The sequence below is a fragment of the Lacerta agilis genome, chromosome 5 (genome assembly GCF_009819535.1).
Source record: "Lacerta agilis isolate rLacAgi1 chromosome 5, rLacAgi1.pri, whole genome shotgun sequence".
Classification (NCBI taxonomy): Eukaryota; Metazoa; Chordata; class Lepidosauria; order Squamata; family Lacertidae; genus Lacerta; species Lacerta agilis.
In genome coordinates, this window is record NC_046316.1 from 87,324,479 (window position 1) to 87,579,156 (window position 254,678).

Here is a 254,678-nt window from a genome sequence, read left to right on the forward strand (position 1 = left end):
AGAAGCACCTTGAGTAGGAAAGCCTGCCTGCATACAATGCGGCATGAAAGTCCAACACTATGTGCCCAAGCCATCGCTTGATTTTGCACTCATTACTTGATGCTCCAAGTGATAAAAGTCCCAAGCATCATGCAATAATCAAGTCATAAGGGATGAAAGGATGTCCTGTCCATTCTTGTGTGAAGTGGCCCAGCACTTTCCATAACAGCCAAGGCAAGTTCAGTAAGGGCTCGTTCACACTTCTTGTCCTGCTGCTTCTCCCCCCCCCCCAAGAGCAATCGACAATTCACGTTTTCTTTGGATTGATGCTTGCTCTGATTTAGCACCAAAGAGTGGGTTTTCTCTGGGAAAGGAGCGGGTCAAGTGGAAAATCACTTGGACCCGTGCTTTCTAGGCATGGGACAAGCAGAAGTGAGGGCGAGCCCTGCGTTGTCATTCAAAGGTCTTTCCAGAAATCCCTGCGTGTGTTCTGCCTGCAAAGTGTGGATCAGGACCAGAAGGCACCCTGCAGTTCATGCAGGTCACTTTGAACCCCAAATTTCTGCCCTCTTGTCAAACTGCTGGTGTGGGAAAGGAGAAATTTGCTGCGGAAATTTGCGGAGAGAAACGGCATGCGCACCATCACCTCTAGGTTTCTGCCTTAGAGTTCTTCCGTCTCTGCACTGCCTACCTCTTCTCTGTCTGGCGTTGGGGCTGATGTTCCTGTCCCGGTTGTTGGACATTTCCAGGCTTGAGAGCTCAGATCTGTTCTCGCACAAACTCATGGACTTCCTGCCGTACCTTTAGAGACAAAAGAAATGCAACAAGTTGAAATATACTCGGAGTCAAGTGTGACTTTCATGCTCTTTATTCAGCTCATAGTAGTGAGGAAATGCAGTTCCCCCAAAACGTTTGCTTTATATACACTATTTACACAATGGGCCCCACGTGATTGGCTAATTCCTGGATACTCCTGTATGCCAATCGGAGTGCGGATTCACTTCCACCTGGAGCTGGATTGGGTGGCTCCTGCGGACCAATCAGACTGCTGCAATCTCAATCCTATTGTTCTGGGACCAGTCAGACTGCTGCAATCTCAATCCTATTGTTCTGGGACCAGTCAGACTGCTGCAATCTCAATCCTATTGTTCTAGGACCAATCAGACTGCTGCATTTTGGATCCTATTCAACTCAGTACATAACACAAGTGTTGTTAAAATAGGCACTAAAAGGGCGTCGATGTGCAATGGTGCATTGAGGCGATTTCTAGACTTTGGACTTCGTGCTCTTATAGGGAGGGTCCTTTCCAGAGTGCCGTGTGCCTGTTATTCCACTTGCTTCAACATGCCCTATTACATCTGGGAGCCCTGCTGCCCAGCTCCTCTGCCCTAAAGCCCTAAGGATCCCTCCTGCCCTAAAGAGAGGAGCCTGGGTCCTCTGCCCTAAAGCCCAACCCTCGTGGCACCATCAGAAATGCTCCTCTTGTTGTAGAGTTTCCCCATCTCACCATGAATATGTCACCCCAGTTAAAAACCTTCCTGTCAGAGTGAGCTTTTGACTGTAAAAATGTACAGTGAGAGTTGGAAGATAATTTGCTGGGCATATACAGTAATGAGCATGGTAATATAAATAAGCGCAGCAAGCCAAGCTCAGTCATCTGTGGACCAAACAACTAGAAGAGAAACCATTCACAAAATTAGCAGATTGCACTAGCAGATGGGGAAAAAATGTGGGTTTGGTTCAGATTTTAATGCAAACTTCCCTAAGTCCCATTTTTTTTTATGCAGTACAAAAACTGGAATGAAGCTATCCTTTGAAATTTGCACCTCTCCATATCTCGCAATGCAAAACTTATCCAACCGATAATGTGTACCAAAAAAAGCATATATATTAGAGGAAAGTGTCAAATTAAAAATGCTCATATAAGTGAAAATGACATACCAAAATGCATTAGATTAGGGAGATTGCTTGCAAAAATGTGAAGACATGGAGATACATGCATGAAAATGCTGACAATTTTCCATGAGGATTTTTTTTTTTTAAGTTGTTAAGTAAGTTTGCCATTCGTCGAATCAGCAAAATGTCAGGGGAAATGCCAATGTATGGCAGGGGAAAACCGGATGGGAAAAGCAGTGGAAACAGCTCAAAAAGCTGTTAGGGTTAGGTTTCCTTAAAAAATCTCAACAACTTTGCAGATGTCAGGAATTTTACTTTTTGAAATATGCCAACTCGATTGTTAACAGATGTGCCAAACTGAACTTAAATCTGGAGAAACCGAAATTGGCATATTTGCCCATCTCTGTTGCCTTCCTCTGGGAACTACAGGCTGCAGGATTCTCTGGTGAAAGGGAATGAATGTTTAAAATACAGTAGTTTAAAAATGTAGTGCAGAGATACCAGAAATGCCGCCAGCCTTCTGGAACATGCATCCATTATACTGCTTTACAAACTGCAGGGCTCAAATGCCAGGGGGACTCTCAGCAGAGTACAGAACACGCAAATCAACAGCAGCTACTGCTTTGGGGTCAAAGGAAAACATCTCCACTGCTGAACTGCCCACACACGCCCAATTCGTTTGCATAGAGGATGCATAAACCTTCTTGCTTTCCCCAGCACAATAGCTGCTCTCTGAAATGGTAGGTAGGAAGGAAAAGTGTCGTGCTGCAAAATTCCCTCCTCTTTTCTGCAGTTACTCACCAGAGGTAACTAAGGGGCAAAGCAGACGTGGCAGGGAGAACTACACCTGTGGCTCACAGGTCTGCCTGATTCATGTACAAAGTGGCTTACACGAACTGCATGGGAATGTGGGATGCAAACTCGTCAGGATGTGGTCCATCTAGCGTGTGCACACTGACTGACCCACAGTGGCTGTCTAGGGTTTCGGACAGAAGTCTTACCAAGCCTTATCTAGATCCAGGTAGGTAGCCGTGTTGGTCTGACGCAGTCGAAATAAACAACAACAACAAAATTGAAAATTCTTTCCAGTAGCACCTTAGAGACCAACTGAGTTTGTTCTTGGTATGAGCTTTCGTATGCATGCACACTTCTTCAGATACACTGAAACAGAAGTCACCAGATCCTTAAATATAGTGAGGAAGTGGGGAGGGGTATTACTCAGAAGGGTGGTGGGAATGGGTGATCAGCTGATAGGTGTGGAAAACCTGTATATTGCACTTTGAATTAGCACTTTGATGTTTGATAGTCCCACGGCCCTCTCCCTCCCTCCCGGAGCCGCGGAGCTGCGTTTTAAGACTGCAGCGATCGCTGCAGTCTTAAAACACAGCACCGCGGAGCTCCGGTGCCGGTCGGGAGGGGGCCGTGGCATCATGCCCGATGTCGGGCATCATCCCACGGCCCTCTCCCTCCCTCCCGGAGCCGCGGAGCTGCGTTTTAAGACTGCAGCGATCACTGCAGTCTTAAAACACAGCACCGCGGAGCTCCGGTGCCGGTCGGGAGGGGGCCGTGGCATCATGCCCGATGTCGGGCATCATCCCACGGCCCCCTCCCTCCCTCCCGGAGCCGCGGAGCTGCGTTTTAAGACTGCAGCGATCGCTGCAGTCTTAAAACACAGCACCGCGGAGCTCCGGTGCCGGTCGGGAGGGGGCCGTGGGATCATGCCCGATGTCGGGCATGATGCCACGGCCCCCTCCCTCCCTCCCAGAGCCGCGGCGCCGTGTTTTAAGACTGAAGCGAGCGAACAGCAGCGCTGCTTGGCTTGGCTCCAGTGCCGGTCGGGAGGGGCCCCCGGACTTTTTTTCCCATAGGAACGCATTAATTAAATTTTAATGCGTTCCTATGGGAAAAGGTGCCTCGCAAGACGAAATTTCCGCAAGACGAAGAGTCTTGCGGAACGAATTAATTTCGTCTTGCGAGGCACCACTGTATGCTTTTTGTATGATGATATTGTCAGTTTAGTTCAATATTTAAACACGTTTCTATCCAGAGATATACAGTGGTACCCCGCTAGACGAATGCCTCTAGACGAAAAACTCGCTAGACGAAAGGCATTCGCTAGCGGAAGGCTGTCTCGCAAGACGAATTTGTCAATGGGCTTGCCTCGCAAGACGAAAAAAATTCCGATTCCCCCCCCCTCCCCGTCAAACTGCTCTTCCCCCGTTGGTGCTTCGCAAGATGAAATTTTCGCTATACGACAGCACTCGCAGAACGAATTAATTTCATCTTGCGAGGCACCACTGTACACGGTTTTGTATTTTATCTGAGGTACAGGTACCGTGACTGTCTGTTGTTGTTTCTATTGCTCTACCCACTTCGGCTTCTGATGCAACCCACCTCTGGCATGCGGCCCCCAGAATGTTGCCCTTGAGGAAATGTGGCCCTCGAGCCGAGAAAGGTTCCTCACTCCAGGAAGGAAGGGCAAAGGAAGCAGTGGGCCAAGTAAAGGAGGAACTGGAGAATCTAACTGGGATGTAACAGAAGCGGCCACTGGGGAAAGAGGCAGCAAGTGGAGGCTGAGATAGGTGGCCCTATCAGATACGATGGTACCTTGGTTTAAGAACAGCTTGGTTTATGAACAACTTGGATTAAGAACGCTGCAAACCCGGAAGTAAGTGTTTTGGTTTGTGAACTTTGCCTAGGAAGCAGAACATGTTCCGCTTTCTGTTGAGTGTGTTCCATTTGTGAATTGAGTCCCCTGCTGCTATGAGAAATCAAGCCTTGGTTTAAGAACACTTTGGTTTAAGGACAGACTTCCGGAACAGATTAAGTTCGTAAACTAAGGTAACCACTGTACATGAGCAAAGAAGGGAGGAATCAGGCAACAACTCCAGAATATATGGAGCAATAAGCAGGGAACACCAGAGGAAAGGTGCCTGCACTGTGTAAGGAACAGTTTAGCAATAGTGGGCAGATAGGATTGAGCAAGCAGGACGAGGAGGTGGCAACAGGCTCCCACCCCACACCAGGATGCTAATCAATTTAATCAGGCTGAAAATGCCTTCCTGGTTTTCAGTATATTCCACAAGCCTCTAGGTGTGAAGCAAATTTAGATGCAAAGCAGCCCCACCCAAGGTGATGTTCTCCTGTTCTCCTGGTTATATCTTGGCTGTGGGTCCTTGACTTGCAGGTCTTGTTCCACTTGGCTCGGCAGGAAGGGGCCCTGACTGACTCCACCTACAAAACCTGAGCCTGCTGCTAAAGATGCTTGGGTTTGGGTGTGGCTGTGGGGAGAGTTGCTGCTGCTGTTGGTTTTTTGTATTTCAGATCTTGTGATTCATGTGAAAATTGTTCAGGACCGCCTCTCCTGGTATGTCCTGGGTATGACCTTAAGGTCCTCAAATAATAACTTTTTGGAGGTCCAGAGCCATAAGGATGCTAGGTTGGCTTCAACTAGGGCCAGGGCCTTCTCAGTACTGGCCCCGACTTGGTGGAACGGTCTATCACAAGAGACCAGGGCCCTGCGGGATTTGGCATCATGTCGCAGAGCCTGCAAGACGGAGCTGTTCCGCCTGGCCTTTGGGTTGGTTTCAATTTAACCCTGATGGTTCATTCTTTTGGTGTGATTGGTGCGCTACTTAAAAATGAGGCTGCAGTCTAAATTAAATTTTAAATTGTATTTTAATCTGTATTTTAATGAATTGTTTTATGATTTTGTTGTGTTGTTCTTGGTGTAAGCCGCCCTGAGCCCGGTTTGGCAGAGAAGGGTGGGGTATAAATAAAATTTATTATTATTATTATTATTATTATTATTATTATTATTATTATTATTACGGCATGGCTTTTGTCACGTTGCAGTCCCATTTTTTTATTTATGCATTTATATGTTTATGTACTGTATTTGTTATTAAATTTGTATACAGCCCTTTGTCTGTTGATCTCAGGGTGGTCCACAACATTAAAATACAATACAAAAATCACAAAATACATAATATAAGCAACAACAAACCAATAAACCTCCTCCCCCATGTTGTAAGCAGCCTTGAGCATGGTTTGAACTGTGGAAAGGTGGGGTTGTGGTGCTCATCTCACTTTATTGGCTGAGGGAGCCAGCGTACAGCTTCCGGCTCATGTGGCCAACATGACTAAGCCACTTCTGGCGAACCAGAGCAGCGCACGGAAATGCCATTTACCTTCCCGCCGGAGTGGTACCTATTTATCTACTTGCACTTTGACGTGGTTTCGAACTGCTAGGTTGGCAGGAGCTGGGACCGAGCAACGGGAGCTCACCCCATCACGGGGATTCGAACCGCCGACCTTCCAATCGGCAAGCGCTAGACTCTGGGGTTTAGACCACAGCGCCACCCTAAAATTGTGTATTTATGTATATGTGGTATGCTCTGAAGTGAAGGTGGATTGTATGACACCCATGTGCTTTCAAAAATGAATCAGCATACTATAAAATAGCATAAAGGTAAAGGAACCCCTGACTATTAGGTCCAGTAGCGAACAACTCTGGGGTTGCGGCGCTCATCTCTCTTTATTGGCCGAGGGAGCTTCTGGGTCATGTGGCCAGCATGACTAAGCCGCTTCTGGCGAAACAGAGCAGCGCACGGAAATGCCGTTGACCTTCCCACTGGAGCGGTACCTATTCATCTTCTTGCACTTTGACGTGCTTTCGAACTGCTAGGTTGGCAGGAGCTGGGACCGAGCAACGGGAGCTCACCCCGTCGCGGGGATTCGAACCGCCGACCTTCTGATCGGTAAGCCCTAGGCTCTGTAGTTTAGACCACAGCGCCACCCGCGTCCCTATAAAATAGCATACTAGACAGCAATTACCTGGAGGAGCTGAATGAATTCATGGGTGCATGGTACACACTCTCGGTGATTCTTTGGTGTAGTTGGCTTGCCTCTGTTAAAAAAGAAAATGAGGAAAGGTTGGATTTCTGTGGTATTCAACAATGTTTTACTCAGCATAGACCCACTGAAATTAATGACCATGACTAAGTTAGGTCTATTAATTTCAATAAGTTTACTCTGAGTGGTACCCTCCCTGTGGCACACCCTCCCATCAGATGTCAAGGAGATAAGGAAATACACAACTTTTAGAAGACATCTGATGGCAGCCCTGTATCAGGAAGTTTTAAATCTTTGGTGCTTTCTTACGATTTTATATGTGCTGGAAGCAGCCCAGAGTGGCTGGGGAAAACCAGCCAGATGGGCAGGGTATAAATAATAAAAATTATTAAGTGCCGCCCTATGTGATTGGTCGTGCACAAGCCGAAAGAGAGTGCCCTAGATCAGACGTACTACAAGTTAACTATGAGTTGCCCCACAGGCAATCAAACCAAGGATAGCATAGCTTTCCAAAGTTTGTCTTCCAGCTGGTCTGACTTCATGGCCAGGTAACCAAGCAAACCATGGTTAATGAAGGGTGCTGTGTTCACATGCAACATTAAGCCATGGTTAAAACAAACCAAGGTTTCTAAGCCAGAAACAGCCCATGGCTTCAGATCACCAGACAGTAAAGAAACCATAGTTAAGCTATTAGGCAGGGTTCACACTTAATAATAACCCACAGTTTCAGTAGTATGTGTGAACCGGGCAGATATGAACACCATTCCCAGGTTCTTGAGCTAACAGGGCTGGATGAATCATGAACCTCATTGGTCCACATGCCTCAGGTGGTGGGTGGAGAAGAGCAGGGGACTGTGCCCCCCATCGCCCAAATGAAGAGCATCTTGCTGGACTGTCTCACCAGAGTGATGCATGTTCTAGTTATCTCCCGCTTGGACTACTGCAACATGCTCTACATGGGGCTACCTTTGAAGGTGACCCAGAAACTACAACTAATCCAGAATGTGACAGCTAGACTGGTGACTGGGAGTGGCCGCCGAGACCACGTAACACCGATCTTGAAAGAACCTACATGGGCTCTCAGTACGTTTCCGAGCAAAATTCAAAGTGTCGGTGCTGACCTTTAAAACCCTAAACGGCCTTGGCCCAGTATACCTGAAGGAGCGTCTCCACCCCCATCATTCAGACGGACACAGAGTTCCAGCTCCGAGGGCCTTCTGGCGGTTCCCTCACTGCGAGAAGCGAAGTTATAGGGAACCAGGCAGAGGGCTTTCTCAGTAGTGGTGACCGCCCTCCCATCAGATGTCAAGGAAATAAACAACTACCTGACTTTTAGAAACAGGTGGGTAGCCGTGTTGGTCTGCCATAGTCGAAACAAAATAGAAAATTCTTTCCAGTAGCACCTTAGAGACCAACTGAGTTTGTTCTTGGTACGAGCTTTCGTGTGTATCTGAAGAAGTGTTCATGCACACGAAAGCTCATACCAAGAACAAACTCAGTTGGTCTCTAAGGTGCTACTGGAAAGAATTTTCTATTTTGTTTTGACTTTTAGAACACATCTGAAGTCAGCCCTGTTTAGGGAAGTTTTTAATGACTGATGTTTTAATGTATTTTTAATCTTTCACTGGAAGCCGCCTAGAGTGGCTGGGGAAACCCAGCCAGATGGGTGTGGTAGAAATAATAAATTATCAATATCAATATTAATATTAATATTACCCATGAACTGTCAATTTACTGGCCATCTGACTGGTAAGTCAACAGTCACTGCTTCCTGCTACCTGCTCAATGCTGCAGCCGCTCTTCCCACCTTCCTGTTTACCTGCTTGTGCAGGTTTGAAGTTTGTTTGAAACATTGTTTTTTATTCACTTTCATCTTCAAACTGCTTAACATGGTTGCACTGAGATATATCTTCGTTTGCATTGGAGAATATGACATGCAACAATTACAGCAAAGGCACAGCCATCTGGACAAGTCGCTGCTGATGACCGTGAATCTGTCTAACCCATCCTTTGTTGGTGGCTATGGTGTGAATTGCATGGTTTTAATATGCGATGTGCGAATAAGCTCTTCCTTTCCCCCCCCGTCTGTGTATATGCCTGTCTTGCCTGTGGCATCTTCAGACCCCGAAAGCAGGAAGGTTATACCGGTAGTTCATATTACCTACACATGTAAAACGCAATATGCGTAGGCCCAGATCATGTGGCCAATTGCTGGATTCCATCCAGGAAACTGACAGTGTGAACTAGATCTCTGTGCACCGGTTTTTATGTGCATAGGCAGGATTTGAATGTTACACCCTGGATGGAAACCCAGTGACAAAGGAGATGGGTGCACCTGAAGGACATATGAAGAAGAAGAGGAGGAGGAGGAGTTTGGATTTGATATCCCGCTTTTCACTACCTGAAGGAGTCTCAAAGTGGCTAACATTCTCCTTTCCCTTCCTCCCCCACAACAAACACTCTGTGAGGTGAGTGGGGCTGAGAGACTTCAGAGAAGTGTGACTAGCCCAAGGTCACCCAGCAGCTGCATGTGGAGGAGCGGAGACACGAACCCGGTTCCCCAGATTATGAGTCTACCGCTCTTAACCACTACACCACACTGGCTCTCCAGTTGGATGAGTTGGATCTGGCAGAGGTATCCTCCAATGTCACCTGGCTCAATGTGAGTTGAGTGATTTGTCGCAAGAAGAGAGGGACAGGAAGCGCTTTGTTCCCATGTGCTTCCCCTCCCACCAACTAAAATCGTTTGCCAGGAGCAAAGCACAGTTGGGATGCTCTGCAGGAAAGCCTGACTTACAGCCCCTTCCACAATGTCAATGTTTCCTGCTCTTTTGATCGCTGAGGACCAACCAGCAGCCGCAAACACACCAAGCGTGAGAAGCATTATTGCTTCTCCCAAAGAATCCTGGGAACTGTATTTTCGTTAAGGGTGCTGGGAATTGTAGCTCTCCAAGGGGTATACTAAAGTTCCCAGGATTCTTAGGGGAAGGCCATAGGATTCAAATGCATGGTGTGTACACACTTGCGATGGTATAATTGCAGAAAGTGTCAATAATGTCAACAGCAAGTGTCAGAAGTGTGCCGTTCCTAAGAAGCGTCCAGCACACAGACTTAACCCAGCCTGCGCCAACCTTGGTGCCCTCCAGACATTTTGGACTACTACAACTCCCATCAGCCCCACCCAGCAAAACTGCAGATTGAGATTGATGGAAATTCAGGAGAGATTAAACGATCTGATCAAGGCAGAGCTGCAGCAAAATGAACCTCCCAAGGAGCCTGATTAGGTGAAGGCAAGGGTAGAACAGTGACTCACACAGAGACACAGTGGGCAGGCACAGCAGTGGGTGGATCTGTGAGCTCAGAAGGACCTATAAAAATATAATTATTTTATTGTTCAATACACGAACACAGTTCTCTTGTGACATGCAGTTTGGGAAACATTAAGCCCTCGGAAAAGGGAGGGATGGGGAATACAGCTGTGATGCACACATATCAAACCATCCCCTCTGCAGAGCCCTACCTCTGCATGCTTCCAGTTGTCCCGTCAGGACCTTTCTAATCTCAGAAACCCAGGTGTTCTTCAGTTCCACGGAAGCAGCCTACGGGAGGGGGGGGAGAGAGAGACAGATATAAATCACAAGTGATCCAGGCAGTCACCTTGAATAGCCTTGAATAGTTCATGTTCATCTACACTGCCATATGCCCTCTTTCAGATCATGAGAGTATTCCTCCACCAGGAAATCTGCCTCCACAGATATACGATTCCTTCCCTTCCTACTGATGACATCTGTCCTCAAAAAAGGATTTCTGCAGCCCAAAGGTTCAGTGATGATGAAGCTAATCCCACCCCACCCACCCCCATTTTGGCTTGGAGCAGTGTTTCAATGAGGAAGGAGAATATTGTGTGTTGCTGTTGTTGTTTTTTTAAAAAAAGAAAATGTTCTGAATGAAAATCCAGCTGGATGAATATTTGGGCACCTGGGGAGTATTTTTTTTTAAAGCCTACCTGAAGCATGGGGTAAATGAGCATGTTCCATCACAGACAGCTAGGAGCAAGGCAACTGGTGTGTGGAGCAGGGAGAATTTGTGAAGGGGAAGCTGGACTGAGCCCTAGGAGACAAGAGTCCACAGCCTTGAAGGTCCCTGAGATACCCTGGGGCAGCAACCGTCTCTCAGTCTGGCCTAGCTACTTCGTAGGTTGTTGTGATGGTAAGGAGAGCTGTGTTCGCCACCTTTGGTGGGGATGGAATGTGCCATTTAACCCTAAGCGAACTGTGGCGTACTTAACACTGTCTAGTGAATTTGCAGCTGTGGAGATCTCAGCTAGGAACAACTCGGCTCACGCTCTTATGAGACATGTCTTGGGGGCCATGTGTGACTCCCCAACAGGTTCTCTCTCACTCCCTCCGTCACCTCCACACCTGCCCAACTATCATACCGGTGGAATTAATAATATCTGGGAGTAGATCAGAGGAAAAGCAGGTGGAGATATGAAAAGGTTTGGCTTACAGTACCTGAATAATATAGACTTCTTCTCTGCCATTGTACCAGATCTCAAATTTCTTGTTATCGCCTTTGACATTTTCAGTAATACCAACCGTGCTCATCTGTTGAAAAGAGAACCTTGAATGTAGAACACAATATTTTGCCTCTGCAATACAGAATGATATTGCCTTCCCTAACCTTTTTTAGTTCATATAACAGAGCACATGAAATCAGTACAACATGCATTTGTTGTTGTTGTTGTTGTTGTTGTTGTTGTTGTTGTTGTTGTTAAGATTTATATAATGCCCTTCATCACAAGATCTCAGGGCAGTTCACAAGATAAAAAGACAAGGTAAGAGCGCAGGATAGCTCAGTTGGTAGAGCAGGAAACTCTTAAACTCAGGGTCATGGGTTGGGCAAAGAGATTCCTGCACTGTAAGGGGCTGGACTAGATGGGACCACATGGTCCCTTCCAGCTTTACAATTCTATGAATGTGCCAGGCCTGTAGACTCCATGATAACCAAGCCCACTCACACAGAGACCATGTATCGTTGCCTCATTTTGAATATCATATCCTGAATGGGGTAACTGTGCCCCTGAAGGACCAGGTGCGCAGCCTGGGAGTCATTTTGGACTCACAGCTGTCCATGGAAGCGCAGGTTAATTCTGTATCCAGGGCAGCTGTCTACCAGCTCCACCTGGTACGCAGGCTGAGACCCTACCTGCCCGCGGACTGTCTCACCAAAGTGGTGCATGCTCTGGTTATCTCCCGCTTGGACTACTGCAATGCGCTCTATGTGGGGCTGCCTTTGAAGGTGACCCGGAAACTGCAATTAATCCAAAATGCGGCAGCTAGACTGGTGACTGGGAGTGGCCGCCGAGACCACATAACACCGGTCCTGAGAGATCTGCATTGGCTCCCAGTACGTTTCCGAGCACAATTCAAAGTGTTGGTGCTGACCTTTAAAGCCCTAAACGGCCTCGGTCCTGTATACCTGAAGGAGCGTCTCCACCCCCATCATTCAGCCCGGACACTGAGATCCAGCGCCGAGGGCCTTCTGTCTGTTCCCTCACTGCGAGAAGCAAAACTACAGGGAACCAGGCAGAGGGCCTTCTCGGTAGTGGCGCCCGCCCTGTGGAACGCCCTCCCATCACAGGTCAGGGAAATAAACAACTACCTGACATTCAGAAAAAACCTGAAGGCAGCCCTTTTTAGGGAAGTTTTTAATGTTTGATATTGTTGTATTTGGTTTCTGTTGGAAGCCGCCCAGAGTGGCTGGGGAAATCCAGCCAGATGGGCGGGGTACAAATAATAAATATTATTATTATTATATTATTATATCAACTGTTTTGAGGATGGAATGGGGAGGAAGAGAACCATGTGCTCCATCTTGGTCACCTGGGAAGATAAAGGTGGTATATACAGGTGAAACTCAAAAAAATAGAATATCGTGGAAAAGTCCATTTATGTAAGCAATTGTTTTCATTAGCTACTGGAGTTTAATATATGAGATAGACTCATGACATGCAAAGCGAGATATTTCAAGCCTTTGCTTGTTATAATTGTGGTGATTATGGCATGCAGCTGATGAAAACCCCAAAGTTTAAATTGTTAATTTGGGGTTCTCATCAGCTGTGCGCCATAATCATCACAATTATAACAAATAAAGGCTTGACATAGCTCGCTTTGCATGTCATGAGTCTGTCTCATATATTAGTTTCACCTTTTAAGTTGAATTACTGAAAGAAACGAACCTTTCCACGATATTCTAATTTTTCGAGTTTCACCTGTAAATCTAAGTAATCATCATCATAATATAATAATTCATTATTTATACCTCGCCCATCTGGCTGGGTTTCCCCAGCCACTTTGGGCGGCTTCCAACAAAAGATTAAAAAATACATTAAAACATCAGTCATTAAAAACTTCCCTGAACACGCCTGACTTCAGATCTCTTCTAAACGTCAGATAGTTGTTTATTTCTTTGACATCTGGTGGGAGGGCGTTCCACAGGGCGGGAGCCATTACCGAGAAGGCCCTCTGCCTGGTTCCCTGTAACCTCACATCTCGCAGTGAGGGAAGTGCCCGAAGGCCCTCTGCGCTGGACCTCAGTGTCCGGTTTGAACGATAGGGATCTACAAAAGGTCTGATCACAGGAAAGTGCATGGTGGGTCATGCCTCAAATCTTAGCTTAGCAAGTCAGACTGTTTATGAAACTGGGTTTTTTCTCCTGGGGCCAAGAGAATACTTCAAAAGCAGGCAGAGCCTGCTGTATTACTGAAAGTCTTACACAAGAAGTGACGCTGAAATGCTACAAGCACCTGCTGAAACAAAAGCTGAAATTGCTGCTTAGTTTGTTTACAGTGTACAATCCCCCCTTCTCCTTCCATGTGAAGGCAGAAGTTGTACAGTTCTCCCCCCCCCCCCCTGATAAAAAGAAAAAGCCAGCAACCCAAAGGCAAGTGTGGAAACGCAATGCTAAAAGCAGTTCTAAAACAAGAAAGATGCAGAATCATCCTCCTCGAGTTTGCAAGACAAATTTAGTTGTCGCCAAAACAAAATAAAAAATAAAAATAAAATTCTTTCCAGTAGCACCTTAGAGACCAACTGAGTTTGTTCTTGGTATGAGCTTTCGTGTGCATGCACACTTCTTCAGATACACTGAAACGGAAGTCACCAGACCCTTATATATAGTGAGAGGGTGGGGAGGGGTATTACTCAGAAGGGTGGTGGGAATGGGGGATTGGCTGATAGGGGTGGAAAACCTGTTGACGACTCTTAACGACTGCAATTGGTTTTACAGGGGGGAAAACAAGGGGTGAGATGGCTAAAGATAGCTTTGGTCATGTATAATGAGATAAGAATCCAATGTCTTTGTTCAGACCAGGTCTCTCTGTGGTTTTAAGTTTGGTAATGAGTTGCAATTCAGCAACTTCTCTTTCCAGTCTATTTCTGAAATTCCTTTGTAGTAAGACAGCTACTTTGAGATCTTGTATAGAATGTCCTGGGAGACTGAAGTGTTCTCCTACTGGTTTCTCTGTCTTGTGATTCCTGATATTAGTTGTCCCCGTTGCTATTGATTTAACTGATTTTACTACCCGCCCTTCAACCTAAGCTCTTGGGGTGGGTTACAGCAGTTAAAATACAACATTAAAAACAGTTTCAAAACACTTTATAATCATAAAAGGGTGGGTCCTAAAGATGTAAAGATACATATATCAAAAGCCAGGGGACAGGATACTTGCAGGGTTCAGCTGACCACAGACCTTGCCAACCCTTGCACATCTTGGCTTGCATAATCTCGAAGAGTGGGGTTGGCTGGAGGGATGAATGCTGTATTCTTTTTTTAATTATTATTTATTTTCAGGAATTTTATTACAATTTGAAACCAGACAATGCAAGTGCATGGGATATACATTCATACATGGATTTTTTTTTCTAATCAGAAAACAAGTCATATTTCTTATATAATACACAGGAGACATTTTTAAACAAGATCGGGGCTCCCACAGCCTCCCACTCAAACATCCATTCAACCCTCCCATGCCAATTTGCCTCTCTTGGTTTCACAGTGAGAATGCACATCGGCTTTGGACATTGTAAATACACAAAAGATGCACCTTAGCTGGTCAAATAAAGAGTTCAGCCAGTAATGCTACCAGTAATTTTTATTTCATTCCCTCCAATGCACAGCTGTTAAAAAGCAGCTTCCATCACACATTTTGAAAATTGGAGTTAAAAGTTTATCCTTTTGAATTTGAAGACCAAATTAATGTATGTTAAATAGACTCAAGCTTATACAAATGAAAGGGGTTCTATCTGGTTTCATCAATGCAACAGTGTTCAGTGCTACTGTCCTAGAAAATGTGGAACGTGTTTGGAAGCAAGTTGGGTTTGCAACATGCTGTATTCTGAGAGGGAATGGTTCCAGCTGCTTTGAAGGAGGCAGTAGTAGCACATCCCCTCCTGAAGATGCCCTCTTGGGACTCGGAGGTATTAGATTGCAAATGCCCCTTTTTAGGATAAGGTATTTGAGAGAATGGTGTCTTAGCAAATGTAGTTGTGCTTGGATGAAGCTGAGTATCTGGGTCTTTTTCAATCCAGATTCCACCCTGGTTTCAGCACATAAATTGGTTTGGTCACCCTGATCGCCTTTATAGAGAGCACTACCCTATGGGTGATATGATAGCCATGTTCAAATATATAAAAGGATGTCATATAGAGGAGGGCGAAAGGTTGTTTTCTGCTGCTCCAGAGAAGCAAACATGGAGCAATGGATTCAAACTACAAGAAAGAAGATTCCACCTTAACATTAGGAAGAACTTCCTGACAGTGAGAGCTGTTCGGCAGTGGAATTTGCTGCCAGGGAGTGTGGTGGAGTCTCCTTCTTTGGAGGTCATTAAGCAGAGGCTTGACAGCCATCTGTTAGGAATGCTTTGATGGTGTTTCCTGCTTGGCAGCAGGTTGGACTGGATGGCCCTGGTGGTCTCTTCCAACTCTATGATTCTATGATTCTTACCAATATTTTACTTTCTGCTTGGGTGTGCAAATGAGTTCTCCGCGAGTTAGGGGCATCACATACGGTGTCAGTTGCGGGGCAGGTGAGCATGCCAAATGAAGTCAGGCAGGTCAAGTTGGGACCAGGGCCAGAGGTTCCCCACCCCTGATCTATCTCAGTTTCAGCTCGGCTTGCTCTCGCTTTGTGGAATCTGATGTAGGACCAGCAGTTTCATTGGCTGCTGCAGGGATCTCTTCCCATTATTTTCTACTGAATTTGTAGATAAACACAGATCTCGCAATACCATTACAAGTCTCCAGTACTCTCTCATCCAAAAAAAGGTGAGGGTATTCCTCCCATTTACAGGCAGCAGGCAGGCGCAAGTTTATTCCAGGCCATTTTGGTGGGCCTGACTCAGTGGTAGTGCATCTGTTTCGCGTGCAGAACTTTGCAGGTTCAGTCCCTGCCGTCTCCCCGCAGTCCCTGGAATTAACCCCTGTCTGAAACCCTTAAGAGCTGCTGCTGATCAGTGCCAACAATGCCATTAGAATGACCAAGGTAGAAGGCAGCTTCCAACATCCCAGTGGTATTCCGGATGTGCACTTTAAAACAGTTGGTGGCTTGCAGATTTCCACCACGACAAACCACTTACCTTTAGAGAATTTTTGAAGCTGTAGGAAGGAGACTTCTCGTGGCCATCGGTGTTTTCTTCGCGCTTCTTGCAGAACAACAGGATCTTTGCATAGAGAAAGAGGTGCCTTTGCATTGGCTTGAACCTGGCTAAATCTTTCACTTTGTTGTGGCCCTTCTTGTGATCCGTCCAAACGTTGAAGGAGCCTTGCAGGAGCAGTTTCCCAAGCTCGTGCACATCTCCCTAATGAAAGAGGGAAGAATTGCATGAAGCAAGGTGCTAACCCTTAGTATATAAGTCAGTTGACTGAATAGCTACAGTATAGTCCATGAAAACATATGCCTTAATACATTTGTTAGCCTCTAAGGTGCCCCATGAGTCTTTGTTGTTTATATTCAGACTCCACACACCCAGTGGTGGAGCATATGCCCGTGCTGCCCCAGGCGGGCGTGCTCCCGAGGGGGCCTGGGGCGGGGCACAGAGGGGGCCTTCCCAGGCGTGGGATAGCTGCTCGGGTGCACAGAGTGGCATGCGCGCTTTGCAGCCGGGGGCGGAACGAGCTGCCGATGGTGGACGTTTGGCGCACTGCCCACCCGCAACTGCCAAATGTCACCCCCCTCGGCGAAGACACCCAGGGCGGTCCGCCCCTACCACACACCCCTTCCTCTGCCCCTGCACACCCCCACCACCAAGAAAAAATGGTTATTGGTTTCACTTTCTAATTATCCCCTGGGTCATAATCCCTTTGATGCCTACAAACACAGAATTTATATTACAGGTGGGTAGCCGTGTTGGTCTGCCATAGTCAAAACAAAATAAAATAAAAAATTCTTTCCAGTAGCACCTTAGAGACCAACTAAGTTTGTTCTTGGTATGAGATATCTGAAGAAGTGTGCATGCACACGAAAGCTCATACCAAGAACAAACTTAGTTGGTCTCTAACGTGCTACTGGAAAGAATTTTTTATTTTATTTTGTTTAGAATTTATACTGTATAACTTGAAGAGTATACTGAATTGGGTTGGCCTTGTACTGGGTAGAAAGGTTAAAAAGCAAAAGGGTGGCCGCTTTCTAAAAATGATGGGGTCTGCTTTCCAAAGAGGTAAAAGAGCTATCATACAAATGACTTAAAATTAAACGATTGGCTTAATCAAATTGTGCTATTTAAAATGGAAATACCTTAATATTTTATTATTATTTAAAAGTGCATGCACACAAAAGCTTGTGCCCAGAACAAACTTAGTTGGTCTCTAAGGTGCTACTGGATAATTTTTTTAATTTATTTTTTTTATTATGTTATTATTTATAAATTTTGTATACTGCCCTTCATCCGAAGATCTCAGGGCGGTTCACAACACTAAAATTCAACATGAAAACACCAAATACATGACAAAAATAAGAACAACAAACAAATCAATAATCCATTCCTATAACCCTCTCCCCCACAAACACATTTAAAAGGGGTTAAAGAGGGACGGTTTGGCTGGTGCCTAAAGGCAGGCAAGCATCCTGAAACAATATTGCCAAGGTCTGGGTGAAAAGGCATGCTCTGTGTATCCACCCACCTGATCTCCAAAGTTGCTGGGATGCTGAGCACTTAATGAAGCCCTAAGGGGGTGGGGAAGTTTGTACGAGAGGAGGTGGCATTTCAGATACCCTGTTCCAAGCTTTTTAGGGCAGGGTAGAGTTGGCCCTCCAGATGTTGTGGCCCTCCAGCTCCCAATCAGCCCCAGGCAGCCTGGTCAATAGTCAGGGGTGCTACCAGCTGTAGTCTAGCAACATCTGGGGCCTGGAGTCAATGTTTAGGCAGCTCTGATTTGGGGCCCTAAAGATTTATCTTGTCATGGAGGAAACCAACAAGCTTGCAAATAACAGTAGGGTTTGAAAGAAGCCACTGATCTATATGATACTCTACATTGGCCAAAAGACACACCTCATAACCTGTAATTGCTATCTGGTGCATGGAGTCATTCGCCGACTTGATGATATCAATCACGGTGGCTAGAGCTTCCTCCAGTTCAGCCGTGCCTTCTGAATTCTTGCTGCATTTCAACATTTCCTGTTTTTGAAATGGGTACAAAAGAGAGACTGATTATGCCCGAGGAGACCTCTTTGACATTTCCTGTCACAGAAACATCTCTAGGCATAGATTTGTGGCAGAAGGTTGAGTGCATTCAAAGCAACCACTCACTGAAGTGGAATTTAACCTTAGTATAGCCGCTTGTTAAGTTTTATTTTCCAGCTGTTTCTGCACTGGATCAGAAATCCTGGGGTGCAGATGAGTGCTAAGATTATCCTTGCCATTTGGCGAGCCGGTACAATCAAGAGGGTGTATGCACGCTACAATAAATGATCACTTGGGTCTTGGTCACCTTCTGCCATCTTGACATTATATTCCATGAAAAATTACTGAGGATACAGACCTAACCCTCATCCGGAAGTGGAGGGGCCTGATGAAAGGGCACAGCTAGTGCTGCATCTGCAGCCCCAGGAAGGGAGACTTGGTCTGATCCAGCATCTTATGACCTTATGAAATTGCTGCGCCCCCTGTAAATTGCTGTAAATGCACCTGCCTGATCAGATCTGCAAAGGACATCATTTCACCAACAAGGGCAAGAGAGCAAACTATTATTTATTATTATGGCACTTTAAGTTGGTGTTTGGGCCACTCCCTTTCCTGACCCGGGCGCTCGAGTCACCTGTTTACGAAAAGGTCCACATTTGCTGGTTGCCAGGTGAGAAGACAAAGACATTCATGTCTCATCCTCCATCAGCTCTGTAAGTCTGTGTTTGCTCACATTCCCCACTGCTTGCTGCTCTATGGGGTATTATAAGCACCACAATACCCCTAAGTAGGAAAGGTATTTGCAATGCATGCTTCGCTACAGAGGCACAAATGGCCTTCAGGGAAATGAAACAAAGAACACCATAACAACCAATATTTTATATATATATATCAAACACACTGCTAGCAAATAAGTAGGGACTCTGCTTACGTGGCTAGTGTAGCATAAAAGTACTAGAACTAATTTATTCCTGCACTGCAGGGGTTTGGACTAGATTGTCCTCAGAGTCCCTTCCAACTCTACAATTCTGTTATTCTGACTAGCTTAAATACATCTTTCACACTCAGGAGGTGAACTAGAAGGTAGTATGAGTTGATACGATTTTATTTTACTCATTAATTAAATTTGTATACTGCCCTACGCCCGTAGGTCTTGGGGCGGTTCAAAACACAGTTTCACAAAACACAAAATGCATAATAAAAACAATAAAAGCAATTAACAATACTAATGTATACAAACTAATGAAAAATGCACTCCTCACAAAAAAAGAAAGAAAAGAGGAAAGCTACCTCCTCTTTTTCCTTATGGGTAGAAAAGCATGTTTGGGTGCATGTTTCGGATTCTTCTTTTCCATTTTAAAATAATTTCCTTTGCATGTATACAAAAGTCACTGAAGCAAAGATACAAGATCTCAGTTAAAACAAAGATTAAAAACGTGTTGTGATAGATGGGGGGTCAGCAACCTAAGGCCCATGGGCTGGAAGCGGCCCGTGGAGATCGTTTGACTGGCCCACGAGCCACCCCTGAACTGAGCTGCCCACTCACGCGCTGCACTAAACTGGCGCAGCACGGCATGGGCACTCACTTCTGCGGTGCCAAAAACTGCGTCTGTGCAGATGCAGATGCCAAAAATTGCAGGCTCTCTCTCACGTGCGTCCGCAGGTAAACCTTGCTGCCCCCTGTAGATAAATAGGGGGAAGATAGCAGTGGGGGGTGAATTGGTAGAAGGTTTCCTTATCACTACTGAGCATACTAGTCAAATTCAGATTGAGTTGTATATTCCAGTAAACAAACATTAGTTCCCAAACATATGGCAGGAAATGAAAGTTTCAAATGCTTTTTATTGAAAAAAATAAATTTTCTCTCTGTATATGCTGAAGATCCAGAAGAAATGGCTAAACATACCCCAACCTACACTGCCATTCCTACACTCAAAGAGATAGTTTCCCACAGCAGGAATCCTTTGTTTTAAAAAAATTAGTCTTTAAAGGTAAAAGTAAAGGGACCTCTGACCATTAGATCCAGTCGTGTCCGACTCTGGGGTTGCAGCACTCATCTCGTGTTACTGGCCGAGGGAGCCGGCGTACAGCTTCCGGGTCATGTGGCCAACATGACTAAGCTGCTTCTGGTGAACCGGAGCAGCACACGGAAACGCTGTTTACCTTCCCGCCGGTGCGGTACCTATTTATCTACTTGCACTTTGACGTGCTTTCGAACTGCTAGGTTGGCAGGAGCTGGGACTGAGTAACGGGAGCTCACCCCATCGCGGGGATTCGAACCGCCGACCTTCTGATCAGCAAGCCCTAGGCTCAGTGGTTTAACCCACAGCGCCACCCGCTTACTCATACTTAATCTAAGCACAACCACAAGGACTCCTGATTAAGCGTTTTAGCTATGCATTGTTGAATGTTAACTCTGTTCTGTTTTCCCTTTGTTATTCTTATTGTTTTTATTTAAACCACTCCACAAACCAAGAATTAGTACAATGACCACAAATAATGAAGCATATGTTGTAGAGATTACTGCAAATTTGATATTTTTGTGATAGACAAATGGCATGAGAAGATTTGGTCTATTTATTTGTATCATTTCTCATTCCTACGATCCCTGTTTATAAATCCCAGTAAAGAAGTTTTATATATATATCAGTATTTGAAGTTTTATATTTGAAGTTTTATATATATATCAGTATTTGAAAACAATTCACAGCATCCCTAGGTAATCTGTAGCTCGGCCATCAGAGACCAAGGCTTCACGTTGCTGCAATTCTGTAGGCAGGAGCGAGCAAGTTTACGGCCTTAGAGTAAAGGAGGGAGAGAATACAGAGGCAGGATGAGGCCATGAACAAGGGTTTAAAGCAGTGGTTCCCAGTTAGCTAAGTACTGAAGACCACCTGATCCACTACCCATGGCTCCGATTATTGGCAACTTTTTGGCAAAGTTCTTGAGCTTTTCCTGGATATTCTCGACGGTTTTTGAAAAATCCAGACATATTTTCGACAAACAAATCCTGGTTATGTCCAGGAAATTCCAGACATATGGCAGCCCTACCTCACAACAAACATGGCATAGCTGTCCTGGAAGCATTTGCACCCACCCAAGGTCAGCCAGGACCAGTCTGTTAGAAGGAGCAGCGCTACCTCGTGACATAAAGGTAAAAGTAAAGGACCTCTGACAGTTAAGTCCAGTCGCAAACGACTCTGGGGTTGCAGCGCTCATCTCTCTTTACTGGCGGAGGGAGCCGACGTTTGTCTGCAGACAGTTTTTCCGGGTCATGTGGCCAGTATGACTAAGCCGCTTCTGGCGAAACCAGAGCAGCGCATGGAAACGCCGTTTACCTTCCCGCTGGTGCGGTACCTATTTATCTACTTGCACTTTGACGTGCTTTCGAACTGCTAGGTTGGCAGGAGCTGGGACCGAGCAACGGGAGCTCACCCCATTGCGGGGATTCGAACCGCTGACCTTCTGATCGGCAAGCCCTAGGCTCTGTGGTTTAGACCACAGCACCACCCGCGTCCCACCTCATGACATAGCGTTGCTAGAAAGCAAAGTGGTGGGTTTAGCTACTCAGCAAGTGCTTTCGGCTCAGCCTCTAAAGCAGGCATCCCCTTCAGACGTTTTGGCCTACAACTCCCATGATCCCTAGCTAACAGGACCAGTGGTCAGGGATGATGGGAATTGTAGTCCAAAACATCTGGAGGGCCAAAGGTTAGGGATGCCTGCTCTGAAGCCACAAGTCCTTTTTCACACACCCCAAATCCCAGGCCTTTCTACGCAATCTACATGCTAATAATCCTCACTTGTGGGATTGCAATGCTTAAGGTGTTCCAAATCTACAGTAAATCCAAATTAAGCGGGGAAATAATACAGAAGAGCGTTTTGACGAGGACAACAACATGCACAAAACCTGCAAGCGCGGAACTGCAGAGTGTTTTCAGGTACCATTATGCTAATTTCTCTAACACCGGCTTTCTCCTCCCCTTCAAGGTTGAGCAGTCATGGGATTCTGTGGAGCGACTGCAGGCTAGCCTAAGACAAGCATACCTTCAGTAGCAGCTGGTACTTGGTAATCCTCTGGACTGGCTTCAAGAGATAAGCGTCAAGCGAGAGTTTTTGGTCCAGTTTCCGCTGGCACTCCTGGAAAAGAAAAAGCGAAAGGTGGGGGTGTAATGATGCTAGGTTGTTGTTGTTGTTGTTTTGCCAATTCGCCCAAAATCCGCCCGGACTCAAAATGGCTGCCAGATACCCGGACGGGTCCGGGAAAACCCGAATGTATGGCAGCCCTAAACACAACAGTCAGGACTGAATTACAGTTTAATTAATGGCGTTCATAAGTGAGAAGCTTGTTGTTTTTACGTGGTAAGCATCCTTTCCGGTTCACAAACACAGATGTCCTCTGGTAGCTTTCAAAATGAGGTTTCATGCAGCTTGCAATAATACAATTCAAATTATTGCCCCATGTCTCTGAAGCGTGATTAGGTAACTAGATTTACATTAGCCGAAGCTAGAATCTTGTAAATATATCTTAAAGGGCCCATTAGGACAACCATTCCCTTTTAGCAACAGTATCCAAATGCCTGTTTCGCAGGGTGTAAGGACAAAGCGTGTTCTCTTTCCTGGAGAGCACGTGTTGCGGTGGGGGCCAGAAGGACACCCCTCTGTTGTTGGGCGGGTTAGGATAGATGGTCTCTTGTAATTGGGTCTAGGGTGTAGCTGGGGAGATTTGAATGTAGCCATTTATTGATTGACAGGCCAGGGTCTATATATTGTTTAGCACGCTGCTTATTCCCTCTCTTCGCTGCGTGCATCGGATCTCCCGCCCTCCCTTCCCTTTTATTAGGCCTCTGTGTATGACCTTGCTATGCCTGTCATGGGGTCGTCTGCTTTGGGGCAGGGGCCTGGTAGGAATTTTTTCCATTTGGCTGATTGGATGGTGCCATCTGGGTTTTCGCCTACTGCGTAGCAATTAGTCACAACTTGTAAGGTTGGCGGTTAGGCATTGGTTCATTATGGTTGGGGGAGGGGTCAGAATTGACGGCTGCCCCTCCAATGCTGCTGCTGCGCGGGGAATTCCGTTAAAGGAATCCAGGGGCTCGCTATTGCTTTTGTCCGTATCCCCCGGCCGGGGGCCAGGGCCACGCAAGAGCCCCTGGGAACATTTGGGGAGAAGCGAGGACCAGACCCCCGGCTCCAAATCTCTCCCCAAATTGGGTTTTCCCCTTACTGACAAATGTCAGTTCTGTCCCTAGAGTGACAGATAGTCCGAACCAATGCCTAAGCAACCACTCACGCAATTTGTATTTTAATAAAGTTGTGGCCAAATTTAATGCCAAAAACCTTAAACTTAAATTTATGTCTGAAGTGTGAATTACTTGAGGGGTGGTATGGGGACCTCAACACGCAATGCTTGTCTGTCCCAAGACTGATGCTTAGAGAGTATCATGGTTAGCAGCAAGCGTGGCTTATTCCAAAGTTCCTCATCATTTATCCCAGATTAGTTAAGATGTCTGATTCATTTGCACTGTTTTTCATCTGATTCCAGCAGAACCCATTGTGAGAAAATAATAATAATAATAATAATAATAATAATAATAATAATAATAATAATAATAATAATAATAATAATAATAATAATAATAATAATAATTTATTGTTTATACTCCACCCATCTGGCTGGGTTTCCCCAGCCACTCTGGGAGGCTTCCAGCAAAAGATTAAAAATACATTAAAACATCAGTCATTAAAAACTTCCCTAAACAGGGCTGCCTTCAGATGTCTTCTACATGTCATATAGTTGTTTGTTTCCTTGACATTTGATGGGAGGGACGCACAATCCATTATCACAGAACCCATTATCAGGGTTGTGGGAACATGGAGAGGAGGCCCGCGGCCTACTTAAAGACCAGGAGCTAGTGGATACCCTGTGAAAAGAACGTGATCAATTCAGAAAACATCATGTCCCTTATTTCTAAGGATTCGTATTCTCATTTTAGGCTTCAGCAGAGTTTGGTCCTATAGAGATAGGTGGCGCCATAATAAAAATGGATGTCCTCCTCAGCTCATTCACTAGAACAGGGATGGAAAACCTGTAGCCTTCCAGTTGTCATGGACTCCAACTCCCATGAGTCCCAGGCAACGTGGCTAATGGTCATCACCGATGAGCAGAGCTGTATTCCAGCAAAATCATGCAAGGCTCCCCATCCTTGCACTAGAACTGAAATGGATTTTCCGTTTCCTTCTCCAAAAACTTTGGCTAAGGGATAAAGCAAGGGTAGCCAAAACTCATAGAATCATAGAGTTGGAAGAGACCACAAGGGCCATCCAGCCCAACCCCCTGCCAAGCAGGAAACACCATCAAAGCATTCCTGACAAATGGCTGTCAAGCCTCCGCTTAAAGACCTCCAAAGAAGGAGACTCCACCACACTCCTTGGCAGCAAATTCCACTGTCCAACAGCTCTCACTGTCAGGAAGTTCTTCCTAATGTTGTGGTGGAATCTTCTTTCTTGTAGTTTGAATCCATTGCCCCGTGTCCGCTTCTCTCTTTGTGCACAACCTCTGGCTGTGCTGCCTAAGGCTGATAGGAATTGGGTGAGCACTATCACCCAGAAGGCTTATTCCAGTGATAAAGTAAGGTTGACTAAGAGTGAATAAACAGCACAAGCTAAAAGTACCACCTCTCTGTATCTAAGGGACGTGATAACAGCTCCAGATAGCAAAAGGACTGCCTTTACAACATGATCCTTTTTGAACAATGTATTCATCATCTAAGGATCCACCCTCTGGGTCACCATCTACAAAGTTTAAAAGGGCAGTCGCCATCTACTAAACACTTTTCCAAAAGAGGATGCCTATCCTGTAATGGATGAGGGAGGTCGGAGTCTAGAAGCTGGGCTTCCCTTACACCTCCATTGGACATTTAAGATAAACATGGCTTTTTTTATAACTTTTATATCTGGCTTTATAACTCTGGGACTTCTGGGACATATGGTCGTAGAAAACAAATCATTCCTATGTGGAAAATATAGGGTGGGGGAGAGGGAGAAAGGAATATTGTCAGGTTTCGGAGAACCGGCTTCTTCCCCCCCATGGCAGTAGATAAGAAGATCAAATGAAAGGAACGTCTTACCAGTTAGAATCTTTAATAATCACAGCGAGAACAAAGAACACATCTCCTGGAAATGGCGGTTCCTCCCTCCTCCATCCCTATTAATCTACGTCACTTCTGCGTCTTGTAATCTGAGCTTGTACCCTCTGTGCTTTCTGTTCTAACACTTTCTGAGCCCTCTGTGCCTTTGGAGAAGGGGGGTGAATGCTGTACGGAGCCTGTGAATCTGTTAACCCTCTCCCTTCCGCTACCTGTTCCCCATCCAGTATTTCCCAGCTTCTGCCTTCTGAACTATGCCCCTCTGCAAACCACTGTTCCAAATCTATACTGTCCTCCTGCTCCTGGGAAGATTCAGGAGCAGGGGGAGGGGGTGGCTCCCATCATTCTTCCTCAGTGCAGCCCTCTTCAGCACGGTCCCTGACAAATATTGTGTTTTGAGGTGTGTGCGCTTTGGGGTCTATACATTCCTTCTGAAACCTGAGAAGCCTTGTGGAACAAAGCATGTCCCTATGTAGGAAGGACAGAGGTTCACCGAAACAAACAAGGATGAGATGAAATCTTTTCACACAGGCCTCTTCCAGACTGTGGCAATTTGGCAAGTAGGATTTAACCCAAACCAGCACATTTAAGGTGTGTTATTAAGTTAGATTCAGCACTCTTGTGCAAGAAACTCGCTTTCCAAAAAAGAAAAGAGGAGACCTAAGGAAAGTGCACTTAAAGTGTGGGATAACAATTTATTGCTGCACGATCACATGACCTCAGAAACAAATCAGAATGAATGCTCAATAAATGTCAGACGTCATATAATCTCTTTGCAAACTTTGTGCATACAAATCAATAAAGATGTCGTTTGGCAGGAACCTCCATAAGAGAAAAGGGAATGTGTGTGAGCTTGGGAAGGACAGATGAACCCAGGCACTCAGCACTTCTTTCCCTCTGTAGGGTTTATAAGCACTTGGTTCAAGAGTATGACCTTAATGAATACAGAAATAGGAGAAGCTTTGGCAAACTTGACTGCTGGGACCTAACTGCCTGTGTGTGTGTGTGTGTGTGTGTGTGTACTTTTAATGTATTTTTCTTCTTCTTGGCTTTAGTGGATGGGTGGTTGTCTGTTTGTAAGCCTCTCTGAGTTGCCTGCAACAAGAAGCAGCATCTAGTAAATTTAATAAATAAAAACAACCCATACCTGAAAGAAGAGGCTGTCTCCACATTGTCTCCAGAGAGCTTCCGACCGTGGCTTGTTTTGACAATATTTCTCATATATCTGGAGGTCTTCTTTCTGAATCAAAAAGAAAGTAAATGTTAAACAACTTAACGGAAAAATAAGCAACTGAACATCGTATTTCCCAAATTATTTATTAAATTAGGTGATTTGTATACCACTTCATATTTCAAATGAAATGTGCAAGGAACGGGTGTTTGTGTGTCATAATTCTGCCTGCCTTCTAACCATGGTTAACAAATAGGAAACAGACTGAGGAACATGTGCTTCCTCTGCACGGCCCCTCCAGCAGACTAATGACTTATCCCCTGACCTCAACTCTCTTTATAAAGTCCAGTGTTATCCAAGGCTAAGGCTAACAAGGGTTCCCCTTCTTTCAGATCTGAACCACATTCATATCTCAATTTCAGAGCCTGTTTGAGGGGAAATCTTGGCTAGCCTATGTGCCACTTTCCAAACTACACCAAACAGGTTTGTGGTGACGTTCCCGGCACGTTCACCCAAAATAATTCTTAATCAGCCTGCATTTGCAGCACACATTTAAAGCACCTCTACAGCAGTCACTTCTTCTGGCAAAATGGGAACTGTAGTTTGCCATTGGCACTATAGAGTTGTTCGGTTACCCCTATTCCCCTCAAGGAGAACAAAACCCAGAGGGGTTTAACAGTCGATCCTTGTTTCTTGGGAACTCTGAGAATCACATCTATGTGCGGGAAATAGGGGTCTCCTAACAACTCGGGATGCGGGTGGCGCTGTGGGTTAAACCACAGAGCCTAGGGCTTGCTGATCAGAAGGTCGGCGGTTCAAATCCCCGCAACGGGGTGAGCTCCCGTTGCTTGGCCCCTGCTCCTGCCAACCTAGCAGTTCAAAAGCATGTCAAAGTGCAAGTAGATAAATAGGTACCGCTCTGGCGGGAAGGTAAACAGCGTTTCCATGCGCTGCTCTGGTTCACCAGAAGTGGCTTTGTCATGACCTGGAAGCTGTACGCCGGCTCCCTCGGCCAGTAACGCGAGATGAGCGTCGCAACCCCAGAGTCGGACACGACTGGTCCTAATGGTCAGGGGTCCTTTACCTTTTTTTAACAACTCTCAGCACCCTTAACAAGCTACAGTTCTCAGGATTCATTGTGGGGCAGTCATGATGGTTAAACAGGAACAGAAGTGCTTTAACTATGTGGTGTGGATATGGCCTCAAAAGGAAACAGCTGCTCTGATGTAGGCAGTCACAGCTGCTCTGATGTAGGCATTCTATCATCATCACCAACAACAACAACAACATTTGTGTGAAGATTAAGATAAAATGGTGCCTGAGCGCTACATAGACATATTTATAATTTTGTGTTTTATGAGAATCATATGAAGATTTTTATTAATGCATTTGACTTTCTTCTTTTCTATAGTTTTTTCCCTGTTGGATATACTGCTTTTTATTCTCTTTTAGTTTAGTTTAGTTGGAATTTCAATAAATTTGATTAAAAAACCTTTACAGAAAGAATCTCTCAAAGTGACTTAGGGTGGATCTGCACACAGAGAAAAAACAGTATAGGTAATTCAGAAATTAAATTGTTACAACAAAAGGGAAAAGCTTAGAATTTTTTTAAATTTTGCATATTTACGACACATTCAAAAAGCTGTTTCTTGACTAATGTAGCTGAGTCCTTACAGTACCATAAAATACAAGGCAGTTAAAAAGCAAACGGCAAGAAAAAGTAAGTAAAAAAAAGGACAAAATGGCTAAAAAGCGCTCGTCCAATAATACTGGACTACCAAAAGGACGGATATTTAAACCTCGCTAAAGAGGAGCATCACAGCAAAGGCCAGAATCACACCAAGGTACGGCCCAACTTTAAGAACTCCTAGAAAGCCCTGGGTGAAAAGAGGAGAGCGCAAAATATGGTCTGAAGCTCAACATCAAAAAAACTAAGATCATGGCCACTGGTCCCATCACCTCCTGGCAAATAGAAGGGGAAGAAATGGAGGCAGTGAGAAATTTCACTTTTTTGGGTTCCACGATCACTGCAGATGGTGACAGCAGTCACGAAATTAGAAGACGCCTGCTTCTTGGGAGAAAAGCAATGACAAACCTAGACAGCATCTTAAAAAGCAAAGACATCACCTTGCCGACAAAGGTCCGTATAGTTAAAGCTATGGTTTTCCCAGTAGTAATGTACGGAAGTGAGAGCTGGACCATAAAGAAGGCTGATCGCTGAAGAATTGATGCTTTTGAATTATGGTGCTGGAGGAGACTCTTGAGAGTCCCATGGACTGCAAGAAGATCAAACCTATCCATTCTCAAAGAAATCAGCCCTGAGTGCTCACTAGAAGGACAGATCATGAAGTTGAGGCTCCAGTACTTTGGCCACCTCATGAGAAGAGAAGACTCCCTGGAAAAGACCCTGATGTTGGGAAAGATGGAGGGCACAAGGAGAAGGGGACGACAGAGGATGAGATGGTTGGACAGTGTTCTCGAAGCTACTAACATGAGTTTGGCCAAACTGCGAGAGGCAGTGAAGGATAGGTGTGCCTGGCGTGCTCTGGTCCATGGGGTCACGAAGAGTCGGACACGACTGAACGACTGAACAACAACAACAACAAAGAAAGCCCTGGGAATGCTTCGGGACAAAAAGCAGTGCTCAATTTCCGTCTGAAATCAAGTTTGTCGTTCACAGCCCCAGATGGGGAACAATCTGTGCCAAAGTAGACAGAAGGCCCCCTTGGTGAGAAGTGGCACCAAACGCTCTGGGAAAGGAGCCATATAAACAGAACCCAGCATCCTCTTTTCTGCCAGCTTAGCGCCTCAAGAAAAGAAGCATCTTTCAAGAGCAGACATGTCTCCCTCAGCTTGGATTTTTTGTGCTGTGTCAGGAAGAGCCCGAGAATCGAAGAGAATTACATTTTGGGATGAGCACGGGGCCTCTCTTCATGCCCTGGAAACAAAGCTTGAATTGTGGCCGAAGGTTGGCGCAGATCATGCCTCCGTGCCTCGGCCTTTAATGCTTCAGAGAAGATGGCCAGAAACAAAAAAGGCTATTCCTCACAGGAGTTGTAAGGATTTCACAAGTGAGCAATTCTCGTTGCCTCTGTGAGATTTATAGCCTTGTCCAATTTATGAGGGACCACGTTAATGGCTTTTAAAAAACAAAAAACCCCACCCTAATTTTTCTTTCCCTTCTGTGGAGAAAAAATAGCTGCACAGTTTCTGCTCGCTGGGCAAAGACAGAGCACGAGAGTTTTAAATACACAGCACATCAAAATTAATGGTCTGGTTTAATGCAAAATTAATAGTAAATTTGTTTCAGGAATCTAAATAACTCATCGTGTTCTCTTCCATGCCTGACAGACCACAAAAGTAACCAAAGCAACGAGGAAAATAAAACCAAGGAGCTCCACAAACACAAAAGGCAATGCAGACCAGATCATGTCTGTGATTCTGATGCTTGCAGGTTTCCAGCTAGATTTTTTTCCCTGAGGGTTCGGTTCCTCTGCAGATAGAATCATAGAATTGTAGAGCTGGAAGGGACCCCCAAGGGTCATCTAGTCCAACCCCCCGCAATCCAGGAATCTCAACAAAAGCTTCCCTGACAGATAGCCACCCAACCTCTGCTTAAAAACCTCCAAGGAAGGAGAGTCACTATTCCACTGTCACGCGGTTCTTACTGTCAGAAAGTTCTTTCTTATGTTTTGCCGGAATCTCCTTTCTTCTAAACTGAAGCCATTGGTTTGAGTCCTACCCACCGGAGCAGGAGAAAACAAGCTTGCTCCATCTTCCATATCAAAATTTCTCTCTGTCTCCTCTTTTGCAGGCTAAAAATACCCAGCTCCTTCAACCGTTCCTCATCAGGCTTGGTTTCCAGACCCTTGATCTTCCTGGTCGCCCTTCTCTGCACACATTTCAGCTTGTCCATATGCTTCTTAAATTGGGCTGCCCAGAACTGGACATAGTACTCCTTCCTGGTGTGGGTCTGACCAAGGCAGAATAGAGTTACTGTTACTTCCCTGGACATTATACTTCACCTAGAATAGCCTGAGGTTCGTTCGTTCTTTCTTTCTTTCTTTCTTTCTTTCTTTCTTTCTTTCTTTCTTTCTTTCTTTCTTTTTTACTGCTTCATCACTCTGTGGACTCATATTAAGTAGTGGCCCGCTAAGACCCCAAGATCCTTTTCATATGTACTATTGGCACCCTTGAGATTACCTGGAGAAAGGGTGGGGTGCAACTTTTAATAACTAGATAAATAAATTAGCAGAAGGCAATGCATGCATTTCTCGGATAAATGGTAAAGGTAAAGGACCTCTGACAGTTAAGTCCAGTCACGAACAACTCTGGGGTTGTGGCGCTCATCTCATTTTACTGGCCGAGGGAGCTGATGTTTGTCTGCAGACAGTTTTTCTGGGTCATGTGGCCAACATGACTAAGCCGCTACCTTCCCGCCAGAGCAGTACCTATTTATCTACTTGCATACTGATCTGCTTTTGAAGTGCTAGGTTGGCAGGAGCAGGGACCGAGCAACGGGAGCTCACCCCATCGCAGGGATTCAAACCGCCAACCTTCCGATCTAAAATCAATGTGCTAATTCCTTTGAAACTGCTTTTTAGACTTAAACACAAAGGCAATTATTGCTTATGGAGCAGCTTAAAGAAGACCCAGAAAAGCTTGCTCTTTATTTTACAACCTTTTTAGTTGGTCCTAATAAAGGCATGGCCCTGTCATTTTTTTGATTTATTTTTTTAAATGCTATTGGACCAATGCAGGTACAAACATTTGATAAATTATTAACTTTAAAGCTTTGCTTTTCTGGTGCTCTTTCTAGCAAGAGCATGAATTATCTTCCTAATGTTAATTTCTCTTGCAGGTACACACTTGACAGAAAAAAATATCCTTGCCCCATAGAGCTATGCACACCTCACTGTATGTTAGTTGCAGAATTTATTTATGTATAAATAACACCAGTGAGGATAGCTCATGCCCTTTTCCGGAAGTAGGTTTTTTTCTTTCTTTCTCAGATGCAAGATATCACATGGAAAGTTGTCTGAAAAAGCGTTAGCTTGTTTGTGAAATAGACATCTACAAATTATACATATTTGGGTTCTGCAGATCCTACAAGCTGCATCCCTGGAATGACTGCCTGTCCCTCTCTTCTACCGACTCTCCTGGCTCTGCACAAGGAACCCTGGAGGTGGCGGTTTTGAGAGATGATGTCACACACGAAAAGTACAAATCTGTACATCTCAAACCGCCCAGGCATATTCTCGTGAGTCTTCACCCTGGGACAAGCAATGTAAGGAACATTGCTTGTTCTGCTCTAATACTCCTGGTTGACTCAAGCAAATATAACAAGATCTGTAAAGCAGATTACGTGGAAATAAGTTTCCGTGAATATAGTCAAGCACAGTCAACAATGTAGACTCAGTTTCTTACCTTGTAGTAATAGGATTGAATCCTGAGCTGGGTCCCTTGGAATCTCTGGGACCCTGTAAAATGTACCCTCACCACTATGCTTGTGTCATAGCTATTATTGTTTATTTTTATTATTTAATAAATTTGTGTACCACGCATCATCCAAAGATCTCAGGCAGTTGACTGAGGAAAAAGCCTTTTAGGGAACAGGGTCTGCTCTCCCCACATCTACTTCCTTCGTTGTCAATTTTTGGTTAGTTACGACCTTTTAATTCCCCGAGTCTTTAATGAACAGGGATATGTCTAGTGTTTGCTGAAAATGTTTGCACAGCCTGTTTTATTTGCCATGTTATCAGTTGTATGTATGTATTTAATTTGTTTGTATTTGTAAACCACTTAATATTTAAAATCTCTGAAAGTAAAAACCCCAATAAAACATCACCATAAAAACATGCTGCTTCCTCCCCACCTACATTCATTTGATTAAAAACAAACATACAAACAAACAAGCAACCTTTCTTATATTAATACACACAGTAGAGGATTAATGGAGCCCATAGGACGCCGGTGGCACTTCCGGCGGGAAGGTAAACGGCGTTTCCGTGCGCTGCTCTGGTTTGCCAGAAGTGGCTTTGTCATGCTGGCCACATGACCCGGAAGCTGTACGCCGACTCCCTCGGCCAGTAAAGCGAGATGAGCGCCACAACCCCAGAGTCATCTGCGACTGCACCTAACGGTCAGGGGTCCCTTTACCTTTTTAGGACTTCAGAAGACTACTAGCTAGGAAATATCTCATTTGTTGGGGAAATGACAGGCAAATGGTCCACAATGCATAGCAAATACGCTGAAACTGTTTTAGAAGATGGGATCCATTTTGGAAAATGGGCATGATTTTCTCATCCACCCTCCACATGGCGGGGACCAGATGGAAAGGAGGGCAGGTAGTGTAGAACTTGTTGTGCCTAGCGGCACCAGCTGAAACTCAATTTTTACAAAATAATAATAACAACAACAACAACAACAACAACAACAACAACAACAACAACAATAATTTTCTACCCTGCCCATCTGGCTGGGTTTCCCCAGCAACTCTGGGTGGCTTTCAACAGAACATTAAAAACAGAATAAAACTTCAAACATTAAAAACTTCCCTAAACAGGGCTGCCTTCAGATGTCTTCTCAAAGTCAGATAGTTGTTTATTTCCTTGACATCTGATGGGAAGGCGTTCCACATGGTGGGCGTCACTACCAAGAAGGCCCTCTGCCTGGTTAAAAGCACAGGGGGCCAGCCCTCTTTTTCACCTGGCCACCCTAACACCTCTTCCTTGCGGGGATGTGGAGACCCAGGTCTCTGCAAGAGGAACAAGAGGCTGCAGCTTTGATAGAGACTGAGAAAAGACACAGAGATTTGGGTCCTGTAAACATCTTCAGGTGCTGGTTGATCTGATAAGAGATTGGACATTGGGAAAGTTATATGATCTGCTCAACCTGTTTTTAAGTAAACACAAGCATTACAAAATGCCAGTAAGTCTCAAGTTTCCTCCTTCTGAAGGAACACAGGGAACAGTCTTATTTCATTTATTTATTTGTATCCTGTCTTTTTCCCTGACGGGACTCTGTTTGTTTGTTTGTTTGTTTGTTTAATTTGTATATTGCCCTTCATTCAAAGATCTCAAGGTGGTTCACAACTCAAGGCGGCTTACAGATAAAAAGAAGAACTGCTAAATACATTGGGGGGTGTCATTTATTTAAAAAATTAAACACTGACAGAATTAAAACTATATCCATCTGTAAAATCTATTAAAAACAAACAGAAAGTTATAATTAAAGCAGCCCTTTCCTTAAAAGCAGAAAGTTCCCCAAAGGTCTTCAGGAAAAAGTCTCAGTCTTCTATTGAGTCCATCTAAATCAGTTTTGCCCTCACCACTGTGGTTCCCAAACTATCCACCCCACCCCACCCCACCATGGACCACTTGAAAACGGCTGAAGTCTTGGAGGGCCCCTAAATGATTTTTCTGCCTGTTGTAGCCATTGCAATGCCCTGTGCTAGATGCTGTATGGTTTTTAATTGTGTTCTTATGGACATGCCACAGAACAACTGAATGAAGCTTTCGGACCCCAGTTTGGAAAGCCTTAGCCTACACGGATTGGTAGTGGCTCTCCAGGATTTCAGCCAGCAAGTCTCTCCCACCCTACTTGAAGATGCTGCGGATCAGACCAAGGATCTTCTGCGTGCCAAACAATTGCTCTACTCGCTGAGCAACAGACCTTCTAAGCCAGCCATGGTCCAGCACTGCACCCCTGAAGCTTATCACCACTCGGAGAGATGAAGTGCATGTTAACACCACATGCAGGGCCGTCTTATCCATAGGGGCTAGTGGCGCGGGAGGGAGGTGGCCCCAGAGGCGGAGAGGCGGCATGTCGGGGGCGCCGGAGGGATTGCCGCGCCACGGCGGCGGATCTGCCTAAGACGGCCCTGACCACATGTACTTACATACACAGATACATTAAAGAATGGGACCAGGAAGAAGCTCTACCCAGGGCTAGGTAGGAAACCTTCCCTAGGTAAGAGGATTGAGCAGGCTTTTAGCTTGGAGGTGATTGTAAGGTTTGGGTTTAGCTCTATTTATATATTAATTCCCACTGCAAAAAGTCCCAAAGCGATTCACAGCGAAAGTAAAAATGCAATCGTAAAAATCTAATAATAATGTTTGTTTGTATATACCACACCTAATTCACCTGACAGGACTCAAGGCAACTCTCAGATAAAAGCAAGAACTGCTAAAACCATAAGCATGTTAAAAACATCCCTATCACAGGGATGGGGAGCTAGATTCAGCCAGCGAGTCAGATCCTTGTCTGCTCTACCCCGTGCATCAAGTTTGACACTGATGTCAATCTGTTGTTGGCATCCATCTGTCTTCAGAGACAGTGGAGGAGTGCCCCTTTGGGGGTGAAGTCAAACCTGCCTGCTGTGGCTGTAGGGGATGACAAGGGAGAGAGATGTTTTGTTGCAGCTGGGGCAGATGAAGGCTTCTGGTTTCACTGTTAGAGATGCACCATGGCGTTCATTCTCTCTGTGCTCCTCCCAGTGGTCCTTCCTCTTCTGGTCACTGCTGTGGATACGCAACCTGACTGTCTGTCTCCAGGCGCTGCAGTCGTCTGCAAGGGATTCCCACACGGCAGGGTTGATGCTGCCAGCCTTCATGTCGTGTATGCAGACATCTTTCTAATGTGGGTTTGGTCTGCCAACAGGCCTAAAGCCTGCTTCCCATCCCATAGAGCACATCTTTGGGGATCCTGCCATCTTCCGTTCTGTGCACATGACCAAGCCAGCGTAGATGTCACTGAGACAGGAGTGCAAACATGCTGGGAATGTGGGCTTTGTTTGGAAACTCTGTCCTGCCATGTGATGCCCAAAATCTTCCTGACGCAGCACCTGAGGTCAAAATGATGTCAGGGGCAAAGGCACTGCTCTGTATCCAGTGGTCTGTGTTTGCCTAAGCTTGAGTCTGGACCAAGGATCTGAACCCCTGTGTTCAATACATGATAACCAATCACAGAATGTTTCAGGATTTGGGCTCCGACCATTGGCCCTTAAACTCTTAAGTCATGATTCGCAGCTTGGGAGTTTAGACAGCCAATCACGTTGAGAGTGGGAGTGGCCCAGGCCTTCGGAAATGTATATAAGCAGTTGCTTTGCCCCTGTTGTCCAGTTCTGCTGGTTCAATAAAAGTTCTTGCTGTTATCACTGTGTCTTGCCTTGTGGGACCATGCAAGCCCTGGTGGCCAGTGAACTGCCAGCACTTAAGAAGCACTGGACATGGGTTTTGTGGGTGCCTGCAACCCCCCCCCCTTTGGCCCAGCAGTGTCTACCTCGGCCGAAACGGGGAGGTCTGGCAGGCCTAATTAGTCCCCTAGGCTGGAGGTTGCCCACCCTGCACTATCATAAAAGGGTTTGTCTCCATCTGCACAAATAGACACAATATAGTTAAAGGCAGCAGAGCCCTATTTTTAAAGCAAGCTGTTCTTCCTAATCAACATTGTTTTGCAGTGGTGGAGTTTCCAGTCCGAGCAAGCCTTTGTCCAGCCTTGCCATGCTGTTCCTTTCTCTGTCTCTAGCAAAGCACTTGTCTCTGGCTATGATGAACGGGGAAATCCACAGCAGGATGGATGTCAATATTCCGCTGAATGAGCAGGAATACACTGGAACTGTCTCACTTCAATGAAACAACAGTTGCAGGCAATTCTCTGCATTTATTTTTTGCCGTTTGCACACAAAAGGAAGGGAGGTTTGTTCTTCAGAATTCCCCCTCCCCTCTCTCACACACACAGGCTTCTATTAGTTTCTCAAAATGTGCAGAAGGAAATAAGAAAAAAAGGGGAAAGGAGATAAATGAATCCAGACTACACGGTAAGGAGACAAAATCATTCCATACGGTTGCCAACTTATCAGGATTGGGGGAGAGCAGCATGGTCTTCCCCTTGGACTTAATAATTTGTTTATGCATTTAAAATTTAAAATAAATAATGCCCACATTTCTGCGGAGGTTTACAAAATCAAAACAAACCCCGCACTTTAAAAGTGACATATTAAAACAATAAAAGCACATTGAGGATGCAATCCTATACCTGATACAGTAAGTCCCACTGAACTCACTGAGTCTTACTTCCAGATAGATAGATAGATAGATAGATAGATAGATAGATAGATAGATAATAAATAGATGATAGATAGATAGATAGATAGATAGATAGATAGATAGATAGATAGGGTTGCACCGTTAAAATATGTTGAAAAGTATGAGAGAATAAAAATGCCTTTTCCTGGCACTGAAAGGAAAACAGTGTTGGTGCCAGGCGGGCCTCTCTCTGACAATGGAACGGCACATATGGGGTGCCATCACTGAGAAGGCTGTGGGAAGAGCAGGTTGGTCTAGGGAATAGCCTCTGGATCTGCGAAAGCCAGCAGACTGCCTAATGCTTGGGACTAGCACAAAGAGGGTGCTATTCTCATCACCCCCATCCTTGTGGTCATAGAATCATAGTTGGAAGGGACCACAAGGGTCACCTTGTCCAAGCAGGAATCTTTTGCCCAACGTGGGGCTTGAACCCATAACCCTGAGAGTAAGAGTCTCATGCTCGACCAACTGATCTATCCAAACATGCCTGGCAGGCTCCAGATTTCTGGGGGCTCTTGGCATCTCCCCTCCTTTCCCTCCCCTCCTCAACCCTCAAACCTATCCATTCTGAAGGAAATCAGCCCTGAATGCTCACCGGAAGGACAGATCCTGAAGCTGAGGCTCCAATACTTTGGCCACCTCATGAGAAGAGAAGACTCCCTAGAAAAGACCCTGATGTTGGGAAAGATGGAGGGCACAAGGAGAAGGGGACGTCAGAGGATGAGATGGTTGGACAGTGTTCTCGAAGCTACCAACATGAGTCTGACCAAACTGCGGGAGGCAGTGGAAGACAGGCGTGCCTAGCTCTGGTCCATGGGGTCACTATTAAATAGTGGATGGACACAGCAGACGACACAGTGATTCTCCAAGCAGCTCTGTTTATTCTCAGGCTGGAACAGAACTGAACTGAAGGGCTCAGCAGCCTGCTTATATAGAACTCAGCTACAAGCGACAGTAACAACTTTCTGTAGTTACCCAATCCCAGAACGTCACTTTCAATCCCTCATCTGCATTTGCGGACCTGAGTGAGAACTGCAGCAGAATGAACTATATACACACACCCCTAGTGGCCTAGGGTGAGAACTTCAATACATAACAGTCACAAAGAGTCGGACACGACTAAACGACTAAACAACAACAAATGAAACTTATTCCTAATATTGGACAACTTGCATTTTTAAAAACTGGCTCTGCTCTTTCAACAGCTGCCTGACACAATAATGTAAGTGGGGGAACTCTTTCTGGCAGGAAGATGAATCCCTGGAGAAGCTTCACTAGCTACATGTTTATATCAAGCTGCAATAAAATGAGAGGATCATGATCAGTGCAGGGGGTGGAAGGCTGGGGTGGTGGAGATCAGATTACCGTCCCTCACTGTATTTATTTCACAAGCTAGGTTAAATCATTTATGTTGCAAAACAGCCTTTATGGAGATGCAGGATGACAAATGCTCACATTTCTCCCTGCAAAAGTGAGGATTGTCTTTCAGCACATTGCATATGAAGTCCAGACAGACAGCCTGCGAGTCCTATTTATACATTGTCTGATGCTCCTTTTGTGTAAGCAGTGGGACCCTTCACGACAAGAGTTGAGAACAGAAATCCACAGACCTTTCTTGCAGTCCAGTGCAACAAGAGTCGTCGTCAACATATAACGCATTCCACGCAGAAAAAGGAATGCACTGGTGTCATCTGTGTTAATGCATGCGGTGTACCAAAGCCCTGGCCATGTTATTCCTGCATCACACGGGGTTGGACTGGATGACCTTCAGAGTCCCTTCCAACTCGACAATACTGTGCTTCGATGTTACTGCCAATCAGTGTTCTGCATTAGAGCCAATCCCTCCAACATGCGCAGTAGGAGCAACAAAAAAAAGCAGTGTGGGGTTTCACACTGCCTTTTGAAACGCTGGGCTCCAGGATGTATTCTGTGCTCTGTGCTCATGGCAGGTGGACAGCAACAGGTGGGGCAACAACGGTACCCGCCACCCATGCATCCCGTTGATGTCCTGGACGGGGGGGGGGGGACGGGGACACAGCCAGTGGCGCCTCAGAACATCTGGGCCACCCTTGTGCCAGCCCTGACAATCTGGCTAGTGGCCACTGACTGCTGAGTGACCAAATGCTGTAGAAGCCTAGTTCACACACCTGCCTCACACATGAAACTATCTAAGCAACTGACATTCACTTACTCTTTTTAAAAAACACCGACCAAGAAGCTCTGGGTTTTCAATGCAGCTTTCCAGCTCTTTGAGGAAGATTCTGGAATGGAGATAAAAGCAAAAGAGGTATGAGAAGAAGTTCATGTTATTCTGCATTTGTGTGTCAAACCCCCATTTGGATGCAGGCCAGGTGGGAAATATCTACCAGAAGCCAATTGTATATATTATAAAGGCTTCTACATCATGTTTTGGGGTTATCCTGCTACTCCCCCTCCTGCCGGCTACAACTGATGGGAACTGTAGTCCGAAACATCCAAAGAGCACCAGGTTGGTCTATAGCAGGTGTCACGGAGACAAGCCTGGATCGGGAGAGGAGCGTGGGAGGAGGAACAGTGAGGGAAAGCAGCAAAGCAGACAGGCAGGGGGAGAGGGCGAGGTATAGAGAACCGGTCCCATTAATCTCAACAGATACGTCCGACGATGATGACAGCCCTCTCTTAGAGGTATCGCCAGAAGAAAGGGGGAGTGCTGACGTCAGTAATAAACAGGGGGAGGGGAGCAAGAGAGGGAGGAAGAAATTTACGCGTCACTTCCGAAGCACCCGGAGGTTATTGTGCTGGAAGAGGCGCGAAACGGAAGACAGTTAGGATGTTTGCCGGAATGGAATGCAGACGTGTTTTTATAGCTCTGTAATTAGCAAGGACAATAAAATGCTTTCAAAAGCGAGAAACGAGCCGGCTGTTATCTCACAGCAACACCAAGGTTGCCATGACAGCAGGCATAGGCAAACTCGGCCCTCCAGGTGTTTTGGGACTACAACTCCCATCATCCCTAGCTAACAGGACCAGTGGTCAGGGATGATGGGAGTTGTAGTCCCCAAAACATCTGGAGGGCTGAGTTTGCCTGTGCCTGGTCTATAGCTTCAGCCAAGGATGATCAGAAGTTAGCCTGGGGACTGGGGCTGGAAGATGATTGTTTGCAAGGCAAAATTATCACATATCAAAGACTGCAGACAAAAGGCACTGCATCCATGTGGGCTGCCCCACAACTTCTGTTTTAAAGCACCCATGTGTGGTCCCAACAGAACAGCATGTCAGGAAGTGTGCAAACCTGTTGTGGAATTCATAAATCTCTGAGAGGTTTCCAAAAAGAACTTCTTTCTTGTTTGACACTGCCGTTGGGATCAAGTGAATTAAATCAGGATTGTCCATTTCAGATACATAGCCCTGTTTAAGAGAAGAGGGAGATAAGAATCACATGGTGAGAACAAAAGGGTAAAAATATCGGTTAGGGTGTTGCTGCTGCTGCTGTTTTGTCAATTAAGAAAAGGAATGGTTAGCATATAAAGCTCAACCATGAATATGAGCAAAGCATCACACCCACAATCTGTAATAATCTAGTCTGTGATAATAGTATATTGTTATTACTATTATTGAATAGCACATCCCTATTTTCATCGGAGAAATGTTGGAGGGTATGTGAAAGCTCCCTCCTGTCTTCACCCTCAGTTCTGCAAATGCTCAACTTACCTCTATTATGCTTTGAAGTTCCTCTGCATAAACCCGTTCTGTTTCTATCAGTTCATTTATTATATGGCTAAAGAAAAGAGAAAAAGAGAGGGAGAGGGAGACTTATAGTAGTTTCTGCTGCTAAACCGTGGTTTTAAAATACATGTTGCTTTGCAGAAGGTGAAGTAATAAATTGCACAGTATCTTTAAAACATTATAGGTAAAGGTAAAGGACCCCTGGACGGTTAAGTTCAGTCAAAGGCGACTATGGGGTTGCGGTGCTCAACTCACTTTCAGGCTAAGGGAGCCGGCGTTTATCCGCAGACAGCTTTCTGGGTCATGTGGCCAGCATGACTAAACCACTTCTGGTGTAACAGAACACCGTGACGGAAGCCAGAGTGCACGGAAACGCCGTTTACCTTCCCGCCGCAGCGGTACCTATTTATCTACTTGCACTGGTGTGCTTTTGAACGGCTAGGTTGGCAGGAGCTGAGACAGAGCAACGGGAGCTCACCCCGTTGTGGGGATTCGAACCGCCGACCTTCTGATCGGCAAGCCCAAAGGCTCAGATATCCTGCCTTTCCCCTCCCGCTTCAAGGAACCCAAGCCTCTTCTCCATTTTATCCTCACAACAACCCTGGGCGGTTAGGTTGTGAGTCAGTGACTGGCCTAAAGTCACCCTCTGGGTAGCTGAGTCGCGACTAGAACCAGGAATTCCAGAGTCTCAGCCCAACACACTAATCACTACACCACACTGTTGATGCAAAGTACTCCAGATTTGGAAGTAGGGTAGCCAAAGAAAAGAGAGGAGGATCCCTTTTCACATTGGGATATAAATTCTAGATCTTGTTCTGCCGTGCCACATCCAATGAATTGATCTATATTAAACGTATTGGTCCTTAAAAAAAACAAACCAATGTAACACAAAGCATCTTACAACAATAACTAAAGAGCATACATTAAAACCAGCATAAAGCAAAACATAGAAGAATCTAAAACAGGTTCTTCCCCCCCTTTTAAAGCAGGATTAAAACATCCCACTCACTGAAGGAGGTCGCAGATAATTGAAAGCCAAAGGCCTGGTGGAAAATAAACATTTTTGCCTGGCATCTAAATTTATGTAATGATGGTGCCAGGCGAATCTCCCTGAGGAGAGCATTCCACAAGTGGGGAACCACCACTGAAGTGTCCTGTTCTCATGTTACCACCCTCCAGACCTCCTGTGGATTATAGGGAATCAAGGACCAAAGGTTTGGGGTGGTAAATGTCATCCGTCATCTCCCTCTGCAGTCCTGATTGTACCTGACCCTGGAAAATCATTGTTCAGTTTTGTCCCTGTTTTTCCTGGATTTTGGGTTTGCCTTCTTAAAACATTTTTTTTATATGTGTAGCTGGACCCCCCCCCCCATTCATTGTCAGCACTAATTATTACTTCCAGGACTCCCAACACTGCTCTTCACAACAAAGAAACATTAACAAGTGACACAAATAAGCAACGTTTAACTTAATTGCGGGTGTACGTGCGATCATTTTCAATATGATATGACTTGGCTACAGGTACACACCGTGGGATGCGGGTGGCGCTGTGGGTTAAACCACAGAGCCTAGGGCTTGCTGATCAGAAGGTCAGCGGTTCGGATCCCTGCGACAGGGTGAGCTCCCATTGCTTGGTCCCTGCTCCTGCCCACCTAGCAGTTCGAAAGCACGTCAAAGTGCAAGTAGATAAATAGGTACCGCTCCAGCGGGAAGGTTAATGGCATTTCTGTGCGCTGCTCTGGTTCACCAGAAGCTTCTTTGTCATGCTGGCCACATGACCCGGAAGCTGTACGCCGGCTCCCTCGGCCAGTAACGCGAGATGAGCGCCGCAACCCCAGAGTCGGACACGACTGGACCTAATGGTCAGGGTTCCCTTTACCTTTACACACCGCTACAATTTAATTTAAACAATTCTGCTTTCTATTTCTTGGACTGGCTCTGCTTTGCCACATAAATGATTTATCTTACTGTATAATAAATTTGTAATGTGTCATCAGTCTGTTTTCATTGGCTATTTCCCAAGGTTCTAAAGGCAGGGGCAGGGTAAGGCTGTAAAAACAGTGTGATGCTGGGAGGTGGGGAGAAAAGTGAGCAGGGGCAGGTAAATATAACAGTTTTAGTCTTCTGGTGGGGGTGGGAGGGAAAGAGAAGGAACTGGGGAGGGGCAGGCGGAACTCGCTGGGAGTCAAGGGGGAATGAGTGGCAATATGGGAGAGAGGGAGGTTTTAAGCATGGCAGTTTTAAGCCTCCAGGTGGAATGTGGGAGCAGGGCTTGTGGGATTAGACATTCTATTTGAACACCAAAGTTTGTGTGCTCTTTTAAATAAGCAAACTGTTTGGGTAAATTGTTTATTCGCACGCCCTGCCTCAAAAGCCTATGCAGGGAGACGTTTGCAGAGCAAATGAATGGGGAGACGCTTGCGGCAAGGGGAGGAAATGAGACGCAAGCAGTGATCTTTGGTAAGGGGGTGGAGAGGCTGCAAGGATGCAAGGCAATGATAGTGTTGGGGTTTTGTTGCCAGGGCTGGAAACTACAAGAAGGAAGCAGCTGGAGGGAATGACTTGTGGTTTCAGCTGTCTCTATACCAATGCACAGAGAAAAGGATCTCAGGGCCGTAGTAGACCAGAACATGAGTCAACAGTGTGGTGCAGCAGCAAAAAAAGCTAATGCTATTCTAGGCTGCATCAACAGAAGTAAAGTGTACAAATCAAGGGAAGTAATAGTACACTCTATTCTACTTTGGTAAGACCACACCTGGAATACTGTGTCCCATTCCAGGCACCACAATTTAAGGCGGATATTGACAACAAGCTGGAATGTGTGCAGAGGATGATCATGAGTTAACAGTGTGTGTGTGTGTGTTTGTCTTAGTTTTGTTTTATATGAGCTTAAACCTGAAATAAAGTGATTAATTGTGCAGAGGATGGTGGCCAAGATGTTAAAGGATCTGGAAACCAAGCTTGATGAGGAACAGTTGAAGGAGCTAGGTATGTTTAGCCTGGGAAAGAGGAGACTGAGAGGTGATATGACAGCCATCCTCAAATATCTTAAGGGCTGTCACATGGAGCAATCTCTTTTTCTCCTGCTCTGGAGGGTAAGACCCAACTTGGATTCAAGTTGCAAGAAAGGAGATTCCGACTAAAACATCAGGAAGAACTTTCTGAGCTGTTTGACAGTGGAACAGCCTTCCATGAGAAGTGGTGGGCTCTCCTTCCTTGGAGGTTTGTAAGCAGAAGTTGGATGGCCAACTGTCATGGATGCTTTAGTTGAGATTCCTGCATTGCGGGGGGTTGGACTACATGACCCCTGAGATCCCTCTCAATTCTGTTTTTCTATAATTAGGCTCTGATTCCAAGGAAGCTGCTACCAAAAGAAGAATAAGAAGAGAGAATGAATATGTTTGCCTTTGAGGCGCCACAAGCCTTCTGTTTGCTGTAACAAGGCTAATACAGCTACCTCTCTGGAATGAGTCCCAAGCACACAAGTGTCTGTGCAGTGTTGGAGAATATGTTCTGGGAACAGGCAGGGAGGGGGAATTGACAAAGTTAAAAGGGCAGGAGAGTTTGGGGTCCTGGGGACCCAGCTTCCTTTTACGGAGGAGCATTGGGTTGGATTAGTGCAGAATGCTGCAGCACAATTACTGACAGCAGTGAGATCCTGCCAACATATAACACCTGTGCTCAGAGACTGCACTGGTTGCTAATTTTCTACCAGTTCAAGGTGTTATTGTTAGGATATAAAGCCCGTAACAACTGGGGACCAGCTTAGCTTTGAGATCACCTGACCCCACTCAACTGCTTTGATTAGCAGAACCGGCACTTACAGGTGTCACGTAATACTTGTTCCTCATTTGTAAGAAATCTTTTTTGTGTGTGTTGCAGCACCTACACTTTGAAACGCCCTGCCTATTGATATCAGGCAAGCTCCGTCACTCTATTCTGTGTAAAGGCAAAGGGATCGTTAGGTCCAGTCGCGGACGATTCTGGGGTTGCGGCGCTCATCTCGCTTTACTGGCCGAGGGAGCCGGCGTACAACTTCCGGGTCATGTGGCCAACATGACTAAGCCGCTTCTGGCGAACCAGAGCAGCGCACGGAAACGCCGTTTACCTTCCCGCCGGAGCAGTACCTATTTATCTACTTGCACTTCGTTCTTTCGAACTGCTAGGTTGGCAGGAGCAGGGGCCGAGCAACGGGAGCTCACCCCGTCACAGGGATTCGAACCGCCGACCTTCTGATCGGCAAGCCCTAGGCTCTGTGGTTTAACCCGCAGCGCCACCCACGTTTAGCACCTGCGTAAAACTTTTTCATTTAGACAAGGTTGTGCAGATATGGATTAACATCTCCATGTGTCTTAATCTGTTTTGAGCTCATCATTGACTTTAATTCCATATTAAAATGTTTTAATTGCGGTTTGTAACTGCTTTTATTGATACTTTTATTGCTTTATTCTTTTTGTAAAGTGCTTTGTTTGTTTGTTTTTACAGGCAAGCTGCATATAAATTTTATGAAATAAAGGATAATAAAAGGGAGATCCCTGGGAGGCACAACAAAGAGGAAGAACAAAGACCTGCCCATCTTCCTGGGTTTTCCAGTTGTAAAGAAATAAATAGGGATATGTGAGATCAAACCAAAGGAAAATAGCTTCTGTGAGGGTTATAGCAAAGTTGGTTTCAGGTGCAGCTGCTGGAGTGAGTGCAAGTCTGAAGTTGCTTCCAGAAAACCTCTTTGTTGAGCATTCATCCAGATTCATTTGCACAGTTTGTGGGTAGGTTAGAAAACACTGGCTATTTGTTGAGCATTCATTCTGATTTGTTTGCAGCATCAAGCGTTACCTCACACTTTTTGGTGCATTTCCCCTCCCTCTCCTTATTGTGCAAAATAAATAAATAAAATAAAACAAATTAAAACAAATTGTGCAGTAGCACCTTAGAGACCAACTAAGTTTGTTCTGGGTATAAGCTTTCGTGTGCATGCACACTTCTTCAGATACACAGTGTGCATGCACATGAAAGCTTAAACCCAGAACAAACTTAGTTGGTCTCTAAGGTGCTACCGGACAATTTTTTTAATTTTTTTGATTTATTTCGACTGCGTCAGACCAACACGGCTACCTACCTGAATTTTATTTCAAAAAGTTTGTTTTGTGGGCGAAGCGGGTTTGTTGCACAAGAAGCTGCAAATCAACTTGAATTCTGCAATGTGAATTTGCTGGTATATGATTGAATCCAACCTTATAAAATTAACAACAACCTGGAAGCAGGGTGAATTTGCCCTGCAGTCCTTTATCCTATCATGAATCAAAGTGCAGTGTGGCATGCCACCCTAATCTCCGAGTGGTGTGAGGTTCCAGGCAGTTTCCCGGGGTTCATGTTTCCTTTTGAGAATGAGGTACAGTGGAGACTGGGTGGTGTCTTTATGATATAGGGTTTATTTACCCATGTATACAACCTGAGCCTCTGATGGAGGGCTTCACAGCATTAACACCTCAAGAGGGTCTTGCATTTTCCATCGCCACAGCCTTGGATACTAGCAGAAATCAGCCATGGCTCTGTCTCACAACTGCCCAGCCAGCCAGCTTCTAACTACTAACTCATGTAACTCAAATTTACTCTACGGCCTTTGCCTTTCTAACTACCAGCAAGTTGTAATCTAGCACAGAGCCACTTCCTTTGTTGCCTTAATGGCCCATACTTAAAGGGCCATTGTTGTTGTTGTTGTTGTTGTTCAGTCGTTTAGTCGTGTCCGACTCTTCGTGATCCCATGGACCAGAGCACGCCAGGCATGCCTATCCTTCATTGCCTCTCGCAGTTTGGCCAAACTCATGTTAGTAGCTTCGAGAACACTGTCCAACCATCTCATCCTCTGTCGTCCCCTTCTTCTTGTGCCCTCCATCTTTCCCAACATCAGGGTCTTTTCCAGGGAGTCTTCCCTTCTCATGAGGTGACCAAAGTACTGGAGCCTCAACTTCAGGATCTGTCCTTCCAGTGAGCACTCAGGGCTGATTTCTTTAAGAATGGATAGGTTTGATCTTCTTGCAGTCCATGGGACTCTCAAGAGTCTCCTCCAGCACCATAATTCAAAAGCATCAATTCTTCGGCAATCAGCCTTCTTGATGGTCCAGCTCTCACTTCCGTACATTACCTGGAGAAGGAACTGCAAAGCCACTCCAGTATCCCTGCCAAGAAAACTCCATGGACAAAGACAAAGGGCCATTACCTCACCAGGAAGCTAGCCTGGCTATTCCAGGAACCAAATGTGTGCTGGATCCAGGAATCAGAAGCGGGCCCAGGCACACATTTTTCCCACCCACCCACCAGATAACAATATATGAATGGCCATTGGCATAGCAAACAAACCCTTCCGTATCCATGCCACAAGGACATCACAAGGCTAATTTATCTGTTAATTGGCTGTATTCCACCACCCCGCCAGCCAATATTTCGGAGTCAAACTATACATGTCTTTGATCATTGCTGTTTGTCCTTTGTTTTCTGTGGATGATATTCATTGTCGATGGAAGAGGGGAGAGAGGCACTTTACAGCAATTCCCCCTCCTAAATATTATGAGAGGGTTGGGGGAGCCTCTGGAGCAGATTTAAGAGGGCAGAGGGGGGAATTGCTGAGAATTGCCTCCATCCCCACCCCTTTCACTGACAAATTCCTTCAGGTAGCACACAGACAGACCCTCCATCTTTCTTAAAGAAACCACCTAGTCCGCAATCTTCAATGAGATTCTGGTGTGGGAGATAGGTGGGATCTCAACCCATCCCTTTCCACCAGTATCCTGGTCCTAATCACGACACTTTTAATCTTGTGGGGAGGAAAATATGGGTGCTCGCTTTTCTCCCTGGAAATTCTCACCTGCAGCCTGGTATGGCAGGGAGGCGAGGGGGAGGAGGACTCGTTACGCGTCTTTATGCTTTGTTGTTTGCTTGAACATTTTTATCTGGTACATGCATGCCCTAGAATTGGTTTTGGGTGAAGGGCAGCTGGTAAATTTCGTAAACTATCAAGGATATAGCTCAGTTACAGGTAGGTAGCCGTGTTGGTCTGCCATAGTCAAAACAAAATAAAAAAATAAAAAATCCCTTCCAGTAGCACCTTAGCAGGGCCGTCTTAACGGGATCGGCCGCCCTGGCGCGACGATCCCTCGGCGCCCCCGGTGGGCCGCCTCTCCGCCCACCTCCCTCCCGCGCTGGCCGCCCCTCGGGAGGGGGGGTGGGCGAGCGGGAGATGAGGGGCGTGGCGCTGCAAGCCGCCCGCCCTCTGGAGCCCCAGCTGGAGCGCTGGGAAGGGTGCGCAAAGCCCCGCGCCGCTCCAGCGCCACGCCCCTTGGGAGGGAGGTGGGCGAGCGGGGGGTGAGGGGCGTGGCGCTGGAGCGGCGCGGGGCTTTGCGCACCCTTCCCAGCGCTCCAGCTGGGGCTCCGGAGGGCAGCTGGCTTGCAGCTTGCCCGCTGGCGCGCGTGCGCCTGGGGGTTGGGGAGAGGGCGCCTGGTATGCCGGCGGGCTCGCGGGGGCGCCCCTGGGGGGCCTGGCGCCCTGGTGCACCGCGCCACCCAGCCCCTATGACGAGACGGCCCTGCACCTTAGGGACCAACTAAGTTTGTTCTTGGTATGAGCTTTCGTGTGCATGCACACTTCTTCAGATACACAGGATAGCTCAGTTGGCAGAGCATGAGGCTCTTAATCTCGGGGTTGTGGGTTCGAGCCCCACGTTGGGCAAAAGATTCCTTCATTGCAGGGAGCTGGAGTAGACGATCCTCGTGGTCCCTTCCACCTGTATATATCAGGGGTAGGTAACCTGCGGCCCAATCACCTTCTCAATCCGGCCCCGGGCGGTCCGGGAATCAGCATTTTTTTACATGTGTAGAATGTGTCCTTTTATTTAAAATGCATCTCTGGGTTATTTGTGGGGCATAGGAATTCATTCATTTTTTTCTTCAAACTATTGTCTGGCCCACCACATGGTCTGAGGGACAGTGGACCGGCCCATGGCTGAAAAAGGTTGCTGACCCCTGTTATATAAGATTCTAGGAGCAGCATTCAGTGGCACAGTAAATGTGAGCAGCAATACCAGGCTGACTCTCAGCCAGAAAGCACCAGGGTGCCAGGCTTCCAGAAAGCCCAATGGGTCCAAAAGTAAAGTGGAAGAGCAAGAATAGATTGGGAAATGGTGGTGAAGTCTCCTGTAGGAACATGCAGAGCAGCTGTTGTTTTGAGCAGGGAGGAACTGCATGTGATTTACATGCCATGGTGTCTCAACCTTATAGCTGAATGCTGATAACAACCAGGGCGCACAAAACCCATCATTTGCCACCTGGTTTCTTAGTAACCCTTGCTTAGCAAAACAAAAGGCTGAGTGGTTGTTGTTTAAAAGAGAGATAAGTCAGAGAGCACGATTGCAACATTTAATTGTCTTGTTGCAGGGATAGAGCCGTGGATGTTGACTTTGTACCTAAATTTGCCCAAATATCTGGCATTACCTGTGTGTGTACAAACACGCTGCCCTTGAAATGCACAGGAGCTGGCGGGGTGTGTGTGTGTTTCACAGCATGCTTCTGTACATAATTGGTTTGCAATAACATGATCTAAAGTGAAAGGCGAAAGATTTATACGATCTGAAGAGAAACCAGAGCAGAAATGACCGGGAGAATCCGTGACCAGAGAGATGACGCGGTGGAGAAAGAATGGGGAAAATTTAAAGTGTATTTTAAAAAGTATTGTAAGATTTAAAACCAGATTTTTGTTTGAAGAAAAAGGATAGGCTGTCAAATATATAAGGTGAATTAAATAATGTGAATTTTAGGAGAGTATAGACTGTAGAAATAGCTTTAGAAACTGTTCTGTATTTACTAGTATCCATAAATTATGTGATAAATTTAAATTGGGAAGTTACGGGAAATATTTTTTAAGGGATGCAAATAAGGGGAAACAGGAGGAAGTCCATTTAAAGATTTGAAGAAAGTGGAGTTTTTTAATATGATAGTTTATTTTTGCTTTTATTTTTGATAGATGTTTTGTATTGTAGGTTTTTTTGTTTGTTTTTTGTATGTATTTGATGTTGTTTTTGGAAAAATACAATAAATATCATTTATATAAAGTGAAAGCTATGGTCCATATTATTATGTTGTTTGTGCACACAGATAGGCATGTTTTGAAACTAGTGTGCAACTGCGTTCTCTATTTCCCTTTCCCCAAATGTTGCTTCTGCCTGCTCTCGAGATGAGGCTTTGCCTGTGCGGCAACAGTGCAGGGGGGCTCCGACCCTCAATGAACAGCTCACGCCACTAGTCCTTATTATGGGGAAAGCATGGGACCTGCATCCTTTGATGAATGACTTATGAGGAGGAAGGTTATGGCCAGGTGAGCTTTTTCTTCCTGCTCAGCCTGCTTATTCAGGTTCTGTTGATGGGCCATTTCACAGGCCCTGTTGCTCTCCCTTATTACATCTTCAAAGAAGACTTGGAAAGGAAGCCATGGGACCAAGTGACTTCCGTGAACATCATCTTCCTCTGCCATCTCTCACTTACAGCAATGGTGGGTGGTTGTTTTTCTCTGAGCGATGCCAGGGGGGCAGTACATTTGACCCAAACAACACACACCAACAAAGCCCATAATTGTCAGAAGTCTATTTTGGCTCTCTTTCTTCTCCAACCTCTTTATGAAACCTCTGAGCCAGTGTGGTGTAGTGGTTAAGAGCGGTAGACTCGTAATCTGGGGAACCGGGTTCGCATCCCCTCTCCTCCACATGCAGCTGCTGGGTGACCTTGGGCTAGTCACACTTCTCTGAAGTCTCTCAGCCCCACTCACCTCACAGAGTGTTTGTTGTGGGGGAGGGAGGGACAGGAGATTGTTAGCCGCTTTGAGACTCCTTCGGGTAGTGAAAAGCGGGATATCAAATCCAAACTCTTCTTCTTCTTCTTCTCCTCGTTCATCCAACAGCCCTGATTCTCCAACCACCCCAGCACTGCTGTTTTGGCAACATGCACTTGCCTGGGAAGCTCAAAGGAACTGTGGCATTTCTTAATCAGAGCTGATCTGACTGTTTATAGGCACACGAGATATGTGCAAGCCGGCAAGTATACCACAAATAATAATGAAGTGGCTTTTCAGCTTCAGAATGTTGCACAAGTCCCTAATGAGGCCTGCCAAAGCCAGTATAACTAGAACTTGCTTCGCATGTGGTGAAACTTAACGTTTGACAGAGAAAGGCAAGGAAGCTTGTTTAATGGGAGGTTAACTGTCCACGCATTACACATTTAAAACACATGCAAAAGAATCCTGGGAACTGTAGTTTCTTAATGGTGCTGGGAGCTGTAGTTCTGAGAAGGATAAACTATAATTCCCATGATTATTTGGGGGGGGGGGGGTTGCTTTAAATGTGTTTTAAATGAATGGTGTGCGCACAACCAAAGTTTTTGCTACACCACAGGCTTCCCCAACTTCATGTCCTCTGGCTGTTTTGGGCTAGTGTGTTGGTTGGGGCTGCTTCTCTTTCTGAAAACCAGGAAGATCTCAGAATAGTTTTTTTTTAAGGTAGTGAGAAATCCATTGGTTTGTGGGTTTGTTTGTTTGTTTTTTTGCTATTAGGGTGCACTTTTGTTCCTGCTAGTGGAAAGCACTGAAGTAATATAATAGAATTGTAGAGTTTGGAGGGACCCAAAGAGTCATCTAGTCCAACCCCTGTCAAGCAGAGCAGGAACCACAGTTAAAGAGTCTCTGAAGAGTGTATTATCATTGGCCCTACAACATATCTTGAAGCTTTTAAGCTTTCCATCTTCTTGAAGACCGCCCTGCCATGTGACAATTAACATTTGGAAAAAAGTTGCTATTGGGGCCAATGGGATTTTTTTTCTTTTTTTAATGCTAATTGTCATGCTGGAAAAGGAAACCTTAAAACTCACATCTCTGCTCTGAAGTGGCAAGAACAATTTCTCCAAAATCCCACCAGCATGGTTGGTATTAAAAAATAAAAATAAAAATAAAGGATTGCTAAATCACACCATTAACATAACAGGTAGGTTAGATCCTGACTTTATTTGTACTGCAGCACGAATCAAGGTGGAAGACAAACGTCATCAGCCAGCCACTCTGGTTACCAATCTTGCTGAACCTGATCTTCCAAAGCAAAAGTGCAACCTTTTGCAGAACGTTTTTATGGTGTGGTGCTATAGAAACAGGGGCGTCTTAGCCATAGAGGCTAGTGGCGCAGGGCACCATGGCGCCAAGTTCTGGAGGGCGCCAGGGAAGAGGCGGAGGCTGGACGCGGTGCCTCTCGGCATCAGCTCACCGCTCTTGGCCACCTCCGCCATGCTGTGCTGTGCCGTGCCTGGAGCCTCCATCCCGCCGGAGGAGCCGCCCTCCAACTGCTGCCCGCCCGGAGGGAAACATGGGGGTGGGGGTGGGGGCACCAGAAGGATCCTTGCACCACGGCGCCAGATAAGCTTAAGACAGCCCTGTATGGAAATGCTGTACAGTCATACCTCGGGTTACGGCTGCTTCAGGTTGTGTATTTTCAGGTTGCGCACCGCACCGAACCCGGAAGTACCGGAACGGGATATTTCCGGGTTTCGGCACTCGTGCAAAAGTGCCAAATCGCGACCCGCACAGACCAGTGCTGTCAAGTATCCCGTTTTCCCCGGGATTCTCCCTTATTTCAAGCAGTTTCCCACTGCTCTCCCTTATTTTTTATTTCCCTTAAATTTCCCGTTTTTAATGGAAGCAGCTCGTCCCCTGCTGGCCAGGGACTGGGTGGGAAGACCTCGCCTACTTGGAGAAAAGCCTCAGCCCTCAAAGCAAGTGGGAGCCGTTTCCCGTGCTTACAGGGGGGTGTATTCCTCCCCCTGCATCAGCCCCTATCCATTGCCGCCGAGCCCCTCAGCTGACCTATAGGGTTAGCTGGCGGGTGGAGCCTGGCTGCCTTTGAGCAGCTGCTGCTTCCTGTCCTGTTTTGATGGGATCAGACAAGAAGACGATGGGGCTCCATTGCGCAGAGCACATGGCTGCCCTCCTCTTTGCTCCGCTCTGAGCCCGCTTGGAGTTTACATTGCTGCTCCGCCCACTTTTGCTTCTGGCTCTGCCCACCACTGACATGTGACTGTCCCCGGGATAGGTGAGAATGCTGATCCCTTATTTTCAAATCCGAAACTTGACAGCTATGGCGCAGACGCGGTGCTGAGGGTTGCAAACGTGGCTCCCGCACGGATCATGTTCGCAACCCGAGCATCTACTGTATTATAAACAGCTCCCATTCCATGCTCCGCTTCTGACTCACAGGGAGTCCCCACAGCAAAATGAAAGCATGCAGAATCACAGGGAAGTATTTCAAAGGGCGCTTTCCTCCAGCTGCCTATCAGGGAGAAGGGGTCTCGTCGTATAAGCACGCCTGTGTATTAATGCAGAACGGATGTCCAGGACCGAGGGACACCTGAGATGCATCTAGCCAAGCAGGACACATCTGCCATCACGTCATCCCATTTGCTAGGCACGCAGCTGGTGTGGGTGTGTGTGGAACTTTTCCTCTGCCCTGAATGCGATGAGCAAATGAGTGTAACCCAACGCTCCTTGTAAAGGAGATCCTGTTCACCCGCTGATAACCACCATCAACACTGCTTGCGGGGACAAAAGGTGACTGCAAAGGTTGTTTATTACTTGGAGGGTTTTCTCCGCTTGCTCCCAGCGCTCCAAAAATCTCCAGGTGGCTCACAAATCAGCAATGAAAGCAGTCTCCTTGAGCCTATTGCAAAGCAGCTCTTGTTATCTCTTACCCAGTTACTCCATCAATTGCAACCCAAAGTAGGCCAGCCCCCTTCCCCAAATCCCCACAAAAAATGCCCAAATTATTTCCTTGAATTAGGCTGCCTACAGTCATGCTTTACAAAGAGCGAACAAACAATGGGAAGAACACCCACAGACTCATTCATTCATTCATTCATTTTATTGAGTTTATATACTCATCAGAAGCAGCAGCCAATTGTGTGAAGCAGGATGGGAAAGAGCTGATATATGGCGATGTTGGGTGACATCTTTATCCCCCCCCCCTACACATTATTGGGAAGATGTGGGTTTGTGGTGGCTACACATCTGCCCATAATAAGCAGCATGGTCTTAAGTGGCCTTTATTACAATAGTTTCAAGGTGAGGGGAGAACAAACCCTCCAACATGTCTCCGATGAAAATAGGGAGGTGCTATTCCATATTATTATTATTATTATTATTATTATTATTATTATTATTATTGGTATTTGTACCCCACCCATCTGACTGGGTTGCCCCAGCCACTCTGGGCAGCTTCCAGCACATATCAAAACATAATAAAACATTAAACGTTTAAAAACTTCTCTATATAGAGCTGCCTTCAGATAAAAGGTTGCATAGTAGTTATCTCCTTGACTTAGGAGTTGCATAACTCCATAACCTCCAACATTTACCAGATGAAAATAGGAACATCCTAAGGGAAAGCAGAACATTCTGGGATCAAACTGGGACGGCTTCTGTAAATCCAGGACTGTCCCTGGAAAAACTGGGACATTTGGAGGGTCTGAGAGGTACACAATCACGCTTTTCAAAGGAGGTTATTTTACTGCACTGGGGCCACTCCAGGGTGGAGGTGGGGGTGGGGGTGGGGGGGAGAGATCTGCTCCTTGCTGCAGATGACCTCACTGCCTGTATCAGGAGAAGTATGATCTCAGCAATTTCCAAAGCAAATTTGCCTTTTGGGTTGTTTATTTTTTTGGGAGAGGGGGTGGGTTCTGCTGTCCAAAAAACACAAGCGCATGCAGAACTTTGGCATCCCAGGCACAGAAATAAATTCTGCAAGTGACACCAGTTGTGGAAATTGCAGCTCATTCATGCAAGCGTAACATGAGCACAAAATTGCATCTGTTTCATTATGCAGGAGCAACACCACTCATAGCCCAAAGCTCCCTGGACCTCCTGCTCAAATGTGGAGCACAACAGCTGCCCTGTTCTGTTCCGCGCTAGGGAACGGCATGGGCTCAGAATGCCGGAATCACACCGCATGAGCAGAACAGGCCCCAGCTCAGAGGAGAGAGGGGGTTGGTCAAGCTCAGCAAGCTCACTGCTCCATTCATGAACTGGAGGCAAGGAGGAGAGGAGGGACATCCAGGAGGGTTTTTCTTATAATTCACATTTCATAGAATCATAAATCTTAAGAGTTGGAAGGGACCTTCAGGGTCATCTAATCCAACCCCCTGCAATGCAGGAATCTCAGCTAAAGCATCAGTGACAGATTAACAGTTAATATTTTCCACTTACAGTATCTCCATTTAGTCTCAGTGATGGTGGTGATGATAAAGGTATTATTTATTTAATTTATATACCGCTCTATACCTGGGGGTCTCAGGGTGGTATGGACAGTTAGCAAGTAAAGTGGAGTTCCTGTTTCTTTATGAAGCCCCAACATGAATTGCATGATGATGATGATGATGATGATGATATATTTATTTATACCCTGCCTTTGCCCCTGATGGAACTCAAGGTGACTTACAGACCAAACAAAAAACAAGAATCACTAAAAACGTAGAAAAGGCTATTGTTAAAAAAAATTAAACATTAATAATATTACAACATACAGTCGCACCTTGGAAGTCAAACGGAATCTGTTCCGGAAGTCCGTTCGACCTCCAAAATGTTCAGAAACCAAAGCGTGGCTTCGGATTGGCCGCAGGATGCCACGTCGGACGTTTGGCTTCTGAAAATCGTTCAAAAACCGGAACACTCACTTCCGGGTTTTGATCATTCAGGAGCCAAGGCATTCGGGATCCAAGGTACAACTGTATATAAAATCTGTTTAAAACATACAAATAATTACAATAAAAACAGCATGGCGCCTGTTCTTTCATTAATAGCAGTCAATCACCCAAAGCCTGTTGGAACAAGAAGGTCTTCACCTGCTGGTGAAAGAACTACAAGGAAGAAGCCAGAGTTCCAGAGTCTGGGAGAAGCCACCCAGAAGGCCATCTTCTGTGTCCCCACCTGAAGTGGAGGTGGGTTCCCACGAGGCAAGACACAATAATAACAGCAAGAACCTTTATTGAACTACATAACTGGGAAACAGGGGCAAAGCAACTGCTTATATACATTCCTGAAAGCCTGGGCCACACCCACTCCCAACGTGATTGGCTGTCTAAACTCCCAAGCTGCGAATCACGACTCAGAGTTTAAGGGCCAATGGCAGAGGCCCAAATCCTGAAATGTTCTGTGATTGGACATCATGTATCAAATCAGAACATAGGAGCTCATAATCCTTAGTCCAGACTCAAGCGCAGGCAAACACAGACCACTGGATACCTAACACCACCCATGTGAGGGTGGCAGGACTGAGAGAAGGGCCTCCCCTGAAGACCTCAAAAGCTGGGCGGGTTTGTAGGAGGGAATGAAAAGGGAGAAGTTGTGTTGGAGGAGGAAGTATATCAAATATTCATTCATACACACACACACACACACACACAGAGAGAGAGAGAGCTAGAGAGATCGAGAGAGAGATGAGAGAGAGAGAGAGAGACCCAAAGAAAAATATGGGGAAATATCCCTTTTCTGCTCAAATTTGCCTAGCCCAAAACTCGTCCTTATGAACAGTAGCAGCAAGCACTGCTGACTCATGTTTAAGCAATGGGAAGGCATTCAGACTAATTCCCCATGCAAACATTTCTCAAGCCTTAGCACAAGTTTGCTACGGCTGATGCTTCAGAGTCAGGAATGCGGGGGGAAAGAATGTAGCAGATCTTCCCCAACAGCAGTGATAAGTGATAAGACTCTGGAAGCGTGGAATAAGACTCCCTCTGCAACAAACCCAAGTGTGCATGCTGAGATGTAAGCACCGGGCCCTATCAGTGGTACAGACCATGTTTTACATGCAAAAAAAAGGTCACAGGGTCAATCTCTGGCATCTCTAGCTAGGGCTGGGAAAGACCCCTGATAGAAACCCTGGAGAGCCAGCATAAACCAGTGCTTCTCAACAATGGGACAAGATCCTTTTTCGGACTACCTAAACCAGGGGTCAGCAAGCTTTTTTCAGCCATGGGCCGGTCCGCCGTCCCTCAGACCATGTGGTGGGCTGTACTATATTTTTGAAATATATATATATATATATGAACGAATTCCTATGCCCCACATATTTACATTTTAAATAAAAGCACACATTCTACTCATGTAAAAACACCAAGCAGGCCCCACAAATAATCCAGAGATGCATTTTAACTAAAAGGACACATTCTACTCATGTAAAAACACACTGATTCCCAGACCATCCATGGGCCGGGCCGGATTGAGAAGGCGATTGGGCCACATCCAGCCCCTGGCCCTTAGGTTGACTACCCCTGACCTAAACTAATACTATAGGATGATAAACTTGTGAGCAGGAATTGAACGATGAGCAACGGAAGGAATTAGAGGTTATTGTATTGTTGTTATGGTATAAGAGATAAGAGAAAATAGGGTGCAGCAAAGGGGGAGGGGGGAAAAACCCACCTTGGAAAACGGGGTGGGAAGTTGACAAAGCAAAAGAAAAACTTATTATGTATGAGAGTTTATGTGAAAGGCAAAGGGAAGGGTGATGATGGACAGGAGGGGGGTGGGGTAAAGTATGGATAATGGGGATATTTATAAAGGCTGACCACGGTACTCCGACACCATAGGGAAAACGGACTATGAGAATGGAAGAAATATTTAGGTATTGTTAAGATGTGTTGTTTTTCCCCCTATATATATTTGAAATTGAAATCAGAAGGAATATAGGCTACAGCATAACAAAGTTGAGTGAAGAGAGTAATAAAAGAAGTGGAGATCTGGAATTTGATGTTTTATTTGATAAGAATAAGATTTTAAGATTTAAGATATGTTGACAAGAATAGATTTAAGATTTAAGATATGTTGATTATAATTGTAAGACTAAGATTAGATGTAAGGAAGCAGATTTTACAATTTTACAAAATTACTAAAGAAGATTAGAAATGAACACAAAAGAGAGGATGTGAGGAAGTCCCAAGTTTAGGATTATACAGAAGATAAGGATGAGTAATAATTGTTTGTTTTGTGTGTATTTTGTGTTAGTTTGTGTAGTGTATGTATTTGTATTTTGTGTATTCTTATTATGAAAATCCAACAAATTTCTTATATAAAAAAGAGTATATGTGGAAACTTTTGAAAATTTAATAAATGTAACTTATTACATAATTTATTAATCTAGGATTTATTAATAAATTTTAATAACATAAATTTAATGACATAAATAAAATATAATAAGATGTTACTAAAATAGAAAGGAAATAAATCATAATAACTTTCCAGTGTGACAAAAATATGAGTCTATTTCCATCCAACCCGCCTATGTTTATAAATCAATTCTCTATATAAACAGGGGCAACGGGGGGGGGGGATGACGTTGTGTGCTGCAGCACCTCAAAAAAGGCGCCAGGAGTGATTGTACATTATCATGCAGTGCGTACACAAGTGCCCTGCAATATTACATTGTATTGCAGATTTATTCTGGGAACATCTTGGCTGCTTGCTAAGCACGTTGGAGCCTTGCTGCCAGCTCTCGTTTCATCACTTAAGGACTTGTAAATGCTGTTGTGTGTCCTCTGTAAATCAAACTACGAGCCTGTTGAGCAGATGACCACTTTATTGTGACTCTATGGTGGAGGGGGAGAGACCTGGTTGATATGGAGGTCCCCAGGGAAGCAAGACGCGAATGCCCTAACCACATGAAAAACTGCCTCGCGGGTTAGTCCAACCGCATCTTTAGTTGCTGTTTTCGCAGGACGAGGCCAGGTAAATAGCAACCCTGAAGTCCAAGGGGCAGTACTGTACTGGCAGGAGGACAATCAAAGTTCCAGCCACTCGCTTGTGGGATGACAGAGTCACGGCCTCTCTGCGACAGACTAAAGAAATTTTTTTTGCGCTTTGCGTAATGTGTTTCTACACTCAACGATGCATGCCTGCTTGCATGAAAAGTTGATTTTTTCTATTTTGGGCCTGATGAAAATGTAGGCAAACTCTGGTGCTTCTTTTAGCAATTGCTGTGCGGTGGGGTAACGATGGCATGGGCAATTGATGAGAACCAATGGATGCAGTCAGTAGGGGAGGTTTGCCAAGAGAGGCAGTGTGGCGTAGTGGTTAGAGTGCTGGGCCGGGGATCAAATCCCCACTCGGCCATGAAGCCCACTGGGAGACCTATCACCATCTCTCTGTTTAACCCACCTCACAGGGTTCTTGGGAGGATAAGAAGGAGAGGGGGAGAAATTTGTATGCCGCCTTAAGCTCCTTGGAGAAAGAAATGGGATATAAATGTAATAATAAATAGAAATAAATAAAATAAGGATGGGATAGGGCACCTGCCAGCAGACGGCTTAAATGAACAGAACTGTACACAAATCTTTTGTTACAGAGCCTTGTTTTACAGCAGGGGAAACTTACGCGGTATTTGAGTTACAATCATAGCAAAGTTACAGGTGGGTAGCCGTGTTGGTCTGCCATAGTCGAAACAAAATAGGAAATTCTTTCCAGTAGCACCTTAGAGACCAACTGAGTTTGTTCTTGGTATGAGCTTTCGTGTGCATGCACACTTCTTCAGATACACTGAAACAGAAGTCACCAGATCCTTAAATATAGTGAGAGAAAGAATTTCCTATTTTGTTTCAATCATAGCAAAGTTTCAATTGAGAGACACAAGTGTTTGACTTTGAGAAAGCAATATTTGGAAAACAGAGCTCTGCGGTATTTAACGCTGAGCCCTTAAACAAATCTGTGACTGCTCCCTTGCTGCTGCTTTCCCCAGAACACCCTTCCAGAATATCTGCTTTCAAGTTTTATTTCTAACCCCCATATGCACACACACACACACACACACAGACTTTTGTACAATCCTTTGGTTTCAGTCACCTACCATAACTAAGCCTAAGTACACATAGTTGAATAAAATGTGTCCGGCACTCTCATTCTGCCAGAACAAGGTATGTGGATTTGTGGAATAGAACTTTTCCCCCTCCTCAACCCTGCAGACCCCCACCTACCCTCAAAATCAGCTCTGGAAGTGGGGGGATCCTCTGGATAAGTTGGGGAGGAAAGAGGGGAGAAGAAAACAGAAGTTTCTGAGTAACTCCGCTGGTGTTGCTTTGAATACAACCCTCATCTTTCCTCTGCCTTCGTCTCCCTCGGCTACCTTGTACTGTATTGGATTTTAGATTGTGAACGCTTTGGAGCAGGGATTTGCACCCATGTCTTTGGATAAGACGGACACAGATGGTGCTATATATTCCATTATTCATAATCCTCGCTGAAAGCAGCAACAACGTCAACGAGGATTAGCAGCCGGGACTTTCCCTTCATTGTTTCGTTACTCTACTGCTACTCTTACAAACAACACACCCCACAACTAACATTCCCTATCTGCTTTTCCATAGGCTCCACCTTCAAACCATATGTTTCTGTGCTGGCTCCAAACCCTCGGGGGAAATTTGAACAACCTGCCCCTGCCTGAGCATCTTCATTAAGCTCTGCCTCTGTCTCCTCCCCGAGGACCTGTCTTGGCTCCATCTCCAAAAAAGTTTTGTAACTCTTTTAAAAAGTTGGCTCTTTAACCCTGGCACAAACACTAAAGCCAGCTTTCTCTTCTTCTTCTTCTTCTTCTTCTTCTTCTTCTTCTTCTTCTTCTTCTTCTTCTTCTTCTTCTTTTTAAATAAACAGCTCCAAAGCTTTCCTTGAGGTATAGATGCCTTCACCATATTTTATTTTTGGAGCTTGTGTAACAGTATATCCGAATATCCGAAAGCAACTGTGCAAAGGTTAAGATTATTACTGTGAGTGCGCAGTTTGTTTTTGCTCCTGGTTGCTGTCCTTTGGAAGTCTTACAGTTTTCACTTATTTCAGTACTCCCCCCCGCCCCCAGTACAGAATTGCAAATTCAGGTTGCACAATTAAAGTGCAACAAACACATTTTAAAAAATCATACTCTCCCCCCCCCCCAGTACAGAAAGTGTTGAGAAAATGCACTGGAAAATGTAGCATCTGAAGGCAGCCCTGTTGAGGAAGCTTTCAATATTTGATGAATTATTGTATTTTAATATTTGGCTGGAAGCTGTCCAGAGTGGCTGGGGAGGCCCAGCCAGATGGGGAGGGGGGTATAAATGATAAATTATTATTATTATAAATATTATAGGATAACGGCTGGTTGGCTTGACCTTATAAGAATGAATGCTCAATCAACAGCTGACCTCGTATAACCTCCCCTCAAACAATCAGGAGGACAAATGCTCAATCTAAAGATTAAGCAAAGGTGAGACTGAGAGGTAATATAAAGGTAAAGGGACCCATGAACATTAGGTCCAGTCGTGTCTGACTCTGGGGTTGCGGGCGCTCATCTCGCTTTACTGGCCGAGGGAGCCGGCGTACAGCTTCCGGGTCATGTGGCCAGCATGACAAAGCCACTTCTGGCGAACCAGAGCAGTGCACCTATTTATCTACTTGCACTTTTGACGTGCTTTCGAACTGCTCGGTGGGCAGGAGTTAATATACTTACGTAATTCCTGTAGTTTGAAAAAACAAACAAACCTGTTTGATCACTATATCACTGGCGCTGGAATATTTATATGTTCACATAATAACATCAGTAGTGTTCGATTCCACCTGAGTCATGTGATCTGTGCCTGGGATCCAGATTATCTGAAACAATCAGACATCCAGCCCAGTCCTATGGATCTTTACCCCAAAGAAAGCCCCCACTATATTCAGTGTAGCTTAACTCTCAGCCAAGTGTGTCCCATGTGTAGACGGATTTGCTCTCAAGTTCAGTTAGCATGCTATTGATTCCGTGCACTATTGGCTAAATCAGAGTATCAATGGACTGTATCCTTCTGTTTCTTTGCAAACATTCCAAGGGTATCTGGCACAAGGGGCAAGGCTTCTTGCTGAAGCCCCCACAAACAAACAGATTTGTCTGATAGCCTCACAAAAATACTATCTTTGCAAAGCTGCATTCCACAGATAGAGTGAAGGATCCACTTTGCGGCATCAAAGCAGGGTTCAAGAAAATGCTCGAGAAAACCAACATGCATCTACTTATCTTGAGTACTACTGAGTATATCAGATTCTCAGATTTTTCCATAGCAAAGCTCCCTTGGTTAAAGAAGAAACAATTTGAGGCTTCTTGTATGTGGGACACTTCACATGATAATGTTTTAGGTATACACCTAAAATTGAAAGCAGCATGTGTTTGTAAATAAGTATCTCATATGGGCACATGCATCCACCCAAAAGCCCATTCCCAGTGCATACTAGCCTGTAAGTGCAGCAGGGTGGTTTAGGAACTGATTCACCTTTTTATCAGTAGTGGCGCCTGTTAGGATTCTTGCTCCGTGTTTGCAGTCATGGGATTGTTGTCTATCACATGACGGTGTATGTTTTCATTCCACAGTGTGGGAAGTGACGGAGACAGGATGTTTATGTTACTGTGTTCCGCGAAGTGGGACTATTGTCCTTTGTTCTTTCTCGTTGCTGTCTGATGAGAAAGAGGAAGGAGCTAAGTCAGAATGCTCCGAGTGTATTGTATGTAAAGAAAGTAATTAGCCAAAATGCTGTGCTACTGAGTTCTGTTACGCGAACCGCTAATACTCTGCAGGATCCGTAAGTGTGCTGATGCCTCTTGGTATCAGTCGCTGTGATGTTCGGGCTGGAGAAAGCTTTTGAAGTTCCCAAACGACCGACCAGGAGGGAAAGAACATGCCAGTCGGGCATGTGTCTCTGCCAGGTTCCTACACGCGAGTAGGACGATCCTAACAGCGCCCACCCTGTGGAACGCCCTCCCATCAAATGTCAAAGAAATAAACAACTATCTGACGTTTAGAAGACATCTGAAGGCAGCCCTGTTTAGGGAAGTTTTAAATTACTGATGTTTTAATGTATTTTTAATCTTTTGTTGGAAGCCGCCTAGAGTGGCTGGGGAAACCCAGCCAGATGGGCGAGGTATAAATAATAAATTATTATTATTATTAGTAGTAGTAGTAGTAGTAGTATTACCGTAGAATTGTAGTGTTGGGAGGGTTTTCTAGCATAAATGGCACAAATGTTGGCGATTACACAGGCAGAAGTTTCTGTGGAAATTGACAAAGACTCTGAGGCTGACTGCTGTAACATAGGGGCTAAGCAGGAGCAAGGATGCATAAGGCATTTCTAGTCTGTAAGTACTTTTGGGTATGATTCAGTCACACACCAGAAAATTCAGGTTGCAGAGTTAAAGCTGAATTGGTGCTGTTTTGCAGTAACACCCACCCCCAAGCATACTTTTAGCAATTACGAAAATGAAGAGGAAATGCAAAAATGTGGGATAATGCTTGACGAAGTTCTGTCTAACCTCCCTGCAAGCAAATCAGAATGAATACTCAATTAATAGATCATGGAATCATAGAGTTGGAAGGGATCCCCAAGGGCCATCCAGTCCAACCCCCTGCAATGCAGGAACTGCAACCAAAGCATCCAGGACAGATGACCATCCAACCTCTGTTTTAAAACCTCCAAGGAAGGAGAGTCCATCACCTTCCGAGGGAGATAATGTTTTGGTTACAAGTCAAGGTTCACGGGCAGTGAAGCCCTTCCTGTGGGAACTGGGTGCCTGCAGATGGCAATTTTTTAACAAGAGGAAGCAGTATCTGGCAAGGCATGCAAGGTCTTTTCTTTTTCCCTGGGGAAGGCAGGTGAAATTTCAACAGGGGAGTGTTGAGGGATGGAGATCAGGGTATAGCGGTGGGCTGGGCCAGTCAATCTTCTGCAGATGGCAGCCTAGTGTGAAAGAAGAACATGTGTGTACATTTGTACCCAAAAGTCAAAAATAAAGAATCCAAGAACTCTGGCCAGGCGGGAGATCAATTTTATAGTCGTCAAACAGTTTTATTAATATAGAAGCAAATTCCAGTCGAAATAAATTCCAGGACAAGGCCCTGTTTCGCTAATTCTTCCTCAGCTAGACTTTCATGGTCAAGGTGTACCAATTCTCTGGCATACAGAGAATTGGTACACCTTGACCATTTTAAAGTTTGAAGACTTTAAAATTGATCTCCTGCCTGGCCAGAGTTCTTGGATTCTTTAATTCTTGACTTCTGGGTATTACCAAGAACTCCAATTTCTACTACATTTGTACCTAAGACATTTTGGCACCTGAAGTGAACCACAAAATGGTGTTTTCCTCCAACCCCGTCCAGGAAAGACAGGAAGAGTGAAGAGCTGGAAATTTCTCCATGACCTTTTATGTATTTCATGAATTGTGACGTTGCTGTCATTTTTACGGATCATGGCGTAGTAATGATTTGTTGTCATTGTTGAGAGTGAATTTCTGTTTAATTATTATTTGCAGGCATTCTGACCGTTAGTATTATTGCATAATATTATATTTTAACCGGGTTAGTGAATTACTTAATTTGAATTACTTAAGCTGCTTATTTTAAAGTCTTATTTTTTTATTATGACATTCACATTTGATTGGATTGTGACAGGATGCATGATCACTGTTACATATTTTGTTCTTTCCGAGTAGCGAGCAAATTGCCGTGTGCATAGCAATATTCTAAGGCAGCATACAAATCTAAAGTGAATTGAAAATAAAGTGCAGAGGGATTCTTCAAGTTAACAGCTGACAGACTGGGAAAGTGTGGTTTGCAACCACAGCCTGTTCCAACCATACACTTCTGAGCTGCAAATGATGATGTCACATGATCGCTTGATTTCAGGAACCGGTCCCACACTAAATTTAGCAATTCCCACTCGACGCCAGTAACATTATGCTCCATGACTCAGAAAAGGAACACGGCACAGCAACATTCTCCATATCCTGTTTCTCTTTGTATCACTTGTTTGATTTCGGACAAGGGGTACCTACATAATTTCCTTTTCCCAAAATCAAGTGTGACAGAGTACAGTCAGTGAAGCCTCTAAGGCTTTTCTAGTGTGAATGGTTTGAATGTTGGCAATTACACAGGCAGAAGTTTCTGTGGAAAATGACAAAGACTCTGATAATGACTGCTGTAACACAGGGGCTAAGCAGGGGCAAGGATGCACAAGGCATTTATAGTCTGTAAGTACAATTCAATCATACACCAGAAAATTCAGGTTGCAGAGTTATAGCTGAATTGGTGCTGTTTTGCAGTAACACCCACCCCCAAGCATACTTTTAGCCATTACGAAAATGAAGAGGAAATGCAAAAATGTGGGATAATGCTTGATGAAGTGCTGTCTAACCTCCCTGCAAGCAAATCAGAACGAATTCTCAGTTAATAGATCATGGAATCATAGAGTTGGAAGGGATCCCCAAGGGTCATGCAATGCAGGAACTGCAGCTAAAGCATCCAGGACAGATGGCCATCCAACTTCTGTTTTAAAACGTCCAGTGTAAACAAATCAGGATGAATTCTTAACAAAACAGGCAGTATGGAAGTGATTGCAGGGTGGGCAGATGCAAGAGAGGACAAGGCTGCTGCACTTTTAAGAGTTGTGTAGCAAAGATAATTCCAGCTGGTGTAGTTTGTGCATCTGCTAATATCCCCGCTTTTAAAAGTGCAGGATTCCTCTCCCTTTTCCATCCGGTTAACCTATCTGGAAGCTGTTGGCTGAAATCTAACTTCAGCTGTAGAAGTGCACTGCTGACTCAATGGCCTTAGTTCATCTGTAACATGGGACTAATAAAACTGACATATCTTGCAGGGTTCTTTATAAGGATCAAGCATTCAGAACCAAAGAAAAAGTGTAAACTCTTAAGATGAGGCTATGGGAATTGTGGGGTGGGTACTCCCCACCCCCTTGCTGTCCTTTTGCAACCAAATTGAGCACCTGCAATCTCAGGGTTGCATAAAGGCCATTGGCTCTTATTCAGATTTTCAGGAACATCAAAACAAGGCTGGCGGTAGGTTTCAATAACAAAGCTACCAGCCTTATATTTGCATCTTTAAGATTCATAGTGTCTTGGTATTCATTCCTCTTGACCACAAAAATAGTTTTGTGGAGGAGAAATTCAGTATTTAAATCCCAAACTGAGTTACGTATTGACCCTTAAATCCCCTATGCAGGGAAATCAGTCTGGGTCAGTTTGCAAGCACATTTGGGTTTCAAAACTGAGCAACACCCAAATGCAATATATTACTTTGCAAATATTGAGAGGGCTTGATCAATTTAGTTGGTAGCATTTGCAAATGCTGACGTTAGTAGAGTTTAATGATGTCCTTCTACACGTATCACAACCAGGGATGTATGTGTACTGATCTCCAGGGAAAGCAATTATGGTGTAGTGGTTAGAGTGTTGGAGCAGGACCTGGATGACCAGGGTTCAAATCCTCACTCAGTCACGAAGCTCACTGCATGACCCTGGGTGACCTTAACCTTACAACCTGACAAGGAGGATAAAATGGGGAAGGGGAGAAGCATGTACACCAGTTCTGAACTCCTTGGAGAAAATGGTATGAGAGATGTAATTGATTAATTAATCCTGAGGTTTGTCCTGTGGGCAACTCAAGCCTCTGCAGGTCTACTCGGATCAGCGGCGTAGCGAGCTGTTTTGCCACCCGGGGTGGCAAACGTGAAGGCACCCCACCACCGGGGAGGTGCGCCGCTCCCTAGCGAGCGTGCGCCCTGATGTCACAGCGCGTGCGCAGCCGCTAGATGGACTGCACATGTGTGGACATGCGCAGTCCACCCAAGATGGCGGGCACGATCGGCCAGCACCCCTTCCAACCGGCGCCGTGCCGACTTTTAAGGCTGCAGCGCGCGAACAGCAGCACAGATGCTGTGCTGCTGTTCGCACGTTGCAGCCTTTTATGCAAATTCTTGCAAGAAGCACAGCCCAAATTCCTCCTTCCTCTAAACGGGAGCACTTTCAAAAGCCTTTCTGCACCATTCAGACACCAGTCCCTAGCTTTAAAGGTAAAGGTACCTCTGACCGTTAGGTCCAGTTGCGGACAACTCTGGGGTTGCGGCATTCATCTCACTCTATAGGCCGAGAGAGCCGGCGTTTGTCCGGATCATGTGGAAAGCATGACTAAGCTACTTCTGGCAAACCAGATCGCCGCACGGAAACGCCATTTACCTTCCTGCCAGAACAGTACCTATTTATCTACTTGCACTTTGACGTGCTTTTGAACTGCTAGGTGGGCAGGAGCTGGGACCAAACAACTGGAGCTAACCACGTCGTAGGAATTCGAACTGCTGACCTTTCGATCGGCAAATCCTAGGCTCTGTGGTTTAGACCACAGCACCACCCGCATCCCTAGGTTTAGAGGAGCCTTATACCTAGTTAGTCCAACTAGCTCAGTATTGTCAACACTGACTTGCAGCAACCCACCAAGGTTTAAGGCAGGAATGATTTCCAGCTTTACCTGAAGACACCAGGGATCGAACCGGGGACCTTTTGCATGCAGCCCTTCCCTAAATCTCTTCCCCATCCATCGCCCACCCCCAAAATGGTGCCACCTGAAGGTTTGCTTTATAGACTCATAAGAGTTGGCAGGCAATCCACTCTCGTCCCATGCAGTCAGTTGGCAGTGTCGCTTAGAGTGATGTGCCCACAGCCAATGAGGCTGTATGCAAAAAAAGCACAGGGTTCCTGGACTTTTAGTAGCTGCACAGAAGAGGAAGTCTGAGCAGATAAAACTGTGACCAGAGATATCGAAAGAGGTAAGGGAGACTGGACAAAGAGAGCTGCGGCATCCTAAATATAGAATCAAGAAAGTCTGCTACAGTTAAGAGTATTGTGGTATCTTAAAAAAAAAAAAACCCTAAGGGTGGAGTACAGCCCACTTCATCAGACACACAATTATCTTAGTTGATAGCTGGAATTATTATTTTTTATGTGATCAGCGAGGCCAATTAACTGTGTCAGCATCAGTTACTGCTGTTCTGAATGGCTACTGTGTGTATCTGGAGTATCTGTAGCCCAGAAATGGCAAAGATTGCATCTTTTACATTAGGGGTACTCGATAAATATGGTATTTGCTAATTCCAGAACAAAATGCCCTGACCTGTAGCTCTCAGGCTAGAACCTCAAGATTCACTAACTGGAGCCAGGTGCAAAATATGGGGGGGGGGGTGCAAGGAAGAGCACACCAAATTAAAGGAAACAAAATAGGAAATTCTTTCCAGTAGCACCTTAGAGACCAACTGAGTTTGTTCTTGGTATGAGCTTTCGTGTGCATGCACACTTCTTCAGATACACTGAAACAGAAGTCACCTGTAACCAAATTAAAGGACAGGGTCCCTCTCAGCCAAGGAATCAGTATCAGAACTGAGCTTACAATAATGTTACACCAAAATCCACTCCAGATCTCCTCCTCCCAAGCTTTTTTTCATCTCAGCAGCCTAATTTAGAAAGGGGAGTAAAGCTTTTCAGTTGTGGCTGTTGGCAAACAATTCTGTCAGTAGATCCTGATAAATATTCTGCCCACTTCTGGAACTTTTCGGAACATTTCCTTATGCTTGATTTCAGGAGCTGGTGAGAACAATCCCGTTTCATTGATCTTCCATGGCTATTTTTGAGATTATGGATCCTTGTTTGCAGTGGCATACCAAATACAACTGCCTGCAAAATTTCCCACGCACACCTGTGGAAAACAGATTATTTGTGCTGGGTTGTGTGATAGGGGAAGGATGCAATTCCATTATGTCCTAGGCCAGCGTTTCTCAGTCTGAGGGCCAGGGACCACTACTGGATCTCAACCCACTTTCAGATGGGCCTTGGCACCACAACCCTTCCCGCTGTTCTATATAGCCCAACAGCACCAGGTACTCCTGCCCATCTAGCAGAGATGGAAGACAGGAGTTGAGTAGAGAGAGAGATATGTGGCATGCTAAATTGGAGAGGAAGAAAGGACATAAAGAGAGAAACTGACCAGAAAAGTGGCCTGCTGGGCTCAAGGGAAGGAAAAGCCAGGACAGGAGTGAAAGAAGCAGAAGAGACAGACAGACTAAGGGACTGGAAAAGGAGAAACAATGGCAGAATGCAAGTTAGCCATCAATAGAAAATGGCGTCAGCGATTGCCAGTCTGTTAAGGAAGAACCTATGCAAATGTGGGACTTGTTTGTGTGCTACATACCTAGAGTGGGACAAAGGTACAAACCTACTGGCAAGAGGGTGGCAAATGAAACTGTTAACTGGGCTTTGAACGACTTCCTCATTATCAAAATAACAGAAACCTGACATTTTCAAATAACCCTTCATATAGGAAGTTAGGGGTTCTTGTTTTGGTACTTATAAGGTTTGTGCACACTGATTGTTATATGCCTGTTTGTTGTACACTTGTATGCCAACATGAACCCGAATTAAAGGGGGGGGGTAGAATTGCCAGCTGGGAAGCCAAACTCCACATCAAATAGGCCACCATTTTTTAACTGCCTGAACCCCTATATGATGCTTTTGTGGCTAGTGGAACACTGACATTTTCAGGAATTTAGGGGTGCACTTGTTATACCTCAACCTCAAAGCAAAGATCACTGATCTTTCCTCAACAGTACACACCTGCCTGTAGTCCTCTGGATGCTGTTGAAATCCTCCATCTTCCCCAACCGTTGGCCATACTGGTTGCATAGCTGTCAACCTTTCCCTTTTTTTTGCAGGAAATTCCCTTATTATAGCATTGGGAAACAGCAGGGAGGGTTGACAGCTATGGCTGGTTGGGTGGGATGGGAGTTGTAGTCCAACATTTGGAAGGCCACTTCCAAAACACAGGAAACCACCTGTGCATAAGCTGCATCCAGTGCAATCCCACCACTGGGATGGCAATCCATACATTGTCATTTCTTATGAAACACTGTGTTCTGATGCAAACCAGCTTTGATCCACACTGGGGAAAAGAACGACCAGTCTTTGTTTTAAGATGGCATCATGTACACAACCTAAGTCACAGCACTGGGCTATCCAATTTTAGCATATGTGCTGTCGAAGAGAGCACAGAGCACTGGGCTATCTAGCTCAGTACTGCCTACACTGGCTGGCAGCAGGTCTCAAGAGGGATTTAGAGAGTAGTCTCAACCAGCCCTACCTGGAGATGCCAGGGACTGAATTTGGGGACTTTTTGCACGTGGAGCACCCGAGGTGAGCTACATGCCAGAAATAAACGTCCCCAGAATATGCCCCAGGAAATAAACGTCTCTGGAACAATCAGCTGCCTGCATTCAATTTACTGCCACTTATTAAAGATCTGGAGATGTTGTGCTTGCTCGGTTAAAGATACAGTACTAGATAAAAACATAACACAGGTTGACTAACAGCTCAGAACATGCCTCATCAACCGCGGACGGAGAAATTGCAAACCATGCACTGGTGTCTGTTCCTGGGCATGCACAGACATTGCAAATTAATTATCTTCTGAGGTTTATCTTATCCAGATACACGTGCATCTTTAAAACAAAAACGAGCTAAGCCATTCCCCAAAGGCAGGTGATTTTCTCAGCGTGAGAAAACGATGAAACAAGAAGCGTCCGGGACAAACAGATCCAGCTGGAGTTACAGGTAGGTAGCCGTGTTGGTCTGCCATAGTCAAAACAAAATAAAATAAAAAAATTCCTTCCAGTAGCACCTTAGAGACCAACTAAGTTTGTTCTTGGTATGAGCTTTCGTGCATGCACACTTCTTCAGATACCAGCTGGAGACGGTGAAGTCCCTGGGACTGGGAGCATTTTCTGGGAGGCAAGTAGTGGTAGTTGGGGAGGCTGACTCCCGAGTCAAGCGCCCACAAGCACAGGGCTGCGCGTTCGAAGAGGCGGAATGTGAATTGTATAAAGCTGGGAACTGCCTCCGCTTTTACAAAGTGATTCTGGCCAATCAGCTTCTCCCCTGAGCTCGCCTAATCCAGCCCAGGAGTGAATGGAGCTCAGTGGCGCGCCCGGCCCGGAGAAGAAGGAGCGTGAATGCGGGGTTTCCTCTCGCGCGTGGTCCTTCGCTGGGCGCGCCTTTGGTTTGGGGCTCCCAAAAGAGGGCCGAAGGACCGTCCCCTTGGCAGCCGGGTGGTTTCTCGAGCCTTTGCGAGGTTAAGCCATTCAGTTAATTACATATCCGATTTTTTAAAATACTGTGTTGGACAGAATACTTTTCGTTTCGGGAGATGGGCTGGGGAGCTTTGTGCCGAGATCCTTCGTAAAAGACAGCAACCTGATTGGAAGTTTTCTAGATTTTTCACGTTGCGGCAGGAAAAACACGACAGGAACTTTATATAAATTTCTATTCGAAACTTCCGAGCAAGTTCCTGCTCTACGCCCTAGCCCCCCGCCCCCGGGGTTTTTTCGAAAAGAGAGACTATCAACCGAGCCTGAAACGCTGCAAATAGCTCACGAGGCCAGCCTATTGTCTAGGATTTTATCCTTTCACGCCTTTGAAAAAAAATAGGGTCCCTTTTATGGCCTCGTTTGGGCTCACCTTCTCCTTTGGATGCGCGTAACCATTAAATTTTCAATTCCCGAAAGTAGGTGTGGTAATTGACTCACTTTCTCTGGAAGAAAGAATTGCTTGCAGCTAATCGAGTGTCTTTCTGGGTTTGCTTTCCTTTGCAATCGCTGTTCCTCTTCTCTTCCCTTTTTTTAAAAGAAGAGAGAGACCGCCCGCAAAAAAAATAACTCTTAATGCAACTGCAGGGACGTTTACCGCTACCTAGACTGATCTTTCACCTCGTTTGCACATTCTCGCGCCAGTCCCTCCGGCTTTTCTTGGTGCGGGTGTTCCCCCCGGCAAAAAAACGAGCCGATCCCGCTGCTTGTGGCTTCTGGCGAAAATTGGCAACGTCTCAACCCAAAAGGCACCGGGAGGAGCCCTTCTTCCTCCTCCAGCCTTAGGAACGAGACCAAGCCCCCCGCATGGTGGGCAGTAAAACAACTTGCGCAGCCGGATCTCTCCGCAGAAGGGCCCTCCCCCTGGCCCTCTGCTTTTCGATTTGAATTGCCTGTTGTGCAAAGCCTTGCTTTCTCCTCCACCCGCCAACACTGTAATGGGAAAGCTGAGTGCGTCCCCCGGCTCGGCGCTTTCAAGCTGCCTTGCTTAGGCATCCGACGCATTCACATTTCTGCGTCGTTGTGGCTATTATACTTCGTAAGCTACCCGGAGCGGGCTACTTTCTCCCACGCCCCCAACTAAGGGCAGGGCGGGGATTCGCCCTTTACTCGTTTAGCATTTACTTTTGGGGGGTGGGGATGGGAGTGGGTGCAAAGAACAAAAGAGTTCCCACAGTAACAGTTTTAATCCTTTGCAGCGAAATCGACAAGAGTCCTGGGGCACTGGGGAGAGAGCAACAGAGTCCATTGTGGCATCGGTTTTTGTAAGCCAGAGTCCCATAGAGCTCTATTTAAAAAAAAAAAAATTGCTAGTCTTTAAGACGATCTGTGGAGTTTCCATAGTAGTGTCCTTGTTTGGTTTGGGAGGAGGAGTTGCTTCCTTGCCTAGCACGTTGGCTGGTATTTGCTGGTTCCTTTGGCAGCCTCTGCTGTCCCCTGCAGGTGGGATCCCAAATGGATCGCATGACCCTCCCCCCTCTTGTAATCTTTTAAATTGCAAAGAGATGGTAGGTTCGAGCCCCGCCTGGGTGAAAAAATTCCTACATTGCAGGGGGTTGGACTAGATCAGGGTGGCCACTTCCAAGAGACTGCGATCTACTCACAGAGTTAAAAACTGGCAGCGATCTACCCCCTTTGGGGGTGTTCAGGTCAAAGTTCTTGAGCTTTTTTTTTTTTAAGGAAAGAAAGCACTGTTTTGGGGGGGTTCACGTAAAAGAGTTGTTGAGCTTCTTTAGGGTAAGGAGAAAGTGACACTGAGCTTTTTTTTTTTAGGAAGGAAGCCCTGTTTTTGGTGGTTCAGGTCATTTTAGGGGTGCAAGATGTTGGTTTTTTTTAGGGCAGCCAACGTTCGTTAGTTTCGTTGGGGGGAGCCACTGATCTGCCAGTGATCTACCACAGAACGTCCAGTGATCTACCGGTAGATCACGATCTCCTGTTGGACATGCCTGGCTAGATGATCTGCATGGTCTCTTCCAACTGTACAATTCTAGAGGATCGCCTGTATGTTTTTAACTCTGCTGCAGCAACATATGAAAGAGGTTACTGTAGCACATCCACTCCCACCTTGGGGCTCTCCAGTGGTTAAAAAACAACAACAACCCGCTGCACTTCCTTCCAACAGTTCATTTCATCCCCAAAGGTGCACTCTCCCTAGTTTCCTGAGACAGATGGATGCTAACCAACTGCTCCCACTGGCTTGGGGCTGATAGGAGCCAAAGCCCATACATCTGGAGGGTGCCAGGTTGCAGTCTACGTGCTACTCCCTGGCTTGCCGACTAAAAATGGGTAACCATCCTTCTAACCTTAGCTTTGTAATTAGGGGAGTGTAGGTAACACCTGTCCTTTAGTTGTAGCAGCTGATGAGAGGGACCAGGCCCTGCCTAGCTCTGCTTTAGGGCTTTTTACACAAGAGATGTTTCAATTACTGTAAGTGCTTTTTTTTTTTTTTTCATTTCTCTTTGCTATCTCCCATACCTGTATTGAAAAGTTAATTGGCTGGAGTATACAGCTGGGTGTTTGGTACTTTCATTATTATTATTATTATTTGCTGTTTTCCACACCTGTAATTGAAAAGTTAATTGGCTGGAGTGTACATGAAAGTCTACAATTTGTTGTTTGCGGGGACCTGTGAAGAGAGGGGTGGGGAAAACATTTTGAGTGCTGGTAAGCCTCTGCTAACTTTGTCCATCTGAATTTACTTGAGGGCCTTTTTCTTTCCTTTTTTTGTTTTCACAGGCATTTCGCAAGTTGTAAAAAACACACACATTAAGCTTCCCTCCCCTCACCCTTGTTGCTAATGGAGGCCGATGATTCTACAACAAAAATTTCCATAGGGTGTGTTAATATGGTTGAGGGCCTATAGGGAAGTTATGCTTTACAAAAAGCTACTTTGCTGATTTATTGACAGTCAGCTTGTGGAACAACATGAGCTTCCTGGAGTGATGGCGGAAGCCAGTGGTTGCTCTGCATTCCATGCCTGTGAAGGCATCAGTAGAGCAAGCGCAAGAATATCTCTGAGGCTTTCCAAGGAGAGGGTGACATTGCGCTTTGAGAACCACTGGCAGCGATTATAAAACATTGCACCAGCCTTCCTCAGACTGGTCCTCTCCATATGTTGGACTACAACTCCCATCACTCCTGACCATTGGCTATTGTGGTTGGACTGATGGGAGTTGCAGTCTCAACATTTGCAAAGCTAAGCGGGGTCTGGTATGGTTTCAAACCGTGCCTTCATTATTCACCTTTAGGTGCCAGGCAAAACGTTCCTTTTCAGCCAGGCCTTTGGCTGATTGCATCCAACGTCCTTTTAAAATGGTTGGGGAGGGGGGTGTTATTGGGTTGTTTTTGTTTTTATTTTGTTTTTATATTGTGGTTTATATGTTGTAATTGCCCTGCGACTTGCAGGTATAGGGTGGCATACAAATTTAATAAATAATAATACATAATTTTTTAAAAAACTGGATGTGTTGAGATTCGTGCATTGCAGGGGGTTGGACTAGACAAACGCTTGGGTGCTTTCCAACTCTACAGTTCTAGGATCTGGGGGTGGGTGGGCACCAAGTTGTAGAAGGCTGCATGAGAGGGAAGAGCTGTAGCTCGCTGGTAGAGTACTGTACATGTTTTGCAAATGAAAAGTTCCCGGTTCAATGCCAGGGATTGCCTGGTAGGGCTGGGAAGACCCCTTGCTTGGAGAGTTCTTGAGACAGTACTGGGCTGGATGTGGTTTAAGAAAAACCTCTATTCTTAACATTGCTAAAGGCCAGGGTATTTATTGTATATGCAAAATGGAATATGTGCAAATAATTCCCTGAGGTAAGCGGGGATATATACGATGATATGACAGCAAAGTGCAAAAAAAACTTGCATTATACAGTGGTACCTCGGGTTACATACGCTTCAGGTTACATATGCTTCAGGATACATACTCCCCTAACCCAGAAATAACGCTTCAGCTTAAGAACTTTGCTTCAGGGTAAGAACAGAAATCGGTGCTCTGGTGGCGTAGCGGCAGCGGGAGGCCCCATTAGCTAAAGTGGTGCTTCAGGTTAAGAAACAGTTTCAGGTTAAGAACGGACCTCTGGAACGAATTAAGTACGTAACCAGAGGTACCACTGTACTTGGAACAGGTTGTAACAAAGCAGTTATGGCTACATCCAGCCTTTGTTTCCATCCTGTACCATGAATGGGTAGACACTGTATTTAGAAGCAAAATATGAATTCAATCCAATCCTCATAGGTCTCTTGTTAAGTCACTGTTGCTTCCATTCCCAGTTGTTACAGCTGTATGGTAAGAATCACTCCCACCACCCTTCTGAGTAATACCTCTCCCCACTCCCTCACTATATAAGATAAATATTGTTGTGCTGCCCTGCATTTGATGGGTTCTAAAGATGCTCTGCATGTGACATTCTTTATAGCCTGCCTATCTGTCAGAGTTTCCCCAGCCATTCTGGGCTGCTTAAAGCACATATAAAAACATAGTAAAGTTCTGTGTTTCTCAGCATTGTATATTTCTCGTGCCAACAAAATTAGCCTCAGCTATTGGTAAGAAGAAACAAACTAATGTGTACATTAAGCAGCTGCTTTTATTAAGAACATGGCTAAAGATTCTGTTGTACGGTGTTGAATATAGAGTTTAGGGCGTGTGGTATATAACTGTGCCTGCAAAATTATTTCATTTCCTATAGTGGCCATCTGTTTACGTCAGACACAGACACCTACCCTCCAAGTTTGTTTCCTGTTGTTAGAACTTCCTTTATGTATCTTTCACTAAATTAGCCGACTTGAGTGATGTGAGCGTGAATGGTTAAAAAACTCAAAGGTCGAGGGGAGAGCAGAACATGGAAAAAAATGTGAAGGTCGCTGATCTTTTGTCTAACATGCTGTAAGTATGTGGTCTACACTGTTCCTATTATTTTGTGTGTCAGCTGCAATGTTGGGTACTTGTCAAATGTAAAGGTGCAGTCTTGGAACATTTTTTGTTAGAGATAGCCCCATAGTTGGAGGCTGCCTTGGTTTTTTTGCAGACACCTGCCCTCACCATCCTCAATCCTCCCTTTATTTCATTGGTGCTGATAGCATTAAAGATTATTCTGATTATTTGGGTGGGTCTTTGTATGTGTGTTCTGCTTAGTACTGTGCTATCTTGACTAAAAGCACATTTTTTTTTTTCATATCAACTTAATCATGGTATTCCCACAAAAATATTTGAATTATAGTATGGTAAGGTGGCAGAGATTAGTCCTCTCCCCTTGCATAATTGCAGTTCCCAGGAGTTTTATGGGGAAGAGAATAACAGTTGCATCAGTTTAGGTCTATGTGTAGATTTGCTGTGGCTTAAGCATAATGACAGTGGGAAAGTCTTGTCTTGATACGAGTCCCACTCCTTCAAAATATGTTTCCCATATACCATTGTCTCTCTGCTCTATCCTCCTACGTTGTAGCTTTGCTAAGAGATTTGGTGTGGTGTGGTAATAAGAAGCTCTTTAGCTCATTGAATAAGCTCTCTTGCTTATTGAGTAAGGTAAAGGGAACCTGGGAGATGCTTAGATACTTCTGCATTCCCAGTACAAAATATTCCAGTGGCTAAACAATTGCATTTAACACAGAGTGAGAACCTGTGGCTCTCTAGCTGCTGCTAGTCTGCAGCTCTCATCCTTCCTTGATCATTGGCCATGCTGCTCAGGGCTGATATGAACTGGAATCCAGTAGTATCTGGAGGACCACATGTTCCTCATCCCTGGCTTAGTCGATCTGGAATCCAGTCCTTGCATGGCCATGGATGTGCCGCATTGATTTTAAGTATTTGTTCCTAGGCTGTAGATCATTACATATTTCATGAGTATAGCAGTGGCCTCCTTGCATGCATCTGTTAAGAGAAAGCAAAGTGTGCACTCCTAATGGGGTGGCAAGGGGTGGACTTTGCATCTCTGTAAGGAGCATGGCGTGGAAAAGAGATTGCAGACTTTCCTTGCAGAAAATCCCCATCATAGAGAGAAAAGATACTGTTATGAATTGGTTGGGTCACCCCATAATTCCTGGATTTAGTAAAAGTTCAAATTAATCAAGGTTTGATCAAACTTTGGAAAAGCCCCTGGATTTAGTTACGCTGAGGAGCCAAGCCACCAGAGTCAGGTGGATGGGCCATTAGTGGAGGACAAAGGTTGGTGATCGTCCATCAAGGAAACTATCAGCCCAGACACTGAGGTCCAGCTCTGAGGGCCTTCTGATGGTTCCCTCCCTGCGAGAAGTGAAGCTACAGGGAATCAGGTAGAGGGCCTTCTCAGTAGTGGTGCCCACCCTGTGGAACACCCTCCCATCAGATGTCAAGGAAATAAACAACTATCTGACTTTTACAAGACATCTGAAGGCAGCCCTGTTTAGGGAAGTTTTTTAATGTTTGATGTTTTATTATGCTTTTAATTCTGTTGGGAGCTGCCCAGAGTGGCTGGGGAAACCCATCCAGATGGGTGCGGTTTAAATAAATCCTCGTCATTGGGCAAGACTGCCAGGCAAGGGTTACTGGGGTCACAAGGCCCTTTTTTTGCTGGGTACTAGTGGGATGACAGGCTGGAACTAAGAGACACAGAGGATGGCTTTTTGCTGTCCTTTGGAGACAATGGGGGGGGTGCTGTTGTGTTTGGGTCCTGCTTGCAGGTTTCCACGGGCATATGTTAAGCTGCCATGAGAACAGGATGCCGGACAAGATGTGCTATTGGCGTGATCCAATATTGGCTCTATATTTCTTTTTCTAATTTTATTATTATTAAAGATTTCTTAGTTTACTTTTGTACGTGCATTGTCTCTTTTTTCAGGTTGTGTTTTCTACAGATCAGTTTTGTTTGATGTGAGATGTCAGTGGTTCAATATTGGCTCTTTCTTGACACCTAACTGATCCTTCTAACTGGAGGTGCTGTGTTTCATCCCTGCTTGCAGAGCTCTAAAACGGAGCTATGGGAGGCGCATAGGATGCTTTGTTTGTAAATTACTGGCTACATGAGCTTTTTGTTCCAAAGCTGTAGTTCTAAGAAAAAAGTCTGGCCAGCAGCCTTCATTTAGTGCGCCTTCGGGGGAACCTAAGGCCTGCAACTGGCTGGTATCATTGAGGTTCATTTGATGTCCAGGGTGAGTGAATTTGCTGTTTTCCAGAGACAAGAGTTTGTTCTGAGCTAAGGCACCAGTAAAGTTCTCTGTAGGCCAGAAGACACAAGCTAAGTGAAGGCCGGATCAATATAATCTGAAGGAACCAAGATGTTGAGGGCTTGCACTCAAAGCAAGTTTGTGTGCTGTAAAAGCTGAGCTCCGCACACAGCAGTGGGTGTATGTGAGCAGCTTGGTATATAATGGGTGTTAACATTGACTAACTTTTTCTTGTGACCATCACATGTTCATGTACTCATGTAAAAATAAGTACTGAGGAGAGAAGCTAGGACAGGTTGAGTAATGCTTCCTATAGATGGCTAAATAGGCTTTCTGTGCCACGAGGAAACCATTTCTGACCCTGTAAGATCCTTTGCTTTATGTGGGTGGTATGCCCATACTCTTAAAGCTTTGCGCTTAAACATGGTAGGGGGACAGAGCGAGCCAGGGCTCAATGACAACTGATCTTGGTAAATGGAATAATCCATACTATTTTAGGGGGTGTATTAATTTGAGAAAGCTATTTTACTTGGGTAAAAGGCACCACAAAATTTGATGCCCTAGGTTAAGGACATTGGCAGAGCCTGCTGGATTAAGCCAGCGTCCCATCTAGAGTAGCCTCCTGTTCTCACGGTGGCCAAGCCAGGTGCCCATGGGAAGCCTGCAAGCAGGACGTGAGTGCAACAGCTCTCTCCCCACTTGTGAAGAAGTCCCAAGTCTTCCAACATTCAGCTTTGCTAGATGTCACTGAATTCTAGTGTTAGGAGGGAGGGAAGAAAACTTTTCTGTGTCCAGGGCAGCTGTCTGCCAGCTCCATCTGGTACACAGGCTGAGACCCTACCTGCCCACGGATTGTCTCGCCAGAGTGGTGCATGCTCTAGTTATCTCCTGCTTGGACTACAACGCGCTCTATGTGGGGCTACCTTTGAAGGTGACCTGGAAACTACAGCTAATCCAGAATGCGGCAGCTAGACTGGTGACTGGGAGTGGCTGCCGAGACCACATAACACTGATCTTGAAAGACCTACATTGGCTCCCAGTAAGTTTTCGAGTACAATTCAAATGGCCTTGGCCCAGTATACCTGAAGGAGTGTCTCCACCCCCATCGTTCACCCTGGACACTGAGGTCCAGCTCCGAGGGCCTTCTGGTGGTTCCCTCACTGTGAGAAATGAGGTTACAGGGAACCATGCAGAGGGCCTTCTCAGTGGTGGCACCTGCCCTGTGGAACGCCCTCCCATCACATGTCAAGGAAATAAACAACTACCTGATGTTTAGAAGACATTTGAAGTCAGCCCTGTTTAAGGAAGTTTTTAATGACTGATGTTTTAATGTATTTTTAATCTTTTGTTGGAAGCCGCCCAGAGTGACTGGGGAAACCCAGCCAGATGGGCAGGGTATAAATAATAAAATATTATTACTATTATATTTTCTCTGTCCGCTTTTTTGCACACCATGCATAATTTTATACACCGCTAAACACTTTTTCTCTAAATTGAAAAAGGCACAAATATTGTAATCTTTCCTCATAAGAGAGTTGCTTGCTACAGATCATGATCATTTTCTAAATCTTTTCCAGGTCTGCAGTATCGTTTTTGTAGTGGAACGGCACACAGTATTCCAAGTGTGGTCCCAGCATAGAAATCCTAATGATACCTAGCATGGATTTCCCCCTTTTTCACATTGACGCACACAGGGTCAACATCTTAACTGAATTATCTGCTGTAGACAATACTGCGCTAGTAGGACAGATGGTCTTGATTCAATGTAAAACAGCTCTTTCTGTTCCTATCCTGTGTGTGTGTGTGTGTAAAACCTAGGGTAATTGAATAAACGACTTGGGTCCAAAATATCTGAAATACTTTCCCTGTCCATTTTCTCAGAGGTTAAGGTCTGCATAGGGGGCTTTCCTTGTGCCCCTCACCCCCCAATTGTGGAGGGCATCTAGCATTTTCATAGAATTGTAGAGTTGGAAGGGAACCCGATGATCATCTAGTCCAGCCCCCTTCAGTGCAGGAATCTTTGCATTGTACAGCTTTCACCATATACTGAAGATGCACCTCTTCACTCTGGTCTTCTGACAGTTGAGGTGTTTTGTGGGACACACCTGTTTAGCTGAATCTGTACTGTACTTCGAACCTTAGGGTGAATGAAGGCCAGGGAATAATTTTTTATAAATGAATAAAATAAAATGATTCTTTTTTTAAAAAAAAAACCAGTAACGGATTGGAAGCTGCCTGAAAACCACAATGTGCTGAGTGTTTTTATTTCTGTTACCGCATTTCTATGCTATCCTATCCATGTAGTGTATATAGAGGGGATATACCGGTATACTTTCTGCTGCTTATGCTAGCAGAATGGGGAGGTGTCTTTTGCGTGGCTAATGTGTGAGAGACGCACAGAGATGACCCTGGGATGGGGTTACTGACATTAATAACCTGAAAACTATAAACTATATTGCAACCTTTTTCGTCTGAAGACACTTTTGAAGTGAAGGTGTCAAATAAAACACTATGGAATCTAGTTTTCTGTGTTAACCATTCAGCGTGAATTTGTTAATTTTTTAAAATTTATATCCAGGCTTTCTTGTGTTGTGGAACCCAAGGCACCACATATGGTAATCCAGGCAGTCACAAGTCCAGGCACTGACCAGACTTGGACCTGCTTAGCGTTAGCAAGGTGGTTGCCTCATTTGCCTTCAGATTACGCTCTGGGGCAAAGTCTAGCTTCCAGTCTTGCATTGCACATTTTAATACAAGAGTAATATGCAAACCAGCTTGCATGGTAACCCCACTCAGGTACTCAGTTACAGTCAGTAGGTGACTGCTTGGGCAAATTGGGAGAAGCATCCAGAAAGGTCATATTGGGGGGTGGGGATATTCTGTTCCCCAAAATGTATAAAAGGTTGCATATTGAGGGCAGATAAATGCACCAGTCAAGGGTGTGAGGATGAAAACTGATAGTTTTAAAGGTTATAGTTTTAAAGAGAGGGAGTGAAGCCTTTTCAAATCTGAGTTGCTTCCTGGAATTGCACATTGTGTGCCTTGTGGGCTTTCTACACTTACACTTTAAAAACCACTGCTTCCTTGACAGTTTTCTCATAGTTTCCTTCATGTGTCATTACATTACTATTCCATTCATCCACCTAGATGCAAGGCACGCTCTCTGAGTGAGGCTTCATAAATTGTTACATACAGAAGCTTTCTATGCGTAACTACTGTATGACACAGTGCATTTGCAAAGGCTACAAAGCCCAGCCTGATATTTAATTAAGCATTGTACTTTTGATCAGAGGGTGTATTATTTCTGTGACTGAAGTACAACTTGTATCAAAGGGATGTTTGTAATGGACAGGAAACTGGGCGTGTGTGCATATTTAATTAAAAAGCCCTTTAATTATAACTGGAATCCAAACACCTAAAAAATAATAATCTTTGTTTCTGGCAATAAAGTATGTGCTTAAGAGAAAGCACTGAAAATATTTTAACAAGAAATAGTGAATGTGCATTCCTGTAGAACTTTCGTATTTCTGATTAAAGACATTTTCACTATTCCTTCTCTCTATTTTAAAGAACAGCTTATACAAATCTTGTGCAAGAAAGAGCATTTCCAATAAATGCCACTAGGATGGCATTCTGAACACTTTAAATATTAGAACTCTGTTTGCTACTCGTGTCATCCTTGGAGGAAGGGTGGGGATTAAAAAGTATCAGCATTTCTAACTTTGTTTTGAATTGATGCATGTAGTCTAAACTGATAATCTTTTATACCTCTCCTGGGGATAAATGGGAGAAGCAAGGCAAGCTGCCTTGAGTGCCTAGAGGCAGAATCCTGGATTAGGTAAAATCTTTAGTCTGATCTAGTAGGGCAGTTCTTACATTTTTTAAAAAAACACTATTTACTTGTTGCCAGAAGAAAAGCTGAGCAAGCCTTTGTCATTATGCCTCTCCATCTCCTCCTCTGCCTTCTGGCTCCCCCTAACCCTCCATGCACGTTCATTTACCCTCAACAAGTGTCATGGCCAGAGAGCTTAATCTTCTAGCCCAATCTCCTCGGCTGTGTTGCGAGTATAAATATGGGAGAATCCTAGGTATAACATCCCGAGTTATTTGGAGAGCAGCTGGGATCCCAGTTCTTAACAGTGTTGGGATTGTTTGGGCTTCCCAAGATGTGGTGTTGTTGGGCATGAGGAGTAAAATCACAATGGGTTTTGTGCTTATTATGAGATGGTTGGACAGTGTTCTCGAAGCGACTAGCATGAGTTTGCCCAAACTGCGGAAGGCAGTGAAAGATAGGTGTGCCTGGCGTGCTTTGGTCCATGGGGTCACGAAGAGTCGGAGACGACTGAACAACAGCAAATGTCCTACTTTGCTGGCACTAGTCATCAGCATGACTTGTAGTGTGGAGATGCGCCATTTTGGGGAAGGATGTAAAAAACATGAGTGTTTGAGTAGAATTATACCACAACAGTAGCATCCAGATGAAATAACTGGTACTTGCCTGCGCTGTGTTAAGAAGAGAATCTGACTGGTTTTCAAACTGTGTTCTGAGATGTGCTAGATCTGAGGCCCTGCAGGCTTGGCCAGTGCCCCACAAGAACTGAATATGCTCCCTAGCCTACACCATTCCCCTAAATCTTCTGAGAATTGTAGGGGTTTGTTGGCAGAAAAAATCTGGGCGGGGGTGAGCGTCCCTGGAAGATGAACTTGTTTAATTAATTAGCAACTGGGATAAGAAGAGAGTTACCCTGGCCTCTTTCCGCCCCAGCCCCACAATAACTTAGGGCTGCTTTCTAGCATGTGTATATATATTTTTTAGCATACAGGCTGAAACAAACCTTGCCTAGGCAGTTGCTGAGTGTTTCATTTGTTTGTGTAATTTTATGTAACCAAAATAATAGAGCTTGACTCGTGATGTGGAAAGTGCTGATTTCAACTGTGTTTTTTTTTTTAAAAAACTGCTTCTGCAGCTTTTCTCCCTCCTGTTGCACACCACAAGCTGCAAACCTTGGCTATGTCTGTCCAAGTTGTTAATCATAGCACAGGCCATCTACCAGAAATAAAACCAGAATGGTTCCCTTTCCGCTAGGAGGGTAAATACCATGTGCTGGTTCTGTTCTTTGTATCAGCTGGAGCACTTCAAGACTACTTCAGGCCAGCTGCATCTCACATGATGCCCGAATTTCTTTGAACTGAGACTGTACTGCTCTTACTATAAACCTGAAATTATAAGGCATTTAGGCTGTTGCAAGTTCTGCAAGCAATTCCCTTTCTTGCTAGACATCTACCGAGGAATGGTAAATAACAGCTGTGATGAATATTATTTAGAATGTAATGCTTGTTTATTATGGGTTGGCCACCCACGGTTTAATTAAACTACTTCACAGATAACGTTCTAAACAACTACAGGAATTTGTAAGTTACTTGTGAGAGGAGACCAAGCTGAACTCTTTAATTTGGTCTAGAGCCGTGGTTCCCAATGTGGGGCACGCACCCCACAGGGGGGAAATTCAAGAATGAGTTAGACCAAGTTAATAGCCTTTTAGGCTTCCTCCACGTGAACAGGAGTTTGCTTTTTGAATAATAAGTATTATATGTCACGGGGATTTTAGAGATGCTTAGTTGGGGCATGGCAAAAAAAAAGTTGGAAACCAGAGATGCCTGGCTTATATAAGCCTGCCCTGCTTGTACACGGAATATGCACTCTAATGCAAAATACAGTAGTTGCTGTGCATTGCTTTTAAATTCAAAATTATTTTTCTAGCCACCATGAGGCTGAGAGTTCAGCAGCTTTGGCTTATAGGAAGACAGGCTTTTCACCTGTATTTCTTTCTAGTTTTGTTTCTTCTGTCACAAAGGGCTCTTTCACATTGCCTCAGGTTTTGGGGAAGAGTAACACTGGTGTGGATTCCTGCTTCCCCACATTACCAAGCCACAGTGCAGTCAGTGACTTGCAGGTTGTTTCAGTTTGTAGTCCTGAGCTTCACTGATGGGACAGTGGTTACACTTGTACAATGTTGTTTTGCATGACTTCTGCTTTCATATTTGTTAAGGGCTTTTAGTGGTTTTTTGGGCAGGGGGGTTGGGGTCCTGGCCATGAGATTTTCCAAAGTCAAAGTGATTTAAAACAATGAGAGGGAAGAGGAATAGAGTCCCCTGTCTATCTTGCCTATCACACACACAAGCACACTCACTCTGAAATAATAATAATTTATTATTTGTACCCCACCCATCTGGCTGGGTCTCCCCAGCCACTCTGGGCGGCTTCCAACAAATGGTAATTAGGCCTCTCATGGACCCAAATGGAGACCAAAAGTAGCTTTAACTGGACCCTAGCAAACAAGGGGCAGATTATAGTGAAATTGCTATTTCAGAGGTGACTGCTTTATTAAATTTCTGGCCTTGTGACGTAGCGATCGGTCTGATAGGGTGATTAGCAATAAAGTTAGCATGATGCTTTATAGTTTTTATTTTTCAAATTGTCACAGCACAGTGGTTTATGCTTCATTTGGGGAAAACTGGGTAGTGATAGAGATCAGATCTTGCAATGTGCAGAATGACTGAAGAAAACGCTTGTCTGCCTGCCTTGTGATTACCTTCAGATGTGGTAATAAAAGGCTCTTGTTTTTGTGGGCGGTGGTGGCTATGAACATGCTTCCTGTGTCTGAACAAATGCTTCTTTTTTTTGAAGAGCCTAGAGCATGCAATTGAGAGGGGAGAAAGGCCTGAGATTCAAATTTCACCTTTCTTTCCCCTCCCCCACTTGGACTGTCGCCCCCTGCAGGCGACTGTTTCTCCTCAGAAAGCAACTGTTTCTCCTCAGAAAGCGTTATGGCGCCTCAGCCCTCCTCACTGAAGTGCGACAGCGTCTCTCCTCTGGCAGCCTGAGGGAAATTTAAGAGAGACAGGGCATTGCATTGCTGTCACCTCTTTGCCCCTGAGGCCACTGTCCCCAGTCCTCACACAGTAGGCTGGCTTTATATGTGCCTTTTAAACAACCAAATCTCCTGCTAGCCATCGGCTTCAAATGGTGTCTTACAGCTTCATTGTGGGACGGGACCCTGGGCAAAGAAAGAGTTCCTTGCTTACCACACTGAGTTTCCTGCTCTTAGGTATTCTATTATTTAGTTAGTTAATCTTGCCCAAGGCAACCCAAAACAACTAGACAGACAGGACCCCCAGCCCCGTCCCCCAACACACATAAGTACATTAAAACCAAGAGGAAAAATTAATAAAAGCATCCCTGCCCACATAGGTTAACAGCCCTGCCGCCTTCCGAGAAATTCATCTTAGACAACCCATTTGGGACTCCACATGACAGATTTTAATCCTAAAAGGAGAGAGGGAGCTTAAAAGTTTTTGAGACAGCTGTTCTTTGTGAGAGCAGGTTTCAAATCCTTGCTCGGCTGTCCTGGGAAGGGATGGATTTTCCTAGGCTGGTATTCAGGAGACCACAGTTGGGGGGACAGTTGCCCCCTGTTGAAGCACAGGGTACCTGATTTTGTGGAGCAGAGGGCCAGCTGAAGACAGCACAAGTGTTCAGCTCCATTTATGACTTCCATTGCACCCAAACATGCAGACAGTGTTTGTAATTAAACAGCAAACTATGGCACAAACAAAAACCACGTTCCTTCTTAGTACGAGGCAGTTTCTAATGCCTTGTGACCAGAAACCTAAGTACTTCTGCTGGTTTCTGCGAGTTCTGGATCTACTAAATCAGCCTCGTTTTAATCTCTTGACCGCTGTAGAATTACATTGGGACACTTGAAAATTTTTAATGTAGCCTTATGAAGGATGCTATTTCTTTCTTTCCCTTGTAAACATCTGCTTGAGGCCATCTTCCCGCCTCCTCAGATTTAAGTCCTGTATTGAAGAAGCTTTTATGGGTGCATGCTGAATAGAATAGTAGAGTACCTGACACATGGATATTTTAATTTCTAGAGTGCCTGTTAATATGTTCACGGGTAGAGAAATACTACTTTCATTTTTCTGCCATGCTGTGAGGTTTTCCTTAAAATTACACGTACAGTGGAACTCTAGTTACGTACTTCATTCGTTCCGGAGGTCCGTTCTTAACCTGAAACTGTTCTTAACCTGAAGCACGACTTTAGCTAATGGGACTTCCTGCTGCTGCTGCACGATTTCTGTTCTTATCCTGAAGCAAAGTTCTTAACCTGAAGCATTATTTCTGGGTTAGCGAAGTATGTAACCTGAAGCGTACGTAACCCGAGGTACCACTGTACACTCAAAGAGGCCTGGGCGATACATCAACATTTTATCACCCAGGACTGGTATGAGGAGCAGACAGCGATGATGGCTTCACTCAGCGGTATATCACTGGTGAAACCGCCACCCCACTCTGCCCTCATACTATGCAGAGCGAGAAATTTGGTATATTGCCAGATTGCAATGTTTGGCTGGTGGTGTTGAAAAGCTGATATCGCCCAGCCCTACACTCAAAACACCATGTAAGGCCGAATATTGGCAAACAAATGTACATACTAGGAATACCTTGTTTTTCATTGTCTCAACAATGTCAGGATATCATTTTAAAAGGGTACTACATGTCTTTTTTTGTGAAAGTGGTGTAAACTGGTCTTGTAAATTAGCAAAACACTGCTCTGAGCTCCATTCAGGTGATCTGCAGAAAGGCTGCAGAACGCTTTAATATATCATTTGGAGGAGGGGTTGCAGAGCAAAAGCAATGATAGGTGTTTGAAGATACTGCCTTTTGAGATCCAGATTGGTCTGTCCTGATCTATAAGCTTGGGCAAGCTGCTATTTCTGCTCCCCCTATTTGCAATATTGGGATAATATTGACTTGCCTTGGAGAACTATTAAGAATTAATGAAAATTTGTCTGAAGTGAACCATTGAAGTTCAATATAAATGTTACGTAGTGTGATGAAATTCTGTGAACTTGATTACTGCATATCGGATAGTCAAGAACTTACGAGTGCAGCAGTTTGATGGTGATCCCTGGATGCTGGTGGAAAGAACCTTTTCATTTGCCCAATGGTGTGGTGCACATCAAAAGTGGCAAATGTGGGGAATCTGTGGCCCTTCAGGTGATGTTTGACTCCCCAATTTTCATCAACCCCAGCCAGCATGGCCAGCAGTCAGGCAGGATGTAAGTTGTAGTCTAGCAACATTTGGAGGACCACAAGTTCCCCACCCCTGGTTTCTGGAATGGCATGGAATCCAGTCATGTATGGGGAAGTAGAGATGTCTGTTTGATACAAATAAGTCCAAAATTTGAGTAATTATCCTTCACCTCTTGTGATTTTGTATTTTTAGGGGTCTTCTATGGGATTATAAATGTGATTTGAAATGTAATAACATTCGGCTAAAGTATTTTCTTTCCTATATTTTGCAGATATCTTAAGATGTAAGAGAACAAATGCAAGGTGATTCTTTGATCAACTAAAGATGCAGCAGAGCAAAGACTATATTCAGCAGGTGCTGTTGTCCAGACTCTACTTCACACTTTCCATTCCAGCAAAACAACTTTTGAAGCAAGATGACTTATAAAAGTTGGCGTATGAGGATTTTATTAAGGCTGTTGTCCAAAATAAATATTCATCTACGATGAACACTTCCCCTGAAGGAGAGACTGTGAACTCTTTTGCGAAAACAAGAACTCTGTTTAAAATTAAAGATCCTTAACTGTAGGTACACATAAGAGGAGTGCATCAGAATGTACATTAATCATAGAAGAGTAAGAAAATGCCAATTTGTACAGCTATTTGCCACTTGTTTTGTGCTGTCTCTCATGATTTTTTGGGCACCACTTGACAATAGTATTGTGAGCCACATGAAGTCTTACTCTTACAGATACCTCATAAATAGCTATGATTTTGTGAATGAAAGCTTATCTATCAGTAAGGACTTGGATAGGGTAGCAGGCTGTCAATACTTGATCAACCACGAGGAGAAATGTCAAAAGCAAGATGTTCTGCTGCTGCTACTTGTGAAGTCTTCACCTGAGAACCGTCACCGGAGAGACTCTATTCGGAAAACGTGGGGTAATGAAAGGTATGTCCGTTATTATCTTCAGGCCAACATAAAGACCCTGTTTGTGTTGGGGCAGCCAAGAAACCTTACAGACAGAGACTATATGCAAATGAGGCTTCAAACAGAAGACAAGTTTTACGGCGACCTGATTCAAGGAGACTTCTTAGATACTTTTTACAACCTTACCCACAAATTACTCTTGCAGTTTAGCTGGGTAAATAAGTTCTGTCCTCACGCCAAGTTTGTTATGTCAGCAGATGATGACATTTTCATCCACATGCCAAATCTTGTTGCATACCTCCAAAATCTAGCACAAGTTGGTGTTCAGAATTTTTGGATTGGGCGTGTCCATCGTGGAGCACCTCCCGTAAGAAACAAAAAAAGCAAATACTACGTTCCCTATGAAATGTATCCCTGGCCTGCATATCCGGATTACACAGCAGGAGCTGCGTATGTAATATCGAGTGACGTAGCAGCTAAAGTATATGCAGCCTCACAGACTCTTAATTCAAGCCTTTACATAGATGATGTTTTCATGGGTCTCTGTGCCAACAAAATGGGAATTGAACCACAGCACCATCCCTTTTTTTCTGGGGAAGGGAAGGCTCCATATCACCCATGCATTTACAACAAAATGATGACTTCTCATGGACATGTAGAAGACCTTCGCTATCTTTGGAAGCAGGCTACGGATCCAAAAGTGAAAAATATTTCCTCTGGAGTTTGGGGTAAAATATATTGTAGAATTGTTAATGTTATGCTTCTTTGCAGATTACACTATCAGGACACATATAACTGTGTTGCTGCATTTTCTTAATACTTGAATAGACTTGTTGAGCCAAAAATCTGAAATCTCCAGCTCTTTTCTCCCTTGAAACATGAAAAATGAACATAAAATATTATGTGAAAACTTTTAATGTGAAAGTTTACCTATATCCCACACTCATCTAATGGCTTCATCAAAGTTTTCTTGGCTCTATTGAACCATATGCTCCCATATGTTAGAGTGTATTTGTCCAAGAGACTTAAGAACTGGCTAGATATTACTGAAAACCATATGTTTACACTTCCAATTCTAAACTAGCTGTAATTACCATATGGAACTGAATTTGGAAAACAGATTATTTAAAAACCATGTACATCTTCTGTTTATAATAAGATTTGGAAAGAGCAGGTAAAATAGGCAGCTCAAATAAATGCAATGATGAAAGTATTGATGTACCAGTTAAATAATGTTTTCTCCCCAATTCCCATGCACAGTCACATGTTGATTGTATGTCTTATCAATCCAATGGCACTATGCCTGTTACCACGACATCACAATCCATCACAGTGATAATTCAGTCCTAACTTTAGAAACCTTGATCCTATACAAGTGGTGCTCATGCTGGCTTCAAGCACTGGTTCAAATGAATCCTGAAAAACTTCATCTCTTTCAAAATTTTGTAAAACAACTTTAAAAAATGTAAAATCTTGCAACCAAAGCACTGATCTCTGAACAAAAAAATCATTATTCCTCGCCTCCCAGTTGGTCTTCACTGCAAATATATTTTCATCCTGTTCACTTCTGTTAAACTTGATCAGCAGGAGACACTTTTATCTGAAAGTGTAGGATTACACAGCACAAGAGTGGCTTCTAAAGTTCAGAAAGGTGTAAAATGTACCAATCCATGCCCGCTACTTACATGAGTAAACTCCCCACCCATTCATGTTTTAAGGGATTTGGCAATCGATGAATCCGAAACAGAAAATGCGTAAGTTCTGCTACTGCAAGAACTTTTGCCTGCAGAAATGCCTCTTCCTCCCTCTCTTCTCTGCCCCCTAAATATGCTGTAGGAGTTCCCTCAAACTTCTGGAGCAAATTTGGGGGACATGGGGAAAGAAGGGGGAGTAGAAGCTGTTTCTCAATTGTATGCTGTCCTGTTTTACAGCAGGGATGGTGAACCTCTGACTCTCCAGATAAGGCACTACAACTCCCATCATCCCTAACCATTGGCCATGCCAGTTGGACTACAGCTGATTAAAGTTGTAGTTCAGCAACATCTGGAGGGGCACAGGTTCCCCAGTGCTGTTTTACAGCGTCAGTTGGAACTGAATTTATTTGCTAGCACCTACCATGCCGCATAAGGTTCTAGGCAAGAGCATTTGCATAGTTTGGGGAGGGGAGAATCTTGGCCACCTCTCCTCATTGCCCCACTCCCCCAGGCTAGTGGCTTTTCTTTAAAATCCAAATTGCATACAACGTAGGGTTAATGGAACATGGATTTCTATTGGTGTTTAATTTCCATATTGCTATAATCAGTTTCAAACAAACATCCCACTGACAGCTAGCTTAATGCCATCCAATAACAGTCGGAATATGCTTAAGAGTTTGGATCTTGCTAGCAGGCATTTGCTTTGTCTGCAGTGCTAGTCCTATGAAATGCTCGTGACCACAAGATTTAAGGCCTAATGTATAGCTAGCACCTAAAACTTAGGTTTACTGTTGGAAGTGCTGTATATGTTTTGTGTTTTACAGCAGGTATGTTCTGCTTTTAAAAGTATTTATTAGCTAGCTTTAAAGGGACATGGAGATGGTTGCGTACTACTTTAGCTTGCAGAAGAATGTTTAAACAAATTAAAGAAGTTATGAAGGCACTCTTTCCAGGAAAAGAGAGCTCGACATTTTCTTATCCTTCTGGGTTCTGAACATTGATTGTCTTTATATTTCTGAAACTGGAAATTCTTGAGTTTGCCAGTGCTCCAGGTGCAAGGTTGTTAGACTTTTATTTTTCCACTTCACAGGTAAAATTGCTTCAGCCTGAATGGTAACTTCGGGTACTAGTTTTGACACTGTTGCACAAAAGTGTTTATTACTTTAAAGCAGTTACTGTACTTGTTTGGTTTGCAGCTGTTTGATATGGGTTTTTTATTACAGAAATGACTATTTATTCATGACACTTTTGCTCTGTATCACGTTTTGTAAAATACTTGTTTTCAATAAACAATTTTGTGTTCTTTTGTAAATGTGTTCTACTTTGATCTCTAAAGTCATTTAGGATACAGTCCTAAGGCTCCATCTGCTGGGATGAGCAGAATTGGGAACCAGCGGATCTCTGGCCCACATGGAAGGTTGCAAGCTTAACTCCCACAACCTGGTTTAGCAGAAGATAGGCTGGGGTATGTCCCACATTAGCTAACGTTTTAAACCATGGGTTGGCAAGGTTTATCTGGTCTGGGCTGGATCGGTCCTGCGGAGACCCCTCCGTGGGCCAGATTGCGTGCGCGCCCATGATTTTCAGCATCTGTGTCTGCGCAGACGCGACTTCCAGTGCCACGGAAACGAGTCCCTGTGCCACACTGGTTTAGCGCAGCGCGTGAGTGGGGAACTGGGTTCAGGGGCGGCTTGTGGGCTGGTCAAACCACCTCCGTGGGCCGCTTCTGTCCTATGGGCCTTAGGTTGCTGACCCCTGTTTTAAACCAGCATAAGCCCTGAAAAGGGGTATGGCAATGATGGGATCCTAAGGCCATTCAGTATAGTCAAACAAGTTGGGAACACAGTTTAAGTTAACCTGGTTTAAAAGCATAGAGTAACACAAATCTATTTAAAGGCTTGCTCCCCGCCCCCCGCCCCAGCAGGTTCCAATCTTCCACTGAATTGTGCACATCCCTAAAGTCTTCATGTATCAGGATATACACTTTCCAGCAGACTGGAAAGTGTATATCAAAACAATGTCTGGGCCCTTTCACTTGGTCCTATTGCAGAAATGTGACCTTTAGTGAGAGATTATTTTACTTCCTGGTTTAGGAAATTGTACTCCAGAATAGTGGTGGGAGAAAGATCTGGTTTCCATCTCTGAAATGGAATTAACCATTAACCACCTTTACTGTGTAAACTACCAGTCTGCTGTGCAAAGACAAAGAGATTTTTTTTTACTAATAACGTGTAGAATTTACCAAATCTAGATGTGTTAAACTTCAAAATTAAACCTCTCCCACCCTTACTTGCATGCAAGAGGATGACCAATTTATGCTGTGTTTTGTGCAATACTAAATGTCACAAATACCAGAGAAACGTCATTTGAAAAACCATTTCATATTTATGACAGATTTTATTATTTTACTATTTTCTTACATGCTAAGTAAAAGTGAAACTTAACTCTCCCAAAAGAGGATGAGGGAAGACATGAGCAAAAAACCACTATGCAGGAATTTCTTCAGGCTCATCTATGTAGCACTGAGCCATGGTTTACCATTACAAGCAAATGTAGCCAATGCATACAGTCCATTTCATTTGCTCCTTTTATAAGTGCTTTCAACTTTCTGCCTTAACTCTAGAGACCGGTGGACAGTGTTACCCTATTTTGAGCACAGAACCTTGTTATTCAAGGCATTAAGGAAGTTTGTGAATACTGTATTTTCCGGCGTATAAGACGACTGGGCGTATAAGACGACCCCCAACTTTTCCAGTTAAAATATAGAGTTTGAGCTATACTCGACCGCAGATTCTCCACCCGGCGTATAAGACGACCCCTGACTTTTGAGAAGATTTTCCTGGATTAAAAAGTAGTCTTAGATGCCAGAATATACAGTACTCATTAAAAGGTCATAAATGTCTGCTGGCAGAGCAGGTCAAAGTTATAACTCAATCTGTTGTACTGTAAATCACCTGTTTGGGGGCCTTTGCAAAAAGGTGGCATATAAATGCAGTAAATCAGCAAAACATGGGTTGCGATGCAAAAAATGTATTTTTTCTTTAAAGCCAACTATTTCTTCTGGTAGAAATTGGTTTCATCCTTACCTCCTCCTGGTGGAAAGATTTTCTTCACTTTCACTCATCACTAAGACTCTGCTGGAACCTCCCTGACTTGCTTCATGCATTACTTCAATCTGGAAAATTAACACAAAGCAGAGGTTCAGTTACAGGTGGGTAGCCGTGTTGGTCTGCCATAGTCGAAACAAAATAGGAAATTCTTTCCAGTAGCACCTTAGAGACCAACTGAGTTTGTTCTTGGTATGAGCTTTCGTGTGCATGCACACTTCTTCAGATACCAAAGCAGAGGTGTCTGACTAAAGGCTTCTTTTCATCTACAATACAGTGCTCAGTAGTGGCTTGTTAGTGTGGTCTGTCTCCAAAACAGCCAGTATTGTGCTACAAAATTCCTGCTTAGTAGCATGTCCTATTCGTGATGTAGATCAATGAGAAGTCATATGTATGCTGATCATACACTTTAGTTGCTGTATGTACAATGATTTTCATGCTGAAGAACTCTAGGGGAAAAGATTTCTAATATCTGTAAGCTCATAGGAAGTTGTTTTATACCAAGTCAGACTGTTGGTTCATGTTCTGAGAATTCTCAGTGGCTCTTTGGGATCTCGAGCAGAGTCACCACCTGTTTCTTGATCCTTTCTGCACTAGATTGATCTTGGTCTCTTCTGAATCCAAAGTGTTTTTTTCTATGGCTGAGCTATGGCTCTTTGTTTACTGTGAGACAGTGATATTGAAAAATCACCCCCTTAAATTAAAATCTTTTAATGCTCAGAATGGGGGCAAGGAGAGACGGAAGTGGCTTAGGACATTTTCCGAGTTTAAGACTCTGCCATGAATCTTTTTATCAAAAAGCTAGGCACTAAGCAAAAAATAGTGGTGGTAACTTGGGTTTTTCTTGATTGGAGACTGTACCCAAAGTAAGAAACTACCTTCCTACCTTAATTCCACCTTTCATCTTCTTTACACTTTTCTTTTTTGACAAGTCTGCTTCAGAGATGGATTTGGGAGGACTAGAAATTTCGACTGATTTCCTGTTGGCAGCTGAAATAAGACAAAAAGCCCCATATAGTATCAGAAAATGCAGCACTACCAGAAAAGGCCCCCCATGAAACCAAGACCACAGTGTTGGGTCACTTCAGAGCAGGGGTTTGTAATCTGCAGTCTGTGAACTTCATTTGGGTGGCCCATGGCAGGGCAGGATTAAATATTACTATTGATTTTTAATTGCATTTAATTGCTGCTTTTATTTCTTACATTGTATTTTATATTGCCATTTGAACAGTCATTCATCCCAGCTGGTGAGAATGGAGCTTTTTAGAAGCTGCCGTAATTTTGGTGCATAAATTTGAAACACATTAAATAATGGTTCACCCATGTATGATCATTCAATCCAACCAAGTATGAGAGGCTCATTCTCATTAATGAGATGCAGGGAGGGTTGAAATTACCCACAGAGAAACAACATGGAAAATAACTGTTCTGCATGTGGATGAAACAACATAGTTACTATGAAAGTAGAAAAATGAACCAGATATTGTTATTCTTGAAGAGATAAGGGTTGAGAGGACACAGCTATGTAGTGTTTGACTTGGATCTGAGCCCATTTGCACACAAAACTGAGTTCATGTTCACTCTTCCTTTCACTTGTCCCTTGAAAACAGGGAAGCCCTTGGGGATGGATTATGGTGGAATACAGTGAAGGGGTATGCAGATGGAGTTGGAAGAAACTGCCCTGCCTTAGAAGTGAAGGGTTTGATGAATGGAAGAGCAATTTAGAATGTTAAGGTCTTGCATTTTTTTTTTAAGGTCTTGCATTTTGAGCTCAAATGTGCAAACCTTCTTTTATGGCAGCATAAAAGATGTTCATAGAAGGAATGAAGGAGGAAACAGAGAACAGGTCCTAGTTGCCTTTAATTAATACCTCCTTCACAGCCAGTAATGCTGGTGAGAAAGAAACCAGTTTGCCTTCCTCAAGGTTGCCCATCAAAATAATATGAACATTTTGGTTTTTATGTGGCGCCTTTCCCTTACTCAGGTGCGTCCTTGCACCCAGCTACCGAGAGCACGCATGTGAATCACCCACCCTTCCATTCTTGTTTCTCCCTCCCTGTACCTGTGCCAACATGACAGCATGGAATGTGTATTCTTTTATCTGAAACATCTGATTATTGCAGAAGGAACCATCAGGGTATCCTTCATATGTTGTACGGCTACAATGTCCATCATCCCCATCCCCCAACCAGCATAATCAATGGGTAAAAGATGATGATGGGAGCTGTAGTTCAACAACATCTCTGGGGGTTCCAGGTTTGTTCCTCCTGGACTAGTCCAAAGGAAATGGCAGACAACAGAAAGCTCCCTGATGAGAACTATGACCATTGTGATGCATAGGTTGCTGTTGGCACCCGTGCCAATCCCAGCCCACTATGTTCTGAGGGCTCAGTGAATCTCTGTTTTTACTGCTTAGGCAGGAAAGGGGAGTCCGATTTCCAGGGTATTAAAGATCATTCACAGCCAATAAGGAACATTCACATTATTTTGCCAGTGCCTGACAACCCCACCAAAACTCACAACACTGCAGCTGTATGGACTGTATTCTGTGAGGCACTTAGCATAATAATACCGTTCATGATGTTGCCCATAGAAAATGCAGCCACTGTCTTACATTATTTTGATTGACGTATTTTATATATTGTACTTTCATTGTATATTTATTTTGGCAAATATGTATTAATGCTGTTCAACCCTTTGGGAACTTCTGGGCTAAAATGTGGTACCAGTATAATAAATAAACTATACTGTAATAGCCAATTCAGCTATTCCTGAAGGCAGGAACGATAGGGGATTTGTTCTTTTTACTGATTTTGAGAGGAATCTCCAGTGAGGCCACTTATACTATAAAAGCATCCCTGAGTAAGAGGAAACCTTGGTGATCAGGGTTTCAATCTCCTGTCCTAAACTTTGACATATGTTACAACTTCCCTATACAGAGGGAGCCAAAAAAGAAAGAGAAGTTCTTCCCCTCACTTCTGTTTTTAAAATAAACATTCAAGGTCGTAAGAAGCTAGTGGCTTCCCCAAGAGACAGCGATGGAATTCACATCTGCAGCGTTTCCTGAGTCAGCTAATCTCCCCCTGGCTCTTTCAACTTTCATCTTTGCTCCAGACGCTTTCCATTAAGCGATTTTCTTTGCTTTTTGCACACCACCAACAATGTGGGATGCCATGATGGATCCAACAGGCAGCCGGATATTTGGACATGGGATATGACTCGCTTCGGGTTTTATTATGCTTAGAAGGACTAGACGGACTCCAGCTGCGTTTCCCTTCAAAACGAAGCTGCTAAGTCAGCTTCCGGGAGCCGATTGGTGTGGCTGAACTGCACAAATCTGTGGATATGGACTTGAGCACACATGCACGGTGTTTGTGGTGTGCTAAAGGAGTTGTGACGCTGCTTCTACATGCATCGTAGATGTAGCTGAAGGGCAAACTGGGTGCGCAGAAGATGGCCTCAGCACATCATGGTGCATGGAACCATTCTATCTAGAGACTCACACTCCAGCAACAAGGTTGCTGCAGGTTATGCCAGCCTCTCCTTTACATTCCTTTCCCCAGCAGGCAAATACTCCTTTGTTCCAAAAGGTCTTTGGCCACTAACTGGCTGTTCTGGCCAGGTCTCCTGAGGATGGGTACTATACTTTTCCTCCCCTTTTGATTTTAAATGGCTTGATTGATTCCGCCTTTCTCCCGAGTGTAGGGCCCAAGGCAGCTCACAGCATAAATTAAAATGGACAGAGCTAAAGTACACACAATGGATATAAATTTGTAATGTGTACTTTAGCTCTATCCATTTTAATTTATGCTGCGAGCAGCCTTGCGTCCTACACTCGGGAGAAAGGCGGAATCAATCAGTTATAAATGCCAGCCCCCCAGAAGTGCAGGCCTGTCTTTCAAGCCTTGGATTCAAAAGTAAGGGACAGAAGATCTACTGTGTGCCATACCTAATGTCTATTGTTATTATTAACATTATTAAAAAGCAATTTTTATTGGTTTTAAGAAAATGCAAAGATTTGGGATAATCGTACAATGTAGCTTACAAATCTTAATCAGGCATTTTGTTTAAAAAAATGTGCAGTACAAAAATAAGCAATAATCAAAGGTGTAATCAGGACCACAGCGGGGGAAAGGGCCTGTTCGGCGCATATTTAAACATTACTTAACAATAAACAGAAAATGGAAAGTCATGTTTTGGGTTTACACATTGGTATAGAGAGACAGCACATAGGGAGAGGGACGATCATCATATGTATTTCATCAAACCAACCACAGATTTCTGAATTCTGGGTGCGGGTTCAAATGGTGCGAGTCATCCTTTACATACTCAATAAAACCATACCATCTTACAAAGAATTGGTTTCTTTTGTTTGGTTCTCTTGCAACTCTTAATTCACAGGTAACTTTTTCCAACAGGGCTCTATCCCACCCTTTGTCGTGCCATGCTAAGAGGATAGCCCCGGCTAAATCTTCCCAGTACCTTACCTAATGTGGCTGGCCGGATGCTTTTGGGTGACACTCGCTTTGGCGACGACTCAGGATGTGGGGCAACGGGCTGCACTGGGCGGGTCTGCTTGGCTGCCAGCTTCTTCAGGCTCACTTGCCTCTTGTCAAACATTTCTTGCACATCTTCCAGCTTTTGTAGAACTTTTTGGGCATTGCTCTGGTGGAAGAAGGCAGGCGCAGAGTATTGTTATGGGTTTGGCGGAGGGTATGTGTGTCAATCTGGATGACACCCTGAACCCCTTCTAGGCCTGCTTTGAAACTGTAAGAGGAAACCAACCAAACCAGTTCCTTTGTTAAACTGATGGCTTTGGCTGCAGTAGCAGTAGTACTATACTACTATTTACCATATGCACAGAGGTCCGCTCTGTTGCTATGGACACAAACAGATGAGCCTTTTCTCACCTCTTCTAGGACAGAGAACAATATGCCAAGGGGAATTGGGCATGTGGGGAGTTGTGTGTGAGAGATGGAGAGATAGCTATTGGTCTGCTCTTTGCTAGACTTGCAGCTCCCCTGGAAAGCAAGCAGGGAAGAAGGATCTGTTGAGGTGTTAAGACTGTGAACCCCTCCACCCTATGCTCAGGTTGCACATGTTTGTAAATAATCCTAAAGACTCCACAGTCTCCATTGACCTTCACTCCAAGGAAACCAAACCTGGATAAGCACCGGAACCCATGCAGTCTCTCGCTGTTCCGACTTTCTTGCACCAGAGAGCTTAAACCCACTTTAATGGGGAAAACCTAAATTTCTGGAATGTGCTTGCATCCCTCTTGCAAAATACTGGCAGGCCGGAGGCAGCCTATGACTCTGAATGCCAGTTACTTATAATCACAAGGGGGGAAAGTGCTGTTGCCTTCACGTTGGGCTTCCCAGAGGCATGGCTACTGTGGGGAACAGAATACTGGCCTAAGCAGGAAGGCCTTTGGTCTGATCCAGAAGGCAGGCTCTTCCAGGGCCCTTACCTTTATCTCTGGTGTCAGAATTGTATCAAACTGATTGTAGAACTCCTTTGCAGTCAACAGCTGGTGGTCCTTGGCGGTTTCCAGGAATCTCTCGATGTCACCAAGTGCCGTTTCAGCTCCCTCTTGTGACTGACACTTGTCGACAGCTTGGGAAGCTAAGAGGTAGATCCCAGCTTCACACCATTGGCTTGCCTTGAAAGGAGGAAAAAGTGTGTCTAATGTTAAGGAGCCGTCAGTCTTTCTAGTCTGGGCAAAGAGCAGCCCAGTGAAAAAAGTGGAGAGGGCTCTTGTACCTTTAATAAGTGCATACCTTCAATGCAACTATTAAATGTGCAGGAGCTTTGTCCTCTTCCCCCCCTGGCTACCGCACATGAGCAGCGGCACTTTTTTGGAAGGGCAGGGAGGCAATCCAACACCACTGCTGTGTTGCAGATTCCACACATTATTCCTCAGAAGGACCTACGTGTTGGGCCAACTCTCTGGTTCTACACAACGGCTGCACACACACCATACATTTAAAGCACTGCTCCCCAGAGACTCATGGGAACTGTAGTTTACTTATCGCAGAGCTACAATTCTTGGCACCCTTAACAAATTACAATTGCCTGGATTCTTTTGGGGGGGAAGGGAGTGCTTTAAATGTACGGTGTGTACACAACCAGTGACTCTTAGTATAAAAAATTAAAATCAGGAGTATATGCAGGGCTTTTTTTCCAGCTAGAACTCACCAGAACTCAGTTCTGGCACCACTCAGATGGGCGCCATTCCCATTATAAGAGAACAAGGGAGGCGTTCACGGTGAGTTCCGGCACCTCTTTTTCTAGAAAAAGAGCACTGAGAATAAGTATCCCATAATAATGGCAGGGGGGGTGGGGAGGCATGGAAACAAAATGCTTGGTGGGCCTGAGGCTTCATTGAGAAGTGCAATGGGTGTGCTAGGAGACGGGCACCAATCCTTTCCTCCACTCAAAGTACACCTGCATAATATGACGTCTGCACTTCATATTTCAAAAACTCCCAGCCAGAATGCTAAAGTACAGAGAAGCCTTTGACAGGCAGCCACTGATTTCACAAAGAAATGGTTCTCTCCCAGGTAAGTTGCGAAACATGCTGGTTTCCCATAGTGGGTTTGCGTTTCCTGTTTGTGTCGCTGCCTCTTTGATGCGCATCACTTGCCTGTTTCATGCTGCCGTCAGGTTTATTATACAGTGGTACCTCGGGTTACGTACCCGATCCGTTCCGGGGTGCCGTTCGCACCCCAAAAAGTACATACCCCGAGCGTCCACTTTGCACATGCGCAGACCGCTTTTGCACATGCGCAGACGGTGCGGACATGCGCAGAAGGGTCTGCGCGCCGAAAAACACTTCTGGGTTACCGGAGTACGTAACCCAAAAATACGTAAGCCGAAGCGGACGTAACCCAAAGTACGACTATATGCCAGTGATATTTTATGCATGCGTTCACCAGCAGCTCCCAAACCTCAATTCCCATGTGGGTGTGCAAGATAAAAATTCTCTTGCAGTCAGTGCCAGGGAACCAGGCAGAGGGTCTTCTCGGTGGTGGCACCCACCCTGTGGAATGCCCTCCCATCAGATGTCAAGGAGATGAGTAACTAAATAACCTTTAGAAGACATCAGAAGGCAGTCCTGGATAGGGAAGCTTTTTAATGTTTTACTATGTTTTTATATATGTTGGAAGCCAACCAGAGTGGCTGGGGCAACCCAGTCAGATGGGCGGGATACTATTATTATTATTATTATTATTATTATTATTATTATTATTATTTATTAGCTAATGAGCTGTGCTGTGCACTAACACAACAGCACTGTGAAATTTGCAACTGGACTTCACTGGAAAGAGTGGGAAAGTTTTTAGTCCACACAGAGGAAAATCTGTAAACCTCTGGACAGAATTCTGACAAACAAAGTAACAGAGTCCTGGATAGGGCATTTTTCTTGGAAATAACTGTGGCAGCAAGATTCAGGGGCTTGAGGCACCTGGTAGCTAACAGAGGAAGAGGTTTTCTTTAAGCCACCCTTGTTAATCTGTTCATCTTCAATTAAATACTATCAAAAATCATTATTCCCTGCCCTTGTGTCTGTTAGTTCCACACTTCTTACCTTATCTAATTGTTTGTGCAATTCCAGCGACTTCCCTAAAATGTCGTATTTTTTCTTGGTCTCGTTGGCAAAATCATCGCAGATGCGCCTGAGTTCAACACACTTTGGTCTAATGGAGTCAATTGCATAATGGTTGTTTTGGATCAGCTGGTCTCCATGGAGCGCTAAGGACTGGGCTTTTTCCAATGGCTCCTGTGAAAAGAAAAATGTAACATGAAAAGCATTTTAAAAGGTTTAAGACAGGTGAAGCGGACACAAAGGTAGTAGTCCAAGTGGGAGATAACCAACGCATGCACCACTCTGGCGAGACAGTCTGCAGGCAGGGAGGGTCTCAGCCACCAGATGGAGCTGGTAGACAACCGCCCTGGACACAGAATTGACCTGCGTCTCCATGTGGACAGCTGTGAGTCCAAAATGACTCCCAGGCTGCACACCTGGTCCTTCAGGAGCACAGTTACCCCATTCAGGACCAGGGAGTCCTCCACACCCACCCACCCCCTGTCTCCACAAAACAGTACTTCTGTCTTGTCAGGATTGAACCTCAATCTGTTAGCCGCCATCCATCCTTCAACCGCCTCCAGGCAAGCAACTCTCAATGATAAGAACAGAAGAAAGGCCTGCTGGGTCAGGCCGGTGGCACATTTAGTCCTGCTGCATCCTGTTCTCACAGTGGCCAACTAGATGCCTGTGGGTAACCCTCAAGCGGGACCCATGCACAAGAGCACTGTCGTCGCTTCCTGTGGCTTCCAGCAGCTGGTATTCAGAAGCATAGCCAAACCATCATGGCTAGCAGCCATCAACAGTCCTCTCCTCCATGAATGATGAAGATGTGGGGCACAGCAGGCATCTTTGTCCGTGCTCCCCCTGCTGGCGTATGGGCTCTTGGCAGGTGCCCAACTTTTCCAGCTCTTGATGCTAGTCCTGCAACTAAGTATAGCTGCATTTCCTCGCCACCAGCCTTTGCTGCCTCGTCTCCTTCTCTCACACCTCCCTTCTGTAGTTTCTGACTGCAAGTGCTTTGTGCCACTCTTTTTTTTCTTTTTTGCTTGTGAAACACTGCAGTGTGCCACATACTTTTACAACGCTAAAGTAAACAAGCCGTGCTCTTATAAGGTCTGTAGTTTGCTTTGCTTTTATAAGGTCTATAAAACAAAATTAAAGCAGGCAAACCTGTCCTCTCTCTTCTAATTGCTTCCACTCCTTTAGAATGTTCTCCACGCGGGAGACACTGTCTCCAATATCTGTGAATCCTGCCTGCGCTTCCATCAGGTTGTCCAGGGCCAGTTTGACCTACAGAAGAATATTTGCAAAAACAAAAAACAAAAACCCACAGATTAACAAGATTCCTGGCTGTTACCGGGTCATAATCAAGGCCATTTAGAAATGGCCATAGGAATAGGACACTTCTTCTGCTGATTGTTTATTATGTATTTGCCTGTTCCTTCAATTTCCATACAGCAAATCTCACAAACCTATCTGTATGATGTACGAATTAAACATTGTTAAGCAATACAAAACGTTTCTACCCTGCATTTTAGGATCGGTGTATATAGGAGCATCATATGGTATGTACAAACATCATCTGAGACCCTCCTTCATGAGGTCTGGGGGTGGCAACACAGGGGGAGGGCCTTTTCTGTGGTGGCTCCCCATTTGTGGAATGTTTTCCCCAGGGAGGCTCACCTGGTGCCTTCATTACATATCATTAAGTGACAGGCAAAAACATTCCTCTATAACCAGGCCTTTGGCTGATTAAACAATCTAAGACCTTTTAAACTGCAGGGTGGTATTACAATTTTGTTTGTTATTATGTTATGTATTTTTGTGTTTTTATACTGTAGATCGCGCTGTGATCCTCGGATGAAAGGTGGTATATAAATTTAATAAATTTATATATACTCTTGGAAGGTGGCTTTCCTGTACAATAACCATATAATCTCATAGAGAACCATGTTATGGGCTCAATTAGCAAATATAAATTACAGAACACAACTGTGATAAAACAGAATTCCAAATTATTAAAATAAAATCTGGGTATCCTAAAACAGCACCATTAAACATAACATCAAAATAATAACAGCTAGGTAAGTATTTGAGAAAAACAGAGCTCTACATTTATTTATTTTTATTTATTTCACAAAATTTATATACCGCTTGATTGTAGAAAACCTCAAAACGGTTTACAAATTTCTCCAAATGCAGAGTAAATCCAGGCTTGCTGCTGAGTAAGCACTTAAACTGTTCTGATCCTGCTTGACAGCGGACTGCAGCAGAGATAAACCATCTGGGTCACTGCCTATGCATTACGCCTCCACAATGTAATGTGAATTGTTTTACATATGTCCCATGGGGTCGTGGGTTCGAGCCCCACGATGGGCAAAAGATTCCTGCATTGCAGGGGGTTGGACTAGATGACACTTGTGGTCCCTTCCAACTCTATAATCCCATGATTCCATGTGTCTTTGTCTGTGAATTTCATACAGGCACATATTAACTGGAACCAGGACTCACCACACATCAATATGCTAAACCTGACTGGTGAACCCACTGCTTGGCCAACAGCAAATGTTTAGGAAAATTTCCTTGCAGCTCAAGGGACTCTAAATACACCTTCCTTTCCAAACAGCTGTCCAAACTCAGTTATGAACATTATGTATGGCACTTGTAAGGAGGATGCATTTTTACACCTTCTTGGGGTAATAATGCTTATTACCCTAAAGAGATATTTCATTGGGGAGGGGGGAGGGCAGGAGCCATTCTAAAAATTGTGCGAGATAAATCAAACATACCTCTCTGAAATCCTGCTCAAAGTGTCGGAGCTGCAAGCACTGTTCAAGTTTTAGGTGGTGTTTGGACCAGAACTGATCAAATGCTCTCTCTGTTTCATCCAGCTGAGCTAGCAACCTGTTGAGGCAATTAGAGAATGGCGTTTGATTTGGGTAGGCAAATGCTTCCCTTGAATTCAGAGCAATGAGGTCAAGTTGAACCAGACTAGGGAGCAGCAGTAGCTCAGAGGCTGGGCATCTGCTTTGCATGCAGAAGTTTCCAGGTTCAATCTTCAGCAATATCCAAGTTTAGACGGGAGAGACCCTTGCCTGAAATCACGGAGAGACACTGTCAGGCAGTGTGGACATTACAGAACTAGAGGGCCAGCTACAAACTGCATGCCTTTCTCCTGCTGGTTTCCCACAAGCATCTGGTTGGCCACTGTGAGGACAGGATGCTAGGCTAGGTAGGACACTGGCAGGCTTTTCTTACGTTCTCTAAGAAACAACACATGCAGACTTGTCGACAGTGCAAATTGAAACTGAAGACAAATTCACTCATTCTCAAGGAGACCATCTTGGCTGCGAAATTCTGAAAGACCTGCTCCCTGCCTTTCAGGCCTTTTCCCACCTGGTCTGGGAGGGTGAGGCCCTGACTGACTCCAGCTACAAAAGCTGAGGTTACTGAAGATGCCGGAGACCGTCTTGACTGTGAGTCCTTGAAGGCTTGCTCCCTGCCTTGCAGGCCTCTGCGAGGCCAGAGCCTGGACTGACTCCAGCTACAAAAGCTGAGGCTGCTGAATGGACTCTTGGGCTGGGGGGTTGTTTAGGAGGGGGTTGTTGCTGTTATTGATATTCACTGTTTGTACCTTTATTGTATCATCTAATGATTTACGTGGAAAGGGTTCAGTTTGGTTGTGTACGTTTTGATGCTTCTATCGTTTATGACTACTTCTGTTACGTTTGTAATTTTTCTGTATGGTTGCAAGCTGCCTTGAGCACGGTTTCAACTTTGGAAAGGCAGCATGCAAATAAAATGATCGATCGATTGGTTAATCAGAAAGCTGGATAGAAGCTGAGCTCTTCTCCGACCTTTCCACGGTTGCCACGTTTTCAAGCTCGTCTGGGCTCAGTTTGCTGGTGGCACTTCGAGTGACAGGCTCTCTGATGCAAGTCAAAAGCGTGGCCCCTTGTTTCACTGCAAGTTTCAGCTCATCCTGTTGAGAGAGGCAGGGGAGAGAAGAAATGTCCTCATTTCATCAGAATATCCCATAATATCGCCAGGAGCTGCTAGTGCTAGAGCTAGGGACTACCAGATCTGTACACTGCTGTGCTTTCTAATAAGCCACTGAGGACACGGGTCAAGATGTTGCTTAGGTGAAGAAGAAGAAGAAGAAGAAGAAGAAGAAGAAGAAGAAGAAGAAGAAGAAGAGTAGTAGTAGTTTGGATTTGCTACCCCGCTTTATCACTACCCGAAGGAGTCTCAAAGCGGCTCACATTCTCCTTTCCCTTCCTCCCCCACAACAAACACTCTGTGAGGTGAGCGGGGCTGCATGTGGAGGAGCGGAGACAGGAACCCGGTTCACCAGATTACAAGTCTACCACTCTTAACCACTACACCACACTGGCTCTAGGTGGCATTATTAAGACCCACCCACTCACCCAAACCAGCTATTGGCTCTCCCTGACCTTGAAAGTGCCCTCCCTTGGCCCCATCTCCCCAAAGGTAGCATTTTACTGGCTCGGCTCACTGCAACCCTCCTTGCTTTGGGGAAAGGGATTTGAATTAGAATGGCGGTAGGTGGCTGCAGCCAAGGGGGGTTCGCTTCCTGGCGCATCACAGCTTGTTCCCACCGCTGTCACCATGTCTCTGGCATCAGCTGGGTCCCCCGGGCTGTGCCATAGTCCAGCCACTGATGGTGGCACTGGCATTAATACTTTGTTCTGAGTCTGACAGCCTAATTATTCCCAACTTAAAAGAAAACATCACTGACTGTAACACTATATTAATAGCCATAAGTTGACTATATGATCAAGGGGCCCATCTGAGGTGCCTGAGGCAGGTAAATCTACCATTGAGTAAACCTGCAAGAGCATTTAAGTCAATGAATAATATGCATTTTAGGCCACAATCCAACACTTGCCCCGCTATACATCCATTCTCCCTTCCATGCATTACAGGACAGTACAAAGGGAAAAGTTGTTTTTAGATTGAAGTGTCAGCACTGACTAATCGCATTATTTTTAACAATGCTAAAAAAAGCAACAGTGAGTGGGTGCAATAATTATCCGGAAACACTTTAAGAAGCTTCTGTGAGGCCATCCAAGAAAGCAAAAGATTACTGGAGAACTGAATGCTGAATTACATACTACATAAAAAAGGTCCCAGGTTCAATCTGAGAGGAGTGTTTTTAATTGTACAGTCATACCTTGGAAGTCAAACGGAAAACATTCCAGAAGTCCGTTCGACTTTCAAAATGTTCAGAAATCAAAGTGTGGCTTCTGATTGGCTGCAGGAAACTCCTGCAGCCAATCGGAAGCCACAGAAGCCGCACCGGACATTTGGCTTCCGAAAATCGTTTGAAAACCGGAACACTCACATTGATCATTCAGGAGCCAATTTGTTCGGGAGCCAAGGCATTTGAGATCCAAAGTACGACTGTAATTGCTTTTAGAATGTTTTAGTTTGAATAGTTTGGAAATGTGCTGGTTTTGAGAGGAATGTTTATTTTGTGAGACAATGCTTAATTTAAATATGAATTTATTTTGTGTGTGTGTGTGTGTGTTTAATTTGCAGATTAACATGGTGATGAGACAGAACAGACTTAGGAACAAGCACACACAAAAGTGATGCAGCTGATTCACCCATCTCTATTTCTAGCCTTTGGACCTGACCTCCATCCCAGAAATCTAAGGGTGAACTAAAGGGGTGTGCAGAAATGGCAGGCCTGATGCAGTGAATGCCCCCTTTCTTCTGGCATTGGAGCTCTGCACATGCTTACCTTCAGCTTGTTGTGCTGCTCTGTGTGCGAAGACAGGAGCTCCTCCGTACATTGCACATCGTTGGGAAGTTCCGTCTCCGCCAAGTCCGTTCCAAAGGTCTGCAACATCTGCGCTATTGTTTTCACAGTCATGGCGAAATTCTCAATGGCCTGGAAGGATTTTGCAGGTGGAAAGACTTTTGAAAATACACAGGCCTAAGTACCATGCCCAAGCCTGGAATACAGACCACTGCACAAAGGGAATAATCACATCCCCTACTCTAACCTGCTTTTGCCTCTGGTCAAATCGACCACTGGCCTGTGGCCCCCAGAAGGGATGCAACCCTCAGGCTGAAAAGTTCCATCCCCATTGATTTAGAATGCTCCTTATTTACTCCTTTCCGATCTCTTCAAACCTCCAACTAAAGGCCGAAGCAGGCACAATAATAGATGGCTGGGATCGTTGCTTATACACAGAGCCGTCTTTCCCATTGGTCTTTGTGGTTCGTTGCGCCAGGGCGCCGGCATCTCAGGGGCGCCCTAGCGAGTGGGGGAGCTGCGCAGCTTTGCCGGCAGCCTCCCTTTTCCCTGCATGCCCGCCATTTGTGCCCCGCCAACTTTATGGCTGGTGGGCGTACAGCTTCCTTCCCAAGCCTCTGCAGGAGGAGAGCGATCCCTGCAGAGGCTTAGGATGGAAGCTGCACACAGCTTCCCTCCTAAGCCTCTGCATCTGCTAAAGACGGGGTCGTTCTCCTCCTCCTGCTTCCTGGCGAAAGGCGGCGCGCAGCCTTCCTGGGCTGCCTTCTCGGGCACCCCGACTCCAGAGCATGTCCGCCAGCACGTTTTCCTGCCTGATCGCTGCCATCACACCAGGGATCGGGGTGGTGAGGGAGGCAGAGGACATTTTCCACCGCCCCCTCCCTTGTTTTGGAGTTGCCAGGGAGGGCACCAGAGGGATCTTTGCACCACGGCGCTGGATATGCTTAAGATGGCACTTTGACCATGTTTTTTGTTACTCACACATGTGTAACAATGTAAATATACATAAAAATTAATCACCAAAATTTAAACTATGTTCTTAATAAGATACTGAACATTTTACTAATTTTTTATTATTTTTATGGATATTTTTGACAATTTTATTAAATGTTAAAAGTGTTGTCACGGGTGGGACAAAAAAAGGACATGGAGCTTGAGATAAGTTTGATTTATGGAAAAACTCTGAGTTGGGAGGTGAATCAATGATAAACTCAGCATATCTATTTAAATCAATGTTTATTGGTTACAACTATGCAATCAGGAATTAAGTTTAAGAAATTTAACGATACAAAATTAAGGAAAAATGCTGTCACGGGTGGGACAATCATCAGAAAACTTTTAACCTGAACACTTCTGTGAAGACTACGTGGGTGGACTTTTGAAAAGAAGGTCCATAAAATAAACTTCTTTTGTCTTTAGCTTTTAAAAAAAATGGTTAGACTGCACGTTTGGAATCTTCCTCACCAAAGTCCAGCGCTCATCTAGCATTCTTATCAGGCTCATTTTTCATGGAATGGCCCGCTTGTCCTGTTTGAGTACAAAGTGAGGGGCAGGAGGGTCTAGTTTTAACATCAAAAGGGATGTGTAGGTGTGGGGAGCCCAATCTTCCCTTGCCTCCCTGTGCTCCGTCACTTCAGGTTCCTTGAATGTTGCTATCCATCTTTCTCCAGAGTATGCCTCTGGAGTTGAAGTCAAACTGCTGCAGAATCACAGCACCTGCTGTGGCTGCAGAGATAAGTAACTTGCAACTGCTGCCTCCCACATTGCTTTTGCTGTGTTAGCAGCATCAAAGTGACTTCCCTGGGGCGTGAGCCTGGGCAGTGTGTCTTTGGTTGCCCAGACAGCAATACCCAACCCTGCCTCTCTCAAAGGAAAGGAGAGCAGACTTCCGGCGGCGACGCCATTGCGGGTGGTCGTGGGCTGCTTCGGCTGCGAAGCGCCCAGTCCATCCCGGGGGTTTGGAGCCCCGCTACCGCAAAGCGGGGCTCCGGTGGGGTGCGGGAAGAGCGTCCCGCACCCTGGGCTCCCCGGCTGTGCCCGTTGTGGCTCCGAACCCTTCCCTCGCTCCCCCTGTAAAGGGGGAGTGGGGGTGAAGGGACGACGGAGCCGGGCTATACGGGACATGCCCCAACCGGGATGTAAATGTGGCGACAAATCCTGTGATGAGCGTCTAAGTTCTACCTGTCTTTAACGATCTGAAAGAACCCGGTGGTTGTGAGTATTTGACTGACTTTTCTATTTTTGGAACGATCCGGGGGGAAGAGGAAAGGGAGCCTGCCTCCCTCCCTTCGGGAGAGAAAGAAAGTAACCAGTTTAAGTGACTGCTGCTACAATAATGGATACAAAGTGCTTGGAATTTGAAAACTGAGACTGCTGAGTTTTCCCTTTGGGGATTAAGTGGGGAGAAAATATCTCCATTTAAAGTTTTGGTCTTTACACTCTGGCTTCAGAAAAAAGTGTGCATGCACACGAAAGCTCATACCAGGAACAAACTCAGTTGGTCTCTAAGGTGCTACTAGAAAGAATTTTCGATTTTGTTTTGACTATGGCAGACCAACACGGCTACCCACCTGTTTCAGAAAAAATGGCGATGGAAAACTTGGACTGACGTGGGAAACAATTGAAACAAAGGAAGGAAGAGACAGGAACTGAAATTTGACACTCACCCTCCCTTCCAAAATGCTGGACTTTGTGTTTGAACTTGTTTTGAACTCTGGTCTAAAGGATGAAGAAATGCTCACTGTCTTGAGGCTGGAACTGCTTAATCGGAAATTGCAAGTCTTGAGTGGGATTATAAATAAAAAGAATCTATTTCCCACAGAGGAGGCTTTTCAAAAGTTTTACACAATGGAAGCAAACCTTGGCAAAGAGCTGGAAGGGGTGCTTGAAGGATGGTCTGAAATGGCTGGGCGACTCCGGGAAAAGGAACCGTTTTCTGGGGGTGGCAGCCCTGGAACGGAAAAATTTATAATATCCAGACCCCGAGGTGGGAGCTCGGGGGCAAGGGACATGGAATTAAGATATCTACAAGAAGTAGAAGTATGGTACAAAGAAGCGGAGGAGCCCAGGAAGGATGTGATGTGTACCCTGAAGCTCGATGCAAGGTCTGTTGTGAATGCTGCCTGGATCTGTGGACATTTGGGAAAAGAAGGCAACTGGAGGATTGGTTCTGGCGAAAGACAGAGAAAGACAATGGACAGAGGGGGTGTGGGATGAAGTATTAAATGTAAAATCCAAATGGTCTGTTATGGTATCTGAAATCGGAGAGTGAAGTTTGTTAATTATAAGTTTATTTTGAATAAGCAAGGAGATATTGGATTTTAAGTTAAAAGCAGCATGATAAAGGACAGAATAAATAAGTTTAGTTTTTATAAGAATATTCTGCTAAGATTTATGTTATAATAGGATGATTAGAGAATTGTGTTATCTTTAATTGAAGTTAAAAAATTTTATAGAGAAAAGTTGTTAAGAAAGTAAAATATGGATTTAAAACTGAAGGTGAAAAGGCGGGGGAAGTCAAACGTCAAGATTCAGAAATAGAAATTTTTTTTTGTAAGGTATACAAACAAGAAGAAGAATCCTGGCATTATGTGTATTTGTATTTGTTTTGTATTTGTAGGTGTGGGTCTGGGTATGTGTTGTATTATGAAAATGTTAATAAATTCTTCATAAAAAAAAAAGGAAAGGAGAGCAATATGTTTGGCACCAGCTTGGCTGCAGGAGTTGCCAGAAGGAGGCGTACAAGATCCTATCTGACCATCTTGGAGATTCCTTAAATGAACTGACTCCTGTGCCAGAAGTGAGACAGTGTTGGAGAAAACTGCCTGAAGCGGCAGAGCGCAGGAAAGGAAGGTGGGAGAGGTTCAGTTCCCCTCATCCATGCACCCTTTTCATGTTAAAATTAGACCCTAGTATCCCCTGCTTTAAAGGTGAATGCAGCAGACAGCAAACCAAGGGAACTGCTCCTATCGCGCCTAATTTAGCCCTGAAATTTATTTTGAGCGCACTGCAAGATTGATCAGGGTAAAGACAGAATAAAAAAGGGTACTTTCAGAAGAATATGAAAACAAACATGATTACTTAAATAAAGTGCTCAGGTGTTATTTTTAGAGGTCACGAGTCTTTGATCAAATTCAGCTGCCATGACAAAGGACAGAACAAAATATTCTATCAAGGATATATGCATCTTGACATCTCCTTTTCCTTTGATGCAATGGGAAGGTTGCCCTAGATTAAGGCATATTGCCTTGATACCCTGCTGGTGTCAGGTGACAAATAAATAAAGGAATCACCTTGCTAAATTTAACTGAATACGTACAAAAACTGAGGCTCCTGAACAGACCCTTGGACTGGAGTATTGTTTAGAGGGCTTGTTGCTGTTTTTTTATATCTTTAATTTTGTCTTTGTTTTTAGTTCTTATTATGATTTAATGTGGAAATCATTAACTTGGTTGTGCACTTTCTGATGTGTTTTATTGATTGTTTATGATAATTTTTGTTATGTTTGCAATTATGTATTTTTTTCATGTTGTAAGCTGCCTTGAGCATAGTTTTAACTCGATGGTGTATGTATGTATATCTTGCAAAAATTTAATAAAGTTTCATTCATTTAAAGAGCTAACATCATTTCCAATTGTGGGATATTTTTGATGAAATGTGACATTTAAGAGGGCCTTCTTGGTAGTGGCGCCCGCCCTGTGGAACGCCCTCCCATCACAGGTCAAGGAAATAAACAACTACCTGACATTCAGAAAATACCTGAAGGCAGCCCTTTTTAGGGAAGTTTTTAATGTGTGATATTTTTGTATTTGATTTCTGTTGGAAGCCGCCCAGAGTGGCTGGGGTACAAATAATAATAATAATAATAATAATAATAATAATAATAATAATCAAACAGTTTTAAATAATCTTCCAAACAAATTTAAAGTGTGTATGGAAATTGTATTTTTGGTATTAGCATAGTATTTTTTAACAATAACATAATAATCATCTGCAGATGACTTTTTGAAAATGTTGGCTATGGCCCCAATTAAATAGACACATGTTTCTTAGAGAAGGAAAGCAAAAACTGGATTTTATTTTATTTTAGACAAATTGTCTGACTTCTGAAACAAAATAGAAAATTCTTTTCAGTAGCACCTTAGAGACCAACTGTGTTTGTTCTTGGTATGAGCTTTCGTGTGCAAGAATAAACTCAGTTGGTCTCTAAGGTGCTACTGGAAAGAATTTTCTATTTTGTTTCGACTATGGCAGACCAGCACGGCTACCCACCTGTGTCTGACTTTTGTCAGCTCAATAAAGATGACCCAAGTTTGTTACTATTTGTTTCATAACCTGCTGCAACTCACTTACCTACCACTTTCTTCAATAAAAATGAGGAGTGTGGGGACTCAGAACCAGTCCTTACCATTTACAAAACTATCTACATATTTACATTTTTAGACATCAGAGATGGAGGAACCAAACAGGTGTAACTTACAGTCCGATGATGTATCCACTGACTGTGTCCATATTCCAAGGTTCCCCCTAGCTCCCGGGTAAGCTGACTTTTGTCGATGTAACCATGTAGGTCGGAAACCGAATTTAACATGATGATCTGCACCAACAAAACAAAGACCATTAGCAGCACTGTGCATTAACCCCAGTTTTGTGGCATCCCTTTATTTTCTGTCAATTTATAGCATTATGTTATAAAACTTCGTGGGCAGATCTTTGAAGCTCTGATACACAGGTGAAACTCCTCAATTCAACTGATTGAGCTCAGTGTATGTGTCGGGGAAAGAGGGATTGCTCGGGAGGAGCAGGGGGAGAGAAAGGGGCAAGGTGCAGCTGGGAGAAAAGACAGCGATTCTTCCAGTAAAGGGAGTTCGCTGGAATATAGAGAGCAGTTGCCTATAATTTCAACAGATTCATCTTCCTCCCCCAGCCCCCATCAGGAATTGTCTCCGGCGTATAAAGAAACAGAAAGAAGTAGACTTAACAAATTAAATAAGACAATGAAATGACAAAGAAGAGATCAAATGGAAGTTGGGATTTCGTAAGTTGTAAAGGGTGAAAGGGAAAGAGGTGTAGAAGGGTGAGCAAGGTATGAGGTAATGTAATAAAAAACGTGTAAATAATGATGTGATATAAAGAAGGCATAACAAGAAAGAAGGGAAGTCCAAGACTCAAGATCCAGCAAGATTATTTGTGATATGACTTTTTATTTTTCAAGCCTATTCTTCAATGTATAGTTTTTGTAAACAATTTTTGTATTTATGGTTTGTATGCATATAAAATCAATAAAAAATATTTGGGAAAAAAAAGGAATTGTCTCCGGAGGAGGGGGAGATGTCAAACATTGTCAGTAGCAGACAAGTGAGTGAGCCGAGGGGGAGGAGGAGGCGCAGACGTCATCTCAGAGTGCCGAGCAGTTGGCTCTGTTGGAGCCCCCGCGAGAACTCGGCAGTCTGGGAAACTGAAACTGATTAAGCAGTCATGCTTCAAGACTCTGTAATTCTTAATGAACAATAAATAATTTTATAGCTCACCGTGGAGCTGGTCGTTTCTCATGAGCAACCCCAAGGGGAAGAGGATCCCTGACAGTATGCATCTTAATATACATAGTGAATCTGGATTTCGGTAAGCAGCTGCCTGGGTGGTTTTCTATTGACCACACGCCTGACACCCTGCACGTCATATTGCTCATCCTCTTCATTTTTCCTCCTCCACCTTTACTTCTACTTCTTCCTTTGCTACAGTTCAAGAAGGATACTGACAAGTTGGAATGTGTCCAGAAGAGGGCAACCAAAATGGTCAAAGGCCTGGAAACGATGCCTTATGAGGAACAGCTTAGGGAGCTGGGTATGTTTAGCCTGGAGAAGAGAAGGTTAAGGGGTGATATGATAGCCATGTTCAAATATATAAAAGGATGTCATATAAAGGAGGGTGAAAGGTTGTTTTCTGCTGCTCCAGAGAAGCGGACACAGGGCAATGGATTCAAACTACAAGAAAGAAGATTCCACCTAAACATTAGGAAGAACTTCCTGACAGTAAGAGCTGTTCGGCAGTGGAATTTGCTGCCAAGGAGTGTGGTGGAGTCTCCTTCTTTGGAGGTCTTTAAGCGGAGGCTTGACAGCCATCTGTCAGGAATGCTTTGATGGTGTTTCCTGCTTGGCAGGGGGTTGGACTGGATGGCCCTTGGGGTCTCTTCCAACTCTATGATTCTATGATTCTATCTAACCATGCCTTGCAACAATGGCCAAATCTGGCAAACGTTAAAATATTGGGTCCAGAATCAAAACTGAGCAAGTATCGGAAATGAATGAATTGTATCACATTGTTTGCATAATTTAGCTGGGGGGAGGGAAAACTTTGTATTTATCACATTTGTATCTCACCCCTCTTCTAAGTTACTCAGAGAGGCCCTCCATGAAGGATACTTCACTTTGCCATCACAACAAACCTGTGGGGTAGGTTAGGTTGAAAAATAGGGAGGGAAAACTAGACATGAAAGAGGAGATAACAGTACCTCCTACAATCCAGAATTATACTGCCTCATTCTGTCACCTCATTCTGCACCTGGGTTCTTTGCAGCCCTCTCCTCGGTGCATCTGAGGAACAAACAACCAAACCCTTTGCTTCGTGATCAAAGCACAACCGTCGCAGGAGCCTGTCTCTGTTCCCTGGATGATGTCGCTCTCGAAGCTGCAACTTCCAGGGGGAAGAGGAGGAGAGAAAGGAAGCCTGCTGACAGTTAAGAAAGAGAAGATGCAGAACACAGCAAGGAAGAGAAGTGCTTACCGGTACCTTCATTTTAAAGTCATCGCGATAGAGTTTGATGCCAATGTCAGCGATTGCCCTTTGGATGAAACGGGACGGCCGCAGGACGAAGACCAACTGCAGGTTCCCGGGAAATGCGCCCTGGAAGAGGCATGGAAATGTGAGGCAGTGAAGAGGATAGAAACTGCCGAGGAAGAGGACATGAATTGGGGACAAGATCCTTCTGAAGCTGCTGTGCTATGGAAGGTCTGTGGGCCCTCTGTGGAATCTCTTTATAGAATCCCTTTTGGAAACCCAGGCAAAATCACAACCCCATATGAAATTATTTTATTGATTGAATTCTGGGAGGAGGAGGCCTGGCATTATGCAGTTCTCAGCATGATCAACCCCCAGGCCAACTCTCACTCTCCAGACCACCCCTCGAGGAATTGTTTCCTATACTGCTGTGTGTGCACAAGAGGCAAAAAGATGGAGTAGCACAGGGAGGAAAAGAGCCATGCAATCTTGCAATGCTGTAAACTCAGTGGCAGAGCATCTGCTTTGCATGAAGAAGGTCCCAGGTTCAATCCTCAGTGACTCTCCAAGTAGGAAAGCAGTGGTGTAGCATGGTTTGCTGGCGCCCGGGGCAGGGGAGGCAGAGCACAGAAGTTGAACGGAGCCTGCCGCGCTAGCCCAGCCCTTGCCACTGATGCTGCTGGAGTGACGCCATCCCTGAGCCTCTTTGCAACGCTGATCCCAGCCTTGTGAAGCAGCACAGGGCTGGCGGGGCGGCATGAGCAGGCCCCCCCAATAAATGCACCAGGGGCTATCGTGCCAGTAGCCTCCCCTCACGCTATGCCCCTGTAGGAAAGACTTTCTGCCTGAAACCTAGGAGAGCCACTGCCAGTTAGTGTGTAGACAATACTGAACTAGAAGTACCAATGGTACTTCCTATTTTTGTCCTGGCTCCACCCACCGCTGGCCCCCATAGGAAAAACTAAACTTCCCCACTCCCGATTTAATTATTGGTTTATATATGTCTTAATTACAGCATTGTTTCATGTGCTAATTAATTTAAATATTCATATCTCACTTTTTTGCCCTGTATTTAATTATGTATACAAATATATTTACATGCTGCTATTCATTTAAAAAAAATCAGAGCGGTTTATATCAATAGTATACAGAACCATAAGCATTATGCATTATGCATAGAACCATCTTTCCATATGGCGTTCTGGATGCACATTTTTCACTGAATTTTAAGAGGGCTCTTGCCTGCCCGCCCACTGCATTTGTACCAAATCAGAAGAGGACAGCTTGTATCAGAATATAAAATCCAGAAAACCATCCAGAAAAACTATCAATGGTGAGACCAAAGATATAAGGTGCTGAGGGACCACCATGGCTCCCTACCCCTTATCCCATCCTTCTGTCAGTGATTTAGGCTGCTTCCACACTCGCTGGGCATTTCCTTACGAGTAGACACATTTGGCTCCCTCGTTTTTAATAGGACACCCCCCCTCCATGTTTCCTTTGTTCAGCTTCCACTTTGTTTGCTTTTCTGTAGCTGAGATGAAACTTAATGGGATGGAATAGCCGCACCATTTCCCCAGGTATAGGTGGCCACCAGGTTTCTATCCTGGCTGGTTAAATGGTTCCAGCCACTTTCCAGATTGTGTCATAGCTCTCAAGGACTGTGTCTCCTCATATGAACTGACCCAGAGCTTGTGACCGTCATCTAAGGCCCTTCTTTGTGCGCCCCCTCCATGGGAGGCCTGTAGGATGGAAACAGAAGAATGGACCTTTTCAGTGGTGGCCCCTCATTTGTGGAATGCTCTTCCCAGGGAGGCTCGCCTGGCACCCTCTAGTTTTACATACCAGGAAAAAGCTTTCCTTTTTATCTGTTCTTTTGGTCCTTAGTTTGACAGTTGTTGTTTTTTTTTAAGCATTTGTGGCCTCTTTTGGTAGTGCGGGATCTGAGAGAGCCCTCTTTTATTTGCATAGATGTGCTTGCTTGTTTTTTACATTTTTATTTATTGTAATCGGCTTTAGTATTTCTACTGTGTTATGTAGGTCAATTTGAGTGACATTTATTAGTAAAACAATTAAGAAATTTGAATAGCGGCAAATATAAATAATAATAGTCCAATATACGGAGGTCACCATATTGGCTCACCCTGCTTTAGAAGACCATCTAAAAAGTACTTCTGTAGCTTCATCATATTCTGTCTAAACCGTTTCCCTACGAGTCGCAGGTATGGTTGCCAACTGTATTGCTGTCTCTGCTCTCGTACCATTAAGTCTGGTTTGCACATGCAGCAGAATGCAATGGAAAATGAGGCGGCTAGAGTCCCACAGACAATGCAACATGGGAGGCCAACATTATGCCTACCCATGGCACTCTTTGCTTTTACTTTAATAAAGCTGGAGCAAGCTCCAAATTTTTATTGGGCCAGAACCTAAGACAGGGTGTGCCCCTATCCCTACAGGACACATACAGGATAGTTCAATTGGTTAGAGCTTGGCGCTGATAATGCCAAGGCTGAAGGTTCAATCCCCCTAAGTGACAGCTGCATATTCCTCTGTGTCCCTTTTCTATGATTCTATGACGTTTTCCCTATTGAAATTGCCCTTCCCAATCTGCTTTCCCCACCTGCGATTCTTGATTAGGAAAATGACGTGAGGAGGGGGCAAGAACTCCGCATGCCTTCTCTGTCACGCCTCACTTATTACGACTTTTGTTATGTTGCAGTTGTGTATTTCTTCCACGTTGTGAGCCACCTTGAGCATGGTTTGAACTGCTGAAAGGCGGAACACAAATAGAATTGTGAATGTATATATGCAACTAGAACTCCTGTGACCCTCCTGTGTTGTGCAAAACCTGATTATTGCTGTTCTTTGCAGTCTGCTCTGGGAGCCTTTTTTCAGCTGAAAAGCAAGGTTCAAAACCCTTAAAATAAGCTCATAAACCAGTGTTTTTTCATCCCCATTCTCTAGGTACTGGTGCAAGTGTGAGGGAAGGTGGGGGAGGGTGGAGAGAGAGACAGACAGACAGAGAGAGAGAGAGAGAAGCTTGCATAAGCCCCTGCTCCACCGCCATCTCAAATCACCTAAGCTAGGGCTTGACCTAGGAGGCTCCCTCACCTGACTCCCCCTGGACCACTACACTCCTCTGCCTCTTAATGAGATTAGGACTGTAAAGCAGCTTTCATGCAGAAGAACACTACAGAAACAGCCATGCCCTTTTCTCTTCCCAGGGCTGGAACGATCTCATTCTCATTCAGCGGGAAAACAGGGCAAGATGCTCCTGTCCTGCCTTGGCACCTTCCGCTGCTTCTCAGCATGCAAGGATGGCAGAAATCTGTAGGGCAGCGAAGGGGATGCAGCCGCATGAGCAACCAAGGGAGCGCAGCCTAGGAAAACAGCAGAACAACTGTGTAGCAGTTGCAATCTGCGGGAGGCAAAACAGCAATGAAATAAAGGATTCCAGGCACTTACTGCTATCCGTGTGAGGGACGCCTTTACTGCACTCCATTTGTCCCGCCGTCTGTCTATGATGATGATGAACCCGATGCTGGCAGCCTCCAGACTGCAAAATATCCAGAGCAGGTATATGGGGTTACACAGGGCCAGCCCCGTCCCAAGCAATGGGATTGCAGCAAAAGCTCAGCCTCCGTGGCACGAACTGAGCTCATGAATAACAAGCAGGTTAGGTAGGCAGCGGCAGCGTGAGCAAACCAGACCCGGAGCTGTGTTTGCAGGAAGAGGCAAGCGACTTCCCCTCCTCCTTCCTTCCTTCTTTCCTTTCCCCCCTTTCCCCTCTTCCGCCCCAGCATCAGGTTAGCTGCTTGCACAATACATGAATATTTCATCCAATTGCTCGGGCTGCTTTGCTGCAGATTCCCCAACCAGCAGCGCTGTGAAAAAATTGTCATCACCTACATGCTTCAGGCTGGGGGGGGGGGGAGGAAAAACCCTGGAAATGTTTCAGATAATCTTCATCCCCAGCTTCTCCCCTCTCTGGGGGGAGAGGTGTGAAGCCATGCACACACACCCCGTTCCTCATTGCCCACCCAATGCACCTGCCATTCCTGCAAAGCTGCCAGCTACCTTATGAAGGGGCGGTATAACATTTGAAAAAGATGTACACATGTGAAGTCTGCCACATGTAAGACCAAACTGCAGGTTGTTTCCTGGGGTTCTTTCTCTGGAAGACAGATTGCACTGCTCACAGGCCTACGTACACTGGATTTTGTGCCCCGATCAAACATTGTGCTCGCATGCTGAAATCCGTCAGAGCAAGGGGCACCCCAGTGAGCAGGGCAGAAAGCTGTGGCATTGCTCGGTGGCCCCAGGGGAGAGCAATCTTTAATTGGGGTGGGGGAAACCCACCTACTTGGAGTTAATTTAGCAACTGGGGGCATTTCCCCTGAACTAAAGAAGAACCCCAACAGAAAAAACTGGAGAAGATTGGTACATCTGGATGGTAAAGGCACCAGCTAGGGTGGAAGCAGAATTCTACCCATCTCTCTGGTTTTGGTCCTAGCCCTACATCTCCTTCCTTAGCCATGCACATTAGAACACCACTTGGGGTTATGCCTCTTCTTTAAAGTATATATCTGATCAATGTCACTGTTGTGCATGCTTCAAAGCCACAGTACACTACAGTGAATGTCACAATATCCTGTGGGCCTGGATTCTTTTTGATATTTACACTGTAAATCACCCTAAAGGTAAAGGTACCCCTGACCGTTAGGTCCAGACTCTGGGGTTGCGGCGCTCATCTCGCTTTACTGGCCGAGGGAGCCGGTGTTTGTCCGCAGACAGCTTCTGGGTCATGTGGCCAGCATGACTAAGCTGCTTCTAGCGAACCAGAGCAGCACACAGAAACGCCGTTTACCTTCCCGCTGGACATCCAGCCAACCTATTTATCTACTTGCACTTTGACATGCTTTCGAACTGCTAGGTGGGTAGGAGCTGGAACCGAACAATAGGAGCTCACCCCGTTGCGGGGATTCGAACCGCCAATCTTCTGATTGGCAAGCCCTAGACTCAGTGGTTTAGACCACAGCGCCACCCGCGTCCAGCAAACCACCATAAGACCACCCAAAGGATGGTGCCTTCTATGCTCCCTTCCAGCAACTCCTGCAGCCAAACTGGTGCCAAACATATCGCTCTGCTTTCCTTTGGACCACATCAGTGAGGCCGAGATGGGGATCTTGTTGTCTGGGCAGCCCAGGACCTCCATATGCACTGCCAATGGCTTGTGCCCTGGGAAGTCATTTAGAGTGGAGAAGCAAAGGGGAAGGAAAGGGATGCCTAACAAAATTCCCTGCTCTCATGTTTCTCTTCTTCAGACCCCAGCAGCTTTTTCCCATCATAGTGCTCAAAACAAAATCAAACGTGTGAGCATTTAACCCTGCAGCAGAAAAATATATACCGGTATATCTTTTGATGGGATTATTTGGAGCAAGAAAAGCTATGAGCAGGGAAATAATAATAATAATAATAATAATAATTTATTATTTATACCCCGCCCATCTGGCCGGGTCTCCCCAGCCACTCTGGGCGGCCTCCAACAAATATCAAAATACAATACAGAGTCACAAATTAAAAACTTCCCTAAACAGGGCTGCCTTTAGGTGTTTTCTGAATGTCAGGTAGTTGTTTATTCCCTTGACTTCTGACGGGAGGGCGTTCCACAGGGCGGGCGCCACTACCGAGAAGGCCCTCTGCCTGGTTCCCTGTAGTTTTGCTTCTCGCAGTGAGGGAACCGCCAGAAGGCCCTCGGCGCTGGATCTCAGTGTCCGGGCTGAAATAATTCCTCCACCCCTCACTCACCTGCTTCTTGACTCTTAGGCAGTGGCATAGCATTGTTTGCTGGTGCCCAGGGCATAGGAGTGGCATAGCATTGTTTGCTGGTGCCCAGTTCACAGAGGGTGAATAGAGCCTGCCTTGCCAGCCCAGTCCTTGTTGTCGCTGCCACCGGAGTGATACTCCACCCCACTGGAGCCAAGCAGGGCCATGCTTCACCACCTGTCAGGCAAGCCCCCCCCCCATGCCTGTAGAGAGGATCACCCTTTGCCTCCCTCTGTCCAAACCTGGCGTCCAATTGGATCCAAACACAGATAAAATCCTACTCGTTGATGATCTCAGGAACCATCATGCAAAATTTGGTTATAATATCTTAAAGAAGTGTCCAAATGTATAGTGAAGAGACAAACTACTTTCCAGAATAAATAGTAGATTCTATTAAATATGGTGGCCCAGGAATTCCTTTCTGTGTTGATGTCATGATGACATCCAACCATCCTTTTTTTTTTTGGTACTGAGTTATGGAGTGGTAGAGCTTCATGCTCTGGCACCGGGGGTGGAGAGCAGGTGGGGGCATGGCTGGCGCATGTCCTGGGGTCGTGGTGCACATCCTGGGGTGTGGCACGCGTCCTGGGGGCATGGCGCCCAGCGTGCGGGGGGAAGCCGCAATGGCACCCCACCGGGATCGTGGTGCTGGGGGCGGAGTGCTCCCCCGTCCTCCTCTTCCTCCTCCAGTGGAGCTATGTGGCAGAGAGGAAATGTACAATTGTAACCAGTGGAGCTGTGTCAAGACATTTTGCTGTATGAGGCAAAGGACAAGATCCCCAGCCGCCCTACAAAAGCCAACCAGACCAGTGGTTGAATCTTACATTATCCTCCACCGTATCTAGAGGAATCAGGCTTTTTTAGGAGGCACAGGGCCGGGGGGGGGGAGTGATACTCGGCGGGCGTCCCCACGACTCCCAAGCCGAGCCCCGCCGCCCGGTAAAAAGACTCGCTCGGTGGCTCGTAAGGTTGCCATGTGCGAGCAGCAGCACGGACAGACTACGCATGTGCAGCATTCCGTATGGAGTGCGCACGCGTGGGATACCACACATGCGCAGTCCGTACGGGGTGCCAAATAAATTTGCGCACCGGGTACAGTCTGGGCTTGCTATGCCGCTGCACAGGGCATGCCCCTACACACAGCTCTGTCCTCCAAAACCAACCCAGCAGCTGCCGCCTGAGGCAGCCGCCTCCCTCTGTCTAATGGTAGGGCCGGCCTGTGGGCAATCTGCCAACCACAATGGAAATGGAAGCAGTGCAAGCTACTAAAAACGCGGTCAACACATTAAAACCTCTAAGGCATTGTTCACTATATAGAGACTCTTAGCAGAATTTCACACAAAGCCAAACCACACACTCCTGTTATATCAGGGTACCGATATTTAAAAAAATCAAATCCAAGAGCTACAGCTGTCAACATACATATATAAAAAATCACAATCTTATGGCAGAACTGCAGCCTACTCATGACACAGAGCTGTCACTGTAAAGAGTATCCTATGTCGAATTTTCTGTCCTATCTCAGCTGCTTTCAGATGGGTGCTTATTATGGTATGGGTGCTTCTCATGCATGGAAGTTTTTTTCTAGCATCCATATGACATTGTTTATATTAACATGCCAGCCCATATTATTTCCTGGTTTATTCCAATTTGCCCTTTCTGGGGTAAATCCAATACTTTAAGAAAAAGCCCTGCTGTCAATGACCTGGCTGTGACATCTCAATGACTCTTTTCCAAATTAAGCCCCTGCCACAAAGTCCCCTTACTCACCTGGGCTCAAACTGATACTTTTCCTGCCCTTGCCAGCAGCAGCCAATGATGTTTGGGGAAACTTTTAATCATTTTTTTTTAGCTTCCAAATGTGGATTTAAATATGATATTATGAATGCATTCGCTAACACTCAGGGTTGTTTCTGTTGCTCCTATTTGTTTACTGTTCTTCTGAGATGCTTTGAGCATAATTTGGAAAAGTGGCATATGAAAAGCTGATACTGATGATGATGGAGGGAAGGGAAGACCAAAGTAATTATTTTTCTTTGTTTCATTTATTTCCCGTCTTTTCACCAAAGAGCTTGAGGTGGTGTACGTGGCTCTTCCCCATCTCATCAACCCTATGATGTAGGTTAGGCTAAGAGGCAAGGACTCACCTAAGGTCACCCAGTGAGCTTCATGGCTGTGTCAGGATTTGAACCCTGGTCTCCCAGGTCCTAGTCCCACACTCTAACCACTACACTATACCAGCTCTCAAAAGCTGGGATAGCTCAGTTGGTAGAGCATGAGACTTAAATTCAGGGCTGTGGGTTTGAGCCCCATGTGGGGTGAAAGATTCTTGCATTGCAGGGGGTTGGACTAGATGACCCTCGTGGTCCCTTCCAACTCTATGATTCTATGAAGCGATTCTATACATTTGCAAGGAATAACTCAACATATAGCAAATAACTAAACGGCCTCGGTCCTGTATACTTGAAGGAGCGTCTCCACCCCCACCGTTCAGCCCGGACACTGAGATCCAGCGCCGAGGGCCTTCTGGCGGTTCCCTCACTGCGAGAAGCAAAACTACAGGGAACCAGGCAGAGGGCCTTCTCGGTAGTGGCACCCGCCCTGTGGAACGCCCTCCTACAAGGGGTCAGAGAGATAAACAACTACCTGACATTAGAAAATACCTGAAGGCAGCCCTGTTTAGGGAAGTTTTTAATCTGTGACTTTGTATTGTATTTTAATATTTGGAAGCCGCCCAGAGTGGCCAGGGAGACCCAGCCAGATGGGTGGGGTATAAATAAATTATTATTATTATTATTATTAACATGGAGATACATTTTTCGGTGACAGCCTTGCGTCTTGCTACGCTTACAGGGCAAATTAAATTGCACAGCACACCAACACAGAAGCCGTTAACGTAGCTCCAAAGTATGTTATCAAATACGTAAACATAGAAATTGCAAAGACGGCTCCCTCATTCACCAGCAACAAAATCAGTCTCTTCCGAATTTTGATTATATAAACACTATAGGCAAAGCTCATCAGCAATACTTCTTCCTGAAATGAAGCTCACTGGGTGGTTACCTTCCTCAATTGCACTGCCAAATACGTATATGGGGATATATTTATACACAAATGGCATATTCAGTCTGACATTTGTTCAATTACACCATTCTCCTCTCACAAAAGATACAGGCAGACTTCACCCCAATAGTTGTTGTTTTTTTTACTCATTATAAACCAAGCTCCCAAAAGGAGAATCACGTATGAAAATTACTTTTATTTCATTTATTTAGTATTATATTTATACCCCCACCTTTCCTCCAAGGAGCTCATGTTCAGGGGACATACGTTGTTATCCTCACAACAGCCTGTGAGGTGGATTAGGCTGAGAGGCAGTGACTGGCCCAAGGCCACCCAGTGAGCATTGCGGGGATTTGAACCCTAGTCTCCCAGTTCCTAGGCCAGCACCCTAGGCTGTGTGGTTTTGGGTGTCAGAGGGGAAATACGCCAAAATGGGAGGTGCGAGAAGGTGTTCATTTGGGCTTGCCCTGGAGAAAGCGGTGAGCTAATTTGGGCCCACAAGCCATCAAGGAGACTGGCGTCGGACTTACCTGGGGATGCTAGTTAAATACGTCACGACGTTCAGAAAATCTTCATCCGGGATCTCGCTGAAACCTGCGTACTCGGGGAAGGTTATGATGGGTGCACCATCTTCCCCCCTTCCTCCTGCAAGAGAGAGCGGACCTCAGCAGGCAAAACACAGATCACAGCGGTCAGTTCTCCCCCGCCAACAGCGTTTCCTGAAACTGGTGCCATTCCCAAAACGAAAACAAGGTGCATCAACTTTTCCCACTAGCCAATAACTCTTCTGGTCATTATTTATGAATCGACCGCAATGTCCTGGGAACTTGCTCCTGGGGTGATTTATCCTGCCCGGGGAACATACAGGTGAAACTTGAAAAATTAGAATATTGTGGAAAAGTCCATTTATGTAAGCAATTGTTTTCATTAGCTGCTGGAGTTTAATATATGAGATAGACTCATGACATGCAAAGCGAGATGTGGCAAGCTTTTGTTTGTTATAATTGTGATGTTTATGGCGTGCAGCTGATGAGAACCCCAAAGTTGAGATTGTTAATTTGGGGTTCTCATCAGCTGTACCCCATAATCATCACAATTATAATAAATAAAGGCTTGACATGTATCTCGCTTTGCATGTCATAAGCCTATCTCATATATTAGTTTCACCTTTTAAGTTGAATTACTGAAAGGAATGAACCTTGGCACGATATTCTAATTTTTCGAGTTTCACCTGTATAATCTAAATGTTTACAGGGAAGGAGATGAGGGCAAGCATGCTAAGAGACCAATGAAAGCAAATGCAATTAAGTGCACTACTAAGGTTCTGTTTCAGCTGGGAACAAGGATCATGACCCTAAACACACCTCACAGCTGGGGTGGACAACTTTTATTTCTGTCAAGGGCCACATTCCCTTAGAAATAATCTACTAGGGGCCAAATAATGGCAGTGGGCAAGGCTGGAGCCAACATTTCTCTTTTCAGCACCCCACTCTCTCCCTCTATCTCTTTCTGTACCCCTTTCCCCCCCTCCCAGCCACCTGTACAAAATGAGTCCCCATGAAATCACACATACCCCCACCTTACATGGAAACTCATGTTTCCTGCTTGGCAGGGGGTTGGACTGGATGGCCCTTGTGGTCTCTTCCAACTCTGTGATTCTATGATTCTAATTGAACCTTGACAGCCCATTCCTATTCTTCAGCAAAAGCCATTTTTGGAAGGGGGCAATTTGGAGTGGAGGGTTTTTTTTTGGGAGGTGGTGGTGGAGTATTAAGCCTGTGCTCCCGCCTGCCACTTCTCCACACCAAAGTGTCTCATTTCCAAAGAAATTTTTACAAGGGGGCGACAGGAGGTAACAGCTATCAGGTTTCTGTTTGTGTAGAGGCATTTGTTGGCACAGAATGGGAACCACACTGAATTTCTCCTGCATCCCTGGTGATCAGTTCCCTTATCAAGCTACAGTTCCCTTATCAAGCTACAGTTACCAGGTTTTGCGGAGGGAAGCCATGGCACTTAAACTGGTATATAAATTCCATGTATCTACCTATAGACATAAATTATAAATGCAAATACAGGAAACACCCACCCCAAATCTGCCTGTATTTGAGCGCATTTAACAGCCAAAGATGTTCTGACTTCAAATCGCATCACACAGTACATTTGAACACGCTCCCTACTGTATGTGAAGATTTCACACATTTACACTTAGCATATGCCCCGAGGAACCATGAGTGGCCGCAGCCTCTTAGCCTGTGCATAGCCGTGCGTGCCTGCAGGCATGCGCAGACCCCACATCTACACAACGGTTTGACACTATTTCTTTCAGGAGAGTGTTTTCCCATGGGGAAGATTGTAACATGCCGAGCAGACTTCAATTACGCATGGCAGTGAAATGGCTTTGGTGCCGAACAACCTTCAGAGGGAGGGGAATCAGTGACACCTTGTGGAGAAGACAGGTAATGTTCTGGCCCAGAGTTGGGGGGGGGGGAGTGGAAAATGAAAAAGATCAGGAATTCATCATACTTGTGTTAGTCACACACACCTTGATAATTACAGAGCAGAGAGGTGCCTTTATATAACACCAAGCAGAGGCTTGGTCAAAGGCCTGGAAACGATGCCTTATGAGGAACGGCTTAGGGAGCTGGGTATGTTTAGCCTGGAGAAGAGAAGGTTAAGGGGTGATCTGATAGCCATGTTCAAATATATAAAAGGATGTCATATAGAGGAGGGTGAAAGGTTGTTTTCTGCTGCTCCAGAGAAGCGGACATGGGGCAATGGATTCAAACTACAAGAAAGAAGATTCCACCTAAACATTAGGAAGAACTTCCTGACAGTAAGAGCTGTTGGACAGTGGAATTTGCTGCCAAGGAGTGTGGTGGAGTCTCCTTCTTTGGAGGTCTTTAAGCAGAGGCTTGACAGCCATCTGTCAGGAATGCTTTGATGGTGTTTCCTGCTTGGCAGGGGGTTGGACTGGATGGCCCTTGTGGTCTCTTCCAGCTCGATGATTCTATGATTCTATGATTCTAACACTAAAAAGGAATGTTCTAAACACAAAATTGTGCTCAAGGGTAGACCCCTTGAAATTAGTGGCACCAAGTTGGCCGTGACCACTGTTTTCAATGGACTTGACATGGCTAATGCTGGACACAGCCCAATATATTTAACATTATAACAAGCTAAATAAATGTGCACATCGACAGAAGCAAGAGCTACGCTCTGCCAAAATCCAGTAAAAGGTTTCTGTTCTACCAAAAATCAATTTTGTCTTTGCTTTACGGTCCTTACTCTCATGTAACTGTTCAGTTTAGACAGAGCCATGCAAATATATAGGTACTTGATTCTTCCATTTCGCAATAGCAGTTGGGGATTTCAAAATGTTTTCTAAAATATTGTATTACTTTCACTGATTAGTTGTTTGTTGCCATGGGCCCCTCAAGGTGAGAGAAATATAACAACAACAACAACAACAACAACAACAACAACAACAGTTATTGTTGCTGCTCTTCTTATCTTTCTCTCATAAAGCATTCTTACTGTTACAAACACATATATTTTAATCTCTTGATTAACACACAGGAAAAATTTCTGTAGAAGCTGAGCTTCTGAGTTACCTAGGCTAGGGCACTTGTTGTCATGGCTGGGTACCAAGGAATGCTGGGAGGCACCTGGTGGGGAACCTCCCAGGGAAGAAGGCTCGGAGCCCAGCAAGTGATGGGGAGAAGAGACTGGGAGGAGAAGGTGTCAGAATCTGAAGATGTACCAGGGCTCAGTGAACAGGAGAGAGGCAGAAATGGGTCACAGCAGGTTTTCTCGGGGAAGGCTCCGGGGCAAAAAATAACCCCCAAACATGCTTGGACAAGGAGCTTTAAACCACAGACCTGTGCCTGCAAAGAGTGGGACAAATGGTAAGTGTGGATAAGCCTTTACACGGGTCACAGACATATATATATATGGACACAGGTGGCGCTGTGGTCTAAACCACTGAGCCTCTTGGGCTTGCCAATCAGAAGGTCAGCGGTTTGAATCCCTGCAATGGGGTGGGCTCCCATTGCTCTGCCCCAGCTCCTGCCAACCTAGCAGTTTGAAAGCACACCAGTGCAAGTAGATGAATAGGTACCACTGTGGCGGGAAGGTAAACGGCGTTTCCGTGCGCTCTGGCTTCCATCACAGTGTCCCATTGCGCCAGAAGTGGTTTCGTCATGCTGGCCACATGACCCGGAAAGCTGTCTGTGGACAAATGCTGGCTCCCTCTTCCTGAAAGCAAGATGAGTGTTGCAACCCCATAGTCGCCTTTGACTGGACTTAACAGTCCAGGGGTCCTTTATCTTTTTACCTTTTTACATGGGTCAGCAATGCAGGCAAAGCCTGAGTCTTTGCAATGCCACAAGGCTCTTTTGCCCGCTCCACAGTGGCATTACCTCAGCTCAGACTTCGGAATTTACCTTTGGCGTGTTGGCCAAAACAGTTTAGCCATCACCTAGGCTGAACTGGCATTCGCACCCAGGGCCAAGGCCCAAGGCTAAATTGACACATTTAGCAAAGCAGCTTCTCAGATCGCTCTCTGCATCTAGCCAGTTAACAAAAGATGTCCATCAACGATAGCTGATGGAGGAAGCAGATCACGCAGCTGTCAAACCTGAATCTTCTCTCATTTGTCTCTCTCTGCCTGTCTTAGGGGGAAATGAATTAAAACGAGCTTTGCTGCAGTGCTTATTGTGCTCAGATTATGCAAATTCCTGCAGATTTCTCAACGGTCAGAAACCTGCCGTCATCCACATCTTTTGTTTTCTAGATTCCTAAAGGCATAATGCACGCTAAAAAAACAAAACGGATTTGATTTCCTTTGCTCAAATATCAACAGTAGATTACTTATAGTAGTGATTCCCATATATTTTACTAAAAAGGACATTCCAGGGGGGTTATGGCTGTGGGGGGGGGGTAATTGTATAAAAGGTACAGATCCCTTTCACCAGGGCTGAGGATCAGGATAATTAATCTCCCTTACCAGAGCTCACAGACCAAGTTTGACAGGTAACCTGTTTTTGTCTCTACAGTTTGAAACCATGTGCCCCAATGCAGCACTTCTATAGCTCTGTGGACGGCGCTTTGCAAGCCCAGACAATCTACTGATCACTGGGGCTTGCAAAGCACCGTCCACAGCGCTATGCAAGTACCAAAAAACAGCTGATTGTCCATGCTTGCAAAATGCTGTGCAAGGGACTTTGAAGGTGCTGCCAATCAGCTGGTTGCTGGTGCCTGCAAACTCCATTTTGGCAAATATATTATAGCAGGTTATGTGTTGGGGAGGGGGGGATTATTGGGTTGTTCTTGTTTTAATTTTTATCCTGTATTTTGTGTTTTCATATTGTAACCACCCTGAGACCTGCAGGTATACAAATGTTGATAGTAGTAGTAGTAATATAATATGGCCCTTATTTTCTGTTGCTCCAAGGGAACAGACTCTTTCCAGTAACAGAAAAGTATGAAACATTCTGAACAGAAGAAGAAGCAAAAATATGGACTCTCTCGGAAGACTGTAGACTCTCCTTCACTGGAGGTTTATAAACAGAGATTGGATGGCCATTCATCAGGGATTCATTAACTGTGACTCCTGCATTGCAGGGAGCTGGGCTGGATGACCAACTCTACAGTACTACTGCTCTACGAGTCATGATGGCTAAATACTAAGTCCAGGATTAGTGGCAGCATGCCTCTCGATGCCAGTCGCTGGGAATGGCTATTGTGCTATTGCCCTGTTTGTGGGCTTCCCAGGGGGCATCCAGCTAACCACTATGGGAAAGAGGATGCTGGACTAGACAGGCTTTTGGTACAACCTGGCAGGGATATTCCAGTGTGCTTACACCTTGGATCAACGCTGCTTGTGTGTGTCTCGGCATACTTCGCACTTGCCCGGTCTGCAAGCAGATATTGCAAGTCTCTGGGATTCTTTTCTCACAAGGAAGCTGAGCCTCTACAGCTGCCCCTGGAACTGACTGATTCTCAAGTGAGCACATCAGAACAGAAGAAAGGACATGCATCTTGGTACCCTCCTTTCTGATCCCATCACTGCTTCCTGCACTTTCAGTTTGGGGCTAAAATGTGGAAATCCCTTGCGTAAACATGGTTTTTAGGCTTTTGAGCTCTGGGCATTCCAGTTCTGGGTTTTAGCAGATAGAGTGAGCTCTAGATTCATTCATCCCTGCTACATATATACATATCTATCTATCTATCTATCTATCTATCTATCTATCTATCTCTATATGGCTTTCCCTTTTTCCGTTAAAGGGGAAAACAGGGCAGTAAGCCGACTTCCAAGACAAAAGGAAAGAAAGCTAGCCAAGGAAACGAAATCCCTTCTAAGATCTTTGGTGACAGTTTGTCTCAGAAGCTCCTGGTGTGCATAATGGGATCAGTCATATAGCTGCGGACTGCACATTGGACTCATTTGCACATAATTCCAGGCTGTTATTACAGTACAAGATGTTGAAATGGGAAGAGGGTGGGTTGCCATTCTCTTTTTCTCCTGGCATAAAAACAATAAAATCTACCAAGGCTTTAGCAACAGCTTCACTCTAACTTCCAGCTATACATCTTTTTCACAGAGTCTTTATGTAGCTACATTATAAACATACATACATACATTTAAATATTAATATAATAATACATTAATTCTGGGCACCGCAGTTTCTGAAGGATATGGACCAGCTGGGATGTAAACAGAGGAGGGCGACCAAGATGATCAAGGGCCTGGAAACTGAGCCTTATGAGGAATGGTTGAGGATTATTTACACCACACTCACTGCATCTCCTCCTCACCTCTAACTCTAAACAGCAGAAGCACAAGCAACTCACCTGCTCAGCTGAAACCTGGGCTCTTCTCCCCATTCCAGAGCTCCCAGGCCCTTTCCCTAAATCTTAGGGTATGAGGCTCAAGAGACCCAGGACTCTGCTTGTAGGGACAGTTTTTCACATTTCTGCATTATTATTATTATTATTATTATTATTATTATTATTATTATTTTACTGCCCTTCATCTGTAGAGCTCAGATACATAATAAAAACAATAACAAAACAAACCATTAACCTCCCTCCCCCACCCACATTATTGCATCAGTTTATAATGTTTTAAAACAAGGGCCTCACAAAAATCCACCAACATTTTAGGGTCATTTTCTTCTAATATGCACATCTTAATGCAATCTGCCAAATATACGTATTTTTACAAGCAATTTCCCCAATATAATGCATTTTTCTATTTCATTTTCACCAGCGCGTGTTTTTACGCATGCTTACCCCCCAAACATATGCTGTTCTGCGTACATTTTTTGGGTTTGAGAACTGCATTACAAAATTCAGAGCCACTCGAACATCAACTGATATCTGGGTTTCGGCTCATGTATCCCAGTCGCCTATTACAAACTGAATTCGCGTGCTGTTTCAGGAAGTACAGAATTAGGTAGGTTTGCATTGAAATGCAAACCAAAGCCAATTTTGCCCCTGCCCCTACCTAGTAGCTGCAGCAGAGCTTCTCCTGGTTAGCTGTCAACAGGCAATTAAAAAGGTGTGTTCTAGCAAGAGTTATAAAACAAATGAAGCCCAACCCTTACCTGACAGGATAGCAAACTGCCGGTGAAGCTGTTCTATGATATCCACGGCAACAAGAGGCCTGATCTCCTGTTGCATGATTTCATCTGCGGAAAAACAGAGAGAGAGAGAGAATGAATGAGTGAGTGGGAGTGGTGGAAATGAGGGGAAACCTCCGTTAACTGAGAAGAAGCTCTCTTGCAGATCTCCACAGCAACGCAAAGAAAGGTACCTTTTTGACTTGACCATAGGCTTTCATTTTGTCATATGACTCTTGACGGCACAGACACTTGCTTACCATATATACTTGAGTATAAGCCTAGTTTTCCAGCACACTTTTTGTGCTTTAAAAGCTGCCCTCGGCTTATACTCAAGTCAACAATTCCTTAAGAAGTGTACAAGAACGGTGGTTCTTTACTCTCCCCAGGCAGCTTGTTCCATTCCTGAACTGCTCACATAAATGCAAACTTTAGACCCCAGAAGGCAGAAAGCCTATCAGTTAAGGAAGTATTAAAACCCCACAGGTGCTCACTTTCCATGGCTCCTGCTTAAACAGGACAGGATCCCAGCCTTCTCTGTATAACACAAGGGAACATTGCGCTGTGGGTTAAACCACAGAGCCCTAGGGCTTGCTGATCAGAAGAATGGCGGTTCGAAACCCTGCGACGGGGTGAGCTCCACAGAAGCAAAGGAGGAAGAGGAAGGAGAAGCCCAAAGGGCTGCTTTGGGCTGCTCGTTCCTCCTCTACCACAGTGGCAAAGGTGAACCGGCTTATACCTGAGTCAATAAGCTTTCCCACATTTTTGTAGGGGAATTAGGTGCCTCGGCTTATATTTGGGTCGACTTATACTCGAGTATATACGGTATATGCCGTCGACAGAAGAGTCCCATCTCCAGGCTGATTGTTTTCAGCAATTGTCTCTTGTGTTTTGCAGAAACGGGCTCTTCATAAACTGAGCCTTTGCCGGTGCTGATCGCAGCTTAGCTGAGGGCAATGAGCTTCATGGACTATATTAAAGTCCAGGCGTGAGATAAAGCCCCTTTTCAGTCCTTTGAAACAGCACTGCCTATTTTTGAGCAAAATACTGGTAAATCAGGCCGGCCCCCACCCCCACCCGAGCAACAAGCATTTCATTCTTCAAAAGTTACAGAGCACACAATGTTCCCAACAAGTTCTTCTCTCCTCTCTGCTTTCCCCCCTGCAGCCAGGCTTCTGGAAATGTGGCACAGTCCTCGCCAATAGAGATGCCAACAGTTGATGGAGGGGAAAGCTCAATTTCTCCCCAAGGCTCCCCACTGATTAATCCAGGATAAGGAGTGTACACCTGCATGCTTATATTGGGTTCATACCCAATGTCCCACCTCCACCCCAAAATAAAATAAAATCACTAGCTTATGCTCTCAGTAATTGGCATTGGGGCTGTGCATACGCTTCACTTTTAAAGCCACTTGAAACACATTATTTCCCTCACAGAATTCTGGGGACTGTATTTTTGTTCAGGGTTGCTAGGTATTGCAGCTCTGCGCAGGGGAAACTACAGTGCCCAGAATTCTTTGAGGGTAAGAATGTGTTTTGAGTGTGCTTTAAATGTATAGTGAGTACACGACCTAGGAGGAAGTGGGAGGCATTGTGAATGCACACACACACACACATACATGGCATAAAGTACAAGAAATGATTTTAAGCTATATTTTTTAAATGGCAATGGCCTCAAAGGCCATTCCAGTTGCATTCCTGTTGCCTGATAATCTGCCTGATGGAAGGAAGGAAGAAAGAAATTTTTATTACTCACACTTAACAGGCTTGCCGAAGGAATGGGAGTGGTTTTGCTTGTGTTCCCCCTCCCCACGCTCCTGTATGTATATTTAATATGAGGTTGCTTCTAAAAATAGACTAGACCCTGGTATTGAAGGCTTTCCCCTCCTAACCAAAGGAATTTTGCATGAAAAGGATAAAAGATGAAGTAGTTAGAGTTGCCAGCTCTTGGAACAAAAAAAATGCTGGTCCCTGGGTGAGGCCCTTTCCACATCTAAGGGGAGAGCTAACGGGGGGGGGAAATGTTATGTTCATCTTAGGTGTACGAGAATTGCATGCGCCTACAAGCAGATTACTGTCGCCAAGCAATATCAGCGACATCAGTACCAGACATGATATCCGCTCCTGACAAACCACAACACAATTCAGTGTCATAAAACAGAAAATAAATCCATACCCTCCAACATGCTGCAGCCCAAACCTGGGGCATTTTAATTCCGTGACCCGCATGAGAGCACGGAGCCCCAAAAATGGGCAAGGTGTATAACTCGAATTAGTGAACCAAGCCACAGATTATACGTCATGTTACACACATGCATTATGTACCTGCCTGAGCTCTGAAGATTTGATTGGATTTATTATATTCCTATGCCGCGTTTCATTCAAATGAATCCCAAACAATAACAATAAATAACAATAGCATGATAGAACGTGATAGAACATCACAAATATAACATAAATCATACAGAGTAGTCTTCACTGAAACAACCGCAATCTATAAAACACTGCTAGCAAAGCAATAACTAAAAAAATAAACTAAAAAATAAGATCACTTCAGAACATGGGTAGGCAAACTAAGGCCCGGGGGCCGGATGCAGCCCAATTGCCTTCTAAATGCAGCCCGCAGATGGTCCAGGAATCAGCGTGTTTTTACATGAGTACAATGTGTCCTTTTGTTTTAAATGCATCTCTGGGTTATTTTGGGGCATATGAATTCGTTCATTTCCCCCCCCCTCCTGAATATAGTCCGGCCCCCCGCAAGGTCTGAGGGACAGTGGACTGGCCCCCTGCTGAAAAGGTTTGCTGAGCCCTGCTTCAGAATAAAAGTGGGTGCCAGAGCCTTTTCAGTTGTAGCACCCCAAACACCCCAGGGAGGCTTGGCGGCCATTACGACTGATATATTTCTGGCACCAACTGAAGACCTTTCATTTGACTGCATCTTTGTTGTCTCCTAATGCTTAGTAACATTTTTTGGTGCCTTAATGTTATACGTTGCTGCCATGCTTAACCCTGTTATGGGTGTGGGGGGGGGGGTGAACTTGCACATTGCCCAAAAAAACTAGGAACTGCAGCACCACAAAAAGGACACAAATCTACATAAAATTTGCTTATGCTAATTTATACAAACAGGTGCAAGTTTGGAAATAATTCTTAAGTGGAAGGATTTAAATAGAAATATAACACATTTCATCCTAGTGGTGAAGACTGTGACCAGGTGAGCCGCATGCCAGCTTAGTCAGCTTCCCAGGTGTTAACTGTGGACCAGCAGCTTCAAGGATGCTTGCTCTCTCTTCAAAGCAGACTTAAATCGGACAGCCCTTCAAATTACAGGGTTGCTTCCTGTAAATGAAGACCCCTAGGCATTCTACCTTGCTGGCCGCTTTGAAAGGTTCTACCTGAAGGATAGGACAGAAATCTCTCAAATAAGAAAACAAGCTAGCAAATAATGTGGTGGCAGAACAGAGCACAGCAGACAAGCACTCTCTCAAGGAACTAAGCCGGTGGGCAATGAGCCCACTTTCTCTCTCCATCATACACATGCAGCGAGAAGAGGAAGACCCAGACAGATTGAGAAACTGAAAACCCTCTCTCTCATTCTCTCTCTCTCATCCAGCCTAGAGGAAGGTGCCATGGCTCAGCGGCAGAGCATCTGCTTTGCATGCAGAAGGCCCCAGGTTTGATCCCCGGCATTTCCAGGTAGGGCTGGGAGAAATCCCCAGTCTGAAACCTTTCGGCGCCTCTACCAATCTGTGTAGACAACACTGAGCTAGATAGACCAGAAATATGACTCATTTTTAGAGTAGCTTCCTGCGTTCCTAAATGTAGCCCCAAACAGAAGAAGAAGAAGAAGAAGAAGAAGAAGAGTTTGGATTTGATATCCCACTTTATCACTACCCAAAGGAGTCTCAAAGCGGCTAACATTCTCCTTTCCCTTCCTCCCCCACAACAAACACTCTGTGAGGTGAGTGGGGCTGAGAGACTTCAAAGAAGTGTGACTAGCCCAAGGTCACCCAGCAGCTGCATGTGGAGGAGAGGAGGCGCGAACCCGGTTCACCAGATAACGAGTCTACCGCTCTTAACCACTACACCACACTGGCTCTCTCAGTAATAGCTGTTGCTGCTCCTTCTCTCCCAGGACACAATCGCTGCTCTTTTCTTTCCAGGGCAAGAGGTCAAACAGGTATGTGGGGCAGTGCTGGTGGGCTCTCAGGTGGGGGTTAGGGGACTGGAGCCTGCCAGGTAAAAAGTCCCCTACCGTAATCTGCTCAGTTTGTCCGGCTGACATGTGTCACAACTTCTGACTGTGCCTTTCCCATCCTGCTCTCCCCGTCCTTCGCACATTCATTCATCCCTGATCTCACCGTCCGCCTGGCCTATTCTTCAGGGAATCTTTAGCTGCCACTCCTGCATTGCAGAGGGTTGGGCTAGATGACCCTTGGGGGGGCACCTTCCAACTCCACAATTCTATGATTCTGTGACCTGTGGGCATTAAAAAGGTTTTCAAGAGACACCTGGAAGTTAATAGGGAGAGTCTGCCTGTCTAATCTCGGCCGAAAGAGTATTTCATAGCACAGGGCTGGTGACACCGAACATCCGACTTCTAGCTAAGGTCAGTCAGGTCTCCGTAACGTGGGGGACAACTATCAGTGCTTCACCAGATGATTTCAACGATTAAGCTGGGATGTGAGGGTTCAGGAGGTCCTTAATTTGTCCTACTATCCCACTCACCATACGACCGCGGAGAAAATCTGGGTCATTTAGCAAGCAAATCGCCTTCTGCATGCTGGATTATCATAATGTGTGCAAGAATTAATACAAGGGAGGGGAGGGACGATGTGGGGGTTGTCACAGCTTAAGTGTTTCAATGCAATCCGTCAAGAGTGACATATCAAGGCCAGCCACATACATACTACACAATAGTGTGTTTTATTAATATGGAAAAGTTACTCAGTGGAATTAAGGGCTCAGGGAAGCTGCTGAATGTGCATTTAAGCAACGGCAGAGTAAAATTAGCCTGAGTTGCGAGCCGGGAACTGTGATTTATGATATTGTGTTCGGGGGTCACAGATTCTTGCCAGAAGATGCTCAAAGCAGCTTCATCAGTGAAAGGCGCACAACTGATAAACAGCAACATCTTAAAAAACAAACTAAAGACATCATAAACAACCATCACGTAGAAAAATGGAAAGGAAACTGGAATGCTAGCTACAATATTTATTTTAATATATTTATTTAGGCTGTTTTTCTATACCACCGAATATACACAGGTATCTCAAAGCAGTGTGCAACAAACTAAAACAACAAAAAATACATAATAAAACCACATCAACACTAATGTCTTCTTCTGACACACCTCCCTGATCAACATCTCTCATCCTCCTCGAGATGCAACATAAATGGAATTAACAGAGAGACAAGATGTATATTATATTTTTCAAAGGTGTGCACTTGTAGAACTTGTAAATGTGCACTTAAGAAACATGCTGCACAAATGAGATGAGACCTGTTTTTAAATCGATGAATGTATTTATTCCTCATACGGTGCCAGGTGCTGATTCCAGCCTTGAGTAAAACCCACTGCATGTCACTGGTGTATTCCTCAAAGGTGAAAGATTAGTTGCAGCTACCTGTCAAGCGCACGCTCAGTTGCAAAACCAAGTTTGCAGAGATGAGGTGAAGCATCTTTTAGCATGCTCGCTTTGCTATGGCACTGAAAAAAAATGTTGCTTCTACTAAAGAAAAAGGAAGAAGCAATTACCATGTCCCATCTGGCTGATGGCACTCTTCTGTCCAGTTCAGAAGCAGAAGTGATAACCATCTAATCCCCCGGAGAAAAGAGTTATACAGCTGAGCTTCCCAATTCCCTACTTAAAATGAAGTTAAGCACGCTATCGTTTAATGTATTTTGCACAGACTCATTTTCCCCTTCCATCCATCTTTTTTTTTTCCAGTTCTGAAGAAGACGCTGGAAGTGGAAGAGGAAGAAGGTTAATTCAGTGACAATGGGAGGCATTTATGCAAGGGATCTCAAGGGTCATTTTGATAAACTAAGGGGTCACTGACCATTTTAGGTCTGTGAGCGTATCTGGATTTCTGAACAGGTGCTGTGGGCGACACCCTCTCTGGTCTATCTTCCCCAGAGACAGAGAAAAAGCATGTGTGTGAACACCCAGTGTGGTGTAGTGGTTAAGAGTGGTAGACTTGTAATCTGGTGAACCGGGTTCGCGTCCCAGCTCCTCCACATGCAGCTGCTGGGTGACCTTGGGCTAGTCACACTTCTTTGAAGTCTCTCAGCCTCACTCACCTCACAGAGTGTTTGTTGTGGGGGAGGAAGGGAAAGGAGAATGTTAGCCGCTTTGAGACTCCTTCGGGTAGTGATAAAGTGGGATATCAAATCCAATCCAAACTCTTCTTCACTTTTCCAAGGAATCCAGGTAAAAGTCAACTATGGCATAATTAATCGGAGTCTTCAAAAGCACAAAGAACCCAAACAGGAAGTGGGAAAGAGAATCACACCTGAACGCAGCAGGCTAGTTCAGGGGGTGCAGGCAAACCACACAGCACACGAGGCTGTATCATTCAGCAGAGGGGAACGGCTGGGGGCTCAGGAAAAACAGCCGGTGTGTGTGTGTGCACGCCATTGCTGCTACCCAGCACCTGCCACCTGAGGGGCTGTCTCACTCTGTCCAACGGTAGGGCAGCCCGAGCACCGCACAAGGAGCAGAAGCTGCAACTAGTGTGGCCACATACACATAGCCGAAAAAGTGAAATGTGTCAGCGAAAAAGAGGGCAGAAGAGAGTCCCATGGAATACACCCATGCTAATTTCTTCCAAAAATAGTAAGAACCATGCTGGATAAGACCAAAAGCCCATCCAGTCTTGCATTCTGTTCCAGCTGTCAACCAGGTACCGATGTATAGTTGTGTACAGACACAAATTTAGAAATACAAAGTATAATGTAAATAAAAATACAATGATCTCAAAATAGTAGGGAAGGCTGTGACTACGTGACCTGTGTGCCTGCTCAGTCTTACTATCTAGGTACTATCCGGTGATGGGCATCTTCAAAGCCCCTCCTCCTGTTCTCCCTTCTTAGCTTTCTAAATGAGACTCAGCCTTTCAAACAGATGACTGTCCTCTGTGACATGTGCTCACTGCAACTCCAGCCAAGTGCAGGACAGTGAATATCATCTTGTCCTGCTGCCCCCTCCCGCTCCTCAACATATCCAAACTCATTTATATGTTAATGGCCTCCAAATGACTGCCAGAAAGATGACCAGCTGGAGAGAAAGACAGAACTGTGTGCGGCCGATTGACAGGGCAATGCCTTATTGCTTAATTAAAGACCAGCTGAGCCAACCAGCCACAGCAGAACACTGAGACATCTTTGTTCTGCACGAGACTCAGCCTAGCTATGGGTTGATGGTCCTTCACCCATTTCCTATGCACCCTTTCTGTGCTTCATTGCAAGCCATTCTCCCTACTGGTAGCTGTGTGCGCTGTGTGTACATGAGTGCATGCGTTGGCTGTCCATAGTGCCCAGCTGTTGTGTGGTGGAAAAGTAATGCAGGGAGAGAAAAGCTCAAAGCAGGAGCGGTGATGTCATTGGCAACTGATGGAGATTCTTTGCCCTGGTAAGTGAATGAGGCAAAATATTCATAATCATGGCATAGCGTGGGAGGGGCAGCGGGGGCAATGCCCTGGGTGCACAATCTGGGTGTGTGTGAACCAGGCATCACCTGCAGAGATATCTGGCATACGCCCTCTGTGCCCCACCTGGCATGCAAGCACCTGCCTGTTGGTGGCGAGGGCTGGGGAACGGGGGTGAAGAGCAGCCTCTGCGCCCTGTCCCAGCCTGGGCTGGATGAGAACCCTCTGCCCCCACCTGGCGTATGTGTGCACAGCTGCCCAACCACTGGCAAATGGTGCTACGCCCCTGTTATGGATCTTTTGCCTGGCCTTTTTTTTAATAATCTCTCTTTATTATTTAAAAATACACATAAAAATACAAATACACATAAAGACAAACACAAACACAACAAAGTAAACATAAACATAAACAAACTGCTATTCTTCTCTTTCTTATTTACAAACAAATTCTTGTACCTCCAATTATCCTCATTGCATTTTTAAGCTATTATACCTATATCGCGTACAGTTATATATTTCATTTACAAATCATAATTTTCCATCCTTAAGTCTCTATTTGTTTACCTTAAAGGTTCAGTCTGCATCTGCCATTAGGATTCCACTTATACTATTATTCCTTAAGTAATCTTTGAATATCCTCCATTCTTTCCATTCTTTCCAGTCTTTCTTTTGCCTGGCCTTAAGCCAAGCATAGGCAACCTTTGGCCCTCCAAATGTTTTGGACTACAATTCCCATCATCCCTGACTACTGGTCCTGTTAGCTAGGGATCATGGGAGTTGTAGGCCAAAACATCTGGAGGGCCAAAGGTTGCCTATGCCTGCCTTAAGCTTAGTCATTACGATCAAGTAGAAGAAGAGTTAACTGACTCAGAATAAACACACAACAGATCAATGAACTTGTTAATAAGATCAACAGGAATAATCTGATTATGTGACTCATTCCCAAGGAGCCGGCAAGAGGAACGGTTTGCAGCGCAGAATCATGTGTTTGTCTGTGTTGAGGCTGTCCATGGACATTGGAAGCCGCTTGAGAACAGTTCCTTGGGTTTGGATAGGCCGCCTCAAGATATTTTGACAGATGCATTAGGAGGGCATGGTGAGCTTGATTCAGCAAGCATTTGGCCACATGAATATGAACCCCAAACTCCAATCCTTGAATTATCCTTGGAATCGGGTTGCTCCAAAACACACGCACCTAATGTCTGCTATAGAAATCCATGGTCCACTGCTCTTCCTCAAGTCTGGGTCACTGGTTGCCGAGAGATGCCACTGGGCAATCCTGCGGGACCTCCAGACTTATTTCTTCCCTGCCTGCTGTTCCTGCTGCTCCAGATTCAGAGTGGGCCCCATTTCTCCTGTGCCAGCCTTTGGTTTCCAGGTCAGCCATTGGGTAAGGTTGATTTGATTCCCCCGCCTCTGTTCCCAATATAGATATTTATTCAGGGGCGTCCTTCCCATTGGGCTCAGTGGTGCCGTGCGCCAGAGCAACCGCCCAGCAGGGGTGCATCGAGGAGGCACACGGAGCCGCCTGCGCGTCCACTTCACTCCGTGATGGCGAGGCGGCGGAACTGCCTTGAGGGGTGGCGCCCCCACCTTCTCAGTCCAGCCCAGCCGCCAGCTCCTCGGAAGTTATACATAATGCAGCATCTCTCAATATTTTTCAAGGGGAAAAATATGGGATAAATAAATATCTCTTTTTTAATGGCTATGGAAGCAAGGGGGAAGGAAGCAAGTGTTAAAAACAACAGTAACAGCCAAAGCCAGTACAGCTCTACTCAAAAGTAAGCCCCATTAACATCAGTGGGACTTGCTCCCAGGTAAGGATTGCAGCCTAAAGAACCCAGGGTGTTTTTTTTTAAGTGTGTTTTCATACATTGTCATTAACATGGCGTTTTATTTTTTTAGCTTCAGGTGATTTTTTTCCTTTGAAAACTCTTCTGACTTTTGCATCTAAAACAGAAGTTACAAACACCCAAGGTTCTATTCAGACCTTAGTCATCCAAAAGCAGAGAATTTGATTCTAAAAGAATAGTGTGGCTTGAGAGCATTAAAAAACAAAACAAAACAAAAAACCACCTTGGAGGATTGTATTTGCTATTTTCAATACTATTCTTGGAGTGAATGATCCCCTGGCTCCCAGTGGCTCAGAGGGGCAGGGAAACCTGGTATATACCAGCTCCACACGTCAGCCTTCAGGTGTTGTTGAGCTACAACTCCCATCATCCCTGACCACTGATCCTAGTAGCTAGGGACGATGGGAGTTGTAGTGCAACAACATCTGGGGATGCGAGTTTGAGAAAGGCACACATCTGTATATGCACACACATATATTCAGTTCTCTTTTCTGCCCCTGTTTAAAAACATTCTCATTTAGACAAACCTACCCAGATGTTTAGAAAGTTGAGGTAATTTTAATCAGTTTTAGTATTTTTTATTTTGTACATTTTAAAGTAGGGTTGTAATTTTTTCTTGCTTTTACTGGCTTGTCTTTTGTAAACCACTTTGGGGATTTTTTTACAATCAAGCGGTGTATAAATTTTATAAAATAAATAAACACACAAACACACACACACTCTCACACATGTAGTATAGTATTTCATCATATCATAGAATGGTAGAGTTGGGAGGAATCCTGAGGGTCATCTAGTCCAGCCTCCTGCAATTGTGGTATGTGTGAGGGGGGAGAGAAAAAACGTAGTATTTCATCATAGATGCCTATTGTTTTAACTATATAATTGTTAACTGGATATGGAATGCCAAGTGGAAACTAACAAGTATTATTCTTAATGATGTTTGAATGAACAAGATCATTTTAAATCTAGAATGGAATACCTTATAGTTAATCCATTCACTAATAGTATGAATGGAGGGGTGGGGTAGGGAGGAAAAAGACCAAAACAACTTTCTAATGAAGTGGATGTCAAGCCTATTCCACCTTTTAACTCCTTTAATATTTTGTTCCTTTGTTTTTATTGATATAATATGCCTCACCCAAAGAGTCCCCCCCCTAAAAATGGTCAACAACTCTGGGAAAGGGGGGGCGCACCGGAGGGATCTTTGCACCACGGCGCCAGATATGCTTAAGACGGCCCTGTATTTATTCCCTCTTTGTTCCTGATGTAGATCCTCACTCACCTCATCCTCTCTGGTGGTGGGGTGGGAGGGTGCTATTTTGTGGTTCACCTCAGGCGCCAAAATGTATTGGGCCAGCCCTGCTCACAGGGGCCAACCAGATGCCTATGGGACCTGCGCTGCGGGAGGTTGGACTAGATGACCCTTGGGGGTCCCTTCCAACTCTACAATTCTGTGTTTCTGATTCTGTGACCTAAGTGCAACAGCATTCTCCCCAGGCAAAAACACTAAAGGGCGGCTAGTAGCCATGTGCTCTGACTCCACAAATGGAGACAGCGATTGCTTCTGACAGCTACCAGTTGCTGGAAACCACATGAGGGGGAAATCTTCTTGGGTTTCCCACAGGCATGTGGTAGTCAGTGTGAGAATGGGATGCTAGGCTGGATGGGCCATTGGCCTGATCCAGCAGCCTCTTCTAACGTTCTTACAGTGCAAAGAAGATCCAGGAGAAGGATATAGCCTGGGGAGTGGTACAGTTTGGGGAGATTCCCAAGGACCACAATGAAAACACCTGGAGGGCCACATCTTGGCCCCGGGCTTGATATGTCCCCATCTCTGCCCTACAAGTACAGCAGTGGCAGACCCCACCACCACCACAACCCTTTTTAACAAGTCACAAATTGCAGCAGGCAGATTACCATAGCTCAGTGACCCTTCCTCTGAAGGCCAAGTCTGGTGAAAGAAGCACTGCAGAGGTGTTAAAAAACAAAGGAAGCGGAGCTGCCCAGGGGATGCTGATGGTAATGCTATTTCTGCTTAGCTCGCCCAGCTTGGGACACAAGATCCGCATGCTTAGTAGCAGGGAATCCGAATGCTGCTCTTGCAAGGGAAGGAGAGGTTATGAGCACAGCTTATTCTGCAAAGCTCCGGGTGGAGGCAGGAGGATAGAGAAAAACGTGACCCAGTTAGCATACATGGGCAGAAGCCGTATCTAATGATAGGGCTGTTGGGTTCTTTTTTTCTCATTTTAATCACAAGGAAAATCCTCTGCCTGTAAGGCTGAATCTGGATCAGTGTTTCAGCTGATCATTCTCCTAACCACAGACCTTCGGCTTCTATTCCGTCTGTATGATACAGCCAGCCAAGAAGACATTTGCTGCCTGAAGCAGAATAGCGAGCGATGACTCCCTGCTAAGATATATAGCATCCAAGACTGGTCTAGCTATTTTGGCATCTGAGGCAGGAAATCACACAAGCGTCTCTCACTGGGAGTAAAAACACAATAATGATGAATTAAAACAACTGACAGCAGGCTGCCCTTTCGTGATACCCAAAACCAGCTGTCCATAGTGACTGCCCTCACTCTGCCCATACTCGAGCCAGCCTTGCAGTATAGGGAAGAGGGAGTAAGAAAGGAGGGTAATTATTCCAACCACAGCTTTTAGCAGGGCTTAGTTTACTGTTTTCTCTCTATCTGTGTATGCTGAATACTCAAACAAGGCGAAGGCTTTCATTGGTATTGCTGTTACTGAGCCTACTGCAGAATAATGAGTAATCTGAGAATTACTCATTTCAAAGTATTGCTATGGATCGGACTGCAATCTTCCAACAGCTTCACCTCACCCCCAAAGGCGCTCTCCTCCATTGTCCTCCCAAAACAGACACAGAATTGGGGGGGGGGGATTAGGCTGTCTGTTGAGACCCTGGATCCAGCAAGTGTTAAAATATAATAAAGGATTCAAAATTCTGGATAACAAGGCTAGCTTCCTCCTGAGGTGATACCTAGGTAATGGGCCATTAAGGTGATGAAGGAAGTGGATCTGTGCCAGACAGCAAATGGGTGGTAGTTAGAAATAGGTTACAAAGGCCAGAGAGGAGAAAGGAGAGTTGATTCTTGTGAGCTAGCAGCTAGAAGCTGGAAGCAGAAGGCTGGGAAGCCAGAGAGACAGAGTGATGTTTGATTTCTGTTTGAATACAAGGCTATGTATATGGGGGAAGTACGACCCTCTGAGAGTGTTAATACTGTAAAGCCCTCCATTGTAGGCTCAGGTTGTGTGTGTGTGTAAATAAACCATATATCCTAAAGACACCACAGTCTCTGCTGTCTCACATTCTAAGGAAAACACGAGCCCTGGGAAATCACCTTTGGAATCTCTCACAGCTTGGAGGTTTTGGTGGTACAACATTATGAAAGAGGTACCGGTACCTGTTGTATGTCAGCCTTCCAAAGGGTAATAATGGTGGTATTGCAAAAAGATTATTTCAGGGGTGGGGTACCTTTTTGGACCAATGGGATATATCACTATCTGTCCCCAAGCCAGCAGGAGAACTTTGACAGGTGGGCGGGGCAACCCACCTGTCAATCACATGACATCATTATGGCATCAGCTGATTGACTGATTAGCAAGTGGCTTCATCCACTTGCCAAAGTCCCTTGCCCAGCACTTCCCCAGCATCTGACAGCCAGCTGGATGTTGGGTGCTTGGGAACCACAGCTCAAGGGGCTTTGCCTGTCCTATGCTCAGCAAAGGGCTGTCAAAGCTCTTTGCTGCAAGGAAGGATCCAGCCATGTATCTGCTGCATTTGTGATGTCACGTGCTTTAGGGGAAACAGCCTCGCAGGTCAATTTGGTAGAACACGTGATTGGTTGGTTGTATTTCTACGCCGCTTTTCATTCAAATGAATCCCAAAGTGGCTTCCAAACAATAAGTAATTATAACATGACAGAACATCACAAACGCAGCATAAATCAAATAGAATAATTAACAAATCATCAGTGAAACAATTACAGTCTCTCAACAAAGCAACAACTAAAAAATAAATTAAAGCAGAAGTCATATTATATGATTAACAAATCAATACAGGGTGTGTGTGAGTGCTGGAGGGAACAGAAATGTTCCTTCACTTCATGTCAGACTCCCATGAATCTCACTAAGGTCCAGATGTGCCCCACAGCACTTAAGAGAATATCCTGCACAAAGTTAGAGATGAAGCACGCCCCCTTCCAATTCCTTTGGGACATGTGGATTATTTGGGGTAGGGTCGGGAAGGAGTCTTACATTGACCTCTGAACTTCTCATGCGCTCCTGGCACAAAGTGAGAATATATTGTTATCAGTAGGGTGGACCCTTTGCCCACCATGGGGTCCTGGCTAATGCCCAACCTTGCTGGGTTATGCTGCTGGCCACGCAGCTATGGCTTCATTTGCTGCTGTCCCTCTGTTCTGCTCAGGGTTTGCTTTACTAATCCATGCCAGCTGCTGAATCGGTTTCAGCTTAGCTCATACTTTTGTGGGAAGAAAAGTGCTCTGGTCACTTTTTCCAAATCCAACCGCCTTACGGTGAGAGAGTTTTCCAATGACTGAGTTTGTGTGTATTAGAAAATTCATTTTCTACAAAATGCAGGCATACTATCCAAGCCTACATAGATTTCCTCAGGAGTAAGTCCCATTAAGTTCAATGGGGCTTATTCCCTGGCAAGTTTATTTAGGATTGCAGGTGATGCTTCCCCTCATTTTTTCATGTATGCATGCTTCGCAATTTAAAATAAATTAATAATAATAATAATAATAATAATAATAATAATAATAATAATAATTTATACACCGTCCATCTGACTGGGTTTCCCCAGCCACTCTAGGTGGCTTCCAACAAAATATTTAAATACAATAGTGCAATCAAAAATTAAAAGCTTCCCTAAACAGGGCTGCCTTCAGATGGTCTTCTAAAAGTCTGGTAGTTGTTTTCCTCTTTGACATCTTGTGGGAGGGCGTTCCACAGGGCAGGTGCCACTACCAAGAAGGCCCTCTGCCTGGTTCCCTGTAACTTGGCCCTCGGCACTGGACCTCAGTGTCTGGGTGGAACAATGGGGGTGGAGACGCTCCTTCAGGTATACTTCCAATTTCATGCACTTCAGTATTTTACACATGGAAATAGGGGCATGTGTGAAATACCCCAATTGCAATACAATATCAGCCCTGGGTGCTCACTGAAGGACAAATCCTGAAGCTGAGGCTCCAATACTTTGGCCACCTCATGAGAAGAGAAGACCTCCCTGGAAAAGACCCTGATGTTGGGAAAGATGGAGGGCACAAGGAGAAGGGGACCGACAGAGGATGAGATGGTTGGACAGTGTTCTCAAAGCGACTAGTATGAGTTTGACCAAAACTGCGGAAGGCAGTGAAGACAGGAGTGCCTGGCGTGCTCTGGTCCATGGGGTCTCGAATAAATGAATAAACAAACAACAACAATAATCGCCTTATTAAATATCCAGCTGTTTCATATTGCTAAAGGCTCTACTCTTCCTCCGATAGCTGCACTTATTTATCATTCAACAGTCCTGTCTTTTCTCCGATTCAAAACCCAAGAGATCCTAGTTGTTTTTGGTTGAAGTTATGCTAACTAGAGGACGGGTGGTGGCGCTGGGGTCTAAACCACTGAGCCTCTCGGGCTTGCCGATCAGAAGGCCAGCGGTTCAAATCCCCGCAATGGAGTGAGCTCCCATTGCTTGGTCCCAGCTCCTGCCAACCTAGCAGTTCGAAAGCATGTCAGAAAGTGCAAGTAGATAAATAGGTAGTGCACCGGCGGGAAGGTAAACAGCGTTTCTGTGCGCTGCTCTGGTTTCGGTGTTCCATTGAGCCAGAAGCGGCTTAGTCCTGCTGGCCATATGACCCGGAAAAAACTGTCTGCGGACGAACGCCGGTTCCCTTGGCCTGTAAAGCGAGATGAGCACCGCAACCCCAGAGACGTCTGCGACTGGGCTTAACTGTCACGGGGTCCTTTACCTTTACCTTTATGCTAACTAGAGAAACACAACTGCCCTACTATAACATTATACATAGTACGAATATACCTCGGCAGCTGCAATGTTTTAACTGCATGGCACCCTCAGTTTCCATCTGCAAACATTTACATACATGCGTGTTAGAGATAACTTGCATCCATTTCCCTATGTTTCCTTTAACTTCAGGAGACTCCATTGAGAGCATGAAACCCTGAGAACAAGAGCATTAGCACCTTGATCTGACAACATTTTTGGGTGCCTCCAGAAGGTCAGCATTTTGCAGAACTCGTCGGAACCTGGAAATTGCCACAGTCGCTTCTCTTCAGTTCTCTAGCACTAGAGAGGGGGTTTGCACCCCTTTGATTCTGCCACCAGAAGAGCTGCCTCAGTCTCCCTCATGTCATGGATAGGCCAGCCCTGTTAGGAAGTCAGCCATCATCACTGCATAAAACACTGAGGGAGTGCTGATATGCACAGAGAAAGCACATGGTACAGGCCACTTGTGAGTGCACAATTTCAGAATGCAAGCAGAGAATCACATGGTAACATGTATGTCAAATACTCCCTGCCTGTGAAAAGTAAGTGCATTTGAAAAAAGGTTTCAAATCTTTCTTTCTTTCTTTCTTTTACATGAGTGGAAATTTTGTGTTTTCACTTTATTTGAGAAGCGTTGAATGTTTGCTATGTTGCAAAGCAATCACACAAATCTAATTAGGGAGAACAGTGTCTTCATCATAAGTTTTGAACTGACAGCCTTCTCAGACTTATATAGCTAGTGTCATATTCCTCCCCTCCATGCCTAGCTGTACGTCTGTTCCTTATGACAAAGCAGCCCTCAAATACATCACAACAAGTGATGCATACGGTGTGAGCATTCTGAATATTTCTCTGTGTGTAGTATCCAACTCCTGCCTCTATTCATTATCTGCTGGAACTGAAATGAGAGCACATTTTTAAAAGATTGAATGCCATCAGCCTCGCAAAAGACACGGAGAGATAGCCAATGTTCATGCTGAAAAAGTTATTATTTTATTTTTGCACGGGCAAGATTGTGCAAGAGAATATAACTCCAATATTGCCACTTGGCTGCATTATAAAACACAGTATCTCCCTGCCTGCCTTAAGTAAAAACCATAATAATTCTGTTCTGAACTATTTCACATTGCTGAGAGGGAAAGGGAACAAATTAATTTACCATCTGCAGAGAACTGTTGCAGTGCAAGAATGCTGCGGACAACTCCAAGAATTCCATTGTTGAAATAGAGGATATGACACTTTCTTGCAGCAGTTCCCCCCCTCCGTTCTGTTAAAATGATTTTTTATTTATGTATACCGAATCATAGCCTGAGCTGCAAAATCTTTATAAAAGAAAATTGCAATTGTTGTTCTGCATTTGCATAGAAGGGACGTGGAGTTTCCCGAAACCCAGGAACAAAGAAAATCCTTGGCATGTTCCAATTGAAAATTCATTTCACAATAATCTATGAAAGTCTCCAGCGGGTCTGATCTGACATCTCTGTGACTTATTATCAGCTATTCTTAACGCTGTAGACGTTATTAAACCCTGATCTTAGTGTGGGTTCAGACTCTGTAGTAAATTACTGCTGCTTAAATCTGATCAGGATCGCTGCTCCGTACAGGGTGAGATGCCACAGGTCTTCCGCTCTTTCAACCGATTCTCTCTGCCACTACAAAAACCTTACAGGGACTAAGTGGGTTCAGTCCATTCTGAGCAGCCAGGAAGCAACCCAAACAGCAATGCCCGTTGCTTTGATCCTATTACACTGGCAATGAAGTCATTCAAAGCAACAGCACAGTCTATGCCCATCAATCCCCTAAAAGCCCACCCACCCACAGGCTGCATGGGCAAAGGTAGGATTATGTCCTCTCAGGGCTCAAACATGCTGGGTGACCTCAATCGTTCCCCATAAAGCATTCTCTAGAAATAAAGGAAGTTGTTAGCTGTAGCAGAACCAGTGGGGGGAGAGAGATGGAGAAGGAGGGGGACGAACATCTGAAATACATCTATATATAAAAACCCTGCCCTCTGCGACATGCAGAGACTACACAATGCAGCGGTGCCTTTTAAAAGTTCAGTGCTGCAATGGCATTATTTATTTTGTGCACACCCACCCACCCGCCACACAAAAAGCCAACCTGTTAGCTTGAAGAGATTCCAGCTCTCTTCCCTGCTGCTGTTTCCAAGCCGCCACCATCGCTTCAGTGCAAAAGGTCCATTTGAGAAAAACCAAACAAACAGAGCAGTTTTAAAAAAGTGCCTCTAGACAGCCTTTTTTCCCCACACAGCCTCCGGCAAGTCCTGCCTTGTTTTGTCTGGCTGGCTGGCTGGAGTGTCGCTGGTGGTGAGGCGGAGGAAGCAGGCAGCTGTGTGGAGAGGGCTGGACTCTCTCTCTTTCCTCTCTTCTTCCAGCAGGGATGCACTGGCTGCAGAGTGCCGGACGGTGCTCCCTTCCAAAAGACAATCCCTGGATTTGGGTTTAGCAAGCGGCTTGGCACAGGGGGCATCCTCTCAAGAGGGCTTAAGGGATATCCCATGTACTTAAAGCACCCTGGTGCAAGGCTTAAGACTTCCTATAGGCGCATACTCTCCCTGAATCAACATTTATTGCTGCAATTGAAGACACCTCCAGCAGGATGAATGGGTCTCTGCCATAGGTGTCTATTTTGTATTGTATTTTAAATATATGTGCCGGGCCTTCTCCATGTTTTCCCTGGATTTTGCTGTTTGTACATCGCCTTGAGACACTTGCATAGAAAGTAAATAATAAGATATGATGGTGATGATGATGTTACAAAAGTTGGGTGCCACTCCCACTCCCTGCTGAGTGGTAGCAAGATTTCAATGGGTTCCAGGCACTCATCCAGGGTGTGTGTTCCTTTGGATCAGTGGTTCCCAATTAGTTACCAGTAATTACCGAGGATCCCTTATTTTTCAAAAGCCAAGCCACAGACCCCCTACTTCTGAAAATTTTGATAACTCTATGGTAGTTACCTGTGCAAAGCAATTTTCTGAAGAAAATGTGGGGCCCTAATAAGCAAAGTATTTTAGGTATACAAAAAAAACAGACAATAAAACAGACATTTTTAAAATGATAAGCATGTGAATCCACCCCGTGGAGCAAGCCATTTGCATTCTCTCATGCTCTCTCATGCCCCCTCCAATTGCAAGAGCCTCAAGAAACTGTGTTAGGGGTTTTAGCACAATCTCAGCTCATTTGCCACCCAGCAACTCTTTCACAAGTTTTTCCCCTGCCAGCAAGCAGGCCCTGGTCATGAGCAGAGGCTGGGAGAGCCATGTATCATCATTGTGGCTTTCTCAAGTGAGTCCACTGCTTTGGATAATTGAGTCACAGCAGAGCCTGTCGTAGCTTTAAGAAATGTGGTTTATTCACCTATTTACAACTACAGTCTGCATGGAGGGAGTCCAGATCTTACAGCATGGTCATTTCAAGAGGGGCTTGTTCCCCACAGCAGTGCAGCCCATGGAGTCTAAGGCATCTCTCTCCCATCCAGCCTTCAGCCAGCCTGCCCAAGATGGATTCCATTCCTTCTTTTCCACCTTCTTCCAAGAACACCTTGCTAAAAAAAACCTCTTTTCCTGCCACTTCAAACACACACCCCATCACCTTGGCAATATCTGCCTACCCAGGCCAAAGGATTCCTCTAAGATGGGCCATCAACGTATTTTGGCTTTGTTCTTCACTAGCCCGGCCAGACTGGTTTGTATAAGCCAGCCCAGGGATTCCTTGCCTGGCACAGTTCAGCAGCTTGGACTTTCATCCATATCCCAATTAATCAAATCCTACCCTCCCCAATCTATAACGATACTTTTTTCTACTTAGAAAAATATCTGTACTGCTTAAGGGAGGGAGGATCTAATTATTTCTCCAAGGTAAGCATGCACTAACAAAAAGATTTTTAGCAAGGGGTGAAAACAGTACAATGAAAATGCTCCTTAAGAGGAAGGGCTCTTAGAGTAGATTTAAGCATCTGCAAATGTTGCTGGGTGCTGTCTGGGAGGCAAAGCTATGTCCGCCTTGGGAGGAACAATGTATGCCATTCAGCTTCCGAAATTCCTCTGCCTTGCCCATGGGCTCCTCTTTACTGCTGCTACCCTGGATTACATTTATGATTGTGGCCCGATTTCTTCTGCTTGACCTCGTTTTCTGGACTCCACCTGTTACAGTGAGGTGGTGTTGTGTGCGAGCCTAAGCCTTCAAGGTGTTTTACCTGTTGTTCCCACCTATCTCCCAGAGCAATGCTGAGCCCAGTCTCAGTAGTAAAATCCCTTTCAGTGAAAACTGGGCCATCTAGAGTCAAAGAGAGGGCAGGCTTCACCCTTGTCGCCAAAATGTTATCAAGCAGTCCTTTGGAGCGAATCTTGGCTATTCGAAAAGAGGTGAATTTTGGAATATAGATATAAGCTAAACGTGCTCCCTAGCCCTGGTGATTCCAGCGATCAAAGTTACAGGGAATTAAGCAAGCTTCTAATTGCTGGATCCCACCCTGAATTCTGTTTCTTGTTTACAATCACAAGTGACACAACGATGGAAAGGAGCTTGTGTGTCGATGCTGGCATTCCACCAGGTCTTGAAGGAGATCCTCTTATCTCCAGACCCAAACCTCCTGTTTAAATGGCTGTGATAACTGTTGCGCTGTTTCAATTGGATTGTTTTACTGCGCAATTTCAGCTGCAGACATTTTTTTTTAATGTTATGATGGAATTGTTTTATTGCATGACTCTATTTTGCAACTGACTTTATACATGTCAGCTGCTTAGAAGCCATAATGGCAATTAAGCGGTATAAACAATAACAAAGAGCAATAATAAAAGAGAGACCTTTTATCTCTGCACTGTGCTTTACAACAAACATGATGATTGACTTCACAGCTCAGAAAGGTAGGCCACTCTTCGTTCACTTTTACAAATGAGGCTTGGAGATAATGTCTTGCTCTAGGCTGTACTACTAATGTCTATCCTTGAGGTGGGCATTTAAGCCCAGGCCCCCTAAGATCCTTAATCCTAACATGATTCCTAAGGAGTCCCAATGAAACTCAGTGAATCTTACTTCTGAGTCAATTTACCCAAACCCACACATGACACATTTCCAAATATTATCCACCAGCCTTCAGGGGCAGAAGTTCAAAATCCACAGGAAAATAATTTAAAATGCCATAAAATGCAGCCACAAAATCAATAGAGACTTGGATCATACAACAGCACTCCTCCCTTCTAAAGACGGCATACCTGAGCGCTTTTACTATGGAATAAATCTCACAGAACTCTCTGGTGCTTACATCTCAACAAAGCTGCTTGAGTTCCTACTGTAAAGAGACATCAACATACCTGCCCGAGCCATTTTCTCCAGTTTTGCGCACTCCCGGAGGAAATTGTAGTAGGACTTCATTTCTCCTTCTGTTATCCGGACGGTGGAGAAAGGAGGGTTTTCACACACATGCTTCCTACATCTGTTACACCAAGAAGCCATTGAACAAGCCGGCGCGAAACTGGCTGTCAGACACCCACCCCCTTACCATGCTTCCCTGACAGTCGTCAGCTTTTACTCATGCCAGCTTTCAATCCCTGCGGATGACTTATCCAGCTTAAGTTCATTCAAGGTCGTTTCAACGTGCAGAAATCTCCCCGATGCCATTGGCCGAGGCCTCGATAGGCTTATTGGTTGCACTTACTTCCTCTCATTTGTTTTAAATATCAAATCCATGTACTTTCATATTGACGGAAGGGGATGGCTGTGTGGGAGTGGCAACCTGGAGTACAGCTCCTTCCTGGCATGGTCTCCTTATCATCCATTGATTGCTATGGCTTGCAGCTAAGTTCAGGATGCACCTATACAAATACCGCTGTGCATCTCAAAAAGGAGACCATTGACTCTGACCTTGCATCATTTCTACCTGGAACATCTTCTCTCCACCCCGCTCTTGTTTGATGATGCATCATAAAGCTCGTGCTCTTCACCCAAGGACATGACAGCGTTTGTCTTGGCGTTGCATTCTGTTCTGGCTCCATAATACAATAAGCCTCCAATAATATGAGGAAGAACACCGGATTCATTTTTGCATCTATACAAAGCAGGCCAGTGTGCTGGAGCCGGGGAAAAGGGAGGGGGATATGCAGATGAAGAGGTGGGGCTATGCAAATAGGAGGATGTTTGACTTGTTGGGGTTGCCAAATAAGAGAGTTTAGTGACCCATCCCTGCCATTCATTCCTGTGGGGGAAAGCTTCCCATCCACCCTAGACAGATGATGACTTTTTTTTTTTTTTACAGACATGGATTTCCCCCCCCCCCAGGTGTGCAGAGAATGCCCATTGAGACCACACACCTGGCATGTTGACAGACCTTTTCCTAGTTATTTAGTGTCAGGAGTGAGCTGGCAGTAAATCACACCATGGAAGTGGGAGTTAACTCTTTATTAATAAGAGTTAAAAGTCAGCTCTTTATTAACTATTTGCACAGACTTGGCAGAGTGTCAGACCTAATGAGCAAAGCAGCTCATTCCCGGTAGGTCTTGTCCCATGTGTCAGTTGCTGAGGCTAAAAGTCCCCGCCTCCCCATAGCCACCTAAGTCCCCTCTTCTCCAGGGTTTTCCCAAGCAACTGGAGACTGTGCCTGTGCCTGCATCAAGACAACCTCTCATCCACCTTTTTCAAGTCTCTTCTGGTTCTGCGAGACCAGGGAGGAGGGGAGCTTGTTGCAGTAGAAGGGGGAGATTCTGTGACTCTTCACCAGTCAGACTCATCTCTGCCTCTTGGCCTCCCTCATCCCACCCCTCTGCTTCAGCCTCTGCCTGTGATTCTGAACTTCTCTCTGCCACAGACTCCCCCAGCTCCCCCTGTCCCTGGGCATCTCAGTTGACAAGAGGATTGTGCCTGTGTTGAATCCATCCAGCAAAAGCTGCTGGCATTGACTTTTACTGCACTGTCTTCTGATTTAACACCATATGTCAGGGTCCAAAATAGCATTAGCCTGATTTGCTTAATGAGATTTTGTCACTGTCAAGATGGGCATTTTTCTTTTCTTTTCTTTTTTTTGTCATCACCATTAATTATCAGACTGAAGAGCCACTACTAGGGGTACTATTTAACTTTGCATCCGGTGACATTTTAAGTTCAGTATGCACTTACAGTATGCTTCTGAGTATCATCTGATGGAAACTGCAGGAGGAGAGAGTGTTCTTATGCTCAAGTCCTGCTTGCAGGATTCCCACAGGCATCTGGCTGGTCACTGTGAGAACAGAATGCTGGACCAGAAGTTCTTATTGCCATGTAAATACACAAAAGTTGTTATGTTGCATCTCTATTGCACATTCTACTGGGGACTCAGCACCACTGAATTACTTATTTATCTGTCTATCTGTTCCATTTATATCCTGCCCAGGACAGCTAACAACATAAAATACGATGAAGGAAATTCATCCAGACTTGCCATGCGCACTATGCCTGCTTAAATTCCACCTTCTACAAAAGGTGCCACGGCCTCTTTTGCCACCCTGTTCACAATGCAACTGAATTTTCTGTTAAAGAATGAAGAATTTGTAGGCAAGCCGTAATGGGATTTGACAACATCTGACAAACCCCCAGGACTGCGATTCTGGTTCATGCAAAGCAGAGCACCATACAAAACAATGCAGAGGAAGGCGGCTATAATAAGCCTTGTAAAACAGAGCCCCACTCAAAATTGCAATTTTACATTACTGTTGCATTGTAAAAAAAAGGGGGGGGGGTTGGACCCTTGGCAAAAATTCATCATCTGGCATAAAATATGCTTTTCTTTTCTAAGGCCCCAAGTGAGAAGCCATGGTAGCTTTAGATTATTAGGTGGGAACACAATATACCGAGTCACGCCAACAGCTCACTTATCTCAATATTTACTAAACTGACTGACACAGGAGTCACTCTACATTTTGCCATCCCGAAGTACAAATAATAAGTGTTTGAATTTAGGAGTTTATCTTTTGCAAAAGTTACATTGCACTTCGTAGCTGCCAGCGGTGATGTACTTGATCCCATGCAAGAAGTTCTGGCTTGAAGTAGTACCAAAGCTTATCCTACAAGGAATAATTCTGTAGAACTTGTTTCTTGCAAAGCTTATCTTATTTATTCCCTTTACAATTTATAACACTTTGGATGAAAGTGTCTGGAACACAAAGCAAATTGTGAAATAGTGGGGGAGACTGGTAAAAACCTGATCAGTTTCTCAAGCTTGTTGGAATGCAGAGCAATCTGTCATTAATTTGTCATTTTTTCCCCTCTCTCCACCTTATAACAGATCAATAGGACAGCTCTTATATATAACTCCGGTGCTTTGCTGACAGCTCCTGTGTAGCAACAACAGTATTGATTCCCTTCAGACATGCAAAGCTTCAGTGGCATTAAGAAGGGTAGCAGGTCTCAACTTCAAAAACGAAGGGAGAAAATATTTACAGTCCTTCTCTGTTGTTATAGGAGGGAGGTTTTTGATCGGCGAGGAGCAGCAGTAAACGGAGCCAGAGTAATCCTATTAAGAGGCTGACTTCAGAGCCAACACGTTGTTAAGTGTATTTTAAGCAACATTAATGTTACGAAATAGGTAGTGAGCTGTCAGCAACAAGCTTAAAGACCTGGATTCTAAGGACAGAAATAGATATTGTGATTTGGAACAGCGGCAAAATGTTGCAGTGTAGAGTGTTCAGGGTTCCTGTCAGGCATGCCCTCCATTCTGTTCCCCTCTCCATCCCTCACCCTAAAAGACACACATCATTAAATGATTTACTGAGCAGAGAGGAAACCTACCAAACTGTAGCTTAGAGTTACCTGTGAATCAGAGACCATGGTTTGCCTGTCTCCAAACAAACGATGAATGGGAACCAGAGTTTGTTCCTAGCTTACAAGCTCAGGGCTTGTTTGCAAGAAACAAACCACACATGTAACACTAAGTCAGCAATGTGATTGATTAAATGGATATCCAGTTGTTTCCCAATCGTGTTTTTCCAGGGGGGTACTACTTTTTCAACAACAACAATTAAAGATTTTTTTATTTTTAAAAAAACAAACCATACATCTCTGGAGTTTGTCGGAAACCAACAATGCAATACCTTAAAATAATTTTAAGTTAACACTACGAGGCAATACTGGCCAATCGGAGAGAAAAAATATGTCCAGATTTCTATCTCTAGCATCCCTTCCCCATATTTTTATTTCCTTTACTATCTTCTGCTCAATCAAGGTTTGGTATATTTGAAATCGCCACATCCCCCCCACCCCACTCCCCGGCTCAAGTTATTACAACGCCAGTGGAAGTTAATTCGGATTCCATCTTCCCCTCTCTCAGATTTTCAGCCGAAAAAGCTTCTTAGTTATTGATACTGAAACCAAGGAAGGGCTTTGTGCCTGCCTTCCGTTTGCTAAGCCCTGCTTTCCTTTCCCCCTTAGGTTAAAAAACAATAATGTCCTCCCCATCCTTCTCACCTCACCCTCTTTAAAACCTCAGCTGAGCTCTGAAATCCTGCGCCAAGAAATGCTGAAACATGAAGCTTGTATGGCTCATGCAAGCTGGCAATATTTTCTTGTTTTTCTTAATTTGCATAAATTGAGCCTACTGATCCTAATAATGGAGAGGAGTAGAAAGCTATGTTCAGCTGAAGACCTGGACAACTACCGTACTTCACCCCTCTCTGACCATGAGGCCTATTCTTCCATTCTATTAATATACTATTACACCGGCAGAGATGGCCACTGCCTAGTCTAATTCTTAATATCACTTGTTAGCTGCTCCTTAGACAAAAAAGACCTCCCAGGTGACTTACAACATTTTTAAGAGCCTAAGCAAAGGAAAAATGAAATTTATGTGCAATTCATAAAAATCCACAATGCTGCCCCCAAAAGCAATAGCAAAATGCACAGCTAACAATGAACAACATCACCACTGTCCATCAAAAAGCAGGGGAAAGAGGTAGGATTTTACCTGGCGCCGAAAAGACGTCTGTAAATACACCAGGCAGCCCTCAATGGACAGTGTGTTCTACAGACAGGGAGCCACAAACTGAAAAGGCCTTCTTCTTTGTCCTCCTCCTCCAAGCCTCCCTCAGAGAAGAGCCCCAGATGATGATCTAAGGGTCCAGGTAAGTTATTACTGGGAGAGGTATTCCAGAAGATGACTAACTCTGAATCCTTAAGAGCTATAAACTGTGAGAAACAAACAAGCCATCAAAGCTTAAGACACCCAGGATATTCTGCTCTGCGCCTGCTATCAATTTTTTGCACGTTCACGGTGCAGTTGAGGGAAACATGCAGGCAGCGCTGGCTCCAGATTTTGTGGGGTCCTTGGGCAAGTTCCCATCACCGGGCCCCTTTCCTGACTGGGGCCACCTGCTTGCCACTGTCTCCCCCTGCCCAGAAGGAGAGAAGACAAGGCAAGCAAAGGCTGCTTCTCCTTTTTTCTTGCTCTTGCCTCTGCTTGCAGAAGGCAGGTGAACAAGCCGGAACAGCAAGGAAGAGGAGGAGGAGGAGGAGGAAGAGGAGCACGGCAAAGGGGGTCTCTGGAAGGGTCAGCAATGGGTATGGTCCTCAGTGCTCATCTCCAATGCCAACCCGGCAAGCGCCCATGCTTCTCCTCTTCTTAGATCTGTCCTGACCCCTGTTCCATTCTGCTTGCAGTACCCCAATGCAGCAAGGCAAAGGAGAGCTTACCCAAACTGGAAGTTGTTGCCGCGGCTTCTTCCACATTAGCGCCAGAGGTCTTGTGCATCCTCTCTCTCTGCCAGAAAAATAGCTGCAGCACGCAGGGGTAGCGGTGAAGGTCTCATCATCGCCCCCAGCAAATGGGAAAATCATGCAGCCCTGTTGTAGTAGGCAGCAGAAGCAGCCCAGATGCGTTGCGTTTCCCTTGGCAACTGCCTGCTCTGCACAACTCACCCTCGGTTCCAAGGAAGGCTTTGTCAGAAGGTTTCAAAAACCCAGATCAGCACTTGGAAAGCCCTGGGCTCACCGCAGCTCTTGAGCCTTCAGTAACGCAAGGAACATCCAAGTGACTTGGTCAGGTAGGAGATTAAATACTGCACTATTCGGTTTGACAAATTACACCTGAGAACCAGAGGAATCTCTCCGTACGTATTAATCCCTGTTTCTCTTGCAAGCATGGCTCTAGGACCCTAGATGGGGTTGGAATGAAGCATTCAGGGAAGGAAAGTGTTTGGGATGGGGGCAAATTGTCTCCCTATAGATGTTGGACTCCACTACAACTCCCAGATTCCCTGACGACTGGCTGATGGGAGTTGGAGTCCAAAAGCATCTGGAGAGCCAGATGTTCCCCATCCCTGCTGTATTGCCTGAGCCCTGAAGAGACTGAAAGCACTGAAACAGCCTCTGTGGTGAATCTCCCAAGGTTCACATGTATTGAATAAAAACATGCACGATTTAGAGAGGGGGTCAGTTTCCACCACTGTATGGTTCAGACCACAGATGACTCTTCTGCAGTAGCCCACCTCTCTCCAGTTGTTATTATTAGAGCAACCACAACAAATGCTCATTGTATTTTGAGCGCAATCATTAGTAGCACCCATACCTCCAGTTAAGAGCAATTTTGGAGGTGTCCAAAAGAACAGGGCACTGGTGGAACCTAGCTGTTAATTTTTCCTCGGCCGTCCTTGAAACCTCCTTGACTCCTTCCTATTAAAACCTCGACAGCAGCACTCCTGCCTGGTCTTCCTTCCACAGAGGCACTGCGACTAATTATCATAACGAGGACAAAGCAAATGAAGCAGTCAAGCTGTTCTTACTTCTTGTGGGATTACCACTTATTTTCTCTCCCCCTGCCTTTTTCTTCCTTTCTTTGGTCTTTGCTACTGACTCTGCCACCTCATGAGAAGAGAAGACTCCCTGGAAAAGACCCTGATGTTGGGAAAGATGGAGGGCACAAGGAGAAGGGGACGACAGAGGATGAGATGGTTGGACAGTGTTCTCGAAGCTACTAACATGAGTTTGGCCAAACTGCGGGAGGCAGTGGAAGACAGGAGTGCCTGGCGTGCTCTGGTCCATGGGGTCACGAAGAGTCGGACACGACTGAATGACTGAACAACAACTGACTCTGCCCCTGTGCTTTTAAAACAGCAAAAGCCCAAATCAAGTGAGCGAAGCTTTTCCCGTGATTTCCTCTGCGTGCTGTGGAAAGGTTCACCAGGTCGATATCTACAGAGCAGGCTGCCAGTTGAAGGCACAGGTGTGTGGGGGGCCTGTTAAAAGGGGAAAGTGGCACCCAGCTCCTACTTCTGCAACAAGTGCCCTTGTCTCCTGAGAAATAAGCATGGATGGGATGGGTGGTGACTCAGCATCCAATGCTGTGGTGAATCACTGCTCCTGGGTGACTTAACTGGCTTAACTGAGATCATTGTTTACTCTTCAGGACCAGCTTTAATTCGGTGCTGCTCTCGGAGCCCACAGTGCAGGGCCCCGACTAAGGGCTAAAAGAGGAAACCACAGATGCATAGAACAATATGCAAGCTGACCTGAGCACATCCGTCTGTGCACGAATGCAGCACAATTAATAAAATACTTAGGCTCACGTTGATAATGTAAAGCACAGCTGCTAATCAAGGAAAGGCGGAAAGGCGTGACAGGGTGCAACTTGGCTTGAACTCCTGTTTGCTGTGCTGTCTGGCACACAGCAAGGAACGACAGTGCTGTATGAAACAAGACTATTAAAGATTTCAAACAAAGCCAGTTTTCAGGCACAGTCTGCAGCTTTCAAGCAACAAATGTAACACAGAAAGAGAATCGAAGGGTTGTTTATAGTGCTGTCGCTGCTGTGCAAACACATGAATAACAAAGCATATGACGTAAGAAATTTGGTAGACCTTATTTTTGTTTGGTTTTCCCAGTAGTAATATACGGAAGTGAGAGCTGGACCATCAAGAAGGCTGATCGCCGAAGAATTGATGCTTTTGAATTATGGTGCTGGAGGAAACTCTTGAGAGTCCCATGGACTGCAAGAAGATCAAACCTATCCATTCTCAAAGAAATCAGCCCTGAGTGCTCACTAGAAGGACAGATCCTGAAGTTGAGGCTCCAGTACTTTGGCCACCTCATGAGAAGAGAAGACTCCCTAGAAAAGACCCTGATGTTGGGAAAGATGGAGGGCACAAGGAGAAGGAGACGGCAGAGGATGAGATGGTTGGGCAGTGTTCTCGAAGCTACTAACATGAGTTTGGCCAAACTGCGAGAGGCAGTGAAGGATAGGCGTGCCTGGCGTGCTCTGGTCCATGGGGTCACGAAGAGTCGGACACGACTGAACGACTGAACAACAACAACAATTTTTGTTTTTGCTTCATCAAGCTAACAAGGCTATCACTCAAGAAACTGTAGACACACACACATTTTTCTGCCCTGAGATGAACCCAGAAAAAAAAAATCCATGCAGAATCCAAGGTTTTCAGCATCATGCACTGAAAAAGCCAGCTGTGATGGGCACCTATTGGCTAGTGTCTGTAAAGTCATTAACCTGTGACTCCTCCCCACCCAACTATCAGTCTTCCAACTATTTTTTAAAGGGTTTGTGAATATTTTAGCAAGATTTATGCACAAAGTATAAATACAAAATATATTCTACATGCTGTATCCAGAGCTAGCCCTGCTGGGAGCAAACTCACTGAAATTAATCGAGATGGCTAACTTTGGTACATTTACTGACAAACTCTCCCATCCCTAGTTAATGGCCACAAATGGAGATTCTTGTTCCAGCCCATCTCTTCTCACTGCAAAGTCTTGGAAAGACCAGCATTAATGAAAAGAAACCAAGGACACGAGCTGAAGTGCAACTGTCCGAGGGCAAATGAATGCAGAAAACAGAACTGGGCAGTAATTGCAAGTGATGCTGTTATTTTGCTCTTCCAAACGATGCAAAGAAGAGCCACCTCGGATTTTCCTTAATAATAGCTTCACTCCCACCCATTCAACAAAGAGAGATATAAATAAAAAGGAGGTAATTAACACCAACAAATGAAGTGAGCCATTTCTCCTGAATGTTGGCAAGGAGGAAAACACTTGATATTTTTAACAATGCTATATGCGTACTGAGAAGGAGTAAAGTTGTTCATGCTCTTAGGTGCCTAGAGTGTGATCCTTGCTTGCCAGCCAGGTTTGTCATTTTGCCTGCTGCTTGGAGTTGTATGCCTTGCAAAATTCTCCACCTAGGAAGAGTTATGGCCACTGTCGTTTGTTGTTAAGGGCTGCTGGGAGTTATAACTCTGTGCAGTGTAAACTGTGGTGCCCAGAATTCTTAGAGGGAAATAATTAGCGGTGATTGCAGCGGGTTTGGGTCCCTCCCAACTCTATCGTTCTATGATATGTGCTTCGAATGTGCTTTGAAAGTATGGGGTATGCAATGCATACCTTGAGTGGAGGGTTGTGGAAGGGGAGGAAGGCTAATGCTCTCCTTTTGTAGCCATTGGTCTATTCAAAATGCTCATCTGATTTTCTCCCTACCACAGGGGTGGGGCAGTCCTCCAGGCCTCTCAATTTGGGCCTGGATATTTCCCAGTCAGGCCACACCTTCTTATCAGGCCACACCTCTCACTAGCCTTGGTTCACACCATTCTTGAGTGGGTGTGTGTGTATATATATATATAGCCTTACTGTGTCTTAGAATTCTGATAATGACTCTTGTTTCCCTAGATGGAGGAAAGAGAAGAGTGTGTAGACACTACCCTACTGTACCAAGGTAAAATTTCCATTCCTTGCTCTGTCCACTTCTGCCTCTGGCCATGCCCAGAACTGGCACGTGGCTCCCAGAAGCCTGCTAAGAAGGCAATGTGGTCCCTGTGCTAAAAAATATCCGCGCCTGCCCTGAAAGGTAAAAAAATGTAGATCTCAAAAAGTGTACATTGGTACCTTGGTTTACAACCATAATCCGTTCTGGAGGTCCGTTTGTAAACCAAAACAGGTTGTAACCCAAGGTGTGCTTTCACCAATGGGACCTCCAAATTTTTTTTGTTCGTAATCAAAAAAAAGGGGGGGGGGGTTGTAAAAAAAAAAAAGTGCAAACCGGGACACGCTCTTCCGGGTTTGACGTGTTTGTAATCCAAAACATATGCAAACCAAGACATATGCAAACCAAGACACCACTTTATGTAGATCTACCCTTACTTTTGATCTGGAAATGCCATCCTATTCTCAGAGCTAAGAGTTTTATGATGCCATTGTAGTTATTGATTGTTTTCCTACTACCTTTGTCTCATTATAAAACAGGAATTATCCTGTGACAAAGACTTGAGAACATTGCATATCAATGTTCAGAACTTTCCCACGTTTTGCAGTGGGCGGATCTAAACACGGGGGGGACGGGACACTATAAATACCAGTAAGTCAGAAATTAGATCGTTTTAACAAAAGGAAAAAATCTCTATGGAAAATCATGTTTTAAAATGTCCTGCTCCCTAGCACCATCTGGTGTTGCATGCTTATAGCACATTCAAATCACAGTTTCTTTACTAACATAGAGCTGAGTCCAGAGTTGCTTTTCGAACTCTAGTTTACAGTGCAAAGGTGGGTGGAATTGGTTGTAAAGTCACAGAGCCGTAAGCCTGAGCAGCCAAACCACACCATCCTCCTACTCAGAAAAGAAAACATCCTGTGATGATGAGTTCCACAGAATAATTGAGAGCAGAAGAACTGCTTTCTTGGAGCAGAGCAGGTCAAGAATGCTTCTAGATGAACTGCTGAACATTCATCATGTTTGCAAAGAGATTAGACAATGCTGGTTATTTAAATGAACCTTCTAATGTTCTCAAGGAAGAATGCACACTCAGAATTACTTAACTCAAATCACTTAGAGAGCCAGTGTGGTGTAGTGGTTAAGAGTGGTAGACTCGTAATCTGGTGAACCGGGTTTGCGTCTCCGCTCCTCCACATGCAGCTGCTGGGTGACCTTGGGCTAGTCACACTTCTCTGAAGTCTCTCAGCCCCACTCACCTCACAGAGTGCTTGTTGTGGGGGGAGGAAGGGAAAGGAGAATGTTAGCCGCTTTGAGACTCCTTCGGATAGTGAAAAGCAGGATATCAAATCCAAACTCTTCTTTATGCCTTCACTGGTTAGTGATCCTGAGTATGTACCACACAGGACAGGAATGAAGCTGCTCCATCTCTGATCTGATGGCCATCACAGTTTTGTGGATTAATTGGTTTGAAGCAATTATGGAATTGCTGGGAGGGGAAAGCAGGGACTTCAACAGACCTTATGGAATATGCTCTTGTAAAATAGTGCTTGCCGCCGCACTGAAATTGCCTTTCAAACACATCACATCAGCCACCATAAAAGGTGCTCTTTTTCCTGACCTCTAATAAGCTGGTGCTGATTCAGCTATAACATGATTCATGGCTGACCGTGTCATTTGGGCTGGAGTATATCGCTAGGATATACTACTTAAAACACAGGCGACTGGTCCAGACAAAGAAAAAATAAATAAGGAGACGTTACAAAATAGGTCCCTTCCAATTTTGCATAAGATGTGTACCTTTTCACATTGCATTTTGCACAACCTGTAAACCAGTCTTCTCCAATAGCCGTAGTGCCTGTGGCTGATGGAAGATGCAGTGTAAGACACCCGTCGGCCACCAAATTGGGGAAGGCTATTGAAAAGCATCAGTGCACACTATTCAATGATTTAAGTTGTGATGGGTGCAAGAATGGGCTGTTCTATGCTTACTGCCCCATGCAAAGTGTTCACGCGATGACTAGGGCAATAACTGATATGTGGTTTTTTAAAATCACAAAAATAAACTGTTGATTTTATACATAAGTGCAGGCAATTGCAAACCCCATGCATTTGCAAGCCTAAGAAAGAAGCTTATAATTAAAGTTGCAGATTGTGAGAGGAAAATATGAATTCCTATGACCCACGTGGGGCGGGGGGGGGGAGGATAACAAAAAATGCCTAGATTCAAAATGCGGGTCAAAACTCATTCCCCAGCAACAGAGAGATGTCAGGGTTGAGCCAGATGAGGAGGAGTGGTGGCAAGCCCCTCCCCCCCCCCGGCAAGGCTGCACCCATGGAAGAACCTGGGGAAATGGAGGAGTTCATACCTGGAGAAGACTGGTGGTGGCACTCCTCAGAAGAGGAAGAGTCAGATGGAGAGGGGGAAAGACCAGAACAGGAGGAGGAAGAAGTCGAGCCAGAATCAGGCCCTTGTGAGGAGAGAAACCAGCAGGGCCCTTCCCCTCCTCCCTTCTCAGCTGTAGAGCGTAGAGCTGAGAGACGCAGGGAACAATTAGAGGCAGCTGCAACTTGTAAGAGACGTGGTTACAGGCCAGCTACTTAAGAAAGGCTGGCTGCTCCCTTCGCTAGCACCTGCAACTGCTATGCTGAGTGTGTGGTTGCTCTTGCTTGTTCTGTTCCTGGCTTGTTCCTGACTGACTTGGCTGTTCCTGACTTTGGCTTCTCCTGACCCTGTGCTGATACCTGACTTCAGCTGGCTTCTGACCCGGACTGTTCAACCTCGGCTTATCTGACTGACTGCTGCACTTCAGCACGCCAACTTGTTGGCGCCCTAACAAGAGAGACCGCAGTAGCAGAGTTTAAACTCACAAAAGTCAAGCAACAGTAGAGAGTTGGGAATATAGGTTGTTAGACCCTTTTATCCTGTTTAGTCCACTTACAAACAGCACTCCTCTCTTTCTGTTGTTGTTGTTGTTGTATTAGGGTATACTTCTGAGTAAACACTGTATATACTTCTGAGTAAACACTGGTGTTTCCTGCTTGGCAGGGGGTTGGACTGGATGGCCCTTGTGGTCTCTTCCAACTCTGATTCTATGATTCTATGCACAGGTGTTTGGGGGGTTGCAGGCATGGGGAAACAAATCAGGTAATGGTGTGCACAGCAATGTAAAATGTAACTTCAAATGCAGTGGGGGGGGGGGCCGAATGAGTTCACTGCATTTTAAGTGCTTGCCCCCAGTCTAACCTCCACCTCTGTGAAAGCAAATCAGGATAAGTGCTCAATAAACAAGGTCTCTGGAGGAGAACTGTGTGCCCTAGTTCATGTTTCAGGATCCTCTGCAAAGCACATGGGTTTTGTGGCAGATTCAGTGATCCTCTACGATCTACAGCACACAAGTCAATATGAAAACGGCTTCCTAAAGTTGAGCCATTTTGAAAGCCAATTAAGTTTGTCAATAAATTAGCTATTTGCAGGTGATCTTCTTTCATTCTTTAGCCAGCTGATAGCTCCTGTTCAAAGGAATTCTGTAATGCAACCAGCAGTCCATGAATTGCTTTCATCTTCTGTGCCCACTTTTTGATTTTTAAAAGTCAATGAAAGAGACATGCCAAACGACATCCAGATGTGGTGAAATGTAAGCTGTCCATAGCAAATCATCTGGAAACAAGAGAATAAAACCCACAGCATTTACAGATCACACGTAAGGCATGTCTATGACAGAGTGGGCAAAGTTCAAAGACAAATTTACTACATACAGCCCTTTAAATGGAACTGGGAGCTATTAAAATTGCTTCCATGGTGCTTCTAGCTTAGTTTTTTTTTTAAGAGCTGAGCAACCTAATTTAAAATAATTAGGCCAAGCTTTAACTGCAGGCAGTGCATTAAATAGAGGTGCCTGAATGTGCCACGGGTCTCAGGTTAACAGTGGCGCTGACATGGTTTGCAAAGACATGGCAAGGAATCACCACACAAATAACCTCTTGCTGCTCATGGAGGAGGCTAACAAAAGCCACAACAGCCTGGCTGAACGAGTTTGGGGTGCTGCCCAAAGTTTGACATCACCCCCATTCTCAAACTTCTATTCCTCCCTTTCCAACTGTAATGTAAATGCAGTTATGACGTATGCATAAAATCAAAATTCACATTTCTCAAATAACCCCACCTCTCAAGGCACACAAGTGACTACCTCCACTAAAAAATATCACTCAAGGCTGCAGTTATCTAGTGCTTACTATATTAAATGTATGTCAACTCCCACTGCCAGTGTATCCCATGTGGCTCAAGGATGAACACCACTGTATCTGAAATACAGGTTGGCCATGCATTTGCAGATAAGTATCTGTGTTAGAACTGGATATGGAATAACTGATTGGTTCAAAATTGGGAAAGGAGTAAGACAAGGCTGTATATTGTCTCCCTGCTTATTTAACTTATATGCAGAATTCATCATGCGAAAGGCTGGGCTGGATGAATCCCAAACCGGAATTAAGATTGCCGGGAAAAATATCAACAACCTCAGATATGCTGATGATACAACCTTGATGGCAGAAAGTGAGGAGGAATTGAAGAACCTTTTAATGAGGGTGAAAGAGGAAAGCGCAAAATATGGTCTGAAGCTCAACATCAAAAAAACTAAGATCATGGCCACTGGTCCCATCACCTCCTGGCAAATAGAAGGGGAAGAAATGGAGGCAGTGAGAGATTTCACTTTCTTGGGTTCCATGATCACTGCAGATGGTGACAGCAGTCACGAAATTAGAAGACGCCTGCTTCTTGGGAGAAAAGCAATGACAAACCTAGACAGCATCTTAAAAAGCAAAGACATCACCTTGCCGACAAAGGTCCGTATAGTTAAAGCTATGGTTTTCCCAGTAGTAATGTACGGAAGTGAGAGCTGGACCATAAAGAAGGCTGATCGCTGAAGAATTGATGCTTTTGAATTACCGTGTTTCTCCTAAAATAAGACACCGTCTTATATTTTTTTTCGCTCAACAAAACACAGTATGGCTTATTTTCAGGGGATGTCTTATTTTAACCGTGTCGCATCGGCACGCTGCATAGCCACGCCTCTCCAGGCTGTTTTAATGGGAGGTACCATGTCACTATGGCTTATTTTCGGGGTATGGCTTATTTTTGGGGAACGGCTTATATTTCGCAAATGCATAGAAATCCTGCTATGGCTTATTTTATGGCTATGTCTTATTTTAGGAGAAACAGGGTATGGTGCTGGAGGAGACTCTTGAGAGTCCCATGGACTGCAAGAAGATCAAACCTATGCATTCTCAAGGAAATCGGCCCTGAGTGCTCACTAGAAGGACAGATCCTGAAGTTGAGGCTCCAGTACTTTGGCCACCTCATGAGAAGAGAAGACTCCCTGGAAAAGACCCTGATGTTGGGAAAGATGGAGGGCACAAGGAGAAGGGGACGACAGAGGATGAGATGGTTGGACAGTGTTCTCGAAGCTACTAACATGAGTTTGGCCAAACTGCGGGAGGCAGTGAAGGATAGGCGTGCCTGGCGTGCTCTGGTCCATGGGGTCACGAAGAGTCGGACACGACTGAACGACTGAACAACAACAATCTGTGCTTCAAACACTGCAAGGTCCTCTATACTCTCTATTCCATCTTGTTTAGGAAGGAGTCCAGTTCCGCTGAAACTGGTGGGTCTCAAACACACACAAGTACTGGAGTGTGGAGAGAGGAGGTATACCGCATTGACTTTCCCAAATAACATTCCCATTAGGACTTCTTGAGTGCTTATGAGAGGACCGGCTACTACTACCCCCACTGCAGGTACAAAATAATTCTAAAAGAAAATTGCTATGTCCTCAAAGGAAAATGAAAGTATCTTCCCAAGAGAGTTCAAAACCAAATAAGGTAATTGAGACTTGGCCTATAAAGGAAGCTAGATATGGGTTTTGGAGTTAAGATAAAATGGACAGGGAGAGAATCTGTGGAGATGTCCCTTTGTTTAACTGCTTCAAACCAATTGGTTCAATAAATGACTGATTATGTCCACAGGAAGACTCCTATTTGTATCCTCTCTTTGAATCCTACAGGATGGAGATGTAAATTGTTGGACCCTGCATTTCTGCAACAACCAGCCCTTTGAAATTATTGCCATCCAAGAACATTGGGTACTAGGGGTTAATTTTATTTCTGCCCAGGACGAGCTCCTGATCCCATGAAATTTTATACAGTAGTTCTGCTTAGTGATTGTATACGTGTGTGTGTGTGTTAAATGTTGCCATTTTTAAAAGTATTTTGTTTATTTTAGATCTTGTAAGAAATGCATTTTTATTCATTTTAATTGCAATTTTATCCTACCTTTTCCCTCAAGGAACTCAAGGTCCTCTATCACTACAATTCAACAAAAACCCATGAGGGGTTAGGCTGAGAGGTAGTGGACAGGTATGGTATAATGTACATATGTTTTGGATGTACTTTCTTTTGTAAACTGCTTTGAATACCAATTTGTAGAAATACATAAATAAAAAAGTAATAATCATAATTTTTTTAATAAACACCCTCATATAAAATAAGTATTGCTTGGACATCCACCCACTCCTCAAATGGCTTTGTGTGGATAGATCCTTTATTTTTTTTATTTAATAAGATTGCCCTTTATTTCTCGAGTGCTCTGTACAAACAGAACTACTACCAATCAGTGCCTTTGCTTTCTAGCAGAAATCATCACCATTAGCTACTAGTAAAAAAGACTAATTAGACTGTAGATCTCTGGGCAGGGCTTGCTTTTCTTTTTAGTAATTTGCACAAGCCCTAACAACATGAAGGACTTTGCAAACAAACAGGCAAATAAATGAAAGGGGTAGAAAGATACCTGCTCAGAGCAAGGCTGGCACCAGAGGGTTGGCACTGCTGAGAACCCACCAAGATTCAAAGATTCAACTCCATTGCTTATCCCTGGAGTCTCCTGGCACCATTGCTCCCTGCTCACATTCCCTCTCCAAGTAAATGAGCAGTGAAAGGAACATGGAGGAAGAGCAGCAGCTTTCAACATCCATTGCCTCTCCCCCTGGGAGGTGGTCGAAAAGGAGAAGCAACTGAATTGACAGCTGCAGCCAAGGTCAGGAAGAGGAGGAGCAACTTTTTATTTAAATTTATATTGCATTTATATCTCATCCTTTCTCCAAGAAGCTCAAGGCGGAGTATGTGGCCCTTTCCACACTACCCTCGGAGCATCGCTGTGAGGTAGGTTAAACTGAGAGGTGGGCCAAGGTCACCCTACAGTCGAGTGAGGACTCGAACCCTGGTCTCTCAGGTCCTAGTCTGACACACCACACCTGCCTCTTGCCCACAGATGGGTAACCAGCGATAGATGCAAAAGCTGTGTTTTCTTCTATATGATATGGGCATGCCATACAACACATTGCATCTTCTAATCCGAAATGGACTCTTGTGGGTGGAAAATCTCTTCCCTTTGCATTCTCTTGTCAAATGTGCCAAGCATGGCGTCATGGCTCCCTTTCCAATGAGCCGACGGCATTACTGAGCTGTACAAGATGATGTGCATGCAGTAACCTCATCCAGAGGGGGAAGGGGGGGGGCAGAAAAATGATCCATCTAGAATTCAAGGCTGGGGCTACCCTCCGGCTTCCTTATTCCAGAACCGCTGAAGCGGCACAGATGGTTGGGAGAGGGAGAGGGAGCACCTGCGCTTCGCTTCCGAACGTTTCAACCGGTTGCAGTTTTTTAGCTTGACAAGACGACGCTTGCGGACGTGCTGCATTTAACAGCCAACCCCCCTCCTGCTCCCAAATGGCTTCGCCTTCTAGAATTCATCTGCAATAATTATTCATGCATGTGCAACCTTTGCACACATTCTGCAAATTTAGCTCAGTAGGACGAAGCCAAATTTAGCACGAAAGGAAAGGTAACCTCCAGAACCTTTGGTTACAAACCCAAAACCGCACGGATCGCACCAGGCTCGCTTAAGTGCACCACTTGCAACAATTAGCCAGGCAGAGCTGAACGTTATCCGGCTAATTGGCGAAAGTCACCGACCATATTTGATGGCTCAAGGCACAGAAGATGCACGAGGAGGCACCACCCCGCCTTCCCTCTGGGCCCTGGGGCAATGCACAGATGTACCAGGATGCCACGCTCACAACCTCCCCAGGTGTAACACTGACACACCAACGCTTCCTAGCCTTTGTGAGTGAGCAGCATGGCACCATCGCAGCCCTGCAGGGAGGAGATCCCAACACACCCACAGAAATAATAATAATAATAATAATAATAATAATAATAATAATAATAATATAGAAGAAAAAAGCAGGTAGACAGAGAGAAAGAGATGCCTTCCTTACCCACATGGGTGATGACCGTAGCCAGCCGCTGGCTCAGCTCCTGATACGACATCTCTTCTTCTTTGAGCCAAAAAAGCATCTCCCACCGAAAGGACCACACAGCATCCAAGAGAGGGAGAGAGGAGGAAAGCGCCTACCCACACCCCACAACGCCCCCAAGATGTAGCAGGAGCGGCAGGCGGCTCAGCCACAGACACGGCGCCTGGGCCACTCCCACTGCGCGCAGGATCCTTCCCGGCTGCCGCCGCCGGGCTTCGTAGGTCTTACACCGGCTTCGGCATTGGCCGTCGCTGGGCACATCCTGAGCGCGCTGGCCCGCCCCTCGCTAGGTCCTCCCCAAAGCGCACAGCAGGCGCCGGGGGCATCAACCTTCTGCCCCCCAAATCTTCTTGGCACACTGAACCCTGGTGCCACTCAGCCGGCTGCCCTGCGCCACCATTCCTGGATTTCAAAATCACTAGTAGTAGGAGACTGATAAGAATAAGAATAAGAGAGCTGTTCCAAGGGAACCCTAAGGCTGCTAGACTGGGAAGAACAGGCAGCAGCAGGCTTGTGCAAGGAGATCTTTTGGACCCAGGGCCCCGGAATGCATTTCCCCCGCTTCGCTTTTCTTAGGCAGAGGCATCAAGCGTCTCCCTCGCGCCCCCCGCCCCCGCCTCTCTTCCTCCGCCTCCCAGCTCCACCTTTGCTATTAAAGGGATGGATGTGGGTTAGGCACTCAAGGCTGATGGCTACGAAGAGGCAGGGAAGAATGAGGAATGAGGAAAGCACAAATGTGATCGTGGACGCACGCGCGGGTGCGTGGACGGAGAGAGAGAGAGAGATGCCTAGGGAGGAGATCAGGATCTTCACGTTTGCTGGCAAGGATAGACATGTACCAGGATTGTTCTAATTCAGTCATTTCTTAAGATTCATGAAATAGGCACAAATCACACTACTGCATAGAACAGACCACTAACGATACAAATTAGCCTCTTGCAAGAGGGAAGGCGTGCAGGAAAATGTACTTCCTTTCAACAAAGTGACATTGGCTAAGGCTTGGGTTGTTTTTTTTACCCTTTGTGTGGTGGACAATTCATACGTGCAGTAGTTAACTTGCAGGAACAAAAAGGCATACAGCCTACGGACCACTGCAAATGTGATGAACTTGCTGCACAGAAAAACTTCTGTGTAGAAAGAAAATGTTGTTGTTGATGATGATAGCTAGCATGTACAGGGTGGGTCCTTTAAAAGAGGCCCCGTGGATACATAGTACACATGTTCCACGGGGCCTCTCTTAAAAGACTCACCCTGTATATATCATACATACATACATACATACATACATACACTGCTCTTCATCATAAGATCTCAGGGTGGTTCACAGAACATTGTAGAGCACTTAAAGTGTTTTGCATATATTGTTGTTTAGACAACAGTGCTCTGATATTATTCCTGAAAATATATAAAATATACAAAAAAGGGCAGTCCTGTAACGTAGATCAAGTTGATCATACAGTCAACACACATGTACACACACACACACACACACACTATAATGCAGATAGGAAGGCTGGGGCAGTGACTTGCCTAAAGCCATCTAATGAGTTCATAGCAAAAGTCAGGTTTGAACCCGGAAAGTCCCAGTTCAAATAGGGACAGCCAATATGTTCCCCTTAGGATGCTGACGGACTCTAGCTCCCACCAGCCCTGGCCAGCATAGCTAATAGTTAGGGATGATGGGAGCTGTAGTCCACAACTGGAGAGCCTCACATTGGCAACGCCTCCACTATGCTATACGACAGGCATCCCCAAACTGCGGTGCTCCAGATGTTTTGGCATACAACTCCCATAATCCCTAGCTAACAGGACCAGTAGTCAGGGATGATGGGAATTGTAGTCCAAAACATCTGGAGGGCTGAAGTTTGGGGATGCCTGCTATACGAGGAAACAGCGTGACAGCTGCATATAGTGGGTGTCTCACCTGCAGGAGAAAACACACACATATATATTTTTACATGGGATTCCCCCCTCCTTCTGCTGTGTGTATTGTCTGATGATATTCCTTGGTTATTGAATTCAGGCTTCACACGATATCAGTAACATATCTAGTTTTAATAACTAGTTTTAATAACCGGGCCTCTCCTGGCTGTTTTTTGCGTTAGTATCATTTTTGTGGGTATATTCTGCAATGTATTATCAATGCAATTATAGTGCATTAATTTATGTATTTATATTAGACTGTCCACACATCATTTCACTTTAGCAGCAGCTCTGCAATGCTTCTCCAATGTTGCTATCCGGACTCTTGCACTATAGCACAACAAAATCAGGACGATAAATAAATCAGACCATTTGCGATGTTCAAAGTTACAGGATTTTAGGGGGAACTTATGGGACATGCAGTGATTGTACCCCAAAACATTTGCAGGCGCAGACAGTAATGAAAGCAGGATTCTGGAAAAGCCCTCAGCACAGGTCTACAGCAGGCTTTTTCTTAGGCCAAGAGAAGAAAGGGAAAGAGAGTGGAAGTGGTATTGTGCTTAATGAAACTTAGTTAATTCACTGTCCTTGACCACAACACACTGTGCTCTGGGGGTTATATCTACTGTAGCCCAACTATGATTTTACTTTTTACTTTATACAGCATTTTACAGTATATTTTTGTACGTATGCAAACAAAGGTAGCAGAACCAACCCTCAAATCTGCAAACTGTAATGCATGAAGAAATCCTAATATGTCAAATGACAAACCATAAAAGTCATTGGCAGTGCAAACAAGGGAAGTAAGCATCATTTTGTACACTGTGCAGGTGACTGGGTATAAACTGGAACATGGTAATACAGTTTATCACAGATTACACCAGCACAGAGACTAATTTATGTCTAATTCTGCTCTCTGCTAGGGTAAACAAAGAGAAGCCTTATGCAAACATAGCATCCATATGCAGGAAATCCCATGGGACACCAAATTAATCATTTTCTCATCATTAAAAAATAAAACATTACTGTGATTCCCTGTGCACACTGAGGGATGCTCTCAGGGGGCTGGGTCAGGCTGGTAGCAATTTTTAGAAATGGAGGAAGAGAGAGCGAGAACTGACTGTTTAAATTGGGAAAGGTATAGGAGCAAAACCTATCGGGTGGAATAAATTAAATAAGAGTGGAAATTGCAGATCAGGGCTGTCCAGAAGCAGGCCTGAGCTTGAATACATGAGAGGAGCAGCTGTCTTTGGATAGATGCTGATGGATCCCCTGGGTATTTCCAGATGTCCTTCACAACAGCCATAATGGACAGAGAGCTCTGATCCCAATTTGGAGCCCAGCTGGTCTGTTGGACTAGATGTATAAAAAATGGATAGAGCAGTTGATGAAATGGACAATGACAATCACATTACAATCATATTTTTTGAATCATAGAATCTTAGAGTTGGAAGGGACCCCAAGGGTCATCTAGTCCAACCCCCTGCAATGCAGGAATCACAGCTAAAGCATCCATGATGGGTGGCCATTCAACCTCTGTTTAAAAACCTCCAAGGAAGGAGAGTCCAACACCTCTTGTGGGAGTCTGTTGCACTGCTGAACAGATCTTACTGTCAGAAATGTTTAGTTGGAATCTCCTTTCTTGCAACTTGAAGCCATTGGTTTGAGTCCTGCCCTCCAGAGCAGGAGAAAACAAGCATACTCCCTCCTCCATGTGACAGCCCTTAAGATATTTGAAGATGGATTTCATATCTCTTCTCAGTCTCCTCTTTTCCAAGCTAAACATACCCTGCTCCTTCAAGAGCTCCTCGTAAGGCTTGGTTTCCAGACCCTTGATCATCTTGGTCGCCCTCCTCTGCAAATGTTCCAGTTTGTCAACATCCTTCTTAAATTGTGGTGCCCAGAATTGGACACAGTATTCTAAGTCTGACTAAAACAGAATAGAGTGGTACTATTACTTCCCTTGATCTAGACACTTTACTTCTGTTGGTGCAGCCTAGAATAGCCCTAGTTTTTTTTTTTTTTTTGCTGCTGCACCACACTGTTGACATGTTAAATTTGTGGTCCACCAAGACCCCTAGATCCCTTTCACATGTACAGTGGTACCTCAGGTTACATATGCTTCAGGTTCCAGACTCCGCTAACCCAGAAATAACGCTTCAGGTTAAGAACTTTGCTTCAGGATAAGAACAGAAATCGTGTCATCTGCAAATTTAATGAGTATTATTCCCTCAATTCCTTCAACCAAGACATTGTACTACAACAAACCCAGAACACCCCACTTGTCATTTTCCCCCAGGATGACGAGGAACCATTAATGTAATAACATTACAGTCATACAACAATTCAGTACAGAACAATTGTACCATTCATATCAATATCAATTACACATATAGTTGGCCCAATCATCTAGAATAATAAAAATAAAATACCAAGCATTGTATACATAAATTAATAACTACTATATACAAGTTACCTCAAGGAATCCCTCCGAAATCTTCTGCATGTTGAGGGTTGACTCCAGGCATGTTATAGCTGGGACAAATATGAAATAAAACCTACACCAGTGTTCACTGAATGTGTCTATACTACTATTTGTTCTTTCTAGTCTGTTTTGTCAGTTTTTCCATTAGGGCCTGGGCTGTACCAGTTATTAATCATTTTCAATCTTGCCATTGCTCAAGGCTTCACAATTATGATTCTTGCTGCCACAAAATAGTTGATAGGTCCCCTTCATGTACACACAGGAGTGCTATCAAAGGGTTAGGTTTAATTATTTGGCTTGTTATTACAGCAGCTTTGTGAAATATCAGTACCCAGAAATCCTGGACCACTAGGCAGCTATCCACATAGGATAAAAGATACCTGTCTCCCTGTACCGTCTACAGGATAGACAGCTGGTGGTTTCTGTGATTTTGCTAAGGGCGTAGGAAGTCAGATACAAACCGTGGATCAGCTTGAACAAGTTATCCCTCAACCTGGCCAATACTGAATGAAAGGGCACCCTATCCCACACTCCACCCCATTTTGCTGGATCAATATGAATGAATGAATGAATGAATGAATGAATGAATGAATGAAACTTTATTTGCATCAGCCATTGGCCATAGCAACAAAAGAACATTACGATATATACAGAACAAAATAAAAGTCGATTATATAAAACACAGTTTTGGGTTCTGAATCAGCAATCAAACGGTGGACCTTATTCTGATTGCCCCAGCTAGAAACCTTGCCACCTTTGCAGTCATCTGCTCCTCTTGATCTCCAGGAGAAAAGACACTGTGGCAGTGGTTGGGCGATCCGGAAAGGACAATAAAAGAGGGGTGATAATCTCATTCCTCAGGTTTTTGTAAAGAGTGCACGCCAGGAGGATATGCACCACTGATTCGGTGCTGCCATCTCCACATGGACATAAGCGTTTTTCGTGTGGAATCTGTTGGAATCGTCCCTCAAGTACAGCCGAGGGCAGTACATTCAGTCTTGTGAGGGTAAAGGCATGTCCATATTTTGGAATTGCTAAATTATACAGATAGGGTGCCAGAGAATCAAAGTGGGAGGATGGAAAACGGTCATACCATGGGCAAAATTTCCTTATTGTGGCCAAGTTGGATCAATAGTTATGTTTAGGTCACATTCCAAGGTTTGTTCAAGACAGGGACCCTCTCATTTCTGATAACAATATGCTAAAAAGTTCTGATAACAATTCTTTATCTGTAATTGATCTTTGAGAAATTAAATTCTCAATACATGTAAATGCTCTAGTGTCGTCACCTCTTTTTGTAGAAATAAAATGTTGTATTTGTAACCATGCATGTCTAGTGGAACCTAGCTTTCCCTTTATTTCAGCATTTGATATGGGATTATGTCCAGAGAAAATGTATTTAAAGGAATAAAGTCCTTGTTTCTCCCAGTCTTTAAACTGTTCAAATTTATATTTATTATAGCACAGTGGATGGTTTAAAAGAGGTATCAAAGAGAAAGTGTCTGGGATTAGAAGTTTAGCTTTCTATGAACTGGGTAATATGGCTGTTTGGTCTTGTTCTAAACATTCTATATTTATTTGTTTTGGCCTTTGATACAGTTGTTTTGACCTTGTACCTGTCAAAGATACACTGGACATGGGGTTGATTACAGAAAGGGGAGGAAATTGTTTTGGCATATAAATTAGCTGCACAAGATCCAGTTGTATCTGGGTTACTACTGCCTGTTGCCTGGTATTTTTCAAAGCAATAGTTTTGGAAGAAATGAGAAAAATCAGTGCATGCACTGTACTGTCAGTTTAGTGTAGAGGTTCCACAAACCTAGTTTTTGCTGCATGCATGGGGCTGCAGAAAGCCAGGTGGGTATAAAACTCATATAAAAACAAGTAAGCACTCTCAGTTGGGGACGTATGAATTTGTTCAATTTAGTTTCTCTCCGTGTCAAATTTTGCCAATCTTAAGTTCAGTTCTTAACATTTCAACAGAACTTTACATATAAAAAAAAATCTAATGAAAATTCACCAGCCATTTAGTGCCAATTTCAATAATAATAATAATAATATTCCCAGCCACATAATATATACGTTTGTATGTAATTTGGCCTAATATACACATTATTTTTTGCAAAGCATTTCCCCCTAATACTATGCATGCATTAGTAAAAATAGCATGCATGTTATTTTTACTAATGCATGCACACTTAACCCAGGTAAACACCTGGGTGTTTCCTACCTTGGTGAACTGTATTGCAAAATTCCAAAGAAGTGCAAGTTGAAAAGGATGGCTGTGTTTCAATTCCTATGTAAATTGGGTAGATTCTCCTTTAAGTGCAAACTGAATAGAATTTCTCCTTCTTCCCTACTCTATGCTGAGATACATTCCTTTAGATAAAATAACCACTACCACCTTCTGCGTTGTCCCTGACTTTGAAGCTGGAGATTCCTCAGAGCTATGGTATTTCCTGAGAGTACAGAAATACAGACAAGGGGTCTGAACTATACCTTTGCTTTTGCATTTGCTTGAAAGTTTATGGCATGAATTTGTAGTTAAGGGATGTGAGATGAACCATTAGCTGGATAGAGTATTTAATCAGAATTCCACCTACCAGTATACTTTGAAGTCTCCTCCATCATAAAACATGCACAGAAAGACTCAAATAAGTGAATTACAAAATTATAAAAAAAAACACACACTCTCTCTCACTCTCTCTCTGTGTGTGTGTGTGTGTGTTGTTTATTTACCACTGTATCATTAAACAAATCAAAGTGGCTAACAACAATATCTATATACAATAAAAACCATGTAAAAATTAAAATCAGAGGTGAACAAATTTTTACAGAATGACATTTTTTAATTGCCTGCATAAGCTTGGCAGCATGGAAAAGTTATGAGCAGGCCTTTAAATATTAAAATGGAAGGTGCCTGCTGAATCTTGTGTTGGAAGATCATTTGACTGGAGTGGGTTGATGACACAGGCTCAGCTTCTTCTTGCTGTCAAATGAGCATTGCCAATTCAAGGGAACAAGGCTGGCCCTGGACGTTTTGCTTCTGGGGCCAAACAGAAAATGCCATCTTCTGCATCCTCTGCTGCATTTCTGGGGATGGACGCATGGCAGGCGTGTGGTGGAGGAGGACATGGTTGCAGAAGACAGAGACAGGAGGCGGTGAGTGGCGCACTCCATGGAGGCTGGATCTGCCAGCTCTGCAGCTCTCTGGAGCCTGCAGACTTGAGGCCAGGGACACTCCTGCAGATGCTCTCAGCCATCAAACCGGGATGATAGGGTTTAGGTGGTTCCTAAGGAACCCTGGAGAGACCCAGGTGGCGCTGTGGGTTAAACCACAGAGTCTAGGGCTTGCCGATCAGAAGGTCGGCGGTTCGAATCCCTGCCACGGGGTGAGCTCCCGTTGCTCAGTCCCAACTCCTTCCCACCTAGCAGTTCGAAAGCATGTCAAAGTGCAAGTAGATAAATAGGGACCGCTCCGGCGGGCAGGTAAATGGCATTTCCGTGTGCTGCTCTGGTTTGCAAGAAGCAGCTTTGTCATGCTGGCCACATGATCCGGAAGCTGTCTGCGGACAAACGCCAACTCCCTTGGCCTATAGAGTGAGATGAGGGCCACAACCCCAGAGTCGGACACGACTGGACCTAATGGTCAGGGGTCCCTTTACCTTTACGGAACCCTGGACAAAAGTTGTTCAGGTCTTTGTAAATTAATATAATTAATTGCACATGCAATAATTAACATGTATTCTAGGGTAATACATTTTGTCACTTAAGGCACAGAAGCCAAATGGTGGTTTTATTTTAAAAAGAAAGAAACACCAAACACAAACCTGACAACTTCTGGGAGAACGTAGAATCATTTTTGTGTTGTATCGGCCTAAGCTGCAAGTGTACAGAGACTGTAGGATTGCCCTGCAAATTCATTTTAAACGGAGGGTGGATGTGATAAATTGTTGTGTAGAAATAAATCACGGAAAGCCAGATGCATATTCTGCCAGAGCAAATGAGCTTCACTTCAACTCTGTGAAGACAATTCTATACACCCAGAATTTCCACAACCCTTTCCTTCTTCTTCTTCTTCTTCTTCTTCTTCTTCTTCTTCTTCTTCTTCTTCTTCTTCTTCTTTAAATAAATGTCTATAATCAATCCATTCTGTACAAGTAACATCCCCCTCCTTGTACTGTACAGAAAACAACTCTTGGTTTGTTTTTTTAAAGGACAGGTGCCACACTGCACAAATACTGCTGACCCTTTGTTGCCCTTGAGTTGTGATTTGGTCTGATTCAATAGAGGATGCCGCCACTGTGCCCAATAACAGGAAGCTATTTATTTCAAATTGCCCAAAACAAAATTATAGCTTTCCTTTCCCAGTAGAATGATGTAATTTTCAGTATGTTGCCTTCTTTGCAGCTTCCTTTTCAATAAACTGTTGTTGCTATAGAGACCCTCTCCAGGTTAGCTGTACGCCCTTGTATAGCTCCTCTCCCAAGTGATTACTCCTGTTGCCGTCTAGTTTAATTGTCAGTTTGTGCCTTTGCTTTTGCTCAATAACGCATGTAGCAGAGCACTTCTTGTACAAGTAAGCACTGCTGACTCTACAATGACAATCAGGGCCACGACAACAGGATAGCTACAAATCTGCTGAGAGAGTTGGACTTCATCTATAGATACTTGTTGTACAGTAAAGTAATGGGCCCTTTCTAGTCCCTGTTGCACAGATGCTTTATCAGTGGCGAGCTGGCCATACCACCTGGTGCCTGCCTGAAAGGAAGGAAAAGGTAGTCACAGGACTTGCCTCAGCATCCTTGAGCAGGAGTCAGGTCCTCCAACACTTCAGCAGATCCAACCACTCTACTGACTTTTGTACAAATCTGGTATATTGGAAAAATTGTGTGCAGAAAACAATACACATTATGCCTGCCAACCAATACAGTATGTATGAGATCTCCATCTCAAGAGCACAATGTATCTGTGTGGACGAAGATGGAGCAACACTGCTTTCTGCATTACTTCATTTCAGTGTGACTCACCTCCATGTGCAATGTTAAGTGATTTATGTAGGTGTCTGATTATTTATTTAATAAAAATTTCACACACCGCTTGATTGTAAAAACCACCACCACCTCAAAGCAGCTTATTCAGTTAAAAAACCAACAACAAATGAAAGTGCGTAACCATCTTTGAAAGTAATGCTGAATTAAAGTACAAGGAGGTTTATCACAAGCCTCTCTTTGAGGCTTCTCCACCTTATCCACAACATAAGGATTCTTATTAACAATAATTGTTATAAAAATTTAATAATTACTTTTGTTAATAGCTTTATCTTGCCCAAGGCTACCCAAAGAAATAACCAATCAATCAATCAATCAATCAATCCACAAAGATGCATTAAAACACACACACACACACACAAAACTCAGCAAGGTTGTTACAATCTCTTGCAACCTATCTGTTGCCTAACACCAGGCATGCTCAAACTTGGCCCTCCAGCTGTTTTGGGACCACAACTCCCATCATCCCTAGCTAACAGGACCAGGGGTCAGGGATGGTGGGAATTGTAGTCCCAAAACAGCTGGAGGGCCAAGTTTGGCCATGCCTGCCTTACACAAAGCCTCAACACTGCCTGTGTTGGAAACCATCTGTCTCGGGAGGCAATGGAGATATGTGCCCTTTGGGGGTAATTATGGATAATTACGTTGGGATGTACAGGATGTTAAGGCAGGGGTAGTACCCCTGGTGGGGGAGACGCCGTGCTCCTTCTGGGGTAGTTTGTCCACCTTTGGTCCCCCATCCTGCACTCAGCTCTCACCTGTGGCTCCAATAAGCTGTCAGCACATGGCATTGTGGAAACGGCTTTGACTGGCCAGCTAGGCCTACCAGGTGAGGGTAGCCAGTGGGCCTCAAACCTTTGGTGAGTTAGGGACTTCACCTGCATGCAAAGACAGGATCCGGCAGATTGAGCGGACCGGACCAAAAACAGGTCCAATGGTCGAGAAGGTGGTTTCTGCACATGCTGTAGAGGGAAGTGAGGGGCAGATGGCACCAGGGAAGTTAGCTCAGCTAGCAGAAGGAACACTCTGATCTTAAACCTTAGCTGCCTTGCAACTATACTCAAGGAAAAATCCGTACCTGCTGCCTTGTGGGACATCTTTTGGAAAGGAAAAGGCTGAGCAGTAGACCCTAAGGCGTTTGGATGGTGCCTTGTATGCCTCCTTCCGACAACTCCTGCAGCCAAGCTGGTGCTAAACGTCTTGCTCTGCTTTCCTTTGGACCACATCCAGAAGGCCGAGAGGGGGGTCTTGTCATCTGGGCAGCCCAGGACCTCGACACACAGTCCAGGCTTGCGCCACAGGGAGATCACTTCAGTGCTGCTAGTGTTGTAAGAATTTTAAGGTATTTTAAGGCCACATGTCTGAAAAACAGCACAGGAAGACAGGCCTCACTCCATTTTGACTCCCAACTGACCAAGTATTTCTTTGTCTCAGGAACAAAGGGGGGGGGTTGCCCCTCCAGCTACTCAGCAGCCCTCTGCCTGAGTGATAATCTCTGGCATCCTGATATCTGAGTGTCAGACAAAAGGGTGTGATGAACTTGGCTGGGATATAGGGAAATGTAAATATCTTTTGTTTCACTTGATGGGTTTTTGGTGGAGGGCAAGAGGAGACATGGGGGCAGGGTCCAAGATGCTCAGATCCAGAGCCGTCTCATCCATTGGGGCTGGTGGCGCGGCGCGCCAGGGCGCAATGGCCTGGAGGGCGCCTCCGTCCTCCAGCCCCGCTGGCAGCGCCTGCCGGCAGCGCCCTCTGACTCCCGGCAAGGGAGCTGGCCGGCCACACCACGCCCTCTGGCTGCCCAGCAGAGCACAGGAGCACAGCTCTGCGCGCCCTTCCAGCGCTTCCGGGACGGGAGGCGAGGGCGGCCGGCTCGCGCTCCCGCGCGCAGCCGGGCAGCTCGCGCTCCGCGCGCAGCCAGCCGCCCACCCGATGAAGCACAAGCTGCCCAGCTGCGCCGCCCGGCTGCGCCGCGCCATCCGGATGCGCGCGGGAGCGCGAGCCGGCCGCCCTCGCCTCCCGTCCCAGAAGCGCTGGAAGGGCGCGCAGAGCCCCGCGCCGCTCCAGCGCCACGCCCCTCATCCCCCGCTCGCCCACCCCCCTCCCAAGGCAAGCGCGGGAGGGAGGCGGCGGAGAGGCGGCATGGCAGGGGCGCCGGAGGGATAGCCGCGCCAGGGCGGCAGATCCCCTTAAGACGGCTCTGCTCAGATCACTGCTACCAGACCCTCCGAATTTGTGATGTAATTCTAATGTATGGAGGGGTGGTCTTGAGCTGGAGGGGGGCAATTTCAAAAGTCTATATAGGAGCTTGCGCGCCTTTGTTGGAGGTCTTTTGCTTGCAAGACACCCTGCTGCAGCACTTTCTAATAAAGGGCTATCGCCTTGCTTTGGGAGATTCTGTATCGTCTCTATTTATTCATAAGTGCTCTTGAGAGGAGGGGAACCCTACTAAGGCTTTCCCCCGGGTTCGTGGACTCCCTTCTGGGGTTGAACCTAATTTTTATAACACTAGCATTGGCTCCTCCCACCCCCAGAGGCGCACTCCTTTGTCTCTCGAGACTGACGGATGCCAACAATGCGAGCTGGTTGGTTGCTTTCTTCCTCCTTGGTGTGATTGTGTACAGCTGAAAACGCTGGCAGCATTAAGATATATTCAGCAGTGTTGTACACAAGTTTTGATGGATGCAATAATGGAATACTGAATGGCAGTTTTTGTAAAATATGCAGGGATTTATGATATGTAAAATAAACTATGGGAAGAGAAGAAGGGAAGTCTTTGATATCTCAAGGATGTAAAATGAGTATTTTAAATTGCAAAACAGAAAATGTTAAAAAAAATTATATAAAAGGAAAAAAAGAAAAGTGAGGAGGCGGGGGGAAACAACAACACCCAAAAGGTATTTTTGCAGTTCACAGTATGTCTGAATCAGGGCTGGCCCACCCATGAGGCGATTGCCTCAGGCGGCAGGATCCACAGGGACAGCAGATGATGATGTAGGTATTTATTTGTCCGTTGTCCCCAATATAGATCTTTATTCCCCCCATGTTCCTCATGCATATCTTCCCTCACCCCTTCTTCCCCGACAGGGAGGGTGAGGCGCCATTTTGTGGTTCTCCTCAGGTGTCCAAATGTCTAGGGTCGGCCCTGGTCTGAATGGACATAAAAGGACTGGGGTGGTGGGTGCGAACCCTCGACGTTTCAAGATGCCTGCATTTCTACATCGTTTCCAATAAGCGACGGACGGCCCGGTATGACTAACAAAATGCTGCCTGCAGCTAAAACACAAGTTCAATACTCGAGGCACACTTTCACGCACGCATGCGCCCCACGACCCGCGCCTGCAGGGAACGGTCGGCAATACTTTGTGCGCGCATGCTCAAATCTCTTCTCACGCGGACAATTCCGTCCTCCTCCTCCAGCCAGAGAGCGAGGGAGTAGCTTACAGTTCAGCGCACGCGCGTCGCTTCCTCTCGCAAACTACATTCGCCTCTCCGCCTTAAGCGAGGGCAGGCCGACCTCTCCATATATGGCGCGGCACGTGATGCGCCAGTGCCCTTTCCCGCCCACCTTCCCTCCCGCCTTACTTCCCTCCCTCGGGGAACGGAATCTCTCGTCGGATCTCTATGGTCCCTTCGTATTGCTAGCGCGCCCTTATACATACGTATACTGTATACACGGAAGTGGTCCCGCCCCTTGACCCAAACGATCGGTTTTGGCGGGAGTTCTGGGTGAAGGGAGGCCGCTTCAGCTGCGCGCTAAAGAGGCCTGAGGAGACCTGTGCGCGCGGCCGCTTCGCAGGTGCATTTAATGAGGGGCGCGCGCGCACGCGGTGGCGAATCCTTTGAAGGAGCGAGCGGGGGCGGGGAGGGGAAGAAGGGATTTTATTCCACCACCTCCGTCCCACCCCCTTCAGGGATTCGGGGGCAGTTCTGTGTTTTGTGGGCCGCGAAGAGCCCCTGTGTTTACTTAGATAACGTAGCTGGAGCACTGAGGGGGTGGGCGGAGGATGGTCGCTTACACTTGTTGCTGTTGTTGTCGCTTTATCCTGCCCAGGGCAGCCCGAAGCGACTTACATCCAACCAACCAGAGAGACAAAAATCATCGATAGATATAGATACGTAGGTAATAGATATATATGCCTAAAACTTCTCCGTGTTAATATATATACAGTGTATTATATATATATATATATATATATATATATATATATATATATATATATATATATATATATATGTGTGTGTGTGTGTGTGTGTGTGTGTGTCCAATATTGGACAAACTGAAATAGAAATACCCTCTCGCAGTAATGGGAGTGGAGGTGGGGGTTGCTGTCGCTGCCCGCCTGCTCTTGACAAGGCAGCTTCCAGGCACCAACTGCTCCCCTTCTTTAGGGCTGCTTGCTTGCTTATTTGTATTTATAGTCTGCCCTTCCCCCATGCGGTCTCAGGGTGGGCTATATGCAGCTTAGATACAGTTAAGCCATGTAGATAGAGTGTCCCATCCCAAAAGGGCTTGTGCGAAAAAAGTGCTCCTGAAATGTATGTAGGGATGGGGCCAAATGCTCCTCGGAGGGAGAGTGATCAACAATGGGGTGTGTGTGTGTGTTTATGCCGCAGAAAAGGCCGTCTCTTGCTTGACTGCCTCACAGGATTTTAGGGTAGATAGTGGCAGAACTGCTGACAAGGTGATAGAATCACAGAATTGTAGAGTCGGAAGGGACCTCTAATCCAGCTCCCTGCAATGCAGGAATCTTTCACCTAAAATGGGATTTGAACCCACAACCTTCAGATTAAGAGTTTCAGGCTCTACTGACTGAGCTATCCCTTTGCCCCTCCAGGTCTCAGAATTTGGGGAGCTTGATACAGTCTGTTTATCTTTGAACAGGAGATGTAAGCCAGGGACTCCTTCAAACAGAAAACTCTTCTCCGACAGCCCTTCAGATAGAGGACTGTTCACTGTAAAGAAGAATGCATGGACATCGGAGGAGTTGTGTAATTGCCATCAGGGTTTCTGTGCAACTTGCTTGCAGATTATAGTGTATGTTTCATGGATGTGCGTGGAAAAGCCATGATTGGGTGCAGCTCATGACTGGTCCAAATAAAACATACACCACAAGGTAGCCAACATGATGCTACGCAGGTGCTGTGGACTACAACTCACATAATCCCAGATCGTTGCCTATACTGGCTGGGGTTGATGGGAATTGTGCACCACAGTTCTCTGAATTGTGAAGGGCTCCTTGCTGCCTGCTCCTGGGAAATACACTTAACAAAAAGCTGGGTCTGATACATTCTCCTCTATTAAGGTGGAAGCCAGCTGGTCCATGAACTCAGCAAAATTAAACTACTTTTTCCTGTTGAATAGCAGGACTTTAATCTCATGATTTTAAAGTGTGAAAATGACATTTCTGAGTAAAAAGGCTTTGTTGGTTCTTGATCATGTGACAACGTATCCTTGCAGACTTCACCCTTTTTGTTCTGATACCAGAAGAAAAAAATATAGGCTTGAAGGCTTTTCTGCTTATAAATGAAATGGTTCAACAAAAATAATTGCTACAGTTTATTCTTATCAGTGGTGACAGGATTGAGGCAAATGAGAAATGAGTGAAGGTATCAAATTACAAAACTAATTTTTCAAATGACCCCATCATTTCCTTCCCATTCCTCCTTTGCAGACTGGTGAGAAACAGCAGCAATGCAGGCATTTCTGAAAGGACCATCTTCAATCAGCACTAAACCACCACCTACCAAAGATCGGGGAACAGCTGCCACTGCAGGAGGCAGTGGGGAGGGCAAAAGGGTCAGAGCTATTCCTTGGGTGGAAAAATAGTAAGTATTGGACTCTGGTTTGGAATCTAAATGAGTGGTGTAATTGCCCAAGATGAATGTGAGGGACGAAGAATGCCTCTTGCTTTCCTGAGTGAAGGGGTGTGTACAAATTGAGCCTTGTATGGCTGGCATGTAGCCTGCTGTGCAAAGATAAAGAATTGCATCCGTTGATCTGCCCACTATTTCCTCTTGACCTACCCACCACTGGCATGCAGCCCCCAGAAGGTTGTCCATGTGGAAATGTGGCCTTTGGCATAAAAAAATTCCCAGCTCCATTGCTAGAGGAATGTGATTATCTACATTGGAGGTGTTTTAAATCAGACATTTTCAACTTTTTTTTGAGTCCTTGGCTCCCTTGACCAACTACATTCTTTCTGTGGCACCCCTGTGGGGCTCAGGAGCCCAGTTATGTCACCCCTTGCCTGCAGAGCTGGCAGCCCCTCCCCCCTCCCCTGTGGAGTGTTCCCTCACCTCCTCTCCCCTCTCATTGGGAGTCCTCTGGGCAGCCGCCACCCATGGTCTCTGAGCTGCCCCCCCACCCCAAAGAGAGGTGCCTGGGACTGGCTGGCTGGGTTCCCTCCTTTGCTTGCTTGCTTACTCCAAGGCCACCTCAGCTCCTGACAACCAGCACCCCTGGCGAGCCCAGAGGCACCATTCGCCTTGGGAGCTTGTAACAAACAGCCACACAAGCCTTTGGGAGGCAGAGATGCGAGAAGGCATCTGAGGAGAAAGGGAAGGAAGGAAAGAGTGTTGCCCTCGGCACCCTTGACCATCAATCAAGGCACTCCAGGGCATAGCTGTCAACTTTTCCATTTTTTAAAGGGAAATTCCCTTATTCTGAATAGGATTCCTCGCAAGAAAAGGGGAAAGTTGACAGCCATCCCCCACCCCAGGGTGCTAGGGCACACTGGTTGAAAACCACTGTTTTAAATAATGACTATGACTGTAACCACTAGATGTCTCCACTTATATTATGCCTCTCCTTGTGTTGCTGCTCTGTTTCACTTAACAGGACAGTGCACCAATAAGTATATGAATGCCAGTCCAAAGTTAATTCTCCTATATATAAGCAGTGCAGTGTCAGAGGAGTGGCTTGTGGAAGATTGCAGAGGTTCTTCCTGTGGAAAAGTAGAAGCTGAACTTCTGTTGACAGCTTCTTTGATGTTGCACTGCTTGCATACACAGGCCACGTTGCTCATCTTTGGCTGGCTACTACATCACAGGATGTCTATTTTTTGCATCAGAGTATTAGCTATTAAGACTTGCTGCTTTGCCTGAAATATTTGTTAAGCTCCAGATTTGATGGGTTAGTTGCTTGTTTATTTCTGTAAAAAGAAAAAGAAAAGCCGGCAGCTGCAGAAAATCAATTTATTAGACTCTGCAGTGTATTCATTTAAAAGATTTCCTAAAATCATTGTCAGCAGGCAGTGAAAATAAAATAGCAAGGAAGCCAAATGCAGGTCTTTGGAATGATTTCCACAGGATGGGTGACACAACTGTGCCAGCTGTGCTCTGCATCCTTGGACTACTAACTTCCATAAGAGAATTGCTTTGCTCATTGATCTAAAGGAACAGAGAAGTTACATTTATCGTTAGCATGTACATTGGTACCTCTGGTTGTGAACGGCATCCGTTCCGGAGCCCCGTTCGCAAGCTGAAACGTCCGCAACCTGAAGCGCTGAATCTGCGCACGGCGCGATTCGGTGGAAGTAACCTGTTCTGGTACTTCCAGGTTCAGCGCGTTTGCAACCCGTGCCAAACGCAACCCACAGCGAACACCAACCAGAGGTATGACTGTACTATTAATATTTTCTGAACAGAACTAAGTTTTTTAATTTCTTTTTTTTTATGTAGCCGCCCAAAATGCATGGATGAAGTTGCATTTCAAGAAGAAGTTGTTGCAGTGCTGAAGAAAACCTTACAAGGAGCTGACGTGAGTGTTGTAGTTCTCACAACACTTCGTGGCATGTGCAAGTTAATTTTTCCAGTAGAAGATAATTATTGTGTGTAGTTTTACGAATCCTATTTATGTGTTTATATATTCAGAATAAAATTTATTGGCCGTTCTGCAGCTGTTTGCTCCCAGAACAGCTTACAGAACAACAACAAAAATTACAACAAATCCTTAACAGTTGAGTCTTAACGTGTAATATAGGATAACCTCCTGAGTGAGTCTCCAGGAGTATCATGTTCTTGGGACTCCTTTTGTGGGGAATAGATTTTGATGGCAAAAAAACACCAGAAGGGACAGTTCTGGAACAGTATAGGAAGCTGCATTGTCCCATTGGTCCATCTGGTTCAGTACTGTCTATACTGATTGGCTGCAGCTCTCTGGGACTTCAGACAGACATCTTTCTCAGCCCTTTCTGGAGATGCCAGAGACTGAACAGTGTGCTGCTCTGCCGCTGAGCTACGGCTCCTGCCCAGTTTAATCAGCCCTTTCCCAGTGCCACTGCTGAAATAAACTTCAAAGGCTTCCCTCTGCAAATGAACACCAAACTCTGAAAAAACCAAGGTTGCATATCCAGTGCTAGTCCTACTCAGAACAAACCCACTGAAGTTAGCAGGCATGACTAACTTAAGGTCATTGATTTAAATGCATTTCCTCTATGCATAGAACTTAGCTAGGTACAACCTCGTGTATTTTTGGGGTTGTCAAACAATGCTTTAAAATACAGCAATAGAAGCTAAGACAACTCACCCCCCCCCCCCTGGCCTTTCTCTTGTCATTTATGTTAGTGGCTGGTTTGGCTCTGTGGCCCAAAAATACACCCGTACTTTGGGTCACAGAAAAGGTCAATGTAATTCGCTTGCCCCATCTCAGGTTCCCTCCCAGGCCAAATCCAGCACTCCACTGCATGCAGACATTTCACACTCAATTGACCTGCTTGCAGCCAGTTACCCATTGCACTTTTGTCTCAGCAAAACATCAAATAACCAGACCAAGCCAACCCTTAGGTCACAGTGCCTTACTCCTGCCTTTTTCTACCTGTGTGGTGATGATTGACTACTGACGAATGATTGACAGATAATTCTGAGGCTCCAGACCTTCCAGTTTAAATTGTAGAAGGCTGGATGTCTGGGTGCAAGGCCTGATTGAGCAGATATGGGCCTTTCCGAATAGGGTTCCCCCTTACCCTGAAAGGAACACATGAAGGTACTACAAAATAAGTACTGTGGTATATTAAGAGCGATGCCATAAGCTTTCAAGGACTACAAAAAATAATCTGGTACAATTAATGTAAATCCAGCCTTGTCTATGTGAAATAGAACATTGTACAAGTGGACTTACTTGCGATGGGAATTACCCCATCCTCTCCTTCCCCTGCCCTGAAGTTCCTTGAACAGTTCTCAAATTTGCTGTAAAGGATTGGGTGATCTTCTGGAGTAGATATTAGGGGGCTTCAGGGAGAGGGGAAGAGGGGGAAGTCCTGTTGCATGTTACATCTTGTTATAATAGCTCAGTAGGTTAGAGCATGGTGCTGATAACATCAAGGTTGCAGGTTCGATCCCCATATGGGACAGCTGCAATTTCCTGCATTGCAGGGGGTTGGACTAGATGATCCTCAGGGTCCCTTCCAACCCTACGATTCTAACATGTTTTCTACGTAGAAATGTCCATGCTTTTGGAAGTGTTTTGCACTGTGTGTTGTAAATTTCCACGTATCTTTAGCCTGATAATAGGCCACCTATAGGCACTGTAACTTCATCATTGGCAAGAGTCAGGAATAGCGTAGCTTGGTCATGTTACAGCTATGCTAAAAATACAGCCATTAAGTTAGATAAAGGATTAGGAGATCCTTCATCAGACCTTACTGTAGGTGCCAGCTAAATGTGCTGTTCAAGTTCGTGGTATTCATTCAATGATTGGTAAGTGTAGGTTTTCTGTAAAAGTACCAAATGTTGAGTAAAGTAGCAGGATAGTGGCTGTTTGCTGTGCAGCTCTGCTAGTGTATCAACCCCACAAACCTGCAGAATAGTGTATTATTCCTGCCATACCATTATGAAAACAAAAATTCAGTTGTGTCCTGTATAATCCTAAACATGCTCTGAAGCATGGAGGTTGGAGAACTTAGCAGCGAGCTCTTTGCACACCCAAGGGGACGTTTGGGTCTGGGTACCATGGAGCACTAACTGTGGCAAATGGCTCTTTTAAAAAGACGATTGGCGTCATTTTTTATATATTTTGCAGTAATCGGAGACAAAGATATACATACCGGTATTTTAAAAATGCAAGCATGAGCTTCTTTTAAAAAGGGGAGTGGAGAAGATGACTTTCAAAAGACAGTCTGATATTTCTGTGGTTGAAAGGACCAGAAATCCCACTGATTTCCTTCTTTCTATTTTAGCCCAAATGTTTAAAACATACATGCTCATTAGTTAGTATGTACTGATCAAATATTGTCAATTGAGCCCCATGTTGGGCAAAAGATTCCTGCATTGCAGGGGGTTGGACTGGATGACCTTCATGGTTGTTTCCAACTATACAATTCTGTAGTTCTAATTGACAGCCTACTTGTTTGCCTGCAGCCCAATGTTCCAAGAAGCCAAAAATGCTGCTGGATAGGTGGCCATTTATTTCAATTTTATTATAATGTCATTTTGTCAGCAGGTGTGTGAGGGCTCCTGGTCCCCTAGGCTTGCCCTGCAACAAAAGTCTTGCTTGCTGAAGGACTTCCTCAATGTGATCTGGCTATTCCCCCCCCCCCCCCCGTAAAGCTCCTTTGAGGGATTGGGCAGAAACAGGCACCATTAAAAAAAAAAATCTGAAGGAAATGGTTGAAGTAAAACATAAAAGATACTACTGTGTGTCTTCCATGACAAAATCCAAAGCGAATAACTCTTGTGAATTGTTGACTTTAATAGAAAATGTTCCTTTGCATTGTTACAAGCATTGCTATAATTCATTAATTAAAAACAACAACTTAATATCATTTATTCACAATTAGTTCATTTCATAGTTAGCAAAATTATCAGACCTGTTGATGATTAAATTGCCTTTTGGTATTACTTTGAAGCATTAAATTAATTAAAACACTTGATTACTATTTGACCAAACCATTTATTGACCTGTCCTGTGTCCAACTCAAGTATGCATCTCTGTATAGTATTTAAAACATTACCTAAACAAGCATCTGTTTCACTTCTTTCCTTCTGTTTTGGGATTACCAATTGCAATAAAAAAACTTAAAGCATAAAGATAGCATTTGTAACAGGCCAGTAAATAATGATCAGATTAAATTTTAATCTATGCCTGCAGTTATACACAACTCTTGTTTGCAGAATCGTGTCACATGCTTGAGTTGTGGCATAGACACCTATGTAAGTGTTGAAAAACAAATACTCAGTGATAACATCGCCTGAGGTTTCTTGTTCCTCTAAAATATCCACTTACAAAATATTGTATGACAGCATTGTTTAACCTCCTGCTGTTGCAGCTTCCCAATCTCTTGTTCTATGGCCCACCTGGAACTGGAAAAACATCCACTATTTTGGCAGCAGCCAGAGAACTCTTTGGGTAAGTGTGGTATCTAGTGGCATTCAAGTGTCTGAGTCCGACAATCCTCTAGTACTTTTGGTGACTTAATAGTAGGCACTTGGTTTAGTGCAACACGAAGAAGCAGAAATTAGGCAGAGTGAATCTTGAGTTTCTAGGCATTTCTCTTCCTCCAGAAGAGATAAACCTATACTTAACATTGGCAGAACACTTTTAAGCCATAGTTAATGAAACTGACACTTTAAGAAAGGTAACCAAAAGTTTATTTTTCAAATTGAGATCATAATGATTTTGAGTGTTTGGAAGCAAAACAGTAATGCACGGCTGCAGTAATGCACGGCTCCAACACTGTATTATGGAGTGAGACAGGTACTTGAACTGCCCACCCCCATTCATGCAGTCTCCTCCTTGAGACCAGGTGGGTTTTTTAAAACTGAGATTTTCCTTCAGTTGCTTATTCATAATTTGCATATATAGAGAAGAGATGCGCAAAAAAATGGGGGGAATGTTGCTCCGTGATTTGAGGGTTTTATCCAAGTGAGTTCCTTTTACAATCCATATAGAAGTTGTAACAAATTTAGGACGTTCTGATCACTAATCTTAGAGCTAGAGAAGGCCTTCTAGTGCAGCCTTCACCAAGCTGATGCCCTTTCGATGTTTTGGACCGCAGTTCCCACCAGACCTATCAAGTACAGCTGATGGGAGTAGTAGGGAACATAGGGAGGACAGTTGGTTGGAAAATGCTGATCTAGACCAACCTCCTACTCCATGCGGGAAATCCAGAGCTTAGAGCCTTTCAAGTAGAGATGCTTTATCCTAGTCTGTACAGTGGTACCTCGGGTTAAGAACTTAATTCGTTCTGGAGGTCCATTCTTAACCTGAAGCTGTTCTTAACCTGAGGTACCACTTTAGCTAATGGGTCCTCGCGCTGCCACCGCTCAATTTCTGTTCTCATCCTGAAGCAAACTTCTTAACCCGAGGTACTATTTCTGGGTTAGTGGAGTCTGTAAACTGAAGCGTCTGTAACCCGAGGTACCACTGTATCTGTATTGGGAATAATTGTTTTTATAGTTTTATAGTTTCATGTTTTTGTTGTCAAATCATTTCAGGATGTCAATAATGCCTTAAGTGATTCATAAGTTAAATAAATAAGGAATCTGTAGCCCAGGTCCCCAAGCAAAAGGGAGGAAGGGGAGCGAGAAAACCTTGTTTTCACTAAGGAAAACCAACGTCCAGAATTCAAAATGCAAAACCAGATTATTATTATTCAGCTATCCTATTTTTAAAAGACATCTGAAGGCAGCCCTGTTTAGGGAAGTTTTTCATATTGAATGCTGTATTGCTTTTAACACTCGATTGGGAGCCGCCCAGAGTGGCTGGGGAAACTCAGCCAGATGGGCGGGGTATAAATAATAAATTATTATTATTATTACTACTACTACTACTACTACTACTACTACTACTACTACTATTATAGCTCGGTATAACAAATAGGTTAAAATTTGGCTGAATTTCCGTTCTGATAAACAGACCCGAACTGTTCCGGCAGAGAGTCCTCGAGCTGAATGCATCCGATGAACGTGGAATTCAAGTCATTCGCGAGAAAGTGAAGAGCTTTGCTCAGCTAACAGTGTCGGGAAGTCGTTCAGAGTAAGCACAATGATCAAAGCTGCCTTGTAGGATTGTATTTCTCTCCGCTTTAGTTTTATAAGGGTTCGCTCTGTAATGCTAAATTAAGCCACGAGTCAGCATCGCACGGTGGATTTTGGGCTCTCAAGTGAGTCACAGGAGCATAACTGCATTCTGAGGGAATTTATCCTTCGCCAGCCTCACGTTTTCCACCACTGTACCAGATAGGACATTTATGGAAGCCGTGAAATTTTGTGGAAGCTTCCCAAATGCTGAATGCATTTGTCTTCTGTTGCACCCTGAATGATTCAGTTGCTGGCATACAAACAGCCGCTTGTCAATCGCCGTGTGTGACATTTTATATGCAACATTCAGTCTGTCAGTTGCTTGAAGAGTTGGTTGAGCTATGGCCAAGCTAGCTGGGGAAGATGGGAGTCTGTAGGCCACAACATCAGGGAACTCAAGATTGCAGTACACTGGAATAGTGTGAGGGACATTATCTTGTCCTTCACAACAGGCAGCAAATTGTCTTGGCCAGTTGGTTGAGCTATGGCAAAGCTACCTGGGGAAGATGGGAGTCTGTAGGCCACAACATCAGGGAACTCAAGATTGCAGTACACTGGAATAGTGTGAGGGACATTATCTTGTCCTTCACAACAGGCAGCAAATTGTCTTGGCCAGTTGGTTGAGCTATGGCAAAGCTACCTGGGGAAGATGGGAGTCTGTAGGCCACAACATCAGGGAACTCAAGATTGCAGTACACTGGAATAGTGTGAGGGACATTATCTTGTCCTTCACAACAGGCAGCAAATTGTCTTGGCCAGTTGGTTGAGCTATGGCAAAGCTACCTGGGGAAGATGGGAGTCTGTAGGCCACAACATCAGGGAACTCAAGATTGCAGTACGCTGGAATAGTGTGAGGGACATTATCTTGTCCTTCACAACAGGCAGCAAATTGTCTTGGCCAGCCCTGAATACACTGTCAGAACTTGAACAGGATATGCCATAATATTCAGAGACGAGTGTCATCCTTGAAATAAAAGTTCTGAAATATTAAAACATCTTTCAAATCTCAGAAATGGATAAAGGTGGCTAAGCAATACTGATGTCATACGTTTGTTGCATTTGCAAATATAACCTGCACTAGTACCTTAAGTTGTTAATGCATGTTTTTGCAATGGGTGTGTGTTTAGTGGCAGGCCGTGTCCCCCGTTTAAGATTATAATCTTGGACGAAGCGGATTCTATGACCTCAGCAGCCCAGGCAGCTTTACGGCGCACCATGGAGAGAGAATCCAAGACAACACGCTTCTGCCTTATTTGTAATTACATCAGCAGGTGTGTATGGGTTTTACCATGCTTTCTTATCTTATGTAGTTGCTTAATTAAGAGTTGCTTAATTCCCCTTGGAAAATGAGGAATGTAGCACAATTGATGCATTGCTAAGTTTTATTTTAAGGGGCAGGAAGTAGTGGAAAATATATTGTCGTGTTCTGCGGAAACTAGAGAGGATGGATTCCTCTTGTAATTGCATTTCACTTTCTCTTTTTCACAGGATAATTGAACCCATAACATCCCGATGCTCCAAATTTCGTTTCAAGCCCCTTTCAGACAAAATCCAGAAACAGAGACTTCTAGACATTGCTGAAAAGGAGAATGTGACAGTCAGCAGTGAGGTAGCTTTTCTGTTCATTCAGATTCATTGTTTTTAATTCTGTGAAAAGAGATGGACGCAATGCTTAGTGTATTTTTTCCTGGGTCACTGCTGAGCTACATGCATAGTATAATCGTTACCCATATTTTACAGAAGGGGCATTGGTCCAGCAACTTAGTCAAAATAATTAAGCATAGTTAGGGAATTTCTGTGCCTGGTCAGTGGTGGCTAGTATTTTTGGCAAGTCTGCCCCAAGTTCAAAGTACAGACTAGTGGCATTCTAGAGTACACAAGTGGTTTTGCAGTGCAGTGGTATGGCCTTACCTCTTTATTAAGTTTATTAATCTAGGGTGCAGACTGCAGTGCAGTGCTGGAGAGGCTGAGTTTAGGCCTGCCTCTGCAATAATCGAGACACATGCTACCCTGCTTTTATTCAGGAGTGCTGCAGACTCATGCTGCCAGTGTCACGGGGCTTTGTGTCTGGAGCAAATAGTCCCTACCCATTCATACCAGTCCTGGCATCTGCAGTCACACTGTACTGCATCCCTGTTTAAATAAACACAGTAGGCCTCTCTGGCAGCAGTGAGAGAGCTCACACATAGTTACAGAAGAGGGAAGAGGAAAACTTATTTGTAAATTATTTGTATATTTGGTTAACTTTGCTAAAGGTTCTAGCTCTGTTCTAGCTCAAACTTGTGAGATTAAACATAAAGTTTACTCTTGTGTTCCTAGAACGTTATCAGTGTTTGATACAGAGATCTGATGGTGTTGGACAAAAGCCATGGGGACAGATCACACCACTTATAAAGTGATTATCATTAGAGCATTTGTTGATTTGTAGTTGAGAAGGAAAATGTGTAACTTGCATGTGACAAATGGGGAAAGTGTTGTGTTCGCCCCCTGAAATGTGTTAGCCTTCCTACTGAATTGGATAAGATATGGAATCTGCTGTAGGAAAAGAAGAGTACTTCAGAAAAGGATCTCAACTGTTTCATCTCTTCTTTAATTTTCTTATAAAGTAGTATTTCTTCCACAGGGCGTCTCTTACCTTGTCCATGCATCAGAAGGGGACTTGAGAAAAGCAATCACACTTCTTCAAAGCGCTACACGATTAACAGGCGGGAAAGAGGTCACTGAGAAAGTTGTCACTGAAATTGCAGGGGTACGTCTAGTATTTCAGTTGGCCCAGTCTATGCTTGCAATTATTGGGAAATTGCTTACACAAAATGGTATTTTTTCTTCACAGCTATCTGTTCAGTTGTGCCACGCTTGCTTTTTCTTTCATGACTTGCCCTGAATACTAAAGTTCACAGGGGTGCAAAACAGGGCATACAGAAATATATTCCATAGAAACTTGTGAATTATTCAAACATGAAGAAAAGCTTTTGAATACAATCCTTTCATTTTGCTTAATTTTCTGTTTCTGCTAGGTCTGACTGATTTATTACATGCTTATTTACTAGGTGGATGCTATTGCATCTAACTGATTTATGTCGCAGGATCATTTGTAAGCTTGGAAATGGGAGACCAAATCCATTCCCAAAGCAGAATCTTGGGGCAGAGCATGTTGTCTCTGAACATCTGTGGTTGAAGAACACCCAATGTTTTAGAAGTCTGAAATATTCTTATGTTCGCTGATCCAGCAGAAGACAGAGAGGCATAGAATATGGCAGAAATCAACACTGTGGTGAAAGTGCTTTCATAATTTGCATTGCAAATGCGGCAGATGTTTCTACTGTCTTGGTCCCATGACAAAGGGGTGGTTAAAACATAGGAAGGATAGCTAATCCACTCTGAACCATTAGTCAGGAAGGTAATGAGGCCATGGGGTGAAGTTACGGTATCCCCAACAAATATTGCAACTACACACGACTTTCACTAATCTACTGCTGCTGCTTTACTGCTAATACATATGCATATGCCCTGCTCAATCTAAACGCTGGCTCTCACTAACTGTGGGGCAAAGGGGTTCTGCTACCCCCTTTTTGGCACTGCATGATGAATGAAGCTGGAGGAAAATACCAGTGGTGCAGCAGTTGCCATTTGAGGATTTTTCTACCTAAAGGAGGTGTGTAAACCCAAGAACGTTGGTTGAAGACCTATGGAAAATGGTATGTTCTGGTGATGGCTTCTGAACTTTTGCCCACACATCAGGACTTGCAGTCATTGTTTTTATTTTTTATTCTTGACGCTTCAATGAGATGTGTTTCTTTATGCAACTTTTGTTTTAGATTGTCCCTCAAGGAATTTTAGATGGTCTACTAACCGCATGTCAGAGTGGTTCATTTGAAAAACTGGAAGCTGCAACAAAGGTAGCTTGCTTTAGATCTAAAATCTAAAAAGGATCAGATCAGATTTTTTTAATGCTGCTTTTCTTTCTGTATTGGCAAGTTGTAGAGGAGGTAGTAGTGGTTATGTAAGCATGTTGAAACAAAAAACTGTTCGTCTTTAAGCCAGTCATGGTGTAAATGTAACATGAACTCCCTGACATTTATTCCCGGTGACCTTAGGTGGGAAAGCACTCTCAAAGGGAGAAATATCACTCCCTGGTTACAGAAATCCCCAGAAGTAAATGTGTGGGTAAAATTTATTTTGCCCACAAAAGCATTGCTTACTTTTGTCCCTGGCTCTGTCCGCCAATATGTGCCCCCTTTCCCAAAGGTCTCCCAGAAGGAGTGGGGCCCTCCAGCTACAAAAATGTGCCTTACACACCTGCAAACAGCTCTGCAGTCCTTATTGCAACGTGTATCCAAAAACTGTAGGCTTGCTTTAATCTCCAAACGCACTTCTTGCGGGGCGGCATATTTGATAATCCCAATCTCAGATCCCTTGCTGCCAAGCCTGACATTTCAAGCCTCTTGGCAGCTTCATTAGCTGCCCTACCAAACAATAAATGGTAGCTGCACATGAAAATGACCTTTCTGTAGTATGAGGCTAGGTGGATGAGACATTGGCTTGCGATTAACAGTTAGTACTTTAAAAACAGGAGTGGCTAACATTTCATCACAACTTAACCCCTGGTGATGCTAAGAAACTTTAGCACCAACTACAACTGTTTAAAGCAAGAAGCAATGCTTGGGGTAGCTCTAACCTTAGGAGTGTTGTATATACTTCCTTACAATTGGGTGATGGAATAGATGGATTTCGTTTTTAGCTTATCGTACCTCCTGTCTTTCCGGGCAGCTGGTCTGTGCTTAGGCATGTGACACACACACACACACATATTCCAGAATACTTAACGAGGCCGACTCCGAGACTTCACTTAAGCTAATAATCTGATTTGTGTGTAAAATGACACATTAAACAATGGTGTGGTACTTGTGTACAATAAAACAAGATAGCCTCCTGTTGTCTGAACCATCAAATAATCCTCTGGGTATTAAGACAAATCCCATTTAAACTACCTGTTCTGAATTTGTATCACGTAGCATGCTTTTATTTGGTAATACCGTTACTCTCCATTTGCAGAAGTCTCATATTGCAATATACCTTACGGGGTATTGTAGGGAGCCAATGATAAACTAAGCTTTGTCTCTCCTAGCTTTTTACAATTTACACTAAGTCAAGGAGTACTTTCCGTCTGCATTGATGTAATGTTTTTGTTGTCTAAGTCTGTAGCTTATTAGTTTAAATCTGCTAATGCTAGCTGCTTTCAATATTTGTTTTCCCCTATGTCCAGAATCTGATCAATGAAGGTTATGCAGCTACTCAGTTTATAAACCAGCTTCATGATACCATTATTGAGAGGAAGGATCTCAGTGACAAGCAGAAATCTGTTATTGCAGAGAAGCTTGCTGTGAGTCTTCATTCTGTTTTAGTTCTTTTTACATCTAGAATGCATGTTTGCTTGCAGTTTGGGGGCCATAAGAAATCCTTTATTGCATTTATATCTCTGCATTAGTGAATCCTTCACAAAGAATGGTATACTAATGGTATTCTCCCTGTATGAGGCAATTCTCCTTTTATGGCAGTAGTAAGAAAGGCTTCAAGAGTCCTTACCCCAGCCAACTTGCTTGAGTTGTCTAGTCCAGTGTTTTTCAACCACTGTTCCACGGCACACTAGTGTTCCGTGAGATGTTGCCTGGAGTGCCATGGGAAAAATTTGTTTATTTGATTCCTATTCAAGAGAATTACTTTATATATAGTCAATATAGGCACAGAGTTAAAATTTTTAACATTTTCTAATGGTGGTGTGCCTCATGATTTTTTTCATGAAACAAGTGTGCCTTTGCCCAAAAAAGGTTGAAAAACACTGGTCTAGTCGTTCATTACACACAATGGAAAAGCAGAGGGGCGATTTTTAGCATTGTACATTTATGCAGTGATTAACAGGGATGTTTTATTCCTGTTCAGAACAGGGAGAAAGACACAATGAGTATACACGGATTTCAGAGGTGTGATTTTCACTAACTTTTTCCATCCTGGGAGTGAAGGACACAATACCTGTAGACCAGTCTTGTTAGTTACAGGCAACTAGAGTGCCTGCTTGTAAGACTGGCCGAGAAATGCAAATTTAAATTTAGGTAGTGATTCCTCTAACAAATGGTCACACAGAGCTCTGCCAACCAGCTTTATGAAAATGTTGACTTGAGTAAAGTGTAATTGTGGGTGGTCAAACTTTTGATTTTGAAGCTCCCTGTAACAGCTTGAAAAACTAATTTATGTTCCTGAGAGGCAGGGAGATGTCAAGATCTCCCAAGATAACTATATAATGCAGTCAGAGAAGAGCAGACTTTTACAACTTGTAACTTTCCCTTTTTTTGGCAGGAGACAGACAAGTGCTTGGCAGATGGGTCTGATGAATTCTTGCAGTTGATTAGCCTCTGTGCGGTGGTGATGCAGCAGCTAGTTCAAAATAACTAACAGCACGGCAAAATATTTTCCTTTTGATTACTTCATCCTATTTGCAGCTATTTGTGGGGCTTTTTGATAATAAAATACAAATAACATTACAACAAAACAGCTTTACTTTTACAGCATTTCTGCTTTAAAAAAAGGAGTAAGTTTTTATTCTTGTACTTTTTCCCTAAATGTTATACTTTAATATAACTAATAGTGCTGCCATAGCTAAACATTTGTCATTGATAATCACCTTTCATAGTCCAATTCACTTTAATTTTAACATTCCTTCTATTGTCATTCATTGGGATTTTGGTTCAGGTTGCTATAGAATGTGCAAGAATTCAGAGTAAGGTTCTCTACAGCTAACAAGTCTTATTGTAATAAATTATGCCATTGAATTTGAAGACTTTACACAAAATTATTATGGTATAGGTTTTATGGACTTTGCTTGTGTCTTAAGCAAGGCTACCTCCAGGAAAGTTTCAGTATAAAGCCAAGTACTTTGTCCTTGACCAATAACTTTGAATCTGACTCCTAAATACCTTTCACCATGCACATTTTTGCATTGATTTAACTTTCCCTGTTGACCCACACTTAAATGTGGCTAATTTGGTGTTCAAGACCTAACATTACCGGAGAATGACACACAGGACAGAAGTACAGCCTATTGGAGACCAATCTATTCTAGCATTGTTCTTGCAGTGGCCAGCAGCCAGGTGCCTGTGGGAAATCCTAAGCAGGATCTGGGCACAATAGCAAGTCTCCTCTCTAGTTTCCAGGATCTGGTGTGTTCAGAAGTACTCTGCTTCCATTATAGCTAATAGTGATGGGATAGCCTCATCCCTCATGAATTTAATCCTTTTAAGGCCATCCAGGTTGGTGGCCATCACTGCCTGCTGCAGAAGCAAGTTCTGTAACGATATTCCTTGGATGTCTACAAGTTTTCTAGTGTTATGAAAAAAAATCCATTGATCTCCTTTTCATTCCACCCATAATTTTATAAACGTCTCATCACAGGGGTCAGCAAACTTTTTCAGAAGGGGGCTGGTCCACTGTCCCTCAGACCGTGGGGGGCTGGACTATATTTTTTTTTGGGGGGGAGGAAATGAACGAATTCTTATGCCCCACAAATAACCCAGAGATGCATTTGAAATAAAAGCACATTCTACTCATGTAAAAACACAGATTCACAGGCCACATTTAGAAGACAATAGGGCCTCATCTGGCCCCTAGTTTGGAGCCCCCTGTTCTATCATGTCACCTTCAAAGTCCCAAGACAGTGCCCATTGCAAAGCCTGGATCCAGAGCAGCCACTGCTTTTGCCTATAGTTGAGCTGAAGGGCCAAGTGGCTGCAACCCCCAGTGCATCAGGTAATGGGAGAAAGTACACTCACAGCTGACCTTCCAAATTGCCCAGGAGAGTAAAGCCCTTTGGTCTGGTCGCCTGGTTGTCAGCTGCATCTATATCCCCCTTTTGAGATAATTAACAACCAGTGGCAGCAATCCAGAGTGGGGAAGCTGTCCATTTACATGCGATTTATTTTGCTTCACAAATTGTGGCGGAAAACAAGTTGCAGCATTAGTAGAAGGGTTTATATAAACTACTAGCCATGAAATGAGTGAAAAGCCAGCCCCATAAGACAAGTAGCTGTTACAACGTGCACAATCATGCTATAAATCTGGATTATAAACCCAGGAAACAAATTGAAAGATAGAATATATTTCTTTTGTCCCATTGATCACTTTTCAGAGTATTTACAGACAATTTGGGAATGGGCTTGTTTCTAAGCAAAGGGCTGGTGCTATGATTCCACTGCAATGATCTGCAAGTTTTTACTAGATCTTAAAGTATCTATTTAACCTATTGGTTTTTGTCCCTGTGAGGCAAAAGTGCAGGATATAAAGAACTACAAGTTAAATAGCATCAACACACCTATTTAAACCAGTGTATAAATCACCTGTTAGAAATGAATCTTGCCAGCCACAGTAGTAACAGCTATAGTACTGCTATTCTCCTGAGGAAACAATCCCTCATCTAAGGCACACATACAGAACTCAAAGTTGAGATTGTCAATCACATGGGAAGGCAAGGATTGTGTTGTCAAGAGCTCAGTTGGGTTCATTGGTTTAAGTAAAACTAAAATTTGTAAGGTTGTGTGTGATTTATGGGCCAACATACCAGCTTCCTCATGAAATCTTCCTGCTCTGGTATTTAGAAAGGCTTATTCATTCCTAGTCTTATATTTTATATCTTTTTAAGTGTCAGCAGATGATACTGTGAGATTATACCACTGACATGCCTGTTTTGCTTTCTGTTCCTTTGAGTTGCCAGATTTTTTTCCTTTTTCTGCAAGCTGGAATAATTTATTTTTAACTGATTTGTAATGTCAGAGTAGTTTTTCTGTGAGTCTAAGCCCAAGTCATATAACTGGAAAGGACGCAAAAATCCTGGGCTGAACAAGAGATAAATTGGTGATCTAACGAATGACACAGCACCAATACACCAAAACCAGATTATAAAGGCTTATCACCACGAGTAAAAGTAACACAGCAATTTAGGTAATTACCATATTTTCTCAAATTTAATGCTCACTTTTGGCCAATTAACGTTGCAGAAATCAAGGTGTGCATTAAACTCGATGGCACATTAGACTAAAGTAAATACAGTAGTTTCCCTAGGGGAGAATGAAATATTGGTGCATCTAATGCAAGACTATAGGCGCTTACCCAAAGAAGCCTGCAGCTCAGTCAAGTGAATATATAAGCATTTTATTGAACATTCAAACTTCATTAAGACATGTGCAAATGGCAATTTTAATGGGTTTAACCCTAACTAAGACAATAGTAATGATTGCTTGCTGGGGTTTAGCAACAGGGTCCAGATCACACTTAACACTAATTAAATACTTTATTCAATAAATACATAGCAAACAAAAATGCATTTTTAATGCTCTTATAAAAGATTAGTCATTTTGAAAGGCCAATTTAGTCTAATATAGAACTATAATATACAATAAAGGTAGGTATGCCAGTTTAACATAATTGGCTGATTTTATGCAGCGCTTATACCTTTTAGTCCATAAGTAAATAATTAAATGAAAAAGAACATCTAGCACAACCACTTCTACAGAACTAGGAAATAAATTTCTAATAAAGAAAAAATTTACAGACCCCATGACTTTCCACCCAACCCCAACAGTCTAAAACCCTAAAGAGAAAGCCAAAGGCTCTCCCCACAAAAGCTCACGACAAAATGTCGCTTCGCTTATCAAAAATCTGTATTTCTGATCCGTAATGAGCATTGAGACAAGATTCAATGTATCTCCCAAGAAAGAAGCACAATGCCCGTTGTGGATCGCCTAGTCAGCAACAGCGAGCACTGCATTCCAAAAACATCTCAATCCCAGGGATTAAATGAGGTCAGCCACATTCATTGGCATTTCCTCCACTGTAGTATTGTAGAAAGTCTCAATATCCCGAAGGATCCGCTTGTCCTCCTCAGTGACAAAGTTTATAGCCACACCTTTCCTGCCAAAACGACCACCGCGGCCAATCCTGCACAGAACAGGGAAAAGAGTATGAAGAAGCTACTTTTAAAATCATTTTAAATAGTCTGTATACAGGGACAGAAATTGTTTTAAGTGGTACTCACTGGCAGATTAATGTTGTCACACATCGTTGTGCTGTACTATAGCACCGTTATTCTTTGTGCCGAAAGCATATGCAAGATTTATTTTACTCTCGAGTACTGGCAGATACCAACTAAAGAAAGGTTTGGGCAGCAGACAAGCCATGTTATACCCAGCCTAACTTTACCTCCCCCACCCCCACCCCACTTCTGGATAACTCAGGCAAGTTATAAGCTCACACTATCTGCTTTTGAACATGGACAGAGCTTGATGTCAGCCTACAAATTACAAACCTATTTTTTTTTAACCAAAATGATTTTCCAAATCAAATCCCTGGAAGCCAAACATTACATTTACTTCTTCAAAGACACAAATTTATTCAGTGGGAAAACTTACCACCACTTTTTGCAGAACCACCAGTTTTTGCAGTATCATTTATAGGGCACACTGGAGATATACAGCTTAACAAAAACAAAACCCACAACTTCTGCTTTCACCTGACCAAGGCATTAAGAGCTTTTAAGACAAAACATAGCTCACAACAATCATTACAAAATAAAAGTATATAAATACCAACTCGCTTTATTGAAACAGTGTGCCGCTTACGAATCCACGTCCTAAATTACGCCAACGTCGCTTCTGAGCACCATCCCGTCATCAACTGGGCTAGCGACTCCTGTATTTTTTTACATCAAGTAACAAGGTACAATTTACTTTGTTTAGGGGACAAAGCCACTATGACAGATAGCTAAGCTTAGGGAGATAAACTGAAAGCTATTAGAAGATACACCAGAGAAAGAATCCCACTGTAAGAAGAACCAAAGAGGAGCAGTGAAGGTATTGGCACAAAGAAACTTCCAATAAAGCAACAGAACAAGCTGAAAGAGGCAAAGAATTTACTTCTAGGAAGGAAAACTAATAGCAACTTTGGAAACATAAACCTCGGCTTTCCTAATCACAATGCAACATTAGTTCTTCAAAGAACTTTTGCAGACTCAACAACACATGCCACAGAACATTAACTCAGCAGCTCTATCCTGAAAGCTAGTAATTAATTGCTGAGGTTCTAATACAAACAAGTTTTCCCACTGTTTTGTTTCATTGGCTAACAAAGAAGCTCTGCCCCTCCCATCTTCACAACACTATGTGTACGTATACACACACACACACACACTAGTATATGATGCAAGAAAGCAAGACAAGTGTTCAGGGTGTGCAGATTCTGAAGAAGCTTCGGAATGGAAACTCAGTGGAAATTCAACTGACCTGTGAATGTAGTTCTCACGATTGGTCGGCAGATCGTAATTTATAACCAACGATACTTGCTGCACGTCAATGCCGCGAGCCTATAAACCCAAGTAATAAATTATCATAAACAAAGAAACTTCCCCCAGGGTCACAATATATTTATAGCTTTGTTGACCGTGTTATAGTGATGAACTACAATAATGCAAGTCCATAGTGGAGCATGGCCTTTACTCTTCCAACAGCTTGAGTAGCTCAGGTTACAAGAACCTGCACCAAACAGAACAGCTTTGGGTAAGTACGCACAAAAGGCAGGGACCATGGATACTTACCAATAAATCAGTAGTGATCAAGACACGGCTTGAACCTGACCTAAATTCTCTCATGATAACATCCCGCTCCTTCTGGTCCATGTCACCATGCTGTATGGATAAAGAAAGCTTGTTAACCAACTTCTGAAGTATCTACAGGCTTCTCCATTTTAACTTATGGCCTTTTAAATAGTCAAAACTTTGCTAAACTATTCCTCTGGTAACTGAGGCACATTTCTTATCTGCAATAGGCAGGTATACTGGATAATAGAGAGGGGTTGAAGAATGTAGCAGGTTTATACCTCAGAATGGAGTTAAGCAAAAGAGGAACCTTGCTTCCAAGGGGTATAGAAGTCTCTTCCAGTCCTCAAATCTCACCACTCAAGTATGCAATACCATGCCATTAGGACTAGGAATGCCACTTTCCAAGACACTGCACCTTAGAATTTGCTTCTCAGTTACCATAGCATGCAATGCACCTTCAGTATTAACACTTACCAGAGCAGAAACAGTGAAGTCTCGTGCATGCATTTTCTCTGTAAGCCAATCTACTTTCCTTCTCGTGTTAAGGAAAATAACAGCCTGCGTAATGGTCAGGGTTTCATACAAATCACAGAGAGTATCAAGCTTCCATTCCTGTAAAGTTAGGGAAATTGTCAGGCACACACAAGGAAACGAGTTGCATGAGGTACACAAAAAACTCAAAGTAGAATCTTAAAGGTGACTCAGTAGTGTTGCACCAAAACTCCAGACTAGGACACTGGACATTAAGAAAGAGGTCCACCCAAGTCTTTTACTGATCCAGTGCATTTGTTCTTCTTCTTGTGTGTACCGTACTAGCATTACTACAGAAGTCAAGGCATAACCCCAACTTCTGTGGTTTTAGCACAGTGCTTGTACAAGAAGTGCCTTCAAGATTATTAAACTTCCCCCTTACCTCTCTCTCCACATTAATGTAGAATTGTTTAATACCCTCAAGGGTCAATTCCTCTTTCTTCACAAGAATACGAATAGGGTCTCTCATAAACTTTTTGGTCACTTCCAGCACATCCATTGGCATTGTGGCAGACAGCAACACAACCTGAACAGGAAAGGAGTGTTTATTTTAAGTGGTTTGGTCTAAAATTGCTCAAGAAACTGGCCAATGATGAGCTAATGTATGAAACCAAGCGTCCTTGTCTGCCGTGGAATCAAAACAGACAAGGATAGAAAAGAGACAATTTTGCTTTGTGCAGGGGGAACGACAATACAGCACTACGCAGCTACATTGTAACTTTACCTGCACTAGTACAATGCAGCCAAATTTAATGGCCATTGTTACTGCGTGATTGCTTTTACCTGAATGTTTGTGCTCAATTTCTGAAAAATTTCATAGATCTGATCCTTAAATCCCCGGCTCAACATTTCATCCGCTTCATCCAATACAAACATTTTGATCCATTTAGGCGCTAGAACGAAAAGGAAACATTTTGGAAGCATTACAAGAATTCTTTTAAACTACACTTTTGATTTCTTTAGCAGGAAAAATCAGTGCTACCAGATGCTAAACTACCAATCTTGCAGATTCTTACGTCCGGAACTTCTGCCTATTCAGTTGAATAGTACACCTATTAAGATATTTTAGTCACTGCTTGTTCAAACACATTCCCACTAAGAGTTTAATTAGTACTTCACTACTTACACAGATAACGCCTGTTTAACATGTCAAACACACGTCCTGGAGTTCCCACCACAATATGGGGAGCTTCTGCTTGCAGCTTCTGCATCTCATTGCGAACATTTGTACCACCAATGCAAGCATGACAAGTTGCACCCATATAATCGCCAAGAGCCAGAATAACTTTTTGGATCTGAAACAATAAGTCTCAATTAGAATGTTATTAAGCATTGCTCCACTTATTCACCAGCCACAGCTTCCCAATGAATCTATACTGTGTGCAGTGACTGACACATGCAACTCGTACTTGATTTATTTTACATGCAGCTTGCAATGCCTTTCCTATCCACAAATGTTATCTCCAAAAGAAATGTAATACATTCGAAGCTGTCCTCAGTCAGGTAGTTTATTACAGAGAACTATTTATTCTTCTAAACTGAGGGGAGCCTTGGTTTTGTAAAGGGATATAAAGTACTCATAATGTAGAATTGAAGATTAGTTTTGGTTGCACATCAGAACAGAAAAGAGCTACCAGTCACTACACATGCAGAAGCATTGTAGTGCCTTTTAAAACTAGGAGCTAGCTGGGCCAGATTGTTTCAGTGTACAACTTTATGGGAATGTTTAAATAAATGACCCTCAGAGATTAGAGGTGAAAACTTGGCAGGTTCTTTACAAATGTCTACCTATCATTTATCAAACCGTTTGATATATCAACTTAAGAACAGCAAATTACTAGTTATAGATAGCTTTCTTGGCAATGCTACATTTAAAGCTGTTTAACTTAGGCAAAATAATCTAAACTGAAAAGCAACTGATGCTGTGTCAACCCACCCTAGACTCCTTTCCTCCCCTGAAGCAAGTTATGGATTGCTGCTCAATGCTTAATTTCATTTCTAATATCCTGCTTTGTCTTCCACAAGAAATGATGTAAAATTCAACTCAAAAGTTCACTAGGATCTTCTTGTTGAGCTGTTAACAGCAAATGCACAGGTACCACCCCCCTTCCCCTAAGTCACTTGGACAATTGTTTTTTTAAAAATATAAGTTGTTATGCACTCAATCAAACTATAAAATTCTCCAGAAGTTCTATGTTGGACTTAAACATTTATTGCAATATTGAATGTTCTATTCAGAAGAACTAGAATTTAATGGAAGTGTGTAGTGCCACAAAAGCTGTTCAAAACAGATTTAACAGACTGAAGCACACACAGTACAAATTACATACATACAGAGAAAAATCAACTGATCACATGCGCACTGCAGTTTCCATGTTGCACAACTGCATGCATTTTAAGAGTGCCTTTTTCCCCTCAAAGGCTTAAAATTCAGATTAAAATGTTTTAATATAATGGAGACTTGTGGATATGCCCCTTCATCACTCCTATACAGCTGTTACCCAACTTCATCACAGCTTCAGAGACCCATTGTCCCAGCAACTTCTCTCCATGTGCTTAAAGGAGAAAGGTTAGTGGAACAGAGGCCTGTTTCCATTTTTATAACGCAGATAAGTCACCCTGCAAGGAATGTTAACTGTCCTACAGTTGTGAAACCTGAAACCTATGCAACATGTAAGCAGCTTTTAACTACACTATCAATACCTGTTGAGCCAGTTCTCTGGTTGGGGCCAATACTAGTGCTTGGGTCTCCTTGAGATCAATCTCCAACTGTTGCAGGATGGAAATAGCAAATGTGGCTGTCTTGCCAGTACCTGACTGAGCTTGAGCAATCACATCATACCCTAAAAAAAGGATAGATATTTACTGGTCCCACACAACACATCAAGGATTCAGTTTAACTGTTATTTCCTTTTCAAGTGATCAGCAGTTACAAATTATCTCCATTTCAGGTCAGTCCCGAAAGATGGTATACCATCATCTCACTTTACAAGGAAAGATGTGTTTTACTTCCACCCCAAGGCTGGGAACTCAAGCAAAAGAACAGTACTTAGTACCTACCAATAATAAGCATGTTACTACTAGCCTACCTTTGATGCATGGAATAATAGCACGCTGCTGAATAGCTGAAGGTTTCTCAAAACCATATGCATAAATGCCTCTGAGGAGGGATTCTTTTAAGTTCATATCATCAAAATTGTCAACAATTTCATTCCAGTTGCTCTGCAAAATAAAAAAATATGTTTCACTTCACTTGTCATCCCTATCGATATTTTAAAGGAACTATCAATGAAATACTAACCTCAATGACGCCATCGGGGTCCATTCCCTCTGGGCCATGGTCTCTGTTTAAATAAAAAAGCCAATGCTGTCAGCCAAACCAGTAAGTTAACCAAATTAAATACTGATACAAACATGTTACAGCTGCCATCTCCCAACTGCCAATGTAAGTTGGAAATCAAATTTAAATTGGTTTACTCTAAGCAACTTATTTGAATATCACCATTATTGAACTCCTCAGTGTACTCAATGTATTTTTAAAAATCATCCTTAAATCAAGGAATGCCATTTCAAAAGAATCAGGGATTTGGTTTTGTTCATTTTCCAAACCCCTCAGTATGTGTATTTTGTAAGCCTAAAATGGTAAGGCCCAAATAAATGCACTCAGAATTCAGGATGAGCACCCACATTTATTGGTCAGAAATGTAATTGGTGTACTGTGAAATGGAGGTTTTTAGACCCAAGACTTACTGCATAATGCTTGGTAAGTCTTCACTCAACCTACTTTTGCACAAGGTGAGCTGCACCATTGTACACTAAAGACTTAATAATACATGAAAGTGTTCATGATAAAGCCTAAACTCTCAATTTTTATTTACACCAGAATCAAACAACAGTGGTACTCAGATATTTGTGTATTATGATGCTGGCATGGCAATCACATGGCCACACACAGCACGTGCTGCAAACAGGCCACCATCGGGAATACAAAGTCATTTATAAACTAAGGAAAATTTGGTAGGCGTTTCTGTTTTCCAAAGGAAGCTAGAAGCAGATTGCAGTCTACTTCTCACGTGTTACCTGCTACCTCAAAAAAATGCTCAGAGGTTGCTTCACTGTTGTAAAGTGTTTGTCCCCGCCATTTTAGGTTGAGCAGATCCAGATCACCCCCACCACAATCCAGATCTACAGCCCTGGCTATAGTAAGTTAAAGTCGTTTTCTATCGAAATTTCGCAACAATACGCATTGCATTAAGGAGGGATCATTTGGGGGTGGGGAAGATACATTTTCGCGTTAAAGGGAGACCCTGGCCTACACGTGGAAGAGGCTACTCCATTTATCTTCAGTCCTTGCACGCAAGGAAAGCTATTTTTGACAAGCAGCTTCTGCACCTTACAATGCCTGCAAGGCGGTGTGCGGTGTTAAGAAAAATGAAGGCAGGGCACGTGCCGCTTTAATTTATCAGCAGCGAAACCCACTCTCAATCCGTGCATTCCCGTCCCCGTCCTTCTCCTTCCCGTGCTCAGCCCTCTCGCCGAAATCTCGCGAGAACTCCGCCCCTGAGCTTCGACTGCGCAAGTCGAGGACACGCCGGGGTCTGGAGAGGCCGCCGACGGACGAGAACAGCTTGCGAGCCGCAGCTCTTCCGATCCTGTTCCAGCAACACCCCCCCCCCTTTTAGATCGAGTGAAAATGGATTCTTCCGAACCAGGCGCGCTCGAGGAGGCCGCCGCCGCTTGGACGAAACCACGCGGCTTCCCGGAAAAAGTGGGGGAGGCCCGTTACCCGATGCGGCGCAGCTAAGACTCGGGGAAAGGGCATTAATCATGAAAGCGAGGGGGGGGGAACCGTTTCGGACCGTACTATTCCGAGGCATTACACAGGGGAGAGCGGGGAAAGGCGGCCCCGTCCCTCCGCGAGAGGGAGGCGGATGCCTATAGAGACGTTTTAAGAGCGGGGCCTCGATCTACGAAGCGAGGGGAGGAGCAAGAGGACGGCAGCCGCAGCGGCCTTGGGAGGCAGCGCGGCGACCATCACGCGTCCCTCTTGTTGCCCCGCTTGCCCAACGTCGCGGCCCTCGAAAACGCTTCCCTCGACGCCTCCGCTTCGAGCCTTAAATAGCCCGACGCCGCCCTTGGCACGCAGGGCCGCGCCTCCCTTTCCCCGCGCGCCACGTTTTACCTGCCGTAATCCGCGGAGCCGCCTGACATGTTCCGATAACCACCGCTCTCCTCAACTGAAAAGGAAGCGCTTCCTCGGCGCCGGCTTTATATAGCCTTCCCGTTGGCCGGGACTACTTTTACTCCCCCTTCCTCTCGCTGCGGAGGGATATGGAAAGCAACTTGCGGCGCGGCATGAGAGGGGGGAGGGAGAGCAAGAGCAAGTCCACCACAGAACCAGCCATTTCTTCCCACCTGCTGGTCCCGAGAAGGGCCAGTTGCTTTGTATGTTTTCCTCAACCCCCATTAATGAAGACTAACGAGGATTCTGGACTTTTCAAGCCGGAAAACGGCGAGACCTTGTGGTGTGGGACTACTTTACGTTGTGAGTCGCGGAGGGATATTGCAGCAGTTGAGACGACCGACTGCGTCCCGCTTTTTTCCTCTCCGCCTCCTCCCGCCACCCCGAGTCTTGTAAACGGGGTTTCCGAGTTCGCCCCTGCCCCGGCGGGAAAGGCGGCTGGGTTGAAATCGGAGTGGGGAGGAGCAATGAAGCAAGGGCGAGAGGGGGGAAATACAGTAGTGGCTGCTGCTGCTTCAGGACGGGGGAGAGAGATCAAATGAGAGAATGGGGGCGGAAGGTTAGTTATAGGGTAAAGAAGGGGGAGGGGAAACCAGGGGGCGTTAGGTGATAAATGAGGAATAAGAGGGAAAGCGCCGGTGAAATGGGTGTGAGGAGAAACCGTGAAAGGGGAGACTGTAAAATGGTTGCAACTGAAATACTGACGGGCTGGGGGAATCCATGAGGGGAAGTAAGAAATGGAGTGGCCCGGAGAGGGGCAGAGTTGGAGTCGAAAAGAGGGAAGAGAGGAGAAATAAGGCACCTGAAACAAGCCTGATCTTGATATCTATCTATAATCTTCCACCATGGAGCTGAAGGTGTGCTACAAGGAGGTCTCCCATCAAGGCAGAGGCAGGACTCAAGATCTGGCTTGCTTCAGAGAAAGTGACTGCTTTGTGTGCCTTATTTCTCCCCCCCCCTTTCACTCCAGTTCTGCTCCTCTCCCAGCCACTCCATTTCTTACTTACTGTACTTATATCTATCTATATCCTGATTTACTTTTTTCTCCCTCTTTCTTACACTTCCCAATCTACAGCTTCTGGCCCAGTTTCCACCACTTGCGATCCTCTACAGTTTTTAAGTGTTTATCATCATCATCATAATTAATTATTAGTGTTTATATACCACCCTTACCTTCACAGAAGCTCAAGGTAGTGTGCATGGTTCTCCCCATTTCACCCCCACAAGTGTCTGGTCCAAGGTCACCCAGTGAGTTCCACACCCTGGTCTCCCAGGTCATAGTCCAGCATAAAATAAGTAAGGTAAATGACAGTTGGAACCTGCTCCTACCGTACTCTGCCTGCCTCGACTTTCCTGCCTGCAGTAGGGGATTATTCAGGTTGCCTGTCTTGCAGGGCTCAGTGGAGCACTTTGAAAACTTGTTTAAAGCAGCATAGAGCACATGCTCTCATAATTCAAAATGATAGAGCTGGGAAAGATTTGTAGCGACTGCCAGCGAACGTAAAGCAAGACAATTCTGACCTAAATGGTGCGGCCGTGTAAAGCAGTTTAAGGAACACCATTGCAGACAACGGCAACTTAGTACAGTATGTAAAATTAGATTGTTCATTAGTATAAGATTGCAGCTTTAAAGCTGATAGGTGTCTGTTGCTTGCCAGAAGCTACTTTATACTAGGCCATACTAGATTATTGATCAGATTGTCTACTTTGACTGCCAGCAATTCTCCAGAGCCTCAGGCAGAGCTCATTCCCAGCACTGTTTCCTCACCCAGTAATGCTTAGCAGGAGGTGCTAGGCACCAAACCTGGCTCATTCTGCATGCATTCCAGCACGCTTTGGGCCCTTCCTAGTCTTTACAGCTGGATTTAACTGGCAAGCTCCCTACCATCACCGTCCACATAGACACTGCATACCATTTAGGCCTGATTTTACCCATTTTTGAAGCAACATAGTTATTCTGGAAAGCTTGCTGCCTCAAAAATAAATGAACCTGGAGTAAACCTGAAGCAGTACGTTAGCTTCAGGTCAGTTGCTGCAATGTTGTTGTTCAGTCGTTCAGTCGTGTCCGACTCTTCGTGACCCCATGGACCAGAGCACGCCAGGCACGCCTATCCTTCACTGCCTCTCGCAGTTTGGCCAAACTCATGTTAGTAGCTTCAAGAACACTGTCCAACCATCTCATCCTCTGTCGTCCCCTTCTCCTTGTGCCCTCCATCTTTCCCAACATCAGGGTCTTTTCTAGGGATTCTTCTCTTCTCATGAGGTGGCCAAAGTACTGGAGCCTCAACTTCAGGATCTGTCCTTCTAGTGAGTACTCAGGGCTGATTTCTTTGAGAATGGATAGGTTTGATCTTCTTGCAGGCCACGGGACTCTCAAGAGTCTCCTCCAGCACCATAATTCAAAAGCATCAATTCTACGGCGATCAGCCTTCTTTATGGTCCAGCTCTCACTTCCGTACATTACTACTGGGAAAACCATAGCTTTAACTATACGGACTTTTGTCGGCAAGGTGATGTCTTTGCTTTTTAAGATGTTGTCTAGGTTTGTCATTGCTTTTCTCCCAAGAAGCAGGCGTCTTCTGATTTCGTGACTGCTGTCACCATCTGCAGTGATCATGGAACCCAAGAAAGTGAAATCTCTCACTGCCTCCATTTCTTCCCCTTCTATTTGCCAGGAGGTGATGGGACCAGTGGCCATGATCTTAGTTTTTTTGATGTTGAGCATATGCTAGTTTTTTTGATGTTGAGCATATTAGCATATGCCATATGCTAATGCTGCAATTTCAGTAGCTAAGAAGAACAGCTTCAGTCTGCCCACAGTGGTGCTATGATCAGAAAGAGTAGAAGCATCTCCTCAGGCTGTCAGCTGAGCAAACAACTTCAAATAGCTGAAGCTGTCCAAGCAATATAGTACAAGGGGAAATAGGTTTGAAAGAAAAACACAAAGTTAAGTCCAGGGAATTATGTGGGCCAAGGGGCCAATTGGTCATTGTACATAAAGGATGACAACCTCTTTGGTGAGATTGTGGACCTTAATGCCAATATTACACTGGAAAAGGGCTGTTCTTTATTACTGTTTGGACTGCAGGAGGCCTAGTCCTTGAGTTGGGGTGTGTGGAACCATCTCAAAGAAGCATGTCAGTCACCCGAGTAATTCTGTGGCAAGCTAGCAGGAAAATAATCAGATAGGATCTCACAAAGAGAAACATGGAAAAAAAATCTTATATTGCTCTGCCCTCATAAAATCTGTTAGGAAGATGGCCTTCCGTTCTAGAGGAGAAGAGCTTTCCCCAACATTTTGGTAGAGTCTTTCCATGCCCAGCATATCGAGATCATAGAATCACAAAACTGTAGAATTGGAAGGGACCATGAGGGTCATCTAGTCCAACCTCCTACAATGCAGGAATCTTTTGCCCAATGTGGGGCTTGAACCCACAACCCTGAGATTGAGAGTCCCATACTCTACCGACTTACATCTTGAATGGGAAAGTGATGCACAGTGGTCAATGGGAGAAAATGTGCACATGTTTGAGTGCAGAGTTTGCCCTTCAGGCTGCACAGTGATAGACTAAGGGAGCTGAAGCAGGTGATAGCTGCTGATAAACTTCTGAAATTGTGTTGCATTAACATTTCATTTAGTAGGCTGCTAAAGTGCACTGTATTTCATTTCACATACAACACTTGGTGAAAGCCAGAATGGTTTCTTCACACTCACAAGGAAGATTATTTATCCTGTATTCTTAGTTGCTTAGAAAAATTCTCAGAGTTTCAATAACAGCTTGCAATGTTGAGAGAATGGCTATTCAGTTGGGAGGAAAGGAAGGGGCTCCATTGCATGCCTAAGGCTGTTATTGCGCTCTCTGAATAATACCTAAAACCTACATGCTCGGAAATTGATCTTATACAGGTTACCAGTTTCTAGTTCCTCATTCCAAAATGCACACTTCACTGCCGTGTCTTTCCTCCAACAAGAGTTCCAAATGCAACCCTAGCCTACAATGGAGGGGTTCCCAGCATTACACCCCAAGAAGGTATTGCTTCTTCCACAGGTGCAGCTTAGGATCCAAGCAAACATCAGCCATCATGCCATGCCTCCTGCCTTTCTACTTCCCCGTCGCATAACTCCTGCCCTAAGCTCATACTGCTTTATCTGTGGAGTGAAAGACCCCGCTTATTTTGCTGTCTCACACAGAGTTCCCTCTGGTTTTTGTGTCCTCCTAGTGGCCAGTCCCCAGGCTATCACCTCATATAGGAGGCCAGCTTGGCTTAATTATCACTTAACACATGCTGATTCCAGAGGATTAGCAGGGTCTAGCACACAGCTTAATACGCAAGCGTCTGCCCTACTACACATGCTCAAATGGTGACCATATTTTATTCCCCTTGTTTAGGAAAGGCATTGTGATCGGGGCCAAAACCACCAAAACTGGTGCAGGGTGCCTGATACAGACCCATCTCTATCCAGTTCTCAGAGGCTACCAACCTGGGAATGCAGCCCACCTAGGAGAAGGAAAACTCTCATCCTAAACCTCCACTGCCTTGTGGAATATGTTTGGAATAAGAAAAGGCTAAGGAGTAAACACTACACAAATCTGGAGTGGAGTCCCTAAGACAGTTGGATGGCACCTTGTACCATCCTGGCAACTCCTGCAGCCAAGCTGGTGCCAGGCTTTCGTTCTGGGATGGCTTCACCCCCAGAGGCACACTCCATTGTGTCTCAAGATAGATGGATACCAACAAGTGTTACAGCTTTAACAACTGTGTCTATTTTATAGGTAATCTAAAATAAATGTTAGTTTTCCTAGGGAAGAATTAAGTTGAGCATCCTGAGAGAAGAAGAAAAAGAATAAGCAAATTTTGCAGTTTTGTGGAAACTATTTGCAGCAGAAAGGTGCACTGGAACCGTGTCTTTTTAATATTACAGCGTGCAAACAAGCAATTCCTTTGCATGCTAATGGCAGCGCATAAACACGAACAGAGGGAAATGCTGCCTCAGAAGTGCTGTTGCCATAGCGCTGCTTCGGAAAGGGGAAAATATCATCTCAGCCTGGATTTCTTCCCCTGGGGAAGCCACATAAGATGAGGGCACAATGAAAACTCAGAGGCAGCAGCAGTGAGGAGTTGAGAGAGAAACAAAATCTGCGACCTTGCTGCTGTCTAAAAAAGAAACGGCGTGTTAGAGAAAAGGAACTGATGGCCAACAGATTCTTTTTTAGTTCAGCTGCACAGGGCTGCAAAGAATTTTGAGCAAGCGAGTTGGGCAGCACTCCGCTTTGCAGACAAAACACAGCAATTAAGGAACGAGCCACTTTTGTGAAAATTTCCAGAAGCTCTTTGCTGCTGTGGGAACTGTCTTGTTGGCACCGCTGTTGCAGAAGCTCCGCTGGTCAGAGGGCAACTGAAACTTGAAAGCTATTCAAGTACAGCATGTCTGGCCGGCAGCGAGGAGAACGAGAAAGGACTGCTAAATATACCTGGGCTGACTTCACTGGGCAAAAGCTTGGACTTGCGCGGGACTTGGGGAGAATTTGTTCATGTCTGCCAATGCTCAGAGTCACCCTTTGCGCCACCTGATATGGGTCAAGGGAGAACATACAACCACAAGAAGAGCCCTGCCGGGTCAGAATCAAAGTCCCATCTACTGAGGCATATTTACAGCCATCGTTTGCACCACGAAACATTTTGAAGTGCTGCCTCCCCAAATACTTTCCACTGTAGTTGGAGAAAGCAGTGAAATCTTGCAAGCAGAATGAGGCCAGAATGCTGCAGGGAGGGTGAAAATGTCATATGCAATCCTGTATCTCTTCAGGTGGCATTCTGTGTATTTATGCCTGCCGTATTTTGATGAAAATCCTGTACAGAAAAATGCGAGTCATCTCCACAAACGCACACAGAAGCTTACAGTGCTTTTTCTTTTTTCTTTTTGGCTATTGCTGAAATCTCCAGAGCTGCTTATCCCTGACCTCCTGCCCGCCCGCCCGCACTGCACACTGCAGTTCTCTCTTTTTGTCACTTTTGCAATGTTTTTGACACTAGCTTAGCTCTGCATCTACCACTTCCTGGCAGTGATGTGCTGGCGATTGGGAGAGAAATAAGAAAACAGTTTTTTTTCCTTCAAACTTTAAAATTCCAGGCATCTCTTTCCACATCACTATACCAGCCATGGGATCCCTGTGAATTCTAGGGACTTCTGGGGCAAGTCCTAGATGAGGGACATGCCCCATTCACACAGGGTGTTTTCCTTGCCTTGTTGAACATTGGGGCTTCCTCAAGTTAGCAGAGAGTGTTGCCTGACCCTTTCCCTATGGCTGTACATTGCAAGGGAAGATTATGGGATAGGGGCAGAACTCAGGAGCATAGCAAGCTGCCTTCCGTATGCCAAAAAAAAGGCAACGTCATGCCAATGTGGCATTTCTGTCTGCCATCAAGATTCAAAACGGCACCTGGCACCCAAACATCAATGCAGACCACTGCCTCCCCCCATATTGGAAACCCTTGCACCAAGTTGATATCTGGAGAGGTGGCTGAACCTATGCCAAAAAATGGGCAAGGCCATGCCGAAGTCGCATTTGGGCTGCCATCGTGATTCAAAATGGCTCCCGGCATCCAAAAATCAACAAAGACTGCCACCCGCATCTCAGGAACCCTCTTGCTGAGTTTGGGAATTATATTTTGACAGAGAACGAATGGAAGCTCCTGCAGCCAATCGGAAGCCGCGGGAGCCCCGTCAGATGTTCGGCTTCCAAAAACAGTTCGCAAACAGGAACAGTCACTTCCAAGTTTGTGATGTCCGGGAGCCAAAATGTTCGGGAACTAAGCTGTTCGAAAACCAAAGTACGACTGTGGTACTTCTTGTGTTCCTCTATTCTGTTAGGATAGGTGAAGTTAGCTATGCTAATCTCTCTTGGCAAGCTCTTGCCTGTTTATCGCCATTAACTAATCAAAACCAAGTTACTAGATCTCAAGCTTTCTTGGAAGCCAGCCCTTTCCCTTAATCTCAGATGTGTTGGAGGCCTTTGCAACATTAGTCACCGGGTGAGAGGAACCACCCTGCATGTACTCAGAGGAACACTTAATTATTACATCAGATGCTCTACAACTGAAGCTTCGCTGAACCAGATTTTTTTTCCTTTTGCCGTTTTCTAGTTTGCAATTCTTTCAAAACCAAGTCCCCACCCCCACCCTGTTTACTGTGGCAGATGTTCCCATTCCTTTGCGAAGGAAGACCCTATAATCCTTGAAAGGCTGAGGGCTGTCTCCGACGTTCAGCAAAGTATTTAATGCAGCCTAGTCTGCGGCCCTTGAATAGTTCTTGAATAGCAACTTGAAAAGATTGTGTGTGTGTGTGTGTGTGAAAAATTGTCCTCATTGGGTGGTGTGAGCCAAAAAGATGCCCTCTATTCCTCATCCCTGAATGGCCTTGTCAGCTCACTGTCTCGATTTTCTGCATTGCCCAAGTGGTTTGCTTTTTCTAGGCTGGAATTGTCTTTGACAGTGAAGTTTTCTTGGGGTCGGCCAGGGAGTCAATTTGGGGGGGAGGCAGAGAGTGTTTGGGGGAGTTGTTTTCTTCATGTCTTTAACCCGTGACCTCTTGCAGGAAAGAATGTGTTTGGAATGTTTTAAAATTGTTATTTTGCAGGGGGCTTTTATAAGGCAGCTTCCCGCAGGCTGTTCACAAGCACCGAAATGCATTTTGTAGCAGGAGTTGACACTTAAGCAAGCAGAATAGCCTGCTTAATAGTGATGGCCTTGCAAACTCATAGAATCACAATTTCTCTCTCTCTCTCTCTCTCTCTCTCTCTCTCTCTCTCTCTCTCTCTCTCTGTATCTTACCTTCTTCCTATTATTAATTAATTTGGAGCAATTAACAAGCCCATTTGTACTTCAGTTGAAAGGGTGGGAAAATGCAGCCTTTCATCACCCTGGCTGTGAGGGTGATGGACTCTGCAAATTAGATAAAAGGGTAACTAATTTGGTGTTAAGTAATCTTGTATGCCCACTTTGAGGACTTGGCTATTCAAATCAGGTGCTGAGGCACAAGGCAGTAGTCAGGAGCAAAGAGCAAGTCAGTTGAGAAGCAAGCCCAAAGACTGCTTTTATTGCTGCTTTTTAAATGAATATTTTGTACCATTTTATGTAAACTGCTTAGAGACTTTTTAAAAAAGTAATTGGTATGTAAATCTTGCTAAACAGAAATAAAGGTCAGGTCCAGTGAACAAGATCTTTTCAGCACAAGGAGAGAGCTTTGTTGTTCTCCAGGCCTGTTAACTGAGTTAGTTTAAGGTGGCTTTTAATTCTTAAATCTGTTATGGGTTTTTTGAGGGGGTGGCAGTGAGTTCTATTTTATCATATTAATGTGATCCCCCCTCTTTTTCATTGTTCCATGTTTTCCTTTGTATTTCAGTGGGTTTTTTAAGGAACTTATTTTACTTATTTATCGCAACCTGTTCAGAGAACCTTCTGTTATGGGTTGGCGTATAAACCACAGAATTGCAGACTTGAAAGGAACCACGAGGGTCATCCAGCCCAACCCCCTGCCATGAAGGAATATTTTGCCTGATGTGGGTTTCGAACTCACAACCCTGAGATTAAGCGTCTTATGCTCTAACGACTGAGCCAACCCAGCAATGTCAAAATAAAGTCAGATAACCATCTGTCCTACATTCCAGCGGACAGTCTCCTATTTGACGGGCTTTCCGGTTCAAGTACAATTTAAAGAACCAGAAGAAGGGAGAGCAGGGTGGCATGGGGGGCGGGGCATGAAGTTGTCAATCAAATGGAAACCCCTGGGTAGCACACTGAGCAGGTGCACTCAGGTCACCTGGTCACAGGATTCCTCCATTATGGAGAGATGTCTTTCTGTTTAAATTTCAGCATCTCTAAATGTGCATCCAGACATATAAATTGGCGCATGCAAATGTTATGCAGATCTGTGCCCTCTTTTTTGATGCTGCATATTTCCTCTCTTTTCTTTTGTCAATTGATATTTCTCCCCCCAAAGGAGCAACAGTCCCTCCTCCTATTTCTTCCAAACCCTTTTAAAGATCCAGAGGCTGTTAACTTGCTCTGAAGTTCTGAAGCTGAGCTTAGGCTTCAGATGGCATCGCCATCTCCCCCTTGTTTACATAGGGCAATTTTGCTGGTGCGGGACCTTTTGTCAGGTTTCCATTTCATAAAATGGCTTGCAGGTCAGAAATTTGATGTTTTGTCAATAACTGGCAGGGCCAGCACTCGCTGGGAAGTGCTGGGAAGCTACAGAGTCACAAGAGGTGGCAGTGTCCCATTTTGCTTTTCCCAATTCTCCGTCTCTGGCTGCTAACACACCATAAGTTTAAAGCACCCTCCCATTTCCCCCCCCCCTGGGAACTGTAATTTGCTAAAGCTGCTGGGCATTGTACATTTGTAAGGCGTAAACTACAGTTTGAAGGATTCCCGTGTGCGCGCGTGCTTTGTCAATCAATCAACCAATCAATCAGTGTTTTTACAGCAAACAGCCAGCATATCTAAACCAGAATTTCTGAATAATTCTCTACATAAACAATAAAAACAATCCATTTGGGGTTTAACAACCAGTATACTAATTAAGTTTTACTTAAAATACATAAGCAGAGGAATAAAACACCATAAAAGTTTAAAAGCTCAAGAGATTTAGCTAAGAAATGTTGCAAGTTTGTGATGAATTATGTAGCTGTGTAATCGTTTGCTTTATTTGACTTATGGCTATTGCACAAAATCTTGATACATTTCTAGTCACATATGAATTCCAAGAGGTAGCTAAAATAGTATTCCTCCATCCTCGCCGGCACTTTTCATACCAGCGGAGTTCTGAGAGAGGCTCTGGAATCCGAATGAAATCTACAATGAAATAGAACACGGCACACTGTTTCTATTTGACCGCTCTGACATGGACAGCTCCACTCACTGCATCTACCTTCCAGTAAAGCAGACAGCATGACATTAAATTCGGCTTGCGTAAAAATGCCTTTCTAAATTTGTGGATAGTCAGATTTGTCCAATATTTGGGAATTGGCAGCGCCAATCTGTTTGTCCTGGCCACAGGATATAAATCGGTTTGGGCTAAGTGGTTTTGAAATTGGATATCTCCGATTCTCTGTGAAATGTCCATTTTTGCTTTGTCGTATCCTTGGGGTAGGATATCGCTGCTGGAAAAACCCAGATTTAATAATTTGATATTTAGATGGTTTCCTCCACCCCACTTGGAGAAAAAAGAACCGGTCAATGTGAGGGGAGCCAGTCTCAGAGGCACATGCATCACTTTCAACCAAATGTGGAACCTACGCAACCATATTTGAGATTCTATTGAAACTACGCCTGCTTCTAGTCGTATTATTGCAGGAATGTGCTTTAAAGGTATGGAGGTCTGTTTTGTTTTGTTTGTTTATTGCATTTCTGAATCGTCCTTCCCTCCCAATGGAGCCGAATTCTCCACCGAGGGCTCGTCTACACTTCTGTTTTCCCCCTGCTTAGAAAGCACAGTCCAAGCAGTTTTCTACTTGCTGTTTGCTCCACTTGAGCACTAGGAGAAAGAAGCAGCGCATGGGGACAGTGGCGTAGCTAGCTGCTCCGGTGCTCAGTGTGGCATGTGCGCCCTGCAGCTGGGGGCGGAGCCGGCCGCCCATGGGGCTGGGGTGAGCCAAGGCAGGACGCGCTGCGTGGAGCCTCTCCACAGCCTCCCCCTCAGCTGTAGGGTGGCAGAGGCGGTTGGCACACTCAAGCCCCACGCTGCTCGAAAAAGCAGTGCGGAGCTTGTAATAATAGGCAGTCTGCCTGCTGCCTTCCCCTCAGGAGAGACGTGTGGCTCAGGCATGCTGCAGGCCCCGCGGTGTGACACCCAGTGCCCCCCGCCTCACCTAGCTACGCCTCTGCCTTCATGCTCACCTAAGTGTGGATCTCCAAACTCCCCCCCCTCAATTCCCTGAACCCTCCCCTCATTGCTCTTGACCCTGCCATAGGAGCCAGCGGCTGGACGATGGATGGACGTATGCTGATGGTGGTGAGAGGAATGTAGCTCGCTTATGGGGAGCAGAAGAAATGGGGCCGGATTGTGGGTTTCTGGCTTATTGCAGAGATTCAAAAGCTGCTTTTTAGGGCAACGAGCCCAAAGGCAGCTTCCACCATGCAGTCATAAAACCCAGAGCAACCAGCAAAAAGTATTAACTCACTCCCACTCCACCCCTGACAATACCTAAGGGACCGCCTCTCCTGGTATGTCCCGGGTAGGACCTTAAGGTCCTCAAATAATAACTTTTTGGAGGTCCCGAGCCACAAGGATGCTAGGTTGGCTTCAACTAGGGCCAGGGCCTGCTCAGTACTCGCCCCGACTTGGTGGAACAGTCTGTCACAAGAGACCAGGGCCCTGCGGGATTTGGCCTGCAAGACAGAGCTGTTCCACCTGGCCTTTGGATTGGTTTCAGTTTAACCCTGATGTTTCATTCTTTTGGTGTGATTGGTGGGCTACTTAAAAATGAGGCTGCAGTCTAAATTAAATTGTATTTTAATCTGTATTTTTAATGAATTGTTTTATGTTTTCGTTGTGATTTTATTGGTGTTTTATTGGGTATAAATTAATTATTATTATTATTATTATTATTATTATTATTATTATTATTATTATTATTATTACTATTATTTATTAAAAGCAGCCCTCATGGAAACCGGTCCCAAGCAGCCTCAGCCCATTTCAACCCAATCAAGCCTTGGAAACCTTCCAGGCGGCTGAAAGCTGGCAGGAAGACCTCCGCCGCCCCTCCTGGCCTCCAGGGGGAGCCTCGCTCTCTGCCTGGCTGGCCGCGCCTGGACTCTCCCGGTTCATGCAGAGGGAAGCGGCTTTCCTCCGCGGGGACTTACTGTGCCAAAGCGAGGAAGATGGAGAGGAGGAGGCAGCTTAGGCAGATTCCTGGAGGAGAGGGCTGTCAAAGGCTACTAGCCATAAAGGCTGTGCTGTGCCTGCAAAGTTGGAGGCAGCAATGCTTCTGCTTTCTGGAAATCACTTGAGGGGAGAGTGCTCCTGCAGTGGCGTATGAAGGGGCGTGTGGTGGGTGCGGGAGTTATTTTTTGTCACCCCCTCAGTGATGACACCCAGGGCAGCCCACACACCCCTTCCTACGCCACTGTGTCTGGATAAGCCCCGCGTGCTGCAAGCGAGATACTAGCCGTCAGTTTTAGACGTGAAAATGCCTTGTACCTTGTCACTGATAATGGGAGCAACCTCGTTTGATAGGCCAAGCCAGCGTCCTCTTTTGAGTAAGCTGAGGCGTGGTACGTCATTATCTGCACAAACCCCTTTCTGCAAACTGGCACGGTCAACAGACAAGGAGATTCCTAGAATAAATTCAGAATGAGCTGCCCTCTAATGGCCAAAGGGAAGCAACAACAACTTGTTGGAAGCAGCCAAAAGATGAAAAAGTCCTGCGGGTGGTGTGGCAGTTGGAGGGTAGCAACAATCGAGATGGCTGCCCGCCTGTTTTCATTTTTGGCACGGCAGGAATGATGCTTGTATCTCTCAGCCAGTGGCCCATCCAAAGAACAGAGAAGGCTGCTGCATAAGATAAATGAAGAATATGACTATGCTGGAAAAATGCATAGCTTCTGAAGGTGGGGCTGGGAGGAAGAAGGCTGACAGCTAAATCAGAAAATTGTATATGAGAGAGAGATTTCAGATCACAGTGAGGGCACAAGTGCCACCTATCAAATCTAGATTAAAAAAAAACCCTCCCTACAATATAATCCAAAACAACTGCAAAAACACCTAACACTATCCAGTGTGGCATAATGGTTAGAGTATTGGACTATGACCTGTGAGACCAGCGTTCGAATCCCCACTCAGCCATGAAGCTCACTGGGTGACCTTGGGCCTGTCACCATCAATTAGCTTAACCTTTACCTCGCAGGGTTGTTGTGAGGATGAAATGGGGAAGAGGAGAACCTTGAGCTCCTGGGAAGAAAAAAAGGTGGTGTCTAAATAAAGTAAATAAATAAATAAATAAATATCCACCCAGCATTCAAAACGTACAATGTTTCCATCGTATCCAAGCCTATCCAGCACACACCCCCCCCAGCAATTTATTCTAGCAGTTTGAATGTTGGGGGAAATAAGATGTTCCCACAACAAACACTGGGGAACATTGGCTGAATTGCACACGCAAGAAAATTTAACACTATTTGTGCCCCATGTGCAATGAATTGAGAGCACAAAGTAGAATTACTGAAAATAAAAGGAACTCTATAGCTCAAGTCTGCCAGTGCCAACCTAATTACTGACAAACAGGTTTCTGGCCTCCTGAAATGTAGCACAGTACATTTTATTTTATTTTATTGCTATGGCTAGTGGCTGATGCAAATAAAGATTATTCTTCTCTCTCTCATGTAACACAGCATAGGCGGTCAGCTTCAGGATTGACACCTTTTGAGGAGATGGTTGACACATACCCCCACTTGTGGGCAGGTGAAGATGGTTATCACTGGTATAAATCGGGGGGTCAGCAAACTTTTTCAGCAGGGGGCCAGTCCGCTGTCCCTCAGACCTTGTGGGGGGCAGGACTATATTTTGGGCAGGGGTGTGTGTGAACGAATTCCTATGCCCCACAAATAACCCAGAGATGCATTTTAAATAAAAGGACACATTCTACTCATGTAAGAACACGCTGATCCCCGGACCATTTGTGGGCTGGGTTTAGAAGGCGATTGGGCCAGATCCGGCCACTGGACCTTAGTTTGCTTACCCATGGTATAAATTCTCACTGGGATTTCTCAAACATCCTGCCAGACAAGGAAGGGCCTTTCTTGGATTTGTAGATTCAGGAGTTGGTGTGTATGTGTGTGTGCTGGCCTCTCTTTTGGAAAATTGAGGGGCAGGAGGCCAAGCTTTTTTTTTTTTTAAATTGCAGTGATATAAATATTGTAAATAAATAAATGTACACACCTGGGTGATTTGTAGTTGATTGGCAAAGGGTTTCTGACTCCCAAAAGCAAAGGGGGGGGAGTCTGCCATGGCTAGGGATGGAGGTGAAATTCGATTTTAGGGAGGTTTGTTTGAATGAGAAGCTTCCTCCTCCTCCACACATCTTGAATGAACGAATGAACTGAAACTTAGCCCTCCTAAATTTTCACTTCTCCGAATTTTGTGATGTGGCCCTCCAGCCAAACCACGTGCGTAAAATGTGTGTGTTCGAAATGTGTTCGTTAGGAGAAATTTGCACTGAGATGCTGATGAGATTTCATTGGGATTTAAAAACGAATAAATCGCAAATTGCTGCGGAAATGTGGAGAACTGAATTTAAGACTGCGAAAGAGAAACTGGAAACAACAGTTTTTGTGCATGCCTAGCCGTGGCTGGCTTTGTGCCAGTCTCTGATATCTCGGCCGCAGTGTTCCTCACCTATGAAATACTGTACAAGTACCGGTATTAGTTTGTTGCCTTTTACCAGGGACTCGGCTACATTGGCAAAGAAAAGGCGCTTTGTATGTGTTGTTTATGCATTCTAACGCAGGGACACCAGGTGGCGATGTGGAGTTCCGCATTTGCCAACACAATTTCTCATACAAAGTTTGCCGCGCATTTAACTGAAAAGCTTCTCAGATGTGTCTAGATCCAGCCAAAGTCAAGCTTCAAATCCCTGCTCTGTAGCAATGGGGAACTCCAGCCCTAAGGGACAAATACATAAAATCCTCCATGCCTCTCTATCACGCCCTGGGACAATCCATGACCCCTACCTCACCCTAGTCCAACCCTGTTTCCAGCTTCCCTTGAGTTTTTTTTTTGCCTGGCTGCGACATGATGATGCGCCTTGCTTTCCTGAAAGGGGAGAGGTATGTGTATAAACCTCTAATATTGCAAGAGGAATGAGTCACATCTGTTGCCCCACCCTCTTGCCTCCAACCCCACCCACACCTGGCCTGCGGCCCCCAAAAGGTTATCTACTAGGGAATGTGGCCCTCAGACTAAAAAGGAAAAGGAAAAGGTTCCTCAGCCCTGATGTATAAAGCATCACATGGAAAGGGAAAGAAAGCAAAGTTTCAAACAGATACCACAGGTGACAATATTCTACGATGCATTCTGGGCTTCATTGTGCCACATGAGTTGTTTTTGTTTTGATTATGTATTCTGTGTTTTTATATTGTGGTTTTATCTTGTGAAGCACCCTGAGACCTGCAGGTATAGGGCGGTATACAAATTTAAATAATAACAATTATTATTATTATTATTATTATTATTATTATTATTATTATTATTATATCAGTAGATGATGCATACCCGGTACATTGCCTGGAATGAAAGTCATCATGTTGGATTTCATAACCAAGCTATTTTTGAAAAATTCAAGATTTCAGCGGCTGTGGTTCATGAAGTAGGGGGTGCCTAAATTTAGCGAGGTTTATCACTTTTTAAATTTTGCTTTAGCTCTGAGTTTGAGGCCCACAGGCATTTGGGAAAACTGAGTTTCTCTGGCCAAGCCTTCAAAGACCTTCCTGGTTCGTTGCCAGCAAAGTATATTTAGTACTTGAGTGCTTTTTCGATGCTTTCTTTATTATTTGCAATAGCCAAGGAAGGGAGCGCAGCTCAATCACCAAATGTACTTTGCATTAGAGTAACAGACAAAGTAGGCTACATTGCTTTCATCCTTACTGTTTCAATGCTGGAACATTCTACTGATTTCAACTGAGTCGGGGCGGGAGTGGGGAAATAATCAGGTGCAATATGCTAGATCATACTTGAAATTCATTCAGAAAATTACTGGCTAACCAAAGCTGCAGGCAAACATAACGCTATTGGTGCAAAATCGAAAATTCTTTCTAGTAGCACCTTAGAGACCAACTCAGTTGGTCTCTAAGGTGCTACTAGAAAGAATTTTCGATTTTGTTTTGACTATGGCAGACCAACACGGCTACCCACCTGTAACTGGAACTATTGGTGCAGCGAGGCTGCTCCGGAAGTCCGATTAGGACATTCTGTTCAAACAAATGATTCTTTCCAGGGATTGGTACAGAGGCCACTAGTTCTGAGAGTTTGTTATAGGAGCCATCTATGCATTGCAGATTGGCAGGTTGCCTGTGATATAATGAACCTGCCATTCCCACGTCCTTGGAACACTTTGCTAACTCTTAAATTTCGCTTTCGCTTTTTCGTCCCAGTGTAAGAAAAGGAGGAAGAGGACAAATGCTGAAATAAATTATAAAAAACTAAACAAAAAAAAAAGCATGTGAGTGGCAAGGTTGCCGACTCAACGTTTAAATTTCAGGGTTGCACACCTGCCAATTGCATTGCAAAAGGGGGGAGGCCAGGTTTGCCGCGTGGGGGAAACAATTTGCCGCAACTCCTGTTTCAGTGTTATGTTTGCATGCAGCCTTAAAATCCCAGTCACTTTCCCACCTCAACTGCTGTGGGATTTCATGACTTCCTGAAGAAATAATAAACTGGTTACAGAGCGTCTGTAAGATCAAAATCGAGGGAGATTGACTGGCTGGGAGCTGGTGTTGTTTCGATCGGTTCAGCGGTGTCCACAGAGGGAGGTAAAAGATCTTCGAGTGTGAAGTCACGACTAGGTTCCTGAAGGGCTATAATGGGTTTCCACGGTGTCCCTGGGCACTTAGGAGCTGGTGGTTCTGGCAGATCCGGTAAAGGTTCGAACAAAGAAGGTGGAGCTCCATTGCTGTCTTGTGGTGTCTCAACTTCCTCTTGTTGAAGCACGTCTAAATTAGGCACCTGTTCTGGGATTTCAGCAGCTAGTATAGGTGTAGTTTTGTCTTCATCAGATTCTTCAGAAGACTTGTTTTTCAGCTTGTTTTTTGGCTTTTTGTGGTCATGTTTGTGGCTGTGGCCATGTTTGTGGCTGCTGCCATGATTGCTGCCAAAGTCTAGGATACAAGCCCCACTTGGTTCATCTCCTTTTGCTCCTGTGATGAGGGCTAGACCTGGAGTCCGGAATGGGGTGTAACCTGGAGGTCTCCTCATAAGCTGAAAAAGCCATCATAATGTATTTCATTAGGTGCTTAAAACGGACCAACACATCCCGAGAGTCAAGATTGCGTGATAACATACAAGAATTAGACTAAACTATTAAAATATGGTGAAATGTAAATTGGAAACTGACATTCGGACCATGCTGAATCCAGGAACCAGTCTCTCCTAACCGACCCCCCCCCCCCCAGCCCCAATAATGAACCTTCTGGAGGTTGTTCTGATCTTTGAGGGCATAGCTCCACTTCAGGCTTAAAACTCGTTTAAAAGCCATTCCCTCAGCCCAGACAGGAATCTACTGAACTGCAGTTCGATGAGGGGAGTTCGGGATTTCTAACAGAATCCTCACTAAACTGCAAATCCAAGTATTCTATGGGAGAAGTCATGATGACTATTAAAATTTTGAGGTCGCAGCAACAGATGTGCCCAGAGTGACTAGACTCTAGGGGCGGTTCCAAAACTCCTATAGCATAACACACACACACACACACCATTATTGTGTTGCCTGTACCTGCATCATGTCTGGTTTCTTCAAGGGCTGGTTTCCTTCTGTTTCCTACAATGGCACACAGAAAAGCAAGTCTCTCAGATACATTGGGCTAAGAGCATTAAGTCTTATAGGCCAAATGCAATCAACATCTTGACCGGAGCTCTAAAGACTAGAAGAACTCGTGTGGGAAGTGGGCCATTGTCTCTCTCCAGTCTGTACCAAACCAAACCTTCAAGCCAGCTTTCTGCACCTTGATGCCCTTTGGATGTTAGAATCATAGAATCATAGAGTTGGAAGAGACCACAAGGGCCATCCAGTCCCAACCCCCTGCCAAGCCCAGGGCTGGGCTGAGGGAATGACTCCCAACTCCCATCAGCAACACTAGCGGCCCACAATGACAAGAGTCATTGAATGACTCCAACCAGATGCCTTCTGGTTGGACAAGACTGTTCCAAGTTCATCTGGCTCGTTATTATTTCAATTTCTTACCTGCTCTTCCTCTAAGGGGAGGTTACAGCAATTTAAAATTCAATATTAAAAAGCAGCAGTGCTTCATCTTAAAACTCTTGTCACCTGGGATAGGGGTATTCATATGACAAAATGGGTTGGTGGCCCATCTAAGAGGAATCTTGGGCCTGGGCAGACAGAAGGCTGCCAGGATAACTAGATGTGAGGTGACAGGAAAAGAGAGTCTTTAGCAAAGTGTGCTGGGAAGAAGGGGGGTGGGGAGAAAAAGACTGGGATCCATCTTGGGCAGGCTGGCTGAAGGCTGGCTGGGACAGATGCCTTGGACTCCAGGGCTACACTGCTATGGGGAACAAGCCCCTCTTAATAATAATAATAATAATATTTTTATTTATACCCCGCCCTTCCCAGCCAGAAAACTGGGCTCAGGGCGGCTAACATCAATTAAAATCACAGCAAAAAACAACAACATAAAAACGATCAATTTAAAATAACAGATTAAAATACAAATTTAAATATTCAATTAAAATTGCAGGTCTCAATTTCAAAATAACCCACCAATAAAAGATGAAGCATAAATATTAAACAGAAACCAACCCAAAGGCCAGGTGGAACAGCTCCGTCTTGCAGGCCCTGCGGAAAGATGCCAAATCCCGCAGGGCCCTGATCTCTTGTGATAGACTGTTCCACCACGTCGGGGCCAATATTGAGAAGGCCCTGGCCCTAGTTGAGGCCAACCTAGCGTCTTTGTTGCTCGGGACCTCCAAAAGATTATTATTTGAGGACCTTAAGGTCCTACATGGGACATACCAGGAGAGGCGGTCCCTTAAGTACGAGGGTCCTAAGCCTTGAAATTACCATGCTGCATGATCTGGACTTCCATGCAAACAGAAGCTGTAAATAGGTGAATAAACCATATTTCTTAAAGCTACAACAATCTCTGCCGTGTCTCAATTCTCCAAAGGAACACAGACCCTGGGTGAGTGTCTGGAACGCCCTGGACTTTTGCTACCGCTCAGCAGAGAGTGGGAGTGGTTTTGTAACAATATGGATTTTCATACCTCCTGAGGTTGCTCACCACATTTCAATTTGGGTTGGATTTCTGACGTCCAGGGTCTCTCGTAAATAGATGCATAGCAGTACAACAGTTTCTGTAGCCAAAGCAAGACAGAGCAGTGGCACATCTTTAGTCAAAGGTTACATTAAATACAAACCGTGGCAAATTATTATAGTTGGGAATGCTATTGTGAAAGCTTGTGGCATTTTCTTATCTGTATTTTTTTTAAACAAACAAACAAACAAACAAACAAACAAACCCTTTTCGTTTATAAACAGTTGTGCTGGGTTTTCATGTGAAGAGGAATAAAATTTATTAAAGTTAAGGTCAAAACCAAACACAAATTAAGGCAACAAATCTTAACTGAATTAAATATTACCTAGCATTTGGGTCTAACCAGGGAACTAAAGAAGTTTAAATCAAAGTGAATCAGGAATGAACGTCTCAAAAAGTAAGAATACAAATAACCACATGGATCTGTAATATTCCCACCCACATCCAAATTTAAGATTTATTTAGTGGATTGAAATAAAATATTCATCTTAGAACCTCTCCCAGTAACTTACATTGTCTTCTGTAGTCTGACAATCATCACTCAATTTCGGGACAATGTGCTTAGAGCAATTTGTCTCCTTAATTTGAAAGTGAACTCGGTATATTATTCCAGCCACAACCTGAAATTTAAGGAGAAAGATGACCAGGAAAAACACAAGTAAAGTGGAATGGATGTTGTAGAGCACACTGTGAATGCTTAGTATTGTTATAATGGGTTGAGCTGTAGGGCCATGTCTTGTGTGAAAATTACTAACCCATCTGGCTTAATGTATATATTCCCATGTGGCCTAGCAGTTAGGAATCCTGATTTTCACCCAAGTGGCCCAGGTTTGACCCCCCCAGTATGGGAGAGTCTGAATTTTGGGGAAGAGCTGCAGCTCAGTGTGATGGGTTGCCTGTTTTGCATGCAGGAGTTGTTATGAGACTTCCCGGGGGGGCAAGTTGTTAGACTGACCCCCAGACAGGAACGAAGCCTCTGTGCACTCCTGGCTACTCGAGTCCAGGGGCACATCAGTAATATGTGATTGTTCCCAGCTTGAAAACAACACACACAAGCCTTTAAGGCTAAAACTACTTTATTGCAGTTAAAATGCAGATATGCCTCTGCGTAGCCAGCTCATGGATTCAGAGCTGTAATACGTCCAGCATCTCTGATGCAGAACAGAAAGTAAGATACATCAGTACATTACAATAACATCACATGTGTGGGATGGCTGGTATGGCCAGTGGTTTTCCCACAGTATGAATACATGACTCATAGTCAGGTGACCTCGCTGCTGAGGCATTTGCAGCTTGGCTTGTACTAATATCACAACAGGAGGTCCCAGGTTTCACCCCCCAACATCTCCAGGTAGGGCCCAGATTGTCCCTTGCCTTAAACCCTGGGGAGCCACTGCCAGCCAGTGTAGACACCACTGAGCTGATGAATTGTTGGCCTGGTTCAGTAAAAAGCAGCTTTCTACGTTCCCATAAGGGACAGGTGGGGCTCATCAACCTGGGAAGGTAGCCCTTCTAGTAGGAAAACTCTGACTCTAAAGTTCCTCTGCCTTGCAGGATATCTGTGGGAGAAGAAAGGGCTAAGGAGTAAACCCAGAGGTGGGTGGATGGCGTCTTGTATGCCTCCTTCCTGCAACTCCTGCAGCCAAGCTGGGGCCAAAGGTACTGCTCTACTTTCCTTTGGAAAACACCAGCGAAACTGAGAAGGGGGTCCTGGAAGTTGAGAGGTGGGTCTCCATATACACTGCCCAGGCTTGTGCCCCAGGGAGGCCAATTTGGTGCTGCTATTGCAGCAAAAACAACACAGGAGGCAGCGGTTACGAGTCATCAGTCTCTGCAGCCACAGCAGGTGCTGCGATTCTCCGGCGGTTTGACTCCACCCCCGGAGGTGCATCCCATTGTCTCTCGAGACAGACGGATGCCAACAACATGTTCCCACAATCTCTGTTTTAGGCAAATGGATCTGGGAAAGACCTTGGGCTCAAACTGAAACAGTTCATCCCAATTTGAGTCAGCTTTCTTAAAATATTACTTTGAAGTATAATGCCAGCAAGCAACAGAGTTCAGACCTGGCTTGAAGCTTCTGTAATGTTTTCAATTTTGTAATAGAAATTGCCACCGCATTGCAAGTTGTATTTCTCCAAGGCAGCTGCCAGCGGCCCCTTTAGTTCTGGGCTGTCTGTTGGAATACGTTGAGGGCAACCAGGACAAGCAGCGCCAGGAAAGTTTTTCTTTTCTGCAAGTAAACGAACAAACTAAGTAAAACACGTTAGATTTCATCAAAATCGAATAATTTTCAAAACGGAGACCTCGCTGCAGGCACCACGCACATGAGCACATGCCACGAGCACATTCTATTGGTTACAACAGAATGCTTCTTTCAAGTCTAATTTCAGCAGGGAGAGCTGAGGGAGCCCAGAGGAAGCTATAGAAGGCCTATGTGGGCATGGGCACTGCTACCATAGCTCCGTCGAGGAAGCTATGCTTCTGTCTCCCATCTCCACGTTGTCCTAAGTAAGCTGAGCCTGCTTTCTGTCCTCCAGTCACCTGGGGGCGCTGTTTCTCACTTGTCTCTTTGGCCCATAAGAATTAATGCCAGGTTCCGTGTGACACAGCACTGTGGCCCAAACAGAGCCAAAAAGTGCCCTACCTTTTTTGCCCCCACGTAGAGAGGTTGAATACTAACTTCACACCCCCCCCTCAATTTTTATAATACCACAGTTACAAACCTCGAAGTATGCACTTCTGATCAACACGCACAAGCTCCCCATTCAAGTCCACAAAGGCATCAACTACACAGCTAGCTATGTGCTGGAGGGGGGACAGAAAACAAAAAGAAGACAAGGTGAAGTGGTCATTAAAACCCGAAAACAAAAGCAAATGCTGTGTGTTGGCTGCTCTTCTTTTTGATGTCCTGATGTGGTCCTCTTGGTTGAATTGGAAAAGGAGAAAGGGAATCCCCAGATGTTCAGGACGTACCACACCGCCCTCCCCATTCCCATTCCTTTTTAAAATATTCATAGGGCAGCAGGGATGGAAGAGGAATTCAATTCGGTTCACCCTCCCAAATTTGCAGTTTCTGAAAAAAATATACATGAACCGAAACACCGCCTTCAAAATTCACACTTCTTTGAACTTTGCAATGCAGTTCTCCAGACAAGCAACAGGCACAAAACTGAATATACTAGGGCAAAGTGTGCTTAAAATCGATATATTACAAACAAGAACATACAAAATTGCATTAAATTAGGGGGAAATTGGTTTGCAAAAATAAGGTAATATTGTATACAAAACTATGTACGTGAGGAGAAACGGGCACTAAATTACTGATGAAATTTTAGTTCTTGTAGTCAAATAGTAACCCATAGTTTAGAAGCTGAGCAGAGGCACCTCATTCCATTTTTCTGCCATAGGTGGGACTTTAAGATCTGCTCAGTGTATGTTCGACTCCCACATAGGGGCGCCTGGAGGGATGGATTGCAATTAATATACCCTCTCCTACCCTCTCATGACCTTGTTTCTGTTTCAGAGTTCTTTGGATGCCCATTGCTTCCCTAGAGGCTTAAGTTCAGCAGGGCGGTTCCTTAAGAATGTTGGGTGGGCAATAGCCATACTTGCTGGGGGCGGGGCGGGCGAGAACAGTACCATGCTTTCATTATGGTTACAATTAGCTCTCATGGCTAACGGATCTTCCTATCCATTCCCCTTTCTTGTGTACCCCAGCAGTGGGGAATCTGAGAACCTCCAGCAGTTGTCGGACTCCAGCTTCCATGAGCTGCAGCCGTCCTGGCTGATGGACAGGGATGATGGGAGTTGTAGTCTGGTGAGCTGCATATTCCCCACCCCTGCTTTACAGGGTCTCCAAACAATGTTCCTGATCCACATTCCCCCAATCCCCTGTAATCTGGCCTGGACCACTGATGGGGGAATTAGGAGGCAGAATTGCAGAGCAAGAACAAGCAAATCAGCTGTTCTTTCTAACTCAGAGGCTTCTCTAACAATGCAGTAGCCAGTAAATTCCTGGCTGGGAAATTTTATATATATATAAAATCTCCACTCGAAACATCCCTCCTCTGAACTGCATTGCAGATATATATGCTTTAGAGGAACATTTAACAACTTCCTTTCTATGGAAATATTTGCCTGGAGTTAAATTGGTTGCTGTCTTAATCTTTTTATTTCTTTTGGCAACTCTTCCAGCACAGCTCTCTTTGCCAAGAGGAGAAACGGAATGAATTAGACGGCTGTTTCCTGAAGTGCTTTTGGCTGCCCAGCCAAATATCCCCGGAGGAAGCTACCGTCTAGGAGCTAGACAGGACTTTGGTTCCCACTTTTTGCTCTGATGTTGTTGCAGCCCCGGGATCTCACCCGACTGGTGTTGTTTTCGCAGGTGCGTTCTGCAACATGTCATTGACACAATAAGAATGTGTTAAAGTTGTATTTATACTGAAGAATCCCCTCGTCATTCTGGTATATTACTTGTTCAGCAATGCTAGCCTAACGTCACTGCAATATTGCAGTCTGGAGGGGCAATATTTGCAGTATAGCACAACAAAACCGGGGTGTGTTTGTGAGAGAGAGAGAACTAGAACACTTGTAGTCTGAAAAGATACAGGACTTCGACAGGAAGCTATGGGACATGTACGGATTAGAGACAAAACAGTCCACCCTGAAGCTTTTACAGGTGCAAGCAGTATTGATTTTTTTTTTTTAATGTTTACGTTCTCATGAAAATTTAACAGCATCTTACTGCTAATTTCTTCCAGTGTGCACATTTTTGCAAAGAATGTCTCCTAATACACCCATTTCTGCAAAGCAATTTCCCCATGTGTAATGTGCTTTTGTATGCTATTTTCACAAATACACACATAATTTATACGCACTCTTTTACCCTAGTATATGCATTTTTGCAGTGCTTTTTTCTGGGTGTGTGTGGGTGTGGACGGATGGACGCAGGGGTATGCATACCCCTGAACATTTTGTGCATCTTTGTAGTTTTGTCCATTTCCTGTATTTATTTTTCCCAATTTGAACCATAAAATGGTGATTTTCTTGAGTCAAAATGAGAGTACCCCTAAACTTTTTTTTTTTTTTTAAAAAAAGCACAGCATTTTTGTATACATTACTTGACTGGAGAGTTGCTTTGCAAAATTCAGAGAAGTGTTAATTTCGGTATACGAATGTGTTTTGGTGCATGTATTGTTTTGGAAAGTGCTGATTTGGTAAGTTTTGCCTTTAAATGTTGTGAACTTCCCAGAGATCTACAGATAAAGAGCGGTATAAAAATTAATTAATAAAACAAAAAATCAATTAATAAAAGAAATACCAGCTGAATTGAATTTTTCCTCCATCCCTAGGCTTGGTTCAAGAAAAGAAAAAGAAATTCCTCCCTGAACTGGTTTGTCTGCTCTGGCTCCCTGGAAATTCTGTTCACAATCTCCATCATACATTACAAAGATAAGGGATGCAGGGCCAACCTCAGCTGCATCAACTGCTATCACATTTCTATGCATTCTATATTTTTTTCTGCTGGTTACACACAATTCCATCTGTCTTTGTCCTGCTTCAGACTTATTTCCCAAATTCTGTGTAAATCAAATATGCACATAGTATGCAATTTTCAAAAATGCTAATTTGTCCAATTTGTATGGTTCATTCATCCACTGGTTAATGTACGTTTGGTGATTCTAACATTTTGAGGTGGGTTTTTTTTTTTTTGCACAAAATTCTGGAAAAAACAGAGAGGCTCACTTACGCCTTGAGGAAGAGCTTTGCATTCTGAATTCAAATCTGTAAAGTCATCCTTGGAACAATTTGTCTCTCTGGCCAGATACTCCAAATTATACTTCCATCCAGCCACCACCTGGAAGAAACATGTAGGAGAGGTTGCAAATGACTCACAAAAGTTCCCCTACAGCTCAAGGGAGATGGAGGTTCTGCTGAGCTTCTGGGCTGGAGTTCTCAAAAAGTCACGAGGGGAAATGCAACCTCTTCAGGCTGCGGGAGTGTACGTCTCTTCCCATGCTGGACCTTCTGACGCAGTGGGGACCATTGGGGGTGGCTGTGTGGGCAATTCCCACTCCTCCCATTATTCTTCCTCCAAGTCCACAGTCTTGCTGGAACAAATCTTGAGTTGAGGCAACTGGCTAAAATGTTTTAAAATGTTCGAATTTTGGTTCCTCTGTTTCATTTTTGTCGGGTTGGTGTTGGTTAAAAGTTTAGTTGAGTTTGGCAGTTACTTTAATTTGGGTATAACTGTAAGCCTATTATTATCATCATCCTCATCATTCTTCATTCGACCGTCAGTCAGAAAAAAATACATTTATTATTATCATCAGTATTGTTATTGTTGTGGTTATTGGTTTCTATTGCTTTATTGGTCTGTTGCTTGTATAGGATATTTTGTTTTTAATGTTTGATGTTATGTCACACACACACACACACACACACACACACACACACACACAGTCGTACCTTGGAAGTCGAACGGAATCCGTTCTGGAAGTCTGTTCGACTTCCAAGACGTTTGGAAACCAAAGCGTGGCTTCTGATGAAGCCGTGGAAGCCCTGTCAGATGTTCGGCTTCCAAAAGAACGTTCAAAAACCGGAACAGTCACTTCCGGTTTTGTGGCGTTCGGGAGCCAAAACGTTAGAGAACTAAGCTGGTCAAAACCCAAGGTATGACTGTATATGTCGTAAGCTGACCACAGTGGCCGGCGAAACCCAGCCAGATGGGTAGGATATAAATTTAAATTTATTATTATTATTATTATTATTATTATTATTATTATTATTATTATCCCCTGAAGAGGGTGAGGCAAACCCTGAGGTCATAACACCAGTGTATGGAGACCCAGATGATGCCAGGGGGCACATGACATTAGGTTCTCCCCACCCCTAGACATATACAAACCTGACGCTGGGCTTTCACTATCTCTCCAGCTTCAAAAAGGTTTGACATTCCGCTCTGGTTGTTATGTAGCTGTATGGCGTGTCTCACAATGGGCAGCAGCTCCAAAGTCTTGGTGGATATGGATTGCCAGCAACCTAGGCATCCGGCTTGCTCCGTGATCACCATCACTGGGACTGAAGAACAACCAAAACAACAACAGCACTATGCCAGCTTCGGTAAGCTGCAAAGCTCCAGCTCCACTGCCCAGTGCACTAACTGGTACAATGCAGAAATAAAGAAATTTCCTGGGGGGGAACAGATGTTTTGCATGGTGGGGGAATAGTGGTTGAAGGTAAGACATTCACAGTAGAAGAACAACAATAAGAAAAATGTTAAACCCTCTTCCCTCAGTGCCGTGGTCCCAGTCTAATTTAGAAGAAGAAGAAGAGAAGAGAAGAAGAGTTTGGATTTGATATCCCGCTTTATCACTACCTGAAGGAGTCTCAAAGCGGCTAACATTATCCTTTCCCTTCCTCCCCCACAACACTCTGTGAGGTGAGTGGGGCTGAGAGACTTCAGAGAAGTGTGACTAGCCCAAGGTCACCCAGCAGCTGCATGTGGAGGAGTGGAGACACGAACCCGGTTCCCCAGATTACGAGTCTCCCGCTCTTAACCACTACACCACACTGGCTCTCAATTTAGGGTTCCCTGTGGCTGCTTTTAATCGAAATTTAAATAGAAGGAGAGGCCAGTTCTCCAAAATGTAGGGCCCCTCCGAACCTCCCCTTTATTGCACATTCATGATGATTTGTGCTCAAGATGGTATCTCGGTGGTCATACGTCACCCCACTTTTGCACAATGCAAAGCCTTAGGGGTGGGCAAACTTCTTAACATCCAGTCAATGCTTAACTTGCAATCGGTGCACACCCTACAAGGTCCTGCTGGAATCCCGCGACATTTCATACAGCAAACTTTCTGGCTTTGCCCTGAGTTTGTTGCACTATAGTGCCTCCCAACAGCAGTAATGTGGTAGCTTTTGGGAGGCATAGCAGAAGAACTAACGATGCAGAATCAACTGGCCATTAATGTATTGTTATTGAGTCAGGAACATGTTGCATAATACAGGTGAAACTCGAAAAATTAGAATATCGTGGAAAGGTTCATTTCTTTCAGTAATTCAACTTAAAAGGTGAAACTAATATATGAGATGACATGCAAAGCAAGATATGTCAAGCCTTTATTTGTTATAATTGTGATGATTATGGCGTACAGCTGATGAGAACCCCAAATTAACAATTCCAACTTTGGGGTTTTCATCAGCTGTACGCCATAATCATCACAATTATGACAAACAAAGGCTTGACATATCTCACTTTGCATGTCATGAGTCTATCTCATATATTAAACTCCAGTAGCAATTGCTTACATAAATGGACTTTCCCACGATATTCTAATTTTTCGAGTTTCACCTGTACACATGCCATAGAACACCAGTCAGAAGGACCCCTTTGTAGAGTACAGCTATAGTCCTGCGGAACAAAATGAGCATGTGAAAACACTGTTTTTGTTTCATTTTGTTTGCTGTTTTGTTATTCTGCCACCTTGGGCTCCAATGGGAGGCAAGGGGAAAGAAACACTACTACTATGACTACTACTACTACAGGTAAAGGGGCCCCTGACCATTAGGTCCAGTCGCAGACAACTCTGGGGTTGCGGCGCTCATCTTGCTTTATTGGCCGAGGGAGCCGGTGTACAGCTTCTGAGTCATGTGGCCAGCATGACTAAGCCGCTTCTGGTGAACCAGAGCAGCGCACGGAAACACTGTTTACCTTCCCGCCAGAGCGGTACCTATTTATCTACTTGCACTTTGATGTGCTTTTGAACTGCTAGGATGGCAGGAGCTGGGACCGAGCAATGGGAGCTCACCCCTTCGTGGGGATTTGAACCACCGACCACCTGATCAGCAAGCCCTAGGCTCTGTGGTTTAACCCACAGCACCACCCGCGTCCCTAGACTACTACTACTACTACTACTACTAAATTTATTTATGCCCTATCTTTTTAGCTGACAGGGACTCAAGGCACCTTACAGATAATAAAAAAAACATAGGAGGCGAAGGACCAGAGGAATGGAGTCGAAGGCAGAGTAGGTCTGAGCACTGTACACAAACAGTCTATCGCTGGGCTTGAACATGGCAATTTTTATTTGATTAATGCTGTGCTGCCCCATTAATCAAACTGGCAACCTCCCATTCTCTTGGTCCCCATGGCCACACAAATTCATCCAGCTATTGACAACAGGGGTGCCAACTTGAATAAAATATTGTGGGGGCCCATGACACAATGCACCCCCCTTTGAATGGAAATGTCCCAAAACTTGGGGAGGCGGCCCCCTCAAATATTTTATTTTGGGGGCTGAAGCCCCCACGGTCCCTAGGAGTTGGCTCCTGTGATTGACAAGGCACCCTGTATGTAGAAAATCCTATTCAATAGACTTGGAGGGTACTTCTAGTTTTCTTCAGATACAACGGGGAACTTTCCCAGACTTTGGAATCAGAGATGTATTTTCTGGCGGTGCACAGCGCATGTAGATTTCAGCTTTCAAAAAGGGGCGAGAAAGTGTCCCTGTAGAACGCATACAGCTACCATTTAACAGTGACAACTAGGTGTCACCATTGCCTTATAAATGTGCCTGAGAAGGAAGTTAGAGGACTTGCTGGTAGGCAAAAATAAAGCCAGCCAGCCATTCGCAGAAAGGAGCTTATCTAAGGTGCTTGCAATTAGTTCAGATTCTCAGCAATCGGGGATGCATTTGCACAGGCACTATGACATAACTTGCCACAGCGCTGCCACATGAAGCTGGAGTTGCAGCTCCAAGTTCAGTGCTAAATGGCTTTAACAAATGGTATTGCAAATCCCCAGGCCTCATACACATCCGATGGGCATCGATCCTTCAGAACTGGGCACTGCCACCTCACATGTGTCCATCTGAGAATTTGGTAGGCTTCTGCTTCAGTTGTTCAGTCCTGCCAGCCTGGCCTTCAGTTCCTAGCCTTGTTTCTTAATTACCTCAATAAACCACGAATCTAAATAAAATAAGTAAAGTTATAAGTAAAGGGACCCCTGACCGTTAGGTCCAGTCGCGTATGACTCTGGGGTTGCGGTGCTCATCTCACTTTACTGGCCTAGGGAGCCGGCGTACAACTTCCAGGTCATGTGGGCAGCATGACTAAGCCACTTCTGGCAAACCAGAGCAGTGCACGGAAATGCCGTTTACCTTCCCGCCGGAGTGGTATCTATTTATCTACTCGCACTTTGACGTGCTTTCGAACTGCTAGGCGGGCAGGAGCTGGGACTGAGCAACGGGAGCTCACCCCATCGTGGGGATTCAAACCGCCGAACGTCACATCAGCAAGCCCTAGGCTCAGTGGTTTAACCCACAGCGCCACCCGCGTCCCAAAAATAAGTACATGCTGGGAAATATTAATGGGGGTCTTAGCCAGGCTTCCTTCTGCCTCATGGTAAGTACTGGTAGCATATATGTCTCAAATATATTCATAGACACACAAACACCTTCAAATACAAGGACCTATTGGCCGAATATCTCCATGTGGCCCATTTCTCAATTCCTATCTTGCTCCACACGTACTAAAGTGTTGTTGTTCAGTCGTTCAGTCGTGTCCGACTCTTCGTGACCCCGTGGACCAGAGCACGCCAGGCACGCCTATCTTTCACTGCCTCCCACAGTTTGGCCAAACTCATGCTTGTCGCTTCGAGAACACTGTCCAACCATCTCATCCTCTGTCGTCCCCTTCTCCTTGTGCCCCCCCATCTTTCCCAACATCAGGGTCTTTTCTAGGGAGTCTTCTTTTCTCATAAGGTGGCCAAAGTACTGGAGCCTCAACTTCAGGATCTGTCCTGTACTAAAGTAGCCCATCACAAAACGGGCTCCTTTTAATTTAAGTAAATAAAAACAAGCTTGGGGCTTTCATTTTCCCCCTGAAGAGCATTTCTTTACATTTATCAGTATGGACCTTTCTTCTGCCCATTCCTAGCCACTGTTTTCCTATCCAGTCAGCCTACCGTGTGCTAACTTAAAAGTACCGCCTACCAGTAACGTTAGCGCATTTCTGCAAAACGTTGGAACGTTCGCCGGATTCGTCGATGTGAACTTCAGCTTCACACTCGCCAAAGTCCTACAAGGAGTGAGAAAGACAACGATTAGCGTTTACCAGACATAAAATTCCTCTTCCCTGGTAGTTACGCGGTTAGTTACTGCTAGAACTGTACTGCAAAATTTGAAGAAATGCAAAATTCTGAGAAATGCAGGCCTGGGATTCTTTGGGAAGAAGGGCAGGATAGAAACTTGATACAAAGGGAAGCAGTCCCGGCCAAAGAAGATTGGCAAACCAAGTTAATGGAAAAAAAAAATCGAAAATTCTTTCTAGTAGCACCTTAGAGACCAACTGAGTTTGTTTCTGGTATGAGCTTTCGTGTGCATGCACACAAGTTAATGGACTATGCTAAAATGGCAAAATACCTGAAGAAGAAGAATTAAGGCTTTGCAAGGTCCCCTCAGTCTGGCACTTTGGCTCAGCACTGACCCAGGGCCAAACTGACTCAGATCAAGCTCTCAAATCAATTTGCAGGCCAACCTTACTGCTAATTAGGGTTTAAAACTCTGATTAAACTTGTGGTCAGGAGTGGGGCAGGGGGAGAAGATGTGGCTTCACTTCCCCCACTCACAACTTTAATTACAGTTTTGAAAGCCTAATTAAACATGTGGTTGGGTATTTCAAAATTTCAAAAATTGTTGAGCTTCTTTGGGTGATTTAAAACTTTTGGAGCTGTTTCTGCTTTTTCCACCTTGTTGCCATAAACCCGGGTTTTCCCTGACATTTTGCTGATTCAGCAAAATTCCTCCTTGACTCCATTTTTTACATCCCAAAAACAGGACATGTCAGGAATTTTCCTGACGTATGGCGACCCTATGATTGGGAGTTGGGAGGGGAAGATGGAGACGCTATAGGTCTCCTTCCTCCTGATCACACTGCAGAGAGCAGGATCATACCAGCTGGTGAGTAGAGGGTTCAATCCTGCTGGGTGTTGCTTTGCCAGTTCCCTGCAGCAAACACTGCAGAGGCTGTCTGTCTCTCCTTCTTCCCTCCTACCCAACTGCCCTGCCCTTTGGCAACCCCAGGTGGCTGATCGAAAGCCATCTCAACTGGATTCATCTTGAGCCCAGATCAACCTGATCTGGTGCGGGATTAGGGCTTCAGCTGAATCGGGGGCAGAGCTCAAATAAATTATAATTTCATCTGTGCATTAGTTTTTGGGCTACTAGATGTGATGGCTATGCTCTGCCTTCACGGTTGGAGGCAGCAACTCTTCTCAGCAGCAGTTGCTGGAAGCTGCAAGAAGGGAGAGTGTTCTTGTGCTTTGCTCCTCCTTGCATGTTTTCAATAGGCACCTGGTTGGCCATTGTAAGAACAGGATGTTGGACTAGATAGGCCATTGGCTTCTCCAGCAGAGTCTTCTTATATTCTTATGGCAGCTAGACTGGTGATTGGGGACGGCCGCCGAGACCATGTAACACCGGACCTGAAAGACCTACATTGGCTCCCAGTACATTTCCGAGCACAATTCAAAGTGTTGGTGTTGACCTTTCAAGTCCTAAACGGCCTCGGCCCAGTATACCTGAAGGAGTGTCTCCACCCCCAGCGTTCAGCTCGAACACTGAGGTCCAGCTCCAAGGGCCTTCTGGTGGTTCCCTCCATGAGAAAAGCAAAGTTACAGGGAACCAGGCAGAGGGCCTTCTCGGTGGTGACACCCACTCTGTGGAACGCCCTCCAATCAGATGTCAAGACATCTGAAGGCAGCCCTGTTTAGGGAAGTTTTTAATGTTTGATTTTTCATTGTGTTTTAATACTCTGTTGGGAGCCGCCCTGAGTGGCTGGGTAGACCCAGCCAGATGGGTGGGGTATAAATAATAAATTATGATGATGATGATGATGATGATGATGATGATTATACAAGTTAGGTCATTTTAGTTTAGAAAAGTGGACTGAATAAAAATATTTCCCCATCTCTAGTTGCTGTTGGCTTTTAACTGAAGTTTCAAAATTATTCTATGGCCCTCTATTTTATTATTGTTTCAGGGTGTGTTCAAACATTGCCTCAGTTACCTTCAGGCAGACTGTGTGTAAATGGAAAAATAGGTGAATAATTTAGCGTTGATATTTGGAGCCAATCTAGCCAACTACTTCTTTGGAAACTATCATTTGTTAATGTTCTCATCCAGAACAAATCCAAGTAGGCGTTCTTTACCCAAAACGATATCCTGAGGTGATATTGTGTGATTTGTTTCCAAAAAGGATTAATCTCATGTTGAAAGTTAATTGAAAGCACGTGATAAAGGAAAATTGATCGTATCATGGATCAATGCTGCAAATGTGGGTTTTTTTAATCCATTGTGGGCGGCTTCATTTACTTATTTATTTATTTAAAAAGATTAATGTTTGCTGGAGAACCGCTTAACCGTAATTCATGAATGAATGACAAAGTACTCGGAGCAGGGATAATCTTGCTTAGTTATTTGAAAAACTGTGCGGACAAGTCTGAGGTAGTGCTAACGGCAAATACATTGATCCCTGTAAAGATGGAATTAGCATGGAAATGAGTCTCTGGGTTTTTCAGCAGTAAATATATCAATAGTAGCACCACAATCTAGCAGTTGGTAGGATTTTTTTGCTCATGCAGATCAGCTTTTCAATGTTCACAAGCCCTTATTCCACACTGAGCGCAAGGAGAAAAAGCTAGATTAGATGGGCCTCTGGCCGGATCCAGCAGGTGCTCCTCTTCCATTTCTGTTATGTACTGAGCTGAATCCTAGAACAATAGGATCCAGAATGCAGCAGTCTGATTGGTCCGCAGGAGCCACCCAAACCAGCTCCAGGTGGAAGTGAATCAGCGACCTGATTGGCCTGCAAGAGCAGCCAATCGGGATCCTGGAGGAAGTGAATCCGCAACCTGATTGGCCTACAGGAGTAGCCCAGAATTAGCCAATCACGTGGGGCCCATTGTGTAAATAATGTATATATAGCAGATGTTTTGGGGAAAGATCGATTCATTGCTACCATGAGCTGAATAAAAAGCATGAAATTCACACTTGACTGCGAGTATATTTCAGTTTCCATCTTGGATACTGCTGTTATGTCTGTTGACATTAAGTATGTGTCCTTCAGATGCTTGTGAGTTGTACATACAAGCAAAGGGCCATACACATTGAAAATTGCATGCTTGGTCAACCAACACAATTTCATCATTGGAATCCCTGCTAAAGATGTCGGTGTGACCTGTACCCAGAGCATAGTTCTCCCATGTTCTGCGTAAAGCATTTCCACATGGGCACTCCTGTATATCCTCCAACATCCCGCTGATCAAAATCGGGACGCTTGTTTTTTTGGTCTCCGGTTTTCGCGGAAACCAGAGGATTCCCTCAAGAACACGAGACACTCAAAAAACGATAGCCTTTTGGCCCGGCACTCTTGCGCAAATCAGCTGACTCGCACCACAGCATGAGACAAAATAAAAAAAATGGGCGTCTTTTGGTCTGATCCAATCAGAAGCCAGGATGGCTCCTGTAATTCTGGGATGTCCCTCTGAAATTGGGATTCTTGAGGGGGAAGCTCCTGTGTCTGTTGCCGTTTCCTGTAGCACCTTCCCACCATGTTTGTGCTAAATTATACATTCATTTTGGAGAGAAAATATAGATACTTACTCCCTCCCATATGGGCTTGAACTCGCAGTTTTGCCAGGGAGTCGGATCTCTAGCAACGCAAGAGGTTCTCTTTAGCTGATATCTCACAACGTAATTTTGGCCCGGGCCTGGCTGAAGAAAACATTTATGTAAGTGCTCATCATTTCCACAGAGAGCCAGGGAGATAGTTTTCCGAAGGATTTCTTAATGGCTTATTAATATGCGCAGCATTTTAAACAAGGCCTATTCCCCAGCATCACAAATCACCAGGCTTTTCTCTGCTGGAAAGCCATTTTTCTAAAAGTGTGCAAGAAATTTTGTTTGGTACACAGTGTATTCTCAGCAGGGTTTGGTCATGCTGGCCACATGACCCGGAAGCTGTCTGCGGACAAACACCGGCTCCCTCGGCCTATAGAGCTGGATGAGTGCCGCAACCCCAGAGTCGTCCGCGACTGGACCTAACAGTCAGGGGTACCTTTACCTTTACCTCTACAGATTTTTTTAAAAATACTAAGCACTTTAGAAATGCTTCAAATAAATAAATATTTTTGCTTTCACAACTGGACTTTCCCTTCCTCTCCTCTCTCTGTGCCCACTCCCCAAATCTGCTCCAGAGCGTCCCTCAATCCTCTGGAGCAGATTCTGATTGTGCATGGGGGGAGCTGTATGGGAGAGGAGTTGCACAAGCAGAAGTGTGTTGCACGTGTGGAACGGCAGAATCGGACACAACACCCAGACTCATTAACTCAACTGCAGTAATTTGTGCCGAGTTAACACAGAAGCAACAGAATGAAACTGGACCCAGCACACTGCCGTGTTTCTCTGCTACATGCCATGAAACAGCCTTTTCAGCTAAGCATTCTTTGAACCGTTGTCCGCAAGCTGCAAAGCAGAGCAAACATTTCATAAATGAAAGGTAACTGATGGGAAAGACATCACCTTGCCGACAAAGGTCCGTATAGTTACAGCTATGGTTTTCCCAGTAGTAATGTACAGAAGTGAGAGCTGGACCATAAAGAAGGCTGATCGCCGAAGAATTGATGCTTTTGAATTATGGTGCTGGAGGAGACTCTTGAGAGTCCCATGGACTGCAAGAAGATCAAACCTATCCATTCTCAAGGAAATCAGCCCTGAGTGCTCACTAGAAGGACAGATCCTGAAGTTGAGGCTCCAGTACTTTGGCCACCTCATGAGAAGAGAAGACTCCCTAGAAAAGACCCTGATGTTGGGAAAGATGGAGGGCACAAGGAGAAGGGGACGACAGAGGATGAGATGGTTGGACAGTGTTCTCAAAGCTACTAACTTGAGTTTGGCCAAACTGCGGGAGGCAGTGAAGGATAGGCGTGCCTGGCGTGCTCTGGTCCATGGGGTCACGAAGAGTCGGACATGACTGAACGACTGAACAACAACAACAACAAACTGATGGGAATATTTAACCTCTGTAAACAAAACCAGCTCTTCAGCCGGCGTGTTGTGAACTTGTTCCAAATTCTGCTGCGGTCAACACACCATGTGATCTACAGCTGCACTTGCCCCACCTCAACATGTGCTGTTTTCTCCTACGATGGTGAACCCTACCCACTGTGCTTGAAACCAGAGTGACACCGGTCTCTTGGACAAGCAAGCTTTTATGCTTAATTAGTCCATCAATAATAGATGGGTTTGAACGATCCAAATGCCAGCAGGGCAGCAATGCCTATATTCAAGAATAAATTAAGGATGGATCAATAGATTTGAGCGAACTCTCTCCTACGCTAGCATCAACTTCAGCTGAAAAACTCATATTAATTTCAGTATTACTGTAGAACCTGAAAGCATGTAATTTCATGTGAAGCAAAGTTCAGCTAGAAGCAGCCGCATTGGTGTGTCATTCAGAAGTGTCACAAAAGAGTGGGGTTATTGGAGTCCCTCTCACAATACCAAAGAACTTGGGGTCATTCAGAGAAACTGATCTGCAGCAATTTGGTCTTACAATAAGAAGCAATTCATCACACAATGCTTGTGGAATTCCGTCCCACAACGATGCTGCGACTATTTCTAATGCGGAGTCAAATTACTTACTTATTTACAATATTAATAGAAAGCAACCCAAAGACATGGTCCTTGGGGGCAGCTTCTGGCACAAAATGTCAGAATGTGTCAGGAAAACCCGCTCCCCGCGGCAGCCGGTGTCGCGGGAGCATTTAGAGTACAGGGATCCTCGTCCATTGTTTACGAGCTCCCCCTCCCCTTCCTCAAGCGGAGGCAGCCATTCCTCAAGCGGGGAAGGAGAGGTGGAGCCAGAAAGGCGATGCAGGGGCTTGGAAGGGGTATCCTCACACAGTCCCACCACATGTGCATGAAGGTACCCTGCACCCTTTTTAAATCTCCAACAAACGTTTGAGAATTTTTTTGATACCAATACAGTTTGCTAATATAACTTCAATTAATAATAATAATACAGTGGTACCTCCAGTTGCGGACAGGATCCGTTCTGGAGGTCCAGTTGGATACTAAGGTTTCTGCAACCTGAGGACCGCTTCTGAACATGCGCGCATGGCGAAACCTGGTCAAATACTTCCGGGTTTGCCGCTTTTGCATCCTGAAGTTTACGTAACCAGAGGGTTATGTAACCGGAGGTACAACTGTAATAATAATAATGTAATCTGGGCCTAGAGCAGAGGCAGGGGTGGGATGCTGATGCTCACCTGACCTTTAACTGGTCACACTGATGCCACTCACTTAGAGGAGGAGAGGCAGCAATGAGATTGGCAAATTGCAAATTAATCACTGGAGCCAATCTGGGACTTCTGGCCATTATACTTGGACCATGCCACCCTCCCTGCTGCCTTGCCCTCCTCTCTCTTGCCACCTCCATCTTGGAGGAAAGATGTAATTTAATGCTAAAACTAAGTACTACCTCCCAGTAAACAGCAACCATGCAACTTATGGGTGGTCCTTTGAGCACTGCCACCCCTCCCCACCACTGTCCGCTACTGAATGGAGGTATTAATCAAATTGTGAGAGGTGCTTAAAATCCCAGACTAAGGGTTTAGAAAAGCACAAAACTGGGTAAGCAGCCCTCCACCTTGCCGGGGAGAGGTGTTTCCGGGATTTCTGGCTTCATGCATTTACGGAACCGGACCCTCACATACGTTGCAAGTTACCCGCATAAAACTCTGTGGGTGAACACTTTCTGAAGTCCAGCGTGAGCTCTATGCAATGATAATTATTAATGCAATTGAAATATTCACTAAATGGAGTCATAAGTGGTGCTCATTTAATTTTATACTAGTTAGAGCGCTTCAGTATTAAAGAGAGAGAGAGAGAACTATGAGAGAGCAACAACGATAGGAGAGAGAGAAAATTAGCACTCCTGGCTCATGAGCGATGTCCCCTCCTGCAGCCAATCCCATTGATTTGTAGGAAATGTCTTCTTGTAGAACAAATTAATAGTCCTTGCATGAAAAGATTAACAATCAGGGACTTCCGGTGGAGATGCAGCCATCGCAGGATTGTGGAATAACCCCTCTGGGAGTTCCGAGCGTGACTGGGGAAAAAAGGGGTCGTGCAAAGGCTATGCAGACCCGGTCGCTTCAAGGGGGGTTACCTTGAAGTTCAGAGTACCCGGCAGCGTCATTTGCTGCACCCCCGAACCCAAGGTTTGAGCGCAAACTTCGGGAGAAGGGGTGAAGGGCGGACGCAAGATGGGGACATCGCACCCCCCCCAGTGACGCAAAGCCTCGAGATCCGGATGAAAGCAGCCCGCTTCCAAGACAAAAGAGTAAAGAAAGAACCGGGCAACTAGAAAGATCAAAGTTGCCCACAATTTAATAACTGGCATTTGTGAAGATTTGGACATGAGCAGGAGACGCAAAAAGGGAGTCTGTCTCTACTCTGGCGAAAAATGGTGCTGGGCATGACAGTGCAAGATGAATAAAAAAGCAGCGTTCCTGTAAAGTGAGTAAACCCTTTTGTCTGATCATCCTGGAAAATAATATACCGGGTGGATTAGAGGACTATAATAACAAAAGAAAGAAGGACTAGAGTGTTATAGAAACTAAGAAGATCTCATGGGGGGCAGAAGAAAGGGAGAAAGAGACTTTTAAGAGACTTTTAAGATCGGCCGACATCGTGCCAGCAAACTCAGGACAGAGATTGCGAACGGAGAAGGGGGTTTGCGCTGCGGCACGGTGAGATAAAGGTTGTTTCTGACTCTTGGTGAGCTTCACAAGGCTTTAAAAGTTTTGTTCTGTTGAAGCATTCTAAAGAAAGGGTGAAAGGGAGACCCCCCTCCGCATGTAAGAAGACCAAGTCGACAAGCGGTGGAAAGAAAATAAAGGGTATCAACCCCGTGGATTACAAATTTTTGGCCGAAAGTTGAGGGGTAACGACCTCTCGGATTACAAACATCGATTGACAAGAATTTGAGGATTAAAATCACTACAGTCTGATTTAAAACACCGCGGGAAGAAACGGAGACTACTACAATCGTCAGACTGAGTTTCTGGGGAGGGAGGGGGGCTTTACTTTACAGGTTTGACTTTCGTTTTTTTTTATTGACAGTCTTCTGATACTGATTGCTGGTTGAAAGAGTCTATGGGTGAACTGCTGACTTCCTAGCATTTACAAAGTAGCGAAAGAGGAGACGGGTCTGAAACAAAGAAACTGAAAGTAACCTAGGGACTCTGGTGAACAAAGAAACCGAAAGTAAAGTGAAAGGACTATTGAACTGAGCAAACTCTAGACGTTCTCCACGGACTCTCTATTCTGTAAAATATATCAAGGCGCCATCTATAGGTGTAAAATAGGTTGCAGGGTTAAATATTGTAAGGTAATTGAGATTTGAGCCCCCTGGTGGTTAAAAAATAATAACAACAGAAGTTAGATTAAAGAATAGAATGAAGGGGATCAAAGGGAGTGCAACACCAGGGGAAAGAAGGGCCTCAAAACAAGAGGAAGGAAAGGAATGGGAAGGTTTATTATCAGAGATAAAAAAAAGAAATAAGACAAAGCGAACAGAATATTGAGAAAAAAATTGTAGATTTGAAGGAATCAATGGATGAGAAATTTGAGAAAGTAGTTGGAGAGCTGACAGAACAGTTAAAAGACTTGTCTACTAAATCTAAGACAATAGAAAATTCAGTAAAGAAAGTGCAGAAGGAAGTTAAACAATCAAAGAAAGATACAGAAAAAGTAAAAGAAGAAATAGTAGACTTAAACAGGGTCCAGGAGGAGATGTTGGACAATTTAGCTATGTTGGAATTAAGGCAAAAACAACTTAATCTTAAATTTCGTGGGATCCCAGTGGAAGCCAACAAAAATATTAGACAAAGATTAGTGAATGAACTAGCCAGATGGTTAGATACAAAACAAGAAAATGTGGAATACTCCATTTTGAATGTTTTCAGAATAGAGGTGAAATCGGCAAAGGCAAGAGCGAAGAAATTACCAGGCGACTGCCTGGCAATGTTTAATTCAATGGACATTAGGAACGAGATTTTGAAATTAAGTCACTCACAGAAATTGATAATAGGAGGAAGGGAAATTATCATATACAAATAAATCCCAACAAGGTTCCTAAAAAAGAGAGCCATATCAAGTTTTGGCAGGAATCCTAAGGAAAAAAGGGATAAGTTTCCGATGGGAATTCCCAGAGGGACTAACCTTTTATTTTAAAAACAAGAGATTTAAGATTAAGAGTGAGCAAGAACTAAGGAAATTTATCAGAAGATACCCGAAGGAACTGGGATTGGAGGAGGATAAGAAGGGAAAGAAGACAAGAGAAGCAGTAGAAGGAGTTATGGAAGAAGGAGCAGTGGGAGGAGTAGAAGAGGAAGAGGAGGAAGAGGAAGGAGAAGAAGAGAGAAACGATGAGGAAAGTGAAGAGGGAGAAGAGGAAGAGGAACAAGTGAAGGAAGGCAGTGCGAACACCTAGGAAGATTTAACAAGAAAGACCTATAAGATACCAGAATCGGAAAGGAGATATGATTTTAAAGCTTCAATCATGGAACATAAACGGTTTGAATAATAAATGTAAGAGAAATAAAGTTGAACATGTTTTGAATAAACAAAATTTAGATGTCATATGTTTGCAAGAAACCCACATTGCCAAAAAACATAAAATAATATTGATAAATAAGAGATTGGGTTTGGATTTTGTGACGGCGGACAAAAAGAAAAGACGAGGGGTGGTTTTCTATGTAAAACAGAAGTTGGAACCTAAGCTGATTTATAAAGACGAGGAGGGGAGAGTGATAATTGTACAAATAACATGGCAGGGAGAGAAAATATTGCTGGAGGGAATATATGCTCCGAATAATAAAAAAGCTAAATTTTATAGAAAGCTTGAGGAAAGGTTGCTTGAATATATTGACCAAAAGCAAATTTTAATGGGTGATTTAAATGGTGTTGTGACCCCGGCAATGGATAGAACATCAAGAAGCTCAGGTTCAGAAGGTAAACTACCAAAGACTTTTTTCACATTGATAGATAATCTAAGCCTAATAGACACATGGAGAGCTAAGCACCCAACAACAAAACAATATACGCATTTCTCAGAGCCCAATCAAAGTTCAGGAAGAATAGACTACGTCTGGGTAACTAAGGGAGTGATATCAAGAGTCAATAAAATAGAGATTCAACCAAGAACTTTATCGGACCATAATGCCATATACATGGAGTTAAAAGGAGAAGGTGCCAAGAGTAGATGGAGAATGAATGAGAGTTTATTCAATGATGAAAAAGTGGTAGAAAAAGCAAAGAAGGTACTAAATGATTATTTTGTACTGAATATAAATAAAGAAACAGATTTGAATATGGTTTGGGATGCCAGTAAGGCTGTGATGAGGGGCTTTATGATCTCACAAAATATTGGCAAAAAGAAAGAAAGAGAAAGGAAGAAAGAAGAAACCCTGAAAGCGTTGGAAGACAAAGAAAGGCAATTAATTCTAAAACCGAAAAATCAAGATTTGAAGCAGAGCATTAAGTTGTTAAAAAACCAATTTGAAATGCTGATCAATCAGGAAATTGAGTGGAAGCTAAAATGGATGAGACAAAAGAACTTTGAGTATGCAAATAAGACAGGGAAGTTATTAGCATGGCAGTTAAAAAAGAGACAGGAGCAGAGTATAATAAATAAAATTAAAAAGAATGAAGTAATGATAGAGAACCCAAAGGAAATTAAGAATGCATTTCAGGAGTTTTATAAGAATTTATATCAGAAAGAGCAGGAGGAGGAAGAAGAAATGGATTTATATTTGGAAGAGAATAAACCAAAGAAAATTTCAAAAGACGACCAAGAACAATTAAATGCTCCAATATCGAAGGAGGAGCTCAAATGTGCAATTCAGAAATTAAAAGGGGGGAAAGCCCCAGGCCCTGGTGGCCTAACGGCAAAGTATTATAAGGACTTGGCACCACAACTAGTACCAAAAATGTTAGAAGTGATGAATAAGATCCTAACCAGCGGACAAGTTCCAGACTCCTGGAAAGAGGCTTTCATTACTCTAATCCCCAAACAAGGCTCAGATTATTGAATTTGGACTATAAATTATTTACAGATATATTGGCAGATAGACTGAAGAAGGTCTTAAATAAGTTGATCCATAGGGACCAAGCGGGGTTTCTACCAGGACGCCAAATGAAAAACAACATAAGAACAATCGTGGACTTGATTGAGTATCTCGATCTGAAAATAGATAAGAAGGCAGCCCTGATCTTTATAGATGCCGAAAAGGCGTTTGATAATGTATCATGGCAATTTATGATGAAGATTTTAAAAAAGATGTAGGTAGGAGGAAAATTTCTAAATGGAATTACGGCTATTTATAAAGACCAAACAGCGAAATTAGTTGTCAATAGAACATTAACAGACAAATTCAGAATTACAAAAGGTACAAGACAGGGTTGCCCGATATCTCCACTTCTTTTTATTATCGTTCTGGAAGTTCTAGCAAATAAATTAAGAGATACAAAAGATATTAAGGGGGTTAAGATTGATAAAAGAGAATTTAAAGTAAAGGCATTTGCGGACGATTTGGTCATGACATTAGAAGAACCAATACAAAGTATGGGGAAAATGTTGAAAGAAATAGAGGAGTTTGGAAAGTTAGTGGGCTTTAAGTTAAATAAAGAAAAGACAAAAATGCTGGTTAAAAATTTAAATAAGAATGAAATTGAGGAATTACAAAGAATGTATGGCATTATGGTGGTAAAAAAGGTAAAATATCTAGGAATCTGGCTGTCATCGAAAAATATAAATCTATTTAGTGACAATTATGATCCCATCTGGAAAGAAATTAAAAGAGATTTAGAAATATGGAGTAAATTAAATTTATCACTGTGGGGAAGGATAGCAAGTGTAAAAATGAATGTTTTACCAATAATTTTATTTCTTTTCCAAATGCTGCCGGTGATTAAAGGGACAAGTCAGTTAAAGGAGTGGCAGAGAAATCTGTCGAAATATATCTGGCAGGGCAAACACCCAAGAATCAAACATAAATTGTTAGTAGACAAAAAAGAAAGAGGTGGTTTTGGACTGCCAGATCTAAAAATTTATTATGACTCATCCTGCATGATTTGGTTGAAAGAGTGGATGGTGCTGAAGGATAGGGAGATTTTGGATTTGGAGGGATTTAACAACAGATATGGTTGGCACTCCTATCTTTGGCAAGATAAAGTGAAAGTCCACAAGGAATTCTTGGCACACGTGTTTAGAAAACCTCTATACGAGGTGTGGCAAAGACATAAAGATCTAGTAGAGAGAAAGACACCTAGATGGCTATCACCCACAGAAATATTAACAATAAAAAAAATTAATACAGAAGAAGAAAATTGGATAACATATGACGACTTGCTAATAGAATCAGAGAAAGGCTGGAAAATTAAACCATATGACCAGGTGGCGGAAAAACTGACAGGGTGGATTCAGTATCACCAGGTGTATAATCTATTCAATGAAGATAAAAGAAAATGCAATTTTGATAACAATAAATCTAAATTTCAAGTGGAAAAATTAGAGGGCAGGGGGAAATTGCTATCCAAAATGTACAATTATCTATTAGAATGGTACACAAAAGATGAGGAAGTTAAAGAGGTAATGGTAAAATGGGCAATAGATGTGGGCCACAACATCCAATTCGAAATGTGGGAAAAATTATGGAATGAACATATAAAATTCACAGCTTGCACGATTTTGAAGGAAACTATCATGAAAATGATGTACCGTTGGTACTTGACGCCAGTAAAATTAGCGAAAATGTATGGGAGCTATGATAAGAAATGCTGGAAATGTGAGGTAAAGGATGGTGAGTTTTATCACATGTGGTGGGTATGTGATAAAGTTAAATCTTATTGGGAAGCAATTTATAATGAATTAAAGAAAATACTTAAATATACATTTCCGAAAAAACCGGAAGCCTTCCTGATTGGTTTAGTTGGGGAAGAGATTGAAAAGAGAGATCAAAGATTCTTTCTATACGCCACCACAGCAGCAAGGATATTACTGGCACAAACCTGGAAATTAAAAGATCTATCAACGGTCGAGGATTGGAAAAGAAAATTATTAGAATATTCAGAATTAGCGAGATTAACGGGAAAAATAAGAAACCAAAGAGATCAAAAGTTTCAACTGGAATGGAGTAAATTTTTGGATTATATAAAAGATTGTAAAAATTTGTAAGCACTTACAGGTATGATGGAATTCTTGCAGCATGACAAAAAAATGTAAAGATAGATAATGACAATAGTAAGATGACAAAACATGTGAGAAATAAGGGAAAGCGAGGGAATGATGAAAAATTAGAAAACCAGAGAAGAGAAGGAAGGAAGTCAGGAAACTCGGCGGAGTTTGTGTAATATTGTAAAATTATATCTGATGAATATGTATTTATTTTGTTTCGTTAATGGAAAATAAAAATATATTTGCAAAAAAAGAAAGAAAAAAGATTAACAATCAGAGATTATTTTTCTGCTGTTCCAGAGTTCACTTACTGTTTTGCTGGCATCAAGGACTATACTGAGTGCATATTTGTGTCCTTTATTTCCACCATTTACTTCCGCTATTTCTCGATTCAATTCCTTCAGCGCTACATCCACCGCATTAAAGACACCAGGATCATCGCAGTCTACATTCTGGCCTTGGAGAGGGCTGGCATGGCAGTAGCAGAAGGTGAAGGCTAACAGAAGGAAGAGTCCCATGTCAAGGCGAGGGAGAAGGTCCTGAAACCTGGGGAGAGGAAAAGGGAGAGAAAAGACTCTTCAAAAATCTGACGGGGAAATGCCTTGCCGTGGAAGACTGCAGCAGCCTTCCTTTGATTTAAGGTAATCAAGCAGAAGCAGAAAAGAGGAGGGCATTGATGGACTCTTGTCGCTTCCTGTGTACAGTGCAAACAAACTTTTGGGTTTATCCAAACATCTGCTGTTTTCTTTCTAAAGAGGCAGCCCTGCACTGTGATGACACCACGTTTGTTCACCTGCCACTCTGGTTACAGGGCGAAGCTCAGGATGTCAGGGTCAGAACAAAGATTACCAGTTCTAGGTCACGTTTTGTACGCCCTGGAACATTCTGCAGTCTTATGGTGACTATGCCAATTTCAAAACGTAGATGGATACAGAGAAAGCTGAATCATAAAATCATAGAGTTGGAAGAGACCACAAGGGCCGTCCAGTCCAACCCCCTGCCAAGCAGGAAACACCATCAAAGCATTCCTGACAGATGGCTGTCAAGCCTCTGCTTAAAGACCTCCAAAGGAGGAGACTCCACCACACTCCTTGGTAGCAAATTCCACTGCCGAACAGCTCTCACTGTCAGGAAGTTCTTCCTAATGTTTAGGTGGAATCTTCTTTCTTGTAGTTTGAATCCCTTGCTCCATGTCCGCTTCTCTGGAGCAGCAGAAAACAACCTGAAGTGGAACGTCAGGAAAACAAACCAAGAGGCCCTGTTCCAGCCCCCAAAGGGGACCTTTCCCCCTCTGTAACACCATCCTTCAGAGAATGCAAGTTTGCCAAGGAGGTGAGAACTAAGAAAATGACTTAGTGGAGAGATGCAGGTCCCAGGCTGCATAGGCAGTCATTATGGGATGCTTTGTCCTGAGATACGCACCTGTTACCTGTTTACCTTGGCATTTGCTTGTTTATTTTGCTAAAATTTGAAGGCCGCTTGATTGCAACAAAACTTCTGAGTGGTTTATAATATTACAATGATCAATAAAAACAGTTTGATTAAAATGATTTTTTTTTAAAAAACTAAAAACTAAAACTAAAAGCATTTAAAGATAATTGAAATCAATTGCAAAAGAGATTAAAACGCCTCTCCAAGTAGGCAGACAATGTTTCAAGCAGCTACCAAAAAGAGTAAAGGGGAAGGCACCTGCCTGTTTTCAATCGGCAGGGAGTTCCAAAGTGTAGATGCTGCTGCAGTAAAGTACGGATTACCTAAAACTGCAGAATGAATATTTGCACCTGTAACAGTGCCAATTCTTCAGATCAAAGCAGTTTCATGGGCCTACATGGGTAAGGCAATCTCACAAGTAAACCGATCCCCAAATGTGAAGGACTGTGTATATGAAGAAACAATAACAGCAACTTGCTGCAGAAGACAGCACTGGAATTCAAGATAAGCTTAACAGATTGGAGAACTGGGCCCAAACTAACAGAATGAATTTCAATAGGGACAAATGTAAGGTTCTGCACTTAGGCAAGATAAAACCACATGCACAAATACAAGAAGGGGGACACCTGGCTTGCCAGCAGTACATGTGAAAAGGTTCTAGGGATTTTAGTAGAACACAAACTTAACATGAGTCAACAGTGTGATGCAGCGGCAAAACAAAACACAAAACAAAACAAAACAAACCTTAGGCTATTCCAGGCTGCATCAACAGAAGTATAGTGTCCCAATCAAGGGAAGTCATAGTAATGCTCTTTTCTGCCTTGGTCAGACCCCACCTAGAATACTGTGTCCAGTTGTGGGCACCACAATTTAAGAAGGATATTGATAAGCTGGAACGGGCGCAAAGATGTCAACCAAGATGACAAAAGGTCTGGAAACCAAGGCTTATGAGGAACAGTTGAAGTTGCTGGGTATGCTTGGCCTGGATAAGAGGAGACTGAGAGGAGATATGATAGCCATCTTCAAATATCAAAAGCAGGGGTCAGCAACCTTTTTCAGCCGTATGGCCGGTCCACCGTTCCTCAGACCATGTGGTGGGCCGGACTATATTTTGAAAAAAAAATAAATGAACGAATTCCTATGCCCCACAAATAACCCAGAGATGCATTTTAAATAAAAGCACACATTCTACTCATGTAAAAACATGCTGATTCCCGCACCGTCCGTGGGCCGGATTGAGAT

General features: G+C 44.5%; 5 protein-coding genes and 3 non-coding genes across 14 annotated transcripts; 2 read left to right on the forward strand and 6 right to left on the reverse strand.

The window, feature by feature from the left end:
* Positions 1 to 310: 310 nt before the first annotated feature.
* On the reverse strand, positions 311 to 169,141 carry MCF2L2 (MCF.2 cell line derived transforming sequence-like 2). The gene is made up of 26 exons (XM_033150739.1): positions 168,724 to 169,141; positions 130,149 to 130,232; positions 123,072 to 123,186; positions 117,118 to 117,208; positions 113,659 to 113,778; positions 111,356 to 111,472; positions 105,859 to 106,008; positions 103,949 to 104,073; positions 102,881 to 102,995; positions 101,262 to 101,381; positions 100,092 to 100,283; positions 97,971 to 98,162; positions 96,988 to 97,165; positions 93,387 to 93,490; positions 92,480 to 92,568; positions 40,504 to 40,570; positions 40,085 to 40,200; positions 39,005 to 39,074; positions 26,702 to 26,794; positions 22,454 to 22,546; positions 18,278 to 18,403; positions 16,367 to 16,588; positions 11,244 to 11,336; positions 10,250 to 10,328; positions 6,712 to 6,784; positions 311 to 780 (listed from the first exon to the last, which is right to left on the reverse strand). The coding sequence occupies exons 1-26, from the start codon at positions 168,800 to 168,802 to the stop codon at positions 522 to 524; spliced, it is 3,162 nt and encodes a 1,053-aa protein (XP_033006630.1). The 5' UTR covers positions 168,803 to 169,141; the 3' UTR covers positions 311 to 521.
* On the forward strand, positions 87,067 to 89,304 carry B3GNT5 (UDP-GlcNAc:betaGal beta-1,3-N-acetylglucosaminyltransferase 5). The gene has a single exon (XM_033150738.1). It carries the CDS (start codon positions 87,383 to 87,385, stop codon positions 88,514 to 88,516), a length of 1,134 nt encoding a protein of 377 aa, XP_033006629.1. The 5' UTR covers positions 87,067 to 87,382; the 3' UTR covers positions 88,517 to 89,304.
* Positions 169,142 to 181,956: 12,815 nt separating the features above from the next.
* On the forward strand, positions 181,957 to 197,742 carry RFC4 (replication factor C subunit 4). 4 transcript variants are annotated; one of them, XM_033150741.1, is made up of 12 exons: positions 181,957 to 182,020; positions 182,276 to 182,344; positions 183,897 to 184,050; positions 185,905 to 185,983; positions 189,489 to 189,568; positions 191,078 to 191,197; positions 192,369 to 192,512; positions 192,730 to 192,850; positions 193,865 to 193,990; positions 195,060 to 195,140; positions 196,508 to 196,624; positions 197,596 to 197,742. In XM_033150741.1, the coding sequence occupies exons 3-12, from the start codon at positions 183,917 to 183,919 to the stop codon at positions 197,689 to 197,691; spliced, it is 1,098 nt and encodes a 365-aa protein (XP_033006632.1). In that variant the 5' UTR covers positions 181,957 to 182,020; positions 182,276 to 182,344; positions 183,897 to 183,916; the 3' UTR covers positions 197,692 to 197,742. The 4 variants fall into 4 exon arrangements, with proteins under 4 accessions (XP_033006632.1, XP_033006633.1, XP_033006631.1 ...); XM_033150742.1 differs by having other exon boundaries at positions 182,276 to 182,340; XM_033150740.1 differs by lacking the exon at positions 182,276 to 182,344.
* A 2,676-nt stretch (positions 197,743 to 200,418) lies between these two features.
* EIF4A2 (eukaryotic translation initiation factor 4A2) lies at positions 200,419 to 208,712 on the reverse strand. Of its 4 annotated transcripts, none has more exons than XR_004426692.1 (12): positions 208,593 to 208,712; positions 206,712 to 206,754; positions 206,500 to 206,632; positions 206,114 to 206,253; positions 204,537 to 204,705; positions 204,194 to 204,303; positions 203,793 to 203,936; positions 203,354 to 203,491; positions 202,877 to 202,966; positions 202,566 to 202,645; positions 201,877 to 201,975; positions 201,096 to 201,225 (listed from the first exon to the last, which is right to left on the reverse strand). XR_004426692.1 is itself a non-coding variant. In XM_033150745.1 (11 exons), the coding sequence occupies exons 1-11, from the start codon at positions 208,619 to 208,621 to the stop codon at positions 201,081 to 201,083; spliced, it is 1,221 nt and encodes a 406-aa protein (XP_033006636.1). In that variant the 5' UTR covers positions 208,622 to 208,712; the 3' UTR covers positions 200,419 to 201,080. The 4 variants fall into 4 exon arrangements, 2 of the variants coding, with proteins under 2 accessions (XP_033006636.1, XP_033006637.1); XR_004426691.1 differs by having other exon boundaries at positions 201,873 to 201,975; XM_033150745.1 differs by lacking the exon at positions 201,877 to 201,975 and having other exon boundaries at positions 200,419 to 201,225.
* Positions 203,585 to 203,763, reverse strand: LOC117047664. Its single transcript, XR_004426730.1, has one exon. It is a non-coding gene; the product is annotated as a small nucleolar RNA SNORA81 (small nucleolar RNA).
* LOC117047648 lies at positions 204,011 to 204,140 on the reverse strand. Its single transcript, XR_004426714.1, has one exon. It is a non-coding gene; the product is annotated as a small nucleolar RNA SNORA63 (small nucleolar RNA).
* On the reverse strand, positions 206,327 to 206,397 carry LOC117047666. The gene has a single exon (XR_004426732.1). It is a non-coding gene; the product is annotated as a small nucleolar RNA SNORD2 (small nucleolar RNA).
* A 16,165-nt stretch (positions 208,713 to 224,877) lies between the features above and the next one.
* KNG1 (kininogen 1) lies at positions 224,878 to 252,645 on the reverse strand. The gene is made up of 11 exons (XM_033150747.1): positions 252,317 to 252,645; positions 242,366 to 242,476; positions 238,697 to 238,781; positions 234,607 to 234,779; positions 233,449 to 233,556; positions 230,423 to 230,504; positions 229,763 to 229,929; positions 228,209 to 228,316; positions 227,647 to 227,736; positions 226,142 to 226,186; positions 224,878 to 225,627 (listed from the first exon to the last, which is right to left on the reverse strand). The coding sequence occupies exons 1-11, from the start codon at positions 252,521 to 252,523 to the stop codon at positions 225,091 to 225,093; spliced, it is 1,713 nt and encodes a 570-aa protein (XP_033006638.1). The 5' UTR covers positions 252,524 to 252,645; the 3' UTR covers positions 224,878 to 225,090.
* Between the last annotated feature and the right edge of the window lie 2,033 nt (positions 252,646 to 254,678).

What these genes read in the sequence shown, in the direction of transcription:
- B3GNT5 (XM_033150738.1), top strand. Translation starts at nt 87,383, where the DNA reads ATGTACATTAATCATAGAAGAGTAAGAAAATGCCAATTTGTACAGCTA.
- MCF2L2 (XM_033150739.1), bottom strand. Translation starts at nt 168,802, where the DNA reads ATGCTTTTTTGGCTCAAAGAAGAAGAGATGTCGTATCAGGAGCTGAGC. An exon ending in AGATGAAAGGTGGAATTAAG is followed by an intron (nt 92,569 to 93,386) that starts GTAGGAAGGTAG and finishes TTAATTTTCCAG; the next exon opens with ATTGAAGTAATGCATGAAGC. An exon ending in GCTTCAAAAATTCTCTAAAG is followed by an intron (nt 11,337 to 16,366) that starts GTAAGTGGTTTG and finishes TCTTTTCAACAG; the next exon opens with ATGAGCACGGTTGGTATTAC.
- RFC4 (XM_033150741.1), top strand. Translation starts at nt 183,917, where the DNA reads ATGCAGGCATTTCTGAAAGGACCATCTTCAATCAGCACTAAACCACCA. An exon ending in GTGTCGGGAAGTCGTTCAGA is followed by an intron (nt 191,198 to 192,368) that starts GTAAGCACAATG and finishes GTGTGTGTTTAG; the next exon opens with TGGCAGGCCGTGTCCCCCGT. An exon ending in AACTGGAAGCTGCAACAAAG is followed by an intron (nt 195,141 to 196,507) that starts GTAGCTTGCTTT and finishes CCCTATGTCCAG; the next exon opens with AATCTGATCAATGAAGGTTA.
- EIF4A2 (XM_033150745.1), bottom strand. Translation starts at nt 208,621, where the DNA reads ATGTCAGGCGGCTCCGCGGATTACGGCAG. An exon ending in ACCCCGATGGCGTCATTGAG is followed by an intron (nt 206,633 to 206,711) that starts GTTAGTATTTCA and finishes TTTATTTTGCAG; the next exon opens with AGCAACTGGAATGAAATTGT. An exon ending in CGTGAGAACTACATTCACAG is followed by an intron (nt 201,226 to 202,565) that starts GTCAGTTGAATT and finishes TGTTCTGTGCAG; the next exon opens with GATTGGCCGCGGTGGTCGTT.
- KNG1 (XM_033150747.1), bottom strand. Translation starts at nt 252,523, where the DNA reads ATGGGACTCTTCCTTCTGTTAGCCTTCACCTTCTGCTACTGCCATGCC. An exon ending in TCCTTGATGCCAGCAAAACA is followed by an intron (nt 242,477 to 252,316) that starts GTAAGTGAACTC and finishes TGTTTTCTTCAG; the next exon opens with CCAGGCCCGGGCCAAAATTA. An exon ending in TTACAGAAGCTTCAAGCCAG is followed by an intron (nt 228,317 to 229,762) that starts GTCTGAACTCTG and finishes CTTAAATTTCAG; the next exon opens with GTTGTGGCTGGAATAATATA.